The sequence below is a fragment of the Pholcus phalangioides genome, unplaced genomic scaffold (genome assembly GCF_987345545.1).
Source record: "Pholcus phalangioides strain wild (caught in Gottingen) unplaced genomic scaffold, Ppha-v1.0 ptg000017l_1, whole genome shotgun sequence".
Taxonomy (NCBI): domain Eukaryota; kingdom Metazoa; phylum Arthropoda; class Arachnida; order Araneae; family Pholcidae; genus Pholcus; species Pholcus phalangioides.
In genome coordinates, this window is record NW_028301610.1 from 10385264 (window position 1) to 10673621 (window position 288358).

The 288358-nt window shown below is 36.0% G+C and overlaps 3 protein-coding genes and 4 long non-coding RNA genes across 10 annotated transcripts in view; 2 read left to right on the plus strand and 5 right to left on the minus strand.

Annotated features, from left to right (window-relative positions):
- Positions 1–5095: 5095 nt before the first annotated feature.
- On the plus strand, positions 5096–121644 carry LOC149072357 (uncharacterized). 2 transcript variants are annotated; one of them, XR_016194536.1, is made up of 3 exons: positions 5096–5450; positions 114956–115098; positions 121528–121644. It is a non-coding gene; the product is annotated as an uncharacterized LOC149072357 (long non-coding RNA). The 2 variants fall into 2 exon arrangements; XR_016194537.1 differs by lacking the exon at positions 5096–5450 and adding an exon at positions 49853–49917.
- Positions 24535–28000, minus strand: LOC149072358 (uncharacterized). Its single transcript, XR_016194344.1, has 2 exons — positions 27796–28000; positions 24535–24685 (listed from the first exon to the last, which is right to left on the minus strand). It is a non-coding gene; the product is annotated as an uncharacterized LOC149072358 (long non-coding RNA).
- LOC149072359 (uncharacterized) lies at positions 37184–44183 on the minus strand. Of its 2 annotated transcripts, none has more exons than XM_089246340.1 (2): positions 43917–44183; positions 37184–38503 (listed from the first exon to the last, which is right to left on the minus strand). In XM_089246340.1, exon 2 carries the CDS (start codon positions 38418–38420, stop codon positions 37536–37538), a length of 885 nt encoding a protein of 294 aa, XP_089102466.1. In that variant the 5' UTR covers positions 38421–38503; positions 43917–44183; the 3' UTR covers positions 37184–37535. The 2 variants fall into 2 exon arrangements, with proteins under 2 accessions (XP_089102466.1, XP_089102468.1); XM_089246342.1 differs by lacking the exon at positions 43917–44183 and adding an exon at positions 43501–43683.
- Positions 121645–168802: 47158 nt separating the features above from the next.
- LOC149072360 (uncharacterized) lies at positions 168803–211123 on the minus strand. Of its 2 annotated transcripts, none has more exons than XM_089246360.1 (8): positions 210925–210966; positions 208427–208591; positions 192772–192876; positions 192328–192435; positions 191487–191686; positions 174020–174346; positions 173128–173427; positions 168803–169250 (listed from the first exon to the last, which is right to left on the minus strand). In XM_089246360.1, exons 1-8 carry the CDS (start codon positions 210936–210938, stop codon positions 168946–168948), a joined length of 1524 nt encoding a protein of 507 aa, XP_089102486.1. In that variant the 5' UTR covers positions 210939–210966; the 3' UTR covers positions 168803–168945. The 2 variants fall into 2 exon arrangements, with proteins under 2 accessions (XP_089102486.1, XP_089102485.1); XM_089246359.1 differs by lacking the exon at positions 210925–210966 and adding an exon at positions 210995–211123 and having other exon boundaries at positions 168833–169250.
- LOC149072361 (uncharacterized) lies at positions 201540–204971 on the minus strand. The gene is made up of 3 exons (XR_016194391.1): positions 204524–204971; positions 203275–203348; positions 201540–201704 (listed from the first exon to the last, which is right to left on the minus strand). It is a non-coding gene; the product is annotated as an uncharacterized LOC149072361 (long non-coding RNA).
- Positions 211124–214365: 3242 nt separating the features above from the next.
- On the minus strand, positions 214366–218401 carry LOC149072362 (uncharacterized). The gene is made up of 3 exons (XM_089246108.1): positions 218313–218401; positions 215611–215812; positions 214366–214584 (listed from the first exon to the last, which is right to left on the minus strand). The coding sequence occupies exons 1-3, from the start codon at positions 218350–218352 to the stop codon at positions 214395–214397; spliced, it is 432 nt and encodes a 143-aa protein (XP_089102234.1). The 5' UTR covers positions 218353–218401; the 3' UTR covers positions 214366–214394.
- Positions 218402–284545: 66144 nt separating this feature from the next.
- The window catches only part of LOC149072363 (uncharacterized), a 9370-nt gene continuing 5557 nt past the window's right edge, over positions 284546–288358 (plus strand). Inside the window, exon 1 of the long non-coding RNA XR_016194512.1 lies at positions 284546–284745. This is a non-coding gene — a long non-coding RNA (uncharacterized LOC149072363). The remainder of the gene's footprint in view (positions 284746–288358) is intronic.

Here is a 288358-nt window from a genome sequence, read left to right on the forward strand (position 1 = left end):
CAGCTATTGGAGAAGCTATGAAAATTCACCAGGGGGGCCCCCGCTGGGCCGTTCGAGTCTTTCAACGAATGGCATTTCAAGCCCTGTATTGCATTTCTCCCAATACAAAAAGATTCTTAGTACATATTTGTTCTTGCCATATTTTCAGAGGGGCTATAGCTCAGGGCTCGAGCCGTCCTTTTTTGTATATAACTTATATGGTGGAAACCCTTCAGACCTTTTTTAATTTATTAATCAAATTTACTGTTTTATTTTACTTTCCTCAAGCTGCTGCGGAGCCCCAAGGGCTCCCTGGAGCACTGGTTGAGAACCGCTGCTCTAGATCACTCTTTTGGTCAGACATGTTTCCGACTGTCTAGGTCACTCTTTTGGTCATTCACATGTTTGCACGCACTCTAAGCCACTCCGTGATCGGTTTTGGGAAACACTGATAAATCGTTTATTACACATAATAACCGGTTATTATGCATACTTACCAATCGTCTCGGTAAGTTTGATAATTCTTTCTCTTTTTACCAGCGAATATGCATAATACCCAAGCTTCGTTGGAAGATTTGATAAATACTTGAAATTGATCGCCTTTATCTGTGATTATGTATAATACCCTAGTCTAATGTAATTGGCAAATTCGATAAATATGAGAAAAATTCCAAATCTGTCTAGTAGACTATGTGATGAATACAGTCGGACCCAGATACAACAAATTTTACGATCGTGCCCCGATATAATGATACCAATCTGGTTCCCGGGCGCAGGGCACCGAATTCACCTTTTAATTGGTTTTTCTACATTACACGGGGAAGACAAAATGTAGGGCCTGTTTATCACATGGGCAAACGGGGCACGTGCCCAGAGCCCACTAATTTTCAGAGGGCCCAAAAATGTTCTGCCTTTTGTAGAATACAGTCCGAGAACATTTTGATGTATTTGAGGAAGTAGCGAGGTCGCTAAATCCTAATGCAACGTATGATACCAAAAGAAAAGCACGTAGAAGCAGGTTACTTGGTGAATGGGGATACTACCGACAGTTGCTCCGACAGACCAGACACGACCCAGGCTCTGTCCCTCCCGGGATACTACCACAGGCGCATTTATGATTTTTCCGCCTGTGGACTGAACGAATTTTGCCGCCCTTGTCCCATTCTCTCTAATCTGATTTTCTTCACTACTCTTCCCTCGAATGCGCCATCATGTGTTATAACCTGCTTGGCCCGACTTCACTCCTGCAAGTACGTTTGTGTTTCTGAGTCTCTCTCACTCCCATTCTCAATACAATCTTTAAGTCATTCACATGCTTGCACACGCTCCACTTCACTCTTTTGATTGCTCACTGACATGGTTCCTTGCTAAGGCACTCTTTTGATAATTTACACCAGGGCTCGGCAACCTTTTTCGACTGCGGGTCAAAATCTACCACAATGTATGTATTAAGGCGGCGTTTCGGGTGTTCTGTTAATGGACCGACAAAGACGGAGGGTTGTTATTAGGCATCAAGAAGAACAAATATTGCAATAGAAACATGTCGCAAACCACGTTGAGAAGGTGAAAATCACGAAAAACGCATGCAGGCTCTGAGTCCAGAGGAGACAAAAGGTGGATGTCGGTTGATCGCTGAATACGTTAGCGCGGATTGTCGTCACTGCGGTAGACATCAAAACATACCTGGTATGCGCGTCCGGGAATCGTTTTTACGTCGTTCAGGACTGTGCAATGACGTCAGCGGGCTGCCACTTCCAACAACTCTTGTAATAATTAATCAAATAAATCTTTTTGTAGTTATTATTGTACTTTTTGGCGTTCCAGCGTGACGTCGAAACCTGCATGCGCTTTTCGCGATGTTCACCCTTTCAACGTGGTTTGCGACATGTTTCTATTGCGATTTTTGTTCCTCTTGACGTTCATTAACAGAACACCCTTGTACACACCCGAATATAATTATACTTTTATTTTCGGAACTCAAGTGGGTGATCGGCGGGTCATAGGTTGCCGAGGTCTGATTTACACGTTTACAGATGCTCTAGGTCATTCTTTTCGTCATTCGCATGCTTTCACGCACTCTAGGTCAATGTTTTAGCCATTCACTAGCTTACACACGCGCTAGAGCACTCAGAAATAAAAAATCTCGTACATAGATTTCTCTTTCGCAAATATCGAACATGAAAAGAAAAAAAAACTGCCCGTTTCCCTCTCATGCGTCTTGAATCTTGCTGGAGTCTCTGGTTTCAAAGCAATCGATACAGCCTTGAGATGGAGGTAACCAAACACCGGGAGAGTATCCAGACACCCTCTTTAGCAGTGGCATCGGAACCCGGGGGTGCTGTGGCTGCTTGAGCACCCACATTAAAAGGAAACCTTTTAACGATTGCTTTCGTAAAAAAAACTAACTAAAACTTGCCTTCTAGGCATAACAATCACCATTTGAACCACTCCAATCGAAAATGCATTGCTATCATTATAACTAGAGCCCGGATTATATGCACTATAAAAAGTTGCAAAATATGCTCTAAAAATATACAAATATTAACTTAAAAATGCAAAAAGCAAGCACTTAAAATACCAAAATGTGCACTCAATCCGGGCTCTTGTTATAACTAAATAAAAAACCATAAAGAGAAAGAAAAAAACTTGCCCTGGGGCCCGGGACGATTTTCATTTTTTTTTTCATGCTGTAAATACATCATAAGGGGCCCGCAGAAGATCCCAGCCTAGGGCCCTACTCCAGGATGTGGGGGCCATGATCCCGGACCTCTTTCCGCATTTTTAGAAGGAAAAAAAAAGGTGTTTCAATTGTGAAACTCCAATTATATTAAATTGATGATTATCGGAGGAAACTAATTTCTGATACATTGGGCGCGGCAACTTACCTAAAGTACCAAAGGATGGTTAGAGGTGACACGAGTTCGATACCCGATTCGTTCTCGTCAGAAACTTTCCTGACACAGGGCAGGGCCGTAACTGGGGGAGGGGGGAGGCGGGGAGGGGCAACTGCCCCGGGCGGCAGAATTTAGGGGGTTGGCAGTTTTAGGTGAGAACAAAGAACACCATTACAAAATTATCGAATTTTAAAGTTGTGGGGGGCAGCAAAACTCCTAGTTACTGCCCTGCGCAAGGAGAACAACGGAAACGGCGACATGACCACAGAAAAAGATTACTGCTGGGGAGTCGTCTTCACACCAAGAAATTAGCGCACCAGCCTCTCGGTGAGTATATAAAAAAGGCTGCCATTCGGAATCGGCAATAAATTGTAGGTCCCGGTCTAATTAGCCCACGTGTATAGAAAATTACCGTTGTGTGTGTGACTACATAACGAGATGACACCATGATTTCGCGCGTAAGCAAGAAAAAGCTGTTACTTCCAGCTAAGTATGGGGCTTCAGAACATTATTTTGCCCGGGGACCTATGATGTTCAGACGGCCCTGCATAGAACGCCCCACGAGAAGGAAACTCACCGAACTCTAGCCCAGAGTAGGCTCGGATCCAAGGTAATAAGGGTAGAGGCGATTTATTGTGTAGGTTCGTTGGATCGTCGCGTATTTTACGCGTCAGACCAATTTTTTCGGTTTTATATAATTTCGAACATGGTCCCCACATCCTGCAGCAGAACCCCTATGCTGATATTTGGCGGGCCCCTGGCAGACTTTTCATGGGCCCTCTCTAGTGGACTTGTGTGAAAAAAAAAAATAAGAAACGTCTTCGCGCCCATAAAGGCTGGAGCCCTGTCACCAGTGCCGTCTTAACTAGGGACTGAAGAGCAGAGAGGGCTTCATAAAAATGAGATGCCGTTAAAGTTTTCGAGAGTAAGCGTGTAAATTGGTTAGAGACAAGAATTTCTAGCCAGGTAGGGCCTAAAAAATATCACTTTTCCCGGGACCCTTGATGCTCTTAGGTGGGGCTGACCGGCAGGACCGTCTTATGTAGAGGGCCATGATTTCAGACCATAAAATTCGGCTCTTGGGAGGGATGATCATTACTAATTTTTTTTTTGCCGCCTCAACAACTTCAAAATTCGATAATTTTGTAATTGTGTTCTTTGTTCCCACCTAAAACTACCACCCCTAAATTTTGCCGCCCGGAGCAGTTGCCCCGCTAGTTACGGCCCTGCCCAGGAGTGCAGAGATCGACCTCATTCGTAGGCACCGAAACCTAATAGCCGAGGCATTTTGAGCCCCCCAATAATTTCCGAAAAAATAATGCAATGTACCTTCCCTTTCCCATGTACGCGATTGAGTCCCGAATAGACGAGACAAACAGCAACTTTCGCTCCCCCCCCCCAAGGATGGGGCCCGTACGATTCTTATAATTTTGTGTTTTCAATATTTTTGTTTTTTCGCTATAAATTAACTACAAAGGGGCCCGTGAAAATTCTGGTCTGGGAGCACGCCAGATGTCCCCACCCCAGTTTTCTTCATGTTTGCGCACGATACATTTTTGCTAATTATAAATTTAGTTTTGACAAAATCCAATTGAATAAGTAGAAAGGGACTCACGTGGATGGTGGTAGTGGAGAGAGCTGGACAAGACGGGAGGCCAAGAAAAGAAAATGTGGCCCAAGGGGGGCATGGGCTAAAAAAGGTTAAGAAACATTGATTTAAATGTCCTTTGAATTCGGCCACGATTTGTTTCCGGTTTTCAAACGGCAAAAAAGTAATTGTACATGGCTTTCCTCCAGTTTCTAACCGTGACCTTCGTAAGTGACAAAGTACTGTACTTTCGATACTTCCGAAGGTCACCTTCCAACCCTAAAAATTTCCAGAGAACGATATCAGTTCAATCTATTGAACACTATGCCTATTGTGGGTGGCATTAGGGGGGGGGGGGTATGGTTATTTTTTTTCTTTTTGTAAAAAAATCTTTCACTTATTGTTGTCACTCGTCATAAAAATCGGGGTGATTAGGACGAGAAAGAAAATAGTATTGAGACGACGGAATGAGGAAAGTAAAGGAATAAATGCTGCTTCTGCGAATTCAGCAGGGGAATTCACAAGTCACAAAGAAACAGGTTCCAGCTGTTGGAACGGGGGCCCCCTTCCCAGTTTCTTTCCCATGTTTGGGGTCTGTTTTCACCATTATCCCTGCAAGGAACAAGGGTCGGAAAGAGCTATCAGCAAATAGCAAAACCGTTTTGAGTGGTATTTTTGGAGTGTCACTTGTCTCATATCCAGTAGGAAACAGTACAATCCTAGAGGAAGGATATGTGATTTCAGTTCTATATTTCGGATTTCATTGCGTGGATCTACTGTAATACGGACGTGTTCATTCACTTAACGTGAATCTGCAATCAATGAAAAGACATCAACCCGGACCTCAGAAAAACGGCAGTGAGAAAGAAAGTGATATATTTGAAGTGTTATATTGTGTTAAGAGCCAGAAAACTCGATTCTGTGTGTATGTAGCTTGAGAATTTACTTGGCAATCAGGCCAAGGTGGAGCCGCGTCTGAATGTTTTCTGGTGAGTCAAATATCATAATTATCAAATTTTTATTTTTCATGTGTTAAAAAGAAAGCTGCCTACAGGCCAATGGAATTCGGGTCAAAGCCCCGAGACAAACAATGGCACTTGAACACGATTGAAATATAAAAATTCAGAACCTTAAAAAAAACGTATTTCTTACTTCACTATTTAATGCAGGGCTAGACAAATCGCTAAAAATATCTAGGCGCCAAAACGTTTTTACCCGAAGAAAAAGGTTCAAAAATAGTGTTCCTTTTGACTTTTTCAGGGCATAGTGGCCTTCTGTCATGCTGGCAGATATGCTGTCATAAATTCCAAACATTTTGTGCTGCTCTCAATCTGCAATTTCGTAACTACACAAAGAAAATTTTAGGCACCAGGACCAATTTTCTAGTCGTAGTGGCAACCTGGGATTTGTCCGGCCCTGATTTAATTTCGTTTTGCTGCTGGTGCTTAGATATATATAAGTATGTGGTTCACAGGAATCTCACGTAATTATTGGGCAGTCGATAGTTGTAATGGATTGGGCGGTCACCCTGTATATGCAGAGCTAGATCAATTGCAACAATTCTTTCTAGTCAAAATCTCAAACTATGTGAATAATTAAACGGTGAAAAAATACTTTTATTAGTTACTTTATTATTTTTTTGTAATTTATATGCAAAGGTAGTGTGTTACAAAAAACACTAGCTGTAAAATCACACAAGTTATGCAATATAACCATTACAAATATGCTGTTTAGTAGTTAAAATATTAAAAGAAAAAATTTAGATATTCAAAAAAATATATTTTGTGCAGAGAATTTTAATGAACGTATCTATAATAGTGTGGTAAATATAAAAATCTTACAAGTACAGTATCTATGTATTGAAAAATAGAAATCATTTTGATGTACAATTACAAAAATAACAGGTTCTTTATGTAAACAAAATTATTGTCAAGCGAGTTATGATGAAAAAGATTTGTATAAATAATGTTCTCTCAAATGCGATAGATGTTTTTAGAACAGATTGATGAAATATATATTGTAAAAAATGCTTTAATAAAAAAATATATATATAGAAAATTATAGAAAATTTTAAGCAAAAGATTGCTTTTTGATTATCACAATTGAAATAAATGTATATGAAATCATTTGATAATAATGAAATCATTAAAATAAATATTAAAATGATCGTAAATGCTACATGAAAAACAAGGAGCTAAAGTTAGTAAATGTAAAGACGATTGTCTGAAATTTAGAAATCAAAAAGATTGGTGTAAAATATTTAAATATGAATGTACATATAAACTACTCATAATATAAATATTTTCTGATCTTGAAACTACACAAGACACAAGAACCCATGAAGTTAATCTAGTTACAGTCTATCCAAAATGTTTTTTTTGAAATATAACCATTCCCAGAAATCATTTTCATTCTCAAATATTTGTTCACTACCAATCATATTGGAACAGATGCAGTATGGTCCGCCACGACTTTGGCGACTTTTTTCTCGCGATAAGTCGCCAAGACCGTCATAATGCTTCTCTGGGTTGCCGTATTTTTTAACACTTTTCCGGTTTCGTTGGGTGATACTAGATGGCGCTGGCTTCAACAAACAGGATTTTTCTTTTGTTCACCGCGTTTTTTCAAAAATTCTAAGCAGCCGTTGTTCCATTTCCAGCGCGTCTCTCTCTCTCTCTCTCATTATTATTCCTCCCTTCTGTAGCTCTAGTTATTTGGATTATCTACTGCTCAGGTTGTATCATACCATTTTATTATTTCGTTGTATTTATTAGTTATTCATCCATTGCCATGCCTTCTGTTTTATCGGTTTATTATTTAAAATGAACCTATAGAATTTTGGCGATTATTTGGCGCCACACATGTCTGATGGCCCGACGAAGAGTCGCCAAGGCCGTCAGACACTACGGACGCCGAAAAAAAAACATTAGTGTGCAAAACATAATAGAAACCACCAAGCATAAAAATATAAAAAAATATCAGTTTAAAAAAAATTACACCTGGCCCATTTTTTTAATAATAAAAAGATCGGGGCATAAGGAATTCCGGGCATAAATATTCTATGCATTAAAACTAAAACCCGGACCCTTTTTTTTAAATAAACGGATCCGGGCATGTTGAATAATGAACTTAAATTAACTGAAGAAGTAGAATGATTTTATGAAAATACTGTACTTCAATACCATGGATGTAACAGATGTTTTACAAAAAAAAAATATATAGATTCTCAGAATCAAAGATTAATGGGTGATTTGTATAAAAGAATTCGAAAGATTTTAAAAGCTGGATATGAATTAATCGTTATATGGGAATGTGATTTTAGTAATAAAACAAATTAAAAAATATATGAAAAAAGAATGAAATAGATTTTACAGAACTTTTAAATCTAACACATTAAATGTTACATTTCAAGAGTGTTATGAATACTCTCACTGCTCAAAAAATTGATAGTGTTTCTAAGCAATTAAACATTTATCAAAATAAGAAAGATCTAATAAAATTAATAAAATACAGTCAAGTTTATTTATAACAATAACACACCCTGTGATTCGGGATATTATAACCAGCCTGTATGTTATAAGTGATGTATTGAAACTAGCTCAAGTAGCAATAATATATATGTATAAATTTCATTATTGAGATTGTTGTGGAAAAGAATAAGCTCATTCAGCACGTAATTGAAATGTAATATTGCATCCAATATAATTTTTGATTGATATCTGAAAAATTTTAAAAACTTATTAGAAAACATGATACAACAACGTGGTTTATTTTTGGAAATGTTAATGACTTTTTAAGTTTATGGGGCTAACGGTTTTTATTTGAAAAGACAGCATTTTATGAATTATTACGGGAAAAAAAAAAGATCGTAAATTTTTACACAACAACAATCAATACTTCTGAATTAACAGCTTTTAAACAAGTAGTTGGATTTGATGATTTACAACAGGTTTCTTTATCACTGACATCTACTAGGTGATCAAAAATTTAGTAACAAGAAAGTAAAAATTCAATAATTCAAAAAAAATTACATCCTCTATTACAATGATTTTACTGAAAAGAAAAAATTTTCATTGTCAGAATAGTTACGTTTATTGTCAACAGGTTTGACAATTTTTACAGTAAAGCTGTACTCCACTGGTTGGAAATTGCCACATGCGGATAATTTCTCTGAGTAAAAAAACAAGGCTGCCATTCGGATTCGGCAATAAATCGTAGGTCTCAGTCTAATTAGCCCCTCGTGTGTGCATAAAATGACCGTGGTGTGACAAAAATGATCAAATGAGATAATATATATATCCAGTTTTCTGTACATAGTGTATAAAAAAGTGGAGAGCGACATCAATTATTTATAATTTTTCTTCAATGAAGAAATTCAGGTCATTTTGTGAGAAAACTGCAAGATATCTCTGGCATATACACACACACACAATGCATGTTGCACAAATTAATTTTTTCTGACAGAGTTGCTAACTGCTATGGTTTTATACAGTTGAACTTATTCAACTACCCAGTTTTGGGTCATTCAATTACTACATCAGTATTGATGGGAACGGGAGAGGGCGTTTTGGATTTGCTCACTTTTGATGACAAGGGGGTTTTGGATGATGCTTACATCAACCACCCTTTATAAAAATATGAAACCTTCCTTATGGCATCTTACTCGGTTCACCAAAAAAGAGAAAAACCTTTCGCTAGTTTGTGGGCACCTATTGATAAGACCCCTACAGAGCCACTTTAGTGATCTCTAAATCTTTTGCTGATCCAAGTGATCTGGGAATGTGTCCGAGCCGCTCAAGTGCTCTGGAGAACTGTCACACATCACAAAAGTAATCCGTGATTATGCCGGGATCACTTAATTAAACTGGGAATATGCTGCAGATAATAAGCATTCATAATTTTTCCTGAGAGTTATCTATCTGAACTGGTTCTGGGGTTGGGCTTGAGAAGTGGATTTACTCAAAATTTTCAAAATTTAGTAAAAGCTTGTTTAGCATTTTATTTATGATGGAAATGGTGACTTTTTGATAAATTTGGGAGAGCAATATGCAAGGGGACTGAATAAGAAATAAGGGTTCAGAATTTAACAATGCCATGTTTTGGCTACTGCAGAGATTTTGATTCAGAGTAGAGATGGCCACCAACAAGAGAAATGAGTATTGAATTTTAACACAAAAATGGAGTTTGTAGATGTGTGAAAAAAAAAATTAAGGGTTACAGATATATGTACAAAATTTTTTTCTTCTTTCACAAACGTTATTGGTTGTTGATCTCATTGTCACTTTTTTTTAAAAAAAGGCATGCAATTTCTTAATTTCTATTTTAAATACAGTGAAACCTTGCTACAACAATACTCGATATAATGATATCCTTTACTACGATAAAAACCGTTTCAAATTTAATTTTTATTCTGTCACTTTGTTTTCCTTCTCCTGAATACATTTGATACATCAATATTTTGGACTAAAAATCACTAAAAGCAGGGCCGTCTTAAGAGCACCATGGGCCCCTGAGACTCAGAAAAGTCAATTGGCCCAATCTAGAACATTCTCGAAAATTTCAATCAGTTCTCATTTTAGTGAGGCCCCTCTTTTCTTCAGGCTCCTGTGCCATGCCCGGGTGGGCCCATGTGTAAAGACATAGCATTGACCGAAAGATAAAGTTAGTTGAGTATTGCTACTTTCCGTGTATGACACAAAAGTGCAATGCAGTAAACTTCTTGACAGGGGCAATGTATCTTAGGGAATTTTTATAATAAATTTATCAATTACAATTTTTCGCAGCAAACAAGTACATTATAAAGCATGCCGATAGTATTAACAATGTTGACGTAGAAAAGATGACAAAAATAGCATAAATTTGATCACACACAAGGATAATTTTGTCTCTCAATATAAGGATATAATTTCTCTACAATAATATTTTTTCTTGGTCAACAGAATATCGTTATATCAAGGTTTCACTATTAAAATTTTTTTACAGAAGTTTTCATTCTACTGCTATTGAGGAGAAAGTTTTTTTTAATTGAAGTTTAACTATTAGTGCATTAAATATGAAATTTCAAATGTATAGTTATTTGAAACAGCAAACATGAAAAAATTCAAAATTATAATATGCATGTCTCTGTTTAACACTTGTTGGTTTATAGAAGTTTGGGTGATGGTCTCAAAAGTCAAGTTTGTAAACAATAGAAATAAATCGCTACATATATTTTTATGTGCACCTCTATAAAATGAAAACCTGTCTAGAACAGAAAATAATTTCAGTCTCTTAAACCTTCTGTTTTATACAGGTTTCACTGTATAAAATAACATGTCCTGACTGATTCATCATCGCCGAGCTGAAACCGCTGAAGTTATAAATATCTAATTTTGTCAATAGTTTTGTTTAGTGACATGAAGACTCACTAATAAGGGTTTTTCAAAATTTGATCCCTAAGGGTTTTTCAAAACTTGATCTCTAAGGGGATCAAAAAGGGATTTCCAAGGTAACAAAGAAATTACGCCAAGCCGAAAGGGCTGAATCTATGGTCACAAAATTTGGGCAGAAGTTTTATTTCGTGATGTAAACAGATTGTTTTTAGAAATTCGACCCCTAGGGGACATTCAAATGTAACAGAAATCACTGCCGAAACAGCTAAAGCTATTAATGAAATTGGGTCAGAAGTTCTGTTTCATGATATTAACACCCATCAAGAATGTTATATTTGAACCCCCTTTTGATCCCTTTAGGGGTTGAATTTTGAAGGAAAAAACCAAAGGAATACCTCTGAGCCAAAACTTGAAATTCATGAAATTGTCAGAAATTTTATTTCATGATGTAAACATGTGGTTTTTGAAATTTGACCCCTAAGGGGATCATAGGGGGTTCAGAGGTAACAGAAAAGTCACACCAAGCCTTAACTACTGAATCTATAGTCTTGAAATTTAGTCAGAAGCTTTATTCCATAATGTGAAGACTAACTAGGAATGGGGTTTTCCAAATTTGACCCTTAACAAGGTCATAAGGGGTGTTCAAAATAACATCACGCCAAGCCAAAATTATTGAAATCATGAAATTTATCAGAAGTTACTTCATGAAGTAGAAACTAAATTTTTTTTTTTTAAATTTGATCCCTGGGGGGGGGATCAATAAGGGTGCAGTGTCATATGGAGAAATCACGCAGAGCCGAAACTATTGAAGCTAGAAATGTGAAATTTGGTCAGTAATTTTGTATTGTAATTTAGAAACTCACTGGAGATTTATCAAAACTCAACCCCCTGGGGGGTTCAAAAATTATATGGCACCCATCACTGTCCCGAAATCACACATGCAGCCATAAATATGAATTTAGTCAGTATTATATTTTATAATGTTGGTACCCACTAAAAGGGGATTTCTGAAAGTTCATCCCCCAAGGGGGGTCAGGAGGTGCTCAAATATTAAATGGGGAAAATCATTGCAGAGTAATTTTCAGATTACCGAATCCACGTGGCATCCCCCTACTTTGTCTGCTTATTTTGTTGTAACTCGTCTATTTTTTCGTTTTTTGCAGAGCACGGTTGTATCAATGTTTCAAGAGATTACATTGAAATGTTTTCAAAAGTCAGAAACAGATGATAAATGGTCTGAAAACCTCAAAAAATGAAAAGGACAAGACAGATTTAAGAAATTGAATATAAAATTAGATAAAATAAAAAAAAATAAGGATGAGATTTATATATAAATAACATATGTTTGAACTCATCATGGAGTAAGTTTTGGACAGAGAAAAAAATTTGAAGCAAACCAAATATATAAGAGATTTAGATAAATTCTACAAAACAATTTTAGATGATTATATCAAGGAAAAATAAGATATTATGAATGAAGAAAGAGAGAATGACTTCAATACTAACATGCTTTCACCACCAGTTCTGCTAGAATTAAACTATATAAAATGTTTGAAATATATAAATTATAGGTGATAGTGATTTTATATAGATAATATGGAACTGATAAAATTATTATTGAATGCATGTTAGAAGAAATGACAGATGAATTGGGAGATGAATACATGAAATCTTGGATAGCTGGAGGTAGTAAAGACTGGATTGTTAGATGACTGTAAATGGAAAAAGCTAAAGGATTTAAAATAAGTCACGAGAATGGAAATACAGTGAATTTTAATGATGGATTTTGAGAACCTTTAAATTCTAGGGATGCTTTTAATGGCATAGATTGCAGCCTACCAAATGGAAATATGAATTTAAAAAAGAGAAGGGTAGACATATTGATGTATGTTCACTATATGCAACTGAAATATTTTAATTATCCAATTGGACACCCTGTTAAGATATTTTAATTTTGAGAACTTGATAAAGAATGGTTTGGATTTGTTTAAATGTAAAGTTTACCTAAGATTTATATATCATCCAATATAATCAATTACGGTTGAAAAATTAATATTCAGTCTATGTAAGTTATGTTCTAAAACTTAAAGGTAGTAACCTTAAAATTGCTGTAGATAAAAAGAAATGTGAATGCTTTGAAATTAGAAATGAAAAGTAAAAGAGAGATTGAATATGTTTTTTTTGATAAATGGAATACAGATGTGAAATGAATTAGCAATTAAAAAAGGTAATAAGATTCTGAGTTATATATAAAAGGTTTGAAATTTTGAAAATAAATCAAATATACTATTTAGAGATTAGATCAAAAAAATTTTCAAAATTAAATTAGAAACAGTTGATAAATGGATGCAGCGAAACCTGAGATAAATACCTCTCCAACAATATTTTTTCAAGTCTTCTTTGGAAATGTCTAACTTGGGTGTTAAACAGTTGCCTCTCGATATAGCTATAACCCCACTACAATGATATTTTTTCTTGGTATGCAGAGTATCAATGTTTCACTATATAAGAAATATGTAGAAAAAAATTAGATTTAAATGAAATAAAATAAAATCCGGGAATGAGGTTTATAAGTGAAAATATGTTTGAATATGTTGTAGGCCTATATATATTTTCATAAAATGGTTTGAATTCATTATGGGATAAAGCTTGGATAGAAAAAAATATGAGTGAAACCGATTGTGTTATGGAATTAGGGTTTTATAGAGATGCGGCACACACAAGAATATTCTCTTGAATGTAAAAATTAGAGAATTTTGTGTGTAGAATGTTCTTTTTCCACTTTTAAATAAAATTTTTGTACTAATTTTGTTTATATTACGAAATGTAATTCAGTTTTCATTTCCTAAAACATTTAGAACAATTTTATTGGCATAATCACCTCATAATGACAAGTTTTAGTTAGAGAATATTCTGTCATTATAAGAAGTTTCAAAAGTTTTTGTTATGAAGAATTTGGAAACCTTTCTATTAGATTGAAAAAAATAAGAAATATATTTTAAGAATTAAGTTCAAGGCAAAAAATAAAACCGAAGTCGATTGACAAAGAGTCGATAGACTTATGATCGATGTCATTCTAAAGATTGAGTTTGTTGAAGAAAATAGCACAGCCTCTATTAGCATACACTGATATTTTTTATCACTCTTATTTTTTTGCAAGTTGTTCAATTCATCCATGTTGTTTTCATTTTCTTGCTTTAAAAGTTTACATAATGTGGGCTGGAAACTTTAATGTTCTTCTTTCTGTTGACAATTCCTTTATGCTGTATGTATGAGGTTCTGAAAGCTCTTGCAGCGATTTTAGAATGCAACTTCTGTCAAACTCATTCCAATGCATGTTCCCTTTCCTCCACATAACAGCACCAATGTTTTCTGCAGAGTTCCTATAACATTAGTCTTTCGAGAAAGTCCTATTTTTTTGGGTATTTAGGTAGTTTTAAAAAGAATTCCCTCTTATAGTAGGATTTGAAATGTAATAAAATATGGCTCCAGCTGGATTGTTGTGCCCATTTTGATTTTTCATTATTCTATTAGATTTTTATGGGTAGATTCCAGATATTTTAGATGCCATTTTTTTTCTTACACATTTTTGAGACAATTTTCAATGTGGAATCCAAGACAGCTGCCATTTACAGATTTCCTTAATATTCATGGCATAATTTGACATACTGGTCAATGGTGTATGTTTCTGGAGTAAAAAAAATATGAATTTACAATCAAAATAGGGGTACATTGAGCTTTTCAAGTGTTTTATGTGATGCAAATAAAGCACAAGAAATGTGAATTACATTATATCAATTATTTTCAATCCACTGCTGGATGAAGGTCTCTTAAATTTTGAATTGCATTATATATAGTGTTTTATTAACCAGATAGATACCCATTCCCCCTGGGCTGGGTGTTTTGGGGAATATTGTTTTCGAAGAAAATGTGTTGCTTTTAGGTTAAAATTTTAGTTTGAGCTTAGTTTATATATTCCAAAAATTGCTGCATAGTGCAGTGTTTAGAATGTATATTTTGAAATAATTTCTTGGAATCGCAAACACTTTTTTATAATTCTTCCGACTATCTTTTTTATGTAAGCATTTAAGTACAAGATTCACATTAAAATGTGTTACAAGAAATCACAAACAGAAAATTATAACCATGGACCTTAGTTTAACAAATATACCTGATATATGTGATAAGCATACCCACAGAAATTGCTTATTTATAATACACAATAATTTTTCACACACACAAATCCTTGTATAAATTGAAGTAAACCAATGTATGTAAACTGAATTTTCATTCAAAAAATATTTATATGTTTGCGTTACTTTTTTTATAAATCTTATACAGGTACATCAGACTTCCATAACTGAAATACCAAGAGACAAAAATAACTATCTCGTAACAAAAAGAAAATAACAGTGTGGGATTCTTGAATTGAACATTGGTAACGAACATCTTCAAGTGAAACAGAATAAAAAGTATAGTTTTTCTTACGAAAATAACACCTAACTAGAAAATAAGCCTTAGCTTGATTTTTCAAGATGCTCCTAATACAAGCCCGACCCCGAAAATTTACCTGTTAAAATCATCAGCCAGGTGAAGGCATTCTGCTGTTATACATGACAGGTTTTTTGTATAAAGTGATATTAATATACAATAATGTTATCGACATTTGTGTTTAATGATAATTCAAGTTATTCTGTAGTTTTAAGTTCCCAAAAATGGCTAATTTAGACAAGTGGAAAACACATCCAGAGTAATGAATCCTCAGAATGACTGCTATCTCCTCTTAGGCCGGTATTACACAGTAAAAGTTTGATAAAATTCCTTTTATAAAACTTGCAAAATCTAACCAATAAGGTTATTGGTTACATTCTAGAAAATGCAACCGGTGACCTTGTTGGCTTCATTTTTCAAGTTTTATAAAAGGACTTTTACAAAACTTTTATAGCATAATGCCGGCCTTAGCCAGATGATTTTTTAATTACTGCTCCTTTAAAAATATTTCAGAATTTAATTTAATGAAGTAGGGATATTCTTTAACAGTAAGGAATCCAAGAAAAAGAGAAGCACGAGACTTTATTTAGCTCCTGAAAAAGTTTGGGTTAGATTTTTAAAAAAAACAAACAAAAAAAAACTGGTTCTAGTTACATAGCTAAAGGTTTTATTTTTGACAGGCTGTCGAATGATTTGGACAGTAATTTCCATAGAATTCCTGGGCTATTTAGAGACTATTTGGACAGTAAATTTCCATAGAAACTTGAAACAATGTGTGGTATTTCTGGTGCACACACAATACCTTCAGAGCGCGCTTTCATTCTGAGTTAAATCAATAACTCCACCAATGTTCTTCAGGTCTTTGCAGACCAGAACTTTTAACAGAAAAATCAAACAGTTTAGTAAATGTCACATTGGATTTGGATATTGCAAAACTACAAGCTTCAAGAGCATTCCATACTTCTGGGTATGTTGTTTTAAGGTCCTTCATCTGTGCTATGTATACAGGAATATATCTCACAATGAAATAAGTCATGAGCAAAATACTTGCTTTGTTTTTAATGATGGGAGAGGCAATGCCCAATCTCCCTGGCAAGTAACACAAATAAAACACAACAAATATCCAAATTGGTTTATATACTCAAGAAGGAACAAAAAAATTTCTACAGTAGCTATTCGAAGCTATTCGATTTTCAAGTTGTACTGTGTCAATATAGCTGGACCGAACTTGCAACTGAATCATAGTATTAACCAATTCTTTGCTTTTTGTGAACCGCCAGTGAAAATCCAACAGATAATGCATCTCGGTTCTAGTTTGAAAACCTAATTCTGACCTTGGCTGATATGTTACTAGTCTGTCAGTCTTGAAGCTATTAATGAACTTCATTGACAGTACACTAGACAAACGGTCAAGTTTAGAACTACAAGTTTCTGTTAAGTCTGTCTTTTGTTCCTGCTATAATCCATTTTACAAATGAATACAGTTTGAGAGGGGGTTCATAATCAGTCATTGAACCACTAAATTTCCAATTAAAGCTAATTACTCTTCTCAAAATGGCTGCTGCTTTTTCAAGACATTCAATACCTTCCTCTTCATCACTTGCAGTTTCGCGGAGATTTCTCAGCTGAACAATAGAAAGATTGATCACTCACCATTAATACTGCTGGGTATAATCTATATTGGCCATTTTCTTAAAATAATCCAGTGCCTTGCACTTCAAACTCAATCCACCATTTTCCTGTGGCGAGAGCTCACACAAAAAACAGACAATCGTCCCGATGAACAATGCCCTACAACCAGACCTTATCACGATATATAAACTACAATTTGAAAAAGAATAAGAACTCAATGTACATCTATTTTGATTGTAAATTTGTATTTCTTGACCCTAAAACCATATAATTTAACATACTGGTCAATAGTGTGCCATGAATATTAATGAAATCGGTAAATGGCCACCATCTTGGACACCATTTCGAAAATCGCTTCAAAAATGTATAAGAAAAAAATAACACCTAAAATATTTAGAATCTACATATCAAAATCTACAAATAAAAAATAAAACTCAACACAACAATTCAGCTGGAAAACATTTCAGTCCCTCTATTATTATGGCAGGCATACCTTCTGCAGTTGATCCGCACTCATCTTTGCTTAACCCTTTTATCTATTGACAATGCTTTGAAATACAAGGTTATCAAATTTGTTATGTACAAACATGCTAAAGATCCAGGATTTTTCTCATTTACCTTCATCATTGCTTTTTCTTTACTCTATTCAATTTCATGCTATTGTGAATAATTGGTCTGCATCTGAATACCTATTTTAAACAGTTCTAAATCCTAAAATTCAGGATATTTTTTGTAAAGTTACTTTTGTTTGCACAAAAATAACAAAATACAGCTGCCCGGGTGCAAAGCCTCACGTGCCGCCTCTAAAGATTACCCCTGCAGAAGGATGATACGACAAAGGCCTAGAGGACTGTGGCAAAAACCCATTTTGTTTTTAGAAGAAACCTGCACACCATTATATATCGAGAATATTGTGTGACCATACGTACCGCTTTTGAAGAAAATGTTTTTACAGTACACATTATCTTACTTTTTTTTCTCCAACGTAATTATTTTACCATTCTTGATTATGCCAGATAACTCTCAATCCACAAAACAGCACTTATTGATGACCCATTATTAGTTATCCTGTAAAGATGGTATATAATGAGGCGGTTTTTATTAAGAAATTTATTTCAAAGTGCATTTTAGGTGATCCAGGGATCGGGCAAGTTAGAAGCCAAATTATTTCTTGTGTGTTTGGCTGTTCCGAAAAAGTTACTGTTAGAGAACACAAAAATACATACTTGCCACTCGTGATAAAGTGCATTTTTGTTTCTGGTATTAGGTTCCTAGACATTCTTTTTCTCAAGTTTGCTCAACATCTCTGTTATCAATGTATATGGCTCAAAAGCATGATGTTATGTGAATTTGTAATTTTGGAAACTTCCAAAAAATTTTGTGTATAACGAAAGCCCAAGCTGCCACCCCTTACAACCTGCCGCCTGGGTGCACTGCACCCCTTGCACCCTCGCTTACGCCACCCCTGAACACAAGAATATTCAAGAATCAAAAGATTATTAAATCTATAAAAATATTTAAAAAATCATAATTACATCTATAAAGATAAATGGAGAATATTCTCATCAAGAATAATATGACTATTCTCAAGTTATGTTAAATAATAGTCACCTTCCAGAGAATATTCTCCAGTATTATCCACGAGCATATTCTCCAGTATTATCCACGAGCATATTCTCCAGTATTATCCACGAGCATATTCTCCAGTATTATCCACGAGCATATTCTCCAGTATTATCCACGAGCATATTCTCCAGTATTATCCACGAGCATATTCTCAAGTTGTTCATAATCATAGTCCTTCTGGAGAATATTCTCCTAAAGATTATTCTTGAGAATTTCACACATCTCTAGTGTTTTTATAAAATAAATATTGAATTTTGAACATGATATTTATGAATAATTGTGTAGAAATGACTCGATTGTGTAAAAGATATAGAAATACCAAATAATCGGTTTAAAATCTAAAAGGATAGAAGTATAACTGTAGATTCATTAAATAAGAAATGTATATTTGGATTAAATTTAAAAAAAAAAAAAAAAAAAAAAAAAAAATTGATTATTTTAATACTGTATCATTTGGATATGTATAAGGCTTGGATTACACTATAAAAAACCTTTAGAAAAGTTAATTTATAAAACTTGAAAAATGCAACCAATTAGATAATGTTACATTTTAGCAAATGTAACCAATATTATTATTGGTTGTTTTTTTTCTCAAGTTTTGTAAAATAACTTTTCTAAAACTTCTATGGTGTAAGCCCGGCCTAAAAAAAGTTGAATATAAATAATTACTCTGTGATCATAAACATTCAACAATTCATTCTTCAAATCATAAGACAGTAAGAGAGGTAAGTACATATGAAATTGAATATTGGTGATGTCTCAGTGTTTGCACCTGACTGAATTAGATGAACAAAAACTAAATATATGTATGAGCTCTGAATGCTCATGGATTGAAATATATATAAAAAAAGTATTTAAATAATGAAGTGTGGATTAATAATTGAACGAAAGATTAAATTTGTATCACTTGATCGCTCACTAGGTCGCAGACTTGCTCATTCACTCATCTGACGATACTTGTTCACTCACCTGATTGCACATTCACTGCCTCATTTGATCAACCCTCACAAGGTGTTAAACTGTTGTCAGAGCATTCCCGACATCTTGCTTATGCATGATTAAAATTCATTCAATCGTCAAGCCACTTGTACAATCAAAACGTTCACACCAAAATTCTGCTGCTCCAGTATACTTACAAAACTTGCAGATATGTCTGTAGCCGCCTTCAACCACACATCCATTACCAAGAGGCCCCACACACTTTAAATCATATGCCATCACAACATCAAATTGTATCCATCAAAATGCATCAAATCAAATATTCATTCTCCATTCATACTGCCATGACATCACCAAAGCATCCACATCAGCCTTTCATACTGATCACCCACACAATCAAGTATCCAGCATCACACATCCATGTGATCACAAATCATACCTGTCACACGTGTCAAACATACATCATAACAAGATCAATGAATTGTAGTAGATTTCGCTTTACCCAGGATGCACCACGAGGAGGCCTATCACATTGCATCCCACATCCATCACATTCACGCCTTTCACGGTGTGCTGCATAAGTCATTGGCATTCCCAATCATTACCCACAATCACACCACACACACCAAAGGGTTAATGCAACAGCAACCCTTGGAAACACCCTACTAAGTGGCTTACATTGCCAAACACGATAGGCCTTCAGTCTTCAACCCCGGGGGGTTGTGTCTCAGTCCCCCAGACATTTACAACAACCATGCAATTCTACACCTCACTCATCAATCACCTGTTCATCCATTACCCATTCATCCCTTTTGCGTCACTCACACATCCATCCCTTTTGCATCACTCACACATCCATCCCTTTTGCATCACTCACACATCCATCCCTTTTGCATCACTCACACATCCATCCCTCCCACCATCCAAACATCCCTATCTTTATGCAGCACCCTTTCATTCATCCCTTTCTATCACTCATCCATCAGCATGCATCCATCACTCTGTATATCTATAACATACACGTTATGGATATATATGAATGATGCATATGAACATAAATGACGAATAACAAATCAATTAAAAGAAATATCTCAGACATCCATCATCTTTTAAATTTTACACTCACTCTTGCATACCTTTCATACTGATCACCCACACAATCAAGTATCCAGCATCACACATCCATGTGTTCACAAATCATACCTGCCACGCGTGTCAGATATACATGCATAGCATACATCATAACAAGATCAAAGAATTGTGTGATAGATTTAGCATTGTCCAGGATGCACCACGAGGAGGCCTATCACATTGCATCCCACATCCATCACATTCACACCTTTCACGCTGTGCTGCATAAATCATTGGCATTCCCAATCATTACCCACAATCACACCACACACACACCAAAGGGTTAATGCAACAGCAACCCTTGGAAACACCCTACTAAGTGGCTTACATTGCCAAACACGATAGGCCTTCAGTCTTCAACCCCGGGGGTTGTGTCTCAGTCCCCCAGACATTTACAGCAACCATGCAATTCTACACCTCACTCATCAATCACCTGTTCATCCATTACCCATTCATCCCTTTTGCATCCATCACTCACACATCCATCCCTTTCACACATCCCTATCTTTATGCAGCACCCTTTCATTCATCCCTCTCTCTCACCCACTCATCCATCAGCATGCATCCATCACCTCATTCATCACATCCATCACTCTGTATATCTATAACATACACGTTATAGAGATATGAATGATGCATATGAACATAAATGACAAATAATATAAATCAATTAAAAGAAATATCTCAGACATCCATCTTTTAAATTTTACACTCACTCCTGCATACACTATTGTCTCCACCAACCATGCAATTCCACCCCTCACATCTCTCCCTTTTGCATCACCCTCACATTCATCACATTCACCAGGGTTGGTAAAAAAAACGTTTTAAAAAAAAAAAACAAAAAAAAAACGGGTATTTTTTGGTTTAAACCAGTTTTTTTGTTTTATATAGTATGAACATTAAAAACAATGAAATTTCTGAAAAATCATTCAAACTTCTAATAAACATTTTATTTTAGTTAATTATTAATGTAATTAACGCTATTCCTATGCTAATTAATCAACAAATATTTATTACATTTTAACAAAAACCAACTTTTGCAATTTAATTATTTTTTGCTTAACTCAATGGATAACTGTGTTTGAAAATTCTTTTAATGTTATTATTAATCATATAATATATAAAGGTTTTTCTCCAGTTACTTTCAGTATACTTAATTAGGAAGCTATTTTGCAAAAAGTAATAAAAATTAGGTGAATATAATGTATTTAATGAAGCATAAATAATGCAGATTAATTAGCAATGATTTATGATATACAGGGTGATTATAACTAAGGTTCTGATTTCAAAACACTGTAAAAAAAGAATGATTGTCAGAATGACTTGAAAATTCCTGAAAAAATTAAATTTTATTTGATAAAGGGGAAAAAATACTTAAAAACGTAAAATTAATTACATCATCCAACATGTGGGAAATTTGCTCGCAGAATGGAAACGATAGCCAGTCATGGCCAAATGATACTTTAATTATAGCATTTCACGATTTCATAATTCATGGAAACATCATAAAAAACAAAGTAATTGAACAAATAACTACAACTTACTTAAGAAATGTTAAATATGTTGTTCACCGTGTTTTGGCTATGAGGTGAAAGCACAAAAATTCTTGTTCAACAACAGATCAGAGTATGCCATGATGATGTGGATGTGCTTGCAATTCATCTTTATTAAACCAAACGCGCCCCCACGTTAATATTCCTGAGGAACTTCTAACATATAGGGGATGCACTGAAGCTTGCAATTCACAAAAGTTTGCAATTTGACCACTGTTCATAACATTTTGAGGTACCCCCCACAGCCAGAATTTGCAAGGGTTAAGGTGCATCCTATCAAAATGGGTCTTCAGCAGCTGCCTTGCTGGTATTGCAATGTGCATATTGATAGAAATTCTATCCACACACTGATGCTGTGGAAGTGCTGAAATGATGTGGTTGCACAAAATAGATTATACTGCTGGCCGAGTACAGCATCATCTACTTGCACATTTTGCACTTTTTTCTTTTGCGAAAGAAACTTCCATTGCTTCAGGAGTATCCATGCAAATTTTCAAGTCATTCTGATCAGTACTTATTGTATAGTTTTGGAATCAAAACTTAAATTATAATCACCCTGTATATAGCTGATTATTTTTCATAAATCTGTTACTACTATACAGTAGAACCTTGATTAACTCGGCTTAACAGTGTGTGTGTGAAAGTATAAAAAAAAACAACTATTGAATATTAAGACTACTACTTCACCGCACACCAACTCCGGTAATATATCGCCATACAGCAATTTCCAACCAGTGGAGTTGGGTGGGAAATGAAGGCTCCATCCATCGATGGTTGCCCTAGGTTCGGTAGGCAAAGAACTTGCTTCTGATGTTCTATGTCTGGATTCGAACCCATGGACCTTGATGGTAACCTTCATAGTGGAAGACGAGCATCTTTACCACTGCGCCATTCGGGCGGAATATTAAGACTGGGAGATCTACAGTAGGAGATGTGCTACTTCTTATGGGAAAGAAAATGAAAATGTATGTGAGGTAATGTAACTACTAGTACACTAGTCTTTGTCCTTTAAGGACAGCTGGTGTCTTTATTGTATTATAGGACCACCTGCCCCTAGCATGATGGAGTCACTACTGTATCTACTTCTTTGTGAAGGGAAAAAGAAACCCTGTGAGATAATACACCACTACATTTAGATGTGTGATGCAATCCTTATTCATGAATTTGTTAAAGATAGAGCATCAGAATGTAGCCAAAGGTTAGAAAATGTTGTAAGAATGAGAAATTTTGGCTTTTATATATAACTTTAAATAACAGATACTTCATATGAAAAATATATATATATACATTCTGGCCACTTTTATGAGACTTTTTGAAAAAAACCACTTGGTTTAAACCAAACAACCCTGACATTCACCACCACATATCCATCACTCTATATCAATAACTTACACATGTTACGGATATATGAATGATGCATATGAACATAATGAGCATATATAAAATTTGAAATAGTACAGTAACGCTCAAAAGTTTAGTTAGTGAGCTTTTGTTACTTTTGTACAGCACGAAATTGTTTTGATAAAAAAATAGTTTAATCAAATATAGAAGTAATTATTTTTATAAATTAATGGTAGAATTATCAAGGATATAATATGCGCTGTAAAACATGGAATTTTCAGTGCATTTCAAGATATTAATTGAATAATGCTTGCACTGGGTCTTAAAATTAAATTAAATACAAATTTTGTACACAAATTTATTGTTGTCAAAAGACTTCAGCGCTACTGTACATATGGGTCATTCTCACAAAATCAGCCTGATAAAATTCAAATCTAAAACAATTTTTCTTATTTTCAATAACATTTTTTTAAAGACATTAGGTATAATTTTTTTTACATTTTTTAATTTTCTTCTAGTTTTTAATTTCTAGTTATATGTATACAGCTGCCTTGGGCTCTATACTCTGGCTATTGAAATGTTTCAATTTTGAATTTTTCAACACTTTTTAAATTCAATATTTCTTTTAGAATATTGAATATAAAAAATGTGTTTAGATATTATATATATAAAATAATATCTAATCTTTAATTATTTTAAATTTTTACTTATCACATTATTTTAAATATTTACTTATCAATGAGTCTTAAATAAAAATAATGGGAAAAATTCATTTAAGGTATTCCCTCAATTTAACAAATCAAACTTATTTTGGATTTTTTTTTTTGGTTAACAATCATTTTTGACTTTTAATCTAATTTTGTGCGAATGACCAATATAAAATATAAAACTCTCACTCAGCCTTGCATACCCCCCCCCCCCCATTCATACTACTTACCATTCATACTAATGAGCAACATTAACAACCCTATAACGGCAAAATGTGCTCCTTAATGTTTTGATGGTGAGAATTTTCATAATCCTCACCTTTCCATCAGCATCTTTGACTTTACGCCAAAATCGGCGCCGAATCCACTGGGTCTTTGTAGAGACCTTTAGGTGTACAAGCATAAGGGTGCCACCCACAGACAGAAACACCTGCATAATTGAAAAAAAACAGCTTTAGAAGCTATTGAATACAGGGATGCCAGAAAAAGAACAGGCAAGCAGACATTAAGAAAAAAAGGACAAAAATCCAAATAAGAACCAAGGTTGGGGAGACAATCATGTTTTTCCCCCTCACCCCACAAAAATACTAGTTATAGGTCTGCATGCAGGCACCCAATTTACCCTCTTATCACTCTTTCAAGCAGTGCCGTCTTAAGGCATGGGCCTACTCAGAGACCTCAAGAGAAGAGGGCCTCACAAAAATTATAACTGGTTAAAATTTGAGAAATTTCTAGGTAGACGCTGGGAAAAATCAGTTGGCCCAGGGGCCCACGATGCTCTTAAGATGGCCCTGCTTTCCAGGTAATAAGTGGTGAAAAAAGAATTAAGCCTGTCCTAGCTGATCAAGTATCTAGTTACACAGCTCTGAGCACCATATTCATTTACACAAAAATTTAAACTTTTGCAATGCTATGTTGAAGTGGAACTAGCATCAGGAAAACTGGTACTTCGTTGTTATATAACATTCCCTCACGATCACAGGAAGGCCCCTAGATGTTAGCTTATATGTGTTTTGAATAGCTTGTAAGTTTTGTAACTTTTTTTTACCCTTTTGTAACCCTTACTTTGGGACTCAGAAGCCCCTGTGAATCACGTTTGAGTCGGGACCCCATAGCTCTCAGAATCCCTAATGTTAGTAGATTTAGATAGTGACCCATCTCAGGAGCCAAGGCAACCCAAGTTTGGGTTGTGACCCATAAGTTAAGAACCCCCGACTTATCTGGTAACTTACTTGGTCACTCACACAAACATTCATACTGTCAGTGCTAGACGAAATGTCAGGGGCAAAGCAGGGTTGACATGGTATTTACTGCTGATGGTTTTTAACATCAGGGTAAATCCGTAAAACATCAGCTATCCATACTTAGATTAAGACAACCATAAGTATTCTTTATGGGCATTGTATAATATTTTATCACGTGTATATATTGTTTATAATTTTTATTAATTGCATTTTTAATTGGGTTGCTGTATTTTTTAAATATATGACATCCATATTTTTATGGGCATCTTTTTCTCAGCCACCTCGGACATTTTGCCTGTTGTGGCCTAGTATTTATATTTGTATAAAAACACGTTTTTCGCATGGTTTTACCACCTTCAGAGAAAAAAAATGTTTGTTATTGTTTAAAAAAGTTATCTACTCATTGTTTTTCCTGAAGAAAATGAAGAATTTTTGGTCATAATTTTTTTTGTCTTAATTCTTTTTCAATTAAGACATACGTTTTCTGAATTTTTCTAATGGTTTATCAGCTATATAAGTCGCACACACACATACAAGTTATTATATATATCTTATTGCAGGGTTTGAAAAATCTCGGGCATCAGGTCTTCATGGCAACTAAAAAAATTATATTGCCACCTGAAATTTTCTGTGCGTGATTACTAGCTTGGGCAAAAAAATTGTGCTTGGCTCCTAAAATATTTGGTTGCCGATTGGATTGTCTTGATTTGTCAAGCCAGCCCTGCCTTACTGGTAAATGAAGTGTCTGGTAGTATTTACCAGGTTTCCAGTGAAAAAACTACAAACTTTTCATGAAATCATGAACTTTCTACATGATTTTGTACAAACAGGTTAGCAAAAACTTCAGATGCATTTTTACTTTCTAATTGAAAATTTTTGACTAAAAATGATAATTCTAGTGATTGTATTTATATTTTCTTCTGATACATGGAAATGGAGCAGAAATATTTAAAAATTTATCAGTATGACTTAAATTTATCAGTATAATTTGTTTACTCTTCTCTCTGGTAGCCAACTATAGAGATCCAACACTATGCATATATTTTAAAAAATACACTGATAATTATAAATTATTAAGTAAATATCAATCTTTATAATTTAAAAAAAACAGTTACTCTACATATCAATATGTACATATTTGATACCATGTACCTGCTAAATACATAAAGGCTAAATATATTTATCAGGTTTTTATCATGGAATTTACCGGTAAAAACTGGGTATTTACCGGTACAAATCAAACCCTGGGGCAAAGTTTCCGTAAACACCAATACCATTAAGCACCCTCGAAAGAATAGAAACAGGTTAAGACTTTGAAAATACATTGGTGATTTTGAACGAAATGTAAAAAATATCATTTCAGCGGTTTCAAAATCTATGAAAAATATCGTTATAGAGGGATTTATCGTAGTAAAGGATATCGTTTTACCGAGAGGACTTAAACATTAGATTAGGCCTAGAGGCGATTCTGGAAAGGTTTGAAAAAAACCATCGTTGTTGATGGGTTATTCGTTATTTCGAGTACGATTACCGAGAAATTTCATTGTGCATTTCAATTTTCAAAACAAAATTGAATTTAAACTTGATAAAGGGAATAAAAATTAAGAAATTACCAGCGACATCTGAAAAGAGAAATAGTCGTTAGTTAGGTAATATAACAACAACCAATTACTTATTACAATGACGAGGACCTTCCACCTTTCTCACTCGTCAGATAAAAAAAAAAAAAAAAAAAAATTTATGAAATTTTCGTAAAAAAGTTCGTAAGATACCACCCGAAATTTTAATAAAAATCATTTGAGGATTTTAATTTGATTCGTCTTAGAATATTTGTATACACTGAGAGATCATACGGGAAAAAAACCCCGTACATTTTTTTCATTGATGCTAAACTCTCGTTAAATAACGAAATGACGATTAGAAGATTTCCAAGTCAGCTTTTTTAATTAAGTCGACAAAATCGGCACTTTCTCTTAAACGATGAGTTGACCGAATATTATAGAAAAAATAATTCTGTCCCGGAAAATACGGGTCATACTGTAACGTTATCTATACTGACAAATAACGGTCGAAGTTTCGAGTCACATTAATTACGACACGTCTATCAATGCAACCAGAGCCCGACCTTGACTTGAAGGGTAAAGCGGACGTAATAGAGGGTCCACGATAAAGGTGAAAAGAGATTTGGTTGGCTAGCAAACCTAAATTTCTTTGATTTGGGGCCTCTGGGCAAATGTCACTTGCCCATACCGAAATTGGGCCCCATGATGCAACATTTATTTATTTTTACACTTACCTTTCTGTCGAGGTTTTTCAACAACCATGTTCAATAGCCTCGGTGATGGTTGGCCATTCCGTTTTTCTTGGATCGGAAACATTTCATGGTCGATCGACGATGAGTTTCTCAATTTGGTTGATTCCTGTACTGATGGGCTCCCGGAATTTGTCCTCAACTCAGGCAGAAACAAACATTCTCTAGCACAAACATTCAAATGTAGCATCTTTGTGGAACCGAGCAACTTGAAGTTATTGAGGGACTGCTAAAGATAAAAAAAAAAACCGGATGTGAAACTAGTGCTTTTCCAAGTGACGTAATTACATTTACGATGTTAAATTTGCATATTCTCAAGTACAACACTTTTTATAAAAGCGACAGAATATAAAGCTTCATCAGAGACCATCAACGGCCCTTAACAATAATCCTTGTGGTCAAGAGGTTGTTGCTAAGGGGCCCCACAGAGAAGTGTAATATGGTAGTCTGTAGAAAAAACCAGGGCCATCTTAACACACGCAGGACCAGTCTGTTTCATGTCCACAGTGAGCATATATGATAAGATCTGGTACTATGATTTTCGTTGTAAGCTGTTACTTCTGGTCAAGTACGGAGCCCCAGAACACCACTTTGTCCGGAAGAGGTGCCCACGATGTTGAGACGGCCCAGTATAGAACGGACAAGAGGAAAGCTCACTGAATTTTCGCTGAGCAGTCCGGAGACTGACCTTATTTATGTTCGCGGTAGCCCGGTCGCTAAGATGCTCGCCTGAGGTACCAAAAGATGTTTAGAGGTGTCGCGAGTTCGATACCGAATATACAACAAAAAACGGCGACTTGACCGCAGCAAAAAATTGCTTTTCCCCCATCGAGGGGTTAGCGCACCAACCTCTCGATGAGTATAAAAAACAAGCCTGCCGTTCGGAATCTGCAATAAATTGTAGGTCAAGGTCCAATTAGCCCTCGTGTGCTGAAAATGACCGTGGTGCGACAAAAATGATGAATGTGACTTTTTTTTTTTTTTTTACAAAATTTTAATTAAATAAGTAGAACGAGTATAGCTCCTGAATTATCAGACGCGTATTTATTAGTCATCCGAGAAGGCTATAGCCCGGGACAGCAAATATTAATAACTGGAACGAGAGAAGGGTGGCAAAGCCATAAATCCGCCTCTGTTCCGGACAGTGATGGTAACCTCGTCCAGCAAAATTTCCCTTTCGACTAATTTTTCCTCCCACACATTCCGAAAAATGTGCTGCCACCTACCGGTAAAAATGCGTAGTCAAATATTTTTACAATAGAAAAGTATTGCACATTGCATTAATTTTTTTTAATTTTTCTCTAAAAATTATTTTGATTGATAAACTCTCAAAACTTCCCACTTGTACAGATTTTCGCCAATTTTTCCCATAAGTTCTGGATGAGGGTGGGGTTGGATAACACAGGAAGCCACGAGAACAAAAGATGGTCCAAAAGCATTAGTGGGGAAAATAAGTCAAGAAAAACTGGACTAAAACATAATTGCATGGGCCCTAGAGTCCAAATTTGTGCCTTTTTCTCGGTAATATAATTCTCAGATATAGAGATCGTAATTGCAGGGTCCGGCTTCCACTAGAAGGTACCTCCCACAACTGGTGTCGAAGATGTTTAAATCTGGGGCCGCAAATTATGGAACCCCTAGGCGAGGAGCAAATCAGGCCCAACATTGTTGTTCGCAACCAGAATTAAGATTTAATAAAAACTTCTACATAATACTCAGAATAAATTAAGGTACCATATACAGGCTGTTCCCGTTGTTCTAACCAGGGGCCCCATAGTTTCTATATCCACTGAAGACCGGGAGGAAACAGCTGTTCTTTTGTACAAATTATCAGTTTAGAACTGTACAGTGGGTGGGGCTACCTATCTTGAGGGGCAAGACTCTGTCAGAAAAAACTTTATTATTTAACAAGCTGAAAGAAATGATGGAAATAACTTGACGTTTCCATTTTGTCAACAATTGCGTCACAAAGGCGAAACGCCATCAGTCAAGCAACTGGACGTCCCACGTGAGATAGAACCAAAAAACCAACCCTTTTTGTTTCTCTTGCCATTATATCTGTCAACACCCACAGTTAAGATAAGACCGAGCATGGAATGCCTGTGTGCGCGCACACAAACACACATATATAGAAACAGCTCTATTTTCTTTGTTCTCAATGTGAGTGTGTGTGCTCAACCTCGAAAAAGTTTAGAATCTTCCAACACTGAAATTCGCCCCAACGTCTGTTGACGTGTTATGAATGGCTATTGAACAGCATTCACAGGCGCGCATTTGTGGTTTTGGCACCCTTCTCCCATTCTAGTCTAATTTTCTTCACAAATCTCCTCGAATTCGCCACCCTGTGCTATAATCCGCTTGCCTTCCCCCCGCTTCTGCAAGTACACCTGTGTCTCTAAACTCACTCTTTTAGTCACTCACGTGCTTGCACATGCTGTAGGTCACTCACTGAGCTGGTCCTTTGTTCTGTAGGCCACTCGTTTGGTCATTCACGTGCTTGCTCACGCTCAAAGTCGCTCTTTTGCTCACTCACGTGCTAGCGAACTCTCTAGCTCACTCACTGACCTAGTCCCTTGCTCTCTGGGCAGAGGCGTATTTATTGATGGTTAAACAAATTTGCCGCCTCTCTGAACTTGCCACAGTGGGCTATAGCCCGTTGAGCTCCCCCTCCGTAAATACGCCACTAACAGCAATTATCTCAAACAGTTGTTTCGGTTGCACTCATATTCGCGGACTCGGGGGCGCCAGAAGTGTTTTAGATCCGTTGGTGCTTGGCTCAAGTTTTGTATAGGAGATTATGATATTCTTAAATGCAGTTGATCCCTGATTTAACGAATCGGAAGAAACCGACAATTTTATGTGTAAAATCTTGGTCAAATTTATCAGGAGCAAACATTCGAAACAGCAAATTTTAAAAGATACTTGCTTTGGGGTTGCTGTTAAAACTTATTTCTGACAACAGTTGAAAAAAGAATATACAAATTTTATGAAATCTGGATGCATGTGAGAAAATTGCTTGATAGAAGTTTTTTTGTGGAACGCGCCAACATTGTTTTTTATCGAATTCTGTAGAAATTGTCATTTTTTTCGCTAATCGAAACACGTTTCCCTTCAGATCACCCGCCATTCTCTGCTTATCAAGACGGAGGAAGTTACTTTTTTAACTGTAATCTAAACATGCAAAGAATAAAATGTTTTATGGTGTCGGTGTACACTTATACATGCTCAACCCGTGGCCCTCGGAGTCATCCGATGTTGCCCGCGACTACAATTTCGATTTAGAAATTCCCCAAAGTCGATTTCGTAAAAATAAACTGTAAGCGGAGCATTTTTTTATAGATCACTTAAGTCACCCACGGTGCAGTTCTACATCACTCAAATGGCCCGCAGCACATTTTGAGATCCCCTTAAGTTACCCGCAGTATATTTACATATCACGTGATTGATTCGCGGTAAAGTTCCAAAGCACTTAAGCGACCCACGGCATATTCCATATCACTTGAGCTAAGGCCGTAACGAGGCGGGTGGTTCCGTCTTATTCCCGACCGAAATAAAACCAGCCCCACCTTTGTGGGGGGTCATGGCTCCAATAATGATAGTCATGCAAGACCATCCCCAGATGATGTTGAAATCTGCCACACACAGTAGGTTTAATCGATTAATTACAGTTACAATACATCTGGAATGTATAGCGCACATTCAAAGGGGAAACACACTTTTTTTGCCCATGGGTACGGATATTCGCGAAGGCTCCCTCGGAAAAAGGGTTCGAGTTTTCAAAACCTTTTTTTTTCCTCTCGACCTGTCATAGCCCGCCCCCCCCCCCCAATCGTGTCTGAAGCTGATATCACCCCCCCTATCGCCCACTTTGGGAAACACTGTGATAAATCGTTTATTACACATAATAACCGGTTATTATGCATACTTACCAATCGTCTCGGTAAGTTTGATAATTTTTTCTCTTTTACCAGCGAATATGCCTAATACCCAAGCTTCGTTGGTAAATTTGATAAATAAAATTGATCGCCTTTATCTGTGATTATGCATTATCCACTCCTAGTGGAATTGATGAATTCGATACAAATATGAGAAAAATTCCAAATGAGTCTAGTATGATGCGTGTGATGAATATAGTCGGACCCAGCAAATTTTACGATCGTACCCCAATATAATGATACCAATCTGATCTGGTGCGCAGGACGAAAGGGCACCGGTTTCACCCTTTAACTGGTTCTACATTACACGGGGGAGCCAAAATGCAGGGCCTGTTTATCGCATAGGCAAAAGGGGCACGTGCCCAAGGCTCACTATTTTTCATTGGCCCCAGAAATTTCGGTCTTTTGTATTTTAGTGATTTACCTCCCTTTCGTAGAATACAGTCAGAGAACATTTTGATATGTTTGAGAAAGAGGTGAGGTCACACACTAAATCGCATTGCAATGCATGATACATGAAAAAGAAAAGCACATAGAGTTACAGCTTCTGTAGATCTTTCTCCTAAGGACAACTTTAGAGTAGCATGGCATTTTGCATTATGTGATGCATTGATATTGCAACTGGCATTTAGAAAATTTGCCTACAGGCGCGGATTTAGGGCGATGTGGTGGGGCGATTTATTGTTTAGGCATGTTGAATTGTCCCGTATTTTTTACGGGACAGATAAATTTTCCCCTTGTATTTGGCTCTTTTGAGGGGTGATTGCCCCGACCGCCTTCCTCTGGATCCGCGCACGAGCCGAGGCAGACAACTTCAGATGCGAATAAAGCCTAGGCAGATATTTCCAGCTACGATTAGAGGGAAAGCGAGCATCTTTAGCAGTGAATGAAGTAGAGGCCAGCCACTAAATTCACCTACAGATGTACCATTCAAGTGGACTGGAGGCGTGCCGCGAGTCACTCAAGTGGTTTGGAAATGTACTTGGTGTCGCTTAAATGTTCTGGATATGGGAAGTTATATGCTGCTTAAATGATCTGGAACTTTGCTGCGAGCCACTAAACTAATCTGGAAATGTACCAGGGGCTACTTAAGTGGTCTGATCATTTTTCGTGGGCCACTTGAGTGGGGTCATTCAAGTATTACGTCAGCATCGATGGGGGGGGGGGGGAAGGGGTTTCCGATTTGCTGACTTTTGATGACAAGGTGGGGAGGGGGGTTGGATTGATCCTTACGTCATCAACCACCCTTTATGAAGATATGAAATATTCTTAATGGCATCTCACTCGGTGCGCCAAATACGAGAAAAATCTTTCGCTAGTTTATGGGCACGTGAACTAACATTCTCCCTATTGATAAGTCCAATACAGAGCCACTTTAATGATCTCTAAATGTTTCACGGATCCTTGAAGTGCTTAGGAAATGTTTCCGGGCAGCTTAAGTGCTCTGGAACTGAACAAAGCATCATTCAAGTGATCCGTAATTTTGCAACGGATCACTTAAGTAATCTGGGAATGTTCCGCGGGTAACTTGAGTGATGTAGAACCCCACCGGGGAGCCGCTTAAGTGCTCTAAAATTGTACCACAAGGAATCTCTAAATGTGTCACGGATCGTTTAAATGTTCTGGAACTATGTTGCGGGTTGCTTAAGTGATCTTTGAATGTGCCACGGGCCTACTTCAGAGATCTTTGAATGTGCCACGGGCCTACTTCAGAGATCTTTGAATGTGCCACGGGTCATTGAAGCGATCTGTAAAAATGTGTAGAGAGCTTAGTTCATTTTTAAAAAATTGAGTTTGAGGGCGCAAGCCACATCACATAACCTTCAGGGCCACATTTGGTCCGCGAGTCAAGGGTTTACCACTTATGGCTTAAAGGGTTGGTCGCAATGAATTTCTTAGAGAAATTTTGAGTTCTTACCTTTCAAATAGAATTGAAATTAACAGAAATCGACTATAATTACATGTAAAAGGTATTTTCTTACGAAATTTTAATTTTTTTAAAAAATGTTTTTTACATTAAAAATTTTTTTCGTCTGGGGGAGGCACACGAGCCCCCCACCCACGTACGTTTCTGATCCCACCAATAGTTAGTGTTAGGATTAAATTATTAAATGGCAGTTTATAATTCTTTTAGTGTTAGGATTCGGAGGGGCAGAACTGATGACGAAATGTTCCTGACAAGGGGGAAAGGGGTCAGAGTTTTGCTTACTTTTGCTGACAAGGGGGTCAAAAATGGCTAAAAATTTGCTCGTGTTGAGCGTGTATGCCTTAAAGCAGCGGTTCTCAACCTTTTTGACTCGCGGAGCCCTTTTTAGTAAAAAAAATTCTATGGCGCAGCCCCGTAGGCTCATTTCTTAATTATTCATCAAAGTTACCGATTTATTTTTACTATTTAAAAATATTTCTAATTATTATTTTTTTAATTTTTTTCTCTCAAGCGGCCGCGGAGCCCCTGGAGCGTGCACAAGGAGCACCGCTGCCTTAAACTAATGGAAAAAAAACCGATTTTTCCCAGTTAGCTCTTGCACCGATCGAATAGAGGCTACATTGATCGTGGCGTTTTGGTTTGAATGTAATTTGCTGCGTGTCTATTTTATATATTGTTAGAAAAGATATTTGAGTATGAATCACACATTCACGAATTTCTGATTTGCGTTGCTCAAAAAAAAAAAAGAAAAACTGCATTTAAAAGCCGCCTCATAATACATACCAAAAAAATTGTGATCACAAGAATGGGGGTGCGGTAGCCCAGGTCGAAAAGATACTCCCTTTAAGTACCAAAGGATGTCTAGAGGTTTCGCGAGTTCGATATTCGGTTCGTCCTTGTTAAACTTTCCTGACGCAGGAGTACAACAGAAACGGTGATATGACCACTGAAAAAGATTGCTACAGCAGGGAGCCCCACACCAAGGGATCAGCGCACCAAACTGTGTTTGCCGGCGAGCATATTAGAAAAGCTGCCAATTTAGTTTGGAAAATTCTACAAGAAGCCACACGGACTTCGCTTTTTTCGATCAAGTTGTCTACAAAGATTTTTTAACAAAATGTTTAAAAATTCTGTTTGTGTGATAATTTAATGCCCGTTTTAACATTGTTCAGCTGGAGTGCATCAAAACTGTCACTTAATATCGATTATGCTTTTCAACCTATATAGATCAAGGTGCAACATTCAAAATCTTTTCGTCATTAAAAGCATGGACAGTATCGAAAAGTTCAGATTGTAATACGTTAATATAAGTATATTTCCTTGATAACATAGAAAGCAAAATTTGGGAAACAGTTCCGTAACGAATGATCATGAACAGTTTCCGTAAAATCAGGCTTTGAACATGGTCAGGAAATTCTACGGTGATGCAGATTCCAGAACAGTGAAATAATGTAGCAGTTAAGATAAATTGTAATTATAAATTATTAAAATTTGGGAAACAATTTCGTGATTAATAAAATTTTAATTGCTAACTGTTATCCCATGTTGATTTTTTTTCAATTTGTAGTCATTTTACGGATCCAGGATTGATTAATTGGATAATTCGAAATTTTCTTTCGAATTAACCAAGTTCGACCACACTTAGCCGGGGCAAACTCGAATTTCGTAGCCCACGTGAGATGTTGGAGTGATTGCAGAAAGAATTTTGAGCCCCCTTATGGGGCATCAGACCCGGATAGGAAGTTCGTAAAACTGCGTCGACTGTGCTTCGCTAGATATTTCACCGCTAGAAAGTAGCACATTAATTCTGAATTTGTGGGGTAAAAATTGTAAAAAAAAGCGAAAAATTTTTTATCACAATAGTTTAACCCTTTAAGCGGCAATTGGAAATCACTAATCCCTTTAAAATACCATATATTTTTCAACGAAAAACAAACTATCCCCCGATTTTCAGCAGGCGTAAACTAAGAAGCGCAGGGAAAGGTTTCCTGTTAAAAATAATTTTTATATACAAAATATCTGGGCTTGTCTCGCCTCTATAAAAGCCCCTTATTTCAGCATAGACATCTCGTCATTGCCGCTTATAGGGTTAAAATAGTCTAGACTGCATCGACAGCCCATTCTTGGGCCCAGAATGGTTCATTTAGGCTACCCCTTCCAAGTGGACCCTGTGCGGGTGCAACCGCCTAGTTACGGCGCTGCTTCATACCATTTTGCTAAAACCAAATGTTATCCGAGATAGGAATGGAATTTTTCTTCTTTAGGACATTTTTCACTCCATAGGACATTTCGTTTTTAAGAGCATACATGCCTTTTTTTTAAAATCTTACAAAAATTTGGCATTGTACCAACAAGGTCCCCACTAAAGGTCGCCCGATAGGGTAAAAAAAATGCACAGCAATATGACTTTAGTTACCTTGATTCCCAAACAATGGTTTGTTACCTTTAATGCTCACAGTATGAAGAAACCGGTGATTTTTTCTTAAGCTCTTTTTTTTCTTCGGGGTTTAATTTTACCCCTTCCCGGCGATTAACATTACCACTACCGAGAGGCTTGGTTTCAAGGTTGGCATGTACAGGCATGTACAATACATCAATGGACCGACAAACTCGGGGTTGTTGGTAGACATCAGGAGGAACAAAAATTGCAATGGAACATGGTGTCGCAAACCACGTTGAGAGGATGAAAATCACGAAAAACGCACGCAGTTGCAGGTTTCGACGTCACGCTGGAACGACAAAAAGCACCGTAATAACTACGAAGATTTTATTAATTACTACAAGAGTTGTTGGAAGTGGCGGTCGCTGACGTCATTGCACAGTCTACAACGAAGTAAAAACGATTCTCGACGCCACCAGGTATGCTTTTGATGTTTGTCGCAATGACGTCAATCCACGCTATCCTTCGGTGTGTCCACAGGCGTCGTATAAACGAGTGATGTGACACAGGAAAAGAGACGGATTGAGATCCGGCGAAGCCAAGCAATGGGTCCCACGCGTCCAATCCACCTCCTTGGGTATGCATAGGCGTAAGCAAAATTTTATGAAGGGGGAAGGTTTTCAAATTTTTTCTTCGTCTTGTGCAAGGCGCCCCCCTCCCCCCGTTGCGTACGCCAATGTGGGTATGTAACATCGAGGTGATCACGTACCTCGCGGGAAAAATGCACGGCACACTGGCATGTTTTACTTACTGATGAGGCCAGCTTTACGCGAGAAGGCATCACCCGCATGTGTTGACAATGCCTTCTCGCGCGTAAGGCTGACCTCATCAGTAAATATAAAACAGTGGCTGGAAATGGAGGATTAGAATGGGTGGAGACATCAAGCATCCAGCGCACGAATTGTTCACGACGGGGACAGTCGTCGGTTAGGAGTTGTACCTTCTGGATGTGGAAGGGGTATGCTTACAATATTCCATTGTACCTGTGAATAATAAGTGCAACTAGTCTTATCACCTATGGATGAGAGAAATTATTTTACTGAAAGGATGGAACGAGAAAAGACGAATCTTAACATCACCTTTTATTCAGAGTTCCAAGAAAAAATATCTTACATAACCCACACATTTAGAGGGGTTCCCATAACCACGTCCAAGGGCCATTATCGAGTCATCGGTCACGGGATCCTGGAACGGCGCCCGAATGCGACTGAATAACGGCGCGGCGCGGGAACGAGTCGCGGAATCGCGGAACGGCGACCGCGCGACATTGTCTTCAACCGGCAGACGCAACGTCTCGGATGGGGACACCCGCACCGACAACACGTGCGCGATCGCGGAAGGAATCGCCCACACGAACAACACACGCATCCGCCCGGAAGGGCGACCGTACAAACGTGGGCATCGTCCAGGATGGGTGGCCACATTAGTCGTGGGATTCTTGAAAGGCAGTTGGGGATTCCAGCTGTTCGGCATTGTCCGCGAATGTTACGGCGTCCCCGTGGCATCGTCCTGGAACGGCGACCGCGTGATGCCCTCCAACGGCGGAAACAATGTCCCGGATGGGGGCGCCCGCACCGAGTAGAAACATCAGCATCGTCCAGGGTGGGTGGCCACACCAATCGTGGGATTCGTGAAAGGCAGCTGCGGCGTCCAGCTGTTCGGCATTGTCCGCGAATGTTACGGCGTCCCCGTGGCATCGTCCTGGAACGGCGACCGCGTGATGCCCTCCAACGGCGGAAACAATGTCCCGGATGGGGGCGCCCGCACCGAGTAGAAACATCAGCATCGTCCAGGGTGGGTGGCCACACCAATCGTGGGATTCGTGAAAGGCAGCTGCGGCGTCCAGCTGTTCGGCATTGTCCGCGAATGTTACGGCGTCCCCGTGGCATCGTCCTGGAACGGCGACCGCGTGATGCCCTCCAACGGCGGAAACAATGTCCCGGATGGGGGCGCCCGCACCGAGTAGAAACATCAGCATCGTCCAGGGTGGGTGGCCACACCAATCGTGGGATTCGTGAAAGGCAGCTGCGGCGTCCAGCTGTTCGGCCTTGTCCTCGAATGTTACGGCGCCCCCGTGGCAACGTCCTGGAACGGCGACCGCGCGAACACGACAAGCAGCGGCCCGGCAGGGGACGGCCACAGGGCAAGCCACGGCACGGGAGCGCAAGGGGGCGCGAGCACGAACAGCAGCAACAACATCTCGGAAGGGGGCGTCCACACGAACACGTGCCTGCTCCCGGAAGGAACCACCCGTACGAACGCCGCCACGCAAGTCTTCCCGGAAGGGCGGCCGCCGGAACACGGACATCGTCCCGGATGGGCGGCCTCACCAGTCGTGGTATCCTTGACGGGCAGCCGGAGTTTCCAAATGAACTTTTGGATCTCTGTTTTCTAAAAAGAGTTCAAAGACAATATAAAAGTCACTGTCTGAAGAATAAAATCATTTTTTATGAAAAAAACATTATAGGCTGCAATATCTACCGAAACATTGACTGCGTAACAATATAAACCAAGGGTGGTCAACCTGTGGGACAGTGCGGGCCACTTCATTGGTTTGAAAAAACGTGTCACGGGCCACTTAATTAACTGATCTAGAACAGGTTGCTTATATGATCTGTAAATGTGCCCCACGGTTCACTTAAAGCGATCTGGAACAGATTAAGTAATCTATAAATGTGCCGCTTGATTAATCTAAATATGCTGCGGGTCACTCAAGTGAACTAGAACTGCGCCGCGAGTTAAGCTGAAAACGCAGACCACTCGAGTGATCTGTAAATGCGCAACGAGGGGGAAGGGGAGAAATCACGCAAGTGGTCTGTAAGTGCGCAGCGGGGTTTCTGGAGCCGTGCCGCGGGTCACTCAAATAATCTGGAAAGTGCCACTTCATTTTTACAGAATCGGGTTTGAGGTCGTGGGCCACGGGTTGGGAATACGATATAAAAACTTGTGGCTTCCACATTTCATGATTTTGGAATAAAAAAGTGGTAGATTCCTCAAAATTATGAAAAACCACAAAATTTAAAAAGCTTTAGCATGAAATTTTTTTTCATAAAAAAGGAAAATCTCACAATGGGGACAAATTGGCCATACTTGCTGGGCCGTCTTAATCCTCTGCGGTCCAGAGGTTTTTCCAGCACTGTCCGTATTTTAAAACGCTTCCCTTCACAATGAGGAAGGTCCCTGGATGTTTGTATCTTTGCCGTTTTTGTATAGCGTATGAATTCTGCCGTGAAGCCGAATTCACGGGGAGCCTTCCTATTATCGTAACCACCCCCCAAATTGTAATAATGAAGTACCGTTGTTTTCTGATGTCCTATGTCCATTGTTGCCAACTCGAAATTAAGTGAAAATATATGGGAATATCATGGGAAATACGGGACGTATGGTCATTTGAATGACCAAAATTCTGGTTGCTTAAGCCAAGTTTGTAATTGTTTTTGATGCAGATCTTAGAAATTTTTTTTGACTGTTGGCAACACTGCCCATGTCGAGTCCGCCTGGATAGGACTTCAAGACCAACCGAGACACCCCCCCCCCCGTCCTCCTAGGGGATATAAGCTGGTTCGTCTCAGAAGACGTGGGCCGTGATAGAAAAAGCCCAACGACAACCAATCCAAGCCCGGCGAACCGCCCACACCAGACCGGACAGCCACAAGCCAATCAACAGCCCCCTCACTTCTCCCATTTATTGCACATAAAATGATAAAGTACATAGATATGGGGGGAAACATGGGCAGGTGCACATCGCCAACAGGCCACGAGTGGGAAGGTCAATGCATGCGGCCACCCGGGATGACCTGCAAGACTCTGGGAGCAGGGTCCCATTTCTCACATGGGCAAACGGGACACCGTGTCCAGGGTGTACATATATTCGGAGCGTGTCCGGAAAATTCGACACCAGTTTGACACTGAGCTACCTCATTAATTCACTCATGTCGGTCAGTCACTTGCTCACTCCCTAGAATGCTCATTTTGTCACTCTGCTACTCCCGACTAGTTCACTCGCTGTCACAAGCAACTTAGGTCACTCGGTCTATCACACTAGGTCACTTACTGAATCTCGTTTACTCTAACTTGCTAGTGTGTTCACTTACCACAACACTAACTACTGTACCATTTACTCACTTGTCTGTCATTCCTCGCTCGCTCACTGGCTCTTGTCTAATTGTTATCCGGTGAATTGCATGGCAGTGAATTTTCCGAAAACCTTTTCAGAGCCCATTCGGATTCTAACACACACACACACACACACTGCCGCTTTTTTCATTATTTTAATTTTAAAAAAAATATTAACAAATATTTATTTTTTATTGTCCTTGGGGTAAAGCATAAGTCCTCACACACAATTGCCCTTTTACCTCTGCCTCAAAGAATGCTATACCTAAAAAGTAGTTTTGCCCAAGGCCCTGAACTTGCATGCACCTAGGCAGAAGTTGTTCCTTATAGGAAGTGTTATGTATTAATGAAACCAAAATTAAAAAGGTTCAATTTTATAACAATGTACTGGATTCTAAATTATCAGCAACTGGCAATCAGTTTAATGGGGGGGAGAATGTGTGAATACAGGGGGGTTTTATTTTGGAGCTAGCTGGATTCCCCAGGTTGAATGGCAATCAACCTACTTTATATGCCACCCCCCCCCCCGGCTCTAATGACAAATACAGAAACATCCCCTCATATTCCAATGGGAATTTCAGGTGTAGGAGGTGGATGCCGAAGAAGCAAAATCAACAGCCCCACAATACACAAACTCTTCACTGGACCTTAGCCGAGAGCAAGCCCCTATACAAAGCCGACCACAAACCAAGGAATAACACCTCGGACCTCCAACCAAACCTTAGGACACCCCAGAGGACTTAATAACAAATTGATACAGGCTACGTGAATTCCATTATATCAACCCCATTATCTACCGTTTGAGTGATCACTCGTACATCCTCTTCCACCCTCACTATCACTCACTTTCATACGGTTGGTCACCCACCTACCCCACTGTCCCTTGGTGAACCCTCCACCCGCTCGATTACTCACAGCCCGTCACCCACACAGTCAATTATGAAGTATAAATACTAAACTTGCCTTCTAACATCATATCCCTGGAGAAATTATATTTTACTTTCCCTAAATTTTACATGTTGCCAATGAAAAAAAACAAAACATTATATAACTTGTTGCCACAAAAACATGAAAAATATAGCAACCATTATGAACATTTATGTCCATCAATACAATACAAAGCAAAATAATAGAAAACAGATGTTATGCAGATATGACATATTTCGACGAGATGAATTCCCATTGCCATTTGTATTATAAGAACATCAGTGTCCAACAATACAATGCAATGACAGTGTTACACAATAGTCACACGAGGATAAAATGTTGTAAAGGAAAAATACAGATAATAAACATGTTGCTATAAAAATGGGAAAAGGATGGCAATTATGAACATTAATGTCAGTCTATACAATTCATAGCAATATAATAAAGACATGACAATATTCCTTACAAAGATCCCTTGGCAAAGAATACAGCAAGTGTACGAAAATTGTTTGAGAAAAAAAATAAACATGTTATATGAATATGACTATCTAACAGTGTTTCCGAAAGTGGGCAATGAAAATGGTCCAGGGAAGGTGATAGAAACAATAGGTATAACATAGGATCCTATGGGTTCCCTTGAGTTGGGGGGCATGAGAAAAATTTCTGAAGGGGGCAATGGAACAAAAAGTTTGGGAAATCATAATCTAACAACTCATACATTCTGCACAAATTACCTTCATCCTGGATTTTAGTAAAGATTTATAATTGAAGCAAGCTTTGTTGAAAAAAACGCTACATTTTACAAGAAAAAGTAGTTAAGAAGAGATAAATACTGGCACGTCCTATATACAGAACATGTTAATGAGCAAGTCGAAACACCAAACATGTAATAAAATCTTTCAAATAAGCTAGGGTCTCAACACACAGGATCTTATACTTTCGGGTCTGAGCTATTTAGACCATGTTTGTCCCTGTGGACTGAGGGTTTTTGGCACTTTTCACGATTTTTTTAAAATACAGGAAATACAACTACATCTCAACAGTTTTTTTAGCTGGAAATTTCAAACTTTTTTTTCATAATATAGCAGTTATATAAAAGTACTAATAATTAATATTTAATGAGAAATAATTAAAAAGTATGTTTTAGCATTTGAAAAAAAGTTCTGCATAAGAAAACTTTTTAACATAAAATTTCAAACAATTCTGAATAAAAACTTATCCAAATGTTGTATAAATATCTAAAATTTGTTTTCATCAAAAAAAAAAAAATTATCAATAAACATGGCTACCTTACTACTTACTTCATTTTATAAATCTACATCCATTGGATGCTACTACATATTTATATGTATTATATTATATATTTTTTTATAAATTTTTATAATATATATTAAATTTTTTTTGGAACTAAGAGATTTATAGAATAAGTTTAAAAACACTGGGAATAAATATATTCAGCCATTTTATAGCTACTAGAGTTAAAAGTTGAGCCCGAGTCTGTTCGCTTGAGCAAAAACAGCATACAGAGTCAGGCTCGGGCTTAGACCCGAAAGTGTTAACAAATGAAGTTTTTATTCATTATAAAATCTGTTCAAAAAAATTCATTCAGTAAGTAAGAGCTTCGCATCAGGATGGAAAAAGGGCCCTGGATAAGACTGGGGGAAGTCAGAGAATATGGCCCTCAGCGGAAAGATTTAAAAATTGTAGCCCTCTAATTTTTTTTTTTTTTTCATCCCATGATAATTTACTTGAATTTTCTTCTATGAAGAAACTTCATATTTAAATTATCTCAGTCACAGCCACTATGTTCTAGTCATAGCAAGAGGAGAATGGGTAGTTTCAGATTTATTCAAAAGAAAAGCAGCGAGTTTTTCCAAATCATACAATGATCAACTTTTAGACACTGGAATCGATATTCTTCCCAACAACATTCCAAAATCATAGTGGACAGTGTTGGAATTAGATATCTACACCAAAAAAAAAAACCCCAACTTTTTTAATAGAAAATTTTTTTTCTGTGTAATGATCACTATGATAAACGAGCATCTTACAACAGCTTCTTCACTTGGGCACATTTTGGGAGGACTGGGCATGCCCCCCCCCCCCCCATCCTGAAATCTTGGGATGGCCCTTCCATAGCGAATTCATAGCATGAAAAAACAAAAATTTTTATATGGCTGGAGCCCTGTCAGCCCTATTCTTGTGGGGGCCATGGGACTGGGACCTAAAGCCGCCGCCCCCCCCCCCTCGGTTTCCCACGGCCTCATAACATCCGAACGTTTAAAAATAAACAAAAACCAAGCATCACTGACGATTAAAATTTCACAAGAAATTTTATTGCCTACCCACGAGACTCCATACTAAAAGGGTCTTTATGATAATCACACACTGCACGAAATCTATAAAAGCAAACACCCCCCTCCCCTTAACTCTTTTCGAGGGTCTTTTTTTTTTATTGATTCTACTGTGCAAGGAAGGAGACTAACATCAAAAGCACTTGCAAATCACAAACAAAAACAAAATGCGATGAAAACAAAAAGGGGGAATTGCCACAAATTTCTAACGTAATATTTGTTGAAACGTATTTTTATTTTTGATCGCCCCTAGATGCCGCTACACATCAATCGAAGGGCTTACAATAGTTATTCTTGGGAAGCCGATTTGATATTTTTTTTTTTTTTTTGGAGGGGGCAAACGAATACTATAGATTATGAATAAAAAAATTTTCAATCGTATCAGTGTAATTAAATATAAAGCATACCTTACGCTAATACTATTCCAACAATAATCTTCCGTAGAAACGGTGGGGATCAGCCATTGGCTCGTTTCTGCCCAAATCTGGAACACGGACGGGTGAATTTGCGATACATCAAGGTTTTTTTATTAATTTTTTTTTTTTATATGTCCTTTGGAGTTTTTTGACTTTGCTTTCTCTACGATTGAAACAGTTTATCAAGTCCAATTCTAACCTATAAAACAAATCACCAGAACACGACGCACACAGTGCGCAAGAAAAGTTGAAAAGAGCCAGCATAAAAATCAAGCACAAAGTGTATATTCATTCCTACATGCGACTTATTTGCATACTCTCACGAACCATCATCATAAGTAAGCTGACCATATTTTCTCTAGAGAAATTAAGATTTTAAATACGGGACATCGCCAAAACTAAACAATGTTTCCAAATATTGCTGAAATTACGGAAAAATCACAATGGCGGGAAATGAAGCATTACTGCATATTACAGTGGATTAAAATGAATTCCACGAAAAAAAACGCCCACCAAGACAAATGTAGGAGATTAATATTCTTATTTATAATTATAATATAATTTATGAGTTTGAAAATAATTTCATTGTTTGACTTTAATAAATAGAAATTTGAAGTAAGATTCGTGTAAAAAACGGAAAAAACTGGGACACTTTTGCCAAAAAGTTGAGACGGCCAGCTTCAGACTGTGCAGGTCTGGGTTCGAATCCCGGTTCGGGCATAGATGTCTACTAATACACTAACAAATTCCCTGGACAGATTGTAAAACTCTTGGGAATATGTGATGATCATATTGTTGTGATCTGGCAACGTCAAGTGACTGAATGATCATATTGTTGTGATCTGGCAACGTCAAGTGACTGAATATGCAAATTATCTTGTGTGTATACAAGTTCGATGCATTCGTTCTCTAGTCATGTAACCTTTAATCTATTTTTAATAATATAACCTGTTATGTTTTCCCCGTGAGTTGTTCTTTGCATCCATGGGCGGAGATACGGAGGGTTGGGGGCAAAGCCCTCCCCAGCGTCAAAGGTGTAGTCGACTGATCTAATGTATATAAGAACTAACATCATCGTGCCCCCCAGACTTCCAAGTCTATCTCCGCTTATGTTTGCATCCTATATTCACGAACCCAACTTTCAACACATATAATTTTAAAAAAAAGTGACGCCGGTTGCGGTTGCCGATGGCATTTAGGCCCTCCTCACACGGGGAAACTAAAGTAATTCGTAAAACAAACTTTATTGCTAATGATTTAATTTTTATTGTTTATAATTTGAAAAAGGATTAGGGACAAAATGGATTACACTCATACATGATCAATCCCATAGTTCGTGGACCAAATGTGGTCCTCGGAGTAATCCGATGTGGTCCGTGACTTCAAACCTAATTTTGTAAAAATGAACTAAGCGGCACAATAACAGATAATAAGTGACCCTTGACACATTAACAGATCACTTAACCCCCCCCCCCCCCATTGACGCACTTCGTAAACGATGTTCAAGTAAACAAGTGGTCCAGGATCGTGTCTACTCTTCTCGGCTTGGTGGCTCGGGTGAGCCCTTCGTGTCACTGTGGTCATCCCAGGTGCTGGCCCACATCCCCCCCTCTCTCGGCTTGGTCGGTAAACGATAGTTAGGTAAGACCATTGAACAAACAATGGCCAAGTAAGTCAACTTGTAAACAATGGATAGGTAAGACAGTTGGTAGATGTGATTTCTGGCAGAAGCCATTGGTAAACGATGGAAACCACTGGAAAATGATGGCGGGGGGACGGAGCAAAGATGGCAAGGGTGCCACTGTGGCTAAAAATGTAATGGAACCCCCCTACTGCAGTATAGGAATTTTCTACACATACGGTGTTCGAATGATTTTAAAATGTTTGGGAATGAGATCGATTCGCGTGTCTAGAAATTAATGATCGCGCATTTTGGAAAAGATCCCCAATATTCAGTTCAAGAGCATTCGAAACACAGTTTTCCCTCCCGATTTTCTCAAAGATTAGAGAGGTACGTTTCCAAATTGCACGATCATTAATTTCTAGAGACATGGATCGTTAGCATTTCAAAATCATCAATATGTAGTTTCAACAACGTGAATAAATATAACGAAGACATTCAGGTTTTTTAACCAATCAGCAGTGACGTTACATTTTTTAGGTCATATAAATCCGAACACTGTCTACACGAATTACCACACTATATTTGAAGGACTGTATTATAAAAAGTATGCGATATGCTACGGCAGTGTTTCCCAAAGTGGGCAATATCGCCCCCTGGTGGACGATGGTATGGTCCAGGGGGGTGATAGAAGCTACTGGTTTAATATAGGATCCTATGGGTTCGTTTTCGTTTGAGTAGGCAATACGAGAAAAAAAAATTCTAAAGAAGGGGGCGATGGAACAAAAAGTTTGAAAAACTATGTGCTATGGCAGGGGCGTAGCCAGAAATTTCGTTCGGGGGGGGGGACCAAAGTGACAGAACAATGGATTTAGCCATCTTTTTCCCTTTTTTCGGTCATTTTCTCACATTTCGGGGGGGGGGGACCAGACCCCCAAGTCCCCCTCACCTCGCTACGCCCTTGTGCTATGGTATAGCAGAAGTGAAGAGGCACCACACATGCGTCGCGCAATAAGAGTCGTTTAGGCCATAACATGTTCAACCGATGGCCCTCGTGGTCATGTCATGTGGCTTGCGACCTAAAACCTAATTTTTGAAAATCAACAAAGTGACACATTTACAGATAACTCAAGTGACCCGGGGCATATTTCTAGTGCTCCTCATATATCCGCGGAGCATTTACTGATCACTTGAGTGACAAGCGACATATTTACAGATCGTTGAGTGACACGCGACACAATTACAAGTCACTTAAGCGTCACTTGTGCAGTTTCACATCATTCAAGTGGCCTGCAGTACATTTCCGGAACACTTAAGTTACCCGCGATGCAGTTCCACATCACTCAAATCACCCGTGGCACAATTCCAGATCCCTTAAGCCGTCAAAGGCACATTTCCACCATTTTTAAGTGGCCCGCGGTAAAGTTTCGGAGCACTTAAGCAGCCTAGTGACACATTTCACTTGAAGGATCCACAGAGCATTTAAGTGTCCCCCGACTCATTTCAAACCAATGAAGTGGCCCGCATTTTCGTAAAGGTTGAGCACCCTTGGTTAGGCCTTATATGCTCAACCCATGGCCAGCGAAGCCATTTTAAGTAGATTTTCCCCTTTTTTCGGTCATTTTTTCACATTTCGGGGGCCCCAGACCCACCAAGCCTTTCCCCCCGCTACGGCCTTGTTCTCAAAACAAAAAAAATTTTCTGCAGCTGCCACGCGAATATCGTTCATTGCCGAAATATTTATTTCAAATTTTTAGAAAGCAAATTCGACATTTGACAAATGTTCATAAAATCTACGGAAACGAAAATTATTGTGATCACACACTGTTTAGCATGTAAGAGTCGGCTTTTAATGCAGTTTTGTTTTAGCAATGTTAATCTGTAATTCATACAAATAATGTTTTTTCTTACAATTCGTAAAATAGACAAGCACACACAATAAATTGCATTCAAACCAATATTACACAATCAATGTATCCTTTATTCCAGCGTTTCTCAACCTGTGGTTCGCAGGCAGACTTAATAATTCAATTCTAACTGGATGGAAAATATTTCAATTATTGTGTAATTGATATATTATAGTAATATCCATATGGATTCACAGATAAAAATTGTCCCTTCCTAATTAGGTTCATTATACTTCAAGAAAAATGCGGGAATTTGCGATCGCAAATACGGGACATCACTAATTTGCAGTCCAATAATGCTATTTACGACAAATTTGCTAATTATTGCAAAAAGGGGTATAAAATTTGTCGTAGAGGGTGGAGAAATGAAAGGTTGCTACAAATCCCAGTAAACAAAATTTGACGGGAAAAACATTCAAACCGATCACTGTAAAATACGTGACGTCACCAAAAACGTCTTTTAAAAAGGTTGCCATAAGTCAGCAAAATACCCAGTTGTAGTTAAAATTGCTGAAAAATTGAGGAATACCAATTAATCTTGACATTGTGAGATATGATAATTTTGGTTATAAATAGAAATATTCACAAGTTATAAAAACGCTGTTTATTAACGATTTTAGTGAACGTTATAAATTTAAATAAACATCATTGAAAAAACGGGACAAATGTATAAAATGTACGTGAAATCTCCTTTCATGTACAGTCAAACCTCGTAAATTAGTCACTCTCGAGAGACCAAATATATGACCTCGTAAGCTTAGTGACTCGTTAAACGGAGTAAGCCATGGCCTTGCTGATTCCTGTCTTCCTACTGAAGCATTCATGCAGAAAAAACCAGATTTTAGTTATTCAAACGAGTTCAGTCATGAAAATGGCTTACTCGAACTTTTATTAAACAATTAATGTTTATTTGCTACATAAAATATTACCCTTATCGATTTTTAAAAATTTGCAAATTTTTTCGCATGTTTATGAAAACCAAATTATTGTCGTCTTGTAAGGCAGTTTAATTTTTCGAACATTATTAAATGAAAATTAAATATTCATCACGAGTTCCGAAAAAAAATATATAGATTATTTTTCACTGAAAAAAACACGTGAGTGTTTGCTTGCGTGGAATTGGAAGTTGAAGAAGCAATCCTTTTCCGCAAAGATCGAAATTGGAAGTTATCTGTTGTGCTTTCCAGTCCTGATACAAATTTTCTTAATAGGTCGATTTTTCATATTCCTCCACTATAACGCTGCTTTGTTTTTAAAGGTGAACGAATAATTTTTTTTTTTTGAATTTGGAGAACATTCTGACAGTTCGGTGAGCACAGGGTTACAGATGGCTGACAATCGTCCAGCTGAAGCTTGTTTAAAACGTCAAAAAGCCGACAAAAATATTGAGCAGTTTGAACATAACTTTTTTTTTTCTCTCGAAAAAAACATTTAAAAACCCTCGGCCAATTTCTGCCAGGGATACTTTTTCAGCATAAGTTGACCAAGAACTGCAACTCGCCAAGAAAAAAAAAATAATTTCCGCTGAACCATTCTCAAATAAGTAGCCCAATGTTGAAAGAATCTGTCAACAAACCTGCCGTGAAAGGGGGGTGGGAAGGAAATGGAGGCTTCAGTGGCTTCTGCTTGAAATGCTAGGTGCATCTTTGACGTGATATGAGTGAAAGTAGAACATATCGTGTATATTGTACTAAGAATTTCCGATTTGAATGGTAATTCAAAATTCGTTTAATAACATTAGAACCCCATGGAGAACAATTGAGATTTCCGAAAAGTGACACGGTAAGCGGAGGGTTACCCGGTGGACGCACTAACAAGGTTTGACTGTATATTGTCCTCACTCAAGTCATAAAAATAGGGTGATTAGAGGCGGAAAAGAAAATAGTGTTGAGATGAGGGTGAAAAAGCTATGTTGCTACTTTAGAATTCAGCAGGGGACACTAGGTCACAAAGAAACATATTTCAGCTGTTGGAAAGGGAGCAAATAGGGCCCCCCATCTAGTTTCTTTTCCTTGTTTGGGGTCTGTTTTCACTATTATCTCTGCAGGGAATGAGGCTAGGAAAAAAAAAAGCTATCAGCAAATAGCGAAATCGTTTTGAGTGGTATTTGGAGTGCCTCACTTGTGTCTCATATCTAGTAGGAGACAGTACAATCAGAAAGGATATACGATTTCAATTTTATATTTCCGATTTTATTGCGTGGATCTACTGTAATATGGATGTGTTCATTCACGTAAAATATTGGGTGAGTCTCCGAGCAATGAAAAGACAGCATCAACTGCTCCAACCCAGACCGTGGACCTCAGAAAAAAGGGCAGCGAGGAAGAATTTAAAGAATTATTTATGTGAAGATATTCTTGGAATAAGAGCCAGAAAACTCTCGATTCCGTGTGTGTGTAGTTTAATGAGAATTTACTTGGCAATCAGGCCAAGGTGCCAAAGCCGCATCTGACAATGTTTCCTGGTGAGTCAAATGTCATAATTATCAAATTTATATTTTTCATGTCTGCAGAAAGCTGCCCACAGGCCAATGGAATTCGGGACAAAGCTCCGAGACAAACACGGGCACCCAAACATGATTGAAATATAAAAAAAATTCAGAACCTCAAAACAAATGTTTTTCTTCATTTCTTAATTCAATATTTATAATGCAGGGCTGGACAAACCGCAAAAAAAATCTAGGCTTCAGAAGAAATTTTTTGGCTTCAAAAAGTTTTTAACCCGAAGTAAAAGGTCCAAAACAGTGTTCCCTTTGACTTTTTATGAGCAAAGTGACACTCTTTCATGCTGTCAGATAATGCTGCTATAAATTCCTAACATTTTGTGCTGCTCGCAACCTGCAATTTCGTAACTACACAAAGGAAATTTTAGGCACCAATATACCAATGTTTCATTCGCATGGTCCATGGGCGGATGGATAGACTTGGAAGTCTGGGGGGGGGGGGCAATGCCCCCACCCCCGTATCTCCGCTCATGCCATGGCCGCATGGCGACCTGCCGCCTGGGATTAGTCCTGCCCTAATTTAATGTTATTTTACTGTTAGTGATTTGATACATATATTTTTTTTATATTCTATATGCTAAACCAGAGGTTCTCTTGCCCAACTCACGGTTCATCTGCGACTCCCCAGAATAGATGAGAGAGAGATCAATAGAAAACTGGCAAGACAAACAATTTTAAATTTGTACTTTGCAAAGTTGTTTTTGCAACAACGCATCAATTGAAAAATTAGAAGACGCAATACATTGTTTTTTTTAAAAGATTACAAAATATTCAAGATTAAAAAAATTATACTTCATAATATTTATCATAAATTTTACCTTTGACATCAAAAGTATGACTACCTTTATTAATTTTCGTAATAGTTTTGTGTGTTAATTTACCGTGGCATTGTCTTAAGCATCATATTTGGTATGGATTTTTCTCAACAATATTAGCTTATATTACCAGGATTTAAATATCTTAATTAAAAAATTTCTGGAAATGATTTAAAGTCGTTGAACTCGTCTATTTGATATTTCATTTTTTAATGGTTTTTAAAATAGCATACAAACTCATTTCAAATTTCTAATCCTTTATTTTTAATTTCTTTATTCTTCTCTTTTTTTTATCAATTATTTGTTTCATCTTTTTTAAATACTTATGAACTATAGTTAGGATATCTGAAAATTTATAATTATCTCTGTACATCTGAATCTAGTCATCACAAAAATGAGCGATTTGAGATATTTTGTTACTATATTTTTCAGCTGAACAAACAGAGCTCTAAGATCTCCTAGAAATAAATTTATAAGTCATTTTTTGAAATGCAGTTCTTATAATACCCACATCTATTTATAGAATACCTCTTGAACATTAAATTATTTCGAGATCAATAGATGGAATATCAAGCATCTCTTTCAATTATTCCTCCTATATGCAAATGTGCCAACATAAATATCGTACATGGCTTTTATATAGTTTTCACCTCACAAGTATTAATTCATAGTCCTTTATTATTTGGATATCTTTTAAATCTCAGACTGAACATCTAAAAATCACATGCTATTTTTTTTCTTGTTCATCTAATTCACAGGTGTAAATACTGATATTGTTTCACCAATATTCAGTTTGGAATGTACCCAACTTATCTCTCTTGCTATCTTACGATTTGGGAGGATAAATCCTTGAATATTTATGATTATCATTATTTATATATTCAACTCTTTTTTTAATACATATCCAAATGGTACAGTATTTAAATCATCTGGAATCCTTCTTTTATCAAACCTAAATATGCATTTCTTAGCTAATGTATCTACAGTTATATTTCTATCTTTTTGGATTGTAAACAGAATTTGTATTTCTAAATACTGTTTCATCAGTAATTACTCTTTCATTTCTATCATTAAAATTCAATATATTCTCATTCTCATAACTCATTTTAAATCCTTTAACTTTACCTTTCACAGTTCCATCATTTAATATATATCCATAATCTTTAGAAGATCCAGCTATCCAACATTTCATATAATTATCTCACATCTAATTCATCTGTCCATTCTCCTAATATACATCTAGTTTTAATTTTATTAGTTCCATTATCTATATACACGATATGTTGTCTGTATCAATAAATTACTTTCTCATCTAATTTTTCAAGCACACACACATTTTATGTAATCTAATTCTAGCAGAACTAGTAGTGAAAGCTGCTACATAAACGTTAGTATTACAATTATTTTGAATGTATTCATCTTTCATTTTATAAGTCATTTCTATACAACCATCATTCATAAATATGATGTTCAATTCTTTAATATTATCATTCATTGTTATTTTATAAAAGTCTTCTAGTTCCATAACATAGTCTTTTTCATATTTTTTCGCTGTCCAAACTTACCCCATAATAAATTCAAACACATCTTACTTATAAATCTCATTCCAGGGTTTTTATCAATTTTATCCACTTTTATATTCAATTTCATTTTTACTGTTCTCTTATATTCTTTTTCACTTTCAAAATTTTCAGACCATTTACATGTTTCTAATTTGATTTTCAGAAACATTTTAACATAATTTCTGAATAATGCATTAGTTTTGTTATCAAAAAATTCCAAACCTCATATATTCTTAAAATCTTATATCCCTTTTATATATCATATCCAGCTTTTAAAATCTTCTTTTGAATCCTTTTAGTTCATGTAAATTTTTTATACATATTTTATTCTGTTCATTTATAGTCGATTCTCTAACATTTAGGACATCCATGCCAGTGACATCCATGAAATTGAAATACAGTATTATCATAAAATCCATCTACTTTATTATAAGTTTTCTTACCTAATAATGCACGTTGAATGTTTATGTTATTCTTTTTACATGGATAATCTAACCAAGCAATAGTTTTTACTGTATTTATCTTTTTGAATTGCATCATCTATAGCAATTGTATCTTCTTTTAAGAATTTATTTCTATAAATTACCATACCTGCTAGTTACATATTTAAATGGATTATGTTAGCAATATTTCTAAGAATAATACAGTAATCAATAAATTATTTTTTGAAAACCAAATGTTTCATATAACTTTTTTATACCATTTTAAGAATTCTTTTCTCTTTCGATTTCATTGAATCACATCCATAGTAATGCTTTTCAGGATATTTACTATATAGTTTTGATTATATTCTTTATTAAATTAATGAAGAAAATAACCTTTTGCCAATTCTCCTAATCCAAATGTTTTTGGAAAATCTCTTAATGGAATTTAAGTAAAATTGATTGAATCTAATATTATAACCAGATGCATGCATATAATTCAGTTTATTTCCATTATATATAGTAAACACTTGAATTTTATTTTTGAAACATTATTTAGCTAAGAATTGAAAATCAGATCCTTTTCCCATAATGAGGTAATACAGTATATTCAAAATGTTTTTCTTGAAATAACCAACCACAGAAATTATTTTAAATTTTATATATCTGTTCACTATCATCATAATTTTCACATATAACTTTAAAAGTTCCTGCTTCTTGTTTGGTTTCAACATAAAAAATATATATTTCTCAATGTATTCATATTTACATTTATCACACCATCCTTTCTTAAAAATGAAATGATTTCAGGACAATTCTTTTCAAATTTACCACCTTTAACACTAGAAGGGCCAGATTATACGTTATACCTAAAAGGGCCATTTGCAGTCATTTTATGTGTGTGTGACTGCTGCTTCTTTTTAGTGCAATATATTTAATCACACTAAATTTATACAATAAAAATAACAAGCATTATCTCACATAGTTAATTTGTTAATTCTGAAGAAAAATTCTCATTTTCTTAAGCATACCATTAAGCAGTCCATAAAATGAATTTCCAACTATAAATATGAAAAATTAGAGGGCAACTGTGGACAAGATTTACCATGAAAAAAAAAATAGATAAACATTGCATTTACATCATATCGTACATTTCTCCATTTTGATATGATGTACACCTTTTTATATGTATATTACGGTCTTTTTTACTCACTTTATTTAGTTGTTAACACACATTATGGATAACATATACTCTCATGCCACAGTAAATTTGTATTATCAAGGAAAACCTAGGGCACTATTAAAATTTCATACTACAAATTAACTATGGGGAATATACAAATGAAAAAAAACACACACATCTTTGTCTTTCTTTTTCATCAGTATTATATGATTCAGGTGAGTCAGAGATCACTACTTTCTCTTTCAGGTAGATATAGCTGAAAATCATGATTTTCATTGTCAAAGTTTGCATCATAAGTCTTCTCAGCCTCAGATTTACTGTCAGAAATATTATTCAGCAATGATAAAATTAGACTATTTTGTTCTAAAACATCCTTTTTCTAAGAATCATTTCTACACACTGTGAGTGAATCTGTTTTCTAGGAAGCTTTCAAAGCAGATGGTGGCTGGCATGAAGAGTTATGAAATGTCAAACCAAAACAAAAACTGAGCTTGCCAGGTGAACTAACAAAAAAAGTTTCCCCAACTTTGATAATAGAGGCTATAGCTAAATAAAATAGTGTTTTGATTGTGGATACATATGTGTCCCTCTCAATAGACTCTTTAGTGACATGACTCTCCCAGTAACATGATGCAAGGAATAACATTATTTTATTTTATTGGTATGTTACCAGGGAATGCCATCAGGGAATGATAGGGAATAAGGCAAAAGTATACATCAATGCCCACCACAAGGAGAAAACATACAATTTACATATAGCAGTCAAAATGATAGCTCTTGGTCTTATAAAGGTGGATATCTCCCCAACAAAATCTTCAGTCTTAAATTTTTTGTACACAGAGATAAGTGCAGAAACTCTTATTAAAATATCTATCACATTTGAGGGGACAATTTGTGTTGATAATATAACTTACTTCTATAACTCTACTTAAAAATAGTCACAATAATTTTGTTTACTTAAAAATCTAGTTACTTTTGTAATTACATAAAAAAAAAATGATTTCTATTTTTTAATATATATAAATGCATGCATTTTTATATTCACCCCACTATCTATATACGTTTCAAATATTTTAACTTCTTCTAAACAGCATATTTGTAATGGTATATTGCATAATTTATGTAATTTGACTGCAAGGTTTTTTGCAATACTCTACCCACATCATTTTTTGATAATTTTTCATGGTTTAATTTCTCACATAACTCAGGATTTTGAATAGTTAGAGCAGTAACAATTGATCTAGCTAAACCTATATTATATCATTTTTAATATGGCAATTTTGTCTCATCATTGATTATTTTTATGCCTAGACTACCTCCTGAAGGTAATTCAATTATATTAAAATAAAATATACAGAGTCAGTTATATCTAATTCCTAATATTCAATTTGATCAGATAACTTGCAAATATACAATACATAAGCATCTGTAGGGTGCATCATTTTGTCATGAAAAGGCTTATCTATATTTTTTAAAAACAATTATATATCCACCCTACCTTGAATATTATTGCTTTTCTAAATAAATCTTGTAAAATATTAATATATTGTTCAGGTTTTATATTTTCCTCTCATTTCAATAATTTCATAATTAGGTTTCAATAATTTTTTAAAGTTAACAATTGTTTTTTTCTTCTTTTCTTTATATTTTATCAGTTTATAATTTTCAAACTTCAAGTTATATGAATCAAATATTTTTTTTATTCTTTTACGTTCTTCCGAATGATTAATAATTTTTTCTAACTAAATAATCAGATGAATCTAATTTCAAAATATCATTTAAAACATGTTTATAATCATTATTTTATTTCAAATATATTTTATTATAATTTTTATTAACTCTTTCCTTTTAAGATTTCTATTTTTAAGATTTAATTGCTTAGAAACATTTCTAAGCTTTTGAAGAGTAAATGTACTTAGAGCACATTCAAGATGATTCATTTGTACTCCTTCCATTTATTTAGAAATAAAAAATTTGATTTTTTTTTTAATTTAATTTTTATAGGGAAAGATTTTCAGAAAGTTACCTGTACATGTTTATTAAGATAATTATTCCTTAGAATATCTCTGATGATTCTCAGCATAAGCATAAGTGCTTATGTTGCTTCTTGCGACAGAGGCTAGGTGTCTCGCGGTTTCTCCAGCATAAGTATATTGTTTACCACAATTGCAATTAAATTTTCAATAATAATTATAAATACTTTTGAAATTTCTGCAGATACTGTTTCTATAACTACTTCCAATTGTACGAACATAAAATTCTTTCAATGGTTTAACCTATTTGCAATATGTACAGGTTTTGCTCCCCAGTTTTTAAGAAATATTTTTTAAATACTTTCAATTACCAGAAGGAGTAAAAGAAACTACTTCAGTTATAAAAGATTCTAGGAGATGAATTCTTTGCCAGTAATCTTCCTAAACAAGGAAGTAAAAAAAAAAAAGAGTTCAAACTCCAAAGCTGATAATCTCATTTTCTTTTTCTCATCAGTGATAAGATTGCTCCCAATTAGTTTAAAAAATAATATTGATCAAAGCATATTGAAAATAATTTTTTGGATGAATCGAAAAATTAATAAAAACTATTAACTAGATTATGGTATTAATAAAAATCATTCAGCATCTGATGATAGGCGAGATTTTCATTTAAGAACTATAGAACTATACACTTAATATTTAAAAAATAGGTCATGTCAAAACATATACAAATACAACCCCACAACAGACAAAATGACCAACCAGGTTGCCATGCTGATAAAAAGATGCCATAATATAAGAAAGATAAGAACAATTCTAACTTGGCCAAGAGTGGGGGAGTGGTAGAAGGCTAAGCATTAACATCATAGAGTTTGGCTGGCCATGAGTTGGAATCCCCCTTCACCCCATTAGTGGAAAAAAAAAGTTAGTGGAGGTTGATGTGGTGAACTCTAGTAGAGAGAAATAATAAAAACCCCCATCCACAGGCTACACTATATGCCCACATGTATATAAGTTATTATAAAGTTATAAAAGCCTGTGGATGGAAGGGGCATTTCACAAAAATTTTGTTTAAATTCATTAAAAATAAATGAATGGATGATTTTATTGAGGCTGAAAAACTATTTTTGTGATTTAAAAGAAAAGTATAACATTGTCACCTTTGAATACATTGAAATTTTAAATTAGATGAAAAATAAAGATTGGCAGTATGATTCAGATGATTTGTATTATAAAAATATCAATATTCATTTAAAAAATAGATATCAGAATGAAATTACTTTAGAAAATTGAAAAGAAAACATAACTTGCATTTCTCAACTGAAGCAGATGAAATGTTTTTAAAATTTTTAGATTTCATGTATTATGAAAAGACAGTTGAATATAATTATTTCCTTGAAACAATATGTAATCATCACAACCTTACAATTAAAAATAATAGCAAATATGGAAAAATTTGGAGTGATTTTTTAAAATAAAAAAAAAAACACAAGTCAATTTTCAGGTAAACTATCTCTAGCTGTTATATTATTTGATTTTTTTATCTTTATAAACAATCTGTTCAAATTCTATGTTATTTTTTTTTTAATTCATAAAATCTTTATTTTAATCTCTATGAGGTGTGGGAAAGTTTCCCACTTGTCATATAGAGATAAATCCATTATATTTGAGTAAATTTATATTTTTATTTAAAACCTTAGTAATATTGATTTTTGAAACGTCTTGATTCCTATATAAATATGCCATCATCATCATCATAGACACTGGAACCTGGGGACAGAGGCTATTTGAGCCCCCAATAATTTTCATGAATATACAATGCAATGCACCATCTTGCCTCCTTATAGGAATGGTGACTTTCAGTCCCCTTAATGTTTTTTTCTTGTCAGAACCTCTGGTCGTTATTGAAGGATATATGTTATGAGAAAATCAAAGAGAATTATTGGAATGGACTTGTTGAAAATTTTAGATTTATTATAGATAAAAATACAGGATATTTTAATGATACAAAACTATTAAGAAGAACAAAGATTTAAAACATGGATTGAGAATAAGCAATCTCAAGAATTGATAAATTATTAGAAAAATAGACCTGGCCCAAATTTGGGCTAGGTCAATCCTATTATAAAAATTCGAAAAAATAATTTTTATTTATATATATATATATATATATATATATATATATATATATATATATAAAACCATGGAATAAATGAGTTCCAGAACCCGTAAATGCATTTCAAAAGGTAAATCATTAATAGTCTTATTAATTACACCTTCTCTACATTTAACCATTTATTTATTTATATGTAAAATTAATATCCGCTTAATCCTTTCTTTTTAAAAAAATTCCTGTTCCTTAATTAAAGCGTCTTCTGCTGCAATTGTTCTACCCTTCAATGAATTCAGTAATCGTTTATAAAATTTGTATACAAATTTATATTCTTCTTTTCGTTCGAATACCATCAAAGACTTATCAATAATCTGCATAACTCCAGAAACACAGCACTCAATGAAGCAAGAGGTAAAAATAAAAAAGCAGATAAGCTTGAAGCTGAAAATAAAATCTCACTGATACAAAGAAATAAATTTGTATCATTATGAAATTGTAACTCTTTCTATATACATATAGAAATCCTTCTAGTTTCGTTCTCATTTATTTAAATTCAAAATTTCTTCTATATTTCATACTTAGGTTTACTAGATGTAGCAAAAAAATCATATGGTTTTTGAATAGATATTTATATAATTTATTAAATTCTTCTTTAGTTAGATTAACATCTATTTCTCTGATAACTTGTTGAATTGGTTGAAGATTAAAAAATATAAAATAATTGCAATTCTTTCTGATGTTTATAGGAGTAGAATATAATAAGATTCAGATACTTATATTCTTTCTACCCCGATGAATCTTCTATAGCCCTCTGATCTTTTCCAGTCAGTCATAAAAATTACAAGATTTTTATTTGATGGATCTAAATTATCAACAGCGATAAAATTATTCAAATCTGAACAAAATGAGGTTTCCTATGATAGCTTTTGCAGGCAGTGCTTATGCAATTGGAAATAAAGTAAGAAAGAAAGACATTGGATCTGGATGTGATAAAAAAATGAGTTGGAGATTAAGAAGAACATAACAACTGGGAATTTCGAATTAACAATAGGGAAAAAAAAATGAAAAAGGATTTACAAGCCAAGGATTTATTACTTCTGATTTGTTACCTAAAAAGATAAGAAAATATTATAGTTAATTTAGATTTAAGTGCAGTGCCTGGAAATCATTGGGTGTGTTACTATAATGATCCTAAATACAATTTTGTTGAATACTTTGATCCTTTTGGTGAATATGATAAAGTAAAATGCAATAGTATACTAATGGTTAAGTGCGACCAAGATAAATATTGTCATGGGACCAAATCCTCTTCTTATGTTCACTTCCACAACAAGGGACCATCCCTCATCTCATGGCAATGTAACCGATTGATAATCTATCTCTCTAACCCATCCACTATAGAGATTATGTAGCATTTAATTATGTGATGGAAGCAAAAAAATTTTTTTTTCTCTTTTTTTTAAAATTGTTTATATTTTTTTTTGTGTTTTATATTTTTACTGTTTAAATCATATCAACTAAAACAGGTCTCTTCAAAATTTGAATTCACAAATAAGTAAAATTATTTGCAAATTCGGATTTTGGAGAAACCTAATTGAGTTCACCGAGACAAAAACATCCAATTGATAGTTGATAAATGAAACAGGGCGTTTTCAAAAAAGAAGTAGCTGCATTTTAAGGTGCTACGAGACATCTTGAGAGTAACATAATACAGTAAGACTTCAGTATGACATTAACAACTTTAAATGCCATGCCGCCTATAATGTCAGTTTTTTTAGGTCCTGCTAGTGTATATGATTGGTAAAAAAAAATTATTCATTATTAAGTCGTCCTGCTGATGAAGTCATTTTTATTCTGTCCCCAGGAGTGACGTTATAACAAAGTCTGGCTGTAATATCAATCAAGACAATTCATTACGGAGAATGAATATTTTGAATTCATTATAGGGTAAACTTGGATTTAAAAAAATGAATAAGACAGATTATGTTATGGAATTAGGTTTTTATAAAATAATAATGAATGTTATTAAAGAATTTAACATGATAATTTATAAATGATTGTTTAGAAATGACTTATAAAAGATGAGTTCATTTAAAATAGTTTTAATACTAACGTTCTATGTAGCAGCTTTCACTACTATATAGTTCTGCTAGAATTAGATTATATGAAAAGTTAGATGACTTGGGGCATAAAGTGATCTATTATGATATAAAATGTGCGTAGGTAACACAGTGCACGACATTTTACTGGAGAACTAATGATCCTATATAGAGGCATATACTTCCAATTACAAAAAATATCTGAATCATGTATAGTACTCAGATATGTTGTCCATGTAGCAAGGGGTTTTGTACAGTTATTAAAATAAAAATTAACTTTTTATACCATCCCTATGTGCTCAAAAACCAAATAAAAGGTGTTGCTCTTTCTCTCCTGATGCCAACTAAAGAAATTCCACCTTTCTAAGTGCAATATATGAATTCCAAAAAAAGGAAGTTGGGAAAAAGCATTAAATGCAGGAAAACCATTTTACCTGCATTTAATGCTGTTTTTCCCTCATTTTCCTCCGTTTTTCAAATTCAAATATTTCAGTGATTATCGCACTTATAAACGTGGAATTTTTTTTAGTTGGCATCATATCATGTGTAATCATATCACCATCCACACCAAAGGGTTAATGCAACCCTTGGACACACCCTATTAACTGGCTTACATTGCCAAACAAGAGTGGACATCTTCACTAACCATGCAATTCCACACCTTTCACTCATCAATCACCTGTTCATCCATTACCCATTCATGCATTCCTCTTCATCACTCACACATCCATCCCCTTCACAGCACCCTTCCATTCATCCCTTTCTATCACCCACTCATCCATCAGCACATATACATCTCACATGCATAACTCTGTATATCTATAACATATGCATTATGGATATATGAATGATGTATATGAACACCATTCATATATCTATAATGGAAAACAAAATAAATGAAAAACATGATAAATGAAAAAAAAAAACAGATCAATAAAAAAAAATATCTCAGACATCCATCATCTTTTATATATTTTGCACTCGCTCTTGCATACACCATTGTCTCCACCAGCCATGTAATTTTACACCTCTCAACCCCTTGCATTCCTCCCTTTTGCATCACACTCACATTCATCACCACATCAAATTGTATCCATTGCAATGCATCAAATCAAATATTCATTCTCCATTCATACTGCCATGGCATCACCAAAGCATCCACATCACAGCCTTTCATAATGATCACCCACACATCCATGTGATCACAAATCATACCTGTCACAACGTGTCAAACATACATGCATAGCACACATATACATCATAACAAGATCAAGGAATTGTGTGATAGATTTAGCATTATCCAGGATGCACCACGTGGAGGCCTATCACATTGCATCCCACATCCATCACATTCACACCTTTCACGCTGTGCTGCATTAATTATTGATTTTTTCAATTTTTTTTTTTTTTAATTTTTTTGTTTCCATAGTTAAATAACACTTTTAAAACAGTCAAATCTCGATGTTTCAATCATTATTCATTCCCAATCATTACCCACAATCACATCACACCACCCACACCGAAGGGTTAATGCAACAGCAACCCTTGGACACACCCTATTAAGTGGCTTACATTGCCAAACGCGATAGGCCTTCAGTCTTCAAGCCCAGGGGGTTGTGTCAGTCCGATAGGCCTTCAGTCTTCAAGCCCAGGGGGTTGTGTTCATCCATTTCCCTTTCATCCACCCCCTTCAACCCAACCTACACATCCCTATCTTTAAGCAGCACCCTTTCATTCATCCCTTTCTATCACCCACTCATCCATCAGCATACATCCATCACCTCATCCATCACATCACATCCATCACTCTGTATATCCATAACATACATCTTATGGATATATGAATGATGCATATGAACATAATGAAATATATATGAAATACATATGGGTCATTCTCACAAAATTGGCCTAAATCGTGTCTGCAGCAGTTTACGTTAAATGCACTTAAAATTTTTTTCCTAATTTTCTGTTATATATATTTATGCCCCTGGCATGTCACAACTAATTTTTTCATCAATAGATTTTTAAAATTTTCTTTAACAAATTCTCATTTCTTAACAAATGTCCTTTTCCTGGCTGTCTCCAGCCCATTTTATATATGAAAAAATAGGCTAAGAATTTCATATAGAAAACATTCACATTTCAGGCAATATAGTTTTTTTTATTAGTGTTGCTACAGCACGAGAGACATCCTCATGCTCTAGTAAAGTCAAATTAGAAATTTTTTGCCCCATAAAATTAATTAAAAAAGGGATGAAAAAAGGAGCAACAAAAATAGTGTTGGAACATGTTAAAAATATCAAGCATAAATATCAAGTTAATCCTGAAATGATTATCTTAAGAAATAAACATCAAGATTAACTTGATAATTATGCTTGATATTCTCTCAATCATAGTTTAAATAATTTTTTTCATTATGAATTTTTAATAAACTTAGCTGCTGAAGATATTTTAAAAATTTTACTGAAAATATTTCCTGAATATGTTCATTTATAAGCAATTAGGGAATCGTTCTTTTGAGTGTTTTTGAATTTCTCGGTTGACATTTATTTTTTGACAACTTTTTGTCCAATTTCGTGAGAATGACCCAAAATAAAAATAAAAAATTCATTCACCCTTACATTCATTCATCCCTTTCTGCATCACCCTCCATTTATCACCACATATCCATCACATTTATCCTCAAATATCCATCACAATCAAGTTAATTAACTTGATTAGAAGAGTAGCTAACTACACTTCCAATCCACTAAGCGTAGCTATAGCTACACTTAGTGGTACTTACCACCTTACTTACCAGAATCTTCTTTATCCTCGTTCGCCCATCTCGGCCAATAACTCGCCTCCAACAAAGGTGGCGGATAAAACGGTCTTTCTTAGAAATTTCTAGGAAAACCGCCCTTATCTCGCCATAGGAGGAGACTAGGTATGTCTACATAAGAATTAAAAAAACACTATATCTTTAAAAGCAATTGACTACAGGGACAACAGAAAAGGACAAGGCAAACAGGCATTAATGAAAAGGGGGGTGGTTGCACAATTTCAAAAAAGAGCAAGGCTTGAGCGGCATAATAGTTTCTTTCTCCCCCCCCCCCCCCCGAAACACACAAAATTTCTAGTTATAGGTGATACTCCATTGTTGTAACAGCCCCTTAGGATTACAGGAAATCCCCTACACGTTAGTAATAGCTTTTTGCCGAGGTTTTTTTTTGGTTTTTTTTGGTTCAACACTAGAACCATTTTCGATCTTTTCACTCCATTTTCATAATGAGCCAGATTGTTTAGAATGTTAAAATCTTGACCTTTCCCAAAATATTGAAAACATTATGCTATCCAAAAAGTATCAGTTAAAAAAAAAAAAAAAAAAAAAAAGAGAGATTTTTAGTTTTACCTAAAAGGACTGTCTGATAAGTAACCGGTGCTCTGCGGAGCCCTTAGGGCTCAGTGTGAACTCCCCAGGGGCTCCACAGCAGCTCGAGAAAACACAAAAAAAAGAGAAAATACAAAAAAACAATAAATTCTGAAAAAATAATGATAAGTATTTTTGAATAATAATAATAAATCAGCAACTTTGATGAATGAATGAAAAATTGGCCTACAGGGCTCCTCCATGGAAATTATATACTAGAAAGGGCTCCGCGAATCAAAACAGGTTGAGAACCTCTGTTCTATATAAACCAACGTGTGTTAAACATAAGACATTCCTATTATTATTTTGAATTTTTTCATGTTTGCTGTATCAAATAACTATACATTTGAAATTTTATATTTAATGCGCAAATAGTTAATATAGTTATAAAACGTTCTCCTGAATAGCAATAGAATGAACACTTACTTTTGTCAAAAATGAAAAGTTTTTAATACAGCGAAAGCTTGATATAATGATATTCTGCTGCAGTGGACCAGGAAAATATTGTTGTCGAGGGATTATTAAGAGGAAAAATTATCCTCATGTGTGATCACACTTATGCTGTTATCTTTTCTATATCAACACTGTTAATACTATCAGAAAATGTACTTTTATGTATTTATTTGCTGCAAAAATTTCATTTATTAATTTTGATTATTTAAGTATAAAAATTCACTAAGATGCATTGCTCCTCTAAAGAAGATTACAGCATTGCACTTACATGTCTTACACAGAAAGTACCAATAACGTGCTTCAGCTTTCAGTGATTTTTTAGAAAAAAATACTGATGTTATCAAATGCCTTCAGAAGAAGGAAAACAAGTGACGAAGTTAAAAATTGAATTGAAAATGATTTTGAGCAAAATATTAAAAAAATTATTTTATAGCAATTTCAAAAATTTCCTAAAAATATCGTTATAGAGGGATTTATCATAGTAAAGGATATTGTTACATCAAGTATCGTTGTAGCAAGGTTTCGCTGCATTTAAAATAAAAATTGAGAGACATTGCATACCTTTTTTAAAAAACAAAAACGGCAATGAGATCAACAATTTTTTACGCCTCTACGAACTCCATTTTTAAGTTCAAATTCAATACGCGTTTCTTGTTGCTAGTGGCCATCTCTACACTGAATGAAAATCTCAGCAGTAGTCAGAACACTGTATCAAAGATGCATTAACTTTTAAGTGGCTTTGCACAGTATCACCAAATTGTGAACAATAATTCAGTCTCCCTCCTGTATTACTCTATCAAAATTTGATCAAACTTAATGAAATGCTAAACAAGTTTTTACTAAATTTTCAGTAGTAAATCCGCTTCCTCTCAAGCCCGACCCCCAGAACAAATTCAGATAGATTATAAATATTAATCATTTTTGCAAGATGTGAAAGTGTTCGCCTAACAAAAAGGGGATCCGAATGAGTTAACTTTCCTCCCACCCACAGGGCAAAAACTTGCACAAAAATTCTTTTGGTTTAAGCATGTTTTGTATTTACAAATAGACTAAATATGCCTTCCGTTTCCGGGTTAGACAGTTTCTGTTGTAAAGAGGTTTCCTAATATTGAAAAAGCATTAATTATTCACTAGACCAGTGGTTCTCAACCGGGGGGCCTGGTGCTGGGATACTTCAAGGGGGGCCAAAGAAGAAAATTTAGAAATAGGCCATGACAGGTGGTTTGGAGGGCTGCAGAGAGCTGAAAAAAAATTAAGGTTTGAAGAAATAATGCTTTTATATTAGTGACCATACACGTACAGAATCCAAGAAAACCAGGGCCGTCTTAGGGCATGGACCCACCCGGGCCTCACCACCTACATTTTGCAGCAGGCTCTCTAGGATGGGGTTTTTCGCAAGCCCCCAGCTAGATATTTCAGACCTCTCCTCTATATTAAATAGTATCACTTTGCCTAGGCGGGCCCATGATGTTGAGATGGTCCTGAATAGAACTCGGATTAGCGGGGAGCTCATTCATAGGTGGAGATAGACTTGGAAGTCTGGGGGCACGATGATGTCAATTCGTATACACATATATACATTAGATCAGTCAACTCCACCTTTGACGCTGGGGAAGCAATGTCCCCCCCCCCCCCCGTATCTCCACCCACGAGCTCATTAAATTCTAGGCCAGTGGTCTGGAGGCCAATCTTATTTGTAAAATTTTCCTTCAGTATAAATTCACTGAAAAAAATCAATTCAATACGTATAAAGGATCTTGCTTCTAGATGAGGGTCAAAGACTCTGGGTAAAACAGGGAGCCACGAGAAAAAAAATATGCCTCAAAGGGGGCCACGGGCAAAAAAGGTTAAGAAACACTGCACTAGACTACATATTTGTTCCGCTTAAAATATGTTTCCTTCTCATAGTGTCCGTCTTAGACAGGTTTCACTGTACATGGGGCAAAATGTCCGGTGTGAAATATCCGGGACTGAATCTCGAAATTATCATCGTAAAGCCGGGTTTTCCTAGGAGCAGGTTTCCTGTGCCGCACGCAACGTGATTCGTCCAGCGCGACACGTCGTCCACTAACCAGTAAGAAAAGCAGCATGACTGTTTTCCTACAGATCGCAATACGCCTGACGACAGCGCTTTACGTCGGGCGTGATTGGCCGACTGCTTCTGGAGTCAAATGCGTCGTGCGCCGCGGTTTTGCCGATATTCTCTTCACTCTTGTGTGTTTTATTTTCCTTCCCTTCAGACCGGAGCATGCAGAGCCATATATAGTCCTCCTACCACGAGATGAGATTTGACTACGGCACGTCATGTCACGTCAAACGATTCTATTTTATCCTAGAAGGACATGACAATCGTGAAAGCTTAGTCACTGATGAACTTTTCTCGATGTGCAATCGTTTTATCAAAAAAAAATTGAATAAAATCATCCGTGACATGACGCAGCGAAAATTCATCTCGTGGTCGGAGGACTATACTTATATAGCCGTCCTGATCTGATATGCCTCGCTAGGAAAACACAAACGCGTAGCGTGATTATGTAACACGTTTCTGTCGGCACGAAATAGTCTAATTCGGTTCACGCTGGGCAACAAACCTATTCTTAGGAAAACCCGGCTTTAGATTTTGGAACCGCTATAACGGTTTACATATACAAAAAAAAAAAATACCGTTAAGAAATTCATCGTTATAAAGGATATCGCTATACAGAGGGTGTTATTAAGTCCTATAATTTAAATAAAAATGAATTTTAACTTCATATTGGGAATAAAAATTAGAAAACTTACTCGCAGACGCATCCTGAAAAAGACAAAGACAGTTAGTACGGTATATTCGAAAATTTACCAACCACCAACTGCTCGTTTCAATGACGAGGACCTTTCACCTTTCTTACTCGGGAGGCGGAAAAAATTACGAATTTTGTTTACGAAAATTTCATATCCGAAATTTTTTTAATAAAAGTAATTTGAGGATTTCAATTTTATCTTCATCACCATAAAAAATTTCGGCTCACAATATTTGTAAGCATCGAGTGACCATACCAAAAAAAAAAAACACCCCGGACATTTTCATTGACGAACAACTCTCGTTAAATAACGAATGCAGGATTAGAAAATTTCCAGGTCAATTTTTTTTAAAAACGTCAACAAAATGAACACTTTCTCTTAAACGATGAGCTGACAGAACATTATCAAAAAAAATAATAATTGTATATAATACTGGAAAAATACGGGAAATACTGGTCATACGGTCACCTGATCTACACTGAAAAATAACGGTCGAAGCGTCAAGCTATATCAATTAATTACGACAGGTCTATCAGCGCAACCAGAGCCCGACTTTGGCTTGAAGGGGCCGTGGGCAAAGCGGACATAATAGAGGGCCCTCGATTAAGGTTAAAAGATGTTTGGTTGGCTAGCAAATAGGAATAGCCGAATATCAAATATTCGACTGATGGTTCGACCGAATACCGAATATTAATTTTCTTAAAATTCATCAAAACCGTAAATAAAATTGGAATTTTTAATTGAAAATGAAATTGTTGGTAATTTTAAATGATATTGAATTTTAATTATGCAATTCCTCATTTAAATAAATATTAAAAACTAAGGTAATTGAAAGATTCTTATTATCATGATATTGACAATCAAATTTAACAATGATATACGATCGACCTTGGTCAAACTCGAACACGTTAACTCAACGTCCAACGTCACTGGAGAAAAGTTCGATTTATCTAAAATTCTAATTATCCAATCATCTATCCTGGACCTGCAAAAAGGCTACAAATTGCAACTTAATCATCATCATTCACAAGGGGGCGGCGATAAAGAAAAAACAAAAAGGGATAATAGTTATAAATTATTAAATTTTTTTATCTCAGTTACGAAACTTTCCCAAATTTTAATTATTTATAATTATAAAAATTGATCTTGGCTACTGTTTCGGAATCAACATCACTGCAGAATTTCTTGACCATGCTTAAAGCCTTATTTAAGGACAACAATTCATGATTATAGGTTATGGAACTGTTTTCCAAATTTTGCTCGTCATTCTTATGCTATCAGTGCAATATACTTTCATTAACGCATTATAATTCGTACTTGGACTATAAAAAGATTCAGATTTTGAATGGTACACCTTGATAAGTCTGCGTGTTTTCTTTTAGAATTTTTCCAAACTAAATTTGCTGATACAAAAATCATAATTTTTTCCCTCTAACTTTGAATTATGCAAAACATTTGAATTAAACAAGAAATTTTTTAACATTAACTCTAGGGGAGTTCGTTCGAATTATCCAAAGGTCGAACTAACCAAGTCCTACTATATTGTATTTTAATATTACTTAAAGAATCAATTTTTCAACACTTGTCACAATTTTGTATCTAATCAAGAAAATTTCAACCATTATTTACTCTCAATTAGTAATGCATCATAAAATTTACGACTTATTTTCCCTCTTTAAATGTTCTTTGCCCCTTTTGTCTCTTCCAGTAGATTAATACGTTTCTTGGCTAGATACAACCTTCAGTTAATGAACTTGTGTAACTCAGTTAATGAACTTGTGTAACTCAGTTAATGAACTTGTGTAACTCAGTTAATGAACTTGTGTAACTCAGTTAATGAACTTGTGTAACTCAGTTAATGAACTTGTGTAACTCAGTTAATGAACTTGTGTAATTCATGCACACTTCCACCTTATTGCAGTAGGATTCTATTTTCAGTTTCAGATTTCCTTTATCCTAGAAATTCATCCTGACATAGCCTTTCTTATCAATTCATTTTTTACATCACACAATAAAATATTATCAGCAAATTTCTAATTTATGTGAAAAAAATTCTAGTTAATATAGTTTTTCAGAATTAGTTTGTATTTGCTTGGACTTACAGACATTCGGCCGGACCGAATATCCGTCCCTTCTCTGCTAGCAAACTTAAATCGCTTGGATTTCGGGCCCTGGGCTCTCTTGGCCCATGCAGAAATCGGGCCCATGATGCAGCGATTAGTTATCTTTCCATTTATCTTTCTGCCGAGGTTTTATTAACAACCATGTTCGATAGCATCGGTGATGGTTGGCTATTCTGTTGTTTTTTTTTGTGATCGGAGACATTTCATGATCGATCGATGCTGAATTTTTCAATCTATGGTCGATTCCTTTATTGATGGGTTCACGGAATTTGTCCCAAACTCAAGCAGAGACAGTTCTCTAGCACCAAACATTCAAATTTACCATCTATGATGGAACTGAGCAACTTAAATGCAAGGGGCTCTACCGTGGAGTCCAAATTTACGCCTTTTTCTGTGTAATATAATTCCAACAAGATAGAGCTCGTATTTGTGGAGAGCCCATCTTCGACTTGAAAGTACCTCCCACTACTAACGTTGAAGATGTTCAAATCTGGGGCCGCAAATTATGGGAGCCCTAGGCGAGGAGCAAATCAGGCCCAACGTTATTGTGTTAGCAACCAGAGAATTAAGGTTTAAAATAAACTTCTACATAATACTCAGAATAAATTATTAAAGCACCCTACAGGGCTGTTCCTGGGGCCTAAATAGGTGCCCCACAGTTTCGATCTCCACTGAAGACAGGGAGGAAACAGCTGCATGGGCTCTTTTGTACAAACTGTCAGTTTTGAACAGTACCATGGTCCTCCATGCTATGTTCTGGTTGGGGGCAACCTATCTTCAGGGGCAAACACGTGTCAGAAAAAACTTAATTATTTAACAATTACAAACTGAAAGAAACGATGAAAATTACTTACTTCACGTTTCTATTTTGTCCACAATTGCGTCACAAAGGCAAAACATCACCAGTCAAGCAAATAGAACGTCCCATATGCGATAAGAAGCAAAAACCCCAACCCCCCCCCCTTTTTTTCTTATCTATATTATATCTGTCAACACCCACAGTGTTGATAAGACCATCCCTGGAATGTTGCGCTTGCGTGTCCTTAGGAACCGCTATTTTTCTTTGTTCTTGGTGTGAAGTATGCGTGTTCAACCTGGAAAAAATTGAGAATCTTCCAACCCTGAAATTCGCCCCAACGACTGTTGACGTGTGAGAATGGCTATTGAACGGCAACAGCAATTATGATAAACAGGAAGCAGGGGCATCGAAAGTGTTTTAGACCCGTTGGTGCTTGACTCGAGTTTTGCATGGGAGGTTATGATATTGTTGTATATATAGACGAACCCTGATTTAATGAATCGAAAGAGACCGACAATTTTATTCGCAATATCTGGGTCAAATTTATCAGGAGCATAAACTCATTCGAAACAGCAAATTTTAAAAGTTACTTGCTTTGGGGTTGCTGGTAGAACTTTTTCAATTGTTGTTCTGACAACAGGAAAAAAAAAAAAATATATATATATATATATACATACACACAAACTTATATAATACAGTCAGGATGCGTGAGAAAATTGCACGATAGAAGTTTGTTTGAAACGCGTCTAACATTTTTTAATCAAATTCTGCCGAAATTGTCAAAATTTTTTCGTTAATCGAAAAACGCTTTCCCTTCAGATGACCCGCCATTCTCTGCTTGTGAAGACAGAGAAGTTACTTTATTTTACTGAAATCTAACCATACAGACAGCACAATGCTGTATGGTATTGGTGTACACTGTACACCATAAATGCTCAACGCATGGCCCTCGGAGTCAGATGATGTTGCCCGCGCGATTTCGTAAAAATGAACTGTAAGCGGAGCAATTTTTATAGATTACTTAAGTCACCCACAGTGCAGTTCCACGTCACTCAAATGGCCCGCAGCATATTTTCAGATTTCCCTAAGAGTGACCCGCAATATATATTCAAAGATCACTCGAGTGATTCGCGGCAAAGTTCCAAACCACTTAAGTGACCATAGGCACAGTTCCACATTACTTGAGTATTCCGCAGCACATTCCCATATCACTTGAGCCGCCCGCGACACATTCCAAGATCGTTTAAGCTGCCCGCGGCACATTTTAAAATCACTCGATTGACCCATGTCGCTTAAGTGGCCCGCGGCGTATTCTCAGATCACTCAAGTGACCCGTTGAACAACTCCAGATCACTTGACCGACCTGCGACACAATTTCAAACCATTAAAGTGACCCGCACTCTCTAAAAAGTTAAGCCAGGAGTATATGCAGGATCGACCTTTGTTGTGTGAAAGGGGTACAAAAAATTTCCTCTCCGAGAAATTTTGAATTACCACCCTTCAGAAAGCTTTTAAATTAACAGAAATTAATATGGCATATAAAGGGTATTTTATTTTTCGATATTTCTCAAGTTTTTTCCCGTAATTTTTGGTCGGCTTGGGATAGACACTAATTTTCTGTGCCCTCGCCCGCCCTGTGTACGTCTCTGGGTTGAGCATACTTGTGTGTGTGTGTACCAATTGGCCACTGAAACTTCCCACGCCCACTTTTTAAATAGTTTTATCACCTCCTTTACTAAAAAAGGGGAACAGATTGCTGCACCGCACTTTTGTTTGTCTCTTAAGATGAGCTGAAGGTTGAATACTGGGGAGTCAAATCTCGGATTGTGGTTTTAGGTGACCAGAAAAAGAAAAAAATTAAGGATAGTTTGAAAAAAAATTCGTTATATCGAGGGTTTTATCCGGTAAATAGGGGTTTAGCCTTTATTTGCGTCAGAATTTCGAGAAAAGTTCGTTAGTTCGAGGAAATAGTTTTTTCGGGGACCGACTATAATACTTTACTACCGTGAAACGCCGTGGGAGCGAGCACCCCTGCTTTGACATTGCTGGCTCATGGGTGAAGATACGAGGGGCATGGGGGCAATGCTCCCCCAGCGTCCAAGTTAAAGCCGACTGATCCGATGTATTTGCGCATATATGAATTGACATCATCATGCCGTCCCCCAGACTAAGTCTATCTCCGCTTATGCGCTGGACGAAAACACCTATCGTTTCATCAGTGTTTTATAATTGGATACATACTTTTAACGTATTTTGTCATAATATGTACCGTATTTCAAATTGTATAAGGCAGTGGTTCTCAACTTTTGAATCCCGTGGCCCGGTTGAAGTCTTTTCTTGAGTGGTGGAAGACTCGGACATAAGCACGACTAATGGGAAATAAATGGGGGGGGGGGGGATGGAACGATCAATTATTCACGGTCCGGTTTCACTGATGTCGTGGCCAGGCGGTTGAGAAACACTGAGTCTGTAAGCATGCGAATGACCAAAATAGTGTGCAAGCATATGAATGATCAGAAAATTGACCCAAAGAGCAAAGGATCAAGTCAGTGAATGACCAAGAGAATGCAAGCATGCGAGCGACCATAGTGACTTTAGAGACAGGCGTACTGGGAGGTCATTTTTGAAAAATCGACATTTTGAAGCCTCAGAGGTCATAACACACCAAAGCTGCATTAAGAGACCTTTCAAGCGGCTTTGTAAAGGAACTCTGTACTGGACAAAAAAGAAGCTTAAAAATACACCTGGAAGAAGTCTTGAATATAGGCCAATCACCATGCTGTATTTTGGAGCTTATCAGTTACCATTGTTATCGACTGAAAGCTTAAGCAGCACAACAATTCAATTACGGGACCCAAGCCCCGAGTCTATTCATCCAACACCCAGTCATATTTCAAGTAATATAATTATCCGATCTATTCCTGCCTAACCAGGCGTTTTCGAGGCGGTGCTCACGGAAGCATTCAAGAGTGCTCGATGGGTTGGGCTTAAGGAATCCGACTACGTTAGAAGCGTCATTTTGGAAGAAAATAGCGCATTTTATTTTTGTACTTTTTATGAAAGCCCCGTTTGTTGCGATTCCAAAATAGGCTTTATTTTGTTACGGGTTAGAATCGAAGTTATATCCACTTCAGAGAGTTTGCGTTTTTATTTACAAGTAATCCGTGAATAAAAACTAAATTGTGCTTTACAAAGAATGCAATTTTTGAGATTTTACTTGAGTGTAAAACGTGATATCTAAAAATATATTCATTGTATCACATGCCGCCCATGCCTACTACCCATCTCGGAAACCCCAAGTTTTAGTCGGATCCCATAAAACCCTTGTTTCAAGAGAAACTACCTAGGGCAAGGCCGTAACTAGGAGTTTTTTGGGGGCAGGGGAGCGGCAATCCTGATTCCTAAATTTCCTCTAGTTCCAGCCCTGGCTGAGCTGAGAAGCCCACGGAGAGCTGTGAATAATAATTCAGATAAGGGAAATATATATTATGTTAGATTCCAAAAGTAGAGAGTCTCACTTTCCCTTACAGAATTAATTGTCTGTAGAACCAGAGCCATCTTAGCGCACGTAGGACCTGTGGGGCAAACTCCTATATTTATGAAATATTCACAATAACTTTTTTTGTCATCTAATAGCATTCAGGGTATTTCATTTTGTTTAATATAACCCCTTAAAAAATTCCAACTTTGGATATTTCCATGCCTGCCAATTAAAGAAATAAAGAATATGAAAATGAAATGTTTGTCAATGATTAAGTGGGAACATGCAATAAATATTTTTTTTAGGTAAAAATAGAGCAACTGGTCATGGCCCCCCAAAACCAAACTTTTCATGAGCCTTTCTATAGTGCATTTATAGCATGAAAACAAGCAAAAAATGTCAGTAATTGTCCTGAGCCCTGTCAGCCCCACCCTTGTGGGGGCCATGGCAACAGATGGCATTCCCTGGATGTGATCAGCTCTAATCTTTGGGAATTTCTAGGGAAACTTCATTGAAACAAAAAAAAAAAAAAAAAGGTGAGGAAAATTTTGTCATTATATTCATTATATCCCAGGTGGTGCTTTTTCTTCAATGTTATAAGCAAGGTTCATAAAGGTTCTTTATGTCATAGTTTCCCAAACTTTTGTTTCATCTAGCCCCCCTCCTCAGATTGTTTTTTTTTTGTCTCATCCCCTCCCATCTCAAGAGAACCCATTCTTTTTAGCCTCTGAGAGGTTGAAACTGCTTTCAGCAACTTCTGGCAGTTCAGACAAAAGCCAGGCAATGATCATGCAGCAGCATTTTTCATCCCCAGTCTTTGGCCCCCCCCCCTCCCTCGCCCCCAAGGAGGATACTGTCATGTCTGTAGCCTAGGGATGGGCTTCATTTTGCACACCCTAAATTTAGTTGGAAATCAATATGGGGAGGAGGGAGCTGTTCTGGAATGTGGGGGACCAGTGATAAGACCCCACATCTTTTCTCTGAAGTTTCAGTGAATCTCTCATACCGGAATGGGAGAGGGAATGTATGCAGTTTATTACAAATGACTCTATTGGAAAAAACAAGTGAAAGCAAAAATATTGTCTTTTTTTATATGATTATAACTGGAGGTTCCCCTACTGGAATTTCTAGAAGGGTGTAGTTATTTATAACATGTTCAAAAAAAAGGATTGCCCTTTGCTTTTTTCCATAGCCATCTGCTCCAAGTTGATCAGTAGGAATGTAAAACCAATTTCCTTCACACACACATGTTTACACATGGCAGCACACCAGTTGGAACATAATCAACTATCTTGAGATGGTGGGTACCAGCTGCAAAACTGACTGATAATATCCAGATGCCACAGCTGGTTCAGGGGGAGCACTTGTTCCTATTTCAGCCCCAATGCATGTGGTTTATTTATGGACTGCAAATGAAATAAATGGTCAACAAGCCACCCACCATGGATGTGTGTGGGTTATCCATTTTAGGCTTGGCAACCTCACTGTTATTCACCCAGTTTCCAAAGGAAGCAAGAATGCAGCCATTCTTAGAACCAATCTTTGATGTCACAGAAATATTTGTCTTATTGTATAGAAAAAATAAGATATAGTCATACAAATATATTCCGGGAAAATTTGTTGTTATAACCGAGATTGACATTGCCAAGCCCTTTTCAGACAAAAAATGCAATCAAATACCATATAAATGAAATTTTTCATTATAATTAAGGTGATCATATTTGATGGAATGAAATACGAGACATCGCCAATTTTTGCGGAACATGTTGCCACTTGTCGGAGAAATTACCAAATATTGCTTACATTGCAACCCAGAGAAATAAATAGCAAGTCACATAAAATGTTTTTTAGGGGAATAAAAATTAACATGATGGCAATATATGTTAGATGCAAAATAGACATTCATGTGGAAACACTATTTATAAATTGCGCAAATTACTCTCATCCCGATTCTACAGATTGAGAATTAAGGTGAGCTTCGTTGATAAACAACAACGCGCGGATCTAGAGCTGGGAGGGGCGATTTTACAAATTGCTAAAAAAAAAATATTTGGTCAATTTAAATAGGGTGACAATACGTACCGCATTTTCTGGAACAGTCCCGGTTTTTTTTTGTTTTTTTCTCCGTCCCGACGTTTTAGTTTTTCCCTGTTTTTCAGCCGAATTTTTCTTGAATTTATTTAATCAAAAACGTTGATACAGGTAATTTTCGGCAGACTGATTGAATGCAATATTATCATATAGAAGTTGAAAAAATTTCATGAGAGAATTATCGCATTTCACTTGGGGGGGGGGGGGGGAGTGTGATCACCCCGATCCCCTATAGATCCGCGCCTATAAACAACGAAACATTTCGTTCCGTATCGCCAATTATTGACGTTATGGCAGTGTCGTCGTTATAACCTTGTTTGTACTTGTTTCCATTTTGACGACAACGGCATTGCAAAGGCGTCGAGAATAATGCTAGTGTTATCAGCGGGTGATATTTTTCAAGCGTTAACATCACCAGTCAAGCAACTGGACGTCCTACGTGCGCGATAAGAGAGCCCAAATCCAATCTCATTCTCCCTCTTTCCATTACGACTCTGTCAACGCCCATGGAATGTCTGCGCGTGCGAAAGAACCTTTTCTTTGTTCTCGGTATCCAACCAACGCTATGCATATCTAGATGAAGATACAGGTGGTGTTGGCTCAACCTTTATACTCCATCAACCATGGGCGGAGATACGGGGTCATTGCCCCCCCCAGCGTCACAGGTGGAGTCGACTGATCTAATGTATATGCCCCCCCCCCCCAGACTTCCAAGTCAATCTCCGCCTATGCCATCAACCAATGAAAATACTCACAGAGCCGCATAAAACTGAGGGACGAAACCTTAAGGTGCTTATACACAAGCGAGCTGATACGCACGACCCCCTGCAGCGGTTCTAATTCGCTCGTGGGTACACAAACTTCCTTTGTGTTCCTTTCTTTCCTTTGTGTTCGTTGAAAAAACAGATTCTAGGTGGGTCCAGTGAAAACAGCCCAAGAATCGTTCACAACACCGTACAAATTAATGAACAACCAATTGCGAATGCTTTCATTGCATGATCCGCGCGCTAGTGTATACGCGCCTTTAAAGCTGCGGTTCTCAACTGGTGCTCCGTATGCTTTTCCCAGGAGCTCTGTGGTCACTCGAGTAAAGTAGAAAAAAAAGTAAATTTGAAAGAAAATAATTATAATTATTTTTAGACAATAAAAATAAATCAGTAACTGATGAATTAATAAAAAATGAGCACCGCCATAGAAATTTATATAAGAAAAAAGGGCTCCGTGAGTCAAAAAAAGGTTGAGAACCACTACCTTAAAGTATTACCTACGTGACAAGCGTGAATCCGGAGGGTTACTCGTTTGTCGTTCATTGACCTGGTACTTCGCTCTCTAGCTCTCCTCTCTTTTGGTCATTTACATGTTTGCAAACTTCCTTGGTCACTGTGTTGGACATATAGAAACTCCCTATATTTTGGACGCAAACTGAACTGGTAACGTGCTCTCGAAGCCACTCTTTTTGTAACTCATTGATTTCTTCATTGATCTGGTCCCTCGCTCCCTAGATCACTCTTTTACTAATTTACACTCCCATTAGTTTTGCCACTCCCATTTCACACATGGTAACTCTTTTGGTCGCTCACCGATCTGGTCCCTCTCTCTCTCTAAGTCACTGACCTGGTAACTTACTTTTTAAGTCACTTTTTTTGTTCACTCACGTGCTTGCCCACGCTTTAGGACTTTCTTTTGGTCACTCGCTGACCTAGTCCTGAATTTTTAGGTTACTCTTCTCATTCACACATACTTGCACACTCTTAATCACTCACGTCCAATTTCGTATTCGCGAGCACTTGGTAAACAACCCTGTTAAATACGTGGTATAAATGCATTAAAGGATTAAAATCCTGATTCTTTATGCATACTTATGTCACACTTGCCGTAAGGGTGCTCCTCTTTTGATGATGGGTACATGTGACATGGCCCACGACCTCAAACCTAATCTTGTAAAAATGAAAATTGAGCAGCACATTTCCATTTCACTTACGTGACCTACGATGCAGTTTCACATCACTTGAGTGGTTCGCGACACATTCCTAGATAACTTAAGTGACCCACGACACAGGCCCAGATAATTCGAGCAGTCGGCGACACATTAACAGATCGCTGAAGCATGGACGGAGATACGGATGCGCCCCCCCCCCCCCCAGCATCAAAGGTGGAGTCGACTGATCTAATGTATATTTGTATATGTGAACTGACATCATCGTGCCCCCCCCCCCAGCAATAATAACCTTGCAACCCCCCAGACTTCCAGGTCTATCTCCGCCTATGCGCTGAAGTATCCTTTGGCGCAGTTGCAGATCTCTTGATTGTCCCGTGGCGTATTTACACATCACAGTGGCACAGTTCCAGAGTACTTAGGCGACGACCCGCGACACATTTTCAGATCACATAAGTGACCCGCTACACAGTTTCGGATTACTCAAGTGGCCCGGAAGGGAGTACTGGCCCAGTTTCTAGCCGTGATCCCCTGTACTCCATTATGGCAATCCGAAAACAGTCTGGAAAAATAAAACTTACTATACATCCATCTTAAAAATACCTTCCCATTTTCCGTTCAGCAATGCCAAGCTGTGTGAAAGAGGTACCCAGGGCCGTCTCAACATAGTATCATGCCCTCCAGGCAATGTAATATTACAATGTAATATTACGGGGTTCCTTCCACGCGGTTAGTAATACCAACCTACAAAGGAAAAAATATTTTTGTGTGGGGACCCATGCGTTGATACGGCACTAGGAACATTGCCCAGGGGTTACCCCTTCCATCATTTATTCAGAAATGAACAAAATGGGTGGTAAAGCCAATGACGCAACTGGAAACGAAAATTCATGGTGTCGCCCGGGGCCAGTAGTATACATTTTGACGGCTCCCCCTCCCGTTACTTTCAACGGAGTAATTCGGTGCATTCCTAGTCCGACTACCGGAACACTAGAGCTCTAGGAACCCCCCTCAATGCACGATTCCGGGCATAGGCGGAGATAGACTTGGTAGTCTGGGGGGGGGGGGCACGATGATGATGTCAATTCATATATACATTAGATCAGTCAACTTCAGCTTTGACGCTGGAGCCCCCCACCGTATCTCCGCCAATGATTCCGGGATCCTGCATTAAAAAGCATGACCGGGAGAGAAAAATACTGTAAGTATTATAAAAGTGGTTGTGTGTTTTGGTTGAGAAATAATTGTTTTCCTTTGTTGGTATAGTGGCGCCATCGGTTATAAATGCAAGTAAGTGACGTTGTGAAGGATGCGCGTGAATCCGTTCTCATTTTCAGTTTATGGAATTTAGTAACCCTACACAAAACACTGCCTGATGTACCTCATCAGAAAAGTATGAGGTTTTGTGGTTTAAAACAGACTCTCGGCCCTTTTCAGAATCTCACTGGAAGTTTCTCATTTTAGTCAAGACCGACCGGTAGTGAAATGACCAGAGCTTAACACAGGGCCGTCTTAAGAGCATCATGGGCCCCCGGGCCAAATGGTTTTTCTGAGGCCCTACCAGGCAAATTTTCGAAAATCTCACCCAGATCCCATTTTTGTGAGGCCCCCCTTCTCTTCAGGTGCCCGGGTGGGCCCATGCCTTAACCAATCCCAGGGGCCAGGTTGCTATGGTGCCTAAAATTTTCTGCGGCAAAAGAAATGAGCTTGGCTCCTGAAATATTTGGTTGGCGTCTAGATTTTTTTTTTTTTTTTCTCCCGATTTGTCAAGCCACGGTCGTGACGACAGCACAAACATGTGGCTACAGCAAATGCATCTGCGAACCCAATGGTTTGAGCGGCAACCTCTCCGTTATTTAACTACAACTACAAATACAACGCCACAATCAAATATGAATAGTTCAGTTGGCTATGGGGTCATTCAAGTATTACGTCCACATCGATGGGGGGGGGGGGGGATGCGTTTCGGGTATGTTGACAAGGGGGGTTTTAATAATGCTTATGTCATCAATCACCCTTTATAAAATAGCAAATATTCTCTTAATGGCATCTTTACTGAGTGTGAAAAAACGCACCTGAACTGACATTCTCTCTATTGATAAGTCCTCTATAACAGTGGTTCTCAACCTTTTTAAATCCGCGGCCCGGTTTCATTCATTTTTGAGTTGAAGGCTCGCTCAAACACACGACCATAGGCGGAGATAACTTTGAAGTCGGGGGGGGGGGCAAGATGTCAATTCATCTATACATTAGATCAGTCGACTTCACCTTTGATGCTGGAGGCCCCCCCCCGTATCTCTGCCCATGCACACGACCAAAGGAAAATGAGGAAAAATGAAACGGCTAATCACTCGCGGCCCGGTACCGCGCCGCGGCGGTTGAGTAACATTGCTCTACAGGGCCACTTTAGTGATCTCTAAATGTTCCGCGAGTCACTCAAATGGTCCGTAAATATGCCACAGATACATAAATAATCTGGGAATGTTCGGCGGGTAACTTGAGTGATGTAGAAGAGTTTTGTGCTGGGGGGGGGGGGGGGGAGGAGGGAGGCAAAAAAATCTGCTGGCGGAATACTTGCATGGTCCCTATCGCAGAGTTGTCAACTGCTACGGTTTGTCCATAGCTTTTATGGTTGCACTTACTTAACTACAGAAAGTACTCCCATAATACGGAGTATTATCTCGTATACTAGCCTTAACTAGAGGGGGACGGGGGCAACTGCCCCAGGTGGAAGTTTTAGGTGAGAACAAAGAACACCATTACAAAATCATTGAATTTTAACGTTGTGGGGGCGGCAAACTAATGTTTGCTCTGGACAGCTGAATCATGTTTATCCCCTCTCCCCCCCGGGGAAAAAATCCTAGTTACGATCCTGCACAAATATACGCAACTGATTTGAAAAACGAGGGGTTTTTTAGAGTTTGTTTTATTTTGTACCAGGAAAAAACCGCTCAATTCGCACAAAAAACTAAAAAATTCGGGCCGCTTTTTACCCTTCAGTGGAATAATAAATGTATGGTGTCACACACACACTTAACATAGCCGATTGTGTTGTTGATAAGGTTAAGACGGAAAAAAGACTTCGAGTTGACCTTGATTCAGGGTTCTTCTTGGAATGGATGCAAATGTGTTATTTTATTGCTAAAAAAAGCTACAGGGTGTGTGTTTCAAAATTCGCGCACATCATTAAATCAATATGAAAATTTTTACAGAAAACAACAGATTGAACTTATGAATTGAAACATTACCTTCAATGAAAGTTTAAAACTTTGAATTTACTATAAAAATTTGGAAAAGTTGGATTTTTTTTTTTCCCGGACACATAGATACGTTTTTTGCCAGATTGTTCGAGACTTTACAAAGTCCGCGAGAGTTAACTGTGTATTGCATTAATGTTAGCCTTGAGTTCATCAATTGTATGTGGATTATTCTAGTATGCCACATTTTTTTAAGATCGAAAACTTGAAACATTGAACTTGCAAATATGAAGGAAGAGTGTTTTCCAGCAATGATTTACCCCAAAATAGTCTTTGAAAGTACTCTGGTTCTTTGGGAGGGGGTAATAAATACACACATCATCCCAAACCGTTTGTTTGCGCCGTTTCCAGGATCTTGTACAGGGCGGCACCTTGCGTGGGTGAAAAAAAAAGAGTGAATGCCTGCGAAAATGTGCGGATTTTGGTATGCTCGTTTTGGGGGGTAATAAATACATCTGCCTCTTTTGCTTGTTTTTTTCAGCCTGCCAGGCCTTCTTCAAGCTGGCCAATGTAATAGTCTTGAGGACAGACATATCCACGTAGCACTTTTCTCATTCCGAATTCCACTTTTTTTTCTTTCGGAAGCAGCAACAAGTTTTAGGACCACAGCTGCTCTCTGCACTAGATCCCCATGGCGGGGCAATGTGGGGGTGGGGGGGGGGCCCTGATGTATTGACGGGTCAGGGTACTCTGAGAAGAGAAGCATGGAAATGACTTCTCCAATGACTCATCCTTTTTACATTAAAATAGGATTGTCGGTAGTCGTACTCAACACACACGCTAAGGATACTCTAAATACTACGGAAATCGTTTTTTCTTGAAGTATATATATGGTAAAACCTCGATCGTCACCTCTTGTTATCGAAAAATTATGACGGCTTAAGCGGAGCGCCGTCAGTTTCAATGAGCAATATTGCGAAAATCGTATAAATTTAAACTAATATAACATTAAAATATGAATCATAATTACAATATATTAATAAAATTTAGATAGCAAAAGAAAAATAGAATTTTTTTCACCTTTTTTTGAGTTATTACTACTTAACTTACTATGTGTGGTAAAATATACTGGTACACTGATTTATACTAGTAATTTTTAATTTAGACTAATCAGAGCAACTGTTGGAATAGTTAGCTTTTCTTCACAACGGAATTATAGCATATTAATTTTACAAATACACGAAATTTAATTTTATATATATATTTTAGTGTTTTAATTCTTCATTAGTAGTTCACGATGCAACTATATCGAACACAGGATCCACTTTTGTGTTGAGGAAGGGGGGAAAGTAAAATTAAAAGACCAACTTTGGAAAGAATGTCTGGTTTTTCAACAAAGATCATTTTAAATTTAAAGCCCTAAAAATTAGTGGGGGGGTCCATGCAAAAATTAGGTCTAGTTCGAACAGACCTTAACGTTTCAAAAACTTTAGTCGGTAAATGAACTTCCACAGCGTAACTTTCGTTACTTAAATTGTCCCGTTTTGGTTTTTATGGTGACTTTCAACCATATGGCAATGCTGTTAACAAACTTTTTAGTGGGTGCCATAAAAATAATCTGTTCGTGTCTCAAACTTTTTCATAGCGACGAGTAAACGAGGGTTTAATAACATTGTTGTCTATGAAAACTGGAAGGGCCTGAAGAAAAACGAAGACTTAACCAGAGTGACGACCTAACGAGGTTTTACTGTATATATATCTTTTTCAAAAAAAAAAATCTGGTTCGAGTTCCTTTTGCGGTATCTTACTAATTTTTCAAATGCCGTCCATCTTTACCTTAACGATAAATTCGTATACGCATGTTAAGGTGTGAACATAGTGCGTCCGTATTTTAGATTCTGGAAACCAGCGTCGTCTCCAATTGGTTAAAACCCGAATTAAGTTTAAAAAAAGTTGAAATTCGGGTTTTTAACTAATCTGCGGGTTTCCAGAATCTGAAATACAGACGCACTATGTTCATACCCTTAGAGAGTTCAAGAGAAGACAAACTCGGACTATAAAAGAGTCGGTGATCAAATTGACAAGTATCTTTCACCATTAATGACAGTTTTGCGACAGAATATTTGGGCCGAATTAAAAGGCATATGGTGATTAGCCTACGATCGAGGCCGACTCTACAGCATGACAATGAGCAAATAACAAGCTTCTAATATCGGAACTTGCAAATCGGGGAATCTGAAAAGTATAAGGAACTAGCTGTTACCCGCGGCTTCGCTCGCGTGGATTTGGTAATCAGAAAATTGCTCGGTGATTATCAACCCCAACCCCCCCCCCCCATATAACATTTGACCCCTTAACATTGACACCCTTGAGAATTGAATTTCCGGAAATCCCATCTTATAGTGAGTCTCTATATTATAAAATACTCACCTAAAATTTCATAAAGTTTCAGTAGTTTCATCGGCGTGATTTCTCTATAAAACCTTTGAGCCCACCGCATGACCCCAAGGGTCGAATTGTGAAATAGCCCTTCTTAGTGAACCTTTATATCATAAAATGAAACTGATAAAATTTCATATTTATAGCTACAGCAGTTTCGGCTCGACGATGATGAATTTCATTTTTTTTTCAGTCGATGAACTCATTTCAGTCAGGACATTTTATTTTATATACAGGGTGCATAGCAAACAGGGTATTGCATTTCACTGGCGAACCGTTGATCCTAGAGAGGTATACTTTCTATTAAAAGAGTTTCCAAATAACGTGTAGTACTCAGATCTGTCATTCATGATTCAAGGGGTATATTATAGTTTATAATAACTGCATTGTTATCGAAGTTAGATTTATTTCAAGCCCAAGATTAAAATGTTAGAAAACCCTCAAGATTAGGTCAATTCCAGGGCCACCACTACCAGACGCGAAGCCGGTAGAGAAAATGTGAGGCTCCCTTGGGCTGGGCAATAATTCTGGTTTATTTTTTGTATTATTAAATAATCACATCATTTCTATAGCTGAAACATGACCATCTTGTATTTTTTTTTTTTTAATTCTTTTATATTAAAACATGCGAGATTCCTTCAAGCGCGGAGCTCTGTATGGCCGCATCTGTAAAACACCCCTGATGGCGACTCAGGTCAATTTAATCGAAACTGAATATGTATGTTTAATAAATAGCCATGGCTGTTTGCAATGCATTTTATGGTGCAAAAAAAACAAAAAAAAACAAGATCAAAACAATATGGGAGCATACAGGCTCTGGGAGGGCCCCCCCCCCCATCTCCCTTGTGTTAGCCATAACGTCAATTCATGACCTCTTGAGATAATTATCGGTCCACTATACACATGTAATGCAGTCCAATGCCTGAGGGAGACATATGAAGCATGTAGAGAAACAAAAATTTCGAATTTTTTTTCTGCTTCTTCAATACGGGTTGCATTCATCTGAAACAAATCTAAGTATAGTTATTAAAATTAAAAAAAAAATTAACTTTTTATACAGTCCCCATGTGCTCTGTCTCTTCTGATGCCAATAAAAACAAATTCCATGTTACTAACTGCAATATTCACCGAGATATTCGAAAAACGGGTAAAATGGTTTTTCCGCGTACTAAATATGGTACAGACTGTTGTGTTATGTGAAATACTGTGTTGTTTAAGCCAACTTATACGTTACTTCATTTGCCTGCGAGAGAGAAGCCACATTATGAACCAAATTTCCATTTTGTAGCAGCTTGTCATCCAACGAGACGGATTTTCACAATGAATGCAGGGCCGTCTTAACAGCATCATGGTCCCCCGGGCCAAAAGGTTTTACTGAGGCCCTACTAGATAAATTCTAGAAAATTTCAACTGGATGAGGTGCCCGGGTGAGCCCATGCGTTAAGTCGGCACTGGATGAATGAATATCTCACCATATCGAAATTGAAAAGTCAACAAACCGATAATTTTTCTTGGATGAAATCTAATTATTTGTAATGGGTTTGAAATTCTGATAATAAATTATTAATATGTTCACAAATTATTTCAACTAGTTTTTTTTTTTCAAGTGAACAGTTTTGTCACTGCGTACATCATTTCTCTGGAATGAATATATGGGTCAAAAACTACTCATACTTTTTTTTTAATTCAGAGCAGGGCTACAACATACAAATACACAAACATGAATCTATATCCTTGATACATCAAAATTGAAAATGATGCGAAAGGTTGAACTTTTAACTTTCAATTATGACTGAATTGTGTGGATAATTCATCACTGCTTTTATCTGCAGGAAGAGAATAAAAATAATGAAACTGTTTGCTACCACTTTTTTGCGTTTTTTATCATTATAAGAATGCATGTTTTGAAAGCTACAACTGATAATTCTGAATAAAACATTTACTCAAGAGAAAAACTAATTTGTAAATAATATAAATATTCCATCAAGTACAGTAATTTGATGACATTGCGTTGTGCCGTCTTCAAGCGCAAAATTCACATTAATTAAAAATCATTTATTGTGTTTTTAAAGTTTATTCCTTTTTCATAAATTGAAAATTAATAAATTAAAACAGTTATTCAAATATTGTTTTGAAGTATAATTATCTTCCAACCAGAAAATGGAAGGGAGAGGAGGTAGGAAATTAATCATGGTCACAAGGGGGTGGGGCATGGGAAAAAAGGTTGAGAAACACTGCTCTAGCACAGTGGTGCGCAATCTTTTTGTCGCGCGACCCGCTTTTTACAAAAAAAAACCTAATTATCGGCAACCCCATACATAGGATGACCATATATCTCGGTTTTCCGGGACATTCGAATTTTTTTTGCCGGTACGCGTACTGTCCAGAAGGCCCTTTTCGGAATGCATTTTCCGATTTTAATTAGGAGATATTCACTTCCAAAGATATTCAGTTTTTTTAAACATATCACAATAAATATTTACTTTGTTTTTTGATGTACCTTATGCAAGATGGAAGTGCACGGTCCTTGATAAAGAACGATTCATCCGATTTCAAAAAATGGTGGGTTGAATAAACATTCAAACGTCATATTTCCCACGTTCTTTTTTAGTAAGGACATTGCATATTCGTAATTCTGGCATGACGGAGCCAATATATTGATTATTATACAAGTATAATTTGATAAAATTACATTGTATGATACATGGTAATTAACTCAGATGAATAAAGGCATTCTTTCGTTCTAGCATATTCTTAAATAAAAATGAATTTTTCATTTGAAAGTTTATTCTGAAGAATCGAGACCCCACGGTTAGTGCACCACTGTTCTAGTATACGAGGGGCCCGGATTCGAGTCAGAGATCAATTTTTCTTTCCAAAGAAATCAGCATCTTCGCACATCGTTTCCTGCATAAACAGGTAGGGAGTCAAATGTTTAGGAACTCTCCCCAAACGGCACCTACCATGGTCTATGCTCACACACCTACTGACGAATTTTGAAACTTTCAGCCAGTCACAATCACGCTCTTTCACACGTGACAGCTCTTAAAAAGCGACGCCGCTTCCTATTCGCTAACACCAGCAGTGACGTTAGAGAAATACCATACACTTGTAAATACAATAGACATACATTTTAAGCGGATTCGCATAAATTTAATGCTTTGACCCCAACCCTAGTCTGGGTGGGGTATTTTGCTTACCAGATTCGGCGGCTACATTCCAGAGTTCCCAGGAATAATCCTAGGTAAACTGAACGGAGACGAACTCGGATTATCCGAAAAACAATAGCAAACGACTTTCAGAGGGAGGTTTACAAGTACAAAATTAAGAAAATAGGAATTTCATGGAGTTTATCTTAGTTTTTTTTATCTTCCACTCACACAGCAACAAATTGCTGCTCCAGCTACTGTGCAAATCGCGACCCAACCCTCACGGGTAAAAATCTTATATCCCGGGAGGGACAAAGCCTGGGTCGTGTTTGGTCTGTCGGAGCTACTGTGCAAGATCACAGAAAAGGAGGGATGCAAGTCCCTCTGATTTACTGATGCCTTTGGATGGTGTGTGTAGGTCATTTCCCGTCGTCTTCCCTACATCATAACTACAGCATAGCCCACTAAACAATTATGAATGTCTAGTCGGCAAAATTCAGTTCAGGCAAAATGACATTTTTTTTCAAATAATGCCTTTTTGATATTTCCGTGCCATAAATGCTTATTTTAACATATTTAAGTTTATTAGTGAATTTCAGAGGCAATAATCAGTAAAACTAGGATATTTTGAGCATTGAGAACTTCAAAAAAATTGCCCTTTTCAAAATTTTCCAACTCTCAGTATTTATTATTTCCGTCAGAAATCCGTGTGTTGCCATGCATTAACTTATTAACTTTACTTTTACCTGATTTGTTTCAGATGAATGCAACCCGTATTAGAGAAGCAGAAAAAAAACCTCCCAGAGCCTGTATGCTCCCATGTTGTTTTGATCTTGTTTTTTTTTTTTTTGCACCATAAAATGCATTGCAAACAGCCATGGCTATTTATTAAACATACATATTCAGTTTCGATTAAATTGACCTGAGTCGCCATCAGGGGTGTTTTACAGATGCGGCCACACAGAGCTCCGCGCTTGAAGGAATCTCGCATGTTTTAATATAAAAGAATTTAAAAAAATAAAAAAATACAAGGTGGTCATGTTTCAACTATAGAAATGATGTGATTATTTAATAATACAAAAAATAAACCAGAATTATTGCCCAGCCCAAGGGAGCCTCACATTTTCTCTACCGGCTGCCCGTAATGGCGGCCCTGGAATTGGCCTAATCTTGAGGTTTTTCTAACATTTTAATCTTGGGCTTGAAATAAATCTAACTTCGATAACAATGCAGTTATTATAAACTATAATTAAAACAATGAACGGATTAAGTGGAACCAATTTTTTTTAGTTTTTGGACCCTTAATATCTTTGTTTTTAGTTATTTTTTCCTTCCTTTCGTTGTCACAGTTCCGTTATCGTTTGGTATCGGTTCATTTGCAATCTAAGCTTATGCACTGGTCGTTAACACATTTTCAACAATTGGATTCCATCGGGAAATCTCAACTTGAAGGATCTGTATAAAGATTCATCACTTGGTCGATATGACGTCTGACAACATTTCCGTTATCGGCGATGGCTTTGTACGACACTGGTCCGGTTGGTTCACGGAACTTTTGCCCCCGACACGTTTCGTCCCCGGACATTTCGCCTGCCCTGACCATATGAATGACTCAGTGAGTAATTAAATAAATCGGAAATTAAACAGATATTTCGCCTGCCCTGATCGTACGCGTGACTGTATGAGGGAACATATGAATGATGGTACAAGTGAGTGACCACATAAGTTGGACATTTACTCGTGACATTGTTTCCCCTGACCGCATGAGTGACTTGAAAATTTACCCCCGGACATTTCACCTGCCCTGACCGTACGCGTGACCATGAGTGACCCAGTCAGTAATCAAGTGAATCAGAAATTTACTCCCTGACATTTCGCCTGCCCTGATCGTACGCGTGACCATACAAGTGAGTGAATATATGAGTGATGGAGTTAAGAAATGAAAATGAAATTAAATAAATTTAATGAAAATTCACCCCCGGACATTTCACCTACCCTGTGAGTGATCATATAAGTGCAATAAATTGCAATTTGTGACAATTTAGTGACAAGCCGTATTCATAGGGTGACCATACGTCCCGTATTTCCCCCTTTTTCTAGCCGTCCCGGTTTCTTCCGTTTTTTACATGACGCCTACTTGGAGTTTTATTCTTTATTGAAGTCAAAGATTGAAGAAATTTTTGAACTCATAAATTATATTATGATAATTACAACTACAAATAACATTATTCTCCCATATTTGGTTTGGTGAACGTTTTATTTTGTGGAATCCACAGCAATTGGCAGTAATGCTTCGTTTCCCGCCATTGCGATTTTTCCGTAATTTCAGCAATATTTGGCAACATTGTTCACTTTTGGCGTTGTTCTTGGCGATAATTGGCAATGTCCGTATTTTCCCGTATTTGTAATCCGAATGTCCCGTATTTCTTTCGAGGAAATATGGTCAGCCTACGTATTCAGCATTGCAATTTCCTACATTCTCCTCGATGGTGCACATGGTGAACCTAAGTAAATAAAAACCTTCATAAACCCATCTGTGTGGATGGATGTCTAGGAAGTGTGATGGGAGGGAAAAGGTACCTTGTGGGATTTTAATGTTTTTGTTCAGGACGGTAATACCTCTTCTTATATTGTAAAATTTCGCAGCAACGTAAATTTGGGAAAAATATTTTATGCTTCAACTGAAAATCCCAAATTCTTAGAATCCATTAAAGTGTGAGTCACTTGGTCACTCAGTGCTACGTAACCACCTATAAAAAGGGAGGGGATGAGGAGGATGATCTTTGCAGACACTCCACCCTCGCACTTTGTCAATCACTCAATCTCTCACTGGGTCATTCCCTTTCGGTCACTCATGCAGCCACTCAATTGGTCACACATTCACTTATGCGTTCCATCACTCAGTAACTTCCTTGGTCACTCACTTGGACACTAGTACCGTCACTCACTTGGTCACTAATACGGCCACTCGGTCAGTCACTCAGTCTCTCCCTTGATCACTCATATGCTCAATCACTCGGAAATTTATTCAAGCATTCACTCGGTCTTTCATTCCGTCAGCCACTCGGTCACTCATACGCTCAATCACTCACTAGGAAACTTACACAAGCATTTAATATCGGTCACTAACTCTTGGTCACTCATACATTCCATCGCTCAGGAACTCCCTTGGTCACTCATACAGTTGGTCACTCATACGGCCATTCGGTCAGTCACGTGGTCATTCATTCATAAAGTCAATTGCACACCAGTTGATACGGTCACTCACGTGGTGAGTCATTCTGCCACTCGCTTAGTCATTTGTACGGTCTCTAACGCACTCCTACAGTCCATTTCACACTCACTTGGTCACTCATACAGTCAATTACTCATACGGTCACTCACTCGTTCAGGGCAGGTGAAATGTCAGGTGTGAATTTTTTGGGGGCCAAATGTACCGGGGCCCCAAATGCAACGGCGACGAAACGTTCCAGGGGTGAGATGTCGGGGGCGAAAGTTCCAGATCCCGGTCCGGTTTGTTTCACGACAGTAGAAGGAACCTAGGATGCACCCTGACTATAATTTCTGGCGTGTACTGTTTTGTTTTGCTCTGTAGCTGCATCTCGCTCCTGCTTCCACTTTCTATCACCCACCAAGTCTGGATGAACACTATCCAGGATGGTCGTCAGCCCCTTCCGATCAGCAGCTCAGTTGAACTGACTCATGTTACTTAACACTTAAATGACCGCATATTGTTTCCAGTAGGCTTACTCTAAGACCGGCGATTTTCTCGTTTAAAAATGAAAAACAAATACGTATATTATAGGAAATTGAAAATCGAGAAATCTCGTTGCCGGTCTTTTACGTCTCCGCATTGAAACACGAGAAATCTCGTGAGCGTTCGTTTAAGTGTTAAGATGGTTGATGTGAAGTAGGAAATTGGAAAGACGCTTTCTCCAGGAACCTGAAACTATGTGTTTTAGAGTCCTTTACCGACTGGACAGTTATCTCTGCTTGACCATTTGAACATGGTCTGTTCTGTAAGAAGTATATAATCAGTGCTCAACAAATAGCATTGCTTTCTAGGAAATAGTGAAAACAGATGTTGTGCTTCCATAAATTTCAAATTTCCATCATATCTAAATTTACATTGTGTGTTCATATTTCTATATTCTTTAGATTTTATTTTTTATATATAATTAGAGAATTCACGAAAATGCTGAAAAATTGTTTGACTGCAAATGTTCACTTGCCCTCAAAAATACTGTACAATATATATTTTAAGAGGGCTCCATAAATATCTTTGATTCGACCCATGAAAAAAAACCAGTTGGCCAACAAATAAATCAGACCACAAGAATTTATACCAGCGTTTCTCAACCTTCCTGAATCCAAGGACCAGTAAAATGTCTGACAAATTGACGGACCACTTGTGTACCCTATTATGGGACATACCTTTAATTTTGGTCGTCTCGTTTTTCCAGTTTATTTGAATTTTAACTAAAGTCGTGAATGCACGTCATTTTCCCAAAATATAAATATGCATCTCGTTTGTCAGGGTCAATGCGTTTTTCCGCTATTTTAAAAACAATTGATGGTCGTGCCTACTTCTAGCAACGTTTCTTTGATGATGAGAATGAGGCTTTCTGAATAGACGTGATAATCATCAGCATCATCACTTTGAGGGACAGGCAAAGAATGATCCCATAGAAAACAATGTTGAAATTGTCGATTTTCCCCTATAGAAATGCAGAAATTTGGTGGGGTTTTAAATCACATCAATAATTTTAAAAATGAATCAAGTTCTCAATTTCCGAAATATTGAGTTCGCTTAGAGATACGAAGCCCAAAAAATGAAATAAGCCCCAAACCTACTTTTGTGAGCTAGATATCCATACAATAACATTGATTTCAACTTTTCATTTATATCTTCACAAAAATGAAAATTAATGTATCCGCATCGTCTTAATATCCAATTGCATCACAATCCATATAGTTTGTTTTAAAATTAATTATGAGCCTATAAAATATATGGGAGAAATTCTGCAGCTTTAACCCCTTTGCTTACAAGCGAAATTGGCAGAAAATTAGAGTGCTCTCTATTTGACGAAATAGGACAAGGTTAATATATTTATTGCCAAACCTAACCACACATTAGAAAAAAGGGAAGAAAAAAACAAATGAGAGTAAAAGATAGTATAATAGATAAGGTGATAAGAATGTAGGTACCACAAAAAGTTAATTTCTTTTCATCCTCACCCTACCTGTTCTCTTACTCATACAAGATAGATATATCATATACGAGGCAAAAAAAAAAACAAAAACGGGATATAGAAAAAAAACCAAAAGGGAGAAAATTTTTAGGGTGCAACAAAGCTTCGGGATGATCAGGAGATAGGAAAGAAAAAAAACAGTGAAAGTGTGTGTTTGAATTCATTCTAATGGTGTTTGAACGTAATACGGGGGTCCTTTGATCGGAAAGTGGCTAAGTATTTTTGGGGCAAATCGATAGCTTGAGAAAATGTTCTAAATATCGAGCTCTCATCAAAAAGAGGGAAGATTGATTTCTACATTTCTTTAACCTAGATTTGTTACCTTGGATACAGTCCCTCAAAGACAGGAAAGATCACGTGATCCAAAAAGCCTCATCTGCGACGTCCCATATTTCACTTCATTTAAAGGCCTGTTTACACGCGGTAAGTGATTAAGTTGGTAACTAAATTTTAAGTTGCCAAGTGCATTACAATGTCTGCAGACGATAAGGGCCCAGTTACTATTTTTCAGTGGGTCATCAGATCATTTGAACTTTTTTCCGTGTGATACATTTTTTTTAATCGATTTGTAACAGCCGTTTATTTCCCCACACTTTCAGCATTTAAGGCAATGGATTACAATTTTTTTTGGCAAATTCACATGGTATCCCGGATTTAAGATCAAATTTTCTTCGATGACATGGCGAACCCGAGTACGAAGGTATAATTTTTATTTGAGGCCAAATCACTAATATCAATCATAGCGGTTGAATTTCAATTTAAATTTCATTCAGTTATCAAGTCTACCATCGGATCAATTACCCATTCGTCACAGACCATAAGTTGAGAAACGCTGATTTCTACGACGCAAACCTTGGCCCCAATAAACATGTAACGTGCAAAATATGACCAAACAAGCAAGGCTCTTAGTCAGGGTTTACAGAAAATTCACCGACAACAGTTTGATGCGAGTCAGAAAGCAAGGGAATGAGCGATTGAGTGAGCTACTGAATCTGTGATCCTAAAGATATGGCAGAAAGTTTTAATAATTACTATTAGAAGAAATTTAGATGATACGGAAGAAATTACAAATTGCTGTTGCACAAGAGAATATATTCAATAATTCCATTAACTCTATATTTTACTCAGAATCTTCTAACGAAACGTTAAAAGGAATAACAGAAATAAAAGATAAGTGGATAGGTGATGTATTAACCCCTTAAAATGTTTAAAATCCTCTCCTGTTAGGGGTCGTTCAAGTATTATGTAAGCAAATTTTTAGCTATTTTTTACCCCCCCCCCCTTGTCAGCAAAATTTCGTCATCAGCTCTGCCCCTCTGAATCCTAACTCATATTTTCATAAGGGGTGGTTGATGACGTAAGCATTATCCAAATTCCCCCCCACCGTCAAAAGTCAGCAAATCAGAAACCCCCTTCCCCCCATCGATGATGTATTACTTGAACGGCCCCTTATCACTTTTGTTATAAAAAACATTGTTGATCATCAGTAAGAGATGGATTATTTTTCCTATACTACTTGAACACCTCATGATCCCCATGGGTGATGAGCTTTCAGAAATCCCGTCTTAGTGAGTATCTACATCTATATACTGCATATAAAATAACATGTCCTGATTCATTGCCGAGCCAAAACCGCGGAAGCTATAAATATCAAATTTTGTGAATAGTTTTATTTCACAACGTGAAGACTCGCTAAGAAGGGTTTTTTTACATATGACTTCTAAGGGGGTCATGCGGGGTTCAATAATGGAGGTAGTCATACTTTGGAATCACGCTGAGCTGAAACCGCTGAAGCTATAAATATGCCATTAAGTCACAATATTGTAATATGGACAATATAGAACAATCAGATTTTTTAATCATTTGTGACACTAATAGGTTAAAACTAACTCACATACTCACTAGGTCACTCGCTCCTCTTACTGACTCAGTGACTCAATCGTTCACTCCCTCGCTGACTCGTATCGAACTGTTATCGGTAAATTTTCCGGACACACTTAGTCAGCGGTTCTCAACCGAGCTCCACGGAACCCTTAAGGCTTCGTGTGCACTCCCTGGGAGCTCTGCGGTCGCTCGAGGGAAATAATGATAAATATTTTTAAAAATACATCAGTAACTTCGAATAAATAAAAAATACATAGTATAGATAACTGATAAATTTATAGGAAGACGCTTCTTGACAGTCCTGGGGGGCCAAACTTCTTGACAGTCCTGGGGGGCCAAACTTCTTGACAGTCCTGGGGGGCCAAACTTCTTGACAGTCCTGGGGGGCCAAACCTCTTGACAGCACTGGCGGAAACTTCTTGACATCACTGGGGGGCGGGGAAGTGAGCCGAGTAAGTGCCACCCCACCATCACCTGCAAAATTTAGAGAGTTAATTCTTTCAAAACCTATCACTTCACATTAAACAAAATCTTAATTTGATGCTTAAAAAAGTGGTTCCCAAATGTTACGCCGTAGTGCCCTGAGACAGTGTGATCAGTGGGGCTCAGATTCTTTTATGCCCCTAAAGATAAAACGTCGTTGATTAGTAAATTCAGCTTTTTTGAACCTATCTCAGCAATGCTGTTTCATCCTTAGGACATAAAAATCCAAGCCTTAGTGATCAGGTACTGCAGTATTTCTCTAAATGCGCGTTATCATCCTTTGCCAAGGTAATCGTGGTGAGCTGGTGATATTGATAGATACCTGTTCATAACTTTCAAGTGTTCTTTGTTAGACTCTTCTGGGGAGTTGCGGATGAACGTTTACTCGGACAAGGGAGCCACAAGTAAAAAATGTTTGAGGACCACTGAAAGCATTGTGATAATGTGTCTGGCAAAGTATATATTTTAACTGAATGGCACGATAGTTTTTACACCTCTTATTTTGATTGCTTATATAATAAAACACCAATTTCAGTAAAGTATACTTATAACAAATGTTCAGCTGGTTTTAAACTATGAATTGTCACAAATTTCTTTTTTCTTTATTTTATCTGTAAATTTAAAATTTCTACAATGAGCTTTTCCCCTTCAAAGAAAATCTATTTGACTGTTTTTGAATATCATAGAAGTGGCAAGATCCTCCTTTTAACTTCACTTTTACTTTTTGTTAAATCCTCTGAGTGGGTACAGAGCATACTATAACTTTAGAGAAGGTATAGAAGAATCGAAAGTCTTATTTTGCTTGCAGAAAAACTTTAAGGAAGGAAACGTTAAGGCTCTTTGTTCTCAAAAATCCAACCTTCAAAAACACCTCTGTGCACATTTGCCCATCTTCGGCTAAATTTGAACGCTGGTTGTGTGGAGTTATCACGTACGAGTTAATTTTAAGAGAGAAGGATGCCTAAATACAAAACACCAACCACTGCTTTGAGAATTGGAGCTATGCTGGTTGATAGCAGAAAATTGAAAAAAGTAGCGAGGCATCAAAAAAAAAAAAAAAAATTAGAGATTCAATAAAGTAAGTTTTCAACAATTTGGAACAAATAGGAACTGAGAGAAATGAAAATGTTGGATGGTTTAAGAAGAGATTCAGAAAAATCCGATAGATATGGAACCACTTATTTTTGAATGGTTGCAAATAGTCGTGTGAAAATACGCAAGTGACCTGGTAACCCTTATTAAACTTAACCAGACTGACCCTTTACAGCAACAATTAATCCACTCGCCTCTTACACACGTTAGTCCTTTATTGAGATATAAACGTTATGTATTCACTTTTACCACAGACACCATGGAATAAAATCATGTTCGCTTGCTGCTGTAATATCGCTTTTTGATTTGGTCAACTGCATTTCCATTATTAAAATGTCCTGGCATGGGGGGATGGTGCGTGTGCGCGTATATATATCAATAACGAACAGGTTTTTTTTTACAGATTACTAAGTAATATATCAAACGAAAAAGTAATATATTAAACTTAGAAAATATTAAACTACAGTATTTGAACTTTTTCGGATTATTGGAACCCAGTAGAACCAAATAGACTCGCGTTATTATTCTACATCAGTGTTTCCCAAACTGAGGTCCACAGACCCCCCCATGGGACCACGGGATATTTCCCATTTACACACACTACCATTGCAATCAATAACATGTTCCACGATACAATTGTAATTTATTCAATTTTTATATGTAAATTATAAAAAAAAAACAATGCATTTTGCGTTTTATGGGAGGCTGGCGTCAAAATTTGTCACTACAGGGGATCTGCAGAACACTGATGTCTACTACAAGGGGTTCTGGGAGCACTGACCTTCACTACAGGGGTGTCTGTGCCATCAAAAAGGGTGGGAAATATTGTTTTATCTTTGGTAGGCCCAGTTAATTTTATTTTCGATGATAAGAAACAACATTGGCGTACGCAAAAGGGGGTTTTGACCCCCCAGTCAAGATTATAGTGTTATTTTGCAGGAAAAAAAGTACCCCCCCCTCCTCCCCTCGAGAAAATTGTGTACGTCTATGAGAAGTAATCACCATTGTGTGAATCATTTCGCTTTCAGTAATGAGGATAAATTTGTGGAGTATAACATTAGTGGATATAAACTGAATTAAATTTTCATAATTTTCATTTTAATACTATCATGAACTTTAAAAATATAAAAATCAGACTGCTAATGTCAAACAATTTCGAAAAAACCAAGATGAATATTTGATAAATTTCTAAAATAGTTTGAATGGATGTAAAGTTAACAATATATTACTAAGGCTGGTATTACACTATAAAACTTTGATAAAAATTCTTTTATAAAACTTGAAAAATATAACTAATAAACACATCTGTTCCATTCCAGCAAACTTAACTGATCCGCCTATCGGTTCCATTTTTCAAGTTTTATAAACGAACTTTTATAAAACTTTTATAGTGTAATCCCGGCCTAAAAGATAATCTACAATGAAACACAAAAGGTGCTGGAAAAAAACAAATTACAAGTTAAATCACACTTCAAAAAAATGAAAATATTTGTTTCTTACTGAAGACTTACTTCCTGTAATACTCCATATGATGAGTCTTTACACTGGATGTATAAATAGGAATGGGGGTATTCGGAAAGAATTTTTCAAGGCGGACGCTGATGCCTTTACCAACACTGTAATTGGAAAAAAAATTAACTTCAAATAATTAAACTACATTACTCCCATTCAAAAAATTAGAATATAACGAGAAATAGTTGTTTGATTTTTAAAAAAATAAATATCTTGGAAAAATAAACTTAAATTAATGCAAAATAATGGCCATGCTCTGAAGATTAGAAAATATTCACACCTTCACTCAAAAATCAATATAGAACATTAAAAAAAGACAAAAATTAACCATTCATAAAATTTGAATACTCTGGAGAAGCAAAAATCTTCCAGAATATTTGTTCATATTTCTTAGCTGTCGATGAGGGCAAAAATTTAAAAATTTTGATTGTGCATATGCCGCAACTATAAATACCAGTAAGCAAACAGGTTTTAGTTATATGTTGAAAATGGGCAGAGAAAGACATTAATTTCTACCATACTTCTCATAATGAGGCTGCTGGAAGGCCTAAATCAACAGGAAATTGCCCGAAGAGCAAGTGCAAATACAATTTTAAGCAAAAGTAGTTTTCAGGATTATCGTGGTAATAGTGGTCATAAGCCAGCGACTAAAAATTCTCACAATACTTGTGCAGAAGAAAATCTTGCAGAAAAACCACTTCAGAAGTTTGTGAATTTGTTCAGTGGAAAAAAATAAGAAAGACTGCATCATCCTCCAAAGCACTCAGGTGAATGTTGAGAAGACACCAACGAATAAGAGAAATACACGAAAAATAAAAGTCCTAATGCATTTCAACACCAATGGGTGACGTCTTCAGACGAAAATTTAACCACTAGTCTCACTGACCGAGTTTCCCCACTTGGGTTGAATACCAAATCTTAATGCTCGGTTGCTCAGCTTAAGATTTGGTATTCAACCCAAGGGAGAAAGTCAGCGAGACTAGTGGTTAAATTTTCCTCTGAAGACGGCACCCATTGGTTTTGAAATGCATTAGGACTTTTTTTTTTGTGTATTCGTTGGTGTCTTCTCAATATTCTTGGGCAAAGTTGATCAACTCTTCTATACTCAGATGAATGTATAAATTTGGATTTCATGCGCCTGAGAAACCCACTCACTCCCAAGCAAAAAAACTGCTTGAGTTTGACATTGCATCTACTAACTAGAAAAAATATACATATAAGTTTATATGAAGTGGAGTCATGAGTAAAATTTTAATGACTAAATTGCTCGTTTTTCACCATATTGCTTATGGCAGACACAAATATGTGAGTTATATGGGTAATTTTACTGGTGCAGCTTATACACCAGAGTCTCTCTGGTGCTGCCAGTGACTATGCAGATGTCCACTATGTTATCCTTGAATAGTGAGAAGTTGGCCATCCTTGGTCTATGGTACGAGGCTTTGTATATTTGCATTGTCGGTTGAGTCTTAATAAAAAAAATGTAGCAAACTATTTTTTCCTCGCGCTACTAGCAGATGTTTTAGGCCGGAATTACACTATAACTTTAATAAAAGTACTTTTATAAAACTTAAATGCCACCAATAAGATTTGTTGCATTCTATAAAATGCAACCAATGATCTTATTGGTAGCATTTTTCAAGTTCCAGAAAAAGGACTTATCAAACTTTTATAGTGTAATCCCGGCCTTAATGAGTTCAGAGACTGAGTCAAAGACATTTTTCAGAGCTTTAATTTCAGTGAACAAGCAAATCAAAGACATTATATGTGAACAATGGTATTAAAGAAAAAAACTTTAATAGTTTAGGAACCCTTGTTTGACTTTTGCTCATGGCCCCCACAAGAGGTGGGCTGGCAAGACTCCACCCATGGGATGATTTTCATTATTTTTCGTTTTTTACACTATAAATCTACTATAAAGGGGGCCCGTGAAAGTCTGGACGGGGGCCTGCAAAAGAACCCAGCCTAGGGGCCCTACTCCAGGATGTGGGGGCCATGCTTTTGCTCAAGATGTTACAGAATATGTGACATTCATAGCACAAACCCATGAAAGACCTCTTGTTAAGTGTTAATGCAAGTGGGGCATGCCCTTGTATCATTTCAAAACTTCAAATCTTCAATATAAAATAAGTAAAATATAGTTGTATAAAACAAATGAACTTACTTTATTTTTTAAAAAGAATCGTGGTTGGCATGAGATATCTCTGAACAATTTATTTCTTTTAACCATTTCCATACATCTAAACCTTGGAACCAAGTCTCTCCACAGTGGCAATGTTCATCATCGGGGTGAGAAGCACCCCCCCCCCCCCAAATTTTTTTTTAAGTCTTTTCTCATGATTTCAAAATCAATTTTCAACTTCAGAAAAAAAAAATTGAGAATCTGACATTCTATTATGAAACTAGCAGTAATCACTGGCACACTGCCTGGGTGTTCATATATTAGGAACATTAAAAAGTGAAACCAGTGTTTGAGAACCAAAGTAATCGAAGTATACATTCCAAAAGTCATTGTTGGACAGTTTTTGACCATATCAGGCATTTGCCAAACTCAGACGAACTTTTAAAGTAGCTCATTATTTAAGTAAAGGCTTGTTTGGTTTGCATAAAAAATTTGGCAAGGATTGGTATGAAATTATAGAGAATATACAGAGACACTAAAAATCAATGATATATGTAGATGTTTGTTTTACAGCACCATGTCTGTGCGAGTGAAATTTAAACTTTTATTTATCAAAAAGAACTCTTCTAGGCCATGATAAGTTACCTTGGTGCAAACCACACTTTATGCGAATTGGTCAATTTGTTATTGTCTTGATATTTAGTCTTTTGGAGGTAAGGTCATTTGTACTTAAAAAATGACATAACAATAACACACTGTTGTACATAAAACAAGTCTTCATTCATTTCCAACTTTGAAAGTATTTAAAAGTTGAACAATTTTGAATAATCTATCATCTATATCAACATTTTTAGAAGTTTTTCTATTGTCAAGAATATGCAACCCTATTTACATTAAAAAAAACTTATACCCACTACATGTGAAAGTTTAGACAGATGTACACAGAAAAGTTTAATGATCCATACAAACTTATCAAAAGGCAACAGCACAGAAGTGTGAACATAGTATTAGGAGATGCAAGGTGAGAATATTCTCCTGGATGTAAAAATTGGAGAATAATCGAGAATATTCATTTTTCTTTTAAATAATTTAAATTTTTTTACTAATTTTGTTTATATTGTGAAATATAAATAATTTTTCATTGCCTGAAACATTTACAACAAAACAATTTTTGGTATAATCACCTCTAGTGACAACTTAGTTCGAGAATATTCTCCAGGTCATGATGAGGGGTTTTAAAAGTTTGGTTATAAAATTAAAGATTTTAGAAATCTTCAGATTAAAACCTTAAAAAATTTTAAAATTAGATAAATTTTCAGAAATAAGTTCATAACAAAAGAAATTAAACCAAAGTTGATTGATAAAGGAAGCTTTTCTTATATAATCACCTTCATTCTAAGATACAGAACTGTTGTGTTCTTCAATGCACATACACTTAAATTCTGTATCACTCATATTTCTTTAAAAGTTGTGCAATTCAACCCTGTTCGTTTAATTTTTTTGCTTTCAAACTTTAATATTGTGGTGTCTACAAACTTCAATATTCCAATCTTCTTAATGGGAAGAGACGGACATTGAGAGAATATTCTCCGGAGAAAGGACTATTATAAATTACTAGAGAATATTATCAAAAATAATTATACAAAAATAATTATTTTCAAGTTATTTATCGAGATTATTTATTATAATACATGTTATTACATACAGGGTGATTATAAAAAAAACTATCCGACATATGGGCCACTAACTATCATACCATTCACAGAAACTGAATGAAATTTTGGCATAAGGTATTTTGAGGTATGCGCTCAAGAATGATATGGAAAACAGTGTCACTAACAGTTACGGTTACAGTGAGAAAATTTCGAAAATATCAAATAGCAACACCAAGTTTTTTGTATTGGAATGTGATCTCCATTGTGAAAAACCCTAAATAACGTTTGAACGTCAACTGTAGCATGAAAATCACCGGCGGTAGATAGGCTAAAAGTGAGGACAACCAATAAGGACAGAGAAGCAGCATAAAATAAAGCATTTTATTGTGTTTCACAAATTTTCCACATGACCTTGTGGAGGGGAGGACTAATCAGGCTGGGATCTCAGCCGAAGAATCGGTGTGATGAATGAAAAGAACATTAATGCTCTGGTGCACGGCAAAGTCCTTTTTACTTTTTCCTTGCCTAGCTCCGGTGATTTTCATGCTACAGTTGCCGTTCGAACGCTATTTAGGGTTTTTCACAATGGAGATCACATTCCAATACAAAAAACTTGGTGTTGCCATTTGATATTTTTGAAATTTTCTCACTGTAACCGTAACTGCTAGAGTGACACTGTTGTTTTCCATATCATTCTTGAGCGCATACCTCAAAATACCTTATGCCAAAATTTCATTTAGTTTCTGTGAATGGTATGATAGTTAGGGGCCCATATGTTGGGATAGTTTTTTTTTTATAATCACACCGTATATTCTTGATAATACTCTCTGGAAAGATTTCGGTAACTGAAGAATATTCTCATCAAGGAGAATATTCTCTAGAAGGACTATTAATAACTTCAGAATAATTATTACTTTCTATAAGAATATTCCCCAGTAATTTATGAAAGTTTTTTTTGTTTTTTTTAAATAATAACGTGATCTTTACGTATTCCCAAGGGATCAGCACATGATCCGTCCAGGGAATTTGTTAGTGTTAGTAAACATCCATGCCCGAGCCGAACCAGGATAGAGAACCAGGATAGAACCTTCCAGAGAATATTCTCAAGGATATTATATGTAACTATATTATAAATAACAGGAGCATATTCTCATCAAGAACTTATAAGAAGTTATTTATAATAGTCCTAGTAGAGAATATTCTCGAGAATTTTACATCTCTACACAGTATATTTAAAACAATTGTGCCATGTCAACACAGTGCAGATACTCTCAAACATTAAATTCTAGAAAATAATTCATTCAGAAGGAAACACCAATGCCTACTTACTAAGAGCCAAACATTCCTATCGGTTTTCCATACCATATCTTATCCTTTTTGTCATTAGGATCATATGGTATGGGGGCCCCAATGAAGTATTTTTCATATATAATCTTTATCCTATATAAATTAAAAAGAAAAATAAATACAAACATGTTCAAGTGGTCAAAGTGAATAATTGAAAAAAGTCATTTACAATTTTTAACAATCCAACACTAGAATGACTGCTTTTTGAACTGAATGTGGTTCGAGTGGTTATAGTGCCGGACTCGTGATGCGAGGATCCGGGGTTCGCACCCCACAGTGGTGGTCGGCTGAAGTTGGTTTTCTGTGGTTCCCAACTTCAAGGCGCAAATGCGAGCCGATCTCCCCGTTAAAAAGTCTCGCCACAGAGAGCAACAGTCCTACAACGGTAAATCATTCAACCATAACACTTCACTCATAGTTAGTAAAACTGGGGGCAGATGACAGCACTACACATAACAAGCATTACACAGAAACAAACTTTACGTCAGGTTGCACTACACATACACGCACATTCCCGCATGTACCGATTCGTTGGGGGTTCCGCGGGGGGGGGGGGGGTGTGGTGTAGCAGTAGTTGGTAGGGGCTCGGGGATCCATGATGTTCTTAAGTCAGCCACCTCGTTGGGCAATTTGCCTGTTGTGGCGTTGTATTTGTATATTTGTATTTTCAAAATTTGACAATTAAAAAATTTCTAAAACTTGTTGAAATTCATTGAAATGTTTTTTATATTACAAATACTTGGTCAAAAATTAGACAAAATGTGAAAGTTTTCTGAAGAGTAAAGCTAAGGAGGTGAATCACATTTTATTCTTGACCATGCGTTTAACAGCCACAGGACAATGTGTGAAGGGGTCAATTAAATAAGTTGTAAAACAACATTAGATACTGTATTTTATGGGATAGTAGCCAATAATATACAGAATTGTATATAATGCACACTACGAACCATTATTTTTCATAATTAGAGAATTTTTTTTAATAGTGGCAACAGTGCTATAGCGACGCCATGAAACGGAGCTAGGCCATGTAGTTTATTCTTAAAGTTAAATGCCTATCATCACTCAGAGCAAATGAGCTTGCCTTCCCCTGCCCATGTAGTGTTAACACAGGAACAGAGATCAATAAATTCTGAAATTATTTCTTCCATTAATTTTGGATTTTCACAGTGGAATTATTTCTTCCAATTATTTTTTTGAAAAAACATCTAAAGTTTTCATTGGTTTCGGGAATATTTTTTCTCTCAGTGTAAAATTACCACCAGTGCCAAATTTTCAATTTTTGTGTTTACGTTTACAATTGTGCGTTTAATTTTTCATTTTTTTAGTTTAATTATTAAGTTTAATTTTTTCATAAATATTTCTCAGTATTCCTATATTCTGGAATAATGGACGTCTATTTACCCCCCCCCCCCTAACAAAATATAAAATATATAAAATATAGACCAAAAATGTTTAAGACCCCTTTTTTAGTGTCCCAAAATTGTTGAGATGAACCTGGCCCAGTTATTACTTTCTCACCAGTCTATGCTTCTAGTAATGGTGGCCCCGGGACCCCTTTCCCTCAAACAATTTTACTTGATAGGGAAAAAATTACATTTTACAAACCAATTTTTCCAATGGATCTCATTTGGTGAACGTTACAAATCTGATGGCAAGTTTGACAATATAGTGGGGCGAAGGTAACGTGTTATAGTAAGGTTAACATCACTACACCAACAGTTCAATCTTTTCTGACTTTTGGAGCCTTTTTCAACATATAATTTCTATGTCAGAGCCCTATTTGACTCAGGAAGACCATTTTGTTACATAGTATATATTACATGGCGGTACCCTTTAAGGCTCTTTATTTATCAAATTTCATGTTTTAATTTTATTTTCCTTGAGTAGCTGCAGGCAGTGCCATGAAGGTCTGTAGGTGATTCTGTAGGTCTGTTGCTATACATGACAGTTTCTTGTATAAAGCGATATTAGTATACAATAATGTTTTTGACATTTGTGTTTAATGATAATTCAAGTTATTCTGTAGTTTTAAGTTCCCAAAAATGGCTAATTGGGACAAGTGGAAAACACCTCCAGAGTAATGAATCTTCAGGACGACTGCCATCTCCTCCACTTAACCAGATCATTTTTTAATTATTACTGCTCCTTTAAAAAATATTTCAGAATTTAATTTAATGAAGCAGGGATATTCTTTAAGAGTGAGGAATTCAATAAAAAGAAGCATGAGACTTCATGGTTCTGGTTACATAGCTAAAGTTTTTTTTTTTTTAAATCGAACCCAAACTTATAGGAGCTAAAAAAGGTTTTATTTTTGATGGATTCTGACACTTTTGGATAAATTTTCTGCAGGGTTTGAAAAATTTGGAGAAAAAAAAAAATTCAGGCACTATCCTGATTTCTCAGAATTTTCATTATCCAAATTAATTTGATTTATCACAAACAATCTTCTTACTACAGTTCTGTATACAATTCAAGGTTCAGATATAATTAAATAAGATAATTCAAGGTAATCAAAATCAACTCCTCAAACACAGTCAACGTGCACAGAAAGCTAAGATCGAAACATTGGAGATGCAGATTGAGGAGTTACGGCTACGATTTTTAGAGACACAAACATTGAGACCAGAGATCTGCCAGAGGGGAAAAATGAGGATATACACCAGTTGGTAGAAAAAATTGGCAGGAAACTGGGAACGTATTGTGAAGGCGACATTATCAAGATGCATAGAGTCCCTACAAGTGATAGATGTAAAATCAGACCTGTTATTGCGAGATTTAAGGATATTTCTATCTGACAGGTGGCTATAAAAAAACAAACAGCGTAAAAGAATCAATGAAAGTGAAGTAAGCGAAAAATTTCCAGAATCAAAAATCTTGATAAATGAACACTTGACTCTAAGTGTAAAACATCTGCATTATCTTGCTAGACAGTTCAAATCACAAAATAACTAAGTACGCATGGGTAAAGGACAGCAAGGTGTTTCTGTGACAAAGTGTATAGGATAAAATTAACAACTGATTTGGACAAACTGCCAACCATAAAAAATGTTCCAAGATGAAATCGAGGAAAATGTGAGTGTTCCAGAGACTCCTTACCTAGAAAACTGGTGCGACTTCGACAATTATTTTTTAAATACAAAATATGATTTGAAAATATTACATTTAAATATCCAAAGTATGTGTAGTAACTTTGATCAGCTCGTTGTTTATTTAAAAATCGTAAACTTTTCATTTGATTTGATTTTGTTATCCGAAATTTGGATCAAAGAAAATGAAGTTGATAATTACCATATTGAAGGATATTATGCATATAATAGATGCAGATGTTCAAACAGATCTGGAGGTGTCATGACTTTCATAAAAAATTATTTATATTTTTCATCCGTTTCCCAAAACATGGAAACAGCCAGATTCTAAATATTTACTGTAAACAGATGGATCTAGACATTATTTTAATTTATAGATCACATGAATATACCCCGATGCAATTTATAGAAGAGTTGAGAAATATTGCTAATTAAAATAAAAAAAAATATTGTAAAAGGTGATGTTAATATTGATTTAATGAAAAATGACAATAATACAAACAAATATACAGGTTTAATGTCAGAACATGGTTTGCAGCAATATATAAATACCCGAAATAATTAGTGTATTGATCACATTTATAAGAAATAAAAAAATAAACTCAAAATATAAAACTGATATTGTTAAAAGCTCAATTTCTGATCATTGGCCAATAGTCTTAAAAATCGATATAAATAGAGAAATTGAAAATAAACATGAATTAAACGAACAAAATCTCAGTAAAAAAAGTTAACTATTTCAAATTCAATATTTCCATGAAATCTTCAAGAATCTCAGACGAAATATATCAAGAAAAAAATGTAGACATCTATGAAGCGTTTCTAGAATTAATAAACAAACATAAGGAACACTAGATGTGCGAAAGTGAAAATACCAAGAATAAACATAATTGGATGAATTCCGAAACAAAACAAATAATAAATTATAAAGAAAAACTATAAAACTCATTAGGCACGACATTAATAATGTACAGAAATACAGAGATTATAAAAAATTTAATACCTAGCTGAAACAAAAAAAAACAAAAAAATAAAATAAATAAAATTTGTCAAAGATAGATATTTTTGAAATGAATTTCTTAAATGTGGCAAAAATTGATCATTGATAATTTTTGTCACACCACGGTCATTTTCTACACACGAGGGCTAATTAGACCAGGATCTACAATTTATTGCCGATTCCGAACGGCAGGCTTGTTTTTTTTATACTCAGAGAGGTTGGCGCGCTAACCCTTCAATGGGGGGGAACTCCCTGCGGTAGCAGTTTTTTGCTGCAGTGAAGTCGCCGTTTTTTGTTGTACTTGTTGTACCTGTGTCAGGCAAGTTTTCTGACAAGGACGAACCGGGTATCGAACTCGCGACACCTCTAAACATCCTTTGGTACTTTAGGTGAGTATCTTATTGACCGGGCTACCGTGCCCTGTGGCAAAAATACTAGAAAACAATGGAGACTAGTTAACATGATTGTTAAGGGACCTCAGCCACAGATTGTTTTACCAGAATCCCTAAATGATGCTAAATTGGCCGAGGATTTTAATGGTTTTTTCATCAACACAGTTGAAAACATTTCTCCCGATCTAGATGAACACATGGATCATATTTCACACTCCGAAAGAGATTCAATGGTATTCAGCCCAATAAATGAAAAAAATTTACAAATAGTGATAAATAGTTAGGAAAATAATAAAGCATGTGGTTACGATGGTATTACTGCAAAGATGTTAAAAATAGTGTATAAATATTATTCTAAATTCTTACTCTATCTTGTAAACACTTCCATATTAGAAGGGAAATTTGTGGAAAATTAAAATACACAATTGTAAAAACCCATCTATAAGACCGGAAATAAAAAATAACTTAACAAATTTTCGCCTCATTTCGATTTTGCCCATATTCTCAAAAGTAATTGAATCAGTTGTTAGAAATAAAATTGTCAATTTTCTTGAGTGTTATTTTTCGAGTACGCAGTTTGGTTTCCGAAAAAAATATGAATACAGAAATGGCCATTTTGAAATTCTCTGAATATATCTATACCGAAAATAATAAAAACTTAGTCCTTTTCTTAGATATAAAGAAAGCATTTGAAAGTATTGTTCATGATATATTAATGAAAAAATTCTATAATGCAGGTTTAAGGGGGAAAATTTTCAACTGGCTAATGAGTTATCTTGAAAATAGAAATCAAGCTGTTAAAATAATATAATACACGATTATAAGATAATAAGAAAAGGAGTTCCTCAGGGATCAATTTTAGGACCATTGGCATTTTTAGTATATATAAACGACATTCATTCTTTGCAACTGCATGGGAAATTAATTACATTTGCCGACGATGCTGCACTGAGCTTATCAGCTTCAAATGATCAAGTATTAAAGCAATATATAGAAAAAAAAGACGACTTAAATCTAATTCATTATATTGGCTCCATAGAAATAAAGTCCAGTTAAACATCTCAAAAACAAAATACATAAAATTTCAGCTTTGAAGAAATAACGTTGACATTTCATTTCAGATAAGGTATCTCTCTAAATTGTATGGATGAGCTCTGCGATTGCCCTCAAATAGAAAAGACTGAAATCTTCAAGTATTTAGGAATAACATTTAGTAGAGATTTGAAATGGAAAAATCATATAGAAATTATCAACAATAGAATAAATTATAATATAAGAATGTATATAATCTCTGAAATATTATTTCAGAAAACTTTTTAATAACTATTTACAATGCTTGGATCCTGTCCACCATTCATAATGGAATTTGTGTATGGGGAGGTGATTATGACTAATATCCAATTACTCAACAAAACAATAAACCAAAGCTCAAATATAATCAGGCCAAATACTCATCCATCAAATATCCAAATAAATGACTATAGATCAAATGTTCGTAAAACCTATGTTAATAGACTATTTATAGACGCTTTCTATTCAAAAATAGATTGGTTTAAAATAAGACAAATTCAAAAGAAATATCAGAAATAACAGGGCTCCAATTTCAAATAATTCTTCCTCGTAAAACTATAAAAAAAAAAAAATTATCTATTTAGGACCAAAAATTTACAATACTTTGGATTCACACACAAAAAATGAAAAATGTGTAAAAAAATATAAAACTCCGACTAAAACATATGTGGAAAATACGAATATCACAAATAGTATATAAAGTTTTAAGACAGACCAATAAACACATACATAAAAACCATGAGGCTATAATGTGTGTGTTATATGTATATATTAAACAATGTTTGCCAAGAGAAAACACATTTTGGAGTTATTTTCATGGATCTGCCCTGGACATACATAGGTCCCTTGGGAGATGATACCCTTGTATACAGTTTGTGTGTAGTTCATGTGTTGTTTTCGTTTTGTTGTATGTAGTTTATTCATAAAAATAAACCTTTACTCTCTAAAAAAAATACACAGAAGTGGATGTGTTTGTGTGTGAACAATTCCCTTATAGTATGGTCAGTTTTATTGATCAAATACATAGTTTTAACATGCACCAAAAATGTATATTTAAACAACCTCGCCCTATCAGCCACCTCGTTGGGCATTTTGCCTGTTGTGGTGTTGTATTTGTATTTGTATAAGATGTAGGCCTACATAAAGGATGTATGTCGAAAAAAAAATTCAAATCACTATAGTGCGGAAAAGTTACCTCCTTTAATAAAAAAGAAAAATGGTGTGCATCGTACACTTAAGTTTATGATAATTGATGAAATTGAACATTTTCTTTAAATTTTTTAAATATTACTTAAAATTTAAATATGAACTTAAATATGAGGCTCCCGCTCATCTTACTTTTCGGTCAAATGTCCTACTTTTATCTTAATTTCTCAGATGTGTCCTACTTTCACAACTCATTTCAACAAAATTTGTGTAATTGGTTTTAATTGAGCAGGGAATAATGGATATATTGCCTGATTGTCAAAGCAGAAATTGTATCATTTTCAAGGTTATTTGGAGGTAAACAAATCCCTTTTAAATAAAAGGATTTGTTTGTTTTAAATAAAAGGAACGGTTTAGGAAAGGGGGGACCAGTATCCTTTCTCAATTGAGTATTTTTTTGCTTATTTCCCTTCTTATAAATTAAAAATTGAGTATTAAATTGACGATTCAATGGATTTCTGACGTAGTCTCAGTTTTTAAACGATTCCATTTTGGTCATTTGATCATTTTTGTCGCACCACGGTCATTTTCTGCACACGAGGGCTAATTAGACCGGGACCTACAATTTATTGCCGATTCCGAACGGCAGGCTTGTTTTTTATACTCGTCGAGAGGTTGGTGCGCTAACCCCTCGATGGGGGACTCCCTGCGGTAGTAATTTTTGCTGCGGTCATGTCGCCACTTTTGTTGTACCCCTGTGTCAGGAAAGTTTTCTGACGAGGACGAACCGGGTATCGAACTCGCGATACCTCTAAACATCCTTTGGTACTTTAGGCGAGTATTTTACCGACCTGGGCTACCGCGCCCGATTCCATTTTGGATTAAATTCAATTAAAGTTCCAAGTTTTGGCAAAATTCAAATGTCATGAGCCATCATTAAATGTTTTAATAGAATTTTTGGTGATAAATGATTGAAGTAATGAGTTTTATTAACTTTTAACTGAAATACAGTCAAACCTCGTTAATGAGTCACTCTTGGGAGAGCAAAAATATGACTTAGTAAGCGGAGTGACTCATTAAACGGAGTAAGCCATAGCTGTGCCAATTCCTGCCTGAGGACAATTGGGACTTCCAAAAAGTGACCCGGTAAGCAGAGTGACGTGTTAACCGGGTGACACACTGACAAGGTTTGACTGTTTACATCTCCGCAAGAATTGGGGAGCTAGTGAGTTTATTAGAGTTTCGCTCAACTTGAGGAAAATATGCTTTTCAGAATGAGTAATTTATGACAAATATTTTATTTAAATAGAATAATGAAAACTCATTAAAACCCTCTAGACAATGGCAGTTTTGCATAAAAATACCTCTAAAATAGTATTTTTACCTCTCTCTTCATGCTCAGATAAAACTATTACAGAAAAGAAATTTTTTTATTGATTGCTTTGAGTTTGTTGTATGTGGAATTGCCCTCAAACAAGAAAATCAATTAATTGATTAATTTTCAGTCAATATCTTTATTAGGACCATCTGAGTTAAGACCTGAAGCATAGGCGGAGATTGACTTGGGAAGTCTGGGGGGGGGGGGCACGATGATTTCAGCTCATATATACATTAGATCAGTCGACTCCACCTGTGACGCTGGGGGGGGGGGCAATCCCCCCCCCATCTCCGCCCATGACCTGAAGTCACTATGTGTACCTCATATGATAACTTGAAGAATCATTCTAAAAACTACTTAATGCCTAAAAAAAAATATTTACATACGTATACTTCTGGAACAAAGAGGTTACACGTCACATACTTGAAATTATTACATATACAGGGCCGCAACTAGATGTTTGGTCAGCTGGGCAAGACTGCATTTGGTGCCCCCATGTAATGTTGAAGGAGGGGATTGATTGGTGAAATCTACGCCCCCTCTGGTTCGGCGCACCAGACCCGCCTGCACCCCCGTAGTTGCAGCCCTGTACATATACTCTACACGAAATTTCATTTTTTATAATTTAGAGAAAATATTGATGAGGTTTTGTAATTTTCTTGAAAAATTTATTTTATTCCTGAAACATTAGGTATGATAAGGTTATAAAAGGCTTTTCAGGAATATAAATGAAACTTTTGCTTATTGTTTGAATACTATTTCATGACTGAATATGGTACGAGTGTGAATGTGTTACATTACAACATATGATTCATTATAATTATATACTCATAATGTATTATAAGAGTAATTGTAATGTTCTGGAAAGATAATTTGTTTCAATAACCCCTAGTATAAATAAATTTTCGAAATTAAAAATGACAAAGTGAATGAAGAGCATATTTAAAAATATAAATGAAATACAAGAGGTCGGCTATATAAATAAGATTTAAAAACTCAAAAAGTCTTAAATTATTAGGAATTATCCCTCATGGTAAATAAAAAAAAATTAGTTTCTCAATATTTGTTTATATTATAGAATTGAATTTTTTTTCAAATCTGATACGCCTTAAATATTTTACAAAAGAATGAATGAAATTCATTGAACAAATGAAGGAAAGTTTTCATCAACTTGATCAAGCCAAATTTCGTTACAGCAATATCCTAGGTTTAACACGAAATCACTAGATTCTGCAAAAACGCGCCAAACGTAATAGCGCAGAACCTGTTGTTTCCCTGACAGTACTGTTTATCTTTTCTTCACGTCCGGAAAGTTTTATGAATGGCGTGTGCCATCTATGATATCTTTAGTCTATGGAATTATCTGTAGTTGCTAGTACACTGTTTTGGCCAAAAATTGGCTTTGTAACCAAGTCATTTCTATCATTTTGCTTTGGCTTGAGTCAATCTTATAGGATATTGAAATAGTGCTATGGAAAAAAAAATTTAATTAAAAAAAAAATATTGGGATTTTTTTCATTATACTATGATTATTTTGTCTAAGGGGATTACCCTCCCTATCCTACTTTCTCTTCCTGCTTTTTCTAATTTTGAGTGGGAGCCCAGTAAATAGTATTTAAATATAATGTCAATTACACACACTCTCTTACTTTGGATGGTTAATTGGATAGGGTGTAGGTGGAACTATACAGGCAGCCACCTCTTCGTGGCGAGTTCTGGGTCATTTTGTCCTGACAAAGCAGACAAAGAGCTGCACAATGAAACTTTGAAAAATGACCAAATTTTTTCAACACATTATGCGTCTGATAAACCTTGAAATATTAATGATGTTTTAATTTATTTTACTTCATTGAACCGTAAAATAAGCACAACAAACTTTTGCGTGTTGATCATTCAATTTTAAATAAAATTAAAGAAAAATGTTTAATTTTGTCAGTTTCCATAAACTTCAAGTAGTATGTGCGACTGGAAGATATCAACCAATTTTAATTGCTTTTTCTTCTTAAAGGAGGCAACTTTTCCGCTATATAGAAATTTGAAAATAAAGATTTCATTTTTTTTCGACCCACCTTAATGTACATACATGTTTAGATTTTGAGGTTGTGGAAAAAGTAAATTCAATTTTAGTCCCATTTTACCCAAAAAACCCACCTGGGCTGTAAGTGAACAATTATTCCCTTATTGTATGGTCAATTTTATTAATCAAATACATAGTTTAACATACACTAAAATGTATATATTTAGGCATATTGTAAGATGTATCTGCATTCTTTATGTGTAATGTTTAAATTAGATATTTTGAGGTTGTGGGAAAAAAGAATTAAATTTTCCCCAAAAAACACTGGTTTTTTAGAAAAACCCACCCTTGCTGGGTTTTTTTTACAGCCTTGTTATGTATAGAAGCGGCACATACACTCTGGAACAATGGCGAAGAGAGAGTTAGCCCATAGTTCAACCTAACAGGTTAGACATTAGATGGTGAAATTGAGAATACGAGCAAGCGATGCGATGATCTCATCACTATATACCGGGAATGGCTGAAGAGTAGGCCAATCATTGCCGATCACACACTGAGAATTTGCATACTTTCCGGATTCTTTTCTTTTGGATTTGCATTTCAGCAACCATGACATGTCAATCCACGGCACTGCAATCAACTATCTCAGACTAACGCTGGATGATCTGCGATATCAGTGAGAAAAGTGAGTTACTGAAAATATTTTCAATTATTAGCACTTATTGATGGGGGTGGTCCCTTTTGGACCTGCCGCCATACCATTACATATACAATGTTTCAAGTAGGATCGGATATGGATGATAGTATCTTTACAAGATTTCAGAATATACATTTCAGACAATGAAGTGTTCTCTAACGCTTGATTTCATATAGGAGCAGTATACAAATACAATATGGTCCTGGAGTTATAATGTAAGAATGGTTTTTCATTTTTACAAAAGATAGGAGCAGCCTTCATTTCTCCTGCACAACCTGTAGCAGGACCCTAGTCTCAAACATCAGTGGATAACATGTTCATTTCTGGGATAAAATGTACAAGATAAGAAATGCAAATAAAAAGGGAACCTCTCATGAACATAATACCTTTTGAATACACAATGAACTACTGCCCTATGGATCCTTACTATAAAAAAGAAAATCTCCCAGAATCCCCTAAGCTTACAATGATTGGAGGGTAATGAGTTGTCACATAATTACCCCAATTTGTATACATATATTTGTGATATTCTAAAAAAACCACTTACTAAATATGTCTTCAAAACAATCAAATTATACAAATATTATCCAACTTGATAATTACATAAATTATTCGAATATAATATAGTGAAACCTCATTACAGTGGGAAATAAGGCATGGCTTGTGGGTAAAAAAAAGATGCTGCCCTGTTTGCATAGCAACACTTCAACTAGATCTTTGGTCACCCAGGACAGGTGTGCATTTTGGCACCCCCTTGTAATGCGAAAAGTTTGAGAATAAAATTTGCACCCCCCCCCTCTGGTCCAGCGCCCGGGACACGAGACCCACCTGCTCCCCCAGTTGCAAATAGTATGTTTGCTTACATCTCAATGTTTACTATGGACTATATGCATTTAGTATTGTGGTATATAGGTGTACAGAACAGTATTATAAATTAAAATATTAACATTGTTATAAAAAACTAAATTCCCATTAATTTTGAAATTTTTCATTACATAAGAATATTCATAAATTGTTAATTTTTCCCCTATCGCAGGTTCTGAAAATCAGTTATTAATTCTGAAAGTAATTTTATATAAATTTCTTTCACCAATTCAAATATATTTTTTCAGCATTTCCACATAAAAATTTTGTAAATATATTTTGTGAAGTGCTCTCACGTTTTACAAAAAGCACCCACAGCTTCGACACCACTGAGCATTGAAAAAGAAATAGTAATATAGGAAAAAGTTTTACAAGAAAATTATTACAGCCAAACCTCGTTAACGGGTCACCCACACAACATATTATTCCGCTTACTTTGCCAGAAACCCGATTGTCCTCTCTGGCATTCTCATGTTAATAAACTCCTAATAATGCATCCTCACACTCTGCTTAAGGAATACCTTTAATGAAAGTATACCTTCAAAAATTTGAGAACCCTTCATATAATATATATATAAGCTTACCCTCTCTCACATATCGATTTTCCTGTTGCTCCCCAGAGTATATAGCCTGCCTCCCCTTATTTTAACACAGTAATTTGAACTTGTGATAGCAAACTTTAAAAGACTACCAACCTATAAAAGACTCAGCACAATAGTTTTTACTTACGATTGCCTAGAAAAGGCTCGAACAGCAACAGATTTTCCGCCATGACGAGCCGCACCTCGAGCTTCGCCGCGGCCACGACGAGATAGACCTCGAGCTTCACCGCCACTGCTACGGACTACACCTTGAGCTCCGCCGCCACTGCTATGGACTACACCTCGAGCTCCGCCGCCACTGCTACGGACTACACCTTGAGCTCCGCCGCCACTGTTACGGACCACACCTCGAGCTCTGCCGCCACTGCTACGGACCACACCTCGAGCTCTGCCGCCACTGCTACGGACCACACCTCGAGCTTCCCCGCCACCGCTACGGACCACACCTCGAGCCTCCCCGCCACCGCCCACATCTCGGGCTTTGCACAAATTCTGTTCTGTCATCTAGAAAAATATTTAAAATGTACAGCGTTTGTAGCAAACAAATAAAAGTTGTTTCTAGGTTTATAGGTCATTCCAAAAAAAAAAAAAAAAAGTATATAAACTGTTTCAGAGACTAATTTTTTTAATAAAATTTCACAGCACTCCAGTGGTAATTTACTTGTTTAACATGAAATAGTACTAATAATGCGAGAAACATTCATCAAGAGATCCCGTGGATCTGTACTGATGAACACTATGTATCGATTAAAAATTACAAATGCTATATCAAGGACAGAACACAGATAAATGAAAAAAAAAAAAAATTGATAAATACATCAAAATAATTCCGCATCTATGACTAAGTATACAATCAGAATAGAGCACAGCACATTTCAAAAATATACAGAATACTTTCATATACATTACTTAGCCATAAGAAATGCTAGAATGATGCAAGAATTGTTTAGGGACTTCAACAATCAGAGGCAAATAGCAGGAAGTGCACTTAGACATTGATAAAATTGGATTTAGCCTTGACTGATAGAGCTGTTTTTTTTCAAAAATGATTGTTGTTTTAGCTATTGAGAAAAGATTTTTTAAACCTTTTTTCAGTAACGGTATGGAAGGGAAAAAACATCACGCGGTAGTTCATTATAAAATTTTGGAATAAGGTATGTAAAATAGTTTTTCTTTACTGTTTTATGTGTTAAGGGAATGTTATTGTATCTATTTGATGTCCTTAATAAATTAAGGGGGAAGACAGTTGTTTTTAGTAAAAGAATCAATTTATAAAAGTATAAATACTGCAATAGGAGTATATCAAGTTGCCGGTAGAGATTGAGTGACAGTTGAATATAATTGCCAGTTAATGATCAGATTATTTTCTTTCAGGTCTGAATGATGGATCGCATGCAACATACTGATGTAGTCACTGCCCCAAACAGTCCATATAATAGATGAGAATGAAAAAGAATAGTAATGACAGAAAAAGAAAAAAAATATTAATAACAATAACAATAAAATAACAATAACAGGTATTTAGATAATATTTATTAACTATAAAACAGTTTTGATTGGATATGTTTTACATAAGACTTCCATTTTAAATATCTAACAATACCCTAGGCATATAATGAAGCTCACTTGTTCTAATGGAATACATGACAGATCATTGACCCAACCTCTCGGGGTAACTGGCTTATATCCCCTAAGGGACAGAGCCTGGGTCATGACTGGCTTTAAAAGATCATTAAGACAGTTTTTTTTTTTTATGAAAAATGAGATTACAATTAGTATCCACATTAGTGAGGTTTGAGAAATTAATGTATTTAGTTTTTAGAATATTAATTTTAAGGTCATTTGAACGAAACAAATTTCAGAATTATTGATGGCCGTTCTCAGAATAAAGTACAGTGTCATCCGCAAATGTGATTATTTTGGCATTGAGTTCAAAGTTACAGAAACCATTAATATAAATAGTGAAAAGTAACGGTCCCAAAGTAGTTCCTTGGAGAATTCCTCTGTGCATGTTCACTGGACTACCAATATGTTCACCACTCTTAATAGATTGAGATCTATTATAAGAGGATTCAAATAATTTATGAGCAGTTCCTCCAATTCCATGTGCGCACACACAATTTAGCAAGCAATATATTGTGATTGCAGTCAAAACATTTTCTTAAATGTTTACAGGAAAAATTACTATTGTTTGTTTTAAGTTATCTAAGCTATCAACTGCAAATTTACTAAATTCAATTAATGCAGTTTCAGTGCTTTTGTTCGGCGGGGGAAACCATCAAAATATGAGGTTCCTGCTCATCCCACTTTTCGGTCAAATGTCCTACTTTTATCCTAATTTCTCGGATGTGTCCTACTTTCACACAACTCATTTCAACAAAATTTGTGTAATTGGTTTTAATTGAGCAGGGAATCATGGATATATTGCCAAATATTACAAATGTAGCAGATTGCAATTAATGATTGTCAAAGCAGAAATTGTATCATTTTCAAGGTTATTTGGAGGTAAAAAAAATCCCTTTTAAATAAAAGGATTTGTTTACATTACATTGTTCAATGCCAGTGCAATCATTTTTGACAAATTAAGCACTTTCATTTCTAGCTCTTTGCTGAGCATTGTATATTGGTTTATTTACATCAGATCTTGTAATTTACACATTTTGCACTGTGCTTTTCATATACGATTTACCAAACCTTTGATTTTCTGAGAAAAAATTAACTTAAAAACGAGTATACTCTACATCTTATGATATATTCCAAGATTTAGGATGCTGCACCGAGAACTAAAACTGGTCTGTAGTTACCGAGATCATTTTCTTATCACCGGTTTTAGATAGGGGTAATGATTGCCTTTTTGAGTGAATCTGGGAAAACACTTTGAAAACAATTATCAACAAGATCAGGGAACATCTGAATGACATTGTCAGGAAAACACTTCCAAACTTTCAAGTTCATTGCATCAATGGAAAATAAAGAAAATTATTTAAAAACTATTTCAATAATATTAGAAAGAAAAATATATCAGAAAGAAAATTTGAATTTTAAAAAAAAATATGTACATATTGTTTATAGTCATTTATAAAAACTACAGTAATTCTTCCAATACCATTGAAATAAGAGTTGAACTGACTGGCAAGAATTAGAGGTTCTACATTTTCTGGAAGTACATTCTCTTTGTTAATAGAATACTAGGCACTGAGAACAAACTTCCAACGCTCAGTATTGTTACAACATTCAGAGAACTTAGAGTAATACTGTATTTTAGATTGGTTTATTTCAGACTTTATTCTTGATTTTATATTTCTATAAGCAGTTTCTATAGAAAGGTCAGATATTTCCTTGTTTTTATGTAAAGTTGTTTTAGTCTCAATTAAATTGCAAATTTCACCAGTAACCCATGGTTTACCAACCTTAATTCTTGAAACAATGTTTCTGTCTCTGGAATGATTTTGGACAAATGACATTCACAGTGGATAAAAAGTTATCAAAATCAATTTCAGGATGAGTGCGATCGAATTGAAATTCTTAATTCTGGAGAAAATTCTAAATCAGTGTACCAAATAATTTTCATTTTCCTATGTATATAATTCGACTTATTCTATTTAATATTGGGACGGCAAAATGAAGTTTATATGATTGGAAATGGTCAGTTATGTGTGTTAACTATTGGCAAATAGTATTTGGTAATATTAGTTGGGTGATGTAGATAAATATGACCAATACAACTAGTAAAAAGGCCTCGTTTGATCAGTAATTAAGGGGAGGAAGCCATGTCTACAACATATTAATGCAATCAAAATCATTATTGGGTTTTAATATGTCAGTGTCTCCTACTAATAGGACATTTTTAGATTTTATATTCGTTAGCAGTCAAGTTCAACAAATTCTGATTTAGAAAATAAGTGATCGATATAAACAAAGAATAGTCAATTTGAGTGATGGCTGGTTAATGCCAATCACTTCAGCTGTTTCCATTGTGATTGACCTTATGTTATAATTTAAAGATTCGTGTACACCAATATGCCTCCTGAATTATTGTAATTGCTACAAAGCACGAGAATAAATCAAAACCTGATATTTTATAAAGATCAGTCTCTGCATCAAAAATCCACACCTTAGAATTAAAATATTTATAAATTTTATTTTTCTATTCCTTCCACTGATATTTCTTAATTTGTTTCAGATGGTATCTAATTAAAAAAAAAATTGCAAAAACCTCAAAATCTGGCTGTCCCAGCTTGAAGAAAATTAGAGACTTGGTGCTAATCTGGAACTTTTTTTTTCAAAAACTTGGAATCACGTTTTATATATGTGCCATGAATGAATAAAACTGACTATAAAGTTTTGAAACAAATTTATTATGGAAAACCATTTTTGTTTTAGTGTCCCAAAATTTTCCCCATCTTAACATGATTGTAATAGGGTAGACATTTTTTCATACCAGATTTAATCCGAACAATTTTTTAATTAAAAAATAATTTAGACTAATTCGTCCTCTCTGTTGAATCTTCCAAAAACTAAAGCAACACAACAGAATGGATACTATGATTTAAAGAAAGTTTTCTTAGTTAAGGAGGTTATTGAAGTTTTGAGAAAAGCTGGGAATCAATTAAAAATTTTAACTGGTTAAGTCAAAAATTTTTAATTGATTAATCAAATTTTTTTGTTGTAACTTTATAATATTAATTGATGCTATAAAAACATTTTTCATTCATTTCATGCACCTAATGTAAAAAAAATGTTTTCATATGCAGATTGACAAATTAACTGCCCACTTGAAGCAATTTAAAATGCTCAACATATTGTCAAATTCTGGTGTTTTCCCTTGAATATTGTTTTTTAAAAATTGGTTATTTTAGATCAGTTACTGATTTCGAAACTTTCAATTATACTGTTGCTTGTTTTACTACATAGAAACACCAAGTGATGCATTTGAGGGAAGGAGCTAATGCTGAGGTCCATAGTGGAGACAATAAATTTTAGTTCTGAACTGAATTTGATACTCGTCACCAGCTTTTGTGGAATTGAATTGTATTTCCCTATACCAAAAAATGTAATCAAAATATTGATTCAAATATTTTTAAATGTGGTCACGTATCCAAAAGACTATACAGTATGTAGGTACATAACTTAAGACATCCAATTGATTTCGTTAAACACATCAAGTTAAATTTCAAACTTAAGCATATTTTAATTGACTGAATTCAATTTTGAACTTCTATTAACTCAACTATAGCAATTGATCGGACCACCCCTAGTTTCAAGTAAATAAGTTCTCTATTCAATTTAAATCCTTTACCACATTCTCCATCATTATTTTTTCAGTTAAACAAGAAAGTCAAGTAGCACAGATCCTGGGGAATGTGCCATAAGGGAAATTTAAGATGAGTAAAAAATAGTTATATGACAATACATTCTGTATTTTATGGGAGAAAACACACAACCATTTTCTTATATTTTTATTTCTTAGGCTCTACCCCCCCCCCCCCCACTTCTTCCGCCACCAAGTCCACTCTGGATCACTAATAAGGCATAAACATGAGATTCATACCAAAAAATTAATATTCAATTTCAACAAAAAATTGGTTGAACCTTCAAACACTATCAATAACCTGAAAAACGATAATTTCTGCTTTGGCAGAATTATTAATTGTTATCAACTATATTTGTATACTTGGTAATATATCTGATTCCCACCTCAAAAACCAATTACACAAATTTTGTTGATAGAATTTTATAAAAAAAAGTATGACAGAACCTAGAAAGTGATAAAAGTAGGACAAGAGTGAAAGCTCTGACTGTTGCAATGGTGTCCACTCTATTATGGGAAGCATTTTTGTGGTTCACAAGCAAAAAATTTAAGAACACTTCAAACTAAAATGTTAAATTATTAATTAACCAAACCATTATCTGTCAGAAATAAAAAGTTTATTATTTACCTATATTTTTAATCATTATTAATGTTAAATTATTTGGCAGATAAAGACTGGTTTGAGTATGTAAAAATAACCCATATATAACAAATATTAAAAAGATATGGAAGAAAGGTAAAACATTGTTTATATACCAAAAGATGGCAAAGATCTTTGCCACCCATGGAGGGTTAGGCCATTATGTTTATTGCCTATATGAGGAAAAATATTAGCTAAAATTATAACATCTAGATCAGTATTTTATTTGGAGAAAGGTAATCATATACACGATAAACAATATGGATTCAGAAAGCAAAGTGCAATTGAAGCACTTAAGAATGTTAATATTGTAGAAGTAAATAAAATTAATAGTGAATCAATAAGACCAAACTTATATAATTATTGCAAGTTTAGATATTAAAAATGCCTTTAATACGTTTGATTTGAGTGAATTGAAGATGGTATGTAAGATAATAATGCAGAAAAAATTAAACAGTATTACACCAAGTTTTAGATTAGTGGTTAATGAAAACACGGACAGACCACATACATATAATGTAGAGGTCCCACAGGGATCTTCATTGGGGCCGATACTATGGCTATTGGTACCTAATGAAGCACTTAAACCAGTGCAGTCTTAACGCATGGGCCTACTTGGGCATGGCTCGGGGACCTCAAGAGAAGAAGGGCCTCACAAAAAGGTGAGGCCCTTTGGGAAAGGGCCTCACCTTTCCCAAAGAGAGGCCTTTCCCAGAGATTTGGTTGAAATTTTCTATAATTTACCTGGTAGGGCCTCAGAAAAACCACTTGGCCCGGGGGCCCATGGTGATCTTAAGACGGCCCTGACTCAATCAGTTACCTCAAGACATTTAAGATACAGGGATTTGTAGATGATTTTCTGATTCTACTACAAAATCCTACATCTGAGAGACTTGAAATTGTTTTTGATAATATGATAGAGTGGTCACATAGGTTTGGACTTTAGTTTAATGTAAATAAATGTAACTACATTATTTGTAAGAGAAGAGACAAATACAAGAGCCTATCTATTTTTAGGATGGGTAACATTGAGATTGGGTATAAGAGTGACATAAAATACTCAGGAGTGGTACTGGATCATAGATTCAATTTCCAGCAACACTGAGGAATTGAGAAAAAACATTTTTGATTTCTCTCATAAATTGAGACACATAGTAAAAGCTACTTCAGATATTAAACTGGAAGTAGTTAGATTTATACGAAAACTATTGAATAATCCATATTACATACTTGTGAAACATCGTTTAGAAACCTTTATATGCACACAAAATTGGCAAAAATACAGCAAATACCACTATTAATGATTACACGTTATGATTCAGTCTCAACGGAGATATTGTAGGTGTTATCCGGATGTTTATCGTTAGACCTTAAAGCTGAATTAAGATAGTTTATCAGGCATATGTTAAACGAGAAACCATTGCTGTGGGTTTCAACGAAATCAGGCCCAATGAAATTGAAGTGTATGAAAAACCTGTATACAAACCGTGGTTCTTGGAAAATATTTCCTGGGACAAGAATTCATTTGATCAATATGAGAATGTGGCATATACTGATGGTTCAAAAAAGGACGATAAAGTGGGCTGGGCATTCGCAATATATAGAAATGATAAATTAATATATAAAGATATGATAAAACTAAATGAAAGCATCAGTTTTTACAGCAGAACTGACAGCCATCGAAAAAATTACACAAATGCATAAAACTTAATATACGAGATATACATGTTTAGACTCCATGTCTTCACTTATAGCATTGCAGTCTTTGAAGTTTTGTAATGAACAAAAGACTAGAATATTTGAATATGTATATGGGTCATTCCCAAAAAAAGTGTACAAACTGTTTCCAAGACTAATTTTTTTTTTTTACAAAATTTCAGAGCACTCTGGTGGTAATTTTAATTTTTTTCTAGTTCATTTAATTCTGTCATGCAGTGCTTCTTAATTTGTTTCAGATGGTATCTAATTTTTTTTTTTTTTTTTTAATTATTGTAGCAAAACGTCAAAACCTGGCTGTCCCAGCTTCAAAAAAAGTGTTAAACAGAGACTTGATGCAAACCTGGAATTTTTTTTCAGAAAACTTTAAAAAATCACATTTTATGTAAATGCCATAGATGAATAAAGCTGACAATAAAATTGAGAATTTTTTCCTTATGAAAAACTGTTTTTTGTTAGTGTCCCAAACTTTTTCCCATTTTAAAACATCCACTCTGTTACGATCATTTGGGAAATATATTTTTATACCAGATTAAATCTGAAAACACTTGAGCTCATTGAAAAGGTTTACCTTTAATGCTTGATCAACAATTTTGGATTTGACTTTTGCAAAATGACATAATATTCATTTTATGTCTTTAGTCCAGATTTTTCTGTCAGATGTCCACTCTGTTACGTCATTATCATAAATAATTACGGTTTTTTTTTAAATCTATATCAGCATCTAGTGATGGCACATGGAAATATGCTTCAAAATATAATAAAAGTTTTCACAAATTTAAATGAAATTTATTTTATAATGAAAAAATAATTTAGGCCAATTTGTCCACTCTAAGATTTTCCGAAACTCAACTAATGCCAACAGAATGGAAACTGATTTAAAGTAAAGAGGTTTTGAAGTTAAGTTAAATTTAATAAGCAATCTCTATTCAATTTAAACCGTTTACCACATTCTCCCATCATATTTTTTCAGTTAAATTGTATAGATAGTCGAAATCGCTGCCACGCACAGATCCAGAGATGTGGCATAAGGGACATTTTAGTATGAGTAAAGGTCATTATATGACAATACATTCTGTATTTTATATGGGACAATACAATTATTTCCCTATATTATTTTTGTTTCTTGGCTCTATCCCCCAAGTCTCACTGGATATGCTCTGGATCACTAATGTGAGACACATAAATGCAAGATTTATACGAACATCCAATTACCAAACAATTTCAATAAAAAAATTTTGAAGTAAAAGAAAGTTGGAAATAGGGAAACATGCTTATGTTGGCAGCACAGTAATTTGAAATATAAACCGATTGCAATATATAAACTGAGATTAATCCAAACATCTCCTAAAACCATAGTTGATATCATGTGTAGCAGAGAGTCTAAATCCTGTATGTATGGCAAATGTTTGAATTGTCATGACAAGATGGTATCTATGAATGAAATTTCTAAATCGCTGGATGAGAATAGCACTGCACAGTGTGAATAGCAGCGCAAACAATAAAAAGTTCAAAATAATGGCAAAATGATAGAAGTTACAAAAATAACAAAAGCGCAGAGACTGTGTGGAACCTAACAGACTTGATCAATGTTTTTCAAAAAGAAATTAAATTGTTCAAGAAACATTTTTTAATATCCAAATATGCATTAGAAATGTACAAAAACATGCTGTACTTCATGTGGATTTCAGTGAAAATTATAATTGCAAATTATCTGAAGTGCAAAGTAATCATTTCGGTGGGTCAAGAAATCAAGTATGTCTTCATACCTGTATACTATTATGGAATGCGAGAAGCCAATTTTGTTCTGCTGAGTGTCACCGAATTTGGAGCATGGACCTTCATCTATTTGGGCTCATTTGTGGAACAGATTTTGAAAGTGATGAAAGAATACTAAATAAAGGTGATTCACTTTTTCTGATGGACCTTGTATGCATTACAAACAAAAGAAAAATTTTTACTTATTGGACAAATATTTCAAGTGGTGTACTTGGAATTTTTTTGAAGTAAACTATGGCAAAAGAGCAGTTGATTGGTTGCATGTGGGAATGACATCAGATGCTTAGTTTTTCACAATTCTCAAAAATGGCACTATCCACCAAATAGCAGACACTGGCAATCAAGGTTTCTTGCTTTTGTGAAAGAAATGCTAATCTCTGAATGCTACGAAAAGAAAACTTACTCTTGCGAAAGAAGTATAAAACTGGAAGTTCCATAACTGATTTCAGAGTTTGAATCTCTGGAAAATGACATTCAAGAAAAGTGAAAACTATGCTACACTCCAAAGAAAATAGCAATGAAGAAATGTCAACTGGTCTAATTAAAGCAGGTATTCATATGCTCGTGAAATTTGATTCTGGTGGTGTATATTAATTTACATACAGATATGTTGTTGTATCCCAAAATGACATTGAGGATGATGGGGAGGTCAAAGTTACGTGCCTCAAAACTGAATGATGCTAGGAAGCTGTTCAGAGCTGATGACAAAAGATGTCTTACATCCACTTTGACCAAATTTTAAAAATTTCGCCAGAGCCAAAATTAAAACCATGAGGGGTTCTTTAATTTCCTCATAGCGTAGATGTTTTGCAAATGTCAGAGGAGTCTCTGGAATGCCTTTCATATTGTCTATATAATTATTGAAAAAATAAAAGTATTCAGAATAATTGTGATTGCTTACTCCAAGTTAAACATTTCTGTCCACTCAGTTACAATGGTGTCCACTGTTACGGGAAGCATTTTTGCAGTTCACAAGCAAAAAAATTGAAAAGCACTTCAAACTAAGATGTTAAATTATAAGTTATCAACCCATTGTCTGCCAGAAATAAAAATTTAATTTTAAGTAGTTGAAAAAAATATAAAAAATAAACTTTTCTATGTGCTATTTTGAAAAAATAGCATGAAAAACGATCAAAACGACAGAAAAAAAAAGTCAAAATTTTTTTTTAAACTGCTTTTTCAGCCTATGTGTAAGAAATAAGCAGATTTCATTATTTTAAGGGGTAAAAACAGCAGAAATATTCATTTTCTTACAGCAATATTTGTTTTCGTAACAGAGTGGACAAAATCCATTTTTCAGTTGTAAAACCCAAAAAATAAAATATTACAAAATAAAAGTGAAAAATATTTAAGAAATATTAAACTTCGTCATTGGCTATAATTTGAGATCAATTTTGAAAATTCAACTTTGAATTTTTCATCTCAAAAATGCGGAATGTACACTTTTTAGGAATGACCCATATGTATTAGGGGCACATTTTCACTGGGTAAAAGCCCATGTACGCAATGTTAAAAACGAAGTGGGCAAGATGGCCACATTAGATAGTACACCATTTCAAGAAACATGGTTAAGATGACTAAAAGAGCACTTAAGACTAATTTTTAACCACGTGATGGAAACATGGAATCAGACAGAATGGGAAGACAGATTTTTTCGTTATGTCTACACTAAGAGGATTCGGGGCGATTTTCATTTGAATCAAGTGTTTACAGACCATGGTGCCATACCTAACTATCAAGGTGGTAGGTACTGTGAGAAGGAATTTTTCCTGTGCCTTTTGTCAAGAGAGGGCCACTCGATAATATCATTTTATTTGTTCGAATACACATACTGGAATCAGAAAAAAGTCTTTCCAGTAGGTGCATGACAAATGGGAATACTCAATTTGTACAAAAGAAATTAAAGAATTTATACAATAAATATTTAGTAAAGCTATCTACACAGAATATTGGTACTAGTTGAACCAAAAAAAAAAAATTATTTTAGTTTTATTTAAGATTTGTTATTGTCTAATATTCACAAGGTTTCCGAAATATAATTGGTTGCAATTTGACTCAAGTTTATTTTGGGCCAAGACTGGACTTAAAAATTATTGCTTTAAGTTATAATCTGGAGTACAAGTTGTGTTTAGTACCATATTGGGACTACGGTGTCACAACTATTTCTAATCAGTTTCCCGTAATAACACTACGACCCGATGAAAAAGCGAACAAGTACCAAAACAGAAGACTTAAACACAAAGGTATGATTATTTTACTTGGACCTTCCGCCGCTAATACTATGAGGCTTTTCGAATAGACGTGATAATCATCATCAGCATCACTGTGAGGGACAAACTCTAGATGAGACCCATAGAGATCAATGTTAAAATTGCCGATTTTTTTAGCGTAAAAATGCGGAAATTTATATATAATATAGTGGGGTTTTCCACTATATCAGTAATTTTAAAAACTGAATCGATTTTGGATTTTAGAAATATTGAGTTCGCCCAGAAAATTGAATTTAAAATAATGAGCCACAGACCCACTTTTGAGGTGGATAATCCACGCAATAACATTGATTTCAACTTTTTATTTATATCTTCTCAAGCGCGAAAATGAGAATTGATGTCTCCGTATTGCCTTATATTATCCAATTGCATCAATCCATACAGTTTAGGGTGTTTTGAAATTAATTACGGGCCCCATATAAATTACATTGATTTAAAAGCTGCGGAATTTCTTCGATCAAGCAGTTTTGAAGCAAAAACAGGCAGATCAATAACTTGAACAAAAAAATTCGAAATATCTAGCTCCCGTTAAAAAGAAAAAAGATTAATTTCTATGTTTCTTTAATTAATTTAGATTTGTTTCTTCCATGACTCCCACAGGAAGTCGCTATATTGGTTGCCTTGCGTGTCCTTCAAGAAAAAGGGAATTATCACGTGATCCAAAAAGCCTCAGCGAGAACTTCTCTTTTCCCACAAGATAAATACTAGGACTTGTCGAAACTGTCTTCCCAACACGCGGATAAAAAGAAAAAGAATTAAAAATATGTGGGCATCCTTTAATTTATTTCATTTTGGGGGAAAAGAAAAAAAGGCGTGCCTGGCATCCAAGTCTGCCCCAATTGATTCGGTTATCATTCAAGACGAGACTTACCATTTCTTGCTAGATCAAACTCCAGTCACATGGGTGATTCGGTTGCTTTCCTGTGATCTGTAACACGGACTGGCAAATTCAATGGATTATCATCATAGAATCTTAAATTCCAGCTCCTAACTCCAGCTCCTTGTTCAGTCTACACCAGTGTTTCCCAAAGAGAGCGATCGAATTGTCCGGGGGGGGGGGGCGGTAGAAGCTGTGGGTTTAGTATAGGATCCTACGAGTTGGCTTGAGTTAGGGGCCGATAAGAACAAAAACTTCGTAGAAGAGGGAGATGGGAATAAAGTTTGAAAAACTAGGGTCTACACCTTCAATGGTACTACATATTAAACGTGGAAAAAGACAAAACTAAAACACCGAATATGTTAAACAGCTTTGCGGAACACGAACAGAGAAAAAAACAGGCGCAAAGAGTAAAATACTTTCCCTCATGTGACGTCACAGACCTAATCGAATAATTTGCATATCTATACGTACATACAAATAACTCCTTTTAAAAATCATACCATAAAAATTGAATAAATATGATTTATTTTTTCAGTTGATATTTTATTATTAAAATTTGATTAATTCCTTTATAATGACGATTTCGGAATTAAATGAATCTTTCCATATTTCTTAAATAAGTATATTATTTAAACTAAACTGAATCGACATACATTCGAAGACATGCACCAGAAGTGTTCGGAACTAGATGGTGCTCGTCTTGACTTTTAGATTTCTGAATCAATTCAGTGGGTGCTCAGACCCAGGGCCCGAGCTAGAGTGGGGAACAACTCACCCCGGGCGGCAATTTCAGATGGGAACAAAAAACAGTTATAAAATTATCGAATTTTAAAGTTGTGGGAGGAGGGCAAAATCATATTTGTCTCGAGCGGCAAAAATCTTAGTTATGGCCCTGCTCAGACCCATGACAAATTACCGCGGGTGCTCGAGCACCCGCACCCCTGGCTCCTGTCCAAAGGACAGTATTGATATGAACAGATATTTGACAGTTTTCGTCACAGGGCAATGAAAAATCGATATAATAAATATGATCATATTAACTAATAAAATTTGGACCATCAAAGTTAAATGAAAAATAAAAGTAGTGAAAAGACGTTCGGTAAAAAATGTCTTAAACCATAAAATTGCGAAGAGTTTCGAAACCCATGGCCCGGGACAGTATTACCATAACTTTTTCCCTGCAATAAATTCTCTAGAGGGACCCGTGAAAAGTTTTGCTTGGGAGCCCGCCAAAAATTGCAAGCCTGCGGAACCTAGAGGATGTAGAGGCATTGTCGAAACGAAGTTTCAGTCGCATTAGAGACCGAAAAATGTAGCTTTAATTTTTATAAAGACGACTAGTTCTTGTCTCAAATCAATTAAGTAATTAAAAACTGCATATAATAAATGGTTTCTTAACTGATCGAGAGACCAAAACCAAGTTATTTACCTGATAATCGGCACCAAAGTATTCGAATTTGTGCATCTCGATGTGTAAAAAAAAAAAATACTGAAAGACAGGAATTGAAATTTAAAAATAAATTTAAAGCTTCGTTTGTTGACATGCGGTTCCGCTAGCTCTCATTCCGACGCTTTGTATTTCACGATAAAAACACCACCCACCAATCTTGCCACGAGTCTTGACGGCACTGAAGCTTATCAAGTCGCCGCATTTGTCACCATTTCTACCACTGACCGAAAATACATAATGTATCGTTACCTTAAGGGACTGGCTATTTTTGGTGATATAAAAACCTCGATGCTGCCAAAATCGGCCAATCATTATCGCTGTCTTCTGTAGTGAGCCCACCAAGTGTCAAATTAACGACAGAAAGGAAAGAAACACTTTCTTTTTGTAGGATTTTGTAAGCGGCCGTTCAAGTATTACGTCAGCAAATCTTTAGCCATTTTGACCCCTCCCCCTTGTCAGCAAAATTTCGTAAGCACTGCCCGCACCTCCTAACGCATATTGGTGGGATCAGACACGTACGCGAGAGCATGGGGGAGCTTGTGCGCTTCCCCACCAGACGAAAAAAAATTTTAATGTAAAAAAAAAAAATTCGAAAGAAAATACCTTTATATGTTATTGTAATCGATTTTTGTTAATTTCAGTGCTATTTGGAGGGTAAGAACTAAATTTCTTTTTAAGAAATTCATTGCGACCCACCCTTTAAGCCATATATGGTAAACCACCCTTAACCTTCAGGGCCACATTTGGTCAGCGGGTGATGTGATGTGGCTTGCCCCCTGAAACACAATTTTGTAAAAATGAACTAAGCGGCACATTTACAGATCACTTAAATGACCCGTGGCACATTCAAAGATCATTCTTAAGTAACCCGCGACACCGTTCCAGAACACTTAAGGGAATCTCTAAATGTACCTCGGATCGCTTGAGTGATATATGGCACAATTTTAGAGGACTTAAGCGGCTCCCCAGTGAGGTTCTACATGCCTCAAGTTACTGGCGGAACATTCCCAGATTACTTTAGTGATCCGTGTCAATTACGGATCACTTGAGTGATACGTGGCACAGTTCCATAGCACTTAAGCAGCCCGGAAACATTTCCTGAGCACTTGAAGGATCCGTGACACATTTACGACCATATACACCGACAGTAACTACAACCGCAGGTCAAAGCAAGGGCGTGGCGAGGGGGGGGACTTGGGGGTCTGCCCCCCCCCCCCCGAAATGTGAGAAAATGACCGAAAAAAAAGAACAATGGATTTGGCCATCTTTTTCCCGTCACTTTGGTTCCCCCCCCGAAAGAAATTTCTGGCTACGCCCCTGGGTCAAAGGATTAGGAGATCGACACGGGTTGGTTAAATTTGGGATTTTAACCAATCCGTGTCGATCTCCAATCCTTTCACCTGCGATTGTAGTTTACTATCGGTGAATACGGCCGTTAGAGATCGCTGAAGTGGCTCTGTAAGAGATTTATCATTAGGGAGAATGTTAGTTCAGACGCCCACAAACTAGCGAAAGATTTTACGCGTTTTTGGCGCATCGATTAAGATGCCATTAAGAATATTTCAGTTTCATAAAGGGTGGTTGATGGCGTAAGCATCATCCAAACCCCCCCCACCATCGATACTGACGTGATACTTGAATGACCCTTAATCAACGTTTCCTCGGTTTTCCTCAATCCCGTGATAATGGGAATTGAAGTAATAGAATCCGTGGATTCATTTATATCGCAAACCAGGTGTCTTCAACCTTACAGACATGAAGGGCAAAAATAAAAAAATTCATGAAGACCCAGGGCCAACAAAGATAGTAGAATCCTGTGGTATCTAGGTTCCGAAGTTTTCTCAGGATCGAGTTCTCTTAATTCAGGGGTTTGCAACCTTCGCTTTTTTTCTTCAATCCCGACATAACGGGAATTAGTGTGATCCAATCCAGGGCTGACTGGCGTAGTCCCTTGCTATTTGGGCAAAGGTGAATTTATTGAGGGTTATACAAATTTCGCAGCTGTCCCATTCCGCAAATTTTCCAACCCTCTAGACTCGCCGCCATGGGCTATAGCCTGCCGGGGGGGGGGGGCCTCTGCAAATACGCCTCTGCACAAGGCCTAATTATTGAGTCTACTGAATATATTCCTGTTGAGTATTTTTCTTGGCTTGGAAGCACAGGATAACTTGCGCGCGCACACAAACAGGTTTTAACGATAAAATAAAAATAGATATCGTTATAATCGAATTTGGCTATACTATACCTCGGCTAAAACGTCAATACTTGACGATTCGGAACGATTCCCCATTCTGTTCGTCTATATTTCTAGACCAGTGTTTCGCAAACTTTTTGAATCTAAGGACCAGTAAAATACCTGAAACAATTCGACGGATCACAAACTTCCAACAGTCCCGTAAAATACGGGATACCATGTTGCAACGGCCAGATTTCTAGTTATTCCGACTATTTTTTATGTAGTTGTCTTGTTTTATTTTTCACACACACAATGAATCTTATTTTAATTTGTAATACTGAAGTCGTGAGTGATGATCATTTTTATAGCTTATAATTCATATTATGGTTAATTATGGCTACATTTCAAAATTCACAACGATTTCCCGTAGTCCTTCATTTCCTTTCATTCTATTTTTTCAGCAATATGAGCAAAAATTGATTTTGCCGACTTAGACGTTATTGGTGACAATTGACGATGTCCCATATTTTGCCGTATTTAAGACAGAAGCTCCCGTATTGCACTTTGTGAAATATGGTCACCACGTCATGACAAGTGATTTCAAGAAATTCGTCTTTTTTTTACTGTGGTTTGCAGCGAGTCTGTTTCAGGGATTTCTAAAATAATTAGCAAACTTTTCGTATCGATATTTTTTGGCTACCATTGGTGATATCCTGAATTTAGGGTCGCAATTTCCCGAATTTTTCTCGATGAGATGAATATAGCCATGAAGCTGAAATTTTTTTTATTTGAACCCATAAGGATATTACTACTATCAATTACAATTGAACAATTGAGTTGGAAGTGAATTATTAAATCAGCCGGCGGATCACCATCACTATTGAGGACACCCGCGGACCGTAGGTTGAGAAACGCTGTTGTAGACCATACATGTTCAATCCATGGCTCGTGAGTCAAATGTTGCCCTCGAATCTGATGTTGCGCGACCCGAGACTCAGTTTTGTAAAAATGAACTAAGCAGCTAATAACTACATAAGTCACGGTATTCTTGAGCTATGGGTCACAACCCAAACTTGGGTCGTATGTGCTTCCGACATGGGCCACAAATTCACTTTCAGTCAGGGATACTGGATCTAAGTATCACTACACAAGTTTGATCCTCAAAAGGCCTCCGGGATAGGTCGTACAAATAAACTTGCAGTCAAGAGCTCCTGTGCTATGACCCCACACTTGACTCGTGGGGGTATCCCGAGAAGGGTCGTATGAATATTTACAGCCAGAGATTCTTGATCAATAGGCGACCACTTGAGTTTAATGCTCAGAGGCTTCAGAGATGGGTCTTACAAATCAACTTATAGCCAGTGATTCTTGAGCTGTGGGTCACTAGACAAATCAGAACCCCGACTTAAGTGAGGCAAGAATGTGCCGCTGTTCACTCAAGTGACTCATGGCACATTCCCAAATCATTCAAGTGGCTCATTGTACATTCATACCTCACTTTCGTGGCCTGAAACACTAATTCAGATCACTTGAATAGCCTGCTTTACATTTTCAAATTATTTAAGTGACCGACGACGCATTTCCAGTTCACTAAAGTCACCTGCGGCACATTTCTAGATCAATTAAGTGGCCCGCGTTACTTTTGCAAACCAATGGTTGAGCACCCTTGTTCTAGACATGTCTGACGTAGAATAAAAGTATTACCTTTAACGCTCCGAAATGCTCATTGACTCATGACTAAAAAATACATTTCTGTATTTTCCAATTACAGACTTTTCATTATAAAAATGTCCCGGATTTTTCAACGAAGCTTGATTTAATTCCCAATCTTTACTAGAATCAGGAATAAAGGTACCTTGCATAATTTATAAATTGCGTTATGATTATGACTATACATATGTCTCACATATTTGACAAGTTTTATTTTCATTTTTTGCCCCAGTGAAATACATTTGAGACTACGTACATACTAACTTTGCTGCATCACTATTTCTCGCCAAAGGTTATTTGTAAGCAACATCTGGCAACATGTTTAGCGAGAATCGGTGACGTCCTGTATTTTGTCTCGATCACAATGCTCACTATAATCATGCACAGTATTTGATTGCCTCTGGTTAAAATTTTCATTAAAAAATCTTGAACGTCAACCTCGGTTATAAAATTTTAGAGAAATTCTCGATGCAGTTATTACTGATTTTGTATAAATTTTGGACATTCACTCACACCAATCAATGTCCATTAGAGTAGGAATAGATTTTTGGTGAAAAAATGCTTGTAATTGAGGTAATACAATCAGAACAGAGGAACGACAGTCCCCGGATTCACCCTGGGGGGGGGGCTTTTCAGCGGCAATCACGGATTCACTCCACGCGATCGCATTGGGAACTCTTACGGCGGCGAGTCCCGGATGCATACCAGCGATTACACGTGGGACCCTTATAGCGGCGGGTCCTGGATACAACCCACCCGATTAGATGAGGATGGCCCTTTTAACGGCCTGCCCCAAATGCACCTCACGCGATCACATTTGGGATTACAGAGCCAAATTGATGGTTTTCCCCAAGTCTTTAAACAATGGACACGTTCAGGTACTATACAAACTATCTCCATGATACGCATCATTTCTTCCCCCCCCCCCCCATCTAGTTTTATTCCCGTCTTTGTTCACAATATTTATGTTAATGAATAATTGAATATTTATGTCAATGCTTAAAATCTATATCTCGCGTTGATCTTTTTATATTTCTTGCTACTGACGGCGGAAGTGTTTCGAACCTGTGGGTGCTCATTCCTGTTCTACAAACTTCGGTGGGTGCTTGAGACCCACTGTTTGTAGTGAGCACCACATTTGCGTTTTAGTGTTACGGCATGACGTTCACAATACTATGGCATAAAAAAATCCGACGACTGTTTCTTGCATTTAAGTTCCTAATGCGGTAGTTTTGTGCCATAGTATGGTGCAAGTCAATAATGTTACGCAAATAGCCATTATTTATCATGTATTAGATCATTTTCGTTTGTAAATAACCATTAATGTAACACTATACATCGCCAAATTTGGCAACAGCTCCAATAAGTTGGCGATGTCATGTCGCCAAAGGATTGGATTTTCCAAGAAAATGAATTCTCTCGAAGCTTTTCCAGCAGCTATAAGGTGGCGCCATCAAGAAAACTGAGCATTTCTTTTAACCCTAGACAAAACTAAACATTCGTTTAACCACTTTACGATCAAGGACGTAATATTGCGTCCAAACGCCTTTGGAATAAAGTTAAAGCAGTTTCCTTCCTCTCATCACCGCAGGCTTTCTTGTAACCCTACAAAGTACTTCAGCCTTCCTTTTATTTCTGTACATTAGTGCGTGTGTGAATTTTCAAATTATTGAGGATTCTTGAGCATCCACAGCACCGACGCCACTGTGTGGATGATTGGATTAAATAATTTGTGGAAGAAGCTAATTATTTTGATGCATTAGATCTAGCTGGGAACGCAACATAATGAATATGTCAGTTTATGAAGAAATTGAGGAATACAACGCCCAGAGAAAGTTTAGCGACTAAATTGTCCATGTTTCATCGTATTACTTATTGCGGTTCATATAGGCGTGGGTACACAAATTTCCTTTGTGTTCATTCAAAAAACAGATTCTAGGTGGGTCCAGTGAAAACAGCTCAAGAATCGTTCGCAACACCGTACAAATTACCGAACAACCAATTGCGAATGCTTTCATTGCATGATCCGCGCGCTAGTGTATACACGTCTTAAGTCACGGTAAAATCCCAGAGACTGATTTTGTCAAGGTGAGTTGGTGAAAGTCCAAAAAACGCTTGTAAACGTTTTCATTTAGGATATTTACCAAGTCAAAGTTCGTTTTAAATGAATCAATTAATCACCATGAAATTAGATTATGTTTATAATTATAAATTATCCATAATGAATTAAACGAAATAACCACCATGATGAGGCTTTGACGCTATTTAAGTAATTGATGTTCATAATTTACTCCTACCAGTTAATTATGTTAAATTAATTCATTTAAAACGGGCTTTAACTTAATAGTGCCCCACCCGTCTTAATAATTGTTCAATAGTTATAATTACTAGTGCGAATAATTACTATTAATTCACAATTAAAGTGTAAGTATTTAAGTAAAACCTTATTCCGTTATGATGGCTCGCTTCTCGCGCTGACGCACAGGGGTGCCGAGTGCGCTTCGCCCACTGATCTGCTTCTTCACTCATTGCATCATGACCCCGCATCCCTCTGGAGATGTTGGGACACTAATTAGTACTAGTGAACCCAAACCTCGATAAGTGGCAGCATTTAGGAAAACTAATAAGTTCATTAGTTTTTTTTTTATTCTTCAAAACGGGTTTTTACCGTTGAGAATAAATAAAAATCAACACATTAATTCCTAATTTAATTTTAAACTGTTCAATTGCTATATTTATTAAGTAATTAAAAAGCGTCAAGAACTAATAAGTTTACGATGGTTTATTGACTGAATAAAAACGGGCTTTGACTTGCAAACGTTTTCATTTGGGACTCGTTACCATTATTTTTCGGACTTATACCCCCTCTCACCTTGTCTCCGAGCTTTTACCATGGACCGTGGCATATACATCGGAATGGATGTAGCAAGTGAATATTATATTGGCCCTCGAATAGAAAGAAGTTGGCCACCCATGATATAATAGATTAATTTAATCTCCACAACATCAGATGATAATTAAATAAATGCATCATTAATTTGAACCATCAAATCCAGTGATGCGATATGATAGGGTTTTTCAAAAGTGTGCGCCGTGGCTTCTAGGGGCGTCCCGGCGAGATGCGGATATTGATTTTTGTGCCTCTTGTTGCTTTGAATTGGTACTTTTATAATTGAAAGCACCACTTAACTACAGGGCCGTCTTAAGAGCATCATGGGCCTCCGGCCAAATGATTTTTTCTGAGGCCCTACTAAGCAAATTTTCGAAAATCTCAACCAGATCCCATTTGTGAGGCCCAAGTGGGCCCATGCCTTAAGACGGCACTGCTTAACTATTCTGGGGAGCGGCAGTAAAACCATGAACTGGGCAAGTGAGCTGCGGGTGACATAAGGCCTTGTAGGAAAGTTTTATTTGTGCCTTTACGGGGCCGACTTCTATTTGGGGTTAGCAGGGGTCTGCTCAGACTTTATTGCAGGATCCTGTTTGTGAAAATTCTCTTTATTTTTGTGAAAGGTATTAATTTTGTGAGAAATGAGTAATTTTGTAAGAAGCGAAATAATCTAGTTGATCTATCGCAAAAAAAAAATATGGAATTTCAAATTTATGGATTCATTTTTTTTCTATCTCGTAAAGACTTTTTTCTGATCCAGAATTTTATGAACGGTCCGGAAAACGGACCCAAATTTTGGATGAACAGACCCCTGGTTAGTATAAATATTTGTGGGGCTGTATTTAGCTCGGAGCCCTGGGACAGTGCCCCAGTTGTCCCAGCCTAGTTACTTCCCGATTTCTATCACATTTATTGTTAAAAACAAGTTTTTTTTTTAATCCAAGATATACACACCGGAAGAGAATCATTTTTTCTCTTCAGAGAAGGGAGTGGCAAGTGAGAGGAGAAAACAGGTTTTTGAAGAGTTAATACGTCACAGTGCAGGATGAAAGTGCATCAGCGTAACTCTTATCAAACATTGGTGATGAGGCAATGTTGGATAAAAGATTTCACACCTCACGTAATGTATTGGCTCACTGTCAACCATCTCAGATGATAATGAAATAAATTATCAATATGAACCAACAAATCCAGTGATGCCATGCATAAACAGTCGAGCACGGATATAACCAAGTCGCACGGGAACGTGAAAATATTCGACATTATCCGATAGTGAAAACCGATACACCATAAATATTCGAGGTTTAATGAGAAAAACTACTCAACCTATTCGCGATGGGTCTCTCCTCGTACAGACTTCAAAATTTAAAGAAATTAAAATTTACTTATGTCACAAACCTTAAAAAGATATTCACGTAGGGGCTTGAATTAATACCCGTGTACTGCAAATCGGTGTTTCTCAAAGTGTGTGTCATAGCTTCCAGGATAGTCACAAACCTTTACCAGAGGCGAGCTGTCGATATTGATTTGTTCAGTGCTTTGAAGTGATACTTGACGCATTCTGGGGAGCCGTGGGTAAACGTTGAGACAAAGGTGAAATGGAAGGCAAAATTTTAAAAATCACGGATGTAAGTGGTCCGTCGAATTGTTACCGATATTTCAATAGTTCTGACGTTCACAAATACTTTCTTTCAAACCGAGCACAACTCCGGTCTATCGCCATGGGTAATTTGCTACCGAATGAGTTCTGCCGGGAATGTGAGTGTGCCTAACAATCTCAGTGCATATAAGCAGTGCCGCCTTAACGCATGGGCCCACCCGGGCACGGCCCGGGGGCCTCAAGAGAAGAGGGGCCTCAGAAACCTCAGAAAAATGACAAGTAGTTGAATTTTTCGAGAATTTTTCCGGGAGGGCCTCAGAAAAATCACTTGGCCCGGGGGCCCATGATGCTCTTAAGACGGCCCTGCATATAAGGTGTTGTGCCTGATATTGCAGTGCTGTCAAAAATATTTTAAATTGGGAATGAAGCATAATGTGACTGAATATTTGAATCGTTGTATGCCTGTTGCTCTCAGTGGCGAAACTTTTAACGTGAGCTCGACTCACATTTATGACTAAGTTGAAAACCAGCTTCAGCCGATGACCACTGTGGTGCATGGTTTACAAAGACTGAGGACCTCCGACACAAACCTGTAGTTATGTCGATCCTTCGAGTGGTTCTGGGAATGAACAGAACCAGCTGCCCCACTACCCGATTACAAAAGTTCCAGAAGTATAAAAGGCCTTCCAATTTACATGTATGATTTCCGAAAGTACAGTATTTATCATTTCATATCTACCAACCAAATATATATATCAACATTTCATATATACCAGCCCAACATATAACCCAATTTCATATTTTTTTACCTCTACTGCTCACACAATCATTTGAACACCCCCCCCCCCCCCACGATTGGTGACCCGTTATATCCCATAGACATAAATATGCCCATTCGTTATAGCGATATTTTCAACATTTTATTATCGTATTGCAGGTTTACTAGGACGGAATTAAATTCGTTATAACTGATAAGCATCTAAACGTTTGTTTTTTTTCCCCCCTTCTCACACATTGAGTCTACATTACGAAAATACTGACCAAATTTACTTCAGCGGTTTCGGCTCGGCGATGATGAATCGGTAAGGACACGTTATTTCATACGTAGATTGTACTTTCTATAAATTCGGCCCACTCACTTATGCCTCTTTCCCTTCCCCCCATTTTTAGATAAACTTCATCTAGGTGGCACGACCACCACAATTAAGCAAAGAATTAAAGTACTATTTTTTAATCTTCACATCAAATTACAGCTCCCGATGACAATCTCCAGTGTTGTTATCTACACGTCGAATGTTCACTTGGCATGCGACGGTTCGTCTGCCTTCGACGACTCGACGCCTCTCGGGGATGGCGGCTTGACACCCCATGCTCCTTCTCCTTACTATTCGACGTCTGAATGACGAAGTCTGGACCCCAACATTGGAAGTTTCACAGGCCGAAGTCTGGGTGCACTGACACCGTTTGTTGACAGAGACCTGGCCACCGACTCTTACATCAGACATGCTACACTTCACTGTACGGCCCCACTTGACGGCTATCGCGCACATCACGTGGCGCTTGTCAGGGCCAGGTACTTGAACAGCCATGTCTCTCGTGCTGGGCGACTGCGTTCCAACTTCGCGTCTATGGGGGACCTGGACACCAACTGTATTGGCGTCCATCTGGACACCCACGGTTTTGGGACCCGTGTCACGTGCAAACTGCGATCTGTTGGTAAAATTTAGACAATTTTATTAAACTGGAAAAAAATAGCATTTCAGCAGACATCTCAATTTAATGCTTAAAACAGTGGTTCCGCGATACATAAAATAAAGGAAACATTCAATTTTTCAACATCGCTCAATAGATGGCAGCATTTCCGTAGAACGCAGTGTCAGAAATTAAAAATGGTGAATTAGAATATGCAAGGGCCTCACTGCATTCTACAGAAGTGTTGTCATGTTGAAAGAAACAGTTTATATATCAGATTATATTACGTGCAATAGTTTTGAAAACAAAATTTTTAAAATAGCGTCACTCATTTGTACAAATCCTGTATATTTGAGCCTTGTAATTTCAAAACCAAACCAGACATAATCGGAAAATGGATCCGACATTTGTTTTTAGTTTTCCTCCTGATCTATCATGAGGGGAAGACATAACATTAAAAAAAGTCGCTATATGCTATTCATTTTGCGGTGTGAAAGTAGCGTTTGGTTGCAAAACCAGATCGATCCAAAAGAATTTCCTCTCAACATGATATTTATACAGAGCTAAAATTTGGTCAAGACCCGTGTCCATCTAATACAAATTTATAAACAAAAAAAAAAAAATCAAGTTCTTCCATAAATAATGTAAATAGTTTTTGGTTTTTCCCGAAAAATTTGTCAAATGGTTATCTGGTTTTGAAATTTAATGACATAACTTATCAAAACATGCATTTCCTAAATTGGGGCAATCTCAAGCGCCAGGTTGCCCAGTGACTAAAAAATTGATTTTGGAGCCTAAACTTTAATGTGCAATTATTGAATTCGTGCCCGAGGAAAACAATTTTTTTTAGAAATATGTCAGCATGTCTCTCCACTAACACGAACAGGAGTGAAATCCTGAAAAATTTTGAAACGTCTAGCAGTTTTTCCTCGAAAATAAAAATTAGCAGGAATCAAATGCGACTAGCGCCTAAATTATTTTCAAATTTGTCAAGCCCTTCTACATCACACATGAAAAGAATGACTCGACCAATCTGGTTGCATCAACTGCTAGGTACACACATACGATCTGATTTGAGGAGTGTGAAAACAGATTTTTAAAAGTTGATAATTTAAATATGCCCAGGGAAATTTTAAGGCCTAGAGGAGGGGTTCTCAACTGGGACTCCGTGTGCACTCTCCAGGGGCTCCGCGGCCACTCGAGGAAAATAAAAAGTAAAGGAAATTGTACACATTATTTTGAGAAAGGAAATTGTACAAATTGAAAAGTTATGGTGTACAAATGCTCAGTGTGTGTGTGTGCATGCAAAGGCAACTATGAAAAAAACAGTCCCAAGGTGTCGGTATTTTGCTTCCCGAAACACGGAAGTGGATCGCAGCAGTACCAAGGGATTTCAATATTACGAAGAACTCCAGAGTCAGTATTCAGATTTGTTCTCTTTAAATTTTTACTTGTTACCGATTTTCTCGATAAATTTATACAGTGAAACCTCGCTATAACGATACTCGATAAATTTATGAAACCTCGCTATAACGATACTCGATAAATCCCTCTACAACGATATTTTTTCCAGTCTTGTTTGGAAATGTATATACCTACTATAATGTTAAACTGATGCCTTTCTATATAACGATAGTCCCTTTACTACGATGTTTTTCTTGGTCCCCATAGTATCGTTATATCGAGGTTTTACATAATCTTTTACAGGCTGATTTAAGATTTGAATAAATTAAAAATTGTTTATTATTTTCCCTTTTGAACCTTTAGACACATCCATTGGCGTACGCAAGGGGGTACCCTCTCCGAGCCAAGATTACAGTGTTGTTTTGCAGGAAAAAACGTAACCCCCCCCCCCCCTCAAGAAAATTGTGTACACCTATGGAGACATCAACTATAAAATTCATCAAAAAATTCTAGACTTCCCTTATCCATAGAACGTTGAATTAAAAACAAAAAATTTAATCTATTTTTAAAAAGTGAAATTTAAAAAAAAAAAAAAAAAAAAAAAAAAAAAAAAAAAAACTTATTTCACAAGTGATGAAACGAATAATTTTTTCTGTAAATTGAGTGAAATCTCATGTTCAGGGGGAAAAAATCAAGTGCTTTAAAGAAAAATTTGTTTTTGTGTTAAAAAAACCCGATGTTCCAATTTAGGAACATTTAAGAATTTAAACTTTTTAACTGCCATAGTCCAGTGTCAATTTTTTTTCAATATCATGAAAAATTATGTCTGCACCTTGCCCGTCCAAGTTCAGCCTTAAATTTAAAACTTATTCTGATGAAATTCATTATCCAAATAAATGTGGATAATGAATGCATTTTGAAGGTATGATTATATATACCAATATCACTGGTTTTCACTTTTCAGGTTTGCGAGCTACATTTCTCTGAGAAGGACGTCAGATATGCAAAGAATTCTGTGAGAAAACTGGAAAGAGCATAATTCCGTAGGAAAATCCGCAACTTGAGAAAGGTGCGGTGCCATCATTTCCAAGTTGTCCAATCAACTTCATCTTCAAGAGAAAAATCCAGAAGCAAAGCGGAAGAGAATGGGAAAATTTGCAGTTAGAAAGTGTCATATCTGAAAGCATCAGAACTCAAGATCATTGATATGTGCAAGATTGAAACTTTTGATGACTTGTTTGAAAAAAAGATTGATTTACCCTGTGAATTTAAACCGGTAAGTGCTACACAGGAAATTTCATGTATTAGAGTAACAGTTGTTATGTTCCCTGGTATGTTATTTTGCTGATATAGAAATCCTTGTATGAATGTTCAAAATCAATTTATGTATTAAAAAGATTGATGCAATTCACTTTCCTATGTCTATAAAGAGTAAGAAATATGGAACTCTTAGCTTTGGATAAATCACAAAAATCAAAACCTGATATAGTTCAGATCAATTGATCCTTTTCTCTGACTGCATCAATCCCCCCCCCCCCACCTTGTGCTTATAATTTCCTGCAAAATAGTGATGCTTTGGTTTTGCCGCATCCCACGACTTTGAAGTTGTTTACTCATAATTTGGTCCCTAAAAATAAAATTGAGATAAAAATTTCCACACCTTTTGGGTAATAAAAATATTGTTCTGCTGATGGATAAGATTCACTTGAGCGGCTGAGGAAATATCCTGGGCATGGCTTACAATTGCAGTGAAGCCGCAAACTCTGCTTATGTACTTATGGTTCCGAGTGTCCAGTCAAATTTCAAAGATGTAACTATAATGCCAGTCAAGACTTAATGCAGACATGTTGCATGAATTTGTGAATTATAGGCTGAGACAATGGGCCTTCATGTTTTTTGCATTATAAGTGACAATTCTCTGAATCGCAAGGCAGTGCTAAATTTGTCACACCTCCAAAAGTACAAATAGTGTATCCTCACCCTCATGGTAACAATAAAAATTTATGATAGACAGTGTCCATGTTTTGAAATGCATAAGGAAATGCATAAACCAGAAAAACTCTGGATGAAACATACAGCCACCAGAGTCGGGCAATTTGTTAAAAACTACATCTTTCCAGGCATTGCACAAATTTCATGAACAATCAGAGTTAAATCAAATAATGGGCACACTAACAGACTTTTCCCTACTAATAGACAGAATGTGAAATTAACCCTCAATGTTTTTAACAGCACTGTGGAAGCATTGAATATAGCCGGAGAGGTAGCAATAACAAATTCATAATAGACTGCTACATACATCAAAATAATCGCAAACTGGTGGGATGTTATGAATGTTAAAACTGTTCTGAAAGCCATCCACAAGAGAAACAATTCAATTCAGTTTCAATTTCTTGATTGGTTACACCTATAGAATAATAATTCTGATACTGGACGTTTGTGACTCCAGAAACTCATTTCGCTATTACCTTGACAACCTATGCAATGAGAGAGTCGAGCTGATATTGTTTTGAGAAACCAGGTATGAAGTTCTTAATGAGTGGCAAAATTGATACTTGAAAAATATTTGGGTTTTGAGATGTGCAAAAATAAGCATCAAGCTGATTTTTTGACGAAATGTATTGTTAAAAAAAGTTACTTATAAGTGATTATATAAGTAATTACTGCAAAAGAAAAATTACATTCAAAAACAATATAGAAAATTAAAAACCTTAATGAAATCAAAGACAAGTGGGGGTTCAAAGGGTTGATTTTTATTTATGTAATGCGGCACCACAATTATTTCATTTGCTGTAAAACTTAAAAATGTTTATTGCACATAAAATGTGTTTAACATTGAGTAATTGATTTATTTTGCTCTATTTTTTAAATGAGTTTTCCGGAAAATATACTATTCATTATTTTATGAATTATTCAGAGAATTATTTTGGATCTGAAGTTTCTTTTTTTTAAATGAGTAAATCAGACATATAAATGTAAATATAAAACAAACAGGCAACCCAATGTTTTATGCCCATTTCTGTTCTCTTGGAATATAGATATCTAGAGCATATCCTATTTGTATTTTTTGGGACTACAAATCTTATTTGTGAAAGTTTCAAATCAAATTTCTTTTAAATAAAGTTACTTTCAAGAAATATTTTCATTATTATAATGTGCTTTATGTCATGCAACAATGAGTTAAGAGATTATATGGCCTAACGAGAAAATGAAAAGGTAAAACATTATACCCCTACTATCTCTGGAGAAATGAAATTCATTGCTAGTGTGAACTTGCAGGGGCCCTAACCAGCCACCTACGTTCTTGACCGCGTACTGAGGCTTTAAGCTATCTAGGAGGTATTGCTCAGTCTATCCAAGTCTGAGGGGAGGGGGGACTTGGGGTCTGGTTCCCCCGGAAATGTGAGAAAATAACCGAAAATAAAAAATATAGAATAGATTTGGCTAGATCTATTGGTTCTTTCCCCGAACAAAATTCCTGGCTACGGGCCTGGCTATCGACCATTGTCAATTTCAGCCATTGCCCTGGATGAGGTAGCTCGGCCGTTTCAGGTGCTTTATTATGCATATAAAATACAGTACATGAATATGAAAACAAAAAAGACATTTATACAGCTTTAAAAATTTCTATTACACAAATTATACAGATGAGCTCTTTTAAATGCCTTTATAGCTCTAGTGAGCCGTTTGTTGTTTTCTGTGGCCAGGTCCTGGTCTTCCCTCGTTGGCTACAAGTGAGCCCTCCACTACACCAGGGGTTCTTGATGTTTGGGTTGCAGGGCTTGAAATGGGTCCACTTAGTCGTTATAAATGCATTTATTGCATCACTGGCTTCACTAATTTCAAGAAACAGTCCAATGGGTTGCAAAGCTGATTTAATTGATTTTTGGGTCGTTGCTGAGAGGTTAAGAACCCCTGGCCTAGACTCACCCAAACAATGTCCAGGGACATCTAAGCACTAAAGAACTCTGATGATATTTTATAAATGAATTTTGAATATCATGCAGGTAAAACCCCCCATCACTCGGCCCAGGAGCCCTGCGATACTGTTAAGATAGCCCTGGGTATGCCTTAAACATAAAAGGTAACTTAAAGCCCAAATTACTATTACCAGCCCGAATTTCTTAAACCTATTTGGAATTGAACCAACATAAAAACCATAGAGGATTGCTATAACATTTCATTTCAAAAATGGACTACACACATAACAGCAAGCTTGACAAGTACAGACATGATTTCCCTCTATCACACGGTGCAAGTGTGCTTGCACAAACACCAGTCTGTACACTGGCACGATACTAGTCTACTGTGAAGATTACCATCAAGGTCTACTAATTTGAATCCGGGCAAAGAACATCAGAAACAAGTTTTTTACCTACCAACAGGCCCATATAGCCAAAAATGTTATTTAGGGGGAGCCAGTGATAAAATAGATTTGACTATCTTTTTTTCGGTCATTTCCTCACATTTCAGGGGGACTAACCCCCCCCCCCCCCAGTCTCCCCCAGCTACGACCTTACGTACAGAGCCTGGGACGACCACCGATAGATGGTGCCTTCATTTCCCATCAAACTCCACTGGTTGAAAATTGCCACAAGGCGATATATGACCAGAGTCAGCGTGCGGCTAAAGTCTGTGCACTAAAGTAATTTACAGAAAATCTACAAACAATTCAGCTCGAATGAGCAAGTCAGCCAGCAAATCACTTTCCCCCTAAGGTGTCAAACGGTTGTCTAAATTTCCGGTACATGTTTGTACACAATTAATATTCGTCAATCTTCAAACTGCTTGGACAATCTAAATGCTTACATTAAATTCTCATACAAATGTTCAAGCATGCCTGTACAAAGTGATTACGCATGCATGCTTGCAGTTAAGTGTGCAGCTGCATTTATAATATTGACAACAGGAATATAAGTAAAAATATATAGTATCCCACAACCAACTGACGGCTTTCAAAATAGGATAGCAAGAAAACACTGCGACAGATATTCTAGTCATTCTTGCAGAATATGAATGTGCAGTGTCAGGAATTTCAGATAAGTCATTCATGCTGCAAGGGAGTCATTGAAATAATTTTTTTGTACAGACACCCTATGCCTAAAAACCCAATTAGAAAGTTGTAGTAAGGTCTGTCCCGATGCCAAAAAAAAAAATTATGTTTCCAAGTGCAATATTTACATATATATCTATATTCAGAAATCTGAGAAAAGTTAAGAAAGAAGTGTCCATATTAGTTTGTTCTTCCCTAGATTTCCTCAGATTTTTTAAATTCAAATATCTCGGCAAACAATGCAATTAGAAAAACTTTGTTGGTATCATGAGACAGGGCAACACTTTTCCTGTTGGGTTTTTAAGCATGATGTCCATACAAAGAGTTAATTTTCTTTCATTTTAATAACCATATAACCCCTTACAACATGAATGATGCAGCTGAAATTCCGAACATCCCACATTCATATTCCCCACGAATGACTTATCTGTCACCATTTTCTTGCCATCCCATTTCGAAAACAGTCAGTTGATTGTGGGACACTATAAACAGCATTAAAGATATTTGTAGTTATGAAAAAAATCAATCTTGCACAGCATAAAAAAAATTGAAATTTTACGAGTTTATATTAGTGATAAAATTTAAATTGCTATAAGCTATAATACAACTAAAAATAAGGTTTTGTGCATTGAATCTCTGCTGAATAATTAAAGTGGCTTACGTGGCCATTTTTATTAACTCGATCGAGATCTAAGTTAAGATTATCAACTTATTAGACTAACGAATTTGAAATTCACAGGACGTAAACACAAGGGAAGATAAGTTGTACTTGGACCTTCCACCCGCCGATACTTAAAACGAGAATGAGGCTTTTTTGGATCACGTGATATTGAGGGACGTACAAGATAACCAATATGGCGACTTCCTGTGCGATTCATGAAAGAAACAAATTTGAATCAAAGAAACATAGAAATGAATAGTTTTTTTCTTTTTAACGAGAGCTAGAAATTTTGAATTTCTTTAACTTATCGATATGCCTGTTTTTCATCAAAAAATGCTCGATTAAAGCTGCGGTTCTCGATGTAATTTATATGCGCCTATAATTAATTTAAAAACATCGTAAACTATATGGTTTGATGCATTTGGATAATATAAGACAACACGGAAACATTCTCATTTTCCCGCTTACGATATAAAAATTTGAAATCAATGTTATTGCATGAATAGCCACCTTAAAAGTGGGTCTGGCTCGTTATTTTATATTTAATTTTCTAGACTTCGTATTTCTAAACAAGCTCAATATTTCGAAAACCAAAAGATTTAATTCAATTCTTAAAATTATTGATGTGGCGGAAAACCCCACTAAATTTCCGTATTTCTACGCTAAACTCGGCAATTTTAACATTGATCTCTATGGGGGATCATCCACTGTGTCCCCCTCAGGAGTGATACTGATGAGATTATGACGTTTATTCGAAAAGCCCCATTTCTCTTTTCCCTCTGCAAGATAGTTTCGACAAGTCCTCTTAATAGCCCTGCATAGTTCAAAGGAATCAGAAATCCAATATTCGTCTCCCCCAACACCGAGGATGATTAAAAATGTGATAATTTAAACTATTCCCATATTTATTTTTTTCATTTCGGAAAAACAGGAGTGCTGCGGCTTTCAAGTCCCTAATTGTATTCGGTTATCATTCAACATGAGACTTACCATTTCTTGCTAGATCACATCATCCTGCTAAATCCAGTCACATCAGCGATTAGGTTGCTTTTCTGGGATCTGTAACACGGACTGGCAAATTCGATGAATTATCATCATAGAATTTTGAATTTTAATTGGGTTCTTAATATTCCTCAGGTTACACAGTTGGTCACCCGAAGAAAAAGTTTCGAAGTTGAAACTCCAGCCATTTGTTCCATCTACACCTCCATTGTCACCATATACATCGAACGTCAGAAACACAAACTAAAACACTGAACACGACACACGGAGGGAAAAAACAGGCACAAAGAATAAAATACTTTCCTTCATGTGACGTCACAAACCTAATCGAATAATTTGCATATCTATACGTACATACAAATAACTCCTTTTAAAAATCATACCATAAATGATTCATTTTTTCAGTTGATATTTTATTATTAAAATTTGATTCCTTTCAAAATTAAAATTCCTTATTAAAAGAAAGTTAAGATTAACTAAGTTAAGATTCCTTATTAAAATTCCTTTATAATGACGATTTCGGAATTAAATAAATCTTTTCAAATTTCTTAAATAAGTACATTATTTAAACTAAACTGAATCGGCATATACATCCGAAGACATGCATCAGAAGTGTTCAGAACTTGTTGGTGCTCGTCTTGATTTTTAAATTTCTGAATCAATTCAGTGGGTGCTCAAACCCATGTCATAAATTACCGTGTGTGGGTGCTCGAGCACCCATTTGTCAAGTATCTGTCATCATTTCTAGGACTGACCGAAAATACATATGTTATCGTTACGGAGTTGCCAGGTCTTTAAAAAATTTTCAGCCAAACCCCTCTTTAAAAGTAGCCGAAAAGTAGCCCAAATTATTTGAACATGTGATGCCATCTATGAAGCAACAAGTGAGCTACAGCTTGACGATATTCTAGCCTACAAAGTTTTGACTTATAGCTTTTCTTGTTATAGTCAGTAACTCCCCTTTCCCCCAATTTTACGAAAAAAATATGGTTTTTTTTACGAATACATTTATTTCTTTGAAAAGTTGCGAAAGTCAGGGCTACACATTCTCTCTCCTGAAAAAACGGTCGAGATATGGCCTGGAGTCTTAAAAACATAATGGGCCTCCGGGCAAATTGATTTTGCTCAGCCCTCTACCCAGACTGCACATGCCTACTTACCAATTCACATACTTAATCTCGCAAATCTTAACCATATCTCATTATCCCTCCCTCCGCTCTTCATTCAAGGACTCCGTGACGTGCCCGGGTTGGCCCATGCGTCAAGACGGCACTGCCTCAAGTGTATAGGTTCCTACGAAATTTATGTATCGCATGAGTAGTAGGTGCTTGGTAGAAAAGTTGACGCGGAAAATTGTGGGAATAACACGCACACGCCTTAATACAAACGTCCACAACAAAAGTTAAACACAACACAAATTAATTCTTCGCTTTTATGCACAGCCAGGCATGTGTCAACAATCAAATCTGAAACACTGAAGAAAAGTGAGTCGAGAGGAAGGAGTTCACGAATCCCGATCATAGGTTGGGGGCGAGTGGAGGGAAGGCCGAATCTTCCAGCGGACACAACCCCTCAGTTATAGAAGATTTTATTGGTAGGGAAGGCCAATATATTACAACTGACAATATTAGTAAAAACCTCTACCTACTTTTAAAAAGCCTTTTTAATGTTTTTTAATTATTTTGTTCTTTTTTAGATGCATGGCCGCCATTACCATTTTCTTTTCCCACCCCCGGTTGGGAACCGCTGCGTTATACAATTATATACTGTATATATATATATTTTTCGTTATTTGGTTGAATTTTCCATAACGATACAATTTTTCATTCAGTTTTACATGCAGTTATAGGCTTACATAAACATGAATATTCAGTTTTTCAGTTTTATTTTCTCCCAAAAATAGGCTTCAGTGAGTTCAGATATTCACTCATAGATTACAAGAAGTGTTTCTCTTCCACGAGAGTGCCGATACTATTGTGAGAGGCCCTCTATGGGTGCAGAAGTTTTCCTGTTTTAGGTCCCCCTTTTTTCTTAAATTATTTATTTTTTGCCGTGTTTATGGGGTAGTTTTAGTTTCCGATCACGAGATTGTTGACACGAGTCGCGTCTTCCACTCACATGAACAGACGTGAAACATTGCAGAAAAATATTACTGTTTTTGAAATCTTTAGTGTTACAGCTCATCAATGAAGAGTAAGTGACATGCTGATAGAAGATAATTATTTTTTCTGAATTTTAAAACACTTTCTAATCAAAAACAAAACAAATGATTTCAAAAACCTCTCACTTTAATTTCTGAAATTATCGGCAAGGGTTTTTTCTAATTCTATAATTATTACTAATTTAACTGTGCAATTACGTTACACGTAAAAAAAAGATTTTTCTCAGTGAGATTGGCGAGAATCGGCCATACCTTACCGAGGCCGCGCATCGATACATTGGTTAAGAGGCTTTCGTTCCCATAGCAACAAGTGATGTGGTTCACTCGTAGCTTCCCCTTCACTTTGGTCGTCCCCCCGAACGAAATTTCTGGCTACGCCCCTGAGTGGTAGTGTAAGTCTGGGTATTACTGTACGGTGAAACCTCATTGTAACGATGCCCGATATAACAACAAATCCCTCTACAACAATATTTTTTTCTTTATCCACAGAGCATCATTATATCAAAATTTCACTGTATCAGGGTTGGCAAGTGTATGCCATAGATGGGAAAAATTTCGGTAAAAACTGTCAGGAAAAATAGATTCTTTTCTCCATGTATGCATCCAAGGCATTGTTATGCATTTATTTTTCTATTTATTATGAAAATGGCAGTTTGAACTCAAATTTTGGTTTAACAATCATTTTTAGGGTTGGTAAGTTTTTGCCATAGCAGGAAAAACTAGAGTAAAAAAGTCCTGATAAAAATAGGTTTTTGCCATGTATAAAACAAGTCGATACTTCCCACATTTATATATTCATGTCTAGGATCATTAAAAAAAATAAATGAAAAGAATTGTATATTGTTATAACGACCATGATCATCCCGGACGGGTCCTTCTATAATTTATTTATTGCGTAAAAAAGCCGAAAAATGATGAGAATTGCCCGGCTCCAGGACTAGGGTGTGGGGACTTTTCCTAGGTCATTGTAATGGAATGATCGCTATATTGTGGGTGTGGGTCATTATAATGAGCACCGACTGTATCTCTATTTACTTGTATATGTATTTTCCATCAGATTATAAAATTGATTGTTGTAATGAGATTTCTATGTTTCATTTATATATAATACACATTGAGTCAAAATTGTTTTTTCCATGAAACCAATTTTAGCCAGTTTTGCCCTGGTTTTTACCAGTTTTCACCACGGTCCCGGCGAAAACACCTCTTTCATCTTTCTTTCAGCCCCTTTTGAACAATATTTTTCTCTCGTCCTTCTCGTCTTATCGGGGCCTCCCAACCTTCATCCAATAGTGAAAGAGCTAGACACTTTCCACTAATTGAATTGAATTTAATAAAAACTAAATTAATAATGAACAAATATTTTATAGATAAGATCGATCTCTGGTTCCAGAAGGTGGGTAACCATCCCTTCCACAAAAACCAAATTGTATCGGAAAAAATAGGTCTGTGCAAAACTGAACGATGCAGCGAGCTTACAAGCTAAACCGATCTTCCTGACGCATCACCCTGAGTCCACGCCTACCCTGGGTTAGAGTTCAGTAAGCTTCATTTTTTTTTTGGGGGGGGGGGATTATGCATGACCGTCTCAACATCAGGCAAAGTGATGTTTTGGGGTCCGATACTTAATTGGGAATTACAGCTCACTTATATTTACATACTTACATTTAAAAAATCATAGTACCCACAGATCTCATTGTGTACGGATCTCACACTACTAACGGATGTGAAACCCCAGGTCATGCTCACATGGGCCCATAGGTTAAGATGGGTCTGTGTTGCATTTTGAAAATAGTCACATTTCCCCTCCCCCCATATTTTAATTGAGAGATTTAATTCTTCAGAGCTGTCTGTGGCCACTTTTACCACTCGTCATGGGCAGAGGCACTGACGTGAAGAAAAGATTGGGAGGATGGGGGGGTTGAAAGTTGCTGGTCGTCCCGTATATACGAGTCTCAATCGCGTACGCAAAAGGGGGGGGGGATACATTGCATTGTTTTTTCCCTAAATTATTGGGGGGGGGGCAGCAGCCCCCTAACAATATCTATAGTTGGTGGTGGGCCCTCAAATGACCTCAGCCACTAGTTTCCCTGATCAAAATACATATTTTGTCAAACATGTTTTTATTCTGGAAATTATCTTACGACCCCCCCCCCCCCCTCCACCAAAGGATCGCAACCCATATTTTGAACCCCTGATATACTGTATTCATAGTTTCTAATGCTCTCTTGGTAAGTTCCACTGTTCTCTCCCTGACAAGGCGCAATGCATCCATCATATGGAGTATATATACACAGGTCTATACATTTATAACATTCCAGGGACATATGTAAATGTTATAAACTTGAAATATATGAACAAAATTTATCAAATTTACCAAAATGGTTTGTGATTATACATATTTACCGGATTTATCATATTTATCGTAACATATACATAGAACAGGGATGTGCATAAATAGAGAGCAGTGGTTGAGAGCCGACCGCAACTAATACTTTGTAAGCTGGGGAAAACACGCATTTTGGCTCTTCCCGCGTGTATTGTAAAAAAGAGTAGTTAAAGGGTGAATTTCGTGCCCTCTCAAGTCTAGTGACCGGAACGCTAGACCCGCTTGTTCCCCCTTAATTGTGACACAGGTTGAGGGAGAATAAATTAAAATAGTATAATAATCACTTCTTTTTAACAACTGTCGCGTTTGACAAACTGTTATCTATTTTATACAAAAATTGCCACGTTTTCAAGACAAATAAATTCAATTGATCGAATGGTCGACGCGTTTCGGCTCTTCAATGGAGAGCCGTCATCAGGACCTCGTGGTCAGAATTCACACGAATGAGTCGTGGAGGGGTGATGTTTACGTCGTCTGGTCGTCCGAAGAGTTCGCCTTTGTATTTGCTGCGTCCGAGTGGTCTTTGGATGCGAATTGGAGAGCCATCTGTTGCAAAGTGTTGAAAGTTTTGTCACGACTGAGGTTAATAAAGCCTGTCCAAGCTGACGAAATGGGTGGCGTGTTTCTTCCATCATTAACGAGGAAATTCTGGCATGTTCTGATGAAGTATCCCTCGAGAAAATTCAATTCGGAATTGTGTGTTGCTTTTTAAAAACAAACGCTTTATCAAAATCAAAATAATGTGAACGTTGCCAACAGTGTTGGGCAATAGCCGAACTATCCGTCTGTCCCTTCTCAACATGCTTTCGGTGTTCGAGAACTTGAATATTTAGATTTCTCCTAGTTTGGGCAATATATTTTTGTGTAAAACTTAACAAAAAGGATTTTTCTCTGTATATCTAATAATATCCACAAAGAAAGAAGTAAACGAAAAACTAAGATTGTTTAGACAGAGTACCCGTTACAGTATTATATCAACAGCTTGAAAATTTGTTTACTCCCATTTTATTGATTTTTTTTTTCATTCGTTGAAAAAAAGTAGTTTCACAACTCTGCAACATGACCACAAGTCACTACTGATACTGCAGTTTGTCATAACTTATTTAACACACCAATTCTAGGCGATTATATATAATATTATATTATATTATATTATATAAACATATAAGCCTCTCTTGATAACATAAATCTCACCATACACACAACATATTATTTCGGGCTTTTTGAAAAATAAAACACATAATTTCATTCCACAGGATTAAAGAATGGTAGCTCTGACTAATGGTAGCTCTGAATAATGCCATCATCCGAACGATATCAAAAAAAGCGATCTGCAGATTTTGTAGACTACTTCCAAATGCCGAAAAATTTTATATTTTTTTCGAAAATAAATCTACGTCATCAGAACAAAATCTACAGAACTAATCAACCAACACGGTTGTTTGAATTGTATCGACCCCTGTTATTTCTAGTTGTTTTCAGACTGTATCGCAGGAGCTGCAAAAATCAGATGGAGATGAGTGGTGCCGAGGAATGAAAGTAGATCTGAAATGACTACTAAGGAACAATACATGTTGGACAAAATTGAAAAAAACGGGAAATAAACGAAATCGTATTTACGTTGTGTGTAACATATGCCACGAATACGAGTATATAGCCAAAAAACGCTCTCGAAATGGTATGGTACCCATGACTGAAGGAATTCGATCGGATTCTAAAGGAAAATTAAAACTGTGGTAGTTGAACATCTTCAGTCAGAGATCCACAAAAAAGTCACAGAACTAGAGAAAGAATGGAAGAAAGGTTCCACAAAACATCCATGGATGAAACAATTCCAAAAACATTCGGCAGAAGTATTAGGATGTCTTATTAAGCTCGCTTTTGATGCTTATTCAGATAGTTAGTTTACTCGTACGGTTTCTCTCTGATCAGGCCACGCACCCTCTTGTTTTTTACAAATACAAATACAACGCCACAACAGGCAAAATGCCCAACGAGGTGGCTGATAAAAAGATGCCCATAAAAATATGGATGTCATATATTTCAAAAATACAGCAACCAAATTAAAAATGCAATTAACACAAATTATAAACAATATATACACATTACCTGTTTAATGTATTTTTTGCGTACCTTCATGTATATATTTTTGCAAATGGTTTTGTTCTCCTGTTCTGCATATACTATTTCACGTTGCTTCATTTTGTACATGCAATAATTTTCTAGAGTAAAAAAGTTTTACAATTTTCCTTCAATATTGTTTTGAATCAATGCCAGCACAATGTGTCATTATCCCCATTGTGCATAATTTTTGATTGCAGCATGCCCTGTAAACTTCTGCTAGATTTCTTGCTATGATTTTGTTTAAAGTTTTACATCTCTGTTTTGCACATGTTATGCAATGTTTGCTCCATTTTCTTCTCTAGTATGTCATATCATTAATATTGAAGTCAATGGGACTTATAACTCAACTTTCCACACTCCTTGTGGCATGGAGCTTATATAGCCGTGGTGACTGAATCTAGTTTTTGTTCTGCTACCGATGGTGAATCATGAAAATAGTTTTTTTGTTCCTTTGGTTATCAGTATGAAATAAATGTAATAATTTCGATTAATTAATAATATTAATAGAGTATTAATTAAAAAATTGAATTATTAGCAAAATTTAGTTATAATTAATTAATGAGTTTAATAATTAATAACTTTATTAGTCAATATTTTAGTAATTAATAACTTATTGATTAACTTAGTAATTAATAACTTATTGATTAACTTAGTAATTAATAACTTATTGATTAACTTAGTAATTAATAACTTATTGATTAACTTAGTAATTAATAACATATTGATTAATTAACTTAGTAATTAATAACTTAGTAATTAATTAACTTAGTAATTAATAACTTATTGATTAATTAACTTAGTAATTAATTAACTTATTAATTAATTAACTTAGTAATTAATTAACTTATTAATTAATTAACTTAGTAATTAATTAACTTATTAATTAATTAACTTATTAATTAATTAACTTATTAATTAATATTTTATTAATATTTTTATTAAAATTTGAAATTTTCGAATGCTATATCATTTGTACGAACAGACTGGAACTCATTCCGCTTCGAGTGCCCTTTTTTCCTAGTGCCCCACTAGTCCAAATTTCTTATAAAATGGCCTGCGATGGACCACTAATTTACAACATATCCCGTATTTTACAGAACATTCTCGTAAATTTGGTCGTTCCGACTTCCTTTATACAATTTTCCTGTTACCTAATTTGAAATTAAATTTTTTATTGAAATTGTGAATGAAGGTAAATTTCATTCAATTTATGGTCTCAACTCTAAGTAATTCTCATTTAAGATTTCTCGCTTAAAGCGTTTCCCCGCTTACAATTTTTTTTCATAATGGTTTTTCGAAAAACGTTGTAAGCGGGATCCACTGTATATATTTTTTTTTACTGTGATTTTTAGTAGCTCAAAATGAAACAGGTTAATATTTAAAAATAATTGCATTTCATTAAATCTTTAATTACGCGATGAAAAAACCAAGACAAACCCGAAAGCATTTTTCGTGGCAGTGCATCAATTGGTAAAAAAAGCGGTAGCCTACTGTCCCTGAAAACCGGGACGTCTGGCCACCATTTATGAATCTATAACAAAAATTTCTGTTTTTCACTGGATGATACGAGCGTTTAAAATGCGGCCAATTCAGTCAATGGTATCCGATACATAAGACTTATTTACTCCGAAAGTTAAGTTTACTTAACACTCTGCGAACATGTTCAGCATTGTTCGCGAACTTCCACAAAATTGAAATGTAGGAATGGGGGAAAAAAAGTTCCTCTTTCACATTATAACTTTTTTTCTGTTACAGAGTTGCCGTGACGTGATAATCACATCACGTCAGACTTTGTGAATTTCCAAATTCGTGGTATCTGACACGACGGGAAATCACGTGACGTCAGTGTAGTGTTTCAGTCTTAATTCGGAGCCGAGGTGTTTAATAGTCTGTGCGCGAAAGGCAATCTATAAAGCCGCGTCTAAACCCGCCGCCATACTCGATGCCCAAACGCGCAAACACCTTGTTTTCCGTCGAAAAACACGCTGTGGTCTAAAAACAGGTTTTTCAGTGGTTCAGCGCGACGGGTCACGACCACCTAGATAACCGGCCTCTGCCACTACCTCCTATATACATAGTATATAGGAGGTAGTGCCTCTGCACACGTGATCAGGAATGCTGTGACGTCAGCAAGAGTAGTGCTATCGTTCCTCCATGACCCTACTCAGCGAAGCACGATTGAACGTGTTCGTTTGTTCTTCGTCTCTGCTTCGCACGTGTTTTTATAATTTTATTTTAAATCTCAGTTTTTTCGAATTTGTATTTTTATATATTTCTCATGCCGTTCACGATAGTCGTGCCGAATTATAAATTAAACTGAAGGAATGATCCAAAAGTCGCCGTGCTCAGATGCCGAGAAATAGCACATGCCATCGAAAGGTTTTCAAAATTACCAGCAATAGTAAGGTAAGAACGTTCTTGTATTATTTATTGAAATTTTCTTGAATTTTTCTGGTTATAAGAGCATTAGTCCACTAGTTTTATGATAATGTTGAAGGCTATTCCATGTCGAAATTTAATCATGAAGTGCAAAATCGCTGATTTTTTTGATATAATATATCAATATGGTATATATTTTTTTTCCGCATCAACAAACTTCGATACAAATGAAAGTTTAACTTTTTTTTTATGTTTTGTTAATCTAACTCCAATAATTAAAAACTGATCATTGTTCAAAATTGAACAGATGAGGTACAGTATTTGTGTTTAGATCATATTACTTAATTTTTTGTCTATTTGAACAATTTTTCTTATTTTATCCTTCCATAATTTTGAAAAGTTAACATTAGTTCAATTTCTTACTGGCAATGAACTCAATGAAAATTAGGCATGCATTAATAATGTAGAATTGTTCACCTTGGGAATTTTTTTTTCCTTTCTTAATTTCTAATTTTTTTTAAAGAACTTAATCATTATAAAAATTTGTCATATACATTTAACATTGTGAATATTATGAAACAGTTTTACTTTTTTTATGCTTAGATATTTTCAAAAATATTTTTTAGAAAACTTATTGTTTCAAGATGTACCTACAAGTAGGAAATCTTTTGATAGTAGAGAGAAAAAAAAATTGTAATCATAAAATAAAATATCAAATTTTATTTTTTTTTAATTATTATTTTCAAAATAAATTGATTTAATGCCATAAATTTTTATAAGCGCTCTTCTCTCTCATCTTACAGGTATGTAAACCACATTTCAAGCCAGATTCTCAACAAGCTATTATGAACCCAGAGGAAGCGTTCCTGATTTCATTATCTGCTCAGCACCAAACATGGTCATGACAACATTATCTATCCTCCATCAACGAATTCAACAAGCTTCCTGATCGGCAAATCTACGGATACAGTAAGGTCTCGAGAAACTGTCTCAATGATGTACCACTGTTGAATCACTTCGACCATCGGTGATGCCTTTCAAAGATCAAGTGTAATACTCTGACAGTTTTCTCGAATTTTACTGCCAATTTGCCAGAGATAGTTGTGTAGTCACGCTGTGAAGACTTCCAAGAGCCTTTAGAAACAGACTTAAGATAATTGCGTTTCTCTTGTAACTCTGTACGTAATAATTACAACAATTATTACAGGGTAGGAGTATGTTCGTGATTGATAGGTTGCCAGGGAGTTGCTCTTTCATATCCATCAAGTCAGGTCACAAATTTTTTTACTGTGGTCAATTCAGATGGTTCTCCCATGTGTTTTTGTACACTGGGACTCTCGCGTTTCACTGTTCCACACCTCAAAACAAGCCAGAGAGAAAAAGGATATGAAACCGGTAGGAGTTTGAAATGTGTATATGCAATTTATTGATTGAAAGGGAAATTTTTCTATCAGAAAGATGTGAAAAACATTTATGGATAACACTATGAGGTCATGTATATGAGTACGTATGTTTTATTACTGATGCATTCTCAAATAATTTCTATAAAAAAAATGACTTGTGATGAATTTGAAACAGAAAGGAAAAAATGCCAAGTGAAAGGTAATAGAAAAATGTAAAAACTTTCTAAATATTCAAAGAGGTGACCAACGATGAAGGTAAACAATAAGGAAAAGCCATGAATTTCTAATGTTTTATGAAAATTTTCAGATTTTGAGTGAGGAACTCCGTTTCAGAGTAAGAAAAAAATCATGACCCCCCTAAAAGTCATGAAAAAAAATCGATGCTTTCGCTTGAATCATAGCTTTGCCTTTATCGTTGGTTTCTTTTCAATTATGCCTATCAGGCAAAGGATTATTACTTGTTCATACTTTCCAAGTAGGGGTTTTTTTAATATGGTGCAGATATAATTCGGAACAGTCTGTTATGACAAAAATGATTTTAAAAAATAATCGTTAAATGCAAACATGTCTTCATATAACATTACTGTGATTTGGAAAGGAGACATCAACCTCCAATTTTATTCACTAACGTGTTTTTTTGTATCGCAACATCAGTATTTTAAAGCGTTAAATTTAGTGCAGTGCAACTTTGATAACTCGCCATTTATTATTTATATGGTTGCCACTATATTCGATTCATTGGGGAAAATATTTCAATTTGATACATGAGAACCATATCCCACTTAAGTCGACTACGATTTAAACTGCATTACCATAACTTGTACTCAGAAATCACCCATGCATTGATCAGTTCAAAAAATTTTGCGTCATTACTCTCGTATGTGGAAAACTGTATTTTTCATTGTTTCTGCTATTTGTTTATTAATATTCGTCAAATTCTCTCCACTCCTTTCAGTAGGGTTACTTCCCGTTATTTCTCTGTTTGGAACCTGAAAACTCAACCCGTTTGATATGACAGCCACAGGTGTGAATGATTTTTGAGTGAGAGAGAAGACATGAGAAAGCTAAATTGATATGTTTTAAATGAGGGGAGGAAATTTATCTGTTTGATCAATTGCAACGCTCATTCACAAATAACATCTTCCAACAATTAAAATATATGCCCCTTCCACCTAAAATTTGAGATTATTCCCAATACAAAAACTTTTCGTAGGAAATTGCAGATATGAATTTTTTTTATGAATTTGTGAATGATATCTAGAATTATGTGTGTGTTCAACAATATTACATACATAAAAATTTTTTAAAAATTGAAGCAAAATGAAATAAAATTCGCTAACTTGACATCTGCTTAAGTCAACATAATTATTTTTCGATAACCTTTGGGTTTCAAGTTATCGGGGTTCCATAGTGTCTTACTTGGTACACGCCACAGATGATCACAAAAAATATATTTATTTTTGACTGTACTGTTTACTCAATTGCGTATTTTTGAAATCAAAATATATTTGAAATTACTGAAAATCATTGAAATTGAAAAATCAAATTATTGAAATCATTTATCAAATGTGTATTTTTCAATTTATTACATGTGTGGACAGATTTGTTTTTCCTACATCAATGAAAGGATGTTATATTCACGTAAAATAAAGTTGTCAATATTTTTCGAAACATGTAAATAAACTTTTCCAATTTGACATTATTATGGTGTCTTTTATTGCTATCAAATAATATTTAGGAGTAAAAAATATACAAGGCTTTTTTTTTCTCACTCATCAGTTCAAAAATCAGAAGTTTCAAGATATTTCTGCAAAGGTTTAATTTTAGGAACACTCGATTTAAAAAAAAAAAAAAAAAAAGTCTCATATTTATAGAAATAATACTGTACAGAATGATTGGGGTTTTTTTTTTCAAATAGAAAAGAAAATTAAGGAATTAAGATGACTCTCTCACTACAATGAGAGAGATCTATGAAATCATTGTTTAATTTTAAAAAAAGTGAATAGTGCAGTGCATAACTAATGGGAAAGGGCAAAAAAAAATTTTTAAATGGGTCATTAATGTGTGTGTATATAGTTGAAAAAAATATCGATGTCTTTTAAGAAAATTTCCCGACTGGTTACGTGATTCAAATTCTTCAGGGAGAAAAAAACTTCAAGAAATATCGTCGCCGTATCTGATCAGATCGTTAGGCTTAAGGAGGTGGAGGTTTAGCACTACTTCCAGTGACGTCACAACGCTACGCAAAGGCCGGTTATATAGGAGGTCGGGGTCCTGCTTAATTTGCATAGTGCCTAGTCGAGCTCGCGGAACTTATGTCGGAAAGAATGTTTCGTCGTAGGAGCTCTGACGAAGAAAACGGGGATAGGGAGGGCTTAGGGTTTCTAGACGTCCGTATATACGGCCCACAAGAAGTATGCAGGTTGGGATTGCATTGAATATTCATGAATTATTAAGGGCGACCTCGGAAAGTTGTTTCGGGAGTTGGCCCGAGCCTTCTAGATTCCAGTGCCAATGACACTGGAGCGATTATTTTTTTTATTGTAGTATGATTATGTTGTCCTAGGAGGTACCGAGGATCCCCCATGGCAAAGCTGAACTTTCATCACTACTGACAAGCTTCAAGCCAATGTTGGCATATCTGCTGTTATTTTTTCCCTTGAATTAAAACAAATCAATAACGACACACTCATATTTAAAAATTGAATAATTTCGAGTGAATGGACACGTATGGTTGGATATACAGTCGAATCCAGTTATAGTGAAAATCTCGTTTTAACGAACACTTTTCTAATCCTCCAGATAAGTTTATATAATAATGCAAGAAACCTGGAGTTCCTTTATAACGAAATTACGAAAGGATTTCTTCGGTCTCTTGGAGTTCGTTATAACGGGGTTCGACTATTGTCATATTTATGTTGATTGTAACGATTAATGACAGTTTTTTCTGTTAAGCTGTCTTAGGAAAAATGGTCTGCGGCGAAAGTGCTTGTGAAACACTGAACTAATCATCTCATCGAAATCGTCAAATATGATCATATTTTATAAATATAACGAAGAATAAATTTTCGACATATTTTTCTACTCATTTTCATCCAAGTTCTTAAACTACTACAGCTGTCTTTGGAGCATTATGCGAGCACAGCTTGTCAAACGATGCGATTGGTTGAATTTTAAATATTGTGTTCTATACAGAAAACTTTTTGGTGTACGAAAATCCCAAGTTATGAAAAGCATATCTGACGAAGTTAGCGGCAACCCTTTTCAATCTCTACGTACCCTAAAGTGCCACGCAACAAACCGTTGAAACCGTCTTGATATTACACCCAGACCGGTATAACGTCACCCCCCCCCCCCCGCGATCACATTGGGGACCCTTTTAGCGGCGAGTCTCGGATGCTCGGATGCATCCCAGCGATCAGATGTGGGACCCTTATAGCCGCGGGTCCCACATGCACCCCACGCGCTCACATTGGAGGGGCCCTTATAGCGGCGAGCCCCGTATGCATCCCACGCGATCACGGTGGGGACCCTTATAGCGGCGGGTCCCAGTTCACCCCACTCTATCAGATGTGAAAAGGATCCTTATATCATCCCAACTCCTATTCATGAAAGGACGTAAAATAAATATTAAATCTCGGAATCAAATGTTTCTTCTATCGTTCAAATCCATATATTTATGAATAAAAATAAACTAATTATTTAATTTTTTTCCCTTAAAAATACGGTTTCCCAAAGTTGGGGGGTGGGGGTCGCGCGATAGTCTTTAAAAGGAAACGTCCGAATAAGAAATCTTTCTATTTTTCGCAACGTAAGTAAAAAAATATATCAAAACTAAAAAAATTCCTCAACTCAGCCGAACAGCTACTTACCCCATTTGAGTGAATCCATATAATGCAATTTTATCATATTCTACTCGCACAAATCATCAAGTTAAAATTTATACACGGGATTCAGAATCAACCGTGTATAAATTTTTATAAATTAAAAACAGAACGAATAGCATGTGAATATATAGTGGAAATGGCTACATCAGGGGTCTTCAAGGCATGGCCCGCGAACCACATTTGGCACTCTGAGTTTTTTTTTTGAGCCCGCCGATCATTTTTAGAAAATGTTGGAATACATTGAAAAACTGTTAATTCTAGAATTGATGAAAGAAATAATTCTAGAATAAATGAAATGTATAATTCTGTAACAGATGACAGAGATAAAACATACCAGAATTATTGAAAGAAAATTTTAGAAATTATTAAACAGTTATTTTCAGAATTGGTGAAAAAAAAACTTTAATTGATAGAAATGATTTCAGGATATATTGAGAAGGAAAATAATTTCAGAATTATCGAAATGAATATTCAGAGATCATTTAAAGCGATTCCAGATTTAATTGATTCCGAAATTAATTTTAATCAGTAATTAAACTTTTTCAGAATTAGTGAAAAAATTTCAGAACTAATAAAAAGTCACTAAATTATATGAGTTGGTGGCCTGCAGGCTTCTTGGGAAGTTTCAATTTTGGCCCGCAGTGTCTGAAAGGTTGAAGATCCCAAGTACAATTTAAATTATGAACAAAATAAATAGCGCTAGGGTGCCTTTTATGAAGCGAAATATTGGGAGACCGGGGGTTCGAATTATTTTGGAGAGTACACCCGGTGACAGGACTGATTTGGGGGCGTCAGGGGAGGGAGTGATGCCCCCACCCAGCTTTGAAAAATACAATAGAAATAGACAAACAAGCTGAAATGTATATGTACACACAGGTGCGTCATTTGGGGGTCAGGGGAGCCATTGCCCACCCCAGCTTCAGATAATACACTAGAAATAGTATATACAACCTCTGACAATAAAGATCGGTGAATGAAGTCAGAACGGCCGATCTGGCAACACTGGCGAAGCAAAACGCTGCACATGCGTAGCGGCAGGTGTTGACCATCTGCCGCCACCGTTGTTCAGTTGAGCGTCGTTTGTGTTCCGTGAAAGACTTCTTTTACAAAGTGCTTGTTTAGTGCGTTGGTTCTTAACTGAGAACAGGAAAATGAACGAGCAAAAGATCAATTTAAAGTTTTGTTTTAAGCTTGGCAAGACACCGAAAGAAACTCACGCGATGCTGGTACGTGTTTATGAAGATCAAGCACTGTCCATGTCCATGGGTCTGTCCATGAGTCAGAGCAGAAAAATCACGCATCAAAACGATGCTAATCACCTTTTTTGATAGTCAAAGCATTATCCACAAGGAATTTCTACCTGAGGGAACGACGACGAATGCTGCAAGGTACATTGAAATTTTGACCCGTTTCATGAAACGTCTACGCAGGGTACGACCTCAGTACGTACAACAAGGTTCATGGTTTCTTGTTCACGACAACGACAATGCCCTCACACAGCCAATATCGTCAAACAGTTCCTGGCAAAAAAGGGGGTGGTGAAAATTGAACATCCTCCAGACTTCTTTTTATTCCCACGACCAGGGCCGGACTTAGGGGGGTGCGAAAGGTGCGGTCGCACCGGGCCGCCAAATTTCAATGACCGCAATTTTTCCAAACGAAATCCTTTCCTTTTTTAGCAGATGTTTTGGAAATTTTTGATTAAAATTTAATTTTTTCCCCATTAAACTACTATTGATTGTGAAAGGACGCTTTCAGTTTAAAGACCTTATAATATCATTTTTAGTGTTATTAAGTATGGCGTTAGCTTATTTTAAAGGGGGAAAAGAGTATGCAGATGGGGGTCGCATTCTTTACCCCTGAAAAAAGTATGGCCTTTCTTTCTGCCATTAAAGAATAACAGGGCTATATTAACAAAGAAAAAAAAAACATGCTTAGGGCATCAAACGAAAAGGGGCACCGCAAAAGAAATCTAGTAATTTTTCCTCTTGAAAACCTCCCCCCTCGTTGGAGTTACCATCTGGTCTGTAGAATGAACAGCTCTAGGAGATGACTGCCCCTTACCGAGGCAATTCGACACTCCTCCGAACCTATCAACTGTCATGTCACGATGTTTCCCTAAGGAGGCTTGAGAACTTTTTAGCAGTTTCCAGCCATAAACACCCCATCTAAATTATTCCGAAAGATGGATATACAATATATGAATTCTAAATTTTGACAATTTTTACTACTGAATTTCCGAAAAAAAAAGTAAGATGTTTCTCTAATTTTTTTTCTCTCACTCTAATTATTCACCTAGTACAGTACCAACAAAAGAGATATTTTGTTTCATGAATAGAGAGTCCATGCATAGAAACATTTAAGAGCACAAAGGTCTGAAAATTTAGGATGTAGGCTACGTTGCTTACAGTTCCGGTAGTTCATTTTCTGATGAGACAATGTGTTTGCCTTTTATTGAATAAATTTTATCTGAGGTTTAGGACAGGCGGAGATAGACATGAACGGCGAGGGGAGGGCATGATGATGACACCAATTTATATATATGCATATACATTAGATCAGTCGGCTCCGTCATTGGCACTGGGGGGGGGGGGGGAGAATTACCCCTCCGTATCTCCACCCATGAGTTTAGGCTGTTCTTAACTAGTGTTGTTAATATTCGACAGCCTATACCAGAGCGTCTTTTTGAATTTCGAATTTGAATATTCAAATATTGAGATTGCAATCTTTAATTTTATTTGTGGCAAGAAACTCTTGTTTTTAAACAAGTAATAACATTGAAGAGCTCATATACAGTAAATCCCACTTACAGCGTTTTCCAAAAAATCATCATGAAAAACGTTGCAGGAGAGAAAATGCTTTAAATGGGAAATTTCGAGAAGTGTTAATAAAAGTTAGGATTACGAAAATAAATCGTACTAAGCGAGAAAACTTTCGCAGTGGGTACGTTATAAGCAGAATATACTGTAGTAATTTTACATTAGAACTGTATTTGAAAATGTAGGTTAATGTGTTTAAAAATGTTTTTCTTTATTTGTATGAATCCCAGTACTTGATATCTTTACTTCTGCTAATTTACATTAATTAAACAAAAACAGCAATAAAAGAATCGAAAAATGATCAAAGTTATCGAATCAGGCCAGTAGCTGAAAATTTCGTTCGGAGGGGAGACCAAAGTGATAGAATAGATTTGGCCATCCTTTTCCCTTTTTTCGGTCATTTTCTCACATTCTGGGGGGGGGGGGGGGGGTCCTAGGTTCCCTCCCCTCCTCCGCTACGGCTTTGTATCGAATCGCAACATTTGATAAATATGATGAAACGCTTTAAAAGTACGTCAGAAATGTATGCCTGTTCAATATGATTCGAACCTCAGCAGGTGGATCATACTAATTATTAGTATGATCATAGTTATTATTAATCATTTATAAATTTTGCCAAATTAATTGAAATGCAATTTCCTCTCAATGGGTTGTGTTTGATTACTAGAGCCCGGACGTTCAAAAATGCCTTAAATGCGTTTTTTGCCTATTTTCAAGCTTTCCTATAAAAATGCCTTTTTGTGCCATAAATTCCAAAGTCTATTGGTGCATTTCAGAGGCCATAATATGTAAAGCTTGGACATTTTGAGCATTGACAACAAAAGAAATGTTTTTTTAATTTTTTCCAATTCTTGGTATTAATTTTCATCAGAAAGTATTCTGAAACACCCCCCCCCCCCAGTTTCAGCTCCATTTAAACGGAGGAACAAACACATAGTGAGGCGACCACGAGGTACTGGAGTGGCATAATAGCGACGAAAACTTGTACACCGCACATATTCGAGGAGGGAGACAAAGAATAAGAAAGAGGCTACTCAACGAGGTGCGGGAGTCGAACAAACATGTTTGTTTTCACCTCGATCTGCTGATTTTTGCTATCTGCTGACTGGTCCGTTCTTTTTTTCCTTCCCTCTTCTGCGTAGGGGTCATCATCATCACACCATTACATTTCGTAACCCCCCTCCAGCCATTTTCTATATCGTCGCCTTCTACTATGAGCGCACGTCTCATCCTCCACCCCTATGCATTTTTTCTTCCTAGTCGCAACTCCCGTACCGCTTAACCTATTCGCTCCACTATAACTGCAGCCAAAGTGATCCGAGAGATAGGGAACTTGGTGTTGCATGAGTTAACTTTACTTTGACCGGATGGTGTTAGCATATGGCCACCACATCCTGCAGTAGCGTCCCCAGGCTGGGATATTTTGCGGGTCTCCTTGTCAGATGTTTCACAGGCCCCAAAGTAGTGAATTTATTGCGTGAAAAAACAAAAAAGTGGTAAGAATCGTTTCGGGTTCCCGACTGGAGCCCTGTCAGCCTCACTCTTGTGGGTGCAACGGGTGTTAGACGTGGTGTTTCAATTGAACGCAGCCCTATGCTACAAAAGCAGAGGAAAATTAGAAGTTTTTGCTTCTCCGCATGTTTTACATTAGATGTCCCATTAAGGCATTGGACTGCATTGAGCTACAGATGATCATTCCAAGAGGTCATCAGTTGACGTCATGACTCACCGAAAGCGAAGTAGGAGAAGACAGATGTGGGGACCATGTTGTTTTGATTTTTTTTTTTTTTTTGCACCATACATGCACTGCAAACAACCATGGCTATTTATTTTGCGTATTCGATTAAATTGACCAGAGTAGCCCTCAGAGGTGTGCGATAGATGTTTCACACAGGACCCCCCGTGCTTGGAGGAATCCCGCATATGTGGGAATATAAAAAATTTTTTTAACTTTTTACAACAATAGAACAAGGAACCTACGTTTCTACTGCAGAAACGATAGTAATTATTCCAAATAATACAACAAACAAACGAGAATTATTCACAACACTCGAAGAACCACAAATCATTTTCTTTTCGAACTCCGCGTCTGTTAATGATGGCCTTGATATTGACCTGAGAGACATCAAATACTTTATTATGCAAGGCCATAACTAGGATTTTTACCACTCCCACAACTTTAAATTTGATAATTTTATAACGGTGTTTTGTTCCACCTAAAATTGCCGCCCCCCCCCTAAATTTTTCCGCCCGGGGCAGTTGCCCCCCCCCCCCCCAGTTACGGCCCTGTATTCTGGGCCTGCAATCAATTTCACTCGGATAATACAATGCAGTTATTATAAACTCTAATTAAAACAATAGATGACCAATTTTTAAGCCAGTTTTTGGACCCTTAATACCTAAGTTTTTAGTTATTTTCCCTTCTTTCCATAATAGTAAATGCCATTTTTAGTGCCTAAACTTCTGGGCTCTATTGATTGAGATCTCAACTATCAACGCGTTCCTGAAATAATGAAAAAATAAGTGTAATTAAAAAGTAAGTAATTAATTTTTTTTAAACAACTCTTTCCCCTATACGATTTATGTTCGTAACTCGAGAAGTTGGGGAGCGACTCCATAAAAACGCTTTGGAGGGGGGCCGCAAAAAATTGTTCTGCACCGGGCCGCGAAATTCCTAAGCCCGGCCCTGCCCACGACTCAAACTCGCTTTGAAAGGAAAGATTTGACAATATTCCTGACATCCAACGAAACGTGACGAGGCTTTTGAACTCCATCCCAAAAGACTTCTTGCAAAGTTTCCAGGACATGTATAGGAGATCTCAGCGGTGCATAGTAATGGCAGGTGACTATTTCGAAGGACAGTAAGGTAACTTTCGTTAACATTTCATCTACGTTAATGTTATAGGACTATTCACCGAACTTTATTGTCAGAGGTTGTATACACATATGTTCTTTGCGGCCCCCCGGAAAAAAATTGAAATGACGGGCTTGCTCAGTGATACAGATTAATGTTCTCTATGCCTACAGTAACCAATTATTTACAGAGCATTAGATATGCCATTCGACTCCATGTGGTGCTTGACATGCGGGGATCCATTTTTCCAACGTGATTGGCTGTAGATTAGAGATTGAACTATACAGAGATAGCTTTTGCTATTTTTAATCCACCTGAAAAGCGTCCGGAACAAGTGCAACACACCCCCGTGTGACTGGCAGAATTTGCGATCCCCTCTGTACGTTCTTTTACACAAAAACAACGCGATAAGCAATTGGGCGTCTATCTTGACACCACACGCGTCGGCGAAAACCCACCTACTTCCTTTCTCGCCGTTATAAAGTTCTGTCACTAGATAAAAACTACATTCTTATCTATGGGGGAGTGTGCGCGTTTGTGTCCTCGTTCCACTTAAGCCAACCATCTTCAACCTGTTGCTCGCAGGCACAATGGGGCTCCCTGAAGCACCAAGAGTGCTCATGCCATATTTAGTGCTAGCGAGCACTTGATTAGCCCTTCAATTACACACCCTGTAAATATTGCATTCAATTACGTTTATTCAGAGATTTCAAGCATACATACGTAAACGTTGCCGTAAAGTGTACATGCCCACCACATGGTCCCTCGACCCCTAATTTTGTGAAAATGAACTAACCGGCACATTTACAGGTCACTCAAGCAGCCCACGACACTATTCCAGATCACTTTAACGGTCAACAGCACATTTAAGTGATCTGTGAATGTGCCGCGGGTCGCTTAGGTGGCCATTTTCAAACGATAAAATGGCCCACACTTTCCTAAAGGTTAGGCACCCTTGCCGTAAGGGGTGCTTTCTATTTGAAAATGATCGTGAAAGGTTGATGAACCCTGCACTAAGAACAATCAGAGCCACGAGAAACTGTACTTGGTCAGCCAGGAAGGAGATACGGGGGGACATGAATGACGGAACCGACTGATCTAATGCAACATTTCTCAACCAATGGTCCGCTGTGGTCGTCTCGTGACCACTCTCATAGTGACGGACTCGCATCGCGGGGACCCGGGTTCGAGCCCCACCCATAGGCGGAGACAGACTTTGAAGTCTGAGGGGGGCAAGATGTCAATTCGTATATACATATACATTAGATCAGTTGACTACACCTGTGACGCTGGGGGGGGGGGGCAATGCCCCACGCGCCCCCCGTATCTCCGCCCATGGCGCCACAGTGGTGGTCGGATGAAGTTAGTTTCCTGTGGTTCCCAACTTCGAGGTGCAAATGTGAGCCGATCTCCCCGTCAAAGTCTCGCCACAGAAAGCAACACGCCTACAAACAGTACAAATATCCAGGCACTACACATCACTCACTTCAGAGATATAGAAGATGGCAGCACTGAAAAATCATACGCAACACTAGATACGCACTCAGACTGTTTAGTTACACAACTCACTAGGTAGTAAATTGCTAGGTTTGAAAAAAAAAGACAAGAAATGGTCGTGATGGCTCAGGTGATTCGCAGGCAGACTTGATCAATTACAACAGCTGAATAATTTTATATTAGAAATGTCCATATGGGTTCAAATAAAATTATACTTTCATACTACTTAACCAAACATGCACCTCATACACATTCCTCTACGGAATTTCGAACCAATCAGCATATGCCGGAATTATGTTCTGAGTGTATGCTTGGCCCTAACGTGTGTATTTATGTTGTCGAGTTACGCTTGTTTCGTGTTCATGCTGCCATCTGGCTTCCTTTTTCTGAAGTAAAAATGAAAATGCTTGAATTTGTGTTTTGTCAGTATCGTGTTGTAGGCCTCCCTGCTCTGCGTACAACACGATACTGACAAACTATACTTTTATACTTAGATTCACCACACATCATCGAAGAGAATGCAGGAAATTACAATCCTTAATACAGGATATTACTAATTTTACAAAAACTGCAATTCATTGTTTCAAATGCAATTTGCTAATTACTGAAGGCGTGGAAATAAAGGACTGTTACAAATATCAGTTCACTTGGTCCCAGAACTTTTCCCCGTATTTTAATGTTAAAATTTTTCACCTGACTCAGTTTCTTCCTTTAAGTCAAAGTTTTTAGAGATGAAACTCAAAAAATAACATTTAGCAACAGAATTCTGCAGATTCATCTGTCTGCCTGTAAAAAGTTTCTCACGAAAGGACAAAAAATATGGTAGTGTCAAAAAACATTCCTTTTTTGACATTAAATAATCCTGTATACACTTTCTTTAATCAGTTTCATTTATACTAATACCATGTATTCGTCTGTTTCCATATTGCAGTATATGAACGTCTAGTTTATCTCTGAATCTTCTCATTCTATAATTAAATAAGATTAAATTAAATATGCAATGTATTTCATTTTACCAGCACGATATTCGTAAATGGCACTGAAAAAAACCAAATAAGCTTCAATTTCCCAGATATGTAATACAAGTGGCATAAGCCTACACTTTCTGAGAAGTAATGCGGAATCAACAGGGGGCAGCTAAGGGATGATGGGGATCTAGGCCCTCTCATCTCTTTCCGTTCAGAGGCATTTTAGCGTTGACCTTCGACCTATGGTCATCTGTGAATTTCCTTTTTTCAGCAAGAACAGGAAATGAAGGGTGAATCACAGTATATGTAACAGCGCTCAAGTTCAAAATTTTGTATTTCAAATCAGTTTAAAAATTCATTAAAAAAATACAAAGGGAAGTTTGCTTGGAAAGAGGGATGGGCTCGAGATACATGTTAAAAAATTAAACCCCCCCCCCCCATCTTAATTTTTTACTGAAATTTTTACACACTTGTGATAGAAGTACAGATGACAAAGACCACAAAGTGTATGATGGTTATTTTATTTCAATGAACAAACAAAATTTAAAATTTGTTTCAGAATACATCAATCAGCATGGTTGTACTCCACGACCACCCATTCCTAGATTTCCATGTCCTCCACCACCCGTATAAGGAGGACGATTTCCCATCATATTGGGTTGTCCTGATTCTGGTTACCCATAGGCTGGCCTGCTCCTCCAGGATCCATTTCTCCTCTACCTGGCATCATACCAGGACGATGTCCTCCATCACCTCTCATATTTGGGGAAAGGGGTCCCTGATTTTGCCTGGGACCCATCATATCACCACCACTCTTCCCTGGAGCACCTTCCATAGACATAGGCGGCTTGTTCTGGTTCATCGGTCCTCTTCCATCGTCTGGTGGACCTTGGTTCATGGCATTCATAATGCAATTCTGGAGATCTTGTTCGTTTTGAGCCATGTTTTCTTCTTCTGCAAATGAATGAATAAAAAAAAGATAAATTCAAAAGCTTTAGTTTATAAAAAAACTGAAAATCATGGAAGTTTATTCAAACTATATAACTACACCTGAATGCATTAAAAACCGATTCCAACATCACTTATGCATGTCATTGATTATACTCCCCCAGCAAGTGTTTACAACAAACATCTTTGAGAGCTTTTGAAGAAAGTTTGCATGAAATATCAAATTTCAATGCAGTGGCCTTAATCAGCAGAAAGACTGCACAATGTCATCCTCATGAAATGGGTTTCAATAGCCAATACACGACCATTGAAGGACCGGACACACCCCCGCTTCCTATCTCAAGGATATATCAAAGTGGCAATAATATAGCAATGCAAGACCTCAATGTATCTGCAAGTATCTAACATGTGAAAATTAAGTGTCCACTGTGTTACGCATAGGCGTATGCAGGATTTCCTTCAAGGGAGCACAGCAATTTTTTTTCTAAAACAGGTTTTTCTCAAATGTGTCCAAGGAGAGGGGAGCTAGTCACCTTTTCCAAGATAAAATATTTTTGAAAAAAGATATTGGAAGAAAATATGTTCAAATACTACCTCAAAATCAACTTCTGTTAATTTAAAATTTTTTTGAACTCATTTTCTCTGAAGAATTCCTCTTCCGATCCCCAAACCATTACCTCCATTGTATCTCTAGGACAGACATCTTTAATTTGCTGCTCGTGAGCACCATGGTGCTCCCTAAAGTACCCAGTGCTCTATGCTCATGTCTAATTTTGTGCTCGCGATCACTTAATTAACGTACCAATTAAACACCTTGGAGCATAGGCGAAGATCGACTTGAATGTCAAGGGATAAAAAAAAAAAAAAAGCAAAAGAAACATGAATGCGGACCATGGATTCAGCTAAACAGAACATAAAAAATATCCTCACACACACAAAGATTAAGTTGGGAAAAGATTTGCAAAAAAATTGTATATCGATTTTTTGGCTTTTATCGAAGTTTTTTTGTTGGCATGCAAGTCAAAAATAAATTATAAGGGAAAAAAATCCCATGTTTTTTTTTGTGATTTTGTTTTCAACTCAGATGTAAATGCGGACAAAAAAGCCATCTCAGCTCAAGTGGGGGTTTGAACCCCCCCCCCCCCCCCCTTCCACGCCAATGGTGTTACCAATATGTTCTGCCTCTTCCAAAAGGACTTGTCACCCACAAAGTCTAGAGTTGCCCAATCATGATCTCAGGAACACTCATCTGAGCAGGGACAGAGTTAGAGGGGGGGAGGGCAAAATTTCAGAAGCCGGGTTCAGGTCTCTTCCAAAAGAAACCCTTTTCTTTCTCAGATGTTTTTTAAATTTGATTATTTCTCTCTTCCCCCCCCCCCCATCAAACTATTATTGATTGTGAAAGGAGGCTTTCAGTTAGAAGCCCCTATAATATCATTTTTAGTGCTATTAGGTATGGCATTAGCTTATTTCAAACAGGAAAAGAGTATGCAGGGGGTCGCATTCTTTACCCCTGAAAAAAAAAGTGGCTTTTCTTTCTGCCATTAAAGATATAACATGGCTACATCAACCAAGAAAAAAAACATGCTTAGGGCATCAAACAAAAGAAACAAAACAAAAAGAAATTTAGTGATTTTTTCCCCCATGACAACCTCCCCTCTCAGAGTTACTAGAATCAGAATTTTAAGGTGATGCCTGGCCCTAAACGCGGACCAGTCATATGGAGTTACCATCTGGTCAGAAGGTACCAATAGTGCACACATTGTGTAGTTTCATCCGGTGGTGCTTCCATTAGCCATAGTAGCTTGTGGCATGGACATTTCTAGATGACGATTGCCCCAGAGTGGGCAACTTCGACTGTCTTGCAGAGTGTTAATTGCAAACCTTCCTGGAAACTGTCATGATGTTCTAGGAAGCATGACTGTAGTGTGCCTTTCCGGGACAGACCTCTCCTTGGAGCCCTTCTCGAAAAGGTTTTTTATTAAGCAAAAGACATGTAAATTTTTTGGAGCTCCCCCCCTATTCAGCAGTGCCGTCTTAACATATGGGACCCACCCGGGCGCCATACGAGAAGAGGGGCCTCAGAAAGATGAGTAGTTAAATTTGTGTGTGTGTGTGTATATATATAAAATAAAAAATGAATCCCACTTAGAGTTTTTGAAAAACTCTTCATAAAAAACGTTGTAGGTGGGAAAACGCTTTAAACGGAAAATTTAAAGTGTTAGTAAAAGTTAGAATTACGAAAATAAGACTAACGTTCTAACTTACTAACTGAGTAAAACGGAATACACTTTATTTTTGTGAATCCCAGTATTTGATTCCTTTATTACTATTATTTACATTAGTTGAACAAACACAACAATAAAAGATTTGAAAAATGACCAAAGTTATCGCATTGTAACATATCTTTGATAAAAATAAAACACTTTGAAAGTATGTCAGAAATGTATGTCTGTTCAATATGATTGAAGCCACAATGAAGTGTATAAGCAGGTAGACCACGTTCTTATTATTAGTCATTTATAAATTTTGTCAAATTAATTAAAACACAATTTCCTCTCAATATATCATGTTTGATTACGATCTCAACCATCAACGCCTTCCTAAAATAATGGAATGAAAAAATAAGTAATAAAACGAGTTCTTCCTGAACAATTTCCCCCCCCCCTTTTTTTTTATGTTCAAAAGTCTAAAAATTTACAAGTTGGGAGCGACTGCAAAAACTTTTTTGCACCGGGCTGCAAAATTCCTAAGCCCGGCCCTGCATCTGAGTGTCCATAGCCTAGCCATCTACGTCACCAAATCTTAAAACCCGCCACAGAGAGCAGCAGTCCTACAAACAGTACAAATATTCAGTCACTACACATCACTCACTTCACTTCTGAGATATAAATGGCAGCACTGAAAAATCATACACAACACTAGATACACACTCAGACTGTTAGGTACACACACACTTACACTTCCGGCACAACTCAGTAGGTAGTAAATTGCCTATGGCGATAGACCTGAGTTGTGCTCGGTAAAAAAAAAAAAAAAAATCTTAAAACCCATCAAGCACACCAAATACCCTATTAAGCAGAGAATACAGCATTTCAGAATACAACAGCTGTGGACAATTCTACAAGCAAGATGTATTGCGAAAATTGTTCACAGAATACATTTGCAAGTTTGTAGAGTAAGTCTTGCCATAATTTGTGTCTCCTTGGGAGAGCTGCCAAGCATTAGACAAGTGTGTACTAGTTTTTCAGACACTATGTATATATATCACTTCGCATATACTCTCTAGAGATTTCAAAATTTACTTTCATGTTGAAATTTGAATGTGTTAAGTCTTGTGTGTAAATATTTTCATCAATAGATGGAACATCACCATAATGAAAATCCATTCACTTTACACATTCTTAAATTTAACATTCATTTAATGGGAAATAATTTCAGTCCTAAAAGAGGACTAATCCCCCAAAATTCTTCCAAACATAAACCTGAATTTTACTGGTCTTGCAAAAAAAACCTAAAAAGTTTGCACATTAGTTTCTCTCCCTCCCTTCTAATACACCAATAAATTTATTTTATGCTACATTCAAAAATACTATGGAAAATATCACTGATTTATGCTTTTTAAAAAATACATGAAATAATCAAATCAATTTCAAAACCAAACCTATTAAAAAAAAAAAAAAAAAAAAAATTATCTGAACTCGAGTAATAAGTTGCTTTCAGCTCAGTTTAAAACTGCAGTAGATAAACTGATTTGACTGAACTCAGGTATTTTGGCTGATAGTTATGAAACAAAATAACAAATACTCAAGACTTTCAAATAGGTTAAATAAAAATGAATACATTCAATCTGAAAAAAGGGGGAAAAAATTCATTCACTTACTCATTTTTGGAGGCTGGCTGCCATCAGAAGGCATCATTGAACAGTCTTGCCCGGGACAACTACGATCTCCACCCTTAGTTTGTTTTAATTCATCAAAGCAATCTGTCAGATATTTTATAACAGTTTCTAGCTCGCCAACAGAGACTTGTTTCCCATCTGTAAGAAGCCTGAACAGAAGCTGCATCTCACGACTGGCAGGGAAGGAGCCCACATAGAATCCACCATCCATATGATCACGATCCTTTAACTCCTGCTCCCTACTCGTGCAGTCAACGGAATTTCTAGCAACCAACTTATGTTCTGTAAACAGAAAATAAATGGGGGGAAAAAAAAAAAAAAAAAATTCATATTTAGAGCACAGGAGTCCCATGAAAAACTTGAGAAATAAAAAAATCAACAGAGGTTAAGAAAAAAAATGTGATTCAACTTGTTGCAAAAAGTTAAAGTTGCAGATGAAACAGCTAATTATAATTAAACCTTGTGACCACAGCAGAACCAGAAGAAACACTAAAACCAGTTTATGGTTAAACTTTTCTATCAATCACAATAGTATATCATCTCTAATAATGACAACAATGCTGTATAATCCAGGGCTTGACAAATCCCAGACACCAGGTCTCATCATGGCAACTGGAAAAAATATTGGCACCTAAAATTTTTTTATACATGATTGCTGAATTAGAGTATAAGGATGATATAAAAGTTTTCTGATTTCATTTCAGTACATCTTTTAACATGAGAAGTTGCCAAGTCCCAGAGAAGTAGAAAAAAAAACACATTTTGGCCGATGATAGTTGTGAAACAAAATTACAAATACTCAAGAATTTCAAATAGGTTAAATAATAATGAACACATTCAATCTGAAAAGAGGGGGAAAAATTCATTCACTCACTCATTTTTGGAGGTTGGCCGCCATCAGAAGGCATCATTGGACCACCTGGCCCTGGACCACTACGATCTCCGCTGTTAGTGTGTTTTAATTCATCGAAGCGATCTGTCAGATATTTTATGACAGTTTCTAGCTCACCAACAGAGACTTGTTTCCCATTTGCAAGAAGCCTGAACAGAATCTGTATCTCGCGACTGGCAGGGAAGGAGCCCCCATAGAATCCACCTTCCATACGATCACGATCCACTAACTTCCACTGCCTACCCAGGTAGTCGAGGAAATTTCTACAAACCAACTTTACTGCATCGTCTAATGGCATATTGCGATGTTCTGAAAACAGAAAACAATTGTGCTCTAAATATGATTTTTCCAAGAGTCCCATGAAAAACTTGAGAAATAAAAAAAATCAACAGAGGTTAAGAAAAAAAATGTGATTCAACTTGTTGCAAAAAGTTAAAGTTGCAGATGAAACAGCTAATTATAATTAAACCTTGTGACCACAGCAGAACCAGAAGAAACACTAAAAACAGTTTATGGTTAAACTTTTCTATCAATCACAATAGTAAGTCATCTCTAATAACGACAACAATGGTGTATAACCCAGGGCTTGACAAATCCCAGACACCAGGTCATCATGGCAACTAGAAAATCTATATTGCCACATAAAATTTTTATACATGATTGCTAAATTAGAGTATAAGGATGATATAAAAGTTTGATTTCATTTCAGTACATCTTTTAACATAAGTTGCCAAGTCCCGGAGAAGTAGAAAAGCATTAAGGATAATTTTTCTTAAACAAAGGCCATGCTTAGCTCCTAAGACATTAGGCAGGCACCTAAATATTTCTTTCCCGATTTGTCAAGCCCTGGTATAGTCTACCAAAGAATTCATGGTTAATCGGTGATGAAGCCTTTAATATTTAAAAATATTTAGAGTTTCAAAGCACAAAATTTTAAGCATTGCAATCAGTGGGGGAAAACCTAGATACCTGAAGTCTGTGGCAAAGAACTGGCTCATAATAATTTTTATACTTGTATACAATTATATTTTGACAAATTAGAGCTTTCTCTCACATATTTTGTGTGAGAAATTCAATTCTCTTAATTTTGTAAATTAAAATAAACTCAAATCTAGAAATTCCCGTAATATAAAAAAATATTTGACCCATCAATCATATTTATAGATTGTGCATAATTCTCAAATTTTTAATCTCTGGTAAATGTGATAAATGTAACAAACTTTATAGGGACGATCCAAGATATTTTACTGCACACACAATTACCATTATGTATGTACGATATAGATTCAAACACTGTTTTCAACTGTACCACACAAGTTCAGATATCTTTTGGATAACTGAAGAAGTTGGACGAATTCCTTATCAAAAGCAATAAAGAAATATTTTAAAAAGTAAAAAAAATATTTAATATGATCATAAATACAAATCACAAAAACTTCTGTTAAAAGAAAGAATTTATGTCACCTTGCATATAATGGAAGAAAAAAATTTACTAAGAAGTAGGGTCACTAACATCTTAACTTGATTCGTAACTACGGAGGGGAAAACGATTCAAGAATGTGGCTGCAAAATTCCCTCTCGCTTCTTAACTAAAGATCAAATCTGTGGTTAAGCAGTTTCTTATTAAGAACCAGAAGGTGATACACCCCTAGTTCATGATATACGGCTGTTTCATGTTGGCACTTGCATCCATATCAACGAAAATGTGTCAGCCGAGGTATCACTGTATATCTATCCAAAATCTGCTAAACATGAAAAATTAAGCAAGATTACATCTTCACTAATACTTTGAAATTAAAAGATTTAATGTTTGTCACGAGTGGGTCAGTGTCAGACTATGTAGATTTTTTTGCACAAAGTTTCTCTTTTGATTGGTTTTGTAATATTCACTTGTTATATTCTAAACACATAATTTATACCAATTTTTGTGGAGTTACATATTTTGTTTAGTTTAACAGAAAATAGGCCACTTCCTTTCGATTTTCCTTCTTTGCTAAGCTAAAAATAGTTGCAATTGAGAGAGTAATTTCAATACCGGTTTTGGAGAGTTTTTATGCTCTATTTTCTATCCGTTCCTCCCAAAAGTTAGAAAACAATAGCGATTAACGAATACAAGAAATAAAAAGGATCAACTATGCAAAAGGTTTTACAGGCTTATCCAAAAGGTGGCACAAAAATATCAATTTCGAATAAAACACTGTTTCAGACTGCTTAAAGTGGTTCTGACAGGTCTGGTAATAGAAGAAATGAACACAGATTTGTTATAAATTCTTAGTGGTGAAAAGTATTTGGTATTCTACCAAATATTACTCTTGAAAATTCAAACTAAAATTTATTTTTTAATATTTTCCCTATTTTTATTTTACAATACTGTATGTTGACTTCAATATTGAATAAATGATTTTCTAATACAAATATTTCTGTAGATATCGTATCCACTGAAAATTTTAGTCAGTTTTGATACACATAGAATTTCAAATATATCTGCAACTTTCTTCAGTTTTGTTGCAAGTGAATCTGGGTTAATAAATTTGAGCTGTCCGTAGATGGAAGATCGTAGCGCAAACACTGCAAATTTTTATAAATCAATAATAACCTCAATTTCCATAATGTGTGTAATAAATATTTCTTTTACATGAATGTCTCTTTAAAATTGTACAATAGATTGGTAGCATACAGAAAAGCCTATCGCAATAAAAGCAGACGGCACTTTAAATGTTTACATCTTGGAAAACGTGGCACAGATGGAAGTTAATACAGTGCACGGTGCTCTATATGATCGCATCAGAACAATGGGTTTCTGATAACTATATCCAAAAAATCCTAGTTGTAAGTATGATGACCATATGTCCTGTTTGATATACAAACATACATGGTGAACATGCACTGTCATTGACTTGTGTGCAGGAGTGACAAGCGTTTGCACTGTGCACTCACTTTTCTGTAGTGGAGTTTCTGTGTAATGATGACATGAACGAAACCGGAATGCATTGACACCTTTTTGCTGATGTTTCTCATTTTGTGTCGTCTGTCTAAATAGATTATCTGGTCGACTTCTTTCACCAAAGCATCTGAAATGACGAGGTGAATTTGACCAGGTCGCGTATTTCATTAAAATTCCTGTCCCTCACGGAAAACACTTGTACCAGTCTCTTGCGCACAAGAGTCTGACAGTGCATTCTCATTGTACACTGCTTGCTCTCTGCTGCGAGACTTTTTAACGGGAAGATCATCTCTTATTTGCACCTCGAAGTTGGGAACAATGTGACAAAGCCATTTACATTGATTTTGAGTTGGAACAGAAATGGTGTAAGCAAAACAAATGGCACTGTTTACTACCAATGAAGAGAGGCATTCACATTATTTCTTTAAGAAAGATTGACATATTTGTATTAAGCTTAACTTATTGGTTATGGGGAAACAATTTTGCAAGCTTGAACATTGCCCTGAAAAAAAAACCACTTTGATATATAAAAGTTTTTTGCTTCTCTTAAATACAGCGACTTCATTGACTGAATAGATCAGGGTTTTCCAACCGGGGTGTTCCGTGAGAGCTTTTTGGGGTTCCGTCCCTTTTGATTCCGCGGAACTCCAAAAATCCCGGAATCCTGGTAGGTTAAAAAATTTTGTTACTGTTTCACCTCAAGCAACTTTTTATTTCTGTTGAGAACTGATACTTTATCCCAATATTTTCTCTAAATTATTGTAATGGACCAGTAGGAGACAAACAATATTCGTGTTGGCTTTTCTTTCTTCCTTCGTATTCTCGCACACAAGTCCTTCGGACAACGGCTGTCAAGAAGACTTTCTGATCTACATGAGGATTCTATGAAGGTATTCTTTCAAAGATTCGGAATTATTAAATTGTTCCTTTGCATTCTGTGTCCCCCCCAGCCTGCCTCTCTTCCTTGGAACCGCCAATTGATATTCATGGTGTCAGATTCTTATCACTTTTCTGACTAGCACATCCTAAATAACAATAAGACAGAGAAAAAGGAAAAGCTTTACTTTCTATAACTTACCTGAGGTTATATTCCTTAAATTATACAGATTAGTTACTATAAATGTAACCTCGTTTACACAACATTCAAGAGGTAACGTCAGAACGTCATATAAGGGTGAAAATCGTACAATTGAAACTTCTTTGAAAATGACCCCTCCCCCCCCCCCCATCCCATAGACGACCTCACAGAAAATATCACAAAAATTCAATTGTTTCAATTGTATTTTGTTTGTTACATAATATATATTCTTGAAAAAAATTAGCCACAACATTAAATTTTTCAAAACAATATTATAAATGACTTGTATTACTAATTCGCATTTCATCACCGTTGCTTAAATCCTGAGTATTCCTCCTGAAGATTTGAAAGAAAAAAAAAACTTAACTTTTCACTTTTTTGAAAAAGTTTTTATGTTTTTGTTTTCCATATCTAAGCAAAGCAGATAATAGTTGGTCATAGAGTCCAATTCTCTGAAAGTTGTCTAAAAGAACCGAAATACCAGATATCAGTGTTTCTCAGTCTCTCGGGCATCGCCAACCTTTGTCAAGTGTGACATTGCTGATTGGGTTTAGTGCTTTAAAGGGGTGTTTTTTTAAACTATTGTGAACAGGGCTGTAACTAGGGAGGGGATTCATTCTTTCTCTTCCTTTTGCCACTCGTTCCACATTTCGGATGAGAATGATGTATGCCAAAATTCACACTCGACCCATGACCGAGTACAGTGAGTAGTATTTTTTTTTCCTCTTGCTCTGTATTTTGTTATCGATATTATTTATCGCTAACGACAATTTTATCCAAGGTTGTAACAACTATTTTTATGTGGAGGGACAAACATGATTTTGCCACCCTCTCCACTTAAATTCTGATGATTTTATAACAGTATTTTTGTTCTTCCCTGATATTTGCTGCCGCCTGAAAGTTTGGCACCTCTGGCAGTTTCCCCCCCCCCCCCAATTCCAGCTTTGATTTCATTTTTTTTTTTACTGCATTCTTGTTCTTTTGACAGCTTCTTGCATTTCATGAATTTTAATGGTAATATTTTCACAGTATCACTGATTTCTCATTTATCAGTTGTCAACATTAAAAAACCGTGGGTATTCGTGGAATACTACTTACATGACAGTGGAATATAGTAGCCTAGGCCGATAAGATACTCACGAACTGTGTTGCAAGATGCTCAGAGATTTCGTGTGTTCAATACCCTCTTTTGTCCTTTCTGGTGCCTTTTCTGATACAAGGAACTATTGCAAAAAACAGCACCGTGATGATCAAACAGCACATTGCTATTGAAGAAAGTTTGCACACTGAACGTTTGGTGTTCAAACCTCTCTCGGTGAGAAACATAAAAAATCCTTTCGGAATCGGCTGTGAACTGTATAAGTAACAGTCTAATTAGTTCTATTGCTCAAAAAATGAATGTGGAAGAGGAAAAAAGATTAAATGAGCATGTTTTTCATTATCCTGAAGCTATGTGTATAACTAGGATGACCATATGAAAAAAAAACATTTCCATTGAACCCTAGCCCATGTTAAAATAACAAATTCACGATTTAAAAATTTGTCAGTTTTTTTTTAGCAAGCTTTGACAAAATTTTTATTAAAATGATGAAATGACCGAATATTGTGAAAAAATAAATAATTCTGCCTCGTAAAATATAGATCGTATATGGTCACACTATGTGTAACTCGCAAATGTTTTTTGACACTATCTACTGAAAGTGAGGATTCTTGTTTCATAGAGCGAATGCAGACTTTTAAGACGCCCTGTAAATTGAAATATTCAAAATTTCTTAAGGGTTCTGTGGAATAGCCTCGTTACCATTAAGGGTTCCGTGTGAGCGTTCACGTTGGAAAACCCTGGAATAGATAATTACGATATAAGGATTGCAGACCTTGCAGTGCTCCTATTTTTCCTATTTTGTAGAAATGTCCTACTTTTGTGGCAATCCTCCTTTTTACTTCAATTTCTCTTATTACTATTCCTATTTTATCCCTCCCTTTTGTTTACAGCCAACATCTCACTAGGAAAATTTGGAGATACCCCAGGTAACACTGTTTTCTCATTCCCTCCATTTGACTGGTTTTATTTATAGCTCACTACTGAAAGGCATGGAGGAAAGAATAACTGCAAGAGAATAATTTCCTCCATGACTGAAAGGGAAGAAAAAAATTTTTTTTTTCAGTTCCAGTGGAGTCTGGCTTGCCCCCACACACTCCTGCATCTTTTCACAGGTGGTGTTGACTCAGTCAAAGTGGTAAAAAAAAGCTGGAACTCTAGTGGAGAAAGTGAATCAGCTTCCCAGATCATATGAGGTACAATAAGGAAGACAAAGGAAAAAATAGAGGTGGGGGAAGGTGCATAAAAGGCCATGGGCAAGAGTTCTAGACCAATGTTTTTTTCTTCCCATCTATTTATTCCCCCCCCCCCCACCCTAGATTCCCCATTCATCAAGGAAAAATTTTTGTTACTGCTGAGGGTTTTAGCTGTTTAGCTGCAATGCACATGGCTCCCTGCTACATAGTTGATATTGGTCTCATTAGGGAATTACTGTTTGTGTGTGTGGGGTAGGAATGGTGGAGAAACATTTTTTTTTTTGGAAATGTAGGAAAGATGACCTTCAATAATTTCTCATCTGAATGTTGATTATGATCAGGAGAAATCTTCAGAAATAGTGATAACGGTAAGTTTGTTTTCTTTATCCTATTTTACTCATTGAATTAAAAATTAAAAAAATTTTTAGGCATTTTATTTTTTATAGATTTTAGCAATTCAGAAAAGCTTGTAATTCTTTGAAGTAACCAGGTATTGATTAGAGTTAACGTGAATGATTACATTAGTTTAGTTCTGTTATTCCAGACTGGGAGTCAATACGATTTTCAAGGGGGCAATTTGATTTGTATTGGGAGAAATCAGGATTTATATGGAAATTTATATTTGATCAAAAAATATTTCTTTAGAATTGAAAATTCTGATATTCAATGGGAAATTTTTGGATTAATGAAAATTAATTTTTGATAATCATTAAATTAATGAAAATTCATATCCAATGAAAAAATTATTCAAAAACTGATGAGGAAACAATTTAAGTGTCTATAAAAATATGTATTTAATGTAAAAATGATCTCAGAATAAATAGAATTCTCTAATAATGTAAGGCTTCCTATTTGACTAGGCACCTTGCACCCATTGAATCCAAGCCCATCATTTGGAGGGCTCCCGGCTTTTGAAAAAAAGCTTACATTGAGTATATGTTCTTTGTGTTTCCCCCACCCCCCCGGAAAAAGTTTAAATGACGTCCCTGGTTGAAACCCCTGCTTTAGACCAGGTTAATAATTTAAGCAGGACCACCTTTTTGGAGGAGAGAACACTCCAGGTAATTTTACGTTTGAGGAGGGTGGGGGAAGCACAAAAAATCTCTCCAAGGAAATTTTGAGTTAGTAATCTCCAAAAAACGTTACCAATTCACAAAAATTGATTGTAAGAGTATAAATATTTTTCCCAATCTTAACTTAAAAATTTTTTCCCCAATTTTCAAGTTTAAACTGAGTGCTCTTCCCCCCCCCCCCCAAATGTGCTTTTTAAAATGGGAGAAGCATCAGCATTTTACAAATGCTTAGGTTGAGAGAATCACTGGTTATAAGTAAACCAATTTCGATTCTAGCAAATTTTTTTTTTTCATGGATGGACTTCAGAAATTTTTTTATTCAATTGAAAAAAAATTATCTTGCAATTGGTTGATTAAATATATCTATTCTATACATTATCAAAATAAAAACTTAGAGAAATCAATTCTAATTTTTTTTTTTGTGAAGTTTCACCAATATCTTTTTGAGTTCGTAATCGATGTTTCACTTACTCCGTCAATCTGCTTTTTTTTCCCTCTTACATATTTTTTCATCAGTGTATAAAACCAGAATATAATCTCAGGTGAAATAGATTGTTTTTATTATTCGTTATTTTACTGATCTACATCTGACTAAATTCGACAACACTTGATGTGAAATAATAAGCAGTGTTCATTCCCCCTTTTGCCATATATTTTTCATATTTTTTGAGCAATAATTGTAATTGAATAGTTTTTTGCTGACTTGTGCAGATTTCACACAATGCCAGGAGGTCGAACAAGGTTTCAGGAGAAATGGTTCTAAGAGAAAGATGACAGTGGGTTCCTCATAGGAAGCTGGTGCAAAAAAAGAAAAAACCGAATGGGAAGCATACTGTCTTGTGTGTAATTCATACCTGGCAGTTTGTAATGGCGGCATATCAATACTTCGTAATCATTCTTTACGGCAGAAACATAGTTGCAGCAAAGCAGCTCAAGGGGCAAAAGAAATTGATGGATTTCACGAATAGCAAAGACGAAGTGAGCTCCAGAGTGACTCCAGAGAGCTTTTCAAATGTTGATCAACTGGTGATTAAAGCAGAAGCACTGTGGTGCATGAAAATTGCCACTTCAAATTTTTCTTTTGCATCATGCAAAGACATTGTTCCACTGTTTCAAAAAATGTTTCATAATGATGCTGTTGCTAAAAAAATACAACTGAGTGATAGAAAAATTTCATATGTTCTCTCACATGGATTAGACCCATATTTTCGTGATGAATTTGTATGTGACAAAGCAGCAGCAAGAAGCAATAATTACCACACTGGTATTCGATGAAATGACCACAAGTCAAATCAAGAAGCAGTTAGATATATTTGTGAGATTTTGGAGCACAAGAACAAAGTGGTTTCTGGCTACCTCACTTCCATCTTTCTTGGACATGCCACATCAGAAATAGTGTGCAACAGCATAATGAATGCTCTCAATAGTTTTGATATACCTTTTAAACAAAATACTTATGCTGAGTATGGATGGCCCAAATGTAAATCTTGCTATTGAAAAGAAGCTCAACAAAGCACTTACAGAATCGGGGTCGTCAGAATTGATACACATTGGAACCTGCAGTCTTCACAAAGTCCACAATTGTTTTTCAAAAGCCCTAGACAACTTGCCAATTGATGTAGATGAATTTGTTGGAGACTTGTTTTCTTTTTTAAAATTTAGTGCAGCTCGAAGAAAAGATTTGAAGAATTTAGAGGTATTATTAGAGCGTGAACAAAAATTTTTGATTAGGTATGTTAGTTCTCTGTGGCTTTAGGAGCTGTGATAGTCAGGATTTTAGAAATTTTTCCAGCTTTGAAGGAATATTTTCTTGTATTTTTACCAAAAGAGAAGAGCTTTAGCACTGTGCAAAACAATGAAAGATAGACGTATTTGTATTGTGCTGAAAGATCCATTCACTATAGCTTATTTAGAATTCCTCTTGGCTCTTTCACCATGTTTGTCATATTTGGAGCTTTTCCAAGCTGAGGTGCCGTTAGTGCATATGTTATATAATAAGATGAATTTGCTCCTTCTCAATATAATGACAAAATTCATGAAGGATGACTGTGTGGGAATGTCTGAAGGAAAGAAGCTCCCGTCAATTGATATAGAAAGTCATGAAAATTATAAATGGATGTAAATAAATATAAAAGACACTATATAATAAAACTGTAAAAGACATGGATGTTGGTGCTGGCACGCTGCGGGCGCTGTTTCGTCTGAAAGGCAAAGAAAATGAAATCAAAGCAGCTAGAATAATAGTCTGTTCTTAATCAAATTGAGAACACTTCTAAAAGATGCTTTACCATTAGCAGATGGTTTTTTGAGAGACAGGGCAGATACATCCTGCTATGAGATATGCTCTGAATGACAACGCAATAAGGCGCTTGTGCATGCATTTGAAACCACTCTGTATGACAGATGAACTGATTGACATAATTGTTCTAGAGTTTCGGATGTATAAAGCAGATAAAGAAGTTTGAATTGTGGAAGAATTTGAAATTAAAAGATAAACAAATTGATGTCTTCTGGGCAAGTGTTTACTCTAGTTCATAAGCTTACAGGGATTTCAAAGTACCAACAACTTCCATTGTTGATCAAGAACTGTCTTGCACTATCACATGGAAATGCAGATGTTGAGAGAGGATTCTCTGTAAATCGTAGTATTCTCTCAGACAACAGTCTTTCAGAATCATGCATAATTGGGGTGAGGCTAGTGAAAAATGCTGTGAAAAGGAATGGAAGTGTGTCCCAGTTACAAAAAAAAAAAAAAAATGACTTGTATGACCAAAGCATATAGGCCTACTGCTTATAAAATTGAAAGAGAAAAGGAGAGGAAAATGACTGAAAATTTGAAGAAGAGAGTCTTAGAAGTTAAAGCTGGCCAATGAAGCAGAGGTCAAAAGAAGAAATAAAGATTGATAGTGAAATAAATAAACTTACAAGATCATCTTGTTTCTGCACAGAATTACTTAAAAGTAATACACGTTTGAGCATGTCAGTACAAAAAAAGAATTTTGGAGACATTAAACTTTCGTCAATGGCAATAAATATTACAACTAAAAGAATACAAGATGCAACTAATGAATTAAACAAAGCCCATAATAAATGTATTAAGATATCTTAATACTGTACATTTATATTTATTGGCTTTGTTCAATTCATTTGTTGCATATGTAAGAAAATCTGATTGTTTTCAGACATCAGTAACCAAGTAGGGTATTTGACCATAATAAAAAAATGGATTTCATGTCTGTATGCTTTGCTTTATCAACAGAATCAGAAAATTTATCAGCCTTCTCTTGCAAATAATGTTAAAAGTTTAAAACAGTTTGCTGTCAAAAGGATGTTTCATGGTCATCAATTGGATTCTTCATGTAACAATAAAAGTTGAATTAATTTTTTTTTTATTGTTCTGTTATACATCAGTGATTCCCAACATGGGCGTTAACGCCTCCTGGGAGGGGGCGATGGAATGTTCCGGGGGCGGTAGAAGCTACGGGTATAACATAGGAACTTATGGATTAGATTGCGTTGAGAGGTGATGGGAGAAAAAAAATTCTGAAGGGGCAATGGGACAAAAAAGGTTAGGAAACATTATACATTGTTTTTGATACTGCATTCTGTGGAAAAGAAATTTTTTTAAATTCCTTAGAACTTGAGTTTCTTCAAATATTAATAGATAATACTACAATTAAAATACTCAAGGTATGATTCTGAACGGCAGAAAATTTTTAAATACTAATTTGGGAATTCAACTTTTTTTCTCCTATTTTTTTGTCGGTGGTGTTCCTATTTTTCCTACTTTTTTTTTTTTTCCAAATTTTCACTTCTAGGTCTGGAATTGATCAAATGAAAACAAAAGTTCTAATTCGATTTATTTTTGTATGTGTGGCGAAACTTTTTGTAAGAGTAGAGTGGGAGGTGAAGAGACTTGCCCTAGGTAGTCGCATAGAATCGTATCAGTCGACTGCCAGCCCACATCATAGTATCAACAGGTACTCAGTTGTTTTTATAGTATAATTATTGATTCATTAAACTTCACTCACTACGAGTTGAGAAAAACTCATAGTTTAAAATTGATTGCAGATGGCAGCACTACACACATAACAAGCATTACACAGAAACAAACTTCACGGAAGGATCACTATACGTACACACACATTCCAACATGTACCAATTCATTAGTTCCGCAGAGGAGTATGGACGAGGTGCATGTCTGGTTTAGAAGTAGTCACATTGTTCTGACTGGATTAAACCTGCACCTTTGTGGAAATCCCCCCCCCCCCATATCATATATATTTCTTTGTCCTAAGATCACAATGAGGAGAAAAATCCAAATCTATATTTAAAAAAACTGAAAGCAAGCCAATGCACAGGCGAAATATCTTAGAAGCCTGGATTTGATCCCCGCTATAAAATTGCTACCGCAGGGAGTCCCATCGAGGGGTTAGCGCACCAACCTCTCGAGTATAAAAAAACAAGCCTGCTGTTAGGAATCGGCAATAAATTGTAGGTCCCGGTCTAATTAGCCCTCGTGTGCAGAAAATGACCGTGGTGCAACAAAAATGATCAAAATGATACCCGCTATAAAGAGCAGATACATCATTAGTTTAATGCAACTTCAAATTACTCTCACATACATTGTTGTCAGAAATGCTGCAGAAGAATATGTAAGAGGTACATGTATATAGTTAAGTAATAGTAATTTTGAATTACTCAAGGGTGAGAAGGGATGAAGTCCATTTTTGAGCAATTCTCGGAGCAACAGGGATGAAAAGTGACGGTCCATTTCGAAACAGCAAAATTCAGGATTCTGAGCAGTTTTGGAACAGATATTTATAAATTGGAGAAGCAAAATTAACTTGCAAAAATATTTTTGTTAACTCCCACCCTTTTTCAAAATAAAAAAAACTGCAGTATCTTGTTATCAAACATCTTTTCATCAGCATGATTTTTGTTTTTGGTGTTTCAGGCTTTTGACACCTTGTTTGAAAGAGCGGCTGTCAAAATTTTCACACCAGTCTATTTAAGATGACACTTTTTGCTTACTGAGGACACTATTTGCTGTCTGGAATAGTAGTAGTTTGAATGGGCTAAAAATTTCTACGAGTTCAATTTTTTCATACTCTGAAATTTTGAAATGGGAGAGAATTTTGAATAATCAACACAATGTTTGGCAATTCAGCACTCGTTATTTGATGAAATTGCTGATTTCACTGGATATTCGAAAAGTTTTTAAATTAGCATTTGTAATTCAGCCGACTTGCTCTGATATTTCCTGGAATGAAAATGTTTTTTACAAAACATCAGGATTTGACGCAATGACGATCGACTATAGTAATTTCTGCTGCTTGCAGTGGAGACTTGTTTTTGAAAACTGAAACTGACTTACATTTGCGCTTTAAAGTTCAAAGACCATTGCAAACCATCTTCAGTTGCACGATCACAGATATTATCGGGATTTTGCGATGGAAAGCCCGATGAGAGGCCAATAGTTTAAATAAGGGGCCACAGTTATCCCAATCAGTTTTTTGGGGAAAAAGTCACGAGATAGCACAGTAGCAGAAGATGGGAGGTGGTGGTGCTGAAAAGTACAGAAAAATAAAATTCTTCTCGGAAAGAATAGTTTCATGGCAAGCAGGATCAAAAATTTTTTGCCATCCTTTCTGAAATTCCAGGCATACTAAAGCAAAATTCTCTATTTTGCTCAGAAAAATACAAAAATACATTATTAGAGCAGGATGGCACAAGATAATTTTGGTGCAGAGTTCCCACCCCTGGAGCAAGGATATATAAATTACAGCAAAAAAAGTTGAATGAATTAAAGCAACAATATTTAGGGTGAACAAAAAATAATGATAAAAATTTATCAAAAACAAAGCCATATTTTCTTGACAAACTTTTGCAACTCACTTTTTACTTGCTGAGGGCAATTACCATCTTCCTTTTTTTTTTCTTCCTTAACCAGTCAAGTGGCAATGATGAATATATGGGTCAATGTTTCCAATCCTTAAGTGGTGATGACGACTATATGGGTCAAAATTTTTCCAATCCTTGAGCGGTGGTGACGAATATATGGGTCATGGAAGAGCTGTTCCTTCCCCCTTGACCTATTGTACATTGACTGACACCTTCAACGCCTCCTAATCCTTCAAAATCAATGAAGCGCTCAGTTGAACAGTACAATTAATTGGTTATAGACCATCACAATAAATACCGTCTGTACAGAATAAGGTGTGGCTTTTTTACTGGTATCTTGAAAGTAAGAATGCTAGATTGTTAAAATGGAATTAGGGAGGGGTGGTACAGAGAAAGAGAGAGAAACTTTATCTTTCTAAGGACGGGAACTGTTTTTTCCACACTTATATTCACAACATGTGAAGCTGTACGTCAATTTTTCTCAAAAATATTTATTTTATTTTAATTTTTCGGTGAAATCTCGATATAACGATATTCTCGAGACCATGAAAAATATCGTTGTAGAAGGGTTATTGCTATATCGAGAGGCAGCACTTTAATATTAGGCTATAGGCATTGCTAAATAAGACGAAAAAATATCGTTGTAGTAGGATTTATGGATTTATCGTTGTATCAGTGTCATTGTAACGAGATTTCACTGCATATAGACACATAAATAAACTTATGCAATCCACTAAAATCCAACAAAAAGTTTATTGACTGGAAGATGAAATTAAAATTAAATTTTTTTCCAGAATTTATTATTTTTTTTTAGAATTTATTCTAAGTTATATGTATATAGATTTAACTTGAGACTTGCATAATATTTCGTGCTATTTGTTAATACACAATTGCTGTTTTAATTATAAATGTTTTAATTATATTTTCCAAATTTTTTAAATACAGTGAAACCCCGCTACAACGATAAGCGATAAATCCTTCAACAATGATATTTTTTCGAGTTTTGTGCGGAAATGTCACTACTCTAATGTTAAATTGATGCCTCTCGATATAACGATAACCAATATACAACGATATTTCTTTCTTGGTCTGCATATATGTAATATATATATATACACATACATATATACATACATACACACAATAGCAGGGCCGCAACAATATCCAAACAACCCGATTTCCAGACTCGGCGCAATTGACCTGTTGGGGGAATACAAACACTCCCATTTTCGGCGCAATCGACCGAGCCCTGGGAGCAGGCGGGCCTCGTGCCCTGGACCAGAGGGGGAGAAGCAAATTTCATTCTCAAACCTTACCTTCAACATTACAAGGGGGGGGGGGGGCAAAATGCGCACTTGCCCCGGGTGACCAAGCATCTAGTTACGACCCTGCATAACAGTGGCGAAGCCCGAAATTGGACAGTTTGCCCAGCCAATGTCCAAATTTTATGCTTTGACCGGCCCCATGTATCGATTCCTATGATTTAGGGTCATCACCACGTTGGCATAGTGTTTGGTGATAATTGTGACCATTTATAATTATGGCTAGCGACAGCAACTCTAACGATCAAAGAAATCGGTATATCGATATCTTAGAGATCGATATACCGATCAGAAAGGCTCAGAAAGACCGTATCAGAAAGACTTATTGCTTTCAAAAGAGAAAAAAAGTCTATGTGAATTGCACCCTACCAAGGGAACTGAATTTTATAAAGAAATAGCTCATACGTGGTATACGTCAAAACCAAGACTTTCTTTATTTGAAAATGTATGTGATGTGGCCTTTTGGAAACATTGTGCTGCATGTTTAATTTGTCTTCGAAAGCAAAATCTACTATATTATCCGACATCTTAATTTCCTCAATTTTTTCTTTTTTATGTGAAATGTGAAAGAAAAAAATAATAGAGAGATGTTGGCTTGTCAAAAATAATATTGAAATTGACATGTTTTCTGAGCAGTGTCAAGGCATGAAACGATCCCCCCCCCCAAATACAGAATGTTTTGTTGACGTATGAAAAAGGAAGAATGGGTTCAAGCTTTGGCCGAGATTACAGCGTTATTTTTCAGTAAAAACTTCACTCCCCCTCCTTCAGAAGAAAAAAAAATTTGACCCCCCCCCCATTCTTGAGAACGCCTATGTTGTATTTAGTATAATTTTGATACACAAAGCTACTCGATTTTTTATTTTATATATATATATATATAATGTTTTCATAATACATACCATGCATGCAAAAAAGATGATTGTGGTCCGGATTTGATAATATAATTCCTTTTGTATAATTCTTCTATTCTCTTTGAATGATTCAAAAAAAAGAGACCAAAAATTGTTTGGTGTTTATGCGCAGAAGTAGTCATGGTTCTCGCATGAAATGAACATTCAATAGATAGAAATTTACTAAAGTGTCTGTTTTTCTATCTTTATTTGAAATAAAAATATTTGAGTATCTCAGTTCTACTATACAAATACAATACAAATACAACGCCACAACGTGTAGTGAAACCTGACGTTTTTTGTTTCTCTGTAATGCTTGTTATGTGTAGTGCTGCCATCTGCCACCAGTTTTTCCAACTATGAGTGAAGTGTTACGATTGAATGATTTATCGTTGTAGGACTGTTGCTCTCTGTGGCGAGACTTTTTAACAAGAAGATCGGCTCGCATTTGCACCTTGAAGTTGGGAACCACAGAAAACCAACTTCAGCCGACCACCACTGTGGGGTTCGAACCCAGATCCTCGCATCGCGAGTCCGTCACTATAACCACTCGACCACCACAGCGGCTTTTTATAAAAAAAAGCCGCTCAGCCGACAGCAGGCAGGCGTATGAAAGTACTTAAATGCACAAATCACGGATACGACGTGTTGACCCACTATTTAACATGCACATTTTATAGCGTCCAATACAGAGTTGTCGAAATGAAAATAGTGTGAACGTTATTCTTCTTTTGATCTCAGTCGTATGCGACAGTATTTCGGTAACAAGCAACGTCATGAAAGCCTACGTACAATCATGCAGTCGAACAGTGCTGGTCAGCTGTCCATTCAGCAGACTCGCACACAAAACACTCATTTCAAAATAAACAATAGAACAAGATGAGCAACGGCAGACATATGCTTCTAGGGCTCAGAAACCAAACTACAGAAAGTGTTGAGTTTCCTGGAGGAATGAGATACATATGCAATTGTAGCAGTGGTGAGCAACCAGTAAAGCAATTTGATTTTTGAAAAAATAATTTGCACATTACAATGCATTGTAATTCTTAAGAATAGAGAGAAAAGAAACCGAATTTTTTGTTCTCCAATACAAAAATTTATACCACGAGAAATTTTTAAACTTCAAAACAAAAATTCTCTTCCAGGGAAAAAAATTAGAAAAAAGAATCCTTTGGAAAAACTTCACTGAGAAAGACCACAGTTTGTTGAACTCAACATGCCACTCTGCTAGTTTTTCTATGACACCGGCTAGCCCTAGATAATTATTTCAATTTTAAAACATTTTCACGATCATCAAGCAACAATGAAATTACATATAGGCCGAGCAACTTTTAAACAAACTTCTATAAATATTAGTATGCATCACACCTATTGCATTCAATACAGAAAGTTCCCAAAATTGGCGTGAGCATGAATGCAGTTCTATTCCAAGAGACCAACACGATCCTTCCACAACATGAAAGACCTTTGCATTCAAGAAAAACTAAATCTTATGCTAGAAGCACATAGCAACTGTTGAGTGTAATTATGAAAATGAAGAGCAAAGAGAGTGCCATACATGGCTAATCTGTGTTGCCAATTATTTTAAATTTCATGAATTTCTTTCCATGTATTTGATATATACATAGTCGCAAACGCACATGCAAACAAAAATGAACATACAAAAATCACAGCTTTGATAAGTCACAAAAAAATTTTGTCTTTCAACCGAGTAACACTGTGACCACTACAATGAGATTAATTATTTTGACCTTGTATATGAACATTATAGAATACTTTGGGATGTTTTATAATTGTTTTACAATACCAATGATTAGAATTATTGGTTATATTTATTTGAATATTAAAACCACTATGATTTTGTCAAGAGGTTGGATACTCAGCATGTTTTATAACTTGTTGCAAATGTATAACTCATTTCAAAAATAGTGAAAAGTTACCTTGCGGAGTGCCGTAAAGAATATTCAAAGTGACTGATCTATGAGTTTCATTTAATGGGCTTATAACTATGGCATACAAGCTTCCCCGACGAGTAATGTCATCAATAGTCTGAACTAGAAGAGCTTCGTCCTTAAGGAAAAGGACACCAACCTGAATCCGTTGATCCCTCAATCTTCCTTTAATTTTCTCTGCATATGCCCTATAAAATCCAAACTTTGTGTAATTTGCATTTAAATTCCTCTTAGCATTCCATTAAAAGTTCAAATTCTTTAAAAAGTGTCGGCAAAGATAAAAATTAAAAAAAAAATCAAATAGCCTATAAATGTAAAAAATTACTGAAAATATATATCTTACACACACATACAAGTATATTCTTGCTTTATGTGATCTCTGACTTTCACCTTTCAATTCATGTAATAGCAAAAACTAGTCATTTTAAAAATTTCAACACTGATAAAATTCTGTCTGGAGAATTAGACATCAATCATTCAAGTACTAAACATGAGCTTCCAAAATTAAAAACCAAGCATGGCTATCTATTGTAGATCATGGAGGTAGATAAATATGAATTTGATGCACAAATCCTATAAATCAGAGCTCAAGTAAAATTTCTTTTAGAAATTGACATGAATGATGGTCATGAACCTTCTGTTAAGCATATCAGCTTTTAAGCTTAAATTAAAGAACACACACAGAGAGAGAAAAGAAGCTGTGTAAGTTGAAATTAATGAATATTTTAAAAAAATTCTCATTTATGTAAATTGAAGTATGTCTGAACTAGTGTTATAGAAATTTTCAGTATATTTAAGCAGCGCAAAACAAGAACTAGAGAGCAAATACCTTTGATTCTTGTTGATAACTATAATCTCGCATTTACAAGTTCTTCCAACTATTTCAGGGGGATTATAGTAAAGCTCGTAAGGCGAGAAATTAGGATAGCCGAATGGCCTGAAAAGCAACAAAATGTGTTTTAGGAAAAAAAAAAAAAATCATAATCTTTATCAAATAGCTCATTCATATAGTTTTGACCAATGTCCTTACGGCCCATTTCATCTCTCTCTCGCCTTGGAAAAGGACTGCCAAAACAAAAATTGTAAGCATCATTCCTTCTCATACCATGCAAGCCTATTTATAACTTATGGAAAGTAATCAATAAATATAAGTTTAAAAATTTGATTAGAAGATTTCAATAAAGGTTATTAAATTAAATAATCAACAAATCAATTTGCATTTTCATATATACTTCAATCTCATTTTTTTCTGAATAGTTACTATCACACATACCCATTATCTCTTCTCAAGCTGTGTCTGTCTCGATCTGGATATCTATCATCAAATCCACCTCTCATGGGTGAACGGTCTCGACCAGGTCCTACTCCCATGTCATCTCTACAATGAAAATCTCTATGGTTTAAAAAATGAATGTCATGAAATTCAATGCAAACTTTTGAAAGTAATGGTTTATGTATTATACAAAGGATACAAATTCAAACAAGGAATAGAAATAAATATTTCAATTTTGATATGAAGACTTTCACAGCCTGTTTTATTATGAATGCATAATGTTTCTTCTATGCTATCATATTTGGTCCAGAAACTGATAGACAATACAACTTCCTGGCTGTCAGGCCCTGATCCGAGAAATTTAAACCCTGACGTTTACCCCACATCTATAACAATAACGTGGTGGGAAGGGATGAAGTCCATTTTGGAGCAGCAAAATATAGGATTTAGAGCAGTTTTAAAACAAGGATGTATAAACTGGAGCAACATAATTATTGTTACAAGTAGGGATGGGATGATTAGTGATTTCGCAGAATAATCGAATACCAAATATTCAACTAATGCTTTGGCTGAATACTGAACATTTGGCAGCTGAATATCAATTTTAAATTCATCACAATTATAAATAAAATTGGTGTTTTTAATTCAAAATTATATTTCAAATGATTGATATTCTATTATAATTATGCAATTTATTATTTAAATATTAAAAACTGGTAATTGAGGAATTTTTTACTGCCATGATACTGATAATCAAATTTAACGATGATATTGTAATATTACTCTTATAATTTTAAATTTTCATTAAACTTAGAATTTTACATCTTAAGAAAAAATGTCAACCAATCTTTACGACTATAATCATTTAACATTTAGTAATGCATTAAATTACGACTTGTTTGCCCTTCTTCAATAGCTCAATACATTTCTAGGTACATCTTTCAGTTAGTGAACTTTTGCAATTCATGCTCACTTCTACCTTTTATTACAATAGGATTCTATTTTCAGTTTCAGGTTTTCCCTGTCCTAGATTTACACAAATATTCGGCAAAAAAGGCAGAATAGCAGCCAAATATTTGTCTCATCTCTAGTTACAAGAAAAAAACAATGAATTAAAGCAGTGTTTTCCCATGGTGCGCAATAGATGATACGAGTATAACATAGGATCCTATGGGTTCGCTTGAGTTAGGACTCTGCGAGAGAAAAAATTTTTTGAAGGGGGAGATAGAACAAAAAGTTTGGGAAACAGCAATATTTGGGATTGATAAACAAAAATAAAGAAAAAATTTACTTTAAAAAAGCAGCCACATTTTCTTTACGAATTTATCACATCAGTCTATTTAAGATGACACTTTTAGCTTACTGAAGGAGCTACTTGCTGTCTGGAACAGCAGCAGTTTAAATGGTCTGATAATTTCTATGTCTTTCAATTTTTTTATACTCCGATAGAAATTATTACAAAATGGGAGAAAATTTCAGAAGAATAAACACGATGTTTCGCGGTTCAGCACTCATTATTTGGTAACATTAGCGATTTAATACTCACTATTCGGAGAAGTTGATAAATCAGCATTCATAATTTGGCGGACTTGCTCTTTTACTCACAGAATGAAAAATTTCTCACGAAACATCGGATTTGACGCAATGACGATCTACTGTAGTAATTCCTGCTACTTGCAGTGATGACTTTTCCTTTTTTTGCAAACGGAAACTCACTCACATTTTCACTTTAAAGTTGAAAAACCATTGCAAACCATCTTCAGTAGCATGCTCATGGATATTATCAGGGTTTCGAGATGGAAAGCAAGATAGTTTAAATAAGGGGCCGCAGTTATCCCAATACCATTTCCAGGGACAAAGTAGAGCGTTGGAACTAGATGGGAAAATTTGATTTGGGGAGAAAAAAAAAGGTCAACCTTGTAACTTCGCAAATGATTTTGGACTTCCAGCAACTCTTTCAACGAGAGTAAAGATGGATTATCAGTTTGTAGCACATGAAAAAACTTTCTTGGGTAAAGTTGGAAAGGGTAAATAAAAATGAAATATTTTTTGATTTTGAAAAATTTCGTTCAAATGTAAAAAATAACCTTGCAGTGCTTGCAAAGCGTGAAAAGCACACATGATTAGCCTCAGTTTTTTTCCCAATACTGTACTTTGTGGTGTAGCCAAACTACTTTCCAACAGAGACCTTTATTTTTTCAAGGTCATGAGATAGCTCGACTGCAGAACATTGGAAGTGGTGCTGAAAAATACAGAGGAATAAAACAAGCTGCTCTTGGAAAGAATCATTTTGCTGCAAGCAGGAACAAAATTTTTTGGCGTCCTTTTCTAAAATTCCAGGCAAACTGAAGCAAAATTAGCTATTTTCCTCAGAAAAATATGAAAATACACTATTGGAGCCGGATGGCGCAAGATGTTAATTTTGTGGCGCAATTCGGACAGAGTTCCCACTCCTGCAATAATCTTCTATGGTTTAATAACACGTAGATCACTAATAAGGGAGAAAATGTCATGAAGAGGACTTAAATTTTCTGGACCACAGCCTGGTAGCTGGCCGCAGTGGTGGTCGGCTGAAATGAAGTTGGTTTTCTGCGATTCCCAACTTTGAGATGCGAATGCGAGCCCATCTTTCCGTTAAAGTCTCGCCACAGAGAGCAGCAGGCCTACAACAGTATACACAGTGGAACTTCAGTTAACAAGCTTAATCCGTTCCGCCAATGTGCTCATTATTCAAATCAAACTTCATAGGAAATAATGCAAACTTGGATAATTCGTTCCACAATTAACATGAAAATGACTAATATAAAAGCGTCATTAATTCAATAATAATTAACACAATATAAAAAATACAATAATGCCATAAAAAAAAACAGAATGCAATAATGTTTACAAATTAACTTACTCTAAAAACGACCAGAGAGAGGAAGACTATCGTTTAGGGTGACTTGGGGACTAACTTCATCTGTATTCTTTTTGCCACTTTAAAAAGGAACCCTATCTATGACACTTTCATTTTTTTTTTGATTATTTAGGAAATGAGAAACCACACTACCGTTGGACAAATTTATTGCTCGCACTGCTACAGCGTTATTTGAGGCGGTTCTCTCCTCTACAAAGTTTTGCATAGAATTCCACATTCAACGCATCTCTTAATCTCATTTGAAGTGAGTGATTCCTAATTTCTCTCATCTTTCTCAGATTAGATCCCGTGCATAAGCTCTTGCTGTAGCGCGCAATGGAGATTCATAAGTTCGCCTGTGGATATGCCCATGTTCTTCCACTAGTTCTTGAATGAGGGGCTCCTGAACCTCCAGTCCCATGGTCTTCTCCAGGGACACAATCTCTCCTTGTTCATGAACTAGCCCCATCAAAGTCCCATTCAATAATGCAATCGGATCAGTTTACTCCAAGCACAATTGAAAAAATTCTTCAAGTGCACATACGTGTGGTTATGATGCAACTAGTCTCATTGTAAAAACAGGAGTGGAAAATGAGATTTTTGTAGCAGGAAATTTTTAACAGTAAAGACGTTTTTGTAGCATCGTTTATCAGTTTTGTAACACTAAAATTTTGGCAGTAAATAAAATACTGTTTTTATATGCATATATGCAATAGCATACACAAGATTACTTTTTACTTCAAAAAACAGTGTTAGCTTAGAAGGGGTGTTCCCCCAAGACTCAAAATTCATAGAGATTTCCTCTAGAAGCAATATTTTTTTTTTTAATTTATAGATCATTAAAAAATTCAGACTTCTTGATATTTATATTTTCACATTCTCTACAATATCGACAAATGAGAGGCTAACATATGGTATTTCAGATTTCAAAAATTTGAAAACGAGTGTTTTTAGATTTAGCTTGTAAACTTCGCAATCACTAATTTAAAATTTAAAAAAAAACCCACTAAAGGAAAGGCTTGAAACACTCATAAGTATTTTTCTTGTTTTTGCCACTGATTCAAGTCTAAGTAATACCTTTGTTCTTTTCAGTTTCAAGCATTTTTTAACATTTGATCTTGCTTCTTTTACCTGAATTTACCCATTTCATATTTAAAATAATGATCAAGAGCGAACTCAAAGAAACATTATCTCCGTTTGATTCAACATACTTTGAGATGAATTCTTTTCCTGGGTCATTCTTAGAATATTTATTCAAAGTTCTCAGAAATTTAAATATAGTTATTAAAAACTAGACTTAAATTATTTTTAACTTAAACCATAGTAATTTAAACTGAAATTAAATCAAAATTTAAATAACAGAATTGAATTATTTTTGGTTTAAACTATAGAAAATAATGATTAAACTATTATAAATTTAATAGAATTCTATTTTCGGCAAGATAACAAACCTATCATATTTTTGATATTAGTTTCGATTGACGACATTGTAGTTAATGCAGAAATGAAAATGCTTCTGATTTGACAAAAACAATATATTTTCAACAAACAAAAAGCCCTTAAACACATGGATCACATGATCGATTTCAAAAACCTTCCGTGGGAGTTTGCGCAAGAAAATCTGCTACTGTTATCATTGGAAATCAGTGATGGTAATCTCAACAAGCAAAATTTTCCTTTTAAGTTTATTATAAAAATTCAAAAATAATATGCTACCGTTTATTGATAAAAATAATCAAGTATTGGGGAAATCAATCCAGCAGTGAAAAAAACAAATTAGAAAAGCATTAAACAAAATTCAGAACAAATTTCCAAATATATCATTATTTTTTGTTCGATGAACTTTATATAAACGCTTTATGAAGTAACTCTGGTGAGAGCATTAACATTTATAATTTGCTGAAAGAAAAGAAATTTCCTAAACAAAACTTTGATTCATTAATAATGTTATAATTAGTATCTAATTAAATGAATTAAAAAATTTAATTAGTTAAAATTCCGTCAAAATGTTCGTCCCCCGCGATGCCATAGCAAACAATCATACAAAACTGGGTGCGGCTTATGTGCCGGAGTTTTTTTCTCTGGTATGGCCCACGACATTGCGTCTGACCATTATGTTGGCCCTCAAACACAGAGAAGTTGGCCACCCCTGGTCTAGACAATGGTTGTGATTGGTTTCAAAGGAACGAAAAGATAATTCATGTAAGTGTTGCACTGGTTTTGTGTTCAGGTGTTGCCATTTAGCTTCCAAATCAAAAATGAGAATAAAATTTGCAGAAAAGTTTTCAAACTATGTATTGGATGGAGTAATTTACAGAAACCATTGCAATTTACGATTCATTTCATCTAGCTGAAACAACTCTCAGACAGTATACAATAAATATGTGTAAGTTTCTGAAATAAGTGAACATAAAGCCCAAGATAAGAGCTTGAATGACTAAAAACTGCCTATGTTATCTCTCGCAATATCTGAGTTTACCCCAGGTAATTTTACTCATGTGGCTTATATGCCAGAGAGGCACCAAAATAATGTCTTACACAGGTGAGAATTTTGTTTAGCCTTTCCTGCTCCTTCACATGATTGCACCTAGAGGCTATTACATATTTTTTTTAATAAAGAGACCCATGAAAAATTGTGACCCAAGTGTCCACAGAAAATAACCTAGGCAACCACATTCCCAGATGTGGAAGCCCTAGCTGTTGGTATAACTGCTGTATTTCAAAACTGTGCTCACACCGGTGTAAGGAGGTTGGGGGGAGGGGGTTCCCTTCTCTGAAGGATATTAAAAATTAAAAATGTATTTGTAAAAAAAAAAAAAAAAAAAAAAAATTAGATTTTTTCCTGTTTATATTTTTGTAGAAACACTAACAGCAGTTCTCAACCAATGCTCCGCAAAACCCTTATGGTTCCATGTGCACATCTCGGGAGCTCGCAGTTGCTCCAGATCAATAAAATAAATCAGTGAATCTAATAAACAGAAAGAGGCTTGTGTGTGGTGCTCCGTCATGGGAAATAATGTACTAAAAAGAGCTCGCGTCACAAAAAAAAGTTGAGAGCCGCTGCTGTATATTTTGGGCAGGGTGAGCAAAGAGAAAATTTTCATCCATGCAAAACATTTGTTCAGTGTCCCTTTGACGCATCAGTAAAGACTGCGAAAATTCGCAAATGTTTTATCAGCTACATAAAAATGTATAGTTTTATAGTATTTGTTTTCCGTATATTTGTCACACCACTGTCATTTTCTGCACGCGAGGGCTAATTAGACCAGGACCTACAATTTATTACCAATTCCAAATGGCAGCCTTTTTTTATACTCACCGAGAGGCTGGTGCACTAATTCCTCGGTGTGGGACTTCCCCAGTGGAAATCTTTGTGGTCATGTGGCTGTTTTTGTTGTTCCGTGTTAGGAATGTTTCTGACATGGACGAATTGGGTATCAAACTCATGACACCTCAAACGATCTTTATATGGTAATTTAGGGAAGTTACCACGTCCAATCTAACAGAAATTAGTCTTTTCCAAGAATCATCAGTCCAATAGATTTACAGATAGTTTCACAGTCGAAACATTTTTTCTTCTAAAAATACGAAAGATCTGGGAGATTAGCCTAGGTAAGTTTTCTTTCTTTCTCTTTTTAGTTAGTCATAATGAGCACACTGACATTCGTCTGCCAGTGACATTTTTGAGTGGGGCAGTTCGGGTTTAAATACCGATTGGTAAACCTGGAAGGCAACGGCAGGTTTTGTTTGATATGCTGAAAAGTTCCGCCAAATAAAAAACAACATGCACAGATTATTGGGATGAAAAGAAACACTGAGAAAATAGCTAACCATGTTTGACCATGAAAGAACATAACATTTCCCATTGGGATTAGGAATTTTGTCTGTCTTTTTTTCAAACATCAAAATGGAAAGTCAACGTGAATGGAAGGACGAGATTTCTATTGGTTTGAGGAAGGGGTACTTATGTATTCCCCGGACCTTTTGTGGTGGTCGCAGATACCCCTTTATAGGATAATATTCAGTATATAAAAGAAAAGAGTAAATTGCTTCTCATCCAAACTCACTACTTCAAACACCAACTCTGGCCATATTGCTATATTGCAATTTACTGCCATTAGTGATATGGGCTGGAAGCGAAGGCGCTGTCTATCGGGGGTTGCCTCGAAGTCATTAGGGAAAATATCTTATCAATATCCTCCCTTGGGTTCGAACCCGGGACCCTGACAACAACCTTCGCAATGGTAGACAAGCATCTTACCACCATGCCACTTGACACACCCCTCCTTGAAATCCTTTCAAAGAACCAAAATGCCAACCCAAAGAAATGTTCGAGCTCATGCAATCATGCACAAGGCCACTTTTAGAGCAAGCAACTTTAACCCGTTACTCGCAAGCACCGCTGTGCTCTTTAAAGCATCCAGAGTGCTTGATGCTCATGTCCGATTTTCATACGATCACTTGATCAACAGCTTAAGTAAATACTTTGTGCAAATCGCATTGGATTGAAATCATCCAGATTTCAAGCATGGGAACGTCAAACTTACCGTAAGGGTTTTTTTTTTTTTTTTTTAAATTTTTTTATTTGTGTATATATATGCCATGTTTAATGTATTTTCAAAAAATCGGGGAGAACCCCAAATAACAGACCTGACTTGGGCTCTTTGAAAAATCTCAGCCTGGGGACCCGGCTTCAGGATATGGGATGCTGAAAGTGCCTCCCATTTTCAAGCAATTGCTGTTCATGTACCTTTAAGTGGGTTTTCAGACCAGAATTTTTAAGGACATCTTCGAAATACATTTATCACATGGGAAAAGAAATTAAACCTTTGGCTGACTTGGCCTCCAATGGGCAGGGGAGCATGTTTACATTAAAACCTTCACGAAACTTCCCTCGGTTAGAATGTACACCATTCACTTTTTAATTATACCAGAAGAAAAAAAAAAAATCTAACGATTCTGGGGGTGAACTATCTCTGCAGTCCTTAGTAACTACTAGTCCTAATGAACTACCGGTCGGAGGACTGCAGCTAAGGACCGCTTCAACTACTAGTAGTTAAGAGGTACTATGTACTACCAGTTACCGGCACTAGTTGAGCCTATGGCCGTAATGTGCCTTTTCGGGGCAGACTTTCCCTTTTTTTTGGGGGGCCCTCTTCTTGAAAGGGTTATTATGCAAAATAATTAGATTTTTGGGCCCCCTATTCACCTCGGGAGCCCTACTTGAGGCCCCAGCTGAATACTATTTTTAATATTGAATGCCACTTTTTTTTTAAGACCAATTTGTTAAAAATGATTTTTTATTATCCATTTTTATTCCTTTTAAATTCATTGAAACAACGAATTGCAAATTCTTTTTGGAGCAACTAAAATAATAAATTATAATTTATAATATAAAGTTTAATATTTATAATGATATAAAGTTTAATATTTATAATGATATAAAGTTTAATATTTATAATGATATAAAGTTTAATATTTATAATGATATAAAGTTTAATATTTATAATGATATAAAGTTTAATATTTATATGATAATTTATAATTAAAAGAATTAACTGCCTTGCTGAGTATTGTAGTTCTGTATTTTAAACTATGGGTTTCTCCTCAGTATTAAAAAATATTATCAGAACATGATTTTCTATGAATGAGCACTTACCTGTTAATGCAAGTGAATACTTCAATATTTAAAATATATATACTTCAATATTAAAGATCTTTCATCAATTTATGTGTTTCATATTTAGCTTCCAACAAATAACTTCACCTGATAACTTTCATTTGATCGTATATTTCATTTCAGTTGATTAGAAGATGAATGATTGATTGAAGTTGATTAATAGAAACATGAATTGAATAACAACTTGCACACATGATTTGTCATACAAACACATTTTATTTCAAACATATGTTCATAGAAAGTTATCATAATCACAATTTATTTGTTGTACTTTTCTTAGAAATCGCACCTTTCAAGAATATAATTTTTTTGAGATTCATTAACTTTCATCTGCATCTTCAAATGTTGATTTACCTGAAATTAGAAAGAGGAAGAAAAAAACACTTTTATTATGCTTATCAATATGTATATTTGATTTCAAATTATAACAGTCTTTAGTTGCACAAGTAGAGATAATTCGTGCACAATAGCACTTTGTCGACTCGCCACCATTTTATCACAGTAGGATCCAAAATGCATCAACTGTGTTTTACAAGGGAGGCCTGGCATTGCACACAGATGCACTTGTTCATGTCTAGATGTATTTACCTAGGGCTTCACAAATCTTAGGAGCCAACATTGCAAAAAAGAAAATCATACTGACACCTAAAATTTTCTATGCAGATCACAAAATATTTGGAGTTTATGTCTGCATCTTCCAATATGTGAAGATCATCACCAAGTGCTGAAAAAGTTGAATATAATTTTTTTTTACTTTGGATTATTTCTCCTAAAAATATGCTTGGCTGCCAAGAAATTTGGCTGGCGCCTAAAAATTTTTTTCAATTTTTCGAGCCATGTTTCTACCCTAAAATTTTGGTCAGACAGATGAAGTGAAAAAACCTATTGGCACGCAGCTTACTTAATATTTTCACTTTACTTTCAGCTTCGCTGTAAAACACATCCTTAGCAACGTGTTGTGGATCGGGGTACTCTATTTAAATTAACATAAAAATTTTGCAGTGTTGTATGGTCTCGCTAGTTAAAAAGTATGATATTATTTGTCGTCAATTATATTAATTGTTTTAATATTTCAATTCACAAAATTTGCTAATCAGTAAATATGATAATAACATTTTTAAAGAATTAATATTGCTTTTCAGTTAGCAAAGCTTCTAAAGGTTTTTTTTAATGTCCTCCCTCTCATTTATATAGCCAAGACAAGTTTTTCAACATTATACATGTTTTTACTTGCACTGGTCAAATTTTGAGTGGTACAGGTAGCCATTGAGAAATCTATCTTAATTTGCTCAATTCAATTATGTCAAAAAGAGTTGTTCTTTCAATAGTATCTGAAAAAAATTATGATTATAAAGAAAATTACTCATAGCAAGATATTTCTCAAGAAAAATCAATATGGTATGGACTAAAAACAATGCCACCTTTCCCCCCCCCACCTTGCTCATTTTGTTTTTGCACATATAAAATGTGTTGCTGAAATTACAATAATTTCAAAGGGAAGTATGTTTCTGTTAAGTTTTGAGAAATATTCAAGTGATTTTACAGTTTACAATTTTTATGAATTTTCTCAACTTAAAATTGAATGTGTATAAAATAGGTTATTTTATTCATCATGCAACATAAATGAGACACTGAAATACATTTCATAATAAACATGTGAATTTATGTAATACAGCCTCTCGGAAACGCTATTATGTCTGCAATCTGATATAACGCCAAAATTCTTTGGGTGGGATGGTGGCATTAAATCGGGGTTCAACTGTATTTGTTCCACTAGGGTTGTTGATACAAATGAAATCAGTGAAAATGATGCGACATAATGTTAAAATTTATGTCATTAAATCATGCATGGAAATATTTCATTTTACATGAAAATAATAATGGAAACTGTTGCTCAAAGTCAAATACAAAGAATTAAAATTACCTTTGTTTGCTCTGGTAGAATTGTTTAACCTTGAAAACCTTCACATAACTTCATAGCTACCTACAGCCAAGTTCCTGGGAAACAAAATTTTTCAAGAGTTAGAAAAGTCTCACAAATGTATATACAATATATATATCAGCTGTTTATTAACAACATCGTTAAAAAATAAATGCTTGTTAAAAGTTTAAATGTTAAAAGTTTCAGTTCCATGACATGTCAAAATGTTATATTTTAAAGTTCTTAAGAAATGGAAATTTTTTTTCTGTCGTTACCCACACACAAAATCAAAAACAATTTTTGGCAAAAAATTAAATTTGAACACACACGCAGCAAGGCCATAACCCAAATACTGAAGTAGTAATATGTTTCAAACACTAATCTGCTTCCTTTCATTATAATGTATATACCTCAACACTAAAAACTGTGCCTGAAATTAAAACTTTGTTTTTATATCAACAAAGCAATATAATGATTCTTTATTAAATATTCTTCATCTCAGAGCGAGTTGCAGAGTACAATTTTTAAAGTAGTAGCACATGATTTTTTTCTGAAAATTTAACTTTCACTAAGTATTACAATATTGTTCATTTGAACAGTTCAAAATATCAAATCTATATTTTAATCCTTTACACTAAATTTAGTGCATGAGTTTTACAAAATTTAATATTTAACATTACTGCCAATTTTTACCATGCTTTATTTCAATTTCACCATTACTCATCACAAAAAAATAATTAAAATTTTTGTCATTTAGGTGCTATAATTTATTATCAATGAATTGTAGCTTATTAGTTACTTTATGCATTGAAGGGAGGTTGATCTAAAACACAAATTTTCAATTTCCTTATTTATAGGCGATTATTTATAGCATAGTCATCCAAGCACAATTTTTATTGTGCCAACAATATTCAAATTATTTATTTACACACATGCTCAATTTATTTAGACATAATTTTTCATTAAAAAAAATTAATACAGCAAAAAACATGGAATGTAAAATTTCAATCTGATATTATCGTAATTGCAGATTCATGTTTCATTTGCCATGTAAATATTTTCAATACAATCCAAAATATACATAGGCTATTTGATATTTTTCAGCATTACCGAATGGGATCCACTGCCCTATTGATTGCGTGCATTATGTCCATTTATATTTTTAAATAACGCATTTACCGAGCAAAAAAATATTGAGAATATTTCTAAACACTTTTCTTATATAGTTCAATAGCAATAAAATAATTCTTACCTCAGTAATGAACATGCTAGCACTTCGTCGTGGCTTCGATCGTGGCCGATGTCAACATACACGTATAGCACACAGGTTTTGGAGGATATAACGATGAATCACTTCAACTTTGATGACATCGAAGATATAATCTAAGTTATGTCTGTCATTATTATCGTAAAAAATTGTTTAATTCGAAAAAAAAAAACAGCATATTTCATCACTAAATATCACAGCGAGAGCTCGCGGCCAGAGGCGAAATTTCCTCTTTTCCAAGATGGCCGCCGTGAACTACTTTTCTTGCTGCTTTAGGACTGGTGCTAGGTAGTCCTTAGAAGCGGTCCTAAGTAACTACTAAAAAAAAGTCCTTAGCTTAGAGATAGTATCGAAAAGTCGAACTACTGGCCAGCTAAGGACAAATCGGCGCTTAACTACTTTTTTTCGGCTAAGGACCACAGAGATAGTTCACCCCCAGTATTGTTAAGAATACTATTGTATATTGGGTACAGCTCATTATCATATTTTTTCCAGGGTCAAAATTTTTTCTTATCCTTTTTCTTTACGCATTGTTTCTTTGCTCCATCTTTTTTTCTCCCTTCATGAATTGTAGAAACATCGAATATCCCTATGTACACTAGCACCATTCCTTAAATACCGTGACAAACAAATTGATAATCACAGTTCTATTATCACGTTAAATATATTTCTACCAGGGGGGCAGCTCGTCATGAAGGAGCCCCTCCCTTTCCTAGATCCATCAGTTTAATGCCCTGAAACGTCTAAATGGTAATTTAATTCAATGTATTCGAGTGTGGATGACAAAGTATGACCAAAAACACACACACAAAATAGACTTGATTTTATTCGACAAGTTTTATGTGGATATAGATGTTATGTAACTATTTTTTTCACAAATTATATAATAAATTAATTAGAAAGGGGCAATTTTAAAAACATTATTTTAATTAACTTGAACTAATTTGTTCCATCTAACAATGAATATTTGATTCAGCAACCCCTTCCATCCTGAAAAAAATTTTCTGCCAGGAGCTGCCAATGAATTCTACCTCTGAAATACTGTATAGCGGCACCCTGCCCTGACCTATCTCACGGTACACCTCTACAGGAATCACTACTCTACTCCGCACTGTTTAATTTCGGAAGTCAAAAATATCGCTTCAAATGAAACCATGGCCCCAGAAGCACATGCAGGGAAGGGACAAAGACTGCCCTTGCTCTTCCTTGTGTGATCAGAAAAATAAATGGTTTCAAAAATTCAAAGAAAAATATCTAATATTTTATTTAAAATTCCTTCATCTTGAAATGCTAAATTTTTAGCGTTAGTAACACAAGATTTTCCGTAAGATATTCCCTGCATCCCCCTCTCCAGTCATGGCCTCCCACATGCTGCAGCAGGACCCCCAGACCAGAGACTTCACGGGCCCCTGCAAAAAGAATTTGTTGTAAGGTGAAAAACTGGGCTCTGTCTCCTCAGGGATACAAGTCCTTTGACTGTGTGGGCCATGCTGGAAAGTTCTGAGCATCTACAAAGGACATTCTAACAAATATTTTTCTTGTGGAATACAAGCGAAAAGACTACTATGCTGACGCAGTGCTTGTTTTAAAAAGTACGAAGTTCAGTTTTTATTTTGCACTAAACACAGTATTTACATTTGGGGTGGGTAGGCATGAGAAATCCAGGTCTGGGATTCAGTGAAAGAAGCAAACCTGGAGCAGCTTGATACGAAGGTGTGGGGTCCCAGCATCAATTAAGGGCGGCTCCTCACTAAACTGTCAATAGTGCGAGATGTAGTTTTGGCTCTCTTCTGGCGTACAATTTGTAAAATGACCCAGAGAACCCTACGCTGTATTTTTGAACTACACTGATGTAAGAAATTAAGAGAATTTGCAGACTTGGTCAATTATTTCTAGAACTACTGTACCAATTTTAATGAAACTTAATATGTACATACAATACAAAACAAATAACTATTCAATAATTGTAATACACACTCATGATCGTGCGTAACACTCGTTGGAGTCGGAAGGTATGAAACAGCGGTTGCAGAATAAACAAAAATGGGTTAATAGGGGGTATGGTCCCTCTTACAGATATACAGGTCTAGCGTGATTTCATACTTGAATTAAGGCAGCATTTCCTGTGGCAATTGGTCCCACTCGTTCAGCAATGCGGTTTTCATTCCCTGGATGGTTCCCGGAAGGGGGTTGCAAGTTGCAATTGCCCTCCCCCGAGCGTCCCAGACATGTTCTATAGGGTTAAGGTCTGGAGATCTGGCTGGCCAATCCATCCGGCGAATATCCTCACTCTAGAAAATCGTCGAGCAGAAGAGCTCTGTGGCCTCACGTTATCGTCCATTAAAATGAACTCGGGGCCAACTGCACCCCTGAAAAGGCGAACATAGGGCTCCAAGACCTCATCCCTATACCTCAAACCAGTCACAGTGCCTCTTTCAAGGACATGGAGAGGTGTGCAGCCATCCAACATGATGCCTGCCCAGATCATTAAACCTCCTCCGCCATAATGGTCGATTTCGCAGACATTGGAGGGTAGGTAGCGGGTCCCTGGTTCTCTCCATATGAACGTACGGCGTGAATCGGTGCTTAGGCTGAACCGGGACTCATCAGTGAAGAGAACGGCCGCCCATTGATCCATACTCCAATCTCTATGCTCTCTGCGCTATGATAAACAGATTCTCCTGTCCGTAGAAGTGAGCGGGACGCAAACAGCAGGTCTTCTTGCAAACAACCCTCTCTCATGAAGTCTTTTGGAAACAGTCACCCTTGATACACGGGTTTCTGTGGCTGCATGCAAGTCACGAGAGAGCTGAGAAGCTGTAGCACTCCTGTTACGTCTCGCTATAATCGACAAATGGCGATCTTCTCTGGCTGTCGTGGCTCTTGGACGACCTTGCCCAGGTTTTCTCTCGATGGATTCGGTACCCTGGAACTGTTTCCATAAGTTACACACGACGCTGGGCGTTAAATTGAACTCTCTACAAATCTGGACTTGAGATTGGCCTGCTTCTAGCCTTCCCACAATTCGCCACCTCATTCAGTCATCTAAACGTTGGTGGTTACTCATTTTTACTGTTACAATTTGAAATTAACTGATTGCTACAAAATAACACCAAGAAATTCGCCGAGGTGTGCTTGCGAACGAAATGAGTCTTAAGTTACGCACGCTTATAAAGCCCGTTTCTCTACTGGCTCTGCCTACACACACGCGTACGTATTTACAAAACGTTCGGTATTTGCAAAAAAAATAAAAAATCTACGCACGAGATTTCTGAATCAATTCTGGCTCTGCCCCATTCTACAAGTGAGTGTGGATGCTCGAGCACCCACAGCACCCCCCAGCTTCGACGCCACTGTGTGGGGTGACAGTTGAAACAAAGACAGGTTCAGGGCGATTTATTTCATAGGTTTGTTAGATCTCATATTTTATGATACATACCAATGTGTCTCATAGTATTCAGATCTTGAAAGAGGCGATCACCGTCCACTGGAACTGTCCATTTTGAAATTCGCTATAAATTGTAGATCCCAATAAAATTAGCCCTGGTATGCAGAATATGATGTGACAAAAATAGTCACCGTAGCTGCGAGGGATGCTAGCTTGTTACCGTATTATTTTCATTATCAGAGTGTCTACCACATACCCAAAGAAAATTTTTGTGAATTTTGTTGACTTCTGTAAGATTCAAGCAAAGCTTATCTAGGCAGACAAAGCAGTTTAAAAAGATTTTTTACATCGACTGAAAATTTATTTACATGTTATTTGGACTATTTTATGTTTTTAGATATTCAGAGGGAATGGGTTATACTTTAACTGTTCGTTTATGTAAAAAACATTTTATAAAAATATTTTAATGAATTTACATGAAAATTAAACAAGATACTTGCTCTGAAAATGATTTGCTTCCAGGAGGCGATGAATTGTCATAGGTCTGCGACGGCAGAAAAATCTTGTCACTGGCAGGCGGCGACGATGGTGGAGAACCCTCACCAGCATAACACCAAACTTGACTTTCTGCATCTGGCATTATATCATAATATGAGGAAAAGTACCTGGCAAAGATATACAATAGGAAAATATAAACATCAAAGTTCAAACAATTCATGCATACTTGGTTTAACCAGGGAAATTCTGAAAAAATTTATTCATAGGTATATGTTTAACCTTCTATATAGCCCACAGGCCTGAAAGCCCCCCCCCCCCCCGAATAATTTTGAAGATCTAGCTCAGTGCTCAGTTCCCCCACCCCCACCCCACAAAAAAATGTACATGAATACTACTTGCAGCCATGTTTGGGGAAAGGTGGTTTCCAGACAATGCAGGAGGAAAAAGGTTAAAAAAAATCTGCCAATAATGTTTAAGCCCAAGGCATTTTTGACAAAATACTTTAATAACACCAAAACAAACAATAGCTAAATGAAATTCAGTGAAATCTTGATACAATGATACTCTGCGGAACAAGAAAAATATATCGTTGCAGATGGATTATCGTTATATCAAGAGGCAACACCATTGCCACATGCCAAATTTCTATTGGCATCTTTTCTAAATCTTATCACAATACCAGGGTTGTTGATTTTTTATTTAAAAAAAAAAACACCCAATCAATAAAATCTGATTTAAATCAAATAGATTTTAAATTATGTTTTTGATTTTATTGATTTCCTTAAACAAAATATATAAAATATATTTGTAACACTAGTCATTGATCTATACTTTCTTTAAATAATATAAAATGAAAAGAAATTTAAACTTATAAAAATAATGGCTATTTAAAAAAATATTTACAAACTAAAGATGAAAAATCGTATACTTGTGAAATATTTAAAACGTTTCATTAAAAAAAAGGAACACACTTCTTGAATAGATATCTTACATCAAGTATTAAATAATTTTACCGTGTGAATAATTGTTCATTTGTTTCATTAGAAACACTGGTTTGAATGCTTTGTCTACTGTTAATGTTTCGCTTTTTGGAATGAACTGCACCTTGAGAAAATCCTTTCAACATAATTAGGCAAATCACGCATTGCTCTCTGTAATTGTATCTTTACCCTAAACAAAAACTATTCCACCACTCAAAATCAGATATTGTATCAACGACCTTAGGGTGAAAAAAAAAAAATTTAACATGAAATGGGTTCCAACTTTCCCAAAAACTTAATGTATTTGCCAAGAAACCAGAGCCACATTTGGGTGGGATGTAGTTTAGACCCCTTCAGAAAGTCGCCAACTGTGACACCTCGTAAACATTTGTTTACCTTTAGCATGAATTAGATTCTACTGTCTTCTCGGTCTGCTAGGGCTTTATTCCTGCTTCGTGAAATATTCTTGCCATGTATCCTGCTTAGTGAAATAATATTGCCATGTTTCTGGTTATGGCGCAAACAGTTGATAATTATAGGCCGGAGGAACGAAGCGACGTCCGAGCGTAGCGAGGCAGCCAAGCCCGAACAAAGTTTGGGCCACAGGTGCAGCCACTGATTTGCATATTCGCATGCACCTATTAACGATTGGACGAAACGTTTTCTCTGCTAATGCATTGCTGAACTACGTGTCATTTCACTTCCATCGCATGTTGTTCTTTTTATTTCCCTTTATCGGGGTTACATTAGACTCGGCACTGCTTGGCACTATGGCGCCAAAGCAGTGCCAAGAAAGGTGCTTATACTGCTTTTTCATTTTGATGAAACACTTTATGTTTTGGACTTCTGCACATTATAATTACAGTATCAGAAAGGAAAGAAAAAGTCTTAGTAAGATAATGGATTCAAATCAATAAAAAGGATTTTCATTAAAATTATTTTAATTAAGAGGGTTTACATTATCAAAGGGTATAAATTAATTTAAAAAAGGTTCAACTGCTTAAAGCAGCTCTAATTAATCATATAATTAGCGCACAATTAGAAGTGAATTGGTTGTTTATCAATTGTTATCTTATGAACGAGTGAACTATTCCAGATTGGGCCGTAGACTCAAATTTTATTCACTGGACCGCGGTTTCAAAAGCATTGAGAACCACTGCTCTACACAACTGATCCAAGTTTCTTTGAGAGAAAAAAGATGCGCGACTTTTGACCCAACATGTGTCTTGGTAAAAGATAGTTGAGAAAATAAAGAAATTCGAAAAGATTTTTTTAGTGACTTTATTGATAAATGGAGTGAAATCCGATTTTTTAAATGCATTAATACTTGCTAGAGTAAAAATGACATCACAACACACAGAATTTTCAAAACACCACTATGCCAGAGGGGTGCCAAAACTGTCCTGCACGGGAAATAATTAACGATATAACTCCCTAGATACATGCTCTATAATCAATATAGTTATGCTACCGGGGAATTTGCAAGTCTGGAAGGGTTGAGAAACATGTAATAGGCTTACTGGAATGAATCCATCTTTCGTACTTTTTCGCTTTAACAGAATGAAGAAAAACAATGAATTAACGACTTACTTGGACTCTCCACCGTTATTGATAATTTTTATAAAATGGTCTCGTCGGGATACCACAAGATGACGCCACATACCATCACAACGTAGGATCAGCCAGCTTGCTTCTATAATATCTGTAACACGCGCCGGTGAACTCCTGACAGGTAAAAAAAAAAAAAATTTTATATATATATATATATATATATATATATATAATAATATATATATATATATATTTATATATATATATATATATATATATATATATATATATATATATATATATATATATATATATATATAAAAATATATATATATATTTTTTTTTTTTTTTTTTACCTGTCAGGAGTTCACCGGCGCGTATATATATATATATATCGTTAAAAAATTCAAACTAGTTCCACAAGTCATCATTCGAAAGAATTTTCACGGTGAATTCCAGTATACCATCAGTCCAACCCACACGGGTAAAAGGCTTACATCCCGTAATGGACAAACGCCGCATCTGGTCCGACATCACATTTTCAACAATCATTTCAGTTAGCAGAAGGTTCAATCAGCTCCAACAAACCTTTTGATCAACAAAAGGACTACAAACGCTGCTCACACGAAAGGCCCAACAACAAATAAAGTAAACCGGAGAGAAAGAAAACTACACGTCACAGAACCTGCTCAAGTACATTTGCATAACCATTCATAGATATACTATTGTTTTGCTAACACATGTCCCGGTTTTTAGTTGAGGTTTTCTTGAATTTGAACTTTTAGGTGATTTTCATAACTTGAGTTGTCGAATTGACATTTGTTTTTAGAGTCAGTAGTTCAGTCATTTTTAGTTACAGTAGAACAGGTGTCTTTTCGACGCATGGCCCGCGTGTCACATTTGTCCCTCAGAGCTTTTTGTTGTGGCCCGCCGATCATCTTCAAAAAATGTTTGAAACATTGAAAAACGATTATTCTAGAATAAATTAAAGATATTATTTCGGAATTGATGAAAGAAATAATTTCGCAACGAATTGGTGAAAAAAATACTTATAAAATGAATGCGAGAAATAATTTCAAAATTTCCGATGTCAATTATTTCGCAATCAATAGAAGAGTAATTACATAATTGTTAAAAGAAATGATTCCAAGATATATAAAAAAGGAAAATAATAATCTTAGAAATAATTAATTTAACCAGTAATTAATCAAAAACTTTTCAGAAATGTTAAAAAAATTATTTTATAACTAATCGAAATTGATAATTAATAGAAGAAATAATGTAAGATTGAATAAAAGTCTTTAATTTTTTTGTCCCCGTTTATCTCGGGGCACCATAATATCTCGGGGTATTCTATCGAAATGATTTCACTAAATTTCATGGATTGGTGGCCCGCTGGCTTCGTGGGAGGTTTCAGTTTGGCCAACCATGTCTGAAAGGCTGGAGACCCCTGCAGCAGAACTTGTTTAATTCGAAATTTGGATAATTCGAAGTTTTACGAACTCCCTCCGAGTTTTCCATCAGATTTAATGTTATAATTTCTTGTTCAATTCAATTTTTTTAATGTTTTGCATAATTTAAAGTTGCAGGGGAAAAAATCATAATTTTAACAAATTTAGTTTGGAATCACTACTAATGTAGTGTGGGAGCTCCTCTGGCTTTGATGACAGCAGTTATTCTTCTAGGCATGGACTCTCTACAAGTTGCTGAAACCGTTGAGGAGGAATATTAGCCCATGCTAACGAAATGGCAGGTCTTAATTCACTCAGATTAGAAGGAGCTCTCAACAAACCTTCAACGTCGTCCCACAAATACTCAATTGGGCTGAGATCGGGTGACAGAGGGGAGCCATAGAAGCAATTTAAACTCTGAATCATGTTCCTCAAACCAATCTGAGACAATTCTAGCCCCGTGGGAGGGTCCATTGTCCTGTTGGAAATAGCCATCATCGTGAGGAAACATTTTGGCCATAAACGAGTGCACTTAGTCAGCAACGATGTGGAGGTAGGCACTGGCATTGACGGATGTTTGCAATGTTAATAAGGAACCAAGAGTACACCAGGGAAATGCTCCCCAACCCATACTGTGATCCCGCCGACACCCGCTTGAACAGTTTTCATGTGGTATGCCGGATTCATGACTTCGTGCTACTTGCGACACACACGGATGCCAAGAGAAGAAATCGTGACTCGTCAGAGAAGACAGCCATTCATAAAGAGTCCAATTTCGGCGTTCTTTAGCCCACGAGAGCTGTTTTCTTCGGTTTTGCAGCAAAATCAAAGGGACTCTTATTGGAGGCAGGCTATTAAAACCAATTCGTTTTAAGATCCTTCTTGTATAGTGTACGGATAAGCTTTGCGGTGATCCTGAGTTGTATTGCGCTGCAATTTGATGCGTTGTAGCTCATAATGCGTCAGTCGCCTGGCATCTCTTTTGTTCACAAGCGATTTCCGCCCACTATCCCGCTCGAACTTTTTTGCTTAGCTGCCATTCTTTGAAGACTCGAGATACTATTGTACGAGAAAACCCAAGGAGGTTAGCGGTTTCGGAGATACTGGAGCCACCACTTCTGGCACACACAATCATGCCGCTCTCAAAGTCACTCAAATCTCTTGTTTTCCTCATTAACAGGCATACAGCGTTTACTGGTGTTTCTGACCAGGGGAAAGCTTTCTATCAGCAAATCCAGTTTATTACGGCTGCGCATGCGCTGCACAGACGAGTCAAAGTTTGACTGAGGGTGTTTCTAATTTTTTGGCCACTGAGTGTGTTGTGTACTTCTCCCATTCATTTATCATTTTTTTTCCATAATGTGCGGGCACAGGACGCAGACAAAGAAAGATGATCTCACCGAGGGCGTGTTGGGTTGGTGCTCTCGGTCGGAGAACTTCAAATATGCGTAAGTCCCTGACCGAGCGTCTAGCGCACCAACCCCTTGATGAGATCTTTGTATGCGTCCATACTGTGCTACAGGTACCGTTCCAACGCCATCATGTTTTTTTTTATTTGATACGCTGATCATTTTGCAATGCATAAAAGTGGGTGTTGCCATTCGAATTTTTTGAATTTATTTTGTCGTGGCCGTAATCGCAAAATAAAGCTAGGGTTTCGTTTTTTTTCACATCTTCGAGCACATACTTTGAAACACCTATATCTCAAATTTCGTTCGAAGTCGTGGATTTTTGCGGCCGGTGGGGGCTCGTGTAACGGCAAAGTTATTTTATGATCACACTGTATGTTCATAAATTAATATAAAAGTGATGAGAGAGGGAGGAAAAAAAGATTTACTTTATTCTAATTAATAATATAAATTATTTGATCTGAAAATCAAATAAATCAGCAAAAGGTCATGTCGATGACAGATCAAGGAGTATAAATATTTTTAATTTTATATATATATATATAAATCCTTGTCATATACTGTAACTTCCACAGTTTCTTATGGGATTCGAAAAGGAGTGTCATCCACGTGTTCAAAGAAGCCAGCTGGAAAGTCATCCGTTGTGCAATCCTGTATATTGGCACCTTCGTTGAATCCCTCTTCGAATTCTTCTCTTTCAACATCGGACAGTTCACCGCATCGTTTCTCTATTAATTCCAGAATGCATTCTCTACTCAGGTGCAAGGCTCTGGAACAAAAAAAGGACACGTTCACTTATACACAATACAGGCATTAAAATCAGATAATTTCAGTAATGTAAGTAGGTAGGGTAATAGGCAAGGATCTAGAGGAGGCGATTGAGACACTAGCGTGCTTCTCCTAACCGAACCGAAAACTATGGGGAAAATTTGTCTGTCCCGTAAAATACGGTACGATCAAACGAACCTGAACGATAAATGGGGCCTCTCCCAATACATCGCACTGGATCTGCACCTGCTAAGGAATGAGAGTAATCCATGGAGCAAAAATCTTTCTCACCGTGAGATAAATGCGCCCAAACGCTCGCAGTAGAATAAGCCTAAGCTAAACTGTATGGCTCAATTGAAACTAGTACCTCTGAACAACTTTACGATGAATGTAACGATTTCGAACTGTTGAATTCTCTTAATGGCTTTTGGTAAATTAGGGGGGATGTTTTGACCTGGTGTACCAGCTGAGATTCGAAACCACACCAATAGATAAAGATTAATTGTGTGCTAACCTCGCGACTGTGAAAGAGGTACTAGACGTATCATGAAGTCGTCGTCGTCATCATTATTCATCCATATAGAGCGCAGGGGATAATACACGCCGAGACAGAAAATTTTATCAATAGAATGAGGATAATTTAACCTAGGGTCGTAAGTGAGTTTTATTTTCAGCGCATTTCAGCATAGAGTTTAAGCCAATGTGGTGCGAAAAAGGGGGGAAATGGTCCTAAAGCAAACCTGGAAGCAAGAGGGGGGAAAATTCACTACACCACCAGAATACCTTTATAGAGTAAAAAAAAGGACGGTGCATTTTCCATTGGTAACTGCCGGTGACTGGAGAGAAACCGCTCATGATATGAGTGAGGTTGCCATAGTTTGGCATCTTCTGAATTAGAATAAAGCACGTGCTCTCCCGAATACGAAATTTACGTGCATAGGTTGTGACTCGAGATTCCACTGGAAAATTTATTTGTCTTGACGTGCATTATCATTCACGCTGTTTCATGAAATTCTATCTGACTTACGTGCACGTAATTTTTCGGGCAGCCACGGAATGCGGCAGTCCAGCACCACTCTCCTCAAAGAGACGAGTTGCTCGCTTCACGCTGCTTATGGTGCAAGACGCAGCGATTTCAGTGAACTCTTCACTTCCATCTTCGATCAGTTCCTTCAAGCAGTTTACCATTGGATTTTCTTCGACCTGAGATTCGCTCTCGGAGCCGTAACCTAAAATATTTAAAAATGTATCACTATATAATTACTAATCGAAATTGTTAAATCAAACAGAAATTGCTCGTTATCACGTTAAAATAGATTAGCGTTCTTCGACTTTACTTAGCGCGGATAACATACCAATGCGTATTATACAAATACAAAAGCCCACAGGCAAATTGCCCAACGAGGTGGCTGAAAAAAAGATTCCCAAAATATATATAGGCTATATAGTCAAATTCAGATCATAAGATAATCTTTAAAAGAGGTTATATGAGACACCTAAAAAAGTATTTTTGATCATAAAATGAGCGGTCCAATCGCAATACCAAAAGCGGTAGAGGGAGTTTTTAGAGAGTGCTCAAAACAACTTTTCACCAAAAACAAATTCATTTCTCCGACGGATTTGCTGCGATATGTGCTATCAACCGTTCGAGGGTACATATGCACCTTCGGATTGGTTTGGAGTTTGTTTTTCATTGGTACAAGCACCATCAACATCATGCTGCGCCAAACAATGATCAATCGATATAATGAAATGTGGTAGAATTTGTGTTATCCAAGTTGCACAATGAGAAGGGGGGCTATCACATTACAATACCCTTCACCCTCGAATGATTGATTGTGTTTATTGCAGCAAATCCGTCAGAAAAATGATATTTGCTTTTGGTGAAGTGCTGTTGTGCACTCTCTAAAAACACCTACCGCCTTTGCTATTGCGATTCGACCGCACATTATATGACCAAAAATACTTGTTTAGGAGTCTTATATCACCTCTTAAAGTTTGTCCCATGACTTTAGAATCACCTTGTATAAGTAAAATAAAGCATCCCAATATAAGAGCACATATCACGAAAAAAAGAAAAACAACGAATAATTAATAAGATATGATACAACTACAAACAAAAAAAGGTTGCGGTTGTACAAATCTTTGGTAAATTCTTCTCATATTTCACGCATTCAGACACATAAAATTATACCAAGTTGAAGGAAACAAATACAGTGGATCCCGCTTATAACGTTTTTCAAAAAAATCATGAAAAAACTTTGTGAACGAGAAAAGGCTTTAAACGGGAAATCTTAATGAGAATGTGTTAGAGTTGGGACCACGAAAATAAGTCGTACTACGTGGGAACGTTATAAGCGGAACCGACTGTATACGATTCGAGGTAAGAACTCACTTCACCAAGAGGAATTTTATGAGTTATTTTTTAGTTAGGAATATTCTTGGCTATATTTTATAAGTCTCTCCAAACATGAATATATATTGGAATTATTAATTTACTTGTTTATAGAAATAATATTACTTAATAATTCAATAATGTGTTACTTTATTTACTCCTTGTATATGTTTTTAGTTTGTTCAAATTAAAACTATGTTTATAACATTAATTTTTGTACCTGTATTTATAAAAAAAACTTTTTTTTGATAAAACTATATTTATAATTATAAGGGGTCTCATATGTTTTAAACATACCTATCAACATGGTCAGAAGCCTCAAAAACTATACTCTATTAAAAATTCTGTATCATTAAAAATATTATTTAAGCATTGATCTGTTTCAAATTTGGTGTATATATTTTGGATTGTATGTGTTATGCCAAGGCACGTGTTTCCAATAATTATTTTTTAGAATTTAGCAAATTTGACATGAAGAAAAAAAAACTGAATTTCTTAAACCTTGCCTACATGATGAAATATATGACATCAATTTAATTTACTTTGATTTAAAATAAAGGAAATGTTTGAGTTCTTAAAATAAAGCAATATTTTTGAGACACTCACAAATAGTTGATTAGAAAAAAAGAAAATCTTTTTAATTTTTTAAAATTTAAATTTAAAACTTAATTTTAAATAAGACCGCTTCAGTGAAATCTGAATCATTTTCATAATTTTATGAACCGAACATTTTTCTTTCTTTTTAATCTATTTTTATTCAGTTACATTGATGTCATGCTATTCATGCGTGGTCTTAATAATGCATATTTTTTCCTTAATGTTGGAGAATTTGCAAAAGAATACATATTAGAAGTATGTAAAACATGGCATAGCATACGTAAACATTAATATGTGTAATGGAAATAAATCAATGGCTCAATGATATTTTTAATGACATTTTTTCTAGAGCACAGCATTTTTAGGGCTTTTTGACCATGTTAAAATGTATGAGGCACCAGAAATTAATCATTTTATTATGAAAAATAATGTGATTTTTTTTCTATCTAAAACTTTTTTTTCCAATACGAATTCACGACTATTTTTATATTAAAAAATTGAAGATCGAATTACAGTCGATCCCGCTTGTAACGTTTCCACTTATAACGTTTTCCCACTTAGTACGACGTATTTTCGTGGTCTCAACTCTAAGTAATTCTTATCAAGGTTTCCCGCTTACAGCGTTTCTTCACGATGGTTTTTCGAAAAACGTTATAAGCGGGATCGACTGTAAATAAAATTAAATTCTTTTAAATAAATTAAAGTCTTATAAAAACCTTGTGAAATGATAAACTTACCCAATGCTAATACACTAACGATAAGTACCAAGATCTGCATTTTTCTGTTATGTTACAAAAAAGAAATACTGATCGGCGGAACGTATCACTAATACGGTCTGTAGGTCACGGTTAGATGTAGAAATTGTATATTTAATTGTAACTCTTCACCTAATCGGTGACGGTTTCCTTATTATAGACCACGGACACACGGGCGTGAAGGAGAGGAGGGAAATAACTGCAGAGGGGAAAATTAACAATAGGAGGGAATTGAATAGGACAATGCGCGTATCCCGCACAAAAGGTGCGTTCGTACGCACAAAAACGCAGCTGGTTCCATTTTTGCGTCAGTTTGAGTGGACACACGAGGAAATTGCACGCTGCGGTTCTTGTTTTTTTTATTATTCCCTTTACATTTCCACCCCCTCTTTTTCCCAGAAATGTAGAGTGACCATACGTTCCGTTTTTGCCGGGACAGTCCCGGTTTTTCTGGCTGTCCTGACTTTTTTTTAGCAAAAATGTCCCGGTTTTTCGCGTATTTTCAACGAAGTCAACTTGACTTTCATTCTACAAATCAACGATTACAATTTTCTTCCTGACTCAGAAATTAAACACACATTACGATCATTTTACGGCTACGAATAATATTTATTTCGCATTTGTTTTTTTAATTCACTGCAATTTGAAGTGGCGTTTCATTTCCCTCGATTGGCGACTTTTCTGTGATTTCAGCACGAGTTGGCAACTTTGCTCACTTTCGGCATCACTTTTGGCGATAATTGGCAATGTCCCGTATTTTCCTGTATTTCGAAGCCCAACATCCCGTATTTTCCTTGCACAAATGTGGTCAGCCTTTCTTTGAGGGACATATAAATCGTAGACAAAGTAACTATAGTCCGTTTCAAGTTAACTTTGCAGTGAAGAGGAAGCTACGAGGGAACCTCATCATGGGCGGAGATACGGTAGGGGGGGGGGCATGCCCCCCCCCCCCCAGCGTCAAAGGTGGAGTTGACTGATCTAATGCATATATGTATATACGAATTGACATCATCATCATCATCTTGCCCCCCCCAGCAATAATGACCTTGCCCCCCCCCCAGACTTCCAAGTCTATCTCCGCCTATGCACCTCATCACTCGTTGCTATGGCAACAAAATCCTCTTAACCAATGTATCGATGCGCGGCCTCGGTAAGGTATGGACGATTTCTAGGATATCGCGCCAAAATGTCGTTGTGGTTGTTATAGATTTTTGGATAATGGTAAAAAATATTTTTTTCTAATTTAAAAATTTCAAACAAAGAAACGTCGGTTCAAAACGATATTTTTTCAAAATCATTAAAAAAATTGAAATATTCTGTATAAATTATCATAAAACTACGATTTATGGGAACTTTATTTTGCGGCGAAGGAATACACTCTCTACCTTTCTCTCCACTGCAAAGTTAACCTGAAACGGACTATACTATAGCGACTTCCAGCGTGACTCGTGAACGACAAATCTAAATTAAAGAAACATAGAAATGAGTATTTTTTTTCCTTTTTGATGGGCGCTAGATATTTCGAAAATTTTATTAAAGTTATCGATTTGCCTGTTTTTGCTTCAAAAATGTTTTATTACAGCTGCGGAGAATTTCTTCAATGTAATTTATGGGGCCCATAATTAATTTCAAACATCCTAAACTATATAGATTGATACAGTTAGATATTATAAGACAATACAGAGACAATAATTTTCATTTTCGTGCTTAAGATATAAAAAGTTGAAATCAAAGTTATATATAGGTATATCCAACTCAAAAGTAGGTTCGGTTAATCATTTTGTATTTAATTTTCTGGGCTTCGTATTTCTAAGCAAACTCAATGTTTCGAAAATCGAGAATTCAATTCCATTTTTAAAATTATTGATGGCGAAAAACCCCACTAAATTTCCGTATTTCTGGGGTAAAAAAAAAATCGGCAATTTTAACATCGATTTCTATGGGAGATCATCCTGTGCTTGTCCCTCAAAGTCATACTGATGATTATTATGGCGTTTATTCAAAAAGCCTCAATGGCCATGCGGAACGAGGATTTCGAAATCTCATTTGCGAAATTTCTATAGGCTCTTGGGCGCTGAGTTTGGCTCGGTGGGAGGGGCTAACCTCCTATCCGAAGATTTCGCATAGGAAATATTCAAGAAAGTTTCCGATTAATTGAAATTCTAGGATATTTGAGAGAATATTTATACAATTTACATTTTTTACAATTGATACAAGACTGCCCCTTGCAGTCAATACAATATGCTGCCCAGGATACCATGCTCTATAGCAGTGTTTCTCAACCGCCGGGGCCGGGCCGTGAGTGATCGGTGTCTCATTTTTCCCCATTAAATTCTCGTTAGTTGTATGACGGGGCCTTTCACTTACACAAAAGACATTTACCGGGCCGTGGGCTTCCAAATGTTGGTAACCACTGATCTAGGCAGACCCACCGACCCGTCTGCTATCAGATGGGTTCTGAAGTTTTGCAACACTTGACCATATGCTACGATCTGGGTATTTCGATATCCGGTTCTCTTGACTTCACTAATCATTATCGTAATATGATCTGCAGGGCCAATAGAGTCGCATATATGACACGCACGGCGTACAGCAAGTGCGATATGCATACCCTGAGTTTCACTTTTTGCACATGTGTCCGACCGATTCTTGAATACTGCTCGCACAGGTATGGTGTCCATACAAAATCAAAGACATTGCTCATCGACAGTCCCCAAAGGGCTTTTACTATACGACTCCAGGTGTTGGAAGATCATACCAAGAGAGACTCGAGATACTTTACCTCCACTCCAAGGAGTGCTCGAACTAACATAATGTGGTATAAACTGATACACATTGGCGTACGCAAAGGGCGCAGGGGGGGGGGGGTTTGCTGTTCTTAACCCCCCCCCCCTCCCCCATCAAGCTGAGATTAGTGTGTTACTTTGCCGAAAAAAACGTAAACCCCGTGAGAAAATTTTGCGTACGCCTATGGATACACAATATGGTATACTTGCTTTCTGATAACTCTTCTTTCGAAATCTTGGACAGACTGACCTAACCTCACGGGAATTACTTAATGTTGATACCACGAAAATAAGTCGTACGAAGCGGTAGAAAATTGTAAGTTGGAATGGTATAAGTGGGATCGACTGCATTTTTTTATTTTTCAGGAATTTTTCCGCAGATTCATTCTATGTTTTTATATTCTTATTTTTGTTTCTCCATGAGTGGGTGATATCCCCTTCCCATGAAGTGACGGGGGGGGGGGGGGTTATGAAACGTATCAGTGGGCCGTTCATAGCTACGAATACAATATAGCAGTATTTCTCAACCTCTGGTCCGCGACGATGGCGTAAGTGGTCAGCATGGACACTCGATAAAATTGTTCACCCTTTGAAATAGACATTAATAATAACAATACGGCTTCAAATAAAATTATACTTTCGTACCGAGGTTCCCCCACATCATCGAGGGAGAATGCAAAAAAATTGCAATCATGAACACGGGATATCACTACATTTAGTCGAAAATTCCAATTCATTGCTTCAAATGTAATTTGCTAATTACTGCTAAAATTGCTGAATCGTGTGGAAATAAAGGGCTGCTACAAATCACAGTAAACAAAAATGTATTTCACGAAAAAAATATTCAAATATGACCTGATGATCATATTTCATTGAGAAAAATAAAATTCGGTATAAACTGGCATCTTAAATAATAATCTGTACAAAACGGGACATCATCAATTGCCATCAGAAACATTGTCCGAAGTAGTCACAATCACCGATCGTAATTTAAATTCCCAAAAAAATTAAACCTGATTTATGTCGGCATTACACTATAAAAATTTTGTGAAAGTGCTTGTATAACACTCGAAAAATACAACGAATAAGCTGATCGATTACATTCGAGCAAATGTGCAATCGATCCGTTTATTGGTTGTATTTTTCAAGTTTTATAAAAGCACTTTTACAAAACTTTTATAGTGTAATACTGGCCTTTTATGTATAAACCTGACAAATATGTCAGACATGGCTCCTTCATGGGGTGGGCTGGCAAGGCTCCAGCCCTGGGGCCCGGGATGATTTTCATTATTTTTTTTGTTTCTCACGCTATAAATCCACCATGAAAGTCTGGTCGGGGGGCCCGCAAAAGATCCCAGCCTAGGGGCCCTACTCCAGGATGTGGGGGCCATGATGTCAGATAAATATTTACAAGTTTTTTCCATAATTATCGTAATATAGTTTAATATAATGAAAACACTGTGTGTGTGTGTGTGTGCGCGCGTGCGTCCACGACTTTAGTAAATATTAAAAATTCAAATTAGTATCGTTGACAAAAACGGGACAAATGTATAACGAAAAATCGAAACAAAGAGAATTACAGAGATGTCCCGTAATACGGGACACAATTGGTCCGTAAATTTGTTTCGGACATTTTACTGGTCCTTGTTTTCAGAAAGGTTGAAAAAAACTGCGGTGGAGAATATTTTCTGTGGGATCGTTCCAAACCTAACCAGAATGAAATTTTGCCTCCCGGTACTGGCCCTTACGGGTCAACTGTGGGCTTACAAATTGTAGCCTCGTGGAGACTACGTGTGAGGAGAAAGGCAAGTGAGTATTTGTGTGTGTGTGTGTGTGTGTGTGTGTATTATGTGAGTGCGGTTGTGTAAATGAGAAAAAAATTTTCAAATCCGGGTAACTGTCTGGTACTGTCACTTTTTAACACAATTTTGCAGATAAAACGCTTCACAACCTTCTGTTAAAAATGTTTACACTTGGACGAGAATAAAGAAAAAAAGCTGTCGAAAAGACAATTGGAGACAGTTTAAATCATTTACTCACTAATGCGAGCTTCGACAAGTTTTTTTTCTGGTCATTTTCAGGAAATAGAAGAAAAAGTGGGAGGTGGGTGGATATATAGGAGGAAAATTTGGTTAGTTATTGTTAGTGGGGGAAGATGATGTCAAGGGAGGGGGTGAAAATGTTGACAGTGACAAATCAAAAGTAACAAAAAATTATGCGCTTTTGCTTCAAAAATATTTAATGAAGTAGCAATTTATGATATCATGGTTCAATGATGTCGGCCTTTTGGGGCAATATTGTTGTTGACACAATAAAAATTTTTATATACATGTTGAGCAAAGTTCAACAAATTCCTGGGTAAAGTAATTTCAATCTTGATTAAGCATATATTTACAATAGGAGAGAACTGTTTCTCATTCTGCAGCGCTCTCTGACGCGGAAGAGTGCTTGAATTGTTGGTCTCGGTGGGAGAGCCATCCACGGATGACAACATTACAACTTAAGCCTTTTTACTTAAGCCTTTTTTGGTGCATCGAGGGAAAGCCATCGATACTATTGTTGTACTGTAAACTAAATAATGTTGTATTGTAAACTAATAATAATAAATTTGTCTCTGCGATCCGATCATCAGCGCCCTTTGTTGAGAAAGAATTCATGGGCGATGATCCGCTGACAACGAGCGAAGTGCTATTCTCCTGTTGTCAGCAAGTGCGTTACTTTTTTGTTATTATTATTTCTTTAAATGGATTTTTTTTTTTCAAACATTTCGTACCTTCAGTTGGGGCTTTTTATATGTAGACAGCTGTTTTTGTTGGCCACCCTCTTTTTGTTAGAGCATCGTTTCTCAACCGGTGCTCCGCGGTGACTCAAAGAAAATAAAATAAATCAGTAAATTAGATTGATACATGAAAAAAAGAGGCATAAAGGGTTCCGCCATAAAAATTATATATAAATCTGGCTCCTCGAGTCATACAGGGCTCCGCAAGTCACAAAAGGCTGAGAACTCCCTGTGTTAGAGGGTTGGCGATTAAAAGAATTGTTTTTGTTTGATTAAAAATGTATTTCTTGGTTGAACACATTTATTTGCAATTTTGTGTTCAGTGGAACTGAATTAGAGTTTGTTCCAAGGGAGGTCCAAAATTTGTTTGGGCCTTCGAAATTTCCAAATCTCATCATGTCGTAGTCCACAACGTCTCTTATATGTTGGTGTTGTGAGTTGCCCATTCTGTCAAATTAATTGAGGTTTAATTCTTGTACGTATGACCAAATATGGGAGAGTTGAAGGCCCGTTCATATGTTGATGTAACGAAGGAACCAAAGTGCTTTTGTTAGCTGTCGAAAGATTTTATTTTGTCTCACTTGCAGGGTTTTTATATTTAGTTTGCGTTCGTGGGCGAACACCGATGAGACGTAAAGCATTGTGGGTCGAAAAAATGGAATTGTATAGAATTATTTTTTCGAATAGTGAATTTCGCTCTCTGTGAGAAGTTTCAGGATCAGTGAGGAAAGTTTTCTCTATGAGACGAGGGCGGTAAAGAAAAAATGTGGGGAGACTATGCTGAAGCAATTGACAACCATACCAACTTACCACGGAAGGAAGTGTAATGTGCGTCACTTATTTTTGATTTTTCAGGTGACTAAAAGAAAAACGAATCATTTGCTTAAGGCAGTGGTTCTCAAAGTGGCCGCCGCGGAAAGCTGGTGTGCTATTGATGTGTACTTGTTAAGTGCTTCGAAGCGATTCTCAGACTGCTTTGAGAAGTCGTGGATAGACACTGAGTCTAAGGGAGTCGAAGGTGAAAAAAAGCTTTAGAGAATCACTGGCTTAAGGGTTTTATATAGACGTTGCTTGGATCGCAAAAAGAAATTCTTCAGAAGTTTTCTTTACTGTTTAATTCCACATCCCCCCACAAGAATTTCATTGATGACTCCCTTTTAGTCCCCCCTTCCCGGTCTTCTTTGCCTCCTGCTTAAATCTACTTCGAAATGAACAGTGACTCAATTGGCACTGCTGCCTACTAGTTTCTTAATATTTTGATTATTTCTAAGTATGCGTGTACTGAGTACACTGTATTGATTGTTGTTGATGTAGAATTCTAATATATTCCATCCGTGCTAAATAGGAACGTTTAAAGTTAAAATATTACAGTATGTATGTGTTACGGTGAATGTGATAAATTCGGAATACATGTTTGAACGAAATTTATCAAACTCATCAAAATGGTCGGCGATTATGCATAATCAACGCATAGATGAAATTTATCTTAACAGACACTGCATATTGGTTTAATGTATTTTTTTACTTAGGGACAGATGAGCTTAAATTTCTGATCAAGACGTTTATATTTTGGGAATTCTCTCGAGACAAGTTAATCGACGAAACCCCTTGGGGAACCGACCAGACTCAAACTCGAATCCTTTTAAAAATCAAAAACTGGCTTCAAAGGGGGAAAGAGCATAGGAATGGTCCCTGGTACGGAGCCATTGTAAATATTTATTTTGTCCTACCTTCAGTTCTTATCCTATCGAGGTTTTAACATGGGGTGCTTGTGTAGATGCCGACTGAGGGACGCTAGTCTAGACTAATGAAAGGTTCACTGGGATTTGTTAACTATTGTGTTGAGATACTTGACACAGTATATTTAACTACTTATGTGGGGACGAAGAAAATGACATGAAAGCTCTCCGGCTAATTGTTGGAATATGACGACGCAAAGAAGATGCATATTCATATGGCGAATGAGTGCACAAAAACACGGGTGGCAGGCACAGAAGAGCGGTTTTTTTTTTCTTTTTTGACGCCTTTCTGTTTCCATGCGTCTGGTTTTGTGTCCGAGAAATACCACAATCACATATCCCGCGATAGATGTAGTGAACAAACAACATCGTGTATTTCGGGCAATTGAAACTGTTGTTAAGCACTGAATGGTTCTGTTGTGAGTAAAGTTGTCGCGGTGAACTGCAAAAAACCTAACAAAAAACATAAAGACCTGCAAACAAAAAGCTACTCTTTCTTTCTACACTCTATAAGCTACACAAAAGAACTGGTTACGCACTTTTTGTGCGCATGTTATTATATAAAGCAGCGTTTCTCTTTCCTTTTTTTTGCCCGTGGCCCCCTTTGAATATTTTTTTTCTCGTGGCTCCCCTGAGTCTTCGACCCTCATCTAGAAGCAAGATCCTTTATACGTATTGAATTGATTTTTTCAGTGAATTTATACTGAATGAAAATTTTTCCAAATAAAATTGGCCTCCAGACCACTGGCCTAGAATTTATTGAGCTGCCCACTAATCCGAATTCTATTCAGGACCGTCTCAACATCATGGGCCCCTCAGGCAAAGTGATGCTATGGTAGTCCTATACTTAGCAGGAAATAAACAGCCTACATATTTCCTACTTATTTTAAAAATTTATTGCACTATACAAAATATCACAAGGTGGAGTCACTTGTGGACATGAGACCCCCGGGCATGACCCCTCACAAGAGTGGGACTGACAGAGCTGCATCCCAGGGACTGATATGGTTTTCATCATTTTTTGTTTTTCCCACTAAATTTAATATAGAGGAGGGGGGTCTGTGAAAAATCTAGCCGGGGATCTAACGGGGAACCTGCTGCAAAATGTGGGCGGTGAGGCCCGGGTGAGTCCATGCCCTAAGACGGCCCTGGTTTCGTTGGATTCTGCAAGTGTATAGTCAATATAAAAGCATTATTTCTTCACACCTTAATTTTTCTTCTCAGCTCTCTGCAGCCCTCCAAACCACCTGCCACGGCCCCTTTCTAAATTTATTGCATCTCCGTGATTCCTAAATTTCTACACAAATATTGAGTTTTGAACACCCCTCCCCAACCACTATTTACTGCTCCCGACATTTCCTATTATTTTACGCCTAACGGTTGTAATCGCAACAAAATGTATAATGCATAACATGATTCTATTCCGAACACATTGTTCGACCTCACTTGGTAATGCATAATTTCTCAAATTATAATATTTTGTTTCGAAATTCATGGGTACATTTTTTTTAAGTGAGCCAGATTAGTTCGCAAGCAGGGGTTTGTTCCTCCATGTATTTCATTTTTATGTATTTTTTATTTATGAATTATGTGAAAAAAGTTTGCCGATTGCCCACAACTTCTGTAAATAAATGTATAGAAAAAAAAGGCTATGGAGTGTGTGTGTGTTGTGTTTTCGTTCGTGTTCACATTTTTCTAATGATTGACCAATTTTTCATGTACCAAAACAAGACTCAACTTGAAAGATAGAATTGCCGAAAATGTCAAAAAAAGTAATAATAATAATGCAGCATAGTATGCAAGGGCGTAGCGAGGGGGGGGGGGACTTGGGGGTCTGGACCCCTGTGGAAAAATTTTACCACTAGTTCCGCTGACCGAGTTTCCCACTTGGGTTGAATACCAAATCTTCACGCTCGGTTGCTCAGCGGAAGAAGTACGTCTGTTCACTTCAAACGTCGTGGTCAGAATGAAGCTGTGAGTCTGCATGAGATACTAATGAGCAACCGAGCGTGAAGATTTGGTATTCAACCCAAATGGGAAACTCGGTCAGCGAAACTAGTGGTAAAATTTTTCCTCTGAAGACGGCACCCATTGGTGTTGAAATGCATTAGGACTTTTATTATTTTTTTGTGTATTTGCCTTATTCGTTGGTGTCTTCTAAATAAACAGTCATATGTTTCTGCAATATTTCCCTTCCCTCAGCTGAAATTTATTTACAAAAAAAAAATCCAAACAATATTATGAAAGCAAGGGATAATTTTAAAATACTGTATATTAACCATGGCTCTCAAAAACTTGGGGATTTTTAATTTTTTCTTAAATTTAAATGGAAAAAATTAATGTTAAATAAAATTGAGAAGAAGCAGATTAACTCTGTTTTCACGTGTAAATGCAGGAATAGCACCAAATAATAATAATGATACGGTAAAGTTTAGAATTTTTCTACTCACTTTTCTTGCCGAAATTTTCGTCGCTCGACCTTATCCCCTTCCTCGAACGGTATACGTCGATACCACTTGTTTTCACGACAGCTTTAGTCTTTTGTTACGGTTGATGTGCTGCTCATGGTTATTATGGAGTTTTGTTTACAGCGAGTATTCAAAAACCAAAAACATAGTATTCAGGAATGGAAGACCAGAGAACTTTGGCGTGGCTATTTCTGGTGAAAATAAAGACACAGCTGTCACATAAGGCCGAACACATACTGGGGATGTGAGCGGAGCGGTACGAAATAGCGGCGAAAACAAATGTACTGTTTTGTTCTTCGCCTCACGTAGTCGGGCAGCGAGACGAGGAGGAGAAAGAGGCGGCTCAAGAGGTACGCGACTCTTTCAAGCCGGTTTAAAAGATGAAAGCTCAAACCACTGTGGACCCCCCCACCTCTCTCATTTGTTTTATCTGAAGAGACACTAAAGGGAAGGGGCATCTGGAGAAACAGGTGGGTGGAAGATGCGTCTGTTCGTGTGAGTGGAAGTCGCGACTCTGTCAACACTCTCCGTGATCGGAAACTAAAACTATCCCCTAAACATGGCAAAAAATAAATAATTAGGAAAAAGGAGGACCCAAAACCAAAACGTCTCCACCGATAGAGGGCCTCTCATAACAATATCGGTGCTCTCGTAGAAGAGAAACACTGGAACACTTCTTGTAATCTCTGAGTGAATATCTGAACTCACTGAAGCCTATTTTTGGGAGAAAATAAAACTGATTGAATATTCGTTTTTATGTAAGCCTATAACTGCGTGTAAAACAATGGAAAATTCAACCAAATAACGAAAAAAATATATGTATACAGTATACAATTGTGTAACGGAAAAAACACGACAGTGATATTGGCGGGGAAAATTTCTAGGATATCGCGCCAGAGTGTCGTTGCCGTTGCTATGGATTTTTGATAATGGTAACCAATATTTTTTATAATTTAAAAATTTTAAACAAGTAAACATCGGTTCAAAACGATGTTTTTTCAGTACTTTTTTCAAAATCATAGAAAAAATCGAAATATTCTGTATAAAGGTTCATCTTAAACCTCCGATATATGAGAACTATATTTTGCGGCGAAGGAATACACTCTCTACCTTTCTCTTCACTGCAAAGTTAACCTGAAACAGACTATAAGCGCTACACTACGGCACTCGAAATTCACGTGACCAACTGGGTCCTACTTTTTTTCGTTGCTCGTTCGTGTTGCTGCTTGCTTTAGCTGAGAGGAAGGCATTTTTTCAGTGCTTCGAATATGCGATCCAATAATCAAGCTTTATAATATTTTATCTTTGCCAATTTTAGCTTCTGAGAAACATCCAAATGCAGATGAGTGTTAAATACTACCATCTTTGTTATTATTAATTTAACATATTTGTCTGTATAAAGTAAATCAAATTGTGTATGTTACCACGTGTGAAGCTGTTCGTATTTCTGGCATGGAAATTGCATGATTTAACTAATCAGTAGGGGTATAATAATTAATTAAGTTTAATTATTATAAATGATGAACAGCTTGACTAAAGTAACTAATAATTGTTATTCAAATCATCTAGAAAAGCGTTGTTGCACATGTATGGTGCAATATTTTTGCCCTGATGAGGGTATAATGTAAATAAAATGCACATATACACTCATATCACTTAAATAAAATTATGGCTATGGTTAGTATAATGCAAATAGAATTTTAAAAGATGAGTGGGTTTATCGATTTAAAATGTAATGGTATATTAAGGAAAGTAAAATAGTTTCTTTTTATTAGCATTGTGTATAATTTTTTTATTATTACATATTTCAAGAAACTAAAAAAGCAATTTTTCTTTAAATTCAATATTGGCTAATAGGTTTTTATTTTTTCTGTTTATAGATAGATTGCACTGCCCAAGCGATGTATGTGGCAAGTTGGTGATCAACGATTTGTTCGCCAAGCGAGGAGCCTCTGAGGTCACAGTAAAAAAAGTAAGCAATTTTCCTTCAAATTCAATATTGGATAATTTTTTTTTTCCTTCTGTTTATCCGTATAAAGTCGATCCCGCTTATAATGTTTTCTTGCTTATAATGCTTAATAAGAATTACTTAGTAAGAAGTACTAAGATTTCCCACATTCAAAGCGTTTTCCCACTTACAATATTTTTCAATGCCAGATTTTTTAAAAACCTTATAAGCGGGATCCACTGTATATATTACAATGCCCCAGCAATGTTGTGTAGCAGGTTTGCAAATGTTATGCATTAGCATTCTTCCCCCAGAAGCACCAAGGTGTTCAATGCTCATGTCTGATTTCATGCTCGCGAGCACTTCATCAACGCTTCAATTGAACGCCCTGTAAAAGTTACACTCAAGTATTATATTCATGCAGATTTCATTGATACACATTTGTGTAATCATTTATTAATGAACAGTAAAATAAGTTTGAATAATTTTTGTAAGAACTTAGCCTACATTTTATATGTTTATGCTTTGTTCATTTTGAAAGTATGTATTTGTACTGTAGAGAGTGTTTCCCAACCTTTTTGATGTAGTGGACCCCTTAGTGAATGTCAAGACACACAACACAGACTCCTGTAGCAAAGGACAAATTCCATGTTACCTTCCCGTGAAATCCAAAATGTGTTTTTTTTAATAATTTATATATCAAAAAAATTGAAGTACTAAATTACAATTGCACAGCATTAAATGTGTTCTTTGTGTAATAATAGTAAATAATTGTCACAGGGCCCCGTTGAAAAACACTGCTGATTTTGTTTCCTGCTGTGTGTTGTACCTTTTATGACAATGTTTTAACATCTGTAACAAATCCTGGAGATTTCGCTTAATTTATTTTCAATGTTTTTTAGGGAACTTTCTGAAGGTTTGAATGCATCTGAGAACAGTTTTGTCTCGTCGGAAAGATATGCTGGTTTCTTCTATGTAGTTGTTCTCGCTGACGTGTTGCTGTATGTTTCTGATGAGCCTGTGATCGAGTGCGGGTTAAACAGCTGGAGTTACTATGACTCTCCTGTGGTCTCTTGATGCCTTGTCATCTGATTAGTGATGCGCATGGATTGATAGGGCCAGTGGGAATCTCGTCAATCTTCGACTGGGGCATGGCAAGATGTTTTAGATTCGTTCCAGTGGTTCAAGTATTACGTTTCTAATTGGTCCCAGTGTTTAGAGTGGTGATTTCATTCCTGTGAGTGTCAAATCGTGCACGTCAATTTCTTGATGTCATTACGGTGATCTGCAATTTTTATGATACTGTTTCTTAAGATGACATTTTATTGTGAGTGAGTTGAAGGCCCTTTATTTCAAGTAAGTAATGTTTATTCCAGAAAGAAAGTGCGGTAGTTGACGTTTTCCTCTTCTGGAAAAGATGCTGTATTTTTCATCCATGTTTATAAACGTTAAAATATTATACTATATTTTGGTGTGCATTTTTCATTCAATAATTAAAACAACTTGAAAGATTATTATTACTCTTTTGTTTTTGAGCTTATGAAGCAGAATCTGTAGTTTCAGTAGAGAATAATTTGGAATTCCCAAACACACAGAACTGCTTTAAGATAGGTTTTCCTTTGAGCATTATTTAAGACAGTGGTTCTCAACCTTTTTTGTGACTCGCTTTTCTGTATATAATTTCTATGGCGGAGCCCTTTTTGCATATAATTTTTATGGCGGACCCCTGTAGACCTTTTTTACTAAAAGGAGTACCCGTAACTCCTTTGGGCAGAACATATTTTGCAAACAGAATGCGTATTTATATGCTGCGAAAGATCGCAGGGAATGTTCTGCAAAGTTGGAAGAACTTGGCTATTGCAGAGGATGTTTTGCAAGAAAGCCATGTTACAGCTAGACATTTAAAATAAAAATTTCACTGATTTGAATTCAAAAATCGGAGGAAACGTGGGAAAGAACAGTATAAACCAGCGGTTCTCAACCGGTGCATCACGGAGCCCTAAGGGAACCCCCTGTGAACTCCCAGGAGCCGCTCGAGGAAAATAAATTTGAAAAAAATTTTGAATAAAAATAAGTCACTGAGGAATAAGTAAAAAGTAGGCCTACAGGACTCAGCCATAGAATTGTGGCTCAAAAATGCAGAGAACCACTGGCATAAACTAAGAGACAAGATTGTAATACTGTTCTTGCCTAGCTTTGCGATTTTGGAATTCAAATATATCTGCAAATATTGCATTTAGAAAATAAATTTTTTTTTTGTTGACCTCAGAAGAGGCACTGCAACAACTTTCCAATTGGGACTTTGTAAGCACAGGGGGACTGTAAAGACTTTACATAAAATTTAAATTCCCCCCCCCCCAAATGAATCAAAATTTTAAGTAACCATGTAATTTGAAAACTTTTAATTGAAAAGAGACTTCTAAAGTCAACGGTTACAGAGACATTACAATGCAAACAATTTTAGGCAAGGAGAAGATTACATTATCTTATTAACACAAAACTTGGAGACAGAAAAATTGCCAACAGGACAATGGCATTTCTTGGCACACCTAAACAGTTCCTTTGTATTTCAGCTGATTCCCAAGCTTCTTTCGGCGAGGAACAGTCTTCCTGGTTCCTTTATCTGTAAAATATTATGAAATAAGCAAAATTTCACCCGTGCGCCAGGAAGATTTTTCACAGTTGAAATTGTAATAATCATTTGTTCAACTATAGACTAACTCTAGCGACTGCAATACAAATTTAATACTTCACATTGAATATAATCAAAGTGCTGTTTTTTGTCAATTAATCTAAAATTCTGTTGATACAAAAAACTGTTTTAGCTTAGCCTTAGCAAAGTATGACTACTTACACACGTTTAACATCAGTACCACAAAAACACTGCAGAATCTTGTACATTTTTAGCTTTTAAACTGATTACCATGTATTAAGAATGATTTTTTGCACATTGCAGAAGTGGATTATTCCATTCTCCGTGACAAGAGACACTGAAAAAATTGTGATTAACCCATATTTTTACATCCAACAAAAACATACAATCCTATTTAATTTAGCATTATGATTTTGAGCATCCCTTTATCTATCCAGGACAAATTACAATAGAGTTCACTTGAAACACATATACCTTGCTGATATGAGAAGTGTTATAACCGAGGGTCTTGAAATTAGATTGTATAGCAGTTGCAAGTATGCATTAAAATTCTGACAAACTAAGATTATGCAATACATAATTAAATTTAATACAGCATGAAAATAATTTCTGGTTTTGTTTTGAATAATTTTGAAAGTTATTAGAGTATTTGATATACCAAACATGTATAAATAATTTAATTTCACAGATATTGAGTTTATACCAATAGTTTTCATTCAAAGTAGTCACATTTGTACAATTGATTTAGAAAAAAAAAAGACAACTAATGCTCATGAGTTTTAAGTGTCCTCAATCAATATACTTTTGCAGTCATTCAACAGGTAGAGATTTGATGCTTTTAAAACAGTGCAAATTTCTACTTTTCCCCCAATCCCAACAAGTGTATCACTGCCATCAGCTAGATGATCCATATACATCAGAAAAGCTTACATTCCACTAGTTTAAAAGCTCTTGATGATTCGAGGCCCTTGATAAATTAGAAACACACATGCCTACCAATTTACAAACTTACTATAGAAAATCACAGTACTAATTCTCATCAAGGTCCCTAATGCACATAAGCCCCTTCTCCCCGGACCATGCCTGAGTGGGGCCATGCATTAAGACTGCACTGCTAAGGGGCCGTTCAAGTATTACGCAAATTTTTAGCCATTTTTGACCCCCGTCAGCAAAACTCTAACCCCCTCACCCGTCAGCAAAATTTCGTCATCAGCTCTGCCTTTCTGAACTTTATCGCATATTGATGGGATCAGACGTGTACGGGGGGGGGGGGCCCCGATGATCAAAAATTTTTTTTTTTTTTTATGCAAAAAAAAATTTTCATTGAAATTTCAGAAGAAAATACCTTTATATGTTATTTTAATCAATTTCTGTTAATTTCAATGTTATTTGAAGGCTATGAACTCAAAATTTATCTTCAATAAATTCATTGCGACCCACCCTCTAAGCCATATAATGATAAATCGCATAAAGGCCCTTGGCCCACTGATTAAATATGGCCCTGGGGGTTATCCGATACAGCCTGCCTTCCTCAAACCTAATTTTGTAAAAATGAACTAAGCAGCATATTTACAGATCAGTTTAGTGTCCCATGGTACAATTCCAGAGCATTTAAATGAGCCGTGACACCGTTCTAGAACACTTAAGCGATCCGTGTTTTGGAGATCCCTTGAGTGACATACAACGTAGTTTTAGAGCACTTAAGTGGCCCCAGTGCGGTTTTACATCACTCAAGTTACCAGCGGCACATTCTCAGATTATTTAAGTGATCCGCGGCATATAAATTACAGATCATTTGAGTGATGCTTGGTGCAGTTCCAAAGCACTTAAGCAGCCGAACACATTTCAGGTCACTTGGATCCGCAAAACATTTAAAGATCACTAAAGTGGCTTTGTAGGGCACTTATCAATATTGGAGAATGTTACTTCAAGTGCCCACAAACTATCGAAAAGTTTTTCTTGTTTTTGGGGCATCAAGTAAGATGCCATTAAGAATATTTCATATAGGGTGGTTGATAACGTAAGCATTATCCAAACCTCCCCTTGTCATCAAAAGTCAGTGAATTGGAAACTCCTCCCATTGATGCTGATGTAATACTTGAATAGCCCCTAACAGAAAGCACTTTCTAGGTATTTACCACAGGCGAAGATACAGTGGGATAAGTTGGGAAGGACAATTAAGTGGGAGCAAGGGGGTATGGTGAATTTATATATGCAGTATTTTACAGAACAAAACCATTATTTTCCATTGTACTTCTGACTCTTGGGAAAGGGGGGGGGGTCCCTTCCTCTAGATCTACACCCAATTCATTAGAGTGATCTATCAGTACAAATGTATCTATTTTAGACCCAAGTTTTCAGTTGTTAAATTCCCGACTTCATGGAAATAATATATCTAGATATCACCCGAATAGAACAAATGCCACTAATAAACCACTTTTAGACTTCAAAATTTCCAGGTTTTAGTTTGCAGTGTTATGTCTGAATTATTTTCTAGGTTAAGACGTTTTTGATAAATTGTATCATCTTGTATGTTTTAATCAAAGTATGTAATAAAAAGGTAATAAATATATTGAAGTATATTGTATAAATATATTGAAGTATATCAAAGGTGGCAACGGTCACTGTTGTTTACAAACACGCCCGTGTAACGCTGTTGAAAAAAAAAGTTTTGTTTTCTGTTCGATTCTTTGATTTCTAAACACGGTGAGTGACGCAGAATATGTTTAACTATGCCAATAATTGAAAATTAACATCGTTTATGCAATTAGCTGCATTAATTAAGATGCAAATGAAATAAATAAAATTGGATTTAACCCTAAAGTTAAATGACAAACGATTACGTCGCCATCTATATTTAAAAAAAATAAACACTTAAAAAAAATTATTGCAAGATGAACTGCAACGTTTGCTCTGCCACGATATATGATATTAATGAGGTGCTGAAATGCAAGTGCTGTTCAAAATTATTCCATCCAACCTGTATAGGGAAAACTGAAGCTGCTTTCCGCAAAATGAACAAAGAGTCGAAAAAAAATTATGTATGCAAAAATTGTGTTGAGCCCAGTGAGGGGTCTGAGGGTACTCATCAAAATGTTAAACATGTCTTGGATCAATTCAAGCAAGAGATGAAAGCAATGATCCAAAATAACCTGGCTTCAATTCAGGATACCATGAAGGAATATAAAAAAGATATAGGTGACATTACTAAAAGCTTAGAGTTTCATATGGAACTATTAAAAGAGGTTGACAACAAGGTGCAAAATTTATCCAATGAAATAACCCATTTGCGTGATGAAAACTTGCAATTAAAGAACGAAAATATTCAACTGCATACACATATTTGAACTAAAGGAATCGCTTTCAGATATAGAATATAGGAGTAAAGCAAATAACATCGAAATAAATGGTATTCCTGAGGAGAAAAATGAAAACATAATTGAAATGTTGAACAACATAAAGGATGTGCTCAACATCACCCAAGATACCGAAATTGAGAAAACACATAGGGTACCATCATTCACAAAGGGGAAACCTAATCCAATTATTGTCAGATTCAAGGAGGAATCATCAAAGACGACTTGGATTGATGCTGTTAAAAAACACCCATCCTTAGATACTGATATCATCAATAAGAATTTTACTCCTCAGAGAATTTACATCAACGAACATTTGACTCGACACATCAAGCAACTGTTTTATGCTGTAAGGAAATTCAAGTATGAACAAAACTACCAGTTTGCCTGGACTAAAAATGGGAAGGTGTTTTTAAGACAGAGACATCCACGGTATTAAGGACAAGAAACACCAAAGAATTGGAAAAAATACTTGTAAACAATGTTTGACTTGGAAACTGAAAACTATATAGAATTGAACAACGATAGAGTGCCTGTCTTGAATTCGCCTAATTCTATAAAAGAGTTTCTAAATACCGATGAAACAGCTTGTAATACGACACTGAAATATATTGTCTGTAATGTGAGGAGTATGAGGAAAAACTTTAGTATATTTTAAAAATACCATAAAATTATCAATGAAGATTTTGATGCGATATGTCTAACTGAAATCTGGATTAAGGAATGTGAAGTGAATATGTACACAATCCCAGGTTATTATAGTTTTTATAATTGTCGTGAATATAATAAATCAGGAGGGGTTTACATATACATTAGAGAAGGTATAAAAGTCAATTCAATCTCTAGTCAATTTCAGACAGCAGAAATTTTAACATTAAAAATTTGTGATTTCAATATTATATTTTCACTATTTTATAGATCTCAAAATTATACCATTGAACAATTTAATAATGAACTTAGAATATATTTGAACAAATTTAAAAACTCGGATATGGTAATTATGGGTGACATGAATGTGAACCTATTCAATGATAATGACATAAATATTAATGACTATTTGAATTTATTCTGTTTAAATGGTTTTTCTTCATTTGAAAAATGTGTTACAAGAATCGGATTTACTGATTCAACTGATGTTGACCATGTTTTTTACCGTTCGCTAAAAAATAATTTTCAGTGTAAAATGGGCGTATATGATGCGGGAATCACTGATCATCATCTACTAATTGGTTACATAAGAAAATGTTCACCATATAATAGCGATAACAATTCAAATTATATAGAAAAAACTTGGATAAATTATGAATTATTTAAACGATTTATTAGGGGTGTTGATTTCACGCGGGTGTTTGATGAAATCGATACAAATCAGGCTTATATACGTTTTATTGACATCCTTAGATTGAATTCAAGCTTATTTATAAAAAAAAAATATGTTAAAGATAGAAATAGGGCAAAGCTTAATGAATGGATTACGAATGACCTAATTAAAATGATAAATATTAAGGAAAAACTATATATGAAGCATCGTAAAAATCCATTCAGACATGATTATGAAATCAAATATAAACAATATAATACTAATTTAAAGAAAGCAATCAAAAAACAAAAAGATAATTATTTTAGGGAAAAGTTTATCAATTTGGGATCAAATAAAAGAAGTCAGTGGAAATTTATAAACCATTTTGTAAACAACAACAAAATTATGAAATTACCCAATTGTGATGATCAAAATAAACTAGCTAACGATTTTAATGATAACTTTATAAATCGAGTAAGGGACACTGAAGTAAACAATCAAACAAATGACTTTGTAAACAACGAAAGTTCTCAACTCAATTCAATTGTTCTTCACAAAATTGACTTGCCACAAACTGAAAGCTTGGTTAATTCAATTAATATTAATAAGCCAGCAGGAAGTGATGGTCTGACACCAAGAATGATTAAAATTATCTATCGTCCCCACCCATCACTAATAACCCATCTGATTAATAAATCTCTAGATACTGGAATATTTTATAATGAACTAAAAAAGTCGATTGTTACGCCTATATACAAGAAAGGTAATAAAGATGACATGAAGAATTACAGACCAATTTCAATTTTACCTATTATGTCAAAATTATTAGAGAAATGGGTAAAACGACAACTTAATAGTTATCTACACGCCATTGCCTACTACTCACATCATCAATTTGGTTTCAGGGAAAAAAGGAATACTGAAATGGCTATGATTAGATTAATGGATTATATACAAAATAAAATTAATAACAAAAAAGTAGCAGCTGTATTTATAGATATCAGTAAAGCATTTGATACAGTAAACTGGGATATCTTATTGGAAAAACTAAAAAATATTGGAGTAAGAGGGCTCCCGCTCGATTGGTTCAGATCTTTTATAACAAATAGGAAACAGACAGTTAAAGTAGGCAATGCGATAAGTCAGGTAAGGGCAATAGATACAGGCGTACCTCAGGGATCGGTCCTTGGCCCAATAGTTTTTTTCTATTTACATTAATGAAATTCATAATATCAATATTTCCGGTCAACTTGTTTCATTCGCAGATGATACAGTTCTAGTTTCCTCCGCTGAAACAACTGAAGAACTGATAAAAAATTTGGAAAAAGACATCCATGCAATAAATAAAAGAATTCGAAACCTTCGACTTAGGCTAAATGCTAGCAAAACTAAATGGGTTCTTTTTAATTTAACTAACTTAAGCACACACAGATTTAATGAAATTTCATGAATGTAATGACTTTCTTTCAAATACATATGTAACTGTTCATACATTGAAAGAGTACAGCATTATAAATATCTTGGAATCATTATTTCATCTAACCTAAAATGGAAAGATCATACTGATCAAGTTGTTAATAAATTACGAGCAATCACAGCAATGACGTATAAATTAAAGGCTATCATCTCACACCAAAGTTTGAAAGAAGTATTTTTTGCATGGGTGTTCCCACATATTTTATATGGACTACAAGTTTGGGGGGGGGGGGGGAACATAAAAATTCAATCCATACTATTGATAATCTTTATGACTGTTTGCGACGTGACATTATACAAACTAACAGTTCTGCACAAAATAAAGTATCATTGATCCAATTTAATATACGGCAACTTTATCTGTATAAAGTTTTAGTATTCATCTATAAGAATCCTGATTGGTATCCCAGAGTGAATATACAAAGAAGAACTATGAGATCACAATATTTATATCAAATACCATTACCTAAAAAAACAATTTTCAAAAAAATCAATATGTTTTCTTGCTCCAAGAATATGTAGAGAATTTGATGATATTATTAGAAAACAGCAATCATTTTATATGTTTAAAAAGACTATAAAAGATCGTATACTGGAAATAGCAGATATGGAGCGGTTCGTTTTGTTCGATAGTTAATGAAATTGCAAATGATATAAGGAGTAAAATTTGTTTATATCTTTGTTGTGTAAGAAAATATATCTGTATTTCGACATATCAGACTATAGTTTAACATTTTAAGGTAATATAGTTGGTGTGACTTGAATGCAGCAATTGTAGTAAAATATATCTATGTATGTTGCCAGAAATTCTTTATGTAATGTATCAATACGACCCATGGAAGGTTTCTTATATCCCTTTGGGTCGAAAAGTGTTTGTTTAATTTTTTTTTTTTGTCTGTTTTGTCCATTGTGCTGTTTGTTCAATAAAAAAAAAAAAAGCGAATGAGCCGAAAATTCGGGATCACAAAACCTTATGTTACATCCAGGGTATGTGTAAGTGTACTCATCTGTATCTAGCTATCTACCCTCAACTCAGTTTTTAAAAAGTGACTAGAATACTAAAAAGAAAATTTATGAAAGACCATATAAAAAGCAACTTAATATTAAAAATATTCTTTCCTATCTATATGAACTGATTGGCTGTATGTTAAGTATGGTGGCAATTAACTGCTGGGGTCATTTCCTCTCTGGTTAGTTTCAGTTTCATTGGAGTGACAGCACCCAAGTAGGATTGGTTTTAGTGTCCCTTTGGTTAATGTTACTGTGGCTTTGTTACTTTCAAATCACTTATCTCTGATGAGATGACCCTAGCATTGACTTTATTTATTACATGTTAGAAACAGTATGAAATTATGGTTGAATTTTTTCATTTCTTCAGGTGAAAACTTTTACAATGTTTTTATTACAGCTGCTTTGTTTTTCCCAAGCGATATTTTCCCCACATACACACTAGCATTAACACAACTACTTAACTACACATGCACCTTGTACATATTCTTCTGCAGTAAATGCGCACCATAAAGTGTGTCATGGGTATGTGTGTTCCTTCTCTCCCCCCCCCCCCAATATATTTATGTTGTTAGAATTGTGCATGTTTTATATTCCGATGTTTCTGCCATCTGTCAATATTTTGAAGTGAAAATGGTAAATGCTTGAATTTTCGTGTTATGTAAATATTGCAGGGGCGTAGCCAGAAATTCGGTCAGACCAAAGTGATAGAATAGATTTTGCCATCTTTTCCTTTTTTTCAGTAATTCTCACATTTCAGGGGGGACTAGACCCCCCAAGACTCCCCTCGCTATGCCCTTGAAATGTTGTGTTGAAGCAGGGGCGTAGCCAGAAATTTCGTTCGGGGGGGGACCAAAGTGACAGAACAATGGATTTGGCCATCTTTTTCCCTTTTTTCGGTCATTTTCTCACATTTCGGGGGGGGGCCAGACCCCCAAGTCCCCCCCCCCCCTGGCTACGCCCTTGTGTTGAAGGACTGATTGCTCTCAGTGCAAAGACTTTCAAATGGAAGTGAGAAAACCAACTTCCCCAGACGCCCAAAAATACCACTGTACCATCAATGGGGTTCAGGGTTTGAACCTGGATTTCACAATGGCTACACAACCAGACGTATATCCAGAGTGGGGCAATAAACAATAGCCTCCCCAAAAACAAAATGGGGAAATTAGTCTGTCCTGTAAAATAATCCAGTGAACCTAAACAATAAAAATCACCCCTCCTAACAGTCCTGAATCTGCGACTGCAAATGACAAAACATTGAATCTAAACTCAAACAAAGACAGAGTTATATTTATAGTGGGTTCAAAGATGAGCTTGAACTTATGATGTTGAACTTCTTTAAATAATCTGCCAATTCAATCAGTGATAACTCAGAAAAAGAACAAATAAAAAGGGGAGGGAGAAGGAAGCAACTGTTTGCTTAAAAGGCAGGATTAGATATATAACACCATTGGATATACAACACCATATATAACACTAGTTAGATATACAACACCATATATAACACAAGTAGTTAGATATACAACACCATATATAACACAAGTAGTTAGATATACAACACCATATATAACACAAGTAGTTAGATATATAACACCTATTAGATATATACCACACACCTTTAGATTATATAACACCTATTAGATATATACCACACACCTTTAGATTATATAACACCCTTGCTTATTGCAGAGACCAAAAAGTAGGAAGGGTGTTTGAACCATAAAACCCTTTCGTTACATAAACCAATGTAGTTTTGGTATTGGTGTAAGTGAAAACTGCATAGGATTAGTTTATTTTTAAAAAGAAATTTCCATTTCTTTTAAAATTAAATTTTCAACAGTTTCTAAATTTTCAGCATGACCACTGTTTGATTATTCAACATAGTCTATTCAAACGGGAAGATTTTTGGTAAAAATAATGTGAAGTTAAATATAGTCACCCCATGCTGAAAAACTTTACCCTAGTGAATGAACACTATCTGCCATTTAATTCAAAAGGAAACATAACAAAGCAGTTGTCTTACTTGCATTAGGGACCGTTCAAGTAATACGTCAGCAAATTTTTTAATTGGTATTCGTGGCCACTTTCAACGCTATATAAGCTTATTTTGAAAAAGAAACACTTCACTTGCTAAATTTACAGAAGCAAACTTCTTATGGAATAGAGGCCACGAGTATTAGATATTTTCTATAGTCTAATTTTACATTAGTAATAAAAACAAACTTTGATACAAGACTAATGAACAGCAAAGAGTTTTTACTCACATCTTCGGAAGGTAGGGATCTTGCCCATGAAATATTTCTCCAAAACGATGACCAGGTCCCTGGTGCTGTTAATGAATAAATTAAAGTCAGTCAACTGATCCAAACAAGATAATTAATGATAATGTCATTTGATAGCATAGAAGACAGTACAATCTCAAAAAAAGTAATCAAGACTAGTCATTCCCCTGCCCCTCCACAAGGGTGGAACAGACAGGGCTCTAGCCTGAATGCTCAAGACGATTCCTACCGTTGTTTTTCCACATAAAGAGGCAACGTGAACATAAACCTGAGGACCTCGCTGCAGGATATGGAAGGCCACAAGTCTATTTAAAATTAAAAGATTACACCTATAAATACTCCAATATATGGATTATTACAGTGAAACTTGTATAAGATGGACACTGTATCGAAAACAGATCAAAACCAGTCTTATATACGGGAAGAATCAAAAGATAGTCCCATCGATCATTAATCAGTCGGGTCTCTCATTAATTCCTCCTATATCCTTTTTTAAGAGTTTGAAGTTAATAAAATTGATTTTTCTGATTAAAATGTTTTATGAATACATTTAAATTGACTTTCATGTTCTTAACTTTTTTAAAATAAACAAAAAATTGAAAAATTACCAATTAGTTTTCAAAAATTGAAATAATTTGATTAAAAATTGACGTGACAGCATTTGCTTATACATTTGTCATAACCACCCGACTGGTTAATCTTTGATGTGTGTGTACATTTATAAAAAAGAAACCTTTCTAAAATACAATATTTCAGTCTTTTGATGTTCCATTTCACACAAGATCCACTGTATTAACCTTCTGAATTGTTGTCAGACAAAAGCAGCAAAAATACATTCAACCCTTTAAGCAGCAATTATAAATTACTAAACACCCTTCAAAACACTATTTCTTTAAATCAGGCAAGCTTTACTCAGATTTTCAGCAGATGCAAACTACTAAACCACACATACAAAACCTCGCCCATATTCTTCCGTGGAAGCTCTAACAAATTGGTACATGTTGGAATGTGCATGTTGTGAACCGAACGTGAAGTTTGTTTCTGTTTAATGCTTGTTACGTGCAATGCTACCATCAATTTCTCTAACCATGACTGAAGTGTAATAATTGAATAATTGTATCATAAGCCTGTTGCTCTCTGTGGCAAGACTTTTTACAGGGGAGGTTGGCCCGCATTTGCACCTTGAAGTTGAGAAAGCAGATGGAAACTAAAGGCTCCCTTTACACATACAATGTTTTCCTCGCGCGCAGAACATGACTGTCTTGCGCGAAGGATTGGAAACTGTTAGAACTGTCCCTTCCAACAGAGTGTTGAAAGATATATTCTTGTGTGCGCTCTTTCGTTTGTGAAAGAAGGCCCCATATATTCAAAAGCTTGCGTGTAAAGGAGAGCACAGAATGTTGCAAAATTCTGACAATTTCGCATGCCATGTGGAGTTTCAAAAAGCAATACTCCACATCCCTGGCTGAAGTTTTTTTCCCTGTTGCCAGATCGAATTAGGCTGACATTTGCTCGGAAATAGATTTCAGAAGCTTGTTATTTTCTATGGGGATTTTTTTCATTTTGAAAGATAATTTCAATAATTAATAATTGAAATTACTGTTACAAATTTATAGTAACTTATGTGCAATTATTCATTTTAAAAAAAAACTTGTGATTGTGAATTTAAAACTAGTTTCAATTTGGCTTTATTAGATATAGCTAATAAATTCACACAACTCTTATATTTTCTGAATTGGTTATATTTGAAATTAGAATTTCGTTACAAGAAAAAAATAAGACTTTAATTTTATTATCAACATGGCATGGAGCCAATGTTTCTTTTTTTATACTACCAGCCAGAAAAAACGATAAAAATTACAAATTTCTTCAAATTATACCGTTATTTTATAGGGCTTTATTTCACATGTTTTCTTAAAAATTCTTGATAGGTTTCTCTCAGTTGTATTAATTTCATCCAAAAGTCATTTGAATGTACAAAAAGCAATGTTGTTGAGCACAAGCAGTTCATAACAATATAAAAATAAAGTGAAGCTTTTTTCTTTGAATTTTTTAACTATATGCACGTATCCTTATGAATGGAAAACATGCTGCGTACATCATTTTGACAGCAATAAAATTACAATTGCTAATAATACCTGTGTAGCCATGGCCCCCACATGCTGTAGCGGGGCCCCTAGGCCGAGATCTTTTGCGGGCCCCTGGGTCAGACTTTTAACGGGCTCCTTCTGCAGTTAATTTATAGCGTGAAAAAGCAAAAAAATGATGATAATCGTCCTGAACCCCAGGGCTAGAGCCCTGCCAGCCCCCCCCCCTATGTGGGGGCCATGCGTGTAGCTGGATATAATTCCATGCGATATTGGATGGCATTAGGTTTTAAATGAAAGTGATATAATCTCATAATACAAAATGTCACTTATACTGTGTATATTGAACACTGCTTGACCTTAGACATCTTTTGTGATCTTATTGCAGAAAAGTACAGCACATTGTCCACTGAACACCTGTAAATTGAATACAAAAGATCTGGATTTAATCAACAGGGCACTTCTTTTCAAACAGCGTCTTAACCTTCAGATAATGGAAGTTCTTTGTATAACCCTCAATCCCTTTTAAAGCTTTTTTCCTGAAGTGTGTCAGAATCTCTAATTTATTCAGTCAAATTTATTTAAGTCAGATGTTCTTAACCTTTTTAGCCATGACTTAAAAAAAAACAATTTTAGATAGTTAACTTTCCATGGATCTATTTTGAATTTTGAAATATTTTCATTAAATATTTCTAAATAAAATGTTTTAGTTTTGAAATTGCTGTAGCCAGTGAATGAAGTCTTAACAGATAAGTGAGTAGGAAGGAAACCAAGGCCCATAATTATTTAAAAACGTGTTCATTTATTCTAAAATTAATTCTGGATTTTTAATTTTGGAATAATTTCCTTCATCAATTCTATTTTGCATTAATTATAAATTTAAATACATATTTCTATCATTTCAAATTTTGAAACTATTCTTTAAAATATTCATTTTATATTAAAATTAATTTTAAAATAAGAGCCCCTAATTAAAGTATTAAAGCTTGTGAATTAATCAAAATAATCCAAGATGCCTATAAAATTGGATAATATTAGTAGATAAAAAGAAACCAAATCAAAGTTTAAAAATTATTACAATAACCTAATAAACATAATTGCGGTACTTGAAACTAATTTATAATTTCTGTAAATAAAATTTGCTGGAAAAAGAAAGTTCAAATAGACTGAAAAAATTACAAGCAATATATCTCTGATTAAAATTATATTGAACCTACAAGTGCTTGTCTTAAGCTTTATCTAGAAAATTGATTTCTGAATCAATTATGTGGGTGCTCAGACCAGTGTCAAATAACAGTGCTGGAGCATCCGCAGCAAACCTGGCACCATTGATAAGATGCCATCATTCACTTTTAGTCTGTGCTCTTGAACAAGGTCAGGTTAAGCTTCAAGTGACCTTTGATGTGCACAAGAAATCTCTTCCAGAAGAATTTTAAGCTACTAACCTGCAAAAATCATTTCAAATCAACAGGATTGAATTAAAATAACCAATAAAAGTGGTATTTGCTTTTGACATTAATTTTACTAAAGTGTTTTACAAAAGTGTTTAATTTTTGATAGCCTTGGAGGACACTGGGGTGTACACAGAAGAGAAAATAGAGAAGCCCACATCATGTATATAAACTCTGGATTGTAGCTTCTGCTGGGAAATTTTACAGCAAGTATAACAAGATAGGATAAGGCGACCTTGAAATATCTAATGGACTAGTCCTCCATAATGTGCAAATCAGGGCTGCTGCTCCAAAGATGCCTTGAATATATATACATAACACAGGACTATAGCTGCGCCTAGTGATGAGTCAAATCATCAAAAGGTAGAGCACCAAGTAGGCTTAAAGTGATACTGACATCATGTTTTGCATTGGGATGTCACACACAAACACCACACAAGTTTTCCTACCTTACAGCCAACTGATCTTCATGCTTCGCGTGTACATATTGCTGAGAATAACTATTTTAAAAACTAGAAAACTTAATAAATTTTGTCTTGGATTAAGAATAAATATTTAATTTCACGTTTTCCTATCAAAGTGTGCAAAAACATATTTGTAATACTTGATTAGATTTTTCTTCAATTGTAAGTATAATTGATGATAGATTAGATTGAAAAGTTCTATATAACCAACTACCTAAACTTTTGTCACCCACGACTCTTGTCCAATTCGTGATTCATCTGCAATGATATCTGCCAAACTATTCGTGGTCTCCAGGACAGTTTGGCAGATATTTTCCCCACATAAAAGAACCACTTCAAAGCATGAATAAACATAAATCAATATCTTCTGCTTCATAGGCGGAGATTGACTTGGAAGTCTGGGGGGGAGCATGATGTCAATTCATCTATACATATATACACATTAGATCAGTCGACTCCACATTTGACTCTGCCCCCCCCCCCCCGTATCTCCACCCATGTTCTGCTTGTTGCAATGCCCCTTAGGAACAGTGACATACACTTTGAGAAACTATATAACAACTAAAAGTATAAAAAGACTTGCTTACTCGTTAATGTCAGACAACACCAAGTGGTCATAAGAAAGATAATTAAGTCTCATAGGTTTTCCAAAGCTGCTTGTGTATTCGGGAATGGGGCACCCAATATAATACCTCTCAAATAATAAGTAGATGTCACTTTTGTAATGAAAAAGACATTAACACATTTGAGTAGTACAGATAAATTTTAAAATTACAAAAAAGAAAAGTGTCAAACTAACAATTCTGTTATCCCAAAATCAATTCCCCATAAAAAAGCTCGCACCAGAAATCAACAGGTCTATAGCAATACAATTATTCAATCATTTCTTTTCACCCATATAGTCAAACATGACAAATGATAGCACTACACATATTTATATATATAAAAACAAGCATTACACAGAAACAAACTTCACATCAGGTTCACAACATGTACCAATTCATTGAAAGTTCTGCAGAGGAATGCAGATGAGGTACATGTGTGATTTAATAATAACGATATCCCAAAATCAAAAACATTAAATAACAAAAGGTTAATACAAATTACTACTACCAAACCATATACATGCACCTCGTCCAAATTCCTCTGCAGAACTTCTAACGCAGTGGTTCTCAACCTTTGACTAGCGGAGCCCTTTATAAAAGAATTCTATGGCGGAGCCTCGTAGGCCAATTTTTTAATTATGCATGTGTTATTTATTTTTATTATTTAAAAATAGTTAATTATTTTTTAAATTTTTACTGTTTATTTTTCTCAGTTGCCGCGAAACCCCTGGAGAGTGCACAAGGAGCTCCACGGAACACCGGTTAAAAACCACTGTTCTAACGAATTGGTACATGTTGGAATGTGCGTGTCCGTGTTGTGGAGCTTCTGTGCACCCTTCTCTTCTTGCGTATATATGGGACAGCCAGAAACTTTCAGCCCAAAAAGTTTCATGTCCGTACTCCGAGTTGATCCCAGTATAACTTTCTACTTAGAATATTACTTTCTACTTTTCCCGCTTACTCATTTCCGTGGTCTCAACACTAATTTATTCTCATTTGAAGCATTTTCCCTATTTACAATGTATGTACCCCCCCCCCCCATTTAAAAAATTTATCGAAAAGCTAGCTCAAATAGCTTCAGCCTCCAAGTTCCGGCGCCTATGGTCTGAAGGAAGGGGGAATTGAAAGATCAGGATTCAGGAATGATTTTAAACGTCATTTAAAAAAGAAACCAATTACAAAATTTTCAAAATGAGGCAATTGAAATATTAAAAACACTCACCACGAATCGACCATTTTCGTTCTAGAAAAAAAATCTGAACAATGTACTTAATACGGGGACCCACCACGTAAGCAAACAATTTTTGCTAAATTAGTTTTATCGGGTACCACAAGATGCCGCCTCTTATTACATTGGTAATTTTTATATGAGGGATGACAGTTATGTTTTAATTTTTTCGAGATTCCATTCTTACCATTTTCAACATTAAAATTGCGTCATGAATATCTACCGCTTTTAAATCGCAAAGAAATATTAATCCGCAAACGAAAATATTAAACGGCCGCAGGGCTGTAACTAGGACTTTTGCCGCCCCCACAACTTTAAAATTCGATAATTTTGTAACGGTGTGTTCTTCGTTCCCACCTAAAATTTTGTCACACGGGGCAGTTGCCCCCTCTATTGGGGGAATCGCCCCAAGCGAAATATGCAATATTGCCCCCAATGCGATAATTCATGAAATTTTCGTAACATCTATATGATAATATTGCAATCAATCAATCTATTGAAAATTAACTGTATCAACGTTTTTAATTATATAACAAATTCGAGAAAGCACTAAAAAACGGGGAAAATCGGAACGGAAAAAAAAACAAAAAAATGGACCGTTTCGGAAAATACGGGACAAAATGCAAGTAAATGGCCACCCTATTCACAATTTGTAAAGTCACCAATCCCAACAGAGAGCCCTAGATCCGTCCTGGGGGGGTCAGAGGAATCGACATCCAAAGATTTATGCACTGTCACAATTTACAGGAATGCTGAAAAATAGCTACCCACCAATGAAAATTTAGATCAAAGGAAAAAAAAAATCCAAAAATTCATGAAAATTCAAATTTAATGAAAAAAAATATCCTAGAATAGCTGGAAATTCAGGATAAATTCAAATCCCAACATCAATGAAAATTCGGAACCAGACAAAAAAAATCCCGAATGGTGCTGAAAATTCACAATTGATGACAAAAAAGAAAAATCTCAATTCATGAAAATTCAAAATTAACGTTAATGAAAAAAAAAAATCCCACAATCCACGGGAATTCAGAATTAATGTGAGAAAATATATTTGATACATGTATATATACACACACACGAGAATTTTTCCCCCTTCTAAATTACCTTAAGTGAAGGGCCCCTCAAACCGCGGGACCCAGCGCGACCGCACCTCCGAACAATCGTCCTCCGTGAAGTAACCAAAGTTTGGCCATCGATTTTCTCGGTTCAGTAACAAGAGCTGACGAATTCGACATATCATCAGGACGGACAATTGAATTTCTTTTTTTTATCGGGTTCCATCTTTCAATTCAGTTTCACAAGCTGTCGATTGAATAAAATGCCATAGAAGATTCGTATCATCCTACGAGATCAAGAATATTTCGCCACGCAAAGCTTCCCGTCATAAATATTCACACATTTCTTGAAATATAATCGACGCAAACACGAAACCACAGAACGCAGCAACCAGCGCACGAAAAAAAAAAACATGATTCTAATAAGATATACATAAATGTGTGTACACTTACCTTTTTCTTCATGTGACGTCACAAAACTTGCTCAAGTACATTTCATATCCGCGCGTATTCAAATAACTCCGCGAAACCATCGTTTTACGATTGAAATCGAACGCAATTTCATTTTGTTGTTGAATTCGAATCGATTTATTCCTCAACAAATGACGATATCTTAATTAGTGAAATCATTTCGATTTGCATCACTCTCCGTGACTCTGATGTAGTGGTCATTTTTCGCTACCAGGACTTACAGTTCAGACCCGATTTCGAACTGCTGCTGGACGCAAACAGCCACGTGTTCCACTGGAATTCGAAGCCAAACAGGCTCACAAAATAATAGTTTCCCAACATTTTTTGTCCCATCGCCCCCCAACGCAATCGAACCCTATCTTATACCCGCAGTTTCTACCGCCCCCTGGAACATTCCATCGCCCCCCCCAGGGGGCGTTAACGCCCACGTTGGGAATCACTGCACAAAATGAACCTACATTTCGAACCAAACCGCACAGTGGTTTCTTCTTGTTTGGAGTCTAACCACGCTCTGACTGTAGGTTGCATCATCAGCTGTTGACAAGTGCTTCCTTTTCTGTGCGTCACTCTAACGGCCAATTAACGCCAAGTTGGCCAGTTTTATCTCTTTCCACACCAAAATCTTATCAGTTATAATTCAGGTTTTTTTTTAACCTATCAGCAATGACGTTTCATCTTTAGGCAATGGCGTATTTACAGGGGGCGGGGAACTTTGCTGCGGCCCAGGGCGGAAATTTTGAATGAGTGGCTAAGAAAATTAGTACGTAATGGGAGAAAGGCGGCAAAATTTTTATAACCACGAATCCGCCTCTGCCAGAGAGAGAGACTAGGTCAGTGAGTGAGCTAGACAGTTTGTAAGCACGTGAGGGAAGAAATGAGTTACCTAGAGCGTGCGCAAGCATGCGAATGACCAAAATAGGGACGCAAAGCGTGCGCAAGCATGTGAATGGCATAAAGAGTGACCTAGAGCGTGTGCAAGCATGTGAACGGCTGGAAGAGTGACTAAAGCATGTGAATGACCAAAACAATATGCACAGGGTGGCGAATTCGATGAATGAGTAGTCAAGAAAATTAAATTAAACTAGAATGATAAAAGGGCGGCAAAATTCGGGTCATGAAAAATCCGAGCCCTAGATAGAAAATAATACCGTAGCTTATTACGTAAACCTGGGTTTCTCTCTATATCCGCCGGTACCTAGAGAGTGAGGGAACCAGGTGAGTGAGTGACGACAAGAATGACCGGATCCAGAGGGGGCGGTCACCCCTCTCAAGAGCCGAATAAAAAATTGTCTGTTTTGTTAAAATACGGCAAGATTCATTGCTACACAATACTTCGCTCCTCCGACACATCGCCCTGTATCCGCTCCATTCACAGCTGAAGGTACGTGCCTCGGCTTCATTCGAAGCTGAAAATGTCTACTTCATTCACAGCTGAAGAAAGCTTCTCCGATTTCATTCGCAGCTGAAGGTATCTGTCTCGGTTCATATACTAACTAAAAAGTTTATTAATTGTAAATTTACATTAATTACAAAGAAAAACATGCTAAATTAATAAAGAATTTTTGAAACTTTTCAAATATATTATTCAAGTAAGCAGTTGTCATATACAGGGTATCCTGTAAGTGCTAGCATGGTCTTTATCTCATCTACCATCCGCGTCATATAGGTATGATTTCAATTTAAAAAATGCTCAACAGGCGTTCAAAAATCACCCTGTATCAGTTTTGAGAGTGAAAATACAGTGTGTAAAAAAATTTAAATTTTTTTATGCGTAAATTTATACGTTAATTTTTATAACTTCCAATCAGAAAGTTGTTGCCCTGTCTCTTTTGATATTTAAAAAAAAATCATATTTCTAAGTGCAAACACGGCAAACAAGTACATTCACGGAGATATTAGAATTCGAAAAACGGAGGAAATTTGGGAAAGAACAGCGTTAAATGCGGGCAAAGCAGTTTTTCCGTATTTTTTTTAAAAAAAGCTGTTTTTTCCCCAAATTTCCCCCGTTTATCGAATATCTCAATGAATACTGCACTTAGAAACGTGGAAATTTTTTTGTTGACATCAGGAGACAGCGCAATAATTTTCTCATTGGGTTTTTGGGGCACATGGATTTATATAAAAGTTGATTTTTTGATTCTAATAACTATAGAACTTGAAACTATACTCTTGAAACATGAATGACATATCTGAGTACTGCACGTTATTTGGGAAACATACCAAACTTATTGGAAATAAGTGTGGTATGTTTTCCATCCACCATTCTTATTGGAAATATACCACACTGTATTTTCACTCTCAAAACTGGTACAGGGTGATATTTGAACGCCTGTTGAGCATTTTTAAAATTGAAATCATACTTCTACGACGGACGGTTGATGAACTAAAGGCCGTGCCAGCACTTACAGGGAACCCTGTATAAAAAAATTGTATAATTTGGTCATGAATTTTTGAGGAGCGGTCAAAAATAGATAAATCAAATTATGATGATCTTTTGGGATGTGAAGCGGGACATTTCGATGTCAAAAAACGTCACGATGTATATAAAATAAGGGAATCGGTAGCTATAGTTCAACTCACCGGGTCAAACAATTTCTTTGCTCAACATTCAGTCCGTGCTCTCATGAATCAGGAAATAACACTCAAATTTGTATACGGCCCCTAAGCTGATTGAAAGAAGTCTCTCTGCTTAAAGAACCAGAGTAGTTGAAAGCAACGCCATCTAGTGTTACTCATCAGTTAGAAACTTAGAGAAGTGATTGGAGAGTTACCAGATTCGTAGTTTCCCGCCAAATTAGACTGGTTTGAAAAATATTTAGCAAGAAATTTTGACTTTGGCGTTCGGCAGTTTTTTTTGTTTTTTTTTAGTCTTTTTCAAAACAGTTTTGGTTTTGGTAGCGCGAGTTTCTATCTTTTCTTTCTTTGCTGAAAACGAAGAAATTTTTCTTTCAGGAGCTGCTTACTAGGCAGCGTGCTCGCCGAGCGTATACGTTTGCTAGGTTTCAGGACCTTGTACGGAAAGCCAGAGGCAGTGGCGTATTTTCGGGGGGGGGGGGGAGTTTAGTGGGCTATAGCCCAGGGTGGCAAATTTGAGGGATTAGTGACCAAGAAAATTAGTAAAATGGGAGAAGTGCGGCGAAATTTGCATTAATCTCAATATATCCGCATATGCCCAGACAGCAAGGAACTAGGTTAGTGAGTGACCAAAAGAGAGTGACCTAGAGAGTTAGCAAGCACATGAGCGAGCAAAAGAGTGACTTGGATCGTGAGCAAGCTTGTGAATGACCAGAGGAGTGATATGCAGAACAAGGGACCAGGACTTGGATAGTGACGTAGAGAGGGTGAAAGCATGTGAATGACCAAAAGAATGATCTAGAGCAGGCATCTTCAACCCGTTGCTCGCGAGCACCATGGTTGGAAAATGACGCGTTGAAACAAGGAATGATTATAATTCGCGCCAATGAGGGCCCCCCAGAGTCAAACAGTGGCCCCCAATAATTGAGAGAGAGAGGGGGGGATTTTCTTAATTTTCTTTTCGTTTCTTCTCATGTTTCATTTTTTAATCGGAAATCTATTGACTGTTTTGGTTTTGTTATACCACAAAATAAATTTTTGTAGGTTGAAAGAGGGGTCTTGGGACCCCTAAACTCATTAGGAGTTCACTGACTCGTGCGTATACCTACCAGCTACTGTGCACACTGTACATATGACCCCCCCCCCCCCTGAAAGTTTGAAACTGTTCTTTCCCTCTTGAAGATACGTGAACGTTATTGCCTGGCTGATCGATGATGGTGGTGATAATTGGCTCACTGAGGACCCGCCTACTTGTGGCAGGCAGTCATTTCATTCCTGGTCATGATTGGCGCATCGGCTTGGAAGAGTAGTGATGGGTGTCACCATGGCCCTCTCTCACAAGGGTAGGGATCTCCGTCAGCCCTACCCTTGTGAAAGAGGGCCATGGTGACACCCATCACTACTCTTCCAAGCCGATGCGCCAATCATGACCAGGAATGAAATGACTGCCTGCCAGAGGTACATGGGAAGATTCTCATCATTTTGTTTTTTTCACACTGCAAATTCACTATGGAAGGACCCGTGAAAAATCTGAGTAGGGGGGCTCACAAAAGATCCCAGCCCAGGGCCCCTGCAACAGGATGTGGAAGCCATGGTTGTCACCTCCTTGATCGTAGGCCGTACCTCTTCCAAAAGCTGGTACACCGTTTCTAATCATTTTGGAATACTGTGGGCTGGGCGTCCTTCCCTATAAAAGCACTTTAAAAAAACTTTTACAGTGTAATCCCAACCTTAGGCCTGGATTACACTATAAAAGTTTTATAAAAGTTCTTTTATAAAATAATAAGCTTATTAGTTGCATTTGCTCTAATGTAACCTATAAACTTTATTGGTTGGATTTTTCAAGTTTTATATAAAAAAATTTATAAAACTTGACAAATGCAACCTATAGTTGCAATGATCAGTTGCATTTGCTTGAATGTAACTTAGGCTGGTATTGCACTATAAAACTTTGATAAAAGTTCTTTTATAAAACTTGAAAAATGTAACCAATAAACATATCTGTTACATTCGAGCGAACTTAACTGATCCGCCTATTGGTTGCATTTTTCAAGTTTTATAAACGAACTTTTATAGTGTAATCCCGGCCTTAAGCTGGGATTATACTATAAAAGTTTTGTAAAAAGCTCTTTGATAAAACGTGAAAAATTCAACCAATAAGATCACCGGTTGCATTTGCTCGAATGCAACCGATGCGCCTATGATTGAATTTTTCAAGTTTTATAAAAGATCTTTTATCAAACTTTTATAGTGTAATTCCGGCGAATTCCAACTTATCGATTGCATTTTTACAGTTTTATAAAAGAATTTTTTTAAAACTTTTACAGTGTGTGATTTCGACCTTTAAAAAAATTCCGTTCAATGATGATGATGATGATGATTCATTGCGTTGAACGTCGATATTATGCAAATGAAGTCAAGTAGGGTCCGTGACGTCACACCAATGAAATTCATCGTATACAGTGTGAGAGAACTGGTTTTTATTTTATTTCTTTACTCCCAAGACGTCGCGAGGGCGTTGAAATTATTTGAGCGTTTATTAACGCTTGCATCAATGAATAATGATTGACCGTTTACTAAGGGTACCTATATTTTCACTAGGTAGCAGGCATATTTTGATGTCTTCCCGATAATCCATCGTAATTCATCGACCAGTGTTGCTGATCAATCACCGATGCCATTAATAGTGCTTAAATTAATTACGAGGTAAGTCCGAAGTCGAAAAATCGTAAGTATTATAAAAAGTCGTAAGTGTTAATTACAATTTCCGAAGAAATAATTTTTGTAGAGTTCTTATATAATGTAGAACTTAAAATTAAATTTTTCAAAAAATTACCGAGAATAATAAACCGTAATAGCAGACTTTAATTTTAACTTTTTTTCAGATAAGAAAAAAAAAATTTTTTTTTTTGGGGGGGGGGGGGGGAAGGGAGGCAATTAATTAATTAATTAGTCGCGAAATTCCATCTTTTAGCAATTAGGCTTGTGGCACTTGATAAACAGTCTGTGGAGGTGAGACTCAGTCAAGTTGTCGAATTGTCAGTCAAGTTTATTAATCTAACCAAGGTTCATTCACAGCTACCAAAAGTAATTATTTTAATTCTTATTAATGATATTAATTTAGAAGTAGAGCACAAATGTTTTGAGTCGTGATTAGATAATTATGAATCTCATTTTCATATTCAAAATTTGAATATGAAGATTTGAAGTAGACTTTTTTTTTTTCAATGAAATTTCAGTTAAACTTTGGAACAGCGTTTCTCAACCTATGGTCCGCGGACCAGAGGTAGTCTACTGGTAGACTTGACAATTGTAATTGGGATTAGTAACATCCATGTGGTTTCAAGTCAAATTATACTCGATACTTAAGTCCATCATGCATTATCGAGGAGAATGCAGGAAATTGTGATTTGTAAATACAGGATATAACTAAATTTTGCTAAAAAGTGCAATTTATGAATTTTTAAATGCAATTTTATAATTGCTGCTAAAATTGCTGAAGGGGGTAAAGGGCTGCTACAAACATCGCAAAATACTGTTCTCTTCCTCAACAGAGATATAAGTATATAAATTGGGCATCTTCAATCCATTGCTCGCAAGCAGCACGGTGCTCCCTGAAGTATCCAGAGTGCTTGATGCTCCTGTCTGATTTCATGCTCGTGGGCACTTGATCAAGGTTCCAATCAAACACCTTAGAGGAGTGTACACCTTACATATTAATGGATTAAAATAAAACACACGCATTTCATGCATTTGTATGTTGAACTTGCTGTAAAGGGTGCTCTTTTGATGATGGGTACAGGCAGTGCTCGCGACTGGAAAAAAGTTGAAGACTTCTGATATAAATGATCTGATAATTATAACTATATTTCATAGAGTGAAATAGAATTCGGTTAGCTGGGATCTTGAACAATCCTTAAAATAAAGGACATTGCCAATTGTCATCACAAACATTATTTAAACCTGACAAATATGCAAGATGAATAGTTTTAATTTTTGCTTTTTATTATTATGCTTTTATAATGTAAATTATATTATATGTATTCGCGACTTTAGCAAATATTAAATTCAAATAAATATTATTGTGAAAAAACAGGACAAATGTATAAAAAATTAGAATAAAAATTACAGGAGTGTCCCATATTGTGGAATATAAGTGATCCATTTTTACTATCAAAAAAGTGGAGAAACACTTTTTTTTAAATTGATTTTCCCACCCCCCCCCCTATTCGAATCTATTGTTTTCCTTGTGGTGGTGGTATTCCGCAATAGGACAAATTAAAATTTTGAAAATTTATTTTGCTAGGTGCAAGCTTACATAGGAAAGAGAATGAATCGGTGAAGTTTGCCTTGAAAATACATAGAAATTAAATCTTTTTATATTTTACTGGTTTTGTTTTGATTGAAAGGTAGTGTGATATTCATGATTTTTTTTCTTGTCATTTTTGCAAGATTGATTTGCTTGTGGGGTGGGGGGGGAGATTTTCTGCTAAGTATTATTAGAAAAACTGAAAATCCGGTCTAAAAATTTTTATGTATATATTTTCTCGGAATAATCAATTGCTTTACAGTAGGTATTCTTTGGACCAAATAAAAATCATTTGTGGAGGGATTAGGGGTCATTCACACATTGTCTGCAGACTTTTATGTATTTTTGAACCCTCCCCCCCCCCTATTGTTACCGAAATTGTCAGTTCTTCCTTCCTAATGTATATTGGGATCAGATGCATATGAACGTGGGGGGTGAGAGCCCCTCATTCCCCCTACCCAGATGATCAAAAATTTATTTCTAAAAATATTTTAACAATTAAAAGGTGTTTTATTCATTTTAATTTCTGGCAATTTCAATGAATTTTCTATTTTTGAAGACCAAGAACTCAATTTCTCTTGCACCCTAAACTCTCTAAGCCATCCATACATTGGGGGGAAACCCATAGTGCCAAATGTGGTGGTCAGGGTGAGCCAAGTGGCACATTTATAGATTGTTTAAGTGAACCACGACATTATTCCAGAGTATTTAAGTGGTCAGTGATGTATTTTTGGATTGCTCCAGTTTCCGGTAGCACATTGCAGTTGATCACTCAAGTGATCTGTTAAAGTTGTTGAACACTTAAGCAGTTCATGACGCATTTAGGGATCCCTCGTGACATGCTGTAGTTTTAGAGCACTTTAAGCTGTCTGTAATGTAATTTTACATCACTCAAGTTTTTCTTATACACACACACTCCCAGATTATTTAAGTGATTCACAGCATATTTATGTATCACTATAAAATTCAATTCATCACCTATGAAATTGAGTTCAGTCAATGCTTTAATTTTACTTTTTTCTAGAGTTGTCAAATTTATCGGTTGTTTCTTGTCTGGGATGTATAAGTACATCCAGTATCACTTGAGTGACATGCAATAGTTCCAGAGTGCTTAAGCGACCTGGACATATTTCCAGATCACATGAATGATCCGCGGAAATTTTAGAGCTACTTTAGTGATCTCTATAGAGGATTTATCGATAGAGGAATGAAAGTTTAGGTGCCTACAAACTAGGGAAAAGTTTTTTTTCATTTTTGGCACTGAGTAAGCTGAAATTTAAGAATATTTATTTTTTTTATAAAGGGTGTTGATGTAAGCATCATTCAAGCCCTTTTTCTGTCATCTAAAGTCAGGAAACACACCTTTCCCTATCTATGTTGACATAATACTTGAATGACCATTAGCATTGTATAAAGATGGCATTATCGACACAGGACATCAAATTTGTTATTGGCAACTTTTTTGTAAATAGTCATTGTTAGTATCATTAAAAAAATATGCTTTTGAGTATTTATTTACCGTACAAAAATTTTTTTCGAATTGATAAACAAAATTCAGTTGAATATATTGGGGAGAGTGAGAGTGTGTGTGTTTACTGAAGCAAATTTTGGTGTCACAAAAATAGCAGCACTGAAAGCTTCAAAACCTTTTGACGATCAGTGGTGCTATATCTCAGTCACCATAGTGGTGGTCGACTGAAGTTTGTTTTCTGTGGTTCCAGACTTCAAGGCGCGAATGCGAGCCAATCTCCCCGTTTAAAGTCTCGCCACAGAGCAATAGACCTACAAATGGCACAAATGTAATTCAATTGTAACACATCACTCACTTTACTTTTGAAATATAGATGGCAGCACTGAAAAAATCAAACGCAACACTGCATATGCACTCAGACTGTTAGGTACACAGTTACACCTCTAGCACAACTCAGTAGGTAGTAAATCACCCATAAATGGCGATAGACCGGAGTTGTGCTCGGTTTGAAACATCGTCGTCTTAATGCATGGGTCCATGTGATCTTTAGAAAATAACCTCACAAAAATCGTGGTCTTTTTTAAATTTTTGGAAAAAATGCTAGGTAAGGCCTATAGAAAATCACTTGCCCAGCGCCCATGGTGCTCTTAAGATGACCCTGCCGCATATAAATGTTATTAGACATCCTCAGAATAAATGAAATGTGACTTGTTTAAAAATATATACTGTTTTTGAGCAAAATATTAAATATCATTGTAGTGGTTTTTAAAACTTTTTTTTAAAAAACCCTTTTTCTATAGAGGGTTACCATAATAGAGCATATTGGACTAAGACGTTAGCATTAGACTATTCACTATTCTAAAAATATTGTTGTAGAGGGATACATTGTTATATCAAGTACCATTTAAAGGTAGATATTTTACTGTATTTTATTTATCAAACTCATTTGTGAATTAGTTATATCTGTGTAATAACTGTATAATGAATATTTAATTTCTTACTTGAATAATTTATATATTAAGGTTTTTTTTAACAGTGTGTGTACGCGGGTATATTGTGTGGTAGACACATTTGTGTAACACTTAAGCGCCATCTGCTCTCCATCGCAAGTGTATTAAATATGTATTTTTACTTGCCCGTGCTCAAGTGACAGATTATCAAGTTAAATATTTTTACAGTTTTTACAATGAGTTAAGAGATATTGATGAAATTTTTTTTTTCTTTCTCAAGCCTTATTTAAGCATTGGCAGGCCCATTATATATAATCTGCAAAGTTGATTTTTCTAAATGGAACGTTTTCCTTATATATTTTTTCAATTTGCATGTGTTGAAAATTTGGAAGAAAGCCTATTTCACTAAAAAGACACAGCAGAAATTCTTAATTTGCCATGTCTGTTAAAGAGAACAAAGTATATTTGTGAACATTAATGAGTTGGTAACCCAGAAACATTAACCTGTATTCAGCATTGGATTGAAAATACAACTGTCTGTTATATATATCTGTATGTTGAAGATAATTGCCACCATATCACAAAGAAATTTAGAGGAAAGCCGTTCAAAGATGCTTTTAATGTCTCTATACAGCTCGCTGGTTTTATAAAATGAATGTTATTTATTAAAGTGAAGGACTTGGCTATTTCATTACTTTACACATGGGTCTAGGACACTGTTACATTACATATAGCATTATCAAAATATTTACGAAAATAGACACATGGTGCCTTTTACCTCTGGCATAGATATATCGACCGAAATTTTCTATAATTTTTGTTTTGTATTGAAAGGTATTTACATCTGTGAATGTGGTATCATTGTGTGTAGGCCCTAGCCAGAAATTTTGTTCGTGGGGGCAAAGTGATAGAGCAATAGATTTGGCCATCTTTTTCCAGTCATTTTCTCATATATCGGGGGCAGACCCCAAAGTTCCCCCCCCCCTCGCTATGACCTTGATTGTGTGCAACAAGGCAAATTGCTTCTCTAAAGTGTTATGGCAATATTTTGGGGGTTTTTTGTATATTTACTTAATGTTCCATCATGAATTTGATAGTAGTGAAGGTAAGAGTGGTAAAGGAAAAATGTTGGGGAAACTGTTTTTGCAGCACCTGTAAAGAGGTTGCAAATGCTCTTACATGCTTTTCTGAACCACTTTGAGGAACCACTTCTCACATCGATAACGTTATAAAGCATTGCTCATTTGACACTTTAACGTGAGAAACGGTGCTTTTGAATTTTTTTTTTTTTTGGCACTTACAGAGTTTAGTATTTTTATCCTTTAATTCTTACATTTAAATAAGACATAAAATAATATTTAATTGATAATGTCAATTCTAGCAAGACTAGAAATAAGTGATAATAAAAATGAACAAAAACATTGAATATTATCAGTTTGGTGTAGCCATTTGAAAGTTCAAGTCAATAAAAGGCTTGAATCTTTAACTACCAGAATAGTTGGTAATGTGTACCTTCCTATATATTCAAGGATTTTCCCCCATTGTATTACAAATAAATTGTGGATTGATAAATGAGATTTAGCTCATCTAGTTGCGATGGGTAAGTTTGAAACCCTTTACAATAGAGGCAACTGACATGAAGAAAACATTGGGGAGGGGCAATAAGTTTCTGCGGTCGTCCCATATCTATGGGACGTGAGCACGTATGCGGAAGAGAGGATGCATTGTTTTTCAGAAAGTATTGGGAGGGGGATTGAGCCCCCACAAAATTTATTGGGGGGGGGGGGCCTTAAATGGCTGAGCCCTAGGTTCCAGTGCCTATTCTACAACACTAATTTCATCTTTTCTCTGGTCTCTTGAAATGTTTTATGTAGAGATTCTACTGTATATAAATTTATACTTGTAATTTTTCTTTCATAAAAGTGCGACATCTATCACTCAACGTAAAAGAAAAAGACATTCTTGCTGAACTTACCACTGCTGAAATTGCGGTGGTTGATGAATTAAACCGCACCATGTCGTCGTGCGAATTTGAAGAGGAGCTGGAAGGAAAAAGTTCAAGAAGGAAAAAGGACAAAGTTAGGAAACCCAAAAGTTTCTTAATTTGTTATGAAAAAGAAATAGTCCTGCCAAAGGGGTTCAGAGCGCTGATACCCAGGCATCACACACTCTCTCCCACCCCTGGAATTAAATTTAAAGTTCCAATTAAGCCGAAAGTTTCTGTCCCAAGTGGAAACTTCCAATTACCTAATGGCTCAAAAATGGTGGTGGGAAAGCATGGACGTCTACCCCTTCCAGGCGATACACAGATAGTCCTTCCTAAAATTCCAGATAACTGTGATGTTATCACTATTTAAAGGTGGTGGGGGAGAGACCATGTGTAAGAGCACCACCTTATTAGCAAGACAGCTGAGGATGTGGGATGGGGGTGACCCTGTCCATAAATACACATTTCGAAGAAGCTCTCTTGCAAAGAGCGAGTAAGCGGCGCTCTAAAACCGCTAAGTAATTTCAATGTGGTGGTGCTCATATATTGTTTATATGAATTTGTGCTAATTATGTTGTAGCCTTAACTTTGTAATTGCATGAAATTTGCTGTGATTTCAAAATAAAAATCATTAAAAAAAATTTACCAGAAACTAGAAATAGGCAGGAATTTATCATGATATTTCTGTCTTTATCTTTGTTTCTGGTGATATGTATTGACTGTCATTGGGAACTTGAATATTTGCCATTGGTGAATTTTTTGCTATTTTGAGTCAATGGTTTCAAGATGTAATAAGATTATAAGGTATGTACCCAAGGTTATAATCAATATTTTGATTTGGTTCATTGGAGAATTAAGTGTCGATATTAATACACATCTGTCACGGCTAGTTGCCATCTTGAGAGATCCGCCTCGTGTCTGTTCAGAAAACTTTCTTGCTTCTGCTAGCCTTTTCATTCATGCTCCTCAGGTACAGTTTAGAATGTGGCATGCCAATTTAATTCCTGGCATGCTTCGGGTTCTGTTATAAGGAAATTTTAGGGTTTTGACAGCCACTCGAAGATATCTTATATCAATTTATCCAGATTTTTAATTAAAATATCTTTTTGATTTGGCATAAATTTATTACAGTATTAAATTTTATAATGTCGAAATGAAAAATGGAGTTGTGTACCAAAGCATGAAGGGGCACTGAATGAATTAGATTTTGATCAAATAAACTTCACAAATTTTATCTTTGGCTTATATAAAATTCACTGTCACTCAATTCACTGACAGAAATTCAATGGAAAAATTGCCACTAGGAAAATTGAGATACTAGTTCATTGCCAGTGAGTGACTGAATCAGCTAGCAAATGGATGAGTAACTGTATGAATGAGTTATTGAGTAGCTGCCATATTGACCAACAGAGTTTAAACTACAATCACAAGTTAAACAATTGGAGATAGAAATGGATTGGTTAAATTCAGGATTTTAACCAATCCGTGTGTGTCGATCTCTAATTATTTAATCTGTGATTGTAGTTTAAACTGTTGGTAAATGCGGCTCCGAGGGCGGTATTCACCGCCATGGTTTAAACTAGTCACATAATTTTTTGATGAGAGATCGACACGGATTGGCTAAATTCAGGTTTTTAACTAATCTATGTTGATCTCATCCAAAAATTGTGACTACAGTTTAAACCATGTCGGTGAATACCGCCCTAAGTGGGTGAGTCACTGAGTGATGGAGGGAGTGACCATACATGCACCTCAGCCACATTCCTCTGCGGAAATTCTAATGAATTGTTACATGTTTGAATGTGTATGTGTTGTGAACCTATGAAGTTTGTTTCTGTGTAAATGCTTGTGTAGTGCTGCTATCTGTCATCAATTTTTCTGAGTGAAGTGTAATTGAATAATTGTATCATTGTATGGCTGACTGGAGTGAGTGACGTCTCTTCATAGTAATTGCCACTGCACTTTTAGGTCAGAGATACATATGTTACTTGGTAGCACGAAAGCACATTATTTTGAAGCAAATGCAGTGAATAAGCTTGTTGGTTGCATTTTCTCGAAAGTGTCGTGCTGCTAAGTAGCATGTGTATCTTGGGCCTTATCAGGAATGAGAAGTGAAGAGGTATGCAAAGGTTGCAATCCTACTAATCAGCACAGTGGTAGTAAGATGGAGTTTTTTTGACAAACTTTTTGAGACAACGCGATTCTGCCATCCAGTTAAAGATTGTTAAAGTAAAGATCTAATGACTTTTTTAATCAATCTCACAACTGATTCTATCATTAAGGCAATATACTTAACTCCACTCTGTGAAGTGAAGCTTAGGTTATAATTATAGGTTCCCAAAAAATTTTGACACAAGTTAACGTGGAACATGTATAGCATAGTGACCAACTGTGAAGTTTTTCACATGGTTTCCAACTTTATGCTATAATGTGTGTTTTTAAAAAGTTTCGCCATAATGAGCAACAGACCTATAGCATTTAAATTACACGCAGATAAATGCTCACTTCGTTTGCCTGTTTTGCATTTCTGACATTGAACGTATACAGCAGCACTTGAATGTGAAATGCACATGCATGTACTCGTGTTCCACAAAAACAAATCTGGCGTATATAGAGCGTTTGAAGGTTAGCAATAGAGTATATAGTCTCCATGGCAATCGATCATTGTTTTTAATAGTACAGTTAGATTACATGCAAGTATCGTTCATAAACAATTATGTATTCAAGTGCTTTGCTAACCATATACAGCCCTCGTCCGATGGCCACAGACGATTTATTGGCATTTTGCCTCTGAAGCTCTGTCGAAATTAATTGTGGATCCTAACTATGTGCTTGTAATTTTAACTTGAAAATTAAATGCAGTAAAATCTTACTTTCTCTGGCAAGATTTTGTTCAAAGGGGAGACCGACTCTCATTTCTGCCTCAAGGTTTTGTAGTCGCAGTAAAAATTATATTGACTACCACAATGTTGTCTGCAGTGATCAACCCTGTGGACTCACAAAACGCTGGCAGTAGTGTGGGAATCGTATCTAAGTGCTACCTTCTAAATTGAAAGTGACCAGGAATAAGTGATTTCCAAGTGTCGTTTATTAACTTCAGAAAAATTAATTTATAAATAATTAAATATATCAATTTTTTTCTGTGGATAATTTTATTTAAGCTTTCTTATGAGAATAGCCTTTCTTATATGCATTTGTTTTCTTAAAATAAATCTCAATCCCAAAAATATTTTAATATTACTAGAAAAAAATGTCCCTTTTTGAAGGGTCAAGGTCTCTCAAATGCGAGTTCCAAGAACGAATTATCGCGTATATCAAGCATCTTTAACCCGATGTTCCCTGAAGCCCCCCCCCCCCCCCCAGAGTGCTCGATGCTCGCGTACGATTTCGTGCTCGCGAGCACTTGAACAACGTTCCAATCAAACAAGGATTGAAATCGTCCTGATTTCATGCATTCGTATGCCAAAATTGCCGCGAGGGTGCTCTTTCGATGGGTACGAGCGACTCTAGCGACTAGAAAAAGGTTGGAGACCTCTGACGTATATAAACGAGTCCGTTATAATTTCATCCAACAGCCCAGGCAACACCCCTTGAATCTTTCGGACACTGCGGGCCACCAATTCATGTGATTTAGTGACATCCTTATAAAGGGGCCGATGGAGCCCCGAGTTAAACAAGGAGAAAAAGAGATAATGAAGTAAATTACCAATGCAATGTGGATACAGCCCCTATCCACTCCAGGAAGGGGATAAAAGAAAGGAGGGGATAGAAAGAAAGAAGATATTTAAGAAAGGGTTTGATATATATTGGGCGGAAATGTGTCCAAAATCTCCCCTATGCGGAAAGGCCAATCGAAAAAGAGGATGAACCCTGTAAAGTTTTGAAAAACTGGTTCGAAGGCGTACTGCTCATTCTTGATTCAGTTAGCCACATTGTGACGGGCACTATCAAAGCCTCCGAGAAGTACTATCTAGGACGTAGTATCCTAGAAGTAGTATCTAGGAGGCTTTGGCACTATGGGGTGTGGAACGTGAGGAAATCTGGCCTGGGCCCCGTAAAGATCCCACCCAGTCCAGGGGCCCCTGCTGTTGGATGTTGGGCTCGCAACGTAAGCGCGGATAAGAAACCGAAATTCTCTGGAGAAACAGGATATCAACAACAGTATGAAGTAACGAAACGAAATACCGAATGACTTCCCCCCTCATCAAATTGGAACTGCTACAGCCCGTGGAAAATCATGAAATATTTAGATATGCACCCGAAAAGAAAATAAATGGCAACAGTAAGTTATTCTTTATTTGTTTTTTTATAATTGGTAGCAAATTGGACTCAGAAAAAATCATGGCGTGAATTAGCCTGGGAACTAAATTGTAGAAAAAATTCTAAAAGAAATTGAAAAAAAAAAATTAGAAAAATGGGGGGGGGGGGGTGTCGGTATCTGCCGTAAAATAAGGTCTCGCAAGCTTTTATAATTTTATAATGGCCATGCCGCCCCCCCCCCCTTCTACATCCTGCAGCAAAGCCCTCTAGGCTGGGATCTTTTGCGGGCCCTCAGATTAACCTTCCAAGGGCCCTTCTATAGTAAACTTGTAGCGTGAAAAAACAAATGAGAAGAATCGTTCCTGGAGCCCTATCATCCAAACTCTTGAGGAGGGTACCATGATAACGACAGAATGCCTATCGATTTCTTTTTGTGAGATATGTCTTTCTATTTTAGTGTTAAAACAGTTGATAACAATGTTTATTATTTCAACGTAATTTGGAAAAAAGAGATTTTTTTTTAATCTCCTAAATTCGTTATAAAAGAATTTTCTCATTTCACGTTTGAGGAACAAACGCGCGTGTTCCTTAACACGTAATGTAATGAAAGGGGCTGTGTGTGGGTAAAATTACAACCAAGAGATTAAAGATACTGAGTGATAGCGAACATTGGTATAGCAGTTTGTTTACACGAGGACCGAAGTTATCGTAAATGAACTTTAAATACTGTAAAACTTTAAATCACTGTTTTGGCAGTCCCACCCCAATATAACGATAATCTCTCTACAACAATATTTTTTGTTGGTCCGCAGAGTATAGTTAGATTTCACTGTATATACAATTTATTATAAATACTCAAAAAAAAAAAATCGCCAATATGGATAAAGCAAATACAGGGCCACAACTAGGGGGGAGGCGGAGGATCTCGTGCCCGGGACGCAAATTTCATTCTGAAACATTTCCTTCAACATTACAAGGGGGGCGTCAAAATGCGTGCTTGTCCCGGGTGACCAACCATCTAGTTGCGGCCCTGGGCAAATTTATAAGGAAATGCAAAAAATTCTTAATACATTTCGACACACTGGGTGTCTTCAGAGGATAAAAATATCGCGCTGAATGAGTATCCCACTTGGATTGATCACCAAATCTTCAATCTCGGTTGCTCAGCGGAATGAAAAATACATGCGTCTGTCTAAGTCAAACGTCGTGACCAGAATGAAGCCGATATATTTCATCCTCTGTGTGAAGAAGAGTCCCATAGCGTGTCGAAATGAGTTTTGTATTTTTTTTGCAAGAGTTTTTGTATTTCCCTTATTCGTTGGTGGGGGTTTTTTAGTATTATTAGGCAGTTATCTACTCTCTTCCTATTACAGATACCTCAGTATGAGCTGGTGGCCCACGGGCAATTTCAATTTGGCCCGCGGTGCATGCAAGGTTGGAGACTCCTAGGTGACCATACATCCCGTATTTCCTGTATTCGCACGTAATTTTCACCATCCTGACTTTTTTTGTAAGAATGTTCTGATGTTTCGCGAAAAGACTACTCGTATTTTTGTTCATCAAAATTACTTTCACCTCAAATTATATTACTATAATTACAACTGTAAATAAGAGCATTCGCCTCAGATATTTGTAATGTTAAATGTGACATTTCGTGGAATTCATTTCAATCCACTGCAATTTGCAGTAATGCTTCGTTTCCCGCCATTGGTGTACTTTCTGATTCATGCAATAGTTGGCAACTATGACGTTATTGTTTGCAATAATTAGCGATGTCCCGTATCCTCCCTTAATCGAAATTTTTACTTATCGTGTTGTTCTCGAGAAAATATGGTCAGCCTAATGATGACGATTCGTGGCGCGAAACGTCTGTATTATGCAAATGAAGTTGAGGGCCCGTGACGTCACACCAATGAATTTGTCTGAATGCATTTATTCTGCGAACTGGTTTTTAATCGTTTCTTTGTATTCTGAAGGCGTTGAATGCGTTATAATTAATTTATTTGAAATATTCGAGAGTTTAGTATCACTTTTGGGCTTGATAATTTATTTCAATAGGCGCTTCTGAGAATGGAAATGCTGCTCCTCAAAATACGGGACCAGATATCACTGAAAATAAACCATGCCAGCTATACAATCTTCCCGTTGATTTCATCGAAATTCATCGACCCGTGTTGCTGATCGATCACTGATGCCGGATGGTGATTTAAAGAAAAAATGAGGTACATAAATTAATATTAAAAAATCTGAAATACGTATTTTTAAAATTTTTGTACATTATTCAACCTTTTATTTTATGCATTGCCTTCAAATTAAATTTTAAATTTCACTTTTTGCCAAATATATCAAAATCCGTATTAATTAGTCGATCCCGTTTATAACGTTCTTTGAAAAATCGTCATGGAAAACGTTATAAGCGGGATCCATTGTAATTTTTTTATTTTTTTTTAGCTGGCTTTTATTATATTTTTCGGGTATGATTTTTTGTAATTTATCGTAACTTACGATCTTTTTGACAATTTTATAAACTATCCCCTACTTTATTGGCACTGGCAGTCAAAGTTCAGAACGTCTCCCTCTTGTTGTTCATATCTTAATCTTTCGGCAGCTAAAGTGAGTTTTATTTATTTTTTTTTTTCAAATTAAATTTTTTAATTCGAAAATTTATTATTTAAAACGTGAGCGGGAAAACGCTTTAAACGAGAAATCTTAATGGGAATTATATATAGAGATGGGATCAGAGAGAGAGAGAGAGGTGGTTTTTAATCCATGATATGTTCCTACAGGCTACCCTCAGTGCTGGATTTTCTTATAAGCTAAACATGCTATGGCCTGAGGTCAGCAGATAAAGCCTAAAAATCTCAACTCTTTTCTTTCAGATATCGCTCAAAGATCAAATATTACTTATAATATACTTTAAAACTATTAATATATTGCATAATTGTACGGTGAAACCTTGCTACACTGATGCTCATAATGATAAATCCCTCTACAACAATATTTTTTCAAATCTTTTTTTGGAATTACTTGTATTCTAATGTTAAATTCCTCTCTGCAATATCCTTTATTACAACAGATCCCTTTTTTATAATTTTTTAGATTTTTTTTTTTTTTAAAAAACTGCTACAACAAAATATTTTTAATTTTGCTCAAAATTGTTTTAAATTTGATTTTAACTATACTTTGTGTTTTTTAACAAAAGAAATTTACATACACAAGTAGACAACTGGTCATTCAAGGTGAACATTATTGTCATATACTGGATGATGGATTTTTCCAATTCAATATAAAGTAGTGTGTGAAGGTAAAAAATATCTACAGAGTGGTTCCCGCTTATGAAGTTTCTTAAAAGACAGTCGTAAAAAACATTGTAAGTGGGAAAACACTTTAAACCAGAAATCTTAATGGGAATTACATAGTTAGGACCATAAGCGTATGCAGAATTTTCTCGGGGGGGGAGGTTTCCAATTTTTTTTGCTTCTGGGGGGGGGGGGTTTACGTTTTTTCCTGTAAAATAATATCTCGGCTTGGGGGGGGGGGAGGACCCCCTAACCCCCTTTGCGTATGTCACTGGTTGGGACCATGAAAGGTAAATTGTACTAAGTGAATAAAAAGAATAAAAGAACTTGTTTTCATTCTTTGCATCACAGGATCATTGACAGCGCTAAGGAAGTAAATGGTAGTGTTATACTTTCTGTGCATAACAAGAAATTACAACACTGTAAACAACTTTACGAGGGCAATGCATCTAATTGAATTTTATTAATGAACTAATCAATTAAAATTTTTTGCGGCGAATACACACAATCCCATTTTCTAGTGATATTAACAATGCTGATTTAAGCGAGAACATTTCATCAAATTCATGTTAGGTGTGTGTCTAATTTCTACAACATTTTTTTCCTTGGTTCGCAGAGTTGTTATATTGAGGTTTTACTGCAAATTTAAAGTCGGTAATTACTTTGATAAAATATATATTTTATATGTTAGGCCGGGATTAAACTACAAAAGTTAGATAAAAGGCCTTTTAAAAACTTAAAACAAGCAATACATATATATTGGTTACATTGGGTCGAATGTGACCAATATGCTTATTGACTGCATTTTTCAAGTTTCACAAGAGAACTTTTATCAAACTTTTATAGTGTAATCCTGACCTTGGGCTTGAAGTTTTAACAAAGTCCTTTTGGTAAAACTTGAAAAATTCAACCAATACGATGATTAGTTTCATTTGCTTGAATCTAACTGATATGCTTATTGGTTGGATTTTTAAAGTTTTATGAAAGAGCTTTTATCAAACTTTCGTAGAGTAATCTTGGCCTTAGGCCAGTATTACACTATAAAAGTTTTGTAAAAGCTCTTTGATAAAACTCTAAAAATTCAACCAGTAAGATCACTGGTTGCATTTACTCGAATGTAACCGATGCACTTATTGGTTGTATTTTTCAAGTTTGATAAAAGAACGTTTATCAAAATTTTACATTGTAATACCGGCCTTAAATGTACTCTGTAAAAAAAAATTATGTATGTTCTCTTTTCCATTTTAAGTGTCAAGTATCGGAGAATACGAGCAACAGTTGAAGCTGTTGAGTGATGAGGAAATTAACTTGGTTCAAGACATCATCTCCACAAACTGGTATGATTTAATGCCGCCCTCTCCTGGACCAAAGAAGTCGTATCTTGTTTGCTTCAGTTCGGAGGTGCCACTGCCGCACAAAACAAAAGTGGTACCTCCTAAGGGTAGTGTTCTCTCTCCCACCCCGGGGAGTAAAATAACGATGCCCCCTAACCCAAACTTTACTTTGCCCGTTCCCACATTCAAAATGAGGAGTGGGTCAAGGATTGATGGAAATGTTCCCCTTCCTGGGGGAACCGAAGTAATATTATCCAGGGTCCCCAACAATTGTATGATTGCCTATTTATAAGGCTTTTGGGGAATGGGTGGGAGAGAGATTTTCATGTAAAGAGCACCACTATCATTCGCAAGACAGCTGAGAATGTGAGGACGGGGGTGACCTTGTCCATAAATACACGGACGATGAAGCTCTCTTGCAAAGAGCGAGTAAGCGGCGCTCTAAAACCGCTAAACGATTCATAGTGGTGCTCATGGAAATGTTGTATAATTCTTTGTATTGTCATTTTATGATTAAAATGAAAAAATATTTAAAAAAAATTTTTGAAGAAAAAAAACTCACCAGGAACTAGAAATAGGCAGGAATTTATTATATTATATTTCTGTCTTTATCTTTGTTTCTGGTGAGATGTATCAACTGATTGTCATTGAAACTTGTGAAAATTTATGAATAGTGAAATTTTTGTTATTCGGAGCCAACAGGTCAATGGTTTCAAGATGTACTAAGGTATGTAAGGTTGATAAATATTTTGATTAGTTAATTGGAAAATTGTCTACTCAAACATGCGTCATGGCTAGTTGCTAACTTGAGAGATTAGTCTCTGGTGGACTGATAGCATTTGAACAAGTCATGCAAATAAGCTTATTGGTTGCATTTGCTCAAATGTAGCTTGCTGAGTAGCATGTGTATCTTTTGGCCTTGTACCTCTTGGCTTCCCATTCCTGATTCCATGGTTGCAATCCCAGTGACCAGGACGGGTAGGCATCTGGAGTTTTGTTTTTGGCCGTTTTCCAACTTTTTGAGACGCTGTGATTTGGCCATCCGGTTAAAGTAATGATCCATGACTTCCTCCAACCAGTCGCAGTCCTGATTCTATCATTCAGGCAAAGCACTGAAGCGTTGCTCCACGAAGAATAGTGTTAAAATTTTGGGAACAAAATATTAACTTATGTGAATGAGACCTAGCAGTACATATACAAGCAGATAGATGTTCCGGCTTGAACATGAGTAAGGACATTAATCTGAGAAGTTTCCCACTTTGCTGGCCCGATAGGCAGACAGCATCCACTGTACAGTTGTACAACACAATTGGCTAACTTGAAGCCGTCAAGAAAGCACAGCACACTGGCTTGTGAGTTATGTGCACCAAGTCAGTACCAGTAAATATACAGGGTGTGAAGTTAAGTCTTTGGACACCCTTTCTTTTGAATCGTTGGTTATAGAAGCATACTTTCAATTAGAAAAAGTATCCAAATAACATGTCCATCTAAGATGTAATTTATTTCACTAGGGTCCATGTATGTAATCTAGATACAAAATTTAATATTATATGCGCCTCCTTTAACTTCCAATTGGAAAGTTGTTTCCCTGTCTCTCCTGATGCCCACAAAACAAAATTCCATGTTTCTAATCCAGGAGAGACAGCGCAACAACTTTCTAATCGGAAGTTAAAGGACAAGGGGGACAATATAAAAATTAAATTTTGTATCTCTATACATATAGTGAAATGATACCTCAGATGGACATGCTATTTGGTTGGTTTTTCTAATTGAAAGTGGTTCTGCAACCAACGGTTCAAAACATAAAGGGTGTCTAAGGACTTAGTAGATATGCAGGGTCTAAAGTTACTAGGTCTCACTGATACAGGTTTGAGTTGCGTAATATTTGGTTCCTAAAATTTTAACACAACTCAATTCTTCGTGGAGTGACGCTTCAGTGTTTCGCCTGAATAATAGAATACCATACCCTGTATATATGGTGGTTGATTTGAAGTTTGTTTAACTTTGATATACTAATGTGGGTAGTCTCAGCTTTGGAAAATTCGGCTATAATAACCACCAGACCTATAGCATTTGAATTACATGCAGAGATGTTCATTTCATTTACGAGTTTCTGATTTCTGAACTGGAAAGAACACATTATGTATGTACATGACATGCACTGTTAGGTTCCACTCCTCTTCGGAGCAATCGATTATGGTTTCTTTGTTTATAGTACTATGGTTAGTTAAATGACATACAAGTGTCATAAACATTGTGTATTCAAGTGCTTTACCAACTATACAGCCCTAAAATCCTATCTCCACGGGCAATTTATTACTATTTTTGTATCCGAATTGGGGATTTTAATGATGCATTTATGTAAGTTTCGTGCATGTAAGTGTTCGCTTGCTGCCCTCTACCTTCTGAAGACTAAACTGGCAATGATTGGATATTATTTGAATTGAAAAATGAATGTTAAGTCTGTTGCTCTGTGGCAAGATTTTTTTTTTTAAAATGAGAGCTCTCATTTGCACCTCGAAATTTAGTAATGACAGAAAAATTTCAGCTGACCACCACTGTGCCATCTGCTATGACTTCTCATGATGCCAGTTCATAATGATGTGAATCGGCTTGTATCCAAGTGCTGCCATCTACCTTCTAAAGTGGAAATGAATATTTCTTAAGTGTGGTTCACATGTTTAAGATTTGCTTATATCTAGATTTTTAATTTCAAAAAATGTGAATAAATTTTAAGAAATATTAGGAAAACTGCCGCTGGGCTACCAAGGATTAAAATAGCTAAAAATGGAATAACTCTGCAAATTTTGTGTGTAGGTAAATAGTGCTTGTCAGTTTCATCACAAAATTATGTGCAATTTGAAAATGTAATTGGATTGAATGTACATTGATAAATAGAAAAGATGGCAAATTGTCACTTTCGGTGGCAACACCTAATAAGGGACATGTAAGCCAGTGGTTCTAAAACCACAACACCAACCTTTGTCGGGAGCGCCGCGGAGTGGTGATGCAAAGGTTCTTCGAAGCGATTCTTTGTTACACTTCTTTAGAGAAAGCTGCGGATAATCATTGATTCGGCGAGGGGGCGCAGCGGGTGATAAAAGTTGGAAGAGGGCGATGGAACAAAAAAGTTTGAGAAATTATGGTTTATAGCAGCGGTTCTCAACCGGTGCTCCGCGGAGCCCTTAGGGCTATTTGTGCACTTCCCAGAGGCTCCGCGGCCACTCGAGGCTAGTAAAATAAATCAATAAATTTGATAAACAAACAAAAAAAAAAGGCCTAAAGGGTACCGTGATATAAATAATATACAAAAAAGGGCTCCCCGAGTTAAACAGGGCTCCGCCATAGACATTATACACTGAAAAGGGCTCCCCGAGTTAAACCAGCACCTTCTAAAGCACAAGGCCTCTGCAGAGCTGTCAAGTAGCTTCGTGACGTCACGACTAGTGGACAGCTGGACAGGAATTCTTGTGTTGTTGTCTCCCTCTTCGTAGCTTGAAATCCGTTGGAAGCGCCATTTTTGTGTGTGCTCTGGAGCTTTCGCCTTCTTTTTTAAATTTATTCGTTAGTAATATTAATGTATTTCACGTAAGAAAAAGCAATGCCTCATCATTGTGTAGCCCCTAATTGTCGGGGAAATTATGATAAAGACAATAAGGTTTCAACTTTTAGTTTCCCAGACGATCCAGAATCACGGCTGAAATGGATAAAAGCATTAAGAAGGGAAGATGACTTCACTCCTTCTTCAAGTTCTAGGGTGAGTATTTCAAAATATTTTATGCATTTATTGGATTGAGCAAACGCACGCACACACACACACACACCTCTTCTTCCTCTTATAAATCACCAGAACGTTCAATATTAATGTGCTGATGAAAAAAAAAAAATTCCTTGAGGGGTTACATTCTTTTTAACATAGAGAAAAGTTACAATGTCATTAAAAATACTTGTATAAAATACTATATATTATTTACCATTGATTTATTGGAATGTTTTTCAAATATTCTTGATTAAATATGCTATCCTATGCTGGTATAAAATTTTACATTTCTCTAATACTTATTTTTCTTTAAAAATTCATTAAAAACAGTTTGATAAAATGACGCCCATGATAAAATGACATGACATCAATTTTTTTTACGCCAACAGACATGACTAACCATACAAAATTGAGAAATTAAAAAGAATAAAACAGTTCATTTCATAAAATGAACTAAAAGATTTCAGATCAATTTATGAATATTTAATTTATAAAAAAAATTATTATTTTGAAAATTTAAATTTTAAATAATGATGACTCAATGCGATTGTTCATTTTATGAAATGAATCATTTTCGTGATTTTAATATTGTATTGTTACATTGATGTCATGTCACTCATGTGTGTAAGCTATTTTTAATGCATTTTTTTGAAAATTTTTAAGAAATCAAGTATTAGAGATATGTATAAATTTTTTTATACAAGCATAGGATAGAATATTTAATCAAAAATACAAGAAAAAAATGTCTAATAAATCAATGGCTAAATAGTATTTTTAATTATATTATAAATTTTCCTTATGTTAGCAAGTATGTGACCCCCTTAATATGGGGAAGTTGAGAGTAAGGCTTGTATTCTCAATATTGAATATATTAAATTTTTTTACACCAGCAGACATGACTAAAAAATATAGGAGGACTTGGGGGGGGGACATTGAATAGAAAAAAAAGATGGGGTTAGAATTTTTACTTTTCAGCATTTACATTGATTTGAAGAAAAAAAAAGTGTCCAAAGCAATCATATAGAACAGGAAATGATTTTCTTTATATGTTTAAATATCTTTGTTGAAATAGTGTTATTAAAATAAAAAATCTGTTTATATATTACTTTATTACAGGTATGTGAGCTACATTTCACTTCGAATGATCTCATCAGAGTCATCTTGTTATGATGAAAGGACGGGAGTTTTACTAACAGCACCTTTGAAACGCCCCAGCTTGAGAAAAGGTGCATTTCCCACTGTATTTCCTAACTGCCCGAAGTATCTGACAGGTGCTGGTAATCGCAGAGAAAGTCCAGAGTCAAAAAGAGCTAGGGCTGAAATGAATCATTTACAGCAAGCGATAGAAGCAAGCACTGTTGCACAATTTCTGTTTAATGAAAGAAATTGCTGCAAAGACTTCAATGAACTGAAGAACAAACTTTCACTCATTGAACTGAATGAGCAGTGGACGATGTTGTGTAAAGAAAAATCAGTCATCTTTATGATGGTAGAGTGTGCACCAGCTCCCAAAATAATTCGATCATTAGTTATTGACAATTTAATGAATATGGTTCATTATTTTGGAGATGCACCTGTCAATTCAGTAGGTGAGTTTAAATTTCCCATCAAAGTTGATGATATTATAATTATTAATAATATTTTGAAATGTATAGGCAAATCACTTATAAATCCTGCTCCATCTGATGTATATAATGAATTGATGGCTATTTTGTCAAAATTTCAAAATGATTTACCCGGTGATAGAAAATGTGTTGTTAATTTCATTCTAGAGCAAATTAAATTATTATTGTTAGAAAAACAGAAATTTAGATATTCTAAAGAATTATTAGTATTCTGTTCATTATTGCATTCTATATCTCCACATTCGTATAAATATTTGCGCAACTCTGGGCTACTTATTTTACCTCATCCCAATACTCTTCAAAGATTATGCAGTACCTTCAGTCTTGACCCTTCACATGAACAGATCGATGTGAATTTTCTATCCTACGCAAGGCAACGCTTTGAAGCTCTTACCAACAATGATAAAATAATCTCTTTAATGGTAGATGAAATTCACATTAAAGCACATATAGATTATAAAGGAGGTAACATAGTTGGAGCAGTTGGTGAAAACAATTGTAGTGCAACAAGTGCATTTACATTTATGATTCAAAGTTTTTTGTCTTCTCATAATGATGTTGTACATATTTTACCGGTTTCAAGAATTACTTCTGAAATTTTGTTCGAAACTATCAAAAAAGTCATCATTGGTCTGGAAAAAATAGGATTTAAAGTTATAGTGGTTTGCACAGACAATAATGCAATAAATGGTAAGGCCATGTCTTACTTCAATGAGCCCCCTAAGCTTTCCATAGTATATAATCACCCATGCTCGACAGAAAACACAAGGCCATTATTTTTTGTATTTGATCCTGTGCATATTATTAAGTGCATTAGAAACAATTGGATTAATCAAAAAAACTCAGGCAAATGCATGCACTTCTTGGACTTTGATGATTTTTCTTGCACAAAAACAGCTTCTTTTGAAACCCTTAAAAAACTGCATTCGCTCGAAACTCACAATCTGGTTAAATTTGCCTATGGCTTATCTCTAAAAGCACTTTCACCAACCAACTTAGAAAGGCAAAATGTCAAATTAGTTCTTCAAGTGTTCAATGAACATGTGATAAATGGTCTTAATCATTTGGGTGAAATTAAAGATGTTCCCCACGCTGCAGAGACTGCTGATTACATAAACATAATCTATAAATGGTGGTGCATAATGAATGTAAAAAGTAGGTTTAAAGGAAAACACAAAAACGATCCTTTACAAGAACCACTTACAAACAATAAAATGAAAGAAAACAACCAGTATTTGAATAAATTTTACACTTGGTTGAACACGTGGAAGAATTCAAAGTACACCACTGGAACTCTGACACGAGAAACATTTTCAAGCCTATTGCACACAACGTATGCTGTTTTGGAACTAACTTCCTATTGTTGCACTGAATTGGGCTTCTCATATTTATTGACTGGTAAAATTCAAACAGATGTTTTAGAAAACAGATTTGGAAGTTTTCGACAACTGGCAGGATCTCAATACCTCATTTCTCTGCGACAGATTTTTGAAGTGGAAAACAAGTTAAGGCTGCAAAATTTCTCTTCATTAAAACTCGGGTCAAAAACATTTGGAGAAATTCTAGTTAGTTCTGAAGCAGTCAAAATTACAGAATGGAAAGAAAAATCAAGGCATGAGTCATACAGCTTTTTCAAAACTAAAATTGAAATAACTGAACAAGACATTGATGAAACCACCGAAATCATTCCAGTTCTTACATATATAGCCGGTTATTGCGCTTTCGCCACAATCAAAAAGTTAAAATGTTTATTTTGTCAAAAAAATCTACTTTTGTGTGACGAGGGAGACAAACCGGAAAACTACAAATTAATTCAGAGTATCGACAGAGGTGGCTTAGCGTATCCACACCCAGATGTGTTGCGCCTAGTTACTTACACGTATATTATAATACAAAAGCTTATTTCCAACCATTTGGAGACCAGATTTTTAAAAGTCAACAACCAAAGACATCTGGTTTGTGATCTGGCCAGGAATATTCTTTTAGAGAAAGAGATAGTTGTAAATGATGAATGTCCTGATGGCCACAAATCTGACGTTATTGTTAGGTACCTTGTAATGGCTGCTGTAAATACATTTTTGAAAAATTATTGTTAAAAAAAAAATGAACACCTGTTGAAATGCAAAGAAACATCAAAACGAAAAATAAACAAACGAGCAGGTGACACAATATGTAAACTTCCGAAAAATGAAACAGAAACCAATGAAACAATTCAAGAACAATTGTTAGAGAGAGCTACAATCAAAAACAGAAAACTACAAACTGTTACGAAATGAAGCTTTTTTTTAATTATTATGCTATGTCATTTTTATACTTTGTTGGTTCCAGTTTGGTTTTTCCTTTTTTGCATAATCTTGATATCTCTTGTTAATATGTGTTATGACTTTTCAAACCATTGTTTTTTATATGTGAGTCATGCCTTGATTTTTCTATCCATTCTGTAATTTTGACTGCTCAGAATTTGTTTTTATTTCCCTAAATTTTTTGGAATCACTTAAATTATTGTGTGTGTATTATATTATTATCAGTTTAAATTATTATTTCTCTATTTCAGTGAAATTTTTTGTCTTAATACGAATAATTATGTGTCTTAATGAGAAAATATTTTTAAATGGCAAAAATATTGTAACATTTTTGTTTCCATAATTTCCACTTATGAGTTTGAATTGTGATGCAACCAATAAAAGTAATGCTTGAAATGTAATGTTTTTCTTATTGAGTTCTTGATTTGCTTCATATTAAAATGCATATTTCTTTTTAAAAAAAATTCAATCTATTTAGCTGTTATGTTTTCTTCTTTAGCTTACCAATGAATTTTTCAGCTTCAACTGCATACTTTAACTAACGCATTAATACTTAACTTTAAATTTCCCCCCCTCTCCATGCGCTGCCATTCGAAAAATTGATTTAAACAATTTTTAAATAAACCATTACACATCATGTGTGGATAATGACCGTGGTAGGACAAAGATAATCAAGTTATCAAATTTTTTCTTCCGTTCATATAATAACGTATCTGAACTGAATCGAAATGGAAAATGAAGTTGAATCTCGATTTAACGAATTATCCAAAATCGAAATTTTTTTCTGTTGTAACAAGAAAAATCGGGTGCAGATTAACACAAATTTATATGCAGAAAATTCTGAAGAAAACATTGAATCGATTAATTTGTTAAATCAGAGTTCGTTATATCGAGGTTCGACTGTATGATAATCCTGCAGTTGAGAAAACTGTCTTCACCAAGATTTAAGAAAAATCGGTATCAATATATGTATAATGCAAGTTATAAGGAAATAGGAAGAAAAAAATAGCAGCAAACACGGCTGTCGACTATCGCTGACGTCACGAATCAGTGGGGAGGCCTTCTAGCTATAGATGGCGTTGGTTAAACAGGGCTCCGCCATAGACATTATACATTGAAAAGGGCTCCGCGAGTCAGAAAAGGTTGAGAACCGCTGCTTTATAGTAAGGGTTTCCAGTTTTTTTTCGGTTATCGCTCCCAACTCAATCCATCCCATAGGGTCCTATATTAAACCCAGAGCTTCTACCGCCCCCTTGACTATTTCATTCCCCCCCCCCCCCCTGAAAGACTGCTATAAACCACGACTTTCATGGCTATTGGCAAAATCCAGCATTTTCATGGTGTCACGGGGTTATCTTTAATAACACCATATACACTGAAGAGCAAAAAAAACTGATACACCTGCCTAATATCGTGTAGGGCCCCCGCGAGCACGCAGAAGTGCCGCAACACGACGTGGCATGGACTAGACTAATGTCTGAAGTAGTGCTGGAGGTAACTGACACCATGAATCCTGCAGGGCCGTCCATAAATCCGTAGGAGTAAGAGGGGGGTGGAGATCTCTTCTGAACAGCACGTTGCAAGGCATCCCAGATACGTTCAATAATCATGTCTGGGGATTTAGGTGGCCAGCGGAAGTGTCTAAAGTCAGAAGAGTGTTCCTGGAGCCACTTTGTAGCAACTCTGGACGTGTAGGGTGTCGCATTGTCCTGCTGAAATTGTCCAAGTTCGTCTGAATGCACATGAATGGGTGCCTGTGATCAGACAGGATGCTTACGTATCTGTCAGAGTCGTATCTAGACGTATCAGGGGTCCCATATCACGCCAACTGCACACGCCCCATACCATCAGTCTCCACCAGCTTGAACAGTCCCCTGTTGACATGTGGGGTCCCTGAGGTTATCTCCATACCCGTACACATCCATCAGCTCGAAGCAATTGGAACCGAGACTCGTCAGACCAGGCAACGTGTTTCCAGTCCTCAACAGTCCAATGTCGGTGTTGTCGGGCCCAGGCGAGGCGTGAAGCTTTGTGTCGTGCAGTCATCAAGGGTACACGAGTGGGCCTTCGGCTCCGAATGCCCATATCGATGATGTTTCGTTGAATGGTTCGCACGCTGACACTTGTTGATGGCCCAGCATTGAAATCTGCAGCAATTTGCGGAAGGGTTGCACGTCTGTCACGTTGAATGATTCTCGTTGGTCCCGTTCTTGCATGATCTTTTTCCGGCCGCAGCGATGTCGTAGATTTAATTTTTTACCGGATTCCCGATATTCACGGTACACTCGTGAAATAGTCGTACGTGAAAATCCAAATTTCATCGCTAACTCGGAGATGCTATGACCCATCTCTCGTACGCCGACTATAACAGCACATTCAAACTCACTTAAATCTCGATAACCTGCCATTGTAGCATCAGTAACCGATCTAACAACTATGCCAGACACTTGTTGTGTTATATAGGCGTTGCCGACCGCAGCGCCGTACTCTGATTGGTTCCATATCTAATTATTTGCATACGCATGTCTGTACCAGTTTTTTTTATGGTTCAGTTTATATAAGCTGGCCATATTTTCTCGAAAAATACGGGAAGCCACTACTTGTCACCCAAAATGATGCCAAAGTTGCCAACAAGGGTGTCGCTGTAGGAGGGCGCCAAATCGAAGATGGAAAGGCAAAAGAAAACTCATTTACCAAAAAAATAAGGGAAAATTATTTGTCCGCTTTAGGAGGTTTGCCAAATCTGAAATTAGGTGGGCTAAAAAATTTATTAGTGAATAATTTTTTTTTTCGGAAATAAACAAAATTGGGGGGGGGGGAAGGAGAGATTGGCAAGTGCGCCAAAAAAAATCCTGCACGGGTAGAGACCTGCTCGGGTCTTCCCCAGTTGCTGATTATTTATAAAATTAACGATATGAGAGTTTTTGTCACTGCTAGCAGAGCCGTCTTAGCGTATGGACCCCTGGGGGACTCGAGTGCAATAGGGCTTCATGAGAACAAGATCTGCGTGCAATTTTCAACAGCAAGTATACTTGCGGTATTTGCATACGTGTATGTAAATCGGTAAGCAGGTATTTCTAAGCATAGGCGTAGCTAGAATTTTCCCAAGGGGGGTTTCAATTGTTTCTTCTTCTGAGGGGGGTTGCGTTTTTTCCTGCTAAAATAGCACTTTAAACTCGGCTTGAGGGGGGGGGGACCCCCCCAACGTACGCAATGTTTCTAAGGCAAGAAGGCTTCCAAAAAAAAAAAATTCGGCCTTGGGGGGCCTATATGACGCTTTTAAAATGGCCCTGACTCCTATTGGCGACATTGGAGTTATGCTTTCAATGATATCTCATGCATACAATGATTTTTTACAGAATAAAATATTTTGCGGTATCGATAAGCTCACGTTATTGTCATAATTTCAAAAAATTTGAATAAATTTTAAGAAATATATAGAAGTTATATACAGGATGTCCTGTAAGTCTTAATGCGGCCTTCATCTCATCAACCGTTCGTCGTAGAGATATTGTTCCAATTTAAAAAATGCTCAAACTGTGTTCAAAAATCACTCTGAAGCATTTTCAAGAATGGAAATAGTTTCATAAAAAAAACTAAATTTTTAAACGGTCCCCCACCGTCCAATTAGACTTGGTCCGTCTCTGGAGGCCAACTTTACAACTGGAAATTGGAGAACGGGGGGGGGGGCATTTTTATCTCGTGTCACAATGTATTTTCTATCTCGAAACTGATATAGGGTGGGTGATTCCTGAACACATTTTGCGCATTTTTTAAATTGGAACCATACCTCCACGACGAATGGTTGATGAGATAAAGGCCATATCAGGACTTACAGGACACCCTGTATATAGGAGAACTGTCATGGGTGCCAATGTTTAAAATTGCTAAAAAATTGAATAATTCTGCCAATTTTATATGCAGAAAAATTATTTTGGTATCATTATCTCAGAATTATGTGTAATTCGCAAATTTAAGTGGATTGGGTGTACATCAGGGAATAGAAAAGATGCCAGATGTCACTGGAAGTGACAATCAAAGGCCTATCAACCATAATTTTCACAGCTATTCACAAAATGCAGCAATCTCGGATTCACAGGAATCAAAAAATTTGTTTCAATTTATATAAAACTATGCTTGAATATATGAAATTCACCAAAAAAAAAAAAAATACGGAGTGGATATATTATTTATGGGCTTGCCATATTTTCTCGAAAAAGCTGTAAATTAATATCCCAAGTATTGTAAATCACTAGTTGTCACGAAAAACGATGCCAAATTTGTCAAAACTGCAAGAAATATCGCACTGCCAGATGCATCATTAATGTGAACCATGAAATCCAGTGATGTGATATGATAGGGTTTCTCAACGTGTGCGCCGTGGCTTCTAGGGGCGTCCCGGCGAGATGAAGATATTGATTTTTGTGCCTCTTTTTGCTTTGAATTTGTACTTTTATGATTGAAAGCACCACTTAACTACAGGGCCGTCTTAAGAGCATCATGGGCCTCGGGCCAAATGATTTTTCTGAGACCCTACTAGGCAAATTTTTGAAAATCTCAACCAGATCCCATTTTTGTGAGACCCCCGGGCCGTGCCCAGGTGGGCTCATGCCTTAAGACGGCACTGCTTAACTACTCTGGGGAGCAGCAGTAAAACCATGAGCTGGGCAAGTGAGCTGCGGGTGACATAAAACTCATTTCCCTTGACATTTGGCTCCGAGCCCTGGGACAGTGCTCCAGTTGTCCCAGCCTAGTTAAGTTCCAGATTTTCTATCACATTTAATCCATTGAAAAAAAATCTGTCCACCAGTTGGCTCCCCAAACGAAAACTTTGAAACAACCCCCGCCTCCTAAAATTTGCGGACTCCTAGATTGTCACCATGACCCTGCCCCGTCCTACCCCAATCTTGCTTTAACCCATGTCTGTAAAACTCAAGAGCATCATGAGGCCCCACTACCTGATTGCAAAAGTACCAGAAGTATAAAAGGCCTTCCAATTTACATATGATTTCCGAAAGTACAGAATTTATCATTTCATATCTACCAACCAAATATATATACCAGCCCAACATATAACCCAATTTCATATTTTCCTACCTCTACTGCTCACACAATCATCATTTGAACGCCCCACCTCGTCATTAAAAGTCAGCAAATGCGAACCCCCCCCCCCCCCCACGATTGGTGACGTATTACTTGAAGATCACCCCCTTATATCTCAGATATAAATATTCCCATTCGTTATAACGATATTTTCAACATTATTTTATTATTGGTTCACTAGGACGGAATTGAATTCGTTATAACCGATAAGCGTCCAAACGTTTGTTTTTTCATTCAGCTAGAGAAGTTCAAATCTCTGATATTCACATTGGGAATTAAGGTCTATGTAGCTCCCACTGACTTTAGTATGTGATGGAAGTAAAAAAAAAAATTTTTTACTTTATTTAAAATCATTTTTATATTTTTTATACCGTTCAGATCGTCGTGATGAAAACTTGGATATCCAATTGATACCTCTACCACTCATTTTTTAATTACTTTATCAACTCGCAAAGTACATGGTATATAAACTTGAGCAATTGAAACTGCAGCATAGAAAGCATCAACATTAATCTTTTTTCAAATATTGGATGAGGAGGCTGACTTTGGTAAAAGAAACTTTGATAAAGAGCGTTTTTTTATCAAAGTTGTCCATTAGGCTGGTATTAGGGTGGTATTACACTGTAAAAGTTTTGTAAAAGTGCTTTGATAAAACTTGAAAAATACAACCAATAAACTGATCGGTTGGATTGGCTTGAATGTAACCCATCAGCTTATTCGTTGTATTTTTCAAGTTTTATACAAGCACTTTTATAGTGTAATACCGGCACTATAAAAGTTTGATAAAATCCATTTTATAAAACTTGAAAAATCTATCCAATAAGGTTATTGGTTACATTCTAGAAAATGCAACCGTAGGTCGGTATTACACTATAAAAGTTTGATAAAAGTCCTATTATAAAACTTGAAAAATGCAGCCAATAAGGTCAATGGTTGCATTTTCTATTTTCTAGAATGTAACCAATAACCTTATTGGTTAGATTTTTGAAGTTTTATAAAATGGATTTTATCAAACTTTTATAGTGTAATACCGGCCTTACACTATCATTTTTTTGTCAAACTTATTTTATAAATTATCTTTAACAAAGAACTTTTATTACACTATAAAAGTTTGATAAAAGTCCTATTATAAAACTTCAGAAATGTAACCAATAAGCACATCTGTTACATTCGAGTGAACTTAACTGATCCGCCTATTAGCTTCAATATCAAAGTTTTATAAACGAACTATTATCAAACTTTTATAGTATAATGCCGGCCTTTATTGGTTGAATTTTTCGAGTTTTATCCAAGAGCTTTTACATAACTTGAAAAATTCAATGAGCCTATTGGTTGCATTCGCTCCAATGTAACCTATGAGCTTTATTGGTTGAATTTTTTAAGTTTTATCTATAAGGGATTTTATCAAACTTTTATAGTGTAATCCCGGCCTTAGGGTGACTCTGGCCAACCTTGTAACGTACTGGGAAAGTTTTGACACGAATGTAGCCCTGGCTTCAGTGAAAATACTCATATCGTCCAGCATGCTAAAATTTCACTTCAAAATGTTTCAATCGTGAAATTTTTTTTTACGCTAGTTGTTCATGTGAAATGTCCCGTTTTTTCCCCTTTTATTTGGTTACCCTAGCCAAAAATGAAACTATCGCGCATGTAAATGAGCCCGCAATCTTTTCTATTCGACAGCCAGTCATGTTCACGCACCGAAAGAAGGGAAAAAATCAAATCGCGTTTCCTGCTGGTTTCGAAATAGAAACTAGGGATTGTATCAACATGAAACGAGCAACTGTTTGTCGATAAAATAACCATTAAAAAAACCCCTTTTTGAGTTACATGGTGGTCATTACATTCACGCCAGGGCTGATAAGACGCTCCCGTGATCCACGAGGAGGTGGAGAGGAGCGGCATTTGTGTGGAGTGTTACAGTTTATGCAAATGTAAATTGTACAGATAAGTTGTGACGTCACACAAGGAAAAGCACCATGCATGTGTCTTTATACTGGTTTTATCAGGTTTTTTTTTTTCTTTTCCACACTCTGAGAGTACTGAGTTTCGTTTCATTTCTGACTCATTTGAAGCTGCGATAGATGTTCCACGAAACCTTTGGTTTTTTTTTTTTAAGCAATAGATTAAACTAAAAATTATCACTCAACATGAAAGTACTGTTGATTAAATACAACATGTTAATCGAAATTAACGAAAGGGTCTATTTTTATAAAATTCAAGAATTTATTTCTAAAATCGTCACCGATGTTATGGAACATGTTTGTTGGCATTTCACCAGGTATGTCGTATGAATGATATGGAAATCTCTCTAATCTTAGATTATAATTATAAATAATTAGCTTGATTACGAAAAAGCGTTAATTGCTAATTTTTTTTTTTTCAGTTAAATCCAATAATTTTTTTTCTCTTATTACGCAGATGATACCTAGCGAAATTTTTACGAAAGTAATTTTCAGGACTTTTTCCCCCTCTCGATAAATTTCCTTATCTGAAATACGATTTGATTGTTTTGTTTTGGTGAAATTAAAATATTTTTTTATTGAAAAAAAGTTATTTCAAATTCTTTTATTGAAAAAAAGTTATTTCAAATTCTTTTATTGAAAAAAAGTTATTTCAAATTCTTTTATTGAAAAAAAGTTATTTCAAATTTTTTTCTTGAATAATGCAGAACGTAATTATATTTAAATTTAGTATAAATGTTTATTTTTGAATCTTCTCAAATTAATTTAATTAGGATAATGACACGGCTTGTTATGCCGGATTAACTTTCATAATTGCATGTATTAAAATTCTAATTTAATTCACTAACTTCTAACAAACTACTTTATTTTCCATCAATTTTCATTCTTTTTAAGAGTGCCACACCATAGCTCAGCGGCAAAGCTCTGGTTTTTTTAAACTAGGAGTCATGAGTTCAATCTTATTGGTGGCTTTTGTTTAGTATTCATAAAAAATATTTTGTTGTTCGGAATGCTTTTCCATTCTTACTCTATCATGCACTAAGTTGCAGTCAAGCTTTTTTCTGTGTTAGGGGTCATTCAAGTATTACGTCAGCATCGGGGGGGGGGGGGGGTGGTTCCGGATTTGCTGACTTTGGATGGGGGGGAGAGAGGGGGGGTTTGAAGGTTGCTTACGTCATCAACCACCCCTTTTTGAAGATATGAAATATTCTACGCTGCTGACGAAATTTTGCTGGGGGGGGGGGGGGTGTCAGTGTTTGCTGACTTTCGCTGACAAGGGGGGGGGAGGTCAAAAATGGCTGAAAATCTGCTTACGTAATACTTGAATGGCCCCTTAGTACACACAAGTACAGTGAAACCTATCACTTGTGGACAATGGCGGGACCAAAAAAATTTGTCTGCAATAAATAGGTGGCTGTTAATTGGGTTTGAAATGCATGTTTTTATTATGCATAGAGAAATTTTATTAGTTGGCTGTAAAATAGAGGTGTCGGTTAAGAGAGATTTTACTGTATTATGCAGTAAACTACTTTACATTGTGTAACAACAAATTAAATTTTATTCATAAACTAATCAATTCAAATTCTCTGCTGCGAATTAAATATATAAAATGCTTTTTATGGGAATGTGGGTAATAACACCAGTTCAGGAGAGATGCCAACAATAGCACTAATTTAGCAGTAATTGATGATAATGCTGTCTTGTGATGTAATGATAACCTCTCTACACCGATGTTTTTTGTTTTTTTTTTGGTAGGCGGTGTATCATTATATTGAAGTTTTACTGTATTTTTTATATTTTTATAACATATTTTAAATGTACATGAACCTGATGATTATGAATATAACACAGTGGAAACTCGTATATAATGATATTTTCTGTATCCTAATGCACTTCCCATAGTATAAATGTATTCCATTTAGGGACTGAGACACTGTTTCAGCTCCCCAATAAATTTCACGTGGAAGGAGGTGGTGGTGAAGCCCCCAATATAATTAATGAACATACAATGCAATGCTCCACTCTTCTTCCTGCATAAGGGCACAAGTGTTGTATATGGGGGAACTTTCAGCTCCCTCAATGTGCCGCTGTGGTGGTCATACTGGCATTGATTGTGAGGACCCGGGTTTAAGCCTCGTCATCACCACAGTTGTTAGTTGAAGTTGGTTTTCTGTGGTTCTCCCAACTTCAAGGCACAAGTGTGAACTGATCTCCCCTTTAAAAAGTCTCGCCACAGAGAGCAACAGGCCTATAAACAGTACAAATATTCAGTCATCGCACTTCACTTCTGAAATATAGACAGCAGCACTGAAAAATCATGCACAACACTAAGGGGCGTATACATTAGCAGGCAGATCATGCAATGAAAGCATTCTAAATTGGTTGTTCAGTAATTTGTACAGTGTTGTGGATGATTCTTGAGCTGTTTTAACTGGACCCACCTGGAATCTGTTTTTTCAATGAATGCAAAGGAAAGGAAAGAATACAAAGGACATTTGTGTATCCACAAGTGGATTAGAACCGTTGCAGAGGGTCGTGTGCTGCAAGATCGGCGTGCTGATGTATACACGCCTCTAGATATGCAATCAGACTGTTAGGTACACACACTTACACTTCCAGCACAACTCACTAGGTATTAAATTGGCCATGGCGATAGACCTGAGTTGTGTTCAGTTGGAAAAAAGAAAATGAAAGCCCCCTCAAAATGTAAACACTGTGAGGTGGTTAACCTCTTGTAGAAGCTTGAATAGTTTTATTTCACTTGGTCATTTGAAGTTTGTTGCAGAAAAATGTAAACTGCATTTATTTATTATCATTATATATGAAATGATCACAGCATTTTCATAATATGAATTACATTATAATTATAGCAAAAATTATAAATACTCATCTTGTATATTTGTCAAGTTTAATGTTTTGTCCTCAATTTTTGGAATTTTAAATAGGATTGGTGATTGTGCCTATTTCTGACAATGTTTTTGGTGACAATTGGCAACTAAAAAAATTAGTTTTTATTCAATCCCAGTGTGTTAAAAGTTCCAATGACTGAAATGTAGATCCCGCTCTATAAAGTCATTTGCAGAGAATTTTATATGTTAAATTTAATTTCATACTTTTAAATGTAAATATTTATTGAGATATCAAATATATACATAAAATGACTGTTCTGGCAACTTATCACTGTGTTGACAAGTTTTCTTTGGCTCAAAAATTGCCATTTTTAGGGACTGGACACAAAAATAGAATGAACTCAATCATTTAATTTTTTCATTCACAATAAATAGCAGTTACATTTTTAACAACTATTTTGACATTTACAGAATTTTTAGAGCTTTGAATTTAATTTACATATCACAATATGTGAACCACATTCTCAATCACTGAAGTTTTCAGCATTTGTCACCAAAGTCAAATATCTCCATTAGTATTGCATTTAAAAATGTGAAATTTGCCACGGCTCTAGTTATGACAGTAACAGCATTAGTGATAGTGTAATTCTTCCATGCCTTCAAGACATTTTATGCATTTGCATCTTCTATTGCGTGCACAATCATCTCCATTGAGTGGCGTGTATAGTGAGCCTTGAATATTTTTGCATTGTGATTTTTACATTGCGTAATCCGAATTGTTTCTTAAACCTATGAAACCAACCTTTACTTGCATAAAATTCTGATGAAATAGACGTTTCACCAGCCCTTCCCTTTATAAAAGAGTAAAATGTTATCGCCTTTTCCGTTATGTAAGTACTGTAATAAAGTACATAAGTACTTGTAATATTACAATCAATTGGAATACCTTTTTTGTAGTAGTCTTGTACTCGCAAAAAAACAGCATTTTCTGTAATAGAAACACATGGATCCAGTAGGCAATGTAAAGTTTTCGCTGTCACTAGTGCAGGGCCGCAACAAGGGGGGGGGGGGAAGCAGGCAG

Bases quoted from the DNA above. Each gene is read 5' to 3' on its own strand.
- LOC149072359 (XM_089246340.1), bottom strand. From the start codon at position 38,420: ATGTCCGTGTTCCGGCGGCCGCCCTTCCGGGAAGACTTGCGTGGCGGC.
- LOC149072362 (XM_089246108.1), bottom strand. From the start codon at position 218,352: ATGCAGATCTTGGTACTTATCGTTAGTGTATTAGCATTGG. The intron at 215,813-218,312 runs GTAAGTTTATCA...TAAATATTTTAG, and splicing joins CGTTAGTGTATTAGCATTGG to GTTACGGCTCCGAGAGCGAA. The intron at 214,585-215,610 runs GTAAGTCAGATA...TTTTTGTTCCAG, and splicing joins GCCCGAAAAATTACGTGCAC to AGCCTTGCACCTGAGTAGAG.
- LOC149072360 (XM_089246359.1), bottom strand. From the start codon at position 211,065: ATGTGGCGTCATCTTGTGGTATCCCGACGAGACCATTTTATAAAAATT. The intron at 191,687-192,327 runs GTATTTGCTCTC...TGGATTTTATAG, and splicing joins GTTATCAACAAGAATCAAAG to GGCATATGCAGAGAAAATTA. The intron at 174,347-191,486 runs GTAACTTTTCAC...TTCTGTTTTCAG, and splicing joins TCTTTACGGCACTCCGCAAG to AACATCGCAATATGCCATTA.